This window comes from Dicentrarchus labrax, unplaced genomic scaffold, assembly GCF_905237075.1.
Source record: "Dicentrarchus labrax unplaced genomic scaffold, dlabrax2021, whole genome shotgun sequence".
NCBI lineage: Eukaryota > Metazoa > Chordata > Actinopteri > Moronidae > Dicentrarchus > Dicentrarchus labrax.
The window spans coordinates 12,662,875-12,951,232 of record NW_026136719.1 but is presented as its reverse complement, the minus strand read 5'-3'; the positions used below and the strand labels follow the sequence as shown (position 1 = coordinate 12,951,232).

The 288,358-nt window shown below is 38.6% G+C and overlaps 3 protein-coding genes across 7 annotated transcripts; 1 reads left to right on the top strand and 2 right to left on the bottom strand.

The window, feature by feature from the left end:
- Positions 1–77,231: 77,231 nt before the first annotated feature.
- On the bottom strand, positions 77,232–231,456 carry LOC127351086 (protein diaphanous homolog 3-like). Of its 4 annotated transcripts, XM_051378256.1 has the most exons (29): positions 230,824–231,456; positions 225,950–225,982; positions 225,358–225,540; positions 225,030–225,134; positions 215,549–215,679; positions 204,148–204,219; positions 203,235–203,304; positions 200,032–200,168; positions 199,546–199,651; positions 197,488–197,598; positions 196,842–196,960; positions 196,518–196,634; positions 192,552–192,670; positions 192,379–192,443; positions 191,424–191,528; positions 188,942–189,250; positions 187,130–187,244; positions 167,468–167,563; positions 165,281–165,375; positions 163,089–163,190; positions 159,989–160,228; positions 153,666–153,795; positions 146,769–146,893; positions 142,927–143,091; positions 135,589–135,724; positions 125,768–125,863; positions 125,144–125,206; positions 82,661–82,741; positions 77,232–78,766 (listed from the first exon to the last, which is right to left on the bottom strand). In XM_051378256.1, the coding sequence occupies exons 1-29, from the start codon at positions 230,944–230,946 to the stop codon at positions 78,396–78,398; spliced, it is 3,720 nt and encodes a 1,239-aa protein (XP_051234216.1). In that variant the 5' UTR covers positions 230,947–231,456; the 3' UTR covers positions 77,232–78,395. The 4 variants fall into 4 exon arrangements, with proteins under 4 accessions (XP_051234216.1, XP_051234217.1, XP_051234218.1 ...); XM_051378257.1 differs by lacking the exon at positions 225,950–225,982; XM_051378258.1 differs by lacking the exon at positions 82,661–82,741 and having other exon boundaries at positions 230,824–231,455.
- A 4,206-nt stretch (positions 231,457–235,662) lies between these two features.
- Positions 235,663–247,387, top strand: tdrd3 (tudor domain containing 3). 2 transcript variants are annotated; one of them, XR_007880793.1, is made up of 14 exons: positions 235,663–235,876; positions 236,814–236,898; positions 238,431–238,496; positions 239,171–239,331; positions 240,453–240,594; positions 240,751–240,822; positions 242,159–242,308; positions 242,632–242,784; positions 243,468–243,645; positions 244,449–244,574; positions 245,039–246,000; positions 246,518–246,643; positions 246,801–246,968; positions 247,139–247,387. XR_007880793.1 is itself a non-coding variant. In XM_051378264.1 (14 exons), exons 1-13 carry the CDS (start codon positions 235,839–235,841, stop codon positions 246,949–246,951), a joined length of 2,376 nt encoding a protein of 791 aa, XP_051234224.1. In that variant the 5' UTR covers positions 235,663–235,838; the 3' UTR covers positions 246,952–246,968; positions 247,139–247,387. The 2 variants fall into 2 exon arrangements, 1 of the variants encoding a protein (XP_051234224.1); XM_051378264.1 differs by having other exon boundaries at positions 246,835–246,968.
- Positions 247,388–262,875: 15,488 nt separating this feature from the next.
- On the bottom strand, positions 262,876–267,304 carry LOC127351088 (protocadherin-20). The gene is made up of 2 exons (XM_051378263.1): positions 267,152–267,304; positions 262,876–266,734 (listed from the first exon to the last, which is right to left on the bottom strand). Exons 1-2 carry the CDS (start codon positions 267,197–267,199, stop codon positions 264,113–264,115), a joined length of 2,670 nt encoding a protein of 889 aa, XP_051234223.1. The 5' UTR covers positions 267,200–267,304; the 3' UTR covers positions 262,876–264,112.
- Positions 267,305–288,358: the final 21,054 nt, after the last annotated feature.

Sequence of the window (288,358 nt, the reverse complement as noted above, 5' to 3'; positions counted from 1 at the left end):
TCATATCGTGATTGTCTGATTGTCTGAATGCGCATGTTTTTTTTGCCCCATTAATCTCTATTCTAGTTTATACAGTCAATAATGTTTGCTTGTGAGTTTTTTAATCTTGTACAATAATGTTTGATCACTAAGAAACTAAGAAAGGTCACAGTGTAATGTCTCCACAGTTCCCTCATTCTCTCTCTCCTGTCCAATCATTTATCCATCTCTTCTGAAGCCTTGAGAAAGCTCCATTTCTGTCTGCACCAGAAAATCTTTCTGCTAGGTTTCCCTAACACATCCTGAAAATGTACACATAAATGCCATCAGTGCCCACACGCAGCCAGATTGCCCCTGTCAAGCAAACACACTCAGCCCAGACGTTCTCGCTTACTAGATGCGAAGCAGACTTGAAAAGTGAAACGATTCTGAGACATTGCAACCCATATGAGACACCGCCTCATGAAATCTTAAAAGGAGATGTGTTATAGTCTTGGTGAAGACAGCTTCTCTGTGAACTTAGCAGCTCACTGAAAACTTGTATTTTTCAATATGTATACTATATTATACACATAGGAGTGTATCTGGATGAAGTCTTTTTAAAGGTTTAAAGTGAAACAATTACCAATGTAAGAGTAATGGACATAAACGTTGTGTGGTATTTCACTTGGAAATGACGTAATTTGATTAATTTTCAATGTCGTAAAAGGTTTATATTGCAGCCCTTGTATAGTATGCTTCTGTCTGGAGTCTCTGTTGTGGATCACATTCATATGGAAGCATCTGTAGTTATAATAGCTTCCTGTGCCCTCCCTCTATAGGTCAGTGGTCACATCCTTATGTACTTGCAAACTTACACATTAATTTACTATAATAAAATTCCATGCTTATTCAATGTACAATATAAATGCATAAACACATCATTAGTTTTCCTCAGTCTCACATTCAGCCACAGTGTTCTCCCCTCATGTCTTCTTTCCAGGTCAGTGAAAGAGGGCCAGTCCTCATATCTCGTTCATTAATTAGGTGTGATGGCACCTTCCTCCACAGGATCAATCAGTGTGTCTAATACAGTCATTGACCTAAGACCTTCTCCAACTGCACCCCCCCTTTATGCTCCCACCAACTATTTCCAACAGGGGGGATGTCAGCCTTTCAGAAACACTGCGCATACCTTTCCACTGGGAGATGAGCTCATATTGGCATGAACCAATACGCAGCAATAAGGAAAATGAATTGCAGATGGCTGGCCATCTTGTCTCCAGTGATACAAATAGACATCTACCTCATTATTCCAGCTACTCTTCATGTATCTGTTCTCTTCTTGTCACTGTAACTTATTTTCGGATCTTTAGTAAAAGCCCATTTCTCCTACTTTCTCCCTACGTTAGCTCTCATCTGTTTATGTTGCCTAATCTAGGGGAACCCAACCAGAGAACACACTGACCAATACACTTTCTAGTAATCCCACTGTTTTAAAGAATCACTTTTGATTCTGTCTTCCCTCAAAGCAGAATCCAATACCTTATAATCTTTTCACCTTACCTGCATCCTGGTTCAGGAAACAATTTCACACATTGCTTTATACTGCCATACTTTCTATCCATTCATTCACCCATCTTGTTATTTTTGACTCCAGTGCAACACTGATTAATTTAGATTTGTTTTTATGGTAAAGCTTTACAAGGAACCAGCTTCCCTTTTTGTATCCCCTGTAATAAAATGATGGACATACAACTAATTACATTAATATATGGTGCATTTTAGTGATTCACAGTGAAACATGGTTTCTTTATAGCAATAACCTTTTTTTCTTCTCCTCCTTCCTAATCTTCTCTTTCCTTCTTTGTATCGCTCACATTCTCTCCATGCAGAGCTGACATAGCCAAGTGGACATGTTGAGTTATTGTGCTGGAGGCGATGGTACTCTGCTGTGCTTCACAGATGATCATTTCCCAATTCCACAGCCGTGGAGCGCAGGCCTGCAGTAATTGCTGCAATGCATCCAGAAGCTGGTCCTTATCTGATGCTGTGACAAGAATAGGCCCCATTTTATTGGTCTCACACCCTATGTAATTCAGTGGAGCTTGCATCATTTCCTGCAGAAGAGATGACCATGATGGTGTCACCCTAGGGTGCTTGATGCTGATTGGACGCACAGTGTGGCCCTGAGCAAATAAATCACTTCTCCTCTGTTCAGAGTAGAAACATAAGCCCTATGGGTGACCAACCACTCTCATCACTGAGACACACACACACAAACACACACTTCGCTTAGCACAAACAATTACAGCCTTGATTCCCTAAGCACTAATCAGAGCCAACACAAGGCACATGCAGCATGCTGGTGAGATCATAATTAAAACCTGTCTCTTGGCATATTATGTGGCACATCCCAGAAGAACTACTCTGTGACTGTAAATATATATCACACTAAACCACCACAACTCCAAGGAATTATGATGCTAATTCAGACCAACTCACTGTATTTGCGGCAATTGGACCATTAGAGACCATTAAACAGTTCCTGCCTTACAACATACACTGCATCCACATATGTGCAGTCTTTGAAGAATGTGTGTGTTTGCACTGTTTGCTAAGTGTGCTATTCTTTTCTATTTGAGCATGCATTTAGAGTAAAGCTTGAACTAAGACATCCCCACATAATGATAGGTCGATCAGTGACATCTACTTTGTTTCTATCAGATTTCTAATTACATTAAAAAAGCAATAATGATTAAAGGCCAAACTTACATTTCATCAGTATTCATTTTTGGCTTCAACACTTTTGATTCCAATTTACACATGCACATATGCTAATATTTTTGTTATTATTTGTCATTTCACCATGTCCACAATTTATAACCCTTTAAACCATATTTTAGATACCATACTTTTATGACATGCAACTCCATCCAACCACATAACTGTATGGTCTACTTTGGTGCTTAAGGGCATTTTAACATGGCTGTAAATTGTTTGGAAGTAAAGTTCTAACAGTATTTTACAGCTTTTACAGCTTCAACCTTACAATTATAATATGGATTAAAGTTTTTGAAAGCATTACAGATTCAGTTTTCTGGCAGCAAAATCTGGAACACATTAATTAAAGAGGAAAAACTGCATTTAGGATTCAGTAGAAGCATATGCCTATTAGAAGTTGACAGAAACTATTGAAATTGTGAATGCAGAGCTGAATGTGGGTAAAATCCCATTATAATCAAAATAAAAAAGACAAACATTATGGAAGAATCAAACTGAAATTATCATCTTTCACACATTCAAAAATCTACTCTTAAACAAATTCAGTCAATTCAAGTACACAAATATGTAGTCATTTGAAAGACAGTTTAAGTGACCCCATATTTAATCCAAATTAAAATATCTATTAAACATAGTTAAGTAGTAAGTTTGTGATCATTAAATCTGTTTTCCAGAAAAAGCCATGATTAGACAGAGATAAATTATTCTGTTGCCAATTAAAAAAGAAAAGGGAAGACAAAGCTAGGTGGAGAATGAAACATTACCATCAACCCAAGTTGTGTGATCAGTGTTCACAATGTGCAGTGGGTAGTTTGGTGTGTTTTCAAATATCAAAGCTAACACACCCAGTGTTGTCATTGTTAAATAGCTTAGGGCAGGGGCATTGGGCATTACCGTTGTCCATAATTGTGAGGTGAACCTGGCTGTCCTCTCATCAGAACTTCATAGTATCTAATTATTCTCTTTTTGAGAGCTGACATAGCTGAGAGATCACTCAGCTGTCAGTCAGCTGGTTTCCTTCCTTGTGCACTGGAACTGGGCTACCATGTTGTACCAAAACAATTTCCACCAACACTGTTTCATGGCAGTTTCAAATCCTGTCCTCATCTTTAAATATTGAGTCTGACTCTTCCGGTACAGTCTAAGCAAGAAAGTTAGTTTTTCTTCTGACATGTTCCTGTGTGACTCTTGTGATGACCTTTTTAAATGCTGTACCATATTTAATTAGTGCAGGGACAGAGCTTTGGGGATAATCACATGATAAATAGGGACATGAATGGTAAATACTGGAGGAAGTCACAACCCGCTGCATCTCAATTAGTATCTGCCATCTATAGTCCTTGATGAACAGTGCTCTTGTAGCCTACTGTAGTCAACATGATAAGAGAGGACAGCTATCTATATGTACTATGAATTCATATAAATGTAATTTTACGCACACATAGGACTACACACCCACAGCGTAGATGTGTGTGGCAGAGAGCAAGAGAGAGAGCGAGGAAAGAGCAATAGAAAGAGAACATAGTTGAACAGCTGCCCAAAACGCCTAAAGGATTAGATTGCTCTCTTTTGATCCCTCTCTCACAACATGTACCAATGTTAAAATATCATTCTATTGGATTGGTTTTGGTTTTGGTTTTATCTATGAGTTCTTCTTGTTAGCACTAGCTTTTTTCATCTGATCGAAAAAGATTATCCCTGTATCTGAAAGGCTTAGCGTGGCTTGAAAGTGGCTAAAAACAAAAAAGGCCAATTCAAAATAAACAACATAACAAGATATTAACATGCAATTACTATTTGCGCTAATAACTAAAATAGAAAGTGAGATTATGTCGTTTTTTGGAAGCCACCAGAGGCTTGGGCTGTGCAAGTTCTTCTGCCCTGGGACTCAACCTTGGCAGTGGTTTTGATGATGCCCAGTGTGTTCTTGTTGTCCCCCTCATCAGCAGTAATTCAGCTTGTCCTCCATATAGCAGACTGATGAATTTATTCCTGTTGTATTGTCACCCCCATAGGCCATATGACTTTGTGGTCGATGGTTAGTCAGTTGGTTAGTCATTAGCCAAAACCATATTCTGGCTTTATTCCCTGTTTCCTACAACCACTTATTCTTCCCATTGGTGAGCTATAATGTATTGTTACGACCCCTCACTTTCTGCCTGCCGAGACTAACCTGTCCTCTCCCCATTAAACTAATGTGGTGGCACCTGCTTAGGCCGCCGCCAATTTTAACCAGTAGCCAAGCCAGTCCTCCTTTCATTGTCTGGCTTTCCTAGGCTCAACACCTCCAGGTTTTGATTTGGTTTGATGTTTTGCTGCCTATACTAACAGACACATTTTGCAGAAGACCCAGTACTCACTATTAATTCAAAAGAGCAAAAATTCCTCTGTGTTGCTCTGTACAGTTGCTGGACATACAATAGGAGGCTTTCAGACTTATTACCTTCAAGCTTCTCCGCTGCACAGGGGGAGACGAGGAACATAGAATCAGACTGGGTCATTGTGAAAACAACTGCCACAGAAGCATTTCCAGAAAGCCGCAGCAGCTGGTACTATAGTACTGTTCATGATGGTAACTGATTTAGTAATCCACTGAGATTGTTGGGATGGATCTTTCCCTTAAAGATATTCTAGAAAATAATTTGGTCACTAAGGAGTGTGAGTCAGAACTCAATCAGGTAGTTAAATCGAGGCAATATAATGCAAAACCTCGACCGATGACATTGTTGGAAGCTGCAATGAGCACTTTCCTTCCTTAGATATGATGTCTTTTCAGGTGGAAGTGCTGGGAGAATAAGAGGGACTTGAACTTGGCAGATGTCACAAGGGTAGTTAGAACAGAAGCAAGGCACCAGCTGTATATCAGGTTTGCCCTGGAAAACTGCAGGGTGTTCAATCAAAAAGACTATTTACATTCTCTCTCCCTTTCTCTCCCTCTCTTTTCCTGCTTATACTCAACCAGCCAACCTTGGGTGTTTCACTCTCAGTTAAACCTATCATATTTTGCCACGATGCCTGTAGGCCAATCATCTCGTTGCTGTCAAAGTTTAAAACTGTTCCTTTCTGCTTCTGTCAGTTGTTATTCAAGTCAAATCGATGAAACCCTCCTCCACCCCATTCACCTCCAGTCCTCATCACATTCAGCGCCCAGGGGTCCTTCCAATGTGCTCACCAGATGTCCTGCTCCACATCACATCCATCCAGATCTTCAGCATCACTCTTCACTTCTTCACCACCATCAGTGTCTAGGCTCTATCAGTACAACACATGGCATCACTACCCACTTAAGAATGGATCTAATTGCGAAAGACTCTTTATATTCTTGAATATACTTTCATTATGAGCACATCTTTAATTAATTTGATCATTTTTCTCTGTTTCAATTAAGTCTCTCCTAATTGAACTATTGTTGACATGGCACACACATTTTTGGAACAGTGCCTTTGAATAGCAGATGGGGTGGAGAATACAATCCTTTTAGGCACTTTTTCGCCATTTCCAGTTAACACAATTGGAGGTGTTCTCTAGCCCTCAAGGACTCACACTTCTCAACCTACTTAAAAAAACATTTACAGGAAACAAGAATATATTTTTGTTAGACTTAACCTGGTTCCTAGACTAGCTTATTTCCATTACACAGATAATGAAGAGGTCATGTGTATATGCCAGTCATATCTAATGTTTTTAGCTAAGGCTTACCCTTATTCCAAGGATATTTCACTATCTAAGTAAAGCTGAAAGAATATAGGGTGAGGGCTGTTGCCATGAGTCATTTGATGTTCTTGTTTTTGGCTTTATGTTAAGAGTACAAACAATTGTAGCCCTGGCTAAAATACTTTTAGACTTCAAGATGAATATAATTCATGTAGTCATCAGACATAGTTAAGAAATAGTTTAAGAAAGAAAGGTTTAACATGTATAAATATGGTTAAAAACATGGATAGAAATATTGTTTAAAATGTAACTGGAAGGTTAAAATGTGCTTAAATATAAGATATATGACCAGTTATCCTAAGGGTTTGAACTTTTGTGATCAACAAGAGGTAAAAAATGAGTTTGTGAACTTTTTCCTGTACTGTGACTTAATGTTATAGTGTAAAAAACAAGGTGTGGCATGAGTGTCATTAGCTCTGCTTACATATTGTTAGCTTTGCCATGAAACAGCATATGGACTTGTTGCTTAGTGTATTTATCTGATTCAGGAGACGGACAGTTGTGACTGTAAGCAAGGAGTGGGAAAGCTCTTTTGGACCACTGTGGAGACTGTTTCCCTCCTGCTTGTGTGCTGATGCTGTGGACTGTCGCTGCTGTTTCTTCTTTGCTCTGTCGGGTTTCCAGCAGCGCGCCTTTGCTCATCTATCCCTCTGACCATTCCCGGGTTTCGTGAGTACTGATACAATTGCACGTGCCTTTTAATTTGATGCTTGTTTGACCAAGTGAAGCGGCCATTACAATTTCCAGGTCTCCACGCTCTCAAGCCACGACTCAGGCCTGCAATGGTTGGGTTTAGCCTTTGGTTTATGTTGCAACGTGAGTGTGTGTGTGTGTGTGTGTGTGTGTGTGTGTGTGTGTGTGTGTGTGTGTATGTATGTGTATGTATGTATGTGTGTGTGTGTGTGTGTGTGTGTGTGTGTGTGTGTGTGTGTGTGTGTGTGTGTGTGTGTTTGTGAGAGTGTGGGCCCACAATATAAAGTAAATGTTCACATGTTAAAGATGCTATGCACTGAAGATATTAGAGCCTGATTGAAGATAAAAGGGTAAAAAGAAAAGAGTCTTTAAAGGTGTTAGGAGAATACTGTTTTGAGTTTATTAATATTGGGTATTATCTGTGTTGACATATTTTACTGATCTATCTGAAGTATTATTTTGTTTAATAATAAATGACTAAGCGTTGTTATATTGTATTTAAAGCACATGTGTTGTGTCGTGTAATATCCTGAGTAGTACATATTTTGGGTTAATGCTTTTGAGTGAATACAGGTTATTTGGTATTTTAGTTGAAGAGTAAAAAGGGAAATAAGGTCATAAGAGTTATATTATTTTGTAGGTACAGGTAATAGATTACTTAAACTTAAACCGTACCCAGGACCCCGCCCAGACTACTATTACACGCAGCAGATAAATATAATCTACATAGCTACATGGGATGGGTGTTACACAATTTTCTCAGAAAAAAGATCAGTTCCCAACAAGGATGCACATTTTCCCTTTTCCTGTTTATGATATTCATGGACAGGATATGAAGTTGCTGCTGAGTTTTGGAGAGTTATTTTTGGTCATATTACAGAGGCATCTCTGCTGATAATGTTGGCGGTCTGGTATCATCAGACAATGATTTCTGGTGTAAATATGATATCTCCTTTTGTGAGTATTGTAAATAGACAAACAGTAATTATTTAGGTGAATTTACAAATGCAGTGAAGGAGTTAGACAGAAGGAAAGACTGGAAGGAAAAAGTGCCTAAAAGGATGCATGAAAAAAGATAAGATTAAACATCAGGTCTTACGCTGTTCAGAGTCATCAGTGGGAAGAAAGAATTACTCTGACATCACTGAGCTAATGTGCTTCAGTCTCTTCCATCAGTAGCACCCGAGATGTGCCTCTCCTGTCTACTCTATAAACCTTTCATGAAGAGAGAGCGAGAGAATGTGGCCAGAAGAAAATGGAGAGAGGGGAACTGCCAAAAAAAAGCCAGATAAATCAAATGTGGAGTAGAACTGAGGGGGAGGCAAAAGACTTTGAAAATAAAGATAAAGGAAAGGTGGAGGAGGGTGAAATAAAGAAAGAGCCCAAATGGACAAAAGTTTAAAATAAATGTATATGTACATATATGTATGTAGGTATGTATGTATAACATGTAATTCAATAGCATATATGTTCCTCACGATGAAAGCTTGAAAATCTGTTGGAGGTAAAGTGCAAAAACAGAACCAGGGCGAGTGAGTTTTTCAAACAAGCGACACATTGCTTAACCTGACGCACAGAGCAGGTTAACAACTTCTTGTGAAAAATTGCAACAATCTGATGTTTGCCTGTTCACATTTCTTCCAATTAGGAAGCTATTCCCTCTCCACACCTCCCTCTCTGCCCATCACCCACACCTAAGAGGACAGAGGAACGACACTGCACATACCAGGGGACTGTCGCACCCCCTTTATGTCAACAACCCAGTCATCAAGACAAGCCAGGTGAGACGGCAGCTCACCAGGACCTGGATCAACAAGGCCAGAGGACCCCGAAGACATTAACCCAAGGGTGCTTAAGGTTTGTGCAGAGCAGCTGGCAGGAGTGTTCCGTCATCTTTTTTACCTAGTCCCTGATCCCAAAAAGGGACGTTCCAGCAGTCTCAACGACTTCAGGCCTGTGGCATTGAAGTTGCATGTCATTAAGACCTTTGAGAGACTGGTTCTGCAGCATCTCAGGCCCTGGTATGCGACTGCCTGGCCTATCTTCTTTGCTGTGGTGTGCTGGGGAGGTGGCCTCGGAACTTGCGGTGCCAACAAATAGGGCAAGCTGTTGAAGAAGGCCTGCTCAGTGGTGGGGATGGATTTGGACAGTGTGGAGGCAGTAACTAAGAAGAGAATGAGAGGGAGGCTGAAACCCATCATGGACAACCATTCTCATCCTCTCTACACTGAGCTGAGGCAGCTCAGGAGCACTTTCAGCCACAGACTAATCCAGCCCCATGCCTCAAGCGCTTGGGAGGCTAATTTGTGCCATAAGCCATGTAACTCCACAACCCCACCTTGGTGCTGTGGGGTTGTGGAGTACCTCCTACCTCCATTTATTGATACCGTTAAGTATTAACCTGCTTTTTTGCACAAATACCTTGAAACATTGCAAAAGTACAATTTTACACAGTTTTATATATTTTTGCTTACCATTTTCCACTTTATTGCACAAAGTGTATATTTATTTTCATATTTCATATTTTTATTGTACTTTATTCTTTCTCTACTTTTTGCACTACATTTCCTGTGCTTTGAATTTCCCCTACTTGGGAACCATTAGGGACCTTTTATCTTACATCTTATCTTATCTTAAGGGTTGCAGATTGCTGCACAGTCCACGCTGATGGTAGCCACGACAATTATCCTTAAATGTATTAGAAAGTGCTGACTCACAGCTTTATTCAATTCAAATAAAGTGTGATCTCACCAGGCAGTTACGTAGTTATAGAGGCAAGTCTGCCCTCTTTACCACTCTATTTCCCCCATTTTCACCACCCTTTTCAGGCTGTGTGGAGAGAGACCACAGTTAGTAGGCTTGCAACGGTCACTATATTGGCAGTACTGTACAGAAAATAATAGTTTTGATAGAGGGAGTTATGTAAACGTATTTTGCAGCTTTAGATGGGTGTTTTTAGGTCACTATTGTAATTGCTCGATTTCCCTATTATTATTTTTAGCGCCTTCGATTGCGTTTTTGCCCCCCTGAACATATACGAAAAGTCAACTTTATTTGGCAAAGTTGTCAGGCCTGGCAAAAAATGTTATATTCTATGCGTCGCTTTCGGTTTGGCCACTAGGTGGCACTACTATCATAAAAAAGGCGTTTAGGTTAATAACTTCTGCATAGTTTGTCGCACATTCAAAAACCTTATATCCACGCATTCGGTATATGGAGCTGAATCTCCCCACAAAAGCCCTGCCCACTTTCGCCTGAAATAATTTTTTGCTAGAGCGCGAAATGTCCAAAAACTACTTTTTGGTGTTCTTCCTACACGCTTTGTCCAATTTGCACAAAATGTTTCACATAGCACCTGGGGACCGTCCTAATTAAAAAGTTGTTTAAAGAATTTTGATATTTCAAAAATTAAAATTAAAAAAGACTTATTGTAAATTTTTGGTCAAAGAAGCAAGTGGACCATTTCTCCACATTGGCATCTCCAATTGACACCAAACTTGGGTCCATAGTTCCCCATGTCTTCCTTAGGCATCGTGCACAATTTCAGGCCATCAACACTAGGTGGCGCTCTTTAAAATAAAGAAGTTTATATCTATGCAACGGCATGTGTGATTAAAACGAAACTTTGTATGATGGTTGCCCATGTCTCCCTGAGGCTCACTAATAAATGTGTCAACAATCCGCCACTAGGTGGCACTCTGGTGGCATGGTAAATCACTTTGCGGAGACAGTAAAGTTATGAGTATGAAATTCACAGGGCACGTGTAGACTGGTGCCTGAAGCTCACATACCAAAAATTGTGTTTGTCGTGTTTGTAGCGCCCCCTACAGGATAAGAAAAAAGCAGCCCCGGCGCCACGTTTCACCGATATGTATGAAACTCAGTAGGCACGTGTAACATGTCAAGACGTACAAAAAAGCCTCTTGGACCCATACCCCAAACCCCACAGGAAGTCGGCGATTTTGATTTTGATTTTCACTTTCGGCGAATTCCGTCAAACGGCGTGTCCGTGGCGTGGCATCAAAGTCAGCCATTTTGAATTCCGTGCTCATTTTCTGTGATTTTTCTCCTTGTATTTGAACAAACTCCTCCTAGGGAATTTATCAGATCAACTGCAAATTTAATCAGCGCAATCTAAAGACATTCATGATTAAAAGTTGTGCTATTTACGACATTCCGTCAAACGGCGTGCCCGTAGCGTTGCATTGAATTCCGACCATTCGGCCATTTTGATTTTCATGTTCATTTTCTGTGATTTTTCGTGTTGTATTTGAACGAACTCCTCCTAGGTAAATCATCTGATCTGCTTCCAAATTGGTCATTGATTGATGGAATGGCGCCGGCGACAACGGCAGCCTGTCATGGCAGCTCCTTTCATTGTTGTAGTTTTAGTGTGTTTTCAGTGTGTTTCTGCTATTTTGAACTCTTTTCTTACTTTCTTACTTTCTTACTTTCTTACTACTTTGTTCATGTTTTTATTTTTTGTTTACGCTGGTCTCCTGGCGGGAGTGCATTTTTTCACCGCGACCAGATGATGCCCTGGGCCCCCTAGCATCCTGACCGAGAGAGACCCTCCATACCGGAGGAGCTGAGGAGGAGACGGTGAGGCTGCGAGCGGGGGTTAAACGGAGGATGAAGAGAGGAGCTTTAAACTCTACATCCCTGCAATCATCGAGCAGATACCGGACTCCATCGTCACCATTCCCGGCTTCCAGACGGTTCGGCCACAGGGACACCACCGCGACCGGCATGAAGAAAGGAGGGGGACTGTCCGTGCTCAAACAACATGTGGTGTAACGCCGGGCACGACTGTGTGGAAGAGCGTCTGCGCCCGGACATCGAGCTCATCGGTCGGACTCGTCCGTGTTGTCTGCCCGGGAACTTTCCGTGTTGTCGCCATCACTGTCTATATTCCTCACGTGGTCTTCTCTCACCATCACTGTTTCATTTATGATGTCTATTTTTCTCCTTGCTTTGGTCAACTTTGTTTTTTTAAGTGCTTAACAAATAAAGTTTTGATTATTGATTACAGTCAAAGTATGTTGCTGATTAAAAGTTGTGCTATTTGTGCACGTACATTAAAGGGCGTGTCTGTAGCGCGCTGTCAAATTTGGCCAGTGATTTTCAACGTTTTTTTGCGTTGTAGTTCAACAAACTCCTACTAGGGAATTTATCGGTTTAACGTCAAAATTGGTCAGTACAGTTAAAAAACATTGCTGATCAAAAGTTGTGCTATTTGTGACTGTACATTTAACCCTGTGCCCGTGACAACGTGTCAAATTCCACCGATTGGCCGTCAAAAAACTAGTACTTATATCTTCAGTGTACAGTCCCACCCTGAGCACATCCTTATAACTTAAGCGTACGTGGTCCAATCTCAATGAAACTTCACGTGTTTAATAACAGTCCCGCCCTTAACACGTCTAAATGACAATATTCAGACATAGTGATCGCGCCACCTACTGGCAACAGGAAGTAAGCGATGTGTGGCTATTTTCAGCTGATTTACAAGAAATTTTCATTTTGTGGTCCGCACGTGTTATGGCGGCTTGCGACGCGGCCGCAGCACGCCCCGAGTTGCGTGGAGTGCAAGGTCCTGCCCAACGCTGCTTGCAGCTTTAATTATGGGGTTGGCTTCCTCTAAGAGCTGTGGGACCAGTTATTTTCAAGGAAAATGTGACAGTTGGGCACTTTCACAGAGGGTTCAAACTGGTGTGCTTTTATGTCAGTTGGTCCCATGCTGGTTTACAAATGACTTACTGTATGCTCACATTTTCAAGCTCTTGAACACAACTGCATTTGAATCTACATCAAATAAGCCTGGGTTTTAAAAATGTGATGTTTATTTTAATAGGATGAAAAAAATCTAATAATTTTAAAGGAATTTTGAAGAGTAAAATAAAACCAGTTACATAAAACCATAATATATATTTTTGAAGTCTATAACCCTGGAGGTGTTTTCATTCTTTTGCACAAAAAAAGAAAAGCATTTTATAAATGCATTCTACTTACTTAACTAAGAATTTAAATGGCAGTCATGAACTGTATAAATGTAACTGACTCAGATCTATTTAGTTTAAAATCAAGTTTTAAGGTTCATTTATTTGTCATTTTAAAACACAAAGTTGCACAACAAAATGCAAGTTGTAGTCTCTTCATGCTACACAACTATATTTGATTTTGGAAGGTAATTCAACCAGGTAAAAACACAGATATTAACTGTGATCACATTATTTTTAAAACCTACAAAAAATGTATACTAATATTTTACAAATTGCTTTTGGTAAATTTATTAGATTAGATACCTGGGTTGTGGATGAGAAAGACCACTGTTTCTGTAATATAGTGAAGAAATAGAAAGGTCTATGCTGCACAGACTATAAATATGAGCCATATCTCATCTGTTTCAATATTGTACAAAGCTCCCAGGCTCATACTTACCCAGTACCTTTCAGAGAGGCAGCAAATAGATAAAAATGACACACCTTTTAAGTTCCCTATGGATAAATGCTTGGTTAAGTGTCCTCTCAACCAGTATATTGTTGCTGGTAAAGAAGATTTGTTTGATATAGAAAACAATTTATACTGTAAGTTCTCCTGTTGCAAGTGAGACAGGGTAGCCTACTCACTATTATCAATTTATTTTGATCAAGTTACGGCTCCTGCCTGTTTTGAAGACACAGGGAAAAAAAGAACACACAACACACTCTTGTGTTGCCCTCTATTGAGCTCTGCCTGCAGCATTTCTGTCACATCTGATAACATGATTTAGGTTATACAGTCGCCAAAAATGTGAATGTGTTCCTTTTCTTAGTGTTTCTGGCCATATACCTATTCCTATGTGTTTTATCCACAGGCTATTTCCCATTTCACTGACCTGATGTTATATTGTAGAGACAGCCCTGGTTATGGTAATATATTAAGTATATAAACAATAACCTTTCAAGACACTGTAAATTTCACAGTCAGAACCTTTTGCTCACTTAATACAACTTTAAATTTGTAAAAAAGACAAAAAACAAATGGATTCATATCAATTACATATTATTAATGGTCTATGATACATCAGAAAGCATTCCAATAGACCAAATAAGGCTCTAATACATAATAATATTTGTAATGGTTTGATATTGAGAGAAGTTAAATTAAAACTGTAACTAAATTAGTTGATCTGAATGAATTCAATAATTACAAGTGCAATAGCCACAGTATTGGACCCCGAGAGACTGAATAAAAGGTAACCTAATATCTGAGTACGAATACAGTAACTCTGTATTTTTTATTGAGTAGAACCTACTATATCAAGGCCAAGTTCATTGCAGTGCATTGTTCTGAAACTGCCATGTTAAAAAGGATTGATTTTTGAAAGTGCAATAACCTTACATTTAACCACTCAGGCAAAATTTAATTTCAAGAGCAAATCCATTAACCCTTTGATCATATATGTGTATAAATTGAGAAGAGTTTAAATTCCTATGACATGGGACAAACAACAAAGGACTCCTTTGGTTATTTTTTCACTTCCAATGAATAAAGCACTGTAAATAAGGATTTACTTTACTGACAAATGTATTGCTTACAATAAAACTGTGTCACTATATGCGGTGGAACAAATTTGCTTTCATCTTGCAGTGGACAGGCCACAGTCATGCACTCCATCTGATTGTCTAAGATCAAGGCGCATGAGTTAATAAATCAAATTACAAGTGCATAGATGCAGAAATGTTATGTTCCTCATAGCCATTTTCCAAAGCTGATAGAGGACGGTTGGATTCACCCCACATTTGGATGACTGATCTGAAGCTACTGAATAACTTCACTACATAATAGAGCAACAAGATCCTGGAAACCACAAGTACACAAATGGTGTCCTGTGTGACTGTATATGTACATGAAATGCCACCAGATTACTTGTAAAAGCTCTGGTATTTTTTGGACAGTTTTGCCCTCTAAAACCAAGAGAAGGATAGCACTCTAATACAACCACATCTGGTTACACGCACCCACACACACATACACACACTTAACATTCTCTGTGGGCTGATACTTGATGAAATATTGATGATTACTAATGGTTCTATCTTACATTTTCTTGTGTGCCTGATAGGTGTAGCAACATGGATGACACGTACTAGACAGTATATGTGGTGAATCATTAATATTCACAATGAATACTGGATGAATTCTTCATCCAGTGAAGTGCTACTAATACCCCAGACAGAGACTCTTGACACTTTGATTAGGATGTCTTTCTATCCTCAAATGCTGTAAAACCACACAGATACGCTGTAGTAGACTGTCACTTTCTTCACAACAGCAACATATTACAAATCTTTCAATAATATAATTGTGCCTTTAAATTCTGCATTGGGTAGTCAGCTCTGATCCTTATATTCCTTAAAATCGAAACAGGGACATTATTTTCATTGACAAGCTTTTCTCTGTCACTTTTAGCATTTACCACTTGGTAAAGTTTATCATTAATATTCTGTCTTTAACCTCTCTTTAATCCCCATGACTTGGCTCAACAGCTATGTTAGCAATAGCCAGGATGTTAATTTGAAAAATCAACAAATTAATCAGCTCAGGAGGGATGCACGGCTAGAGGGTTAGAGCTGTTGTCTATCGGCAAGGCCTTTGCTGTACATTTGGCTGGACAAGAAAATCCCCATGGCAGCACACTGGAGAAGGGCATGATGGACCAGATGGCTACCCCCTTGCTCTCTTCACTCGTGCTTGCCAGACAGACGATGCTACAGGTGTGACAAGATGTCCAAGCTGGATCAAGGCCCATTCCCAGGTGTTCCCTCTTTCACTTGCTCCTCAGTCTCTCTCTGCAGTTCTCTCCCAATGCAACCTCTTTCTCTTTCCCATCCTCCATTCTTTTGCTTTCTCTTCTGTCCTTTCAATCCATTCTCCCCTTGCTTACCTGAAGCCAAAGATCAGTTGGCTACATTCACAGGCCAGGTGAGGGGAAGTCAACTGCAGCCAAGGAGAAAGCTGACATATCTGTTAGCCTAAGGGGCCTGTCCAGGTGGCTGCTCCAGTAGGTAACAGCCAGTTGCTGACAGGAAGCTTGGCAAATAAAGAAGAGATGATGTGGCTGTGATGCTTTTCCAAGCCAACATGGAGAGCTGTTCAAAAGCAATAGTGCTGTCAGAGTAAAACACTGGAAGTAAAAATTGTGGGATAAATACGGAAGCCAATATTATATTTGCAAAATAAACAACTGATAACAAGACTCCATTTAGCACAGTGATGTTTGAGCTAAACGATATCATCAGCATGACAACATGCTAACAATCATGATATTAACATGCTGATGTATAGCATATACTGTTCACCACATGTGTTTTAAGGACAGTACTAAGTAAAAACTCAACGGATAACCAAGGTTTTTTTATTTTCATCCTTTGGGGAACATAACGTCTGTACCAAGTCCATAGAAATCCATACAATAGCTGTCAAAACATTTCAATGTTAACCAAAAATATCAAACCTGAATGTCCATACAAAATCTTATGGCAGTCCAATAATTATATTATATTTCAGTCTGGATCAAAGTTGTGAACCAAACAACTAACCAACATTGCCATCAGTACAGCTAAAAAAAGGGATGGGTATGAGGGATATGATACATCTACACCTCTAAATATTTTGAAACACAAGAACAACCATGAACAAACCTCACCTCACTAACCAAACTTTCTGCAAGCATTTAGATTCAAGATGAAAGGAAATGTAATTCAATTGCAGTGACATCTTGAAGCCTTTCAGGCTATATTGTGTGCAGAACACTGTCCCATAAAACATCTTGGGGCCCATTTTAATGCTGGTGCAAATCAACTGCAGTGACCTTGCAGTGGTGAAGTATCAATTTCATTTGTTGAAAGCAGATTTTTCTTGAGTCTGCACCCACATGGTGATTTTATGATACTGATACACCAACACAAGCAAAGGATAGTAGTTGAGCAATGCTTTTTAGGGGAATTAATGCAGCTGATTTGATGTGCATGATTGATGCCAGCCCACGCCTACTCATAGTTCATTTTACCCAAATCAAACATGTGGTGTTCACACTTAAATAAGCCTGCACTATGACCCTTTGTCAATGCCAGCGCTAGTGATTTCACTGTCAGAACAAGGGCCCTTTTGGTTTAGAGGTTTTACAGTTTTTACTGTTATATCAAATATTGGATGGCATTCACACAAGGAACGCACTACACTTATTAACAATTTTAGTCCATCAGCATATCTCAAAGAAAGTCAGGCATAACCCACTACACCGTCTTCAGAATACTGAATTTATCTGTGTGTCAGTGAGAGAAGGAAGTGACTGAGCAGATCAGAAAGAAAGGGGTCAAGAGAAGCCTGCAGGAAGGATTCAAAATGAAACCTAAAACCACTTTATTTGAGACCATTGGGGTAAATTGGTGAACATTTTACTTGTTTTTAGTACAAACATTATAGAGGTAATGGTTGTTGGCATCAAACAATTTTGCATATTCCTTCATTCAGTGAAACATATGGAATATACACTTTTCACGCTACAAGTTATCTCAACAGTATAACATTAGACTTATTACCATTAATAAATACCAAATTAAAATTAAAATGCATACAGAAAGATCTTTTCTGTCTTGTTCTGCCTTTCTCCTTATCCCACAAGTAACAAACACAAATGGATCTGGATTTTAGGCAAATGGCTTGAAATTACTTTCTTGTCTCCAGCCAGCTAAGCCTGAAATATCACCATGGCCACACTTAGACACAGCAGGTGTTGAAACCCGGCTAGCCCTTCAGAAGAAACTGACTAGTTAAGGCACATAGAACCCCAGGGCACTGAGTGGCACTTCAAATGGCGCTATAGCTAACAAGGCTGAACCACATAACAGTAGTTGCTCCTTAATGGAGCCCAGAGCCTAAGTAGTGATTTATGTTGAAACCTAAGTAGTTATGTTTGTGTGCTTAAAAGGTTTCTTTGGTCTCCTTCAATATCTTTGCAGCAAAAGAAAACATTTCAAAAACTGACATTGTTTATTTGTTCAAATATACCGGTTGGTACATTAATGTAAGAGTACAGATCTGAGGATGGATCTCATCTGCTTATTAAACAAATTATTTCAACACTTAAAACACTATATTCATATTTGTTCACTGTTCCAGCAGTTAACAGTATAGTCGCTGAAATGTATTAGCAATATTTACAGAGGAACATTTTTTATGATTTCTTGCCTTTATTCTTGCTGGGAGGGACACCTTTCAAGTCAGCCTACGGCTTATGATTTGTAACCATAATTATATCCACAATCCAGTCTACAGTCTGTTCTAATACAAAGCTCTTTTGTTTTTTGGTGTCCTCGCAGTGCACAGTGGCTCTGTCGGTTCATCATTTGACAATTCAACTGACGTTGAATGCTGCCAACTTGATGGCATCTCAAGAATTTAAGATGTTTTGAAGTTTGTCTTTTTGCAAAAAACAATATTGGAGTAGTCTTTTGCTGTCTCACATTGGTATTTGTTTTGATGAAGTTCAGGCTGTTTAGGCTGTTTTGGTACTTGTAAATTAAAGACACTTTAATTTGCAAAGTCTTGTTTACTCCCACCAGGATTTATGGAGTGGGCCAAGTGAAAACAAATGAAAATCTAACCAAGATGGGCTTTGGTTTTTGCCATAACCATCTCTTGTTTTCAAAAGGAAATACAACAATATGGTTATATTGTTGTATTGCCTATATAAATAAAGTAAGGGATTTGTAATTTACAGTCATAACTGTTATTAATCTTAGTTGTCATTATGGGAAAATGAAAGACAGTGAAATACAAACTAAACTTTAATACAATGGTGCATTTATATCATAGCATGGCAAAAAAATTCAATAAAAGCAATATTTATTTCTCAAATAAAAGAGAGACAACTGAGGTCAATTCAACTGTTTGAATTCACATTTCACAATTTATTCGGAAGAAGACTAAGATGTGACATGCACCTATATTGGTAATCTCACATGTTCAAGTGAACAGAAATAATAATAAATGTGTAATGATGTATACATCAATCAATCATAAATACATGAATGATCCTGAGTTTTTCTTAGCTGCTCCAGTCAGACACATAATGTGGACATTAATAGTTTGGACTTAAGACTGCGGAGCATATAGACAGGATGTGAGGTCATAATCTAGTTCTTTGAGGGCAAAACTGTTGACAACTTACTCAGAGGCTGAAAATTATTGGTCATTTAAACAAGTTCATTAAAAAAGTTAACTCTAAACTTAATCTGAGTGGTAGCCAAATGATTAATTCCAAAGTTGGGAATGTAGTGCTCTCTTGGTGTGACACCAATTAGCATCTAAGACTTGACTCTGACTGAAGGATAAACAGAGACATAGTGTGAAATATATCAAATAAAACCAAGGATAATCTTTAGTCTATAGAAAAAACATATTCTGACAATGTGTGTTTACCTGTTTTTTAAGGTTATATTCAAGATTTAGAACCTTAATATAGAAGCAAAACACTATTTGCTACATAAAGTGGAGTAATGGCGTCCTGAGCAGAAAATGATGTCACTCCCTCTGTGCGTGTTGTTCCCCAAGCCGCACACACTTGTTTAAGAGTAGTAGACATTTTGAGTGGATGGCGAACACGAGACGCCGAAATGGATGGCAATAATTTTCTGAATGGAAAGTTTACTTTTAAAAAGTTGCCAAATGGTTCCATTGACAAGACCAAAGTGATCTGTGTGTTTTGTCGTTGTGAACTGAGCTATCATCGCAGCACATCCAAACTGAAATACCACTTGATGGCCAAGCACACAGCTGATACGAATTCTCCACCCCCTCGTCAAAGCCAGGTGACAATGGATGATTTTTCAATAAAAACGACATTTGCACAAAGCAAGCCGATCCACTTTTCCATGTTGATAAGAGCATTAAAATGAGAAAAAATAATGGGACAAAAAGAAATCAAGGGACATTTAGAATAGATAAAAATGTGCGATTAATTGTGAGTTAACTATGACATTAATGCGATTAATCGCGATTAAATACTTTAATCATTTGACAGCACTAATTTCAACCAAACCAGAGTGGTGTTTCATCGTAACAAATGAGAATGTAGCATAGCTGCAACACGGGTAGGAGGTAATTGGATGACCTCCCAATTAAACACCTTGATGCCAACTGTAAGCAGATAGCAGAGATGGTGTACAGATCTGAGGGTCCTGGCTTTCAATCAAAGGTTATAATATTTAACAAGGAGCACAAGGCTGCGTTAGAGAGAACTGCAACACCTTGGATCCAGAATTAAGAGTGACACAGCATGGTTAAAACGTTGCGGCTAGCATGGTTAAGAGAAGTGATTCAATACTGTAACCACAACTGAAACCTTTATCTCATCAGCTTCCTCTATATTCCCCCTGTTGAGTATCAAATGCATTACTTAACTACTCTATATATCTGTGTAGTCCCTAATGAAAAATCACACTGCAATGTGAAGTCAACTATACATTTTAATCAATAGCGGAATTATGGATGATTGGTTTTCTTCAAACATGGTATATAAAGTGTGTTCCTTCTAGAGTCTCCAGTCATTTCTTCACAAGTGTGAACCCTCAATCAAATGCATTCCAGAAAACCTCAAACAAGAGAAACCCTTGGGTGTTTTGCAGTCTGTTAAGTAAATCCTTCAGTACATGCACACAGTGGGAGAAGATCTGAAAATTATAAATCACTACATTTTATACCACAGTGTGCTCACAAATGTGTTTTGCTAAAGATTATATTCTTCATAATGACGATATCACCGTTTTATTAATGTCATTTTATTACACATTGCAACTTAATGACAAACTAAGAAACACTGAGATAGAAAGACATGTTGTTCCACTTCTTTAAGGTTTAGATCATTCAGTAAATCAACAATGCAGTGATTAATTTGCATGTATTTTTACATGGAATTTTGACAAGCTTAGTAAAGCATGGGACCTGTATCAAAGGTTAATTTCACTTCTTCATTTTTGTTTCAGAAAGGTAATTACAGGCATTAGTGCATAAATTGCACTGAATGGAAAAAGTACAGTACAAAAGAAACAAAGAGCAAGCTTTAATGAAATTATATTATTCATACTAAATGAGTTATCATTTGTCTGGGCTTGGAAAAAATGAAAAATGTAATTCTAAAGGTCACCATCGCTGGTTCCTTTTGCAGAAATGTATGCATATGTAAAACTATTTGATGCATTTTATCTGTGAATAGTTATGTTGTTTTATAAAAATGACAAAAAATATGTAAACCTTAAACCTGTCCTGCATTGATATCACTATTCATGATAAAAGCAGACATAGATATTACCTTACATTCATTATGAGCTTCTAGAATGAAAGTGAAATTGAAGCTTGCCCTGATGGAGTATTTATAGACGTGACGTCAGTGTGTGTGTCTTTAGGTAAGCATATGCTTGTCATATGGACACATATGTGATAACACAGTTCTCGTTTATTTATTTTTCTCCTACACACACATAAACTCAGATAACAAAGGCAGAACAACAACATAAGATAACAAATCAGCATTTTTAAAACAAATATATTATGATGCAGTGTATGCACTCCATTAATTATGGTACCTGATGAAATGAAGAAATATTCTAATGTTTTGTTTTGCCTACACTTTAGAAACTTCACACATTGTGATTTAAGGATTTATTTCTCACAGCTCTTCACTTCCATTTGGGCAGATTGGATGCAATGGTTCCACTGAGCAAACAGCAGATAGTATTTGACATTTATTCAGGGGCATTGCAGTGTGAAGGTTATCGGTGGAATTTTTTAGGCTTGTGCCATATCTGATGTCTTTCTCTCTCGTAAGCCGTACATTTGAGTTGAAAGGCATGTTCCTTCTTGTAGTTTGATATCAGCTTCTTTCTGTTTCACTGGACTGGCAAATGGCTTTAAGGCTGCAGATAATGTATGTCACAAAGTGACATTAAAGTTATGTGATGATTTCCGTTTACAAGCTTCAGCTCGGTTATCTGTGTGGGTTAACGTTACCTTTATTTCTGTACATGAGTAAATACATACCAATGACTGCTGTTGTACTAATTCTGAGTCATCAAAGCTCATGCAAAATGTGTTTCTTTCCTGATACAGGCTACAGGAAAGCACATCCAGCAGTTATGGAACAACATTATCATTTATTTAGAGTCAAGTTTGCATCAAAGTCCAATGTTTACTCTCTTTTAGCCCTGTTTTTCCAACTTCTGATAAATATCTGTCTCTTTTGCTGCTTAATGCTCCACTGTATTTAACAGCTAGTCACTAACTCAGCTCTAACTCAGTCACACTGAGTTAGAGCTGCCTGCTGTGCCTGGAAATAATACTATGAGAGCGGTGAGGGTGAATCAAAACAGTAGAGTTGCAGCTAAACAATGAGCTGACAAGCACTGTAAAGCAGGTGCTAATTTTCTGTAGGTTCATCACTACGTGATCCCTTTTCACATTGTCACATTGATTTCAAATTGTCATTTGATACATTGTGATATCAAGAATTGATTGATTATAGCCTTATTAAGTCAAATAGCATAGCCTTTTAATATACAATTATAATCTTGTCAAATATGAAAGTGTAAAACTGCCATTTTCACAACTATCTAAGATAATCATTCTTTCAAAATGATATGTATAATTATGAGCTCTCTTTTTTTTTAATCTGCAGATAAGAGTGCCAATCAAGAAAAAAAAATCAAAACCATCATCATTTGCAGCCCTCATTTAACTGTCTCTGCTGCTTTGTCCAAACATTGTAGTTTGGGCAGTACAACAGGATTATCGCTTGTAGAAAAGGATATCTTCACAACGAACATCTGTCACTGGTGGCAGAATAATTAGGCTTTGGTTATTTTGGGACGGCTGTGATGAATACATATGCAGCAGTAATAAAAGAGCTTAATTCATGAAAACAGTAACAGGACATTTGGATGGTTCAAGTGTGTCTTTAAATCAACATCAAGGAGTATTAATTCTCCAGACCTTATGCTAAGCATGATTAAGTGTAGTGTGGGTAGTACTGGATCACAAAATAACATGATAGCGAATAACAATCAAAGATAACATGATCTACACAGTATATTAATCTGCTTTGACTGGAAGCAAGTGTCAAGTGCAAACGGCTAACGGTTTTGTTGGATCATCATAAACCAAACATTAAATCATTTCAATACATAAAAAAGGGAATGCAGCACCCATATTAATATGTCAGTTACAAAATAAAGGCATGGAGCTGTAATAACAAAAACAAGAAAATCACTCAACATGCAGCTATATGTCTCGCTGTTGTGCCTCTTTCTTTTTTGCTCTTTGTACTCTCCTGACCCTGAAATTTGAAATCTGTTACAGACAAACCTTGCATCAAGTTTTCTTGAAGGTGTTTGTTAAGCACAGCTGCACACCAGCCATGCACAAAGGCCTTCATCAGTAATGAATGTAACACAGCAGTAGATCCGGATCTCTTGCCACTCTTTAGACTGTATTTTGTCCCTCCTCCCCACACCACTGATTTCTTCTCCCTAACTTCCAACTGAAGAAGAAAATTATGAGGATTACTAGGCTGTTCTTTTTTTTTTTTTTTTTTTGGTCTTCTGCTCAGGCATCTTTATGTTCATGCTTGCTGACCTCCACCCATTATCAGACTTGTGAATGCCATTGAATAGTCAGGCTTTTCAGACCGTGCTTCAAATTCTTTTAACTATTTCTGATCAAGAGATGAAAAATGAATGGTTGGTGAATAGCCCACAGAATAGCACATTTACTTGTACATTAATGCAGTAAACGCACGTATATTGCTACAGAATTCACCTATAACATCTCTTTGCCCTCTGTATAGCCTGAAATTGCTTGTGATTAAGGCCCAAAGTCAGACTACATGTATGAGCTTCACGGTCAACTGCAATCTGATTGGACATGCTTTGACAGGTCAGCAGCAAATTAGGTTAGAGTTCAAGTAATTTTGAACTCTGAGCACTCTTGGATAACATCTGTAACTAAAACATGGAAGGTTAAGGGAAAATCACATCACAATATGATTAAAGATTGCTGTGCAGTTAGAAAGTTGTAAAGAATGTATGTATAAGGCTCATACAGCAGGTATAACTATATATCAGGTCAGTCTGACACACATTAGTTGAACTTTTTAATTGAAGGTTGAACTCTAATTGACACCACAGAGTAGCGCAACACTATTAGCAAGGGAGCAAAACATCCATCCAGTGTAATGCCATGTTCATTAACCCATGATAATACTATAAAACCACCACTCCCAACATGGGAGCACTCATTAGATATAACTCATTAGTAGTGGTTAAACTAAAAACACTGTGAACTATGATGTCAATGGTTTAGCATCTTTGCAGGAAGAAATTACAAACTGTCAAATTTATTTATCACCTGTCAGCTTTTGATTGTTTGTAAAAAAGAACACCAGACATCTATTATTCCATATGAAAAAATTGTTTGAGAACTGTCATGTATTGTGGAGGAGTGAGAAAGTAAGAAAAAGGCTCATTACAGGCTCATTACAATGTGGTCTGTGTCTGTAATGGTAATGTACGTTACGTTAGCTGTAGCACAAAACATTTCTTCTGGCAGAGAAGCATCAGTGTCACAGTATCTGATGCTCCTTGTTTTGAAAGGATGAAAATATGTTTCCCTGATATGTTCATTATTTACAAAGACAGAACCATCCAAATACATTGTAAAAAAAATCTAAATTTACTGTGATGTTCAATTCAAAATTGATGCAAGTTTGACAAAGTTGTCTTTTTTTCTCGTATTACAGGACAGGTATGGTAGTTGCCTCAGGGAAGAGGTCAGTTTTCATTTGATAGAGTAATGTTTGGATTTTTCTTAGAACCATGTTTCTCTTGGGGTTAATTCAAAGGACAGTGAATGTAAAACTGACTGACACATGAAATATCTCCTTTGCTTTACAAGTACAATCCTACAATCTATCTTTAGACCATAAAATATTTTTGTCTGTTACCAGTCAAACAGTCTGATGAAACACTGATGAAATGTATTCTTCCCATTTCAAGACAGAAAGAATGATAACTGTTTTGTTTCTTTTGCTAGCACTATATGGCTGGTCGGACAATGTCAAGGCAATTTTTTTCAGATTTACTATCTGACTAGTTTCTAATGCTGTGAATTTATTGCTATGGATTTGTGGTTTTCAAGTGTTAAGCCTAGGTTGAGGAACAACATGGGTTTTGTTAATCATTAACTTCAGACTGTAGGCTGACTTCAAGTAAAATTACCACATTTTGTTTTATATTTTTATTTAGTTAATTAATTAATATTTAAGTTTTAAATATGAAATATATCAGTGAATGATACGTATCATTTGGCAGCATGTTGCAAGACACTTTCGACAGAGTCAGGCAGAGTAACAGAACATTTCTGACTGAAAGTTACTTACTTAAATTACTAAATTACAGTTATTGTCCTTCTCAGTTCACACTAAAGTGCACCATGTAGCATCATTTAATAATGCACAAGGTATTGAATTAACTGTATAATAACTAACTGTAAGACTGACTTTATAAAAGTTCTTAAGACAAAAGCCTGTAGGTGACCAATCTAAAGCACAGATGCCAAATTATTTTCTCCATAAGATCAGTGAGAAAAGAGAGGGAATAGACAATGGAACGTTGGACAGAGATGCAAGAGAGCTTAGTGCTCACTTCAATACTTAGCCAACACAAATGTAACCCAAAGCTGCCAGAGAAGTCATTACAATATGTAGTTATGCACCCCAGTACACATCTCTATATATTCTAGACTCTAATATCTTGTTCACAAATCTTATTCATTTATGATCCTATGTGCATTGTTATTAATCACATAGAGTTAGGGCGCCCGGTTAGCTCAGTCGGTAGAGCTGCAGCAGCCCAGGGTTCGAATCCCACCTGTGGCCCTTTGCTGCGTGTCATCCCCTCTCTCTGCCCCCCTTTCCTGTCTTATCTTCAGCTGTCCCTATCTAATAAAGGCAATAAAAAGGCCAAAAAAATAACTTTAAAAGAAAAATGTATCACATGGAGTTATATGAATTTGGGTGACAGTAAGTAAATCTTTGTGTCTGTGCTGGAATAAAATCATGCTTTTGAGAAATTTTTCTTATAGCCTATATCTTTATATTTTATTTATGAATCTTTCTCATGGTTTCGTCACACAGAAGACTGTAGCACTTTAATGCTAAGTAGGCCTGATATGTTTGAACATCCCTAAGCAAAGTGTAAGCTGACAAAACCACAGTATACACAGTATTTTCAGTTCTGTAGCACACACTTTTTTTCTTGTGTTAAGGGTTTACAGTTCAAATTAGAATGAGTACATCAACACACAGTTCCCACTGAACCACAACGTTCAAAAATATTTTATTGATCAACATAACAGTAAATGTTAAATACATCTTTTGGTTGTATTTCTAATACTAATTGGATAGCCAGAGGCCAGTTATCACAATAACAAGCACTCACAAGGGGCTGAGGTAGCACATGTGTATTGCTGATGATAATGTTTTTTAAAAATGAACATGGATGTTGTTACATGTAGCTTAATACTTTAACATATATGTACGCATTTAATGGCACTCACCTATTGATATTTCAGTTACTTTGATTTTAAAACTGTAGTACAGAGTGATAATGAAATGAAATACATTCTCATCCTCAGAAAAGAAAATGAAAAGTGGCAAAAAGGGACATTGAGATGAGTCAAACATTCCTATCATCTGTTGCCATGGTGAGCTGAGAACACAGCTTTCTGTGCCTCAAAAGCAGCCCATTAGTGTGGCAGAAGAGAGTGCCCTATTGCTTTTGCCTACACTCGGTTTTCAACCCTTTACAATGACATGACATTCCAATGTCTGTTTGCCTGTAGGTCAGATTAAGGTACAGAGTTTTTCAGATTCTGAACAAGGTAAATTTGTACAGGATTGAACTACTGTGGATTTATCATCTACCCTGTAGCCCCATTGTATTTTTACAATTAAAAACACCCATACCATCTAAATTCTAATGGGGTGACCTTCCAGTTTAGTGCAGCAACGAAGACAATTTTACCGTGTTTTAATGTGTTTATTTGCGGGTATGCAGATGTGCACTTTTGATGATACCATTGTGGCAAGTAGTCACTTACACACTTGATCATTATGGTTTACAAAAGGCAGAATCCATGTGTCAAGAAATTTTATGTATATAAAAATACAGCAATGGAGGTCTTGAAGAGTCTTGCATTACATCTGAAAAGTAAAGCTTCTATTCAAAGACGTGCAGGCACCCTGAGTAATATTACTGATAATGGCTACATTTCCTGGCCATCCAATTGTTCCATGCTATTGAAAAGCGCAGAGACTTAATCAGCATCTATTTTCACTGTATGGTAGAGAGATGGTAGACATTTGGACTGTCATATTTTGTTGTAATGATGGTATTATTTACCATTCAAATCTTTTCCACAAACAAATCCAAAATGAATATGTGCTAAAGTGTTGACGAAAGACTTACAGATAAACACACCACACTATGTGTGTATCGCTCTCTGACGATCCAGCACCTACAGAAGGTATGCTTTCCCTTCACTTCTTCAGTTAGCGTCACACAGATCAAATTTTACAAGCCAGTTTCTAGTGAAAATAATGTTGGAATTTCTAGAGAGGTTACATTTTTAGAGTTACTTCAATATAGAGTTCAGAGACTAAATGTAGGGGCCATAGAGAATATGCATATTAAAACACTTCTTCACTAGAGGTTGCATTACCAAAGTCTCTAATGAGGAGCCCTTAATTCTCTTTGGGGTTCCACTAAGATTAAAAATTTAAATATGTTCAGATGTGGAGTTCTTCACAGCTTGATAGCTTCAACTGCAGATAAACTTTATTACTGTTTCTGTTGGTAAAATAGATGTTTTATTTCTGTGTTAATGCTGCTTTCTGATTCTGTTTTAAACCTGTACTGCTACTGACAGGATCCACGGATATGAATTGGATAAGTATATACATAGCTCTAAGCATTGAAATGGACCACTCTGTTAATGTGAGTGTATCTTGCATTCAAGAAACTCCTGCCTGAACTTAGCCTATGAGCATGTGTTAAAAGAGGGAAAGTGGTACGGTATTCCGACCGGCCTAAAGTGGGGAGTTTTGCAACAATACATGGGTAAACCTTGTTGTGGACCTATTTTAAATAAACATTTCCAGTTTCTGCAACAATAATTAGCCCATATATTTCCTATTTGGATGTTTCAAATATTTAAAATACCTTAATAAAAACAAACCAAAAACCCTCAGACAGAATTCTGTCTGTTCAACTTCTTGCAGCATGGTTTGCTGTCAAGAAGTGCTGAAAATGACCATTGTCTTGTTTTATTACTCCATAACAAAAGTCAATAGTGTTTCGCAAGTTAAATGCTTTTAATATGAAGCAGTAGGAAATACTGCATGAGCAGTAGCTTAAAATTTCTTATGGGAATGTCACCACCGACACCCAGACACTATTTTACTGAATAACAGTTGGTGCCGGTAATTCTTCTTATAACACAAAATAAATAAATAATTGAATAAACGCATGGATCGTAAACAGGGAGGCAAACGATGCAGGTTTCAGACTTTTTCTCTTTCTCAATTCTAACGAGAAAGGAAATGCATTCAACACATTTGTTAAATCTAAAGAATATGTATGAATCAGAAAAACAAATTAACAATATGAAATGCAATACAATGATTTTTGTATTGTTTTTGTTGTTTTTGTATGCACTACTTTATGTATGTATTTACTGTGTCATAGTGAAAATAAAAAGAAAGGTTCATCCCTTAGAGCTGCAGATAGTCATCACAAGCTATATACACAATCAAAAATAGTGTCCCAGCGAACGATGTGAAAGGTTGTTTGGCATGGCTTGTACCAGCAGCTCTAAGCTCCGCCCATATGGTCCTGCCCCTAAGTTGTGATTTGACAGTTGATTCTTTTTCATTTTGGCATGGACAGTGTATCTCCTTTTTATGTCATAGTAACACATGCACATATGCACATGCCAGGCAAATTTGTGTATGTATGACCATGCCGTCACAAAAAAAAAGCTCCCTTGCACCTCCACATGAAAGCTAGTGGTAGAATATTCTGCCATCAATTGGACAACACTGAAATGCAAAGCACACCTTAACCTTTACCTACCAGTCTGAAATATTGCAGGGAGTAGTGGAAGGAGAAGAATTCACTTCAATTCAGAAAAAAGTCACAGTGAGCTTTTAGATGAAGAACTGCTGGCAACAGGCTGCACACCTACAACTTCTCAGCAGAGAAGTAACCAACTCCTTTCACTGTGCCCTGCTGTTCTCAGACTCATGTCTTGTGCAGCATAAAATAAGGTCATGGATGCTTGTTTGGTTGCATTGAAAATATACAACAACAAACAAATACAACAACAGATACACAAAGTAGCTGTTTGAGGAGTGTTTTGCTGCCTGTACTTGCTCTCACCACCATTTACCAGAGGTGTTGTCAAATCAATTAGGACCAAAATATTAAGGATTGTAACTAAATAAGTGCAGCTTTGTGAAAAGACAAAACTGCTAAATATTAATATATAATTATATTATAATGTATTAATAAAAATCAAACTGCTTTAATGGGGGACAAAGAAACAAAGCTTCAACAAGCCCCCTGCTGATAGAGTAATTCTCTATTTCACCTTCTGTAACAGTCAAAGCTAACCTAGTTTTTATCCTACTCCTCATAATGTCCTTGTCTGACTTTAAAATGTTACATTTCTTCTGCTCCACTGTTTGTGTCAAGTACCATTGTGGCATTTCAAAAAGGGGCAGCATTTTGCACCATCATGATGGTGCACTTAAGGATTCTCATCTCCAGCTGGCAAAACTTGCACCTATGCTTTTGTCATATCCAAGAATGGATTCAATTCTCTTCTTTACACTTTTCTCACTCTCCCAATTCTAATGTTATTTTCTGCCACGTCTACCCGATTTTCTGCTTCTTATTTTGCATCAAGATATAGAGGAAGCTATTGTCTGTCCTCTCATCTTTCAAATCTATGTAAAGTTTGTGCTTCCTTGCCTCTTGATCCTTTCTGTTTCAGTGACACTTTTAAGCCTTTCCTTTTTTTACTCGCCTCTCTTCATTTTCATGTTTATTCTGCTTCTGTCTAATCTTAAATAACCTCTGAGCTGAATAGTTGTGCTTTTGCTCTCCCTCACAAAGTTCTGTACATGAGTATTTTGCCCCAGATTTGCCCCTAGCCTGTCCTTGTGTGTATGACTTACACTGCCGTCCTGCCAGTCGCGCTTACTGAGACTTAAAAAACGTATTATTTCCCAGTTCCCGACCAATGCTTTCCACAGCAACGGTTTGTTTTGAAAGTTGTCCATAAAATGCAACTTCCATTATTATTTTTAACCTATTATTCAATTTCTCTGTTTTAAAAGCTGCATTAAGACATTTTTTTCTTGCTAGAAGGCAAGTGAAAGGAGACTTCAAAACAAACTTACTTGCGCTAACTTCATTTGCTGTCAGTTTTCTGACTTAAGAGTACAAACAATACAATACTTTAACTGATCCAGTACAAAACATTAGGTCCAAACAGTATTGGACAGGAAGCATACAACCAGCTTGAGTGAGTGTGTGAGTGTAACCCCTACCTGCACCTGTCACTTTAAGACAGTGGTAAATATCAAATAAGAAAATGAGGGTTGACTTCGATTCTAGATTCGATGAGGAGACTGCTGAGATTTACCTGCCTAATTGTTGAATTAGACCTGCAATATCTACCCCAAATAACACACACGACAGACAATTTTAAAGTACGTATATTGAACCCAGTAAAGATCCTTCACAACACAGTATATCTCAAAAAGGTACTATGTGTCTGCAATACTGCATTATAATACTACAGTACATATATCATCAACTCAAAGTTGGATTCACAATACACAGTTCTTTTAAGTACCTTTGTTTGACTTTAATATTTTGAACAAAAATAAAATAATAAAAAACCTTGAAGAAAAGGAAATTGTCCCAAAAAATAATTTAAAAAATGAATTAAAAAAATAAAAAGTAAGGGGAAATAAAAATATGAGTGCACTCAAAGTCCTACCGCGCTCTTCTACAGTGAATGTCCAAGTGGAAGTATTGCGATGTGAAAGATATGGAGATGTGGATGTGGATGACCCCTTTTCCGAAGGTGAGTAGCAACCAGGATGGAGATGCAGATGGATGACAGCAGAAGATGGTAGAGGAACCGAGGACTGAGGGCCCAATCGAAGGACTCTAAAAAAAAAAAAAAACAGCCTACACAGCCAGGCAAGATAATCACTCATCTAGTCCATATAAAAAGGTCCATTTGGATATACTTAAATAAAGTACAGTACACACACAGTACACATAACATGAATTCACATAAACGTTTCAAAATAAAGTGTCTCCTTACCTATTTACATAAATTTTACTATTCACGACAGTGAAAAAACACCACTCCCAAGAACTCAACACACTCATAAGCTTCGCTGCATGAAATTTCTGCAGGCCTAACACCAGCGCAACACCGAATTAGCCTGCACCAAGCAGTTATCAAGCGTTTCAAACACAGTAATAAATTGAATAACACAAGATTCATAAAGCACATAAACACAGGCTTCAGACATTAATGAATTACTCCAACCCGCTTCAAGTTTATCCCGACTGGTTTTAGTGAGAGTACAAGGCTCATCTTTAAGTTTTTAGCAGCTTGTAACACTTTGCTAGCGAGTTAGCATGCTAGTGTAGCATAGTGATCATCACTCACCGGGAAATCAATTTCTAAACAGTTCTACTTGGCCTCTTCTACATCCGTGTTCAACTTATCTGTCAGTTTTCTGACTTCTGACTTAGTTTCATCATCTTCACACACACACCACGCATCGGTCCACAGATTTGGAATGGGAGAATCTCCAAAATCAAACAGTGATATGTCAATCTTTGGGGAAGTCTCTGACTGTGGACTTGAAACCTCCGTCACCATATTAGCTACATGCAGGTGCACAATCAGTGTGCCTGTGGGAATGGAGGCGGCCTTTTATGACTCACTCCGCAAGAGCCCTAGGAACTTGTTCTTGTCCATCATTTTTGAGAACAGGACAGTTGGCTGCACAAACACACTTGGGGGGACAGTAGGTAAAGAAGCACGTTCTGTGATGGGAATACGATCATCCAATGTGTGTTTGACTTTACAGACAGCTACAGTGGGTACGGAAAGTATTCAGACCCCTTTAAATTTTTCACTCTTTGTTTCATTGCAGCCATTTGCTAAAATCAAAACAAGTTCATTTTATTTCTCATTAATGTACACTCAGCACCCCATCTTGACAGAGAAAAAAACAGAAATGTAGACATTTTTGCAAATTTATTAAAAAAGAAAAACTGAAATATCACATGGTCATAAGTATTCAGACCCTTTGCTCAGTATTGAGTAGAAGCACCCTTTTGAGCTACTACAGCCATGAGTCTTCTTGGGAATGATGCAACAAGTTTTTCACACCTGGATTTGGGGATCTCTGCCATTCTTCCTTGCAGATCCTCTCCAGTTCTGTCAGGTTGGATGGTGAACGTTGGTGGACAGCCATTTTCAGATCTCTCCAGAGATGCTCAATTGGGTTTAGGTCAGGGCTCTGGCTGGGCCAGTCAAGAATGGTAACAGAGTTGTTCCGAAGCCAGTCCTTTGTTATTTTAGCTGTGTGCTTAGGGTTATTGTCTTGTTGGAAGGTGAACCTTCGGCCCAGTCTGAGGTCCTGAGCACTCTGGAAGAGGTTTTCTTCCAGGATATCTCTGTACTTGGCCGCATTCATCTTTCCTTCAATTGCAACCAGTCGTCCTGTCCCTGCAGCTGAAAAACATCCCCATAGCCTGATGCTGCCACCACCATGTTTCACTGTTGGGATTGTATTGGGCAGGTGATGAGCAGTGCCTGGTTCTCTCCACACATACCGCTTAGAATTAACGCCAAAAAGTTCAATCTTGGTCTCATCAGACCAGAGAATCTTATTTCTCATAGTCTTGGAGTCCTTCATGTGTTTTTTGGCAAACTTTATGCAGGCTTTCATATGTCTTGCACTGAGGAGAGGCTTCCGTCGGGCCACTCTGCCATAAAGCCCCGACTGGTGCAGGGCTGCAGTGATAGTTGACTTTGTGGAACTTTCTCCCATCTCCCTACTGCATCTCTGGAGCTCAGCCACAAGGATCTTTGGGTTCTTCTTTACCTCTCTCACCAAGGCTCTTCTCCCACGATTGCTCAGTTTGGCTGGACGGCCAGGTCTAGGAAGAGTTCTGGTCGTCCCAAACTTCTTCCATTTAAGGATTATGGAGGCCAGCATGTGAGTTAAATATGAGTGTCACAGCAAAGGGTCTGAATACTTATGACCATGTGATATTTCAGTTTTTCTTTTTTAATAAATTTGCAAAAATTTCTACATTTCTGTTTTTTTTCTGTCAAGATGGGGTGCTGAGTGTACATTAATGAGAAATAAAATGAACTTTTTTGATTTTAGCAAATGGCTGCAATGAAACAAAGAGTGAAAATTTTAAAGGGGTCTGAATACTTTCCGTACCCACTGTATATGCTGTACTCACTGCCAGCAGGAATGACCAGGGGACCAGGGTGGGACCACTTCGCTTCAGCTACAGGGCAGTCATCAGGTTTGACCTTGAGAGGCTTTTTAGCAAGTAAGGGTTAGGCTTTCTGTTCTGGATCACATACTCTCACTGGCCAGATGTTCTCTGGCTCTGTGTCTGCCTCATTAGAACATCGGCGCCAACCAGGATAGGATAAAGCATCAAGGAGAGCCACGCAGGGTTGGCCCTATGGCTGGTCTGTACACTTACAGCATTCCTATACCGACCTTTTGGATATTTTTCTCTCTGACTTGCTCTCTGACAGATTAGTTTCTGTATCACTTTTTGGTAGTTTTCTGAAGCACTACAATTACGGGCAAAAAAAGTTCTATCCAGCTGTTTTTCTCCACGGGGTGTAAGGATGACACCAGAGAAAGTTCTCAGCCTCTTGTATGAGTTACTGTCACTGGTGTGCTTAAAAATTCTCTGAATCATGTTCCCACTGCTTTCATAATAACTTCACGTGTGGACACTTGAAGTGGGAAAGGTGGACCAGGTAATTGTCTCTGCCCCTCTGCAGCATCCCTTATTTGTTCACCAGCGGTTGCATCATCCTCTTTTGAAAAGCCCAAAACTCCTCCATGGCAAATCACTGCCTTCTGGTAACACATCCAGAGGGATAGGTTTTGTATTAACTTGCATTTCTCTGCAATGCATAGTAAGACATAGTACAACTAGGATGGTTATCTACATTAAACTAGTAACTGAAATAAAGTTGCAAAATCTATGAACCTATAAACTAAAGATGTAGCAGAAAAATCATGAAGGACAAAGTTAGGTTTAGGGTTATGGGAAAAAGGATTCTTGTGAACAAGAGCAGGCTATCATGACAACATGACAGTAAAGTAATATGTTCTCACCCATTCTTCAGTGAATTCACTAAATTAGGTGAAACTAGTTAACTTAATCTGGTTTAATTTTCTTTAAACAGGTCTCCAGGCTCCAAACTGATGTTTAATATCTAGTCAACAATCTGATATACTGCAAATAGACAGAGGTCAGTCAGTCTGCCCATAGGCCCACAACAATGAAGGTAGTTAATGAGGCTAATAGGTTCAACTGGAAACAGCTGTGTTAACCATGCTCTGGCTTTTTCTCTTGCTGCTTTTAAAAGATTTAAAAAGCCAGCCAGAGCAGTCCTTGACAGGAAAGAAGAGACATAGCCTTAAGATCTGCTTTAAAAATTGGGCGGTTTAAAATAAATCTCAAAGCAATGTGACGCATAAAGTAGCTGTGAAGCATGGCATTTAACCATAGGAAATAATGCCTTTGTTCAGCTTCTCACATATTCCAGCCAACTGATCTATAACTATCTTTCACAAGTCTGTGTGCAGGTTTTGCTTTTTGCTTTTTTTGGCCAAACACTGATGTGAGCTCCGCAAGAACCATATTTCAGGCCTATGATGAGACAGCAGCTATTCTGAGAAGCATGTAAGCAGTGCAAAATAAAGACACTAAAATAAAACAATTAATTTCACTTATACAGGTTCCTTCTACAGCAGGTAACAACTTCACTCCTGTATTTACCTTTCAAATTTTATTTTAGCAAATTATTGACATTAGATTAGATTAGCTTTGGTTGTTCTGAGTGTACTATAAAGAAAAGACAGAAAGAAAATTACATAAATATTTGATCCTTCTTTTATTTGTTTGATGTGCAAATATAGTCAATAAAGTAATCATCACATTTTAAAAAGTTTACGTTGACTGTTACAAATAACATTCACATGAAACTAATCTTTGCTATATTGTACAGACAGATGGTCTTCAGAAGATTAATCTATTTGAGTTTTTAGTCACTCTCTTACATTGAAATTTTTTCATAACCAGGATGACATTTTAGATTTTAGCTATCAACAACTGTTGAATGGATTGCAAATTGAATATGGAACAGACAATTTCAACAGAGAATTAATCCTAATGTCTTTGGCAACTTTGTATATATCCACCAGTAGGTCAAAGTTTTCAGTTATCTCAAAATCTACTGGATGGGTTGGCAGTAAATTTATAATTCCTAAATGATGTATTCAAAGGATTTGGTTCAAATTAAATGTTTCAACAACAATTTCCATTAAAAAGTACAAACATTTGTTTGAATTCAAGATCTGATCCCCTGACTCTTCATCCAGCCACATTATCAGGGTACACATTGAATTTGTCCAACACTATAGTTAATGTCAATCCCATCTGTACCAGCTGTGCTTTGTATTTAAAGCTAATTCGCAAATGTTAGCGTGCTAACAGTCAAAAATGGATATGCTGTGTACCAGGCTGTAAACATGTTTATTTCTGACATAACGTTGGACATTTTAATATGGGCCCTTATGGATATTTGACTTACTTCTGTAGCCAGCCTCAAGTGGCCGTTCAAGGAACTAAAGATTTTGTTACTTCTGTACTGGCTTAATTTGCCAACCACAGAAGTTGGTGCTTGTAAGGTATACACAGTACTGTACATATTAGCTGTTAAAGATCAGCATGTTAACATTTTAATTGTTAGCATGTTACCATGTTGACATTACCATTTTGGCTCAAAGCACCACTAAATACAGTCTGCTAGTCTGTTTGCTGTAGGCTTTTAAACTAAATTTTTTCTCTAACCTCAACCAAGTAGTTTTACTTGCCAAAACCCAACAAACCCTTATCCACAGAGGCAGTAAATCAGTCATATGATTCATTTTTGTGATCGTGATAAGTATTTTGGAAGGCAGTGAGAAATGATGAATGGATGGTCAATGGAGCACAGAAGGCTCATAAGGCTTTTTCCCCCTGATATTGTCATATAACCCTGGGGGTTTGTTGTATAAATTATCAAGTAATACTTTAATCATTGGGTTATTCAGATGCAGTGTTCGTTTTATTAGCCCATTTATTTTTGCTGAACAGAAATAAGGGAATTGGTACAGTGTTTTGTCTTAAGGCTACATCAATTCATACCAGAATGAATGGTCTGTATAGACAGAAAAATCATTCAACAATATAATACAACTAATATCTCACATACAAACACAATGGAAGCCTGTCCAAGGTATGTGTCACTCATTGTGTGCTCCTTTGTCAATTATATAATTTTAGATGAAATTAGAGTGGGGAACTAAGCCTCTTCTCTACAATAATTGTGTAACCCCCTTACCATCTCTATAGCAAAACAACATACAGCATAATGCTTTGATGCACGACACTTCAAGATAAATGTGTCCATTCACTTACTGCTTATTCACACAAATGACAACATGTCATATAATAACCATGTGAGAGGGACACATAGAGCAAAAGAGATGCAGTGCAATTGTGACGAGGGGAAAAAAGAAAGATATATGGAGAAAGAGTTTGATGGGAGGAAGGACTGAGACCAAGAATAAGAATAAGACTCATAATGACAGTCGACAACAAAATGCCTCACATCATGCCAGTAAAAAAAATCAAGAAAGGGATGTGTGAGACACAAAAGAGGACAATTAACTCTTAGTAGCACACTACTGAAAACTTTATCTCATTATTACATATGATTGCATTCAAGCCGTGGACACGCAATTATGAAAATAAAAGGCATATTACAAATCATACTTGTTTCACATAACATCTTAAGCAATAAGAAATTATAGAAATTCCTTCCATTGATACAGTCCTTAGGAAACAATTTAAATTCATTTATCCAGAAAAGCTAATTAGACTCTACCAGCATATTGGTGGTGTGGATATAAATGCACTGATTTGGACTAAACAGAAAAATTATTAGTTCAAAAACAGCTCTACCTGACTAAGTGTAAAATGATGTACAATTTTCTAAATCGCTGCTTATTTGTCAAAATACTTTTATACAAGAAAAGAGTGGCAATAAACTGAAACAAATGTGAAAGGTAGGCAGGAAGGTAGAGGTAGGCACTGCTAGAGGATCTAAAGGTTTGCATATTTCACATCTTTCTCATTTTTTATTTTCCAGGTACGAATGCCAAATTAGTGCATATGTGCATGTGAGTGTGGGCAACTTGTTTTTGTAAGTGCTTCGGGCAGAACAACCGGTGCACCTGGGAGCATGTGCAACTGGGTGATCAAATTTGATTAGATGAGTAAACTCTCACCCTCATTTCAAAGGGGTGGATAAACAGAGTTTACTTAGGTTCAACTCCCATCACACCCCTGCACCTCACAGTCCAACAGCTACCTAGCTAGCTAGCCTATTTATCGACAAAGTAAACTACACTGCACACACTAGAGAGAATCACCATCATCAACTCCATGCATGCATCCAATCAGTATTTGAATAAAAAAAATAATAATTCTATAGTTAAATAATAATAATAAAAAGGTTGTCATAGCTTAGTCTCATTTAGGCCCATTTACATGCTAGCATATCACTATATCATTCACTTTAACAATAATTATAATTATCAACCAAACCTCTTCATTGAGCTTTCATTTTACTCTGTTATAACCCAATACTTAATAATAGTAATTCTACTAGAGCTGGTCATTATATTGATTTTACTTATATTACTTACTGTTACTTCTTGCCTATTTACCCATTGTGCTGCCCAGTCTGCCTCAACACCACCTCTGCACCGTCACCACAACAAAATAATTTGTAACAAAATACATTGGTATATTGCAAAATAACATAACATTGTGCCTGTTTGCAGCTGAGTGTCAACTCTGAAATATCACCTGCATTGCTGTTTTATTTTCTTTCTTTTTTCGTTTTTTGGTATTGTGATTGGATCAAAAAGTTTTTGTGAAACCAATTAGTACCTCTAGTCGACATTTATCAGTGTGATCTTATGACCTATATCATGGCCTGTGTGGAAGCAGAGCTTTAGAGCAGTGTCTATGTGAGCTCTGTTTGCATCTGCACAGCTTTCACCCTAATGCGGACAGACACTTTTGACAGTGGGGGTTTCATTGTTTTAACGACTATGGCCAGTAATTGAAACATTTCCTTGATTTTTCCAACAATTGGACATTTTTAAAGGCAGTGGATGAGTAAGGACGTAAAGATAAATGGAGTTGATGGTGGGCATAGAAATGGACAGCGAGATCGAAGAAAATGTCATTTTTCCTGAAGAACTCAACAAATGCGCTATTTGCTCCTTGAAAGCAGTGAAGCACCAGAGAAATCAACCCAGTCTGTGGCCATTTTCATCTCCCGCTGGATGACCTTAAAACATCAATTTTTAGAGTTGTGTAGTGAAATAATGAGACACGCACTTGAGTATAGGGTGAAGGCGCAACAAACAAGTCAGTGAAGCAGTTACAAAAAAGAATAGCACGGAATGAGGGGGTGAAGACAAGAGAAGGAAAAATCTAAATGACCACTGGCACTTGACTAGGCATAACCAAACAACAAAAAGCATCATTTGCTCTTAACGTGGAACATAAAAAACACATTTCCATAAGGGATAATGTTATTCACTTGGATAGATGTGGAATGTTGAACTGCCCCAAAGGCTGTTTAATGTGACGGCTTGTATCGAGGCTAGAGCGTACAAAAGCCAGTCAGAGATAAATAAAGTATAAAGAGAGAGAAGCTGTCACAAATGATTTTACATGACAGTAATTGGAAAAATAATCAGAGACAGAGAGGGTGGATGAATGGGTAAAATAAAGGTCGACACCATTTTCATTTTAGTACAGTGAAATCAACCAACCAACATCAATTATATTTCCTGTCAAACTAACAGCAATTATGTTTGGCATTAAGAATTTATTTTATTCATTTTTTTTATTTATTTATTATATTCATATTTAACTTAAAGTGAGCAAGAAGAGTGAATAAGTAACAAGATGGAGAGGAAAGCCTAATTTCTCCAATAAATGTTTTTCATAATCTCTCATTGCAACAGTCTCTTTTCTCTGATTGGAAAGAAGGCTCTACAACCCACCTATTCCTCTCTTACGGCGGCCATCTTTTTGCCTCTTGCCCAGAAAATGCCATGTTTACAGATGGAGGGCACTCCACAGTCAGGGCACGTTCAATGAGTCATTACTGAGAGAAGGAAGGAGAAGGAAGAGGTAGACAGATGTGAAGAAAGAGACAGATTAAGGAATGAAGTGATTGAAAGGTAAGAGATAGAAATAAAAGAATGGAATGGGGATAAGGTGGGTCACAGAAAGAGGTTTTGAAAACAGTTATAACAAAGGAAGACAAAAATGTGATCCTATCTCTGACAGATGTTTGAAAACAAGGAAAGAAAAGTCAGACCATTTCTTAAATTCTAAGGAATATTTAGTTGTCCTCCTCTAAGAGCAGCCTGTAGTTAGATTTCATCAGTCCAAATTAATGAGCAACTTGAAAAAATTTGCCATCAGTCTCTATCTTCCTTTCTGTTTCTCCCTCTTTCATTTATCTTTCCATTAATCTTGTAAGACTTAGGCTATCATTTATGCACTTCTTACACTGGAGGTACATGTCATTAGGGAAAAATTTAATCTTAACTTTCAAAATGTATGAATGTTACATTCAGCAAGTCCAGAAAACAAGTATGCAGCCACAGTCAAAGACAGAAAATCGTTTTATACTGTATGCATAATGTCAGGTTTGCTGCTTAATAAACTCTAAATTGGACTTCCCTAGTATCTATTTGGACAAGTGGTTTAGTTTGTGCTTTTCAGTGTCTAAACCATCACCACCCTAAAGGGAAATATCTTCTAATGAAAATCTAAGTCCAGGGTGTGTAATGCTTGCTTTAAAAAATATTTTTAATTCATAGGGAAATACCTTTCTTGGTTCATTGAGCCTTGAAGTTGTCATCCATCCTCATAATAATTTTCTGGCTCAAATTGGAATGGCTAAAGTGTAAATACTGTGTATGGCTGTGTGTATATTACTCTATTTCCTGACTGAATAAAGAGCTTCTTTTGTATGTTGATTCTTCAGGTATGCATGTATGGTATATGTTGTATACAGCTCTGTTCGAGCTAACAGAGAAACAGATTTTGAACAGAGAAGGATCAGACAAAGCCATTTTGAGACTGTCCTCCCAAGAATATTGAGAGCATCTGTCATCTCCGCTAATGCCCAAAAAGGTAATTTGTTTACATTCAAATTACAAAGCCCTCTAGCGACCATGAGGAATTATGACTCTTGCCTATAGGAAGCAAACCAGGGAGTTGGGTAAGACGACCGTGGCAGAGAGGAGGATGCTGTACATTTTAAACCTTTTATATTCTTAATTCTTAATATATTCTTAATATTCTTAATATTCTTAATATACTGTATGTCCTATTCGTTTTTTTTTTTTCTATTACATATGGAGTATATGTAACAAAAGTAATTTCCCTCTGGGATTATTAACGTATTTCTGATTCTGATTCTGATTCTGCCATAAAGTCTGCATAGCAAGAAGGTGGTGGTGGATGGTTGGGTCAACAAAATGATTTTGCAGCAGGAGACTGCAGCTCAACACTGATGTTCTTTTAACCATGAACTCTGTGACCTTGTCACCATGATGGCACAGGTTCCCTAACAAAGTGATCCTTTTAAACCAAAATGTTTTCTAACATTAACCAAGTATATTATTTTAATTTAATCCATGGTCTTTTCCAACCATTACCGAATCATTTTGTACCTAGACCTTAACTTTATTCTGATGAGATTATACATTTATTATTTTAAATCTTATTTATGTAACAGTCAGTTGTGAAACATTTTGGAATTTATTTTGGAAGACTTGCATTTTGTCTAAGCATCTGGCTACTAGCACCATCTTCTTATCATGACAGCACAGTGGAGGTGCAAAGTGTTTGTTTTAAAACAAAAAATATACCAGCATTATATTCTTATTTTTCACTAGTCACCTAGTCACCTTTCTGTCACCCTCCCCTCCTCCCTCATCAGCCTTCTTATAATTTGACAAATCATCCACTGAATATATGGGAGTGTCATTTACTGCAGTTGATGGAAACATCTGTACCAGATATGGCTGAAATCCCCTATGGAAATCTAACAGCGTCGTGTTTTCCTAATCAACTTGCCAAAAGAAAAAAAAAAAAGGAAAAACATTATTCCCTATGCAGATTTATGCACCACTTACCCACATGTTTTTTTTTCCAGATCCTGTAGGAAAAACAGGCTTTCCCAACAGAAACTAAACTCCTGTTGCCTTTTAATGCTTATGAAGTTTATTATTGGAGATGCAGAGAGGTCTTACAATGATAGTTTATTATCTGCTGCTGGTATGCAACCCCCAGATAGACAGAATCAGTCAAAGATTTACAAACCAATTATCAATGCTCTTCAGAGATCTGAGGAAATGATAGATCAGCTTTTGTTAAAACAAAAGTGCAAATGTATGCTGTTCTCAACAATACCAACAAGCATTAAACACACTGATTATCCCTGGTTATGCCTTCCATCCTAAGCTTCTCTTCCTGGTCTACACTGATGCTGTACAGGTGCAGCAGGAATTGTAGAAGAAGTCCTCACATCTCCATCGGAGTTGAAATGATGCAAAAAGAAACTACTCTGCCCAGAACTACAATATTTTGCTGCGTCCTGGGAAACTGGCTTTCCTGCAGTTCACTTTATAGTGGCACTGGATTACTCTACCTTCAACTGGGTGTTTAAACCATTAAAAATGCAGCACTATAACAATAAGGTAGTCTGTGAGGCTGCAGGATTTCAGTTTCAACATAAGATTTCAAACAAAAGACCCTTAAATCGCCATTCAGTCTGAATAGAAGGCCTAATAGCAGGGCTCTGAGAGCCCGGCTACCTACCAAGCTCTTACAGGAAAAGGAAAGTTGTAAAGAGAAAGAAATACCACTATAAAATTCATCATTGTGAAAGACAAGTTTGATTGTGTAATTACTTTAAAACCTCAACTCCTCCAGTTCTTCCATCAGGTCTCGCTGATAGAAGATACAGTTTTAGATCAACAAATAGAGACAAAGCCTTATTGGTCCAACCTAACTGTGATGTAAAAAAGAATGTCAATAATTGTGTGTCAATGCAAAAACCATAAGCTTACAATGAAGCTGCAGCCAGCTAGTGCATGACAGTGTTGGGAAAATTGACGTGTTCTTCTCGAGAGAACACCTTGAGTGTGTAGATTACTTGTCACAGTAGGTGGGACGCTTTTCCTGACAGAAAGCATTGGCTGAGGAGGAGTCACAGACTCTTACACAGGAAATTCTGTCTTGGTGGGGTGTACCAGATACCAGGAGGTTTCCAATCTCTCAAAGTCTTTCTGTAAAAAGTGATGTGTGTCACTTCAATTTACTGAACTAACAAAAGAAAAGAGGGTGAAAAATGTAAATCCGTTTCCATGGCAGTGCATAGTCCTGATTGGTTAAATGTGTTCTTCTAAATGTATTGTTTTTGCTTTATTTAAGATGTTTATCCATCTCAACTGGATATTGTAACTTTAATTGTACTTCATTCTTTACAAACACTTAACTGAATACAAAACATTAAAACACATTTAGCCTCCCGGATTAGCTATTATAGCTAACTCCATGAGCTAACCAATCTAACAGTTTTGTTAGTGAGATGACAAACTACGTATTTGTCCACAGGAATAAACACTAGTTGCTTATAATTTCATATACCTTGGCTGAAATATACTGGGATTTTTGTAAATAATTTACATTAATTTAATTATATATCTGAATGTCAGATATATCATTAAATTCAGTTAGAATGAAATAAATCTGCTGTTCAGGTTACTTAAGAAAACAGTGTTTAGGCTTGTACAACAGATTGGCAACATGCTTGTTTGTGAGATTATCAGCTGCCTGACTGCCTGGAAGATTCCTTACTTGCTTATATTAGCATGTTAGTTTATTACTGTACATATGTTTTAGGGAGAGGGGGAGGAGTTAGGGGTGGGAATCAGGTTTCTAGGGCAATGGTGTTTTGGATTTATGACTGCAATCAGTGAAATGAGTCACTGAACATGTGAATATTCTTACAAGGAGGGGGTGGTAAGAAGATGTAGGACATGAATGAAAGGAACGGAACAGATTAAACTGAAATCATGAAAAAAAAAAAACGAATTGTCTCAACTGAGAAAGCTGTAACTAGAATTATTCCAAGTGTAAAGTCACAATGAACGTCTGTGAAAATGTTTTATTCACTTCAGTGCAATGCCAGCACTTTAAAGTAAACAGTACAGCTAATATTAACTTGAATTTTATGAAGGGTGAGGATGCAATTAATTTAGATTTTTTGTTTTCATGTTTGGAAATGCAGTTAATCAATTGTCTTATTTATATTAACTCAAGGCACAACAGTAGCTTTTAATAAAATGTTTTAAATAAAATTTAATAAATAGCCAGTAAGGTTACCACTTCAAAAGAAGCACTATTTCATTTTACATTTCAACCTTTTCTCTAGCACCTTACTGTTAATCAGTGCTTCTGCTTCCTACAGCCATCTGTTTCATCTGCTGAAAATTTCAGGGGGTGTGAATAAGTGAATCATCAATATAGTGGCATATAGGGTTGCCAAACTGAGAGCAGTGTTAAACTGGTATGTGTCAGAATGACCGCCCTCATCCCATGCTGTGTGTTTGTGTGTGTGTGTGTGTGTGTGTGTGTGTGTGTGTGTGTGTGTGTGTGTGTGTGTGTGTGTGTGTGTGTGTGTGTGTGTGTGTGTGTGTGTGAGTGTGTGAATGTGTGTGTGATGGGTGCACTGAAGCCGTGGTAAAGATTGTTCCAGTCAGTTAATTGATGCTGTGACAGGGAACATGTCAGAATACAGTGTCGTCTGTCGGAGACAGCTAATTAGATCACATTGTAGGGCTTCCTCTTTTTCTTTTTCCCCTCTTTTCGCCCTTCCGTCCTCTCTCCTTCTCTCTCATCTCCTTCTCAATTCTCAGGGTAATTTTCCCCCTGCCTGCTTTAAAGTAACACCAGCCATGAAACAGATAAGACAGCAACCCAATTATGAATATATTTGCATTCTGCTTTTAATTAGAACTTTTGTAATTGCAGCAGCTAACCTATTTTGTAGTGACAATTTCAAAAGTTAAATCAATTTGAACAAGCATGAAAGTGGAAGGGAAGAAACAGCCGTGCCTGAATAAATAAATGAAATAGAGCCACTTGAGTTTTAATTATAAAAGGCATCACCATGTGTCGTTTGAAATGAAGGCTGTTGAGAGATTGTTGCGATAACAAGCCAGTGCTACATTCATCCAGTTTTGCTCTCCCTTGACAGTTTAAGACCAGACAGTCTTGAAAGACCAGTGTGTAATATATGAATGAGTGTATAGATGTTTCTGGGCAGTTGTCTGCTGCTCTGAGTTTCTTTAACATTCCTTCTTTGAAGGATGTCACATGTCATGAGGTGTGGAACACCTAAAGCTCCAGAGAGCCAAAGATCATAACAACAGCATTAAAAATCATACTGAAATACACACTCATGCGCTCATATATGAAACGTCAAATCAAGAAAGGCGTCAGAGGCACAAGGGATTTTGCGCAGTTGTACTGTACCAGGATACCATGCATAATTCACTAACCTATTGATTGGAGGCATTTGGTTCAGCAAGCTGTTCAGCGTTGCATGACTCTTGGCTATTTTCGCCATGGAGAATGTTCCCAAAATAACTGTATTGATTTTTGTTTGGGGTAACAGGCTGATTCCAATACACCTTCCAGGAAATAAATCTGTGTGCATTTTAGGCTAGAAAACACAGAGGAATCTAGTTATGAAAGTATCTAGTTATGAGAACTTTGATAAAGCATAAAGGGCGTACAGTATTCTTATACTGAACAAACTTACCATCCTTTTAAGATAGGAAAGAAAAAAAACATTCAAGGTAACATATCATTTCTGACTAAAGTGTTTTGTTAGTATGTTATGTCATGTTAGTAAATTGCTTTGGAAAAGCTGTTAATAATTTAGAAACCTGTAGCAATCACTGCATGTTGAATGTGTAGACCAGAAAACCTCACAAAATGTGCTCACTATCTACCTCTTTAAAGCCTGTGATGCTGATAAGCCGTGTTTGTGACTTTCATCAGAGTATCTGGGTTTAATTACTTTCTTTGCACAGTGGATTACCTGTGTGTGAAGACAAGCAAAAGCATGTTTTACCTGCTTTGGTGTTTATAGTATGACCATGTGTTTTAGCAAATCTTTTTGGAAGGAGGCTTGTTTAGTCAATAAAGAGCGATTGTAATGTTGAGTTTGTTAGATCAAGAGGTCTAGTTTTTTTGTGTTTGCAATTTATGCAGTTTGTTCAGGGATCATAAACTGAAATGTTACTGAAACAATTTAACTGAATCGTCTGTACTCAAGCTTAATGGCCTCTCATTTGTTTTCAACATTTTTCTGTAATTTTATGTATATGTAGTAGTAATATGTTTGTGCTTTTTCGAGATTACTTCAATTAATTCTATGTAGTTGTTGTGTATATGGAACGACTGTTGATGTTGTCAGAAGACGTCTTCAATTTAGCTTTTATTAGAATAAATTGAAATGTGTATATATACATATATATATATATATATATATAAATCTGTTCGAATGTCAAAGCTTAACACAGGCTTATTATATGGAGATGTGGGATGCATCAACAATACGCCTTACATGTGTATACGTAAAGCACATGGCGCTTTCTTTGGTTTATGTATAAGTCTGTTTCCCACAGACCGCACACAGATATTCCTGTCAAGAAAGTTGTAAGTACTACTACTCATTTACAACACATGAAGCAGTTAATCTCACCTACAAAGATGTGTTAACTCCATGCCAAACCACCTGGATTAAAATTATTCAGTCAGTTTTGCCATCGATCCCGTTTAAACTGTGTATAATGTGATTTTCCACTCAAATTGTTTCTCTTTAATCTTTTATGGATTGCTTCAGCAGTCCGTGCTTTAGTGTGAGGTCACTGGGGAGGGAATCGGCCTGAGCAATGGGATGAGTTGTTTAGGTTACCCTTGAGAGTGGCACCTGTGGGAAGGCACATGTAGACATCAATATGTGGGGGAAGGGGAATGAAAGGAAATGTCATGTTTAGTGTCTAATGGATCTTGAATGGATTGTAATCAAAGGTTGATCCCTATTCTTCAAACTAACTGCAAATGAGAGACTGAATTGCTCTGGATTGTTCATATATGGATGAAGCACATGTTAAGAACTGGCTGGGCTTGCTTAACGGTTTGGACACACTGCCCACATGAACAGTGTGTGATGGCTACCTCGTAAATAAATAAGTCGTGTGTGGGTGTGTTAAAATGATTCATTTTTTTGTGTTGGATTCATAAATGAATACCAAAAAATAACAAATAGTTTATTCATTGTCAAATTTTTCAGTATACACCGATCAGCCATAACATTATGACCACCTGCCTAATATTGTGTAGGTCCCCTTTGCTGCCAAAACAGGCCCGACCCGTCGAGGCATGGACTCCACTGGACCTCTGAAGGTGTACTGTGGTATCTGGCACCAACATGTTAGCAGCAGACTTATCCTTTAAGTCCTCTAAGTTGTGAGGTGGGGCCTTGATGGATCGGACTTGCTTGTCCAGCATATTCCACAGATGCTCAATTGGCTTGAGAGCTGGGGAATTTGGAGGCCAAGTCAACACCTTGAACTCGTAGTTGTATTCCTTAAACCTTCCCTGAACCATTTTTGCTTTGTGGCACGGCGCATTATCCTGCTGAAAGAGGGCACTGCCATCAGGGAATACTGTTTCCATGAAAGAGTGTACATGGTCTGCAACAATGCTGAGGTAGGTGGTACGTGTCAATGTAACATCCAGGTGAATGGCAGGACCAAAGGTTTCCCAGCAGAACTTTGTCCAAAGCGTCACACTGCCTCTGCCGGCTTGCCTTCTTCCCATTGTGCATCCTGGTGATGTGTGTTCCTCAGGTAAGCGATGCACACTCACCCGGTCATCTACAAGATGTAAAAGAAAACGTGATTCATCCGACCAGGCCACCTTCTTCCATTGCTCTGTTGTCCAGTTCTGATGCTCATGTGCCTATTGTAGCCACCTGTGGCAGTGGACAGGGTCAGCATGGGCACCCTCACTTGTCTGTGGCTACGCAGCCCCATCCACAACAAACTGCAATGCACTGCAATGTGAAATCCTCACGCTTGCCCATTTTTCTGTTTCTAACACATCAACTTTGAGGACAAAATGTTCACTTGCTGCCTAATATATCCCACCCACTGACAGGAGCCATGCTAACAAGATAATCAGTGTCATTCACTTCACCTGTCAGTGGTCATAATATGATGACTGATCAGTGCATATTGAATATGAAAATATGATTCTTGCATTACTGTTACCAACTTGTCTCCTTAAAATTATGTTTATACAGTATGTTACTAAATTGTTTTCCCAGTTGCGTAGTTGTGACAAACGTACCGTAAAACTTCCAATTAAAGCAGGGTCCCAGATAGACACAGGTCTCCTTTACTAGCCTTGTGTGGCTACATGTTTTGACAAATAAACGCAGGTCTCCAATAAAGACCTGGTCAATGTATAAAACCTCTTAAAATCCTGCTGAAATCGCCTATATAAATATAAATGTTTAAACTTTTGTCAATATGGAAATGCTGCACATCGTTAGATCAGTTAGATTCTCCACAATTCAATCCTTCAGTTCATTTTACGGAAACTATGAGCACCAAAGTATAACATTAATTCATTCAGCATTACCAGCATGGTTAACAAGAGAGACAGTAAAAAAACTCTGAAGTGATCATAAAGTCTGTACAGTCTGTGTCCATTCCTCCATTATTTATAATGGAGGAATAATAATTCATATTCCTTTAGTCCATAAGGGTCCACAGATCAAAAAAATCATAAGGTTTTAATAAAATGAATCTAAGTTGGTGCCAGCTTTCCATCAATGCACTTGTCAAGTATGCATGTTTATTGGAGTTTGAGCAATGGCTTTTTTTTTTTTTTTTGGTAGAGCTCAATAACAGAATGCAGTGTTAATAGGGTTTACAAAACAAAGTCAAATAAAATAAAAAACAATTCATTTCTCATATAAAATGGTGTGTGGGTGTGTTAAAATTTCTTATTTGAACCAGAGAGTATTTTGAGGTCTCTCTAGCAGTATCTTTCTCCCTATAGGGATAAAACTAAAGGGATGGGCTGTCCTCCCTGACAAAGAGCCAAGATGCACTTTGAATTGAGAGATTAAAAAAGAAGTCTTCTGGTGAAAAAAGAAACACTTGAACATTGTGAAACTTAGTTTTATGGTTCAATATTTTTTCCTACACTTAATGCATATTTAATAAGTTTAATTAGTAAAACAAATAAAACATGACACTCCATCTGAGTTGTTGGTCTAAACTGCTGGCTGGGTTGCCTGTTATATCAGATAATTTACTCTATCCGATCATTAATATATTACATAAATATGTCTATCTAATAAAGACTTCCACTAAAGATGATCCTTCTTCTCTACTTAAGTCTCTGCTCTCCTCACTCCACAGAGCAGAATTAAGGGAATTGAGATGTCATCTATGATGATGGACCCAATCAGTTTCCAAGGGTCATTGGAGGACAGGGGAGCGAAGGGACATGAAATGAAATGAGATGCACCTTCAGTAAGTAGTAACAGCGTCCGATGTGTTCATGAGTCGCAGAAGCACGCACACACAGGGGAACAGTTTACGTACACCAGTAATTTTATTAAATATAAACAACACAACCAAGGCTCTTGCCACTCTACTAGAAAACAACTCAGGACTCGAGGCACGTGGAGCATGCTGCTGGTGTACATAATCACCAGGAGAGAGACTCCAGTCTCACTGCAGGGGAGATAAATAGACAGGATAACTAATTACCAATTTACCTGCAGCTGTGACTGCAGCACTGCGCCTTCACCGATGTCTACCCAGAAAGATACAAAAACCACACCCCGCTGCCATAGTATTATCTGTCAATGAGTCAAAACCATTAGTGGCAGACAGTCTATTTTGTGTTAGTCTGTTAGGGTGGAGAGGAGAAACAGAGGTGTCCAGACATAAAGAGTGGACATTTGATGAGTACTATGAACAAATATGAGTACAGAATGAGACTCAAAATATAAACTTTTGGGTTACTTGAAGAAATTAGTACAGATGGTCACACTGACATTGAGGATGCACTCAAGTGCTGAGTGAAGTGCCCACCATGTTGTTGGGATAAATGATGGGAATCAATACTGAGATAAATTCTCAGAGTAACCTCTTTCACGATTTTACCATCTGTGATAAGTTAAACCAAGTGTTTTCACTGCAAAACAGCGCCACAAATCAAAATGTCCAATCTAGCTGGAATTGGGTATGCAGATACTGAACCTTATTTTGTTTTTTAAAGGAAATAGGATAACATCTTCAAGCCATTCAGTGACTGTGGGAGTAGATGGTATATTCTATTACCCTCAAACTGCATCCTTGAACTGCCCATTTGCTTGTCTTCTGATAGTGTAACATTAGATCACAGATTATCATACAAACCTGATAACTTTGTTTTATTTTGATTTATTTTGATTTTGCCGGTTACTGAAGAATCCTCTAATAATGCCTTAGAACGTCAGCACATACAATGAACAACAGCGAAGATGTAATATACTGTACGTACACGCACATGCGCACACAGCAGGGGGCCGCAGGTGGAGAAGTGAGGACGGACATCTTCCTTAAGCTGGAGGGCCCAGGTTTAAGCCTTATTGATGACATGCGTTCATCCTGCTGAAGTGTCCTTGAGCAAAACACTGAATCTCTACCAGCCTCAGGAGTGCACTTCTTTAGCTGACCCAGCAGTCTATCTTGCCTGCAGACAAGGGTAAGCAAAAAGAAGATTTCCATGCAGGGATCAATAGAGTACAGCGTAATTATTACACAAACAGACCTTTGCCCTGCTTCTTGTTACCATAGGGACAAGCAAACGATCTAGTCAGACAGCATTTTGTATTCAAACCATGGTTCTGCAGCAAATAGAAATGCCTCAGTGCATTGTATACTGTACATCGGGGTGTTTGACCACACTCAAGCTAATAAATTGGATTAGGCAGGAAGATGAATATTTTGAAAAAGAAAACAATCAAAAGGAGTGAAAAGACAAATACATGCACTAAAAGATGGAAAAGGAAAATTGGTCACATTGTAAAGGTCATCTCTTTAGCTTAGCTGGGAGCAGCTTTCTGAGCTGAAAAAGGTGGTCATGAGATTTTTATTTGGGTCTAAAGGCTACAATTTTCTAAAGCAACAATATTTCTTCTTTTTTTTTTGTTGTTGTTAATTATGGTATTTTGGTATGTTCTGGTTCAAAATATAATGTAGTTATCGTTGCTTTTATTTAGGATGAACATGACTATTGCTGGCCTCCATGGGCCCACCTAGCTGTTGGACCCATGAAAGCTTTCCCCTTTTCCCCCTTATGGGCAGCTGCATGCAGTGGACAGGACAAAGGACTAGAACAGCAACACTTTAGCTCTTCAACTGGAAGATTGTTTGATTGATAGTTTGTCCATTTTTAGGTACCTTGCGACATTGACATTGGGTGTCTTTGATTTTTTATTATAAATAAATAATAGTAAGTTATTCTCTGTTATAATTAGTCAATAGTGAGGTTACGCCAGTCTTCAACATTGCTAGTAAAATATTAGCAATGATTAGCAATGACCTGGAGTTATATTTCTAGTCATCTGGTGAATGTAAGTCCAATGTCTTTTTAGCCCTGTTTTTGGTCTCCACCAACCTATGTATAAAGTATAATATATGTTAAACAGCTAGTTGCTACGTGTGTCTGTTCATTTGGTGCTTGTGCAAATATACAGTGTTTTTTTTTTTTTTTGGTCAAAACAGTAAAGTTGTTGGCAGCAAAATAAACAAAAACAATTAGACAAAGCTTGACGACTAAAACTTTTTCACTTCTGAGGTGAACAGCAGAGTCAGGTTATAATTCTCTCTCAGTTTGTCATTACAAGCAAGACCTTTCACATTACACATATTCATTTGATCCTTTGAGAGAAAATTGATTGGACAGCTGTAAATTGCATGCTAACCAATTTTGTAGTAACACCGAGGTCAGTGCTTTTTAGAACTATTAAACCACAAGCTTTTGTCTCCCTGTTTTTTCAGATGTGTTTTGTCTCTTTTCCCCAGACATGTCAGACCATTCTTAACAGAATTATTTTTCAGAATTATAATTCGTATAATTGGTGAATACAGTGCCAACCAATCAAAATTCCCTGCAGTATATGTATTTGACTCTTGAAGAAGCAGATCTGCCCCAGGCGTTATGAGTTACTGATGCAAGTTAAGCTGTTACTTCGCTAAAGTGAGTTTCTAATGGGTCAGTCTAACTGCACCACCTGAGGCCATGTTGAAAATACCAAGGGAATGGCATGGGGTGAAGACGAGAGAGAGAGAGAGAGAGAGAGAGAGAGAGAGTGACACTTATTGTTATACCGTAACTGTCTATGTGCCCTAAGGCTACAAGTCACAGTTCCTCATGAGAGGACGATGAAAAACAACAGAAACTGATGAGGGCAGTGCATGCATGCCGGTACATTTGTCTAATTGTCTTTCTACAGTAAAGGATACATCCCCGTAGGGTTGTCTTGATTTTCAGACCTCCAGAGTTATCTCTGTCACTCAGAGCATCACTGAAGGTAAGACTACCACTAAACTCTTGCTGGTAGAAGTATAAAAAAATGCAGCAGTGGAGGCAATGGTTCACATGTGGATATTTGTTTCATTTTTACTAACCCCTGACACCAACTTCTTTTTTTTCTCCTTACCATGTACCTCTCTATATCCTTATCCTGCAAAACATCTTTCTTTACTTATTTATTTATTCCTTCTTTCGAAATGCAAGATGACCCAAAACGTTTCTAATTATGATCCTCTCCCATAGGAGTAACCGGCTGCCAGGGGCTGGTAGAGTTCACTGAACCTGCAAAGTGTACAGCTGTTATCTTTGAGTAGTGGCCAAAACCAAAATTGGAGCTTCGGTAGTTGGCGGGCGTAAATTCTATTCGCTTAAAATACAGTGGGTATTTTTATTTTAATTTTTTTGTCTTTAAGTCACTTAATCTGATGACAGAGGCAATATCCAACAAGACTTTTTTCATTAGGTGTTCAGTGAGAAGTATTTTTAAGGTTAATGCACAGAAACAGCAGGTGAGCTCAAGGGCTTGTGTAAACACTAACACACATATACACACTCTCCAGAAACAGTTAATGCCAATGATAAAGTCTTTCTTGCGGTGGTTAGACCAGGTTCAACATCACCTTTCATCCTGATGTTTAAGAAAAACAACACAAATGCAAACTACTATGAGTTCAGTGGCTTAAGTAAAGATGCACTGCAAAAGCACAGTGAGTGGTGTGTCAAAGAGCTTGGGCTAGCAAATTATGCTAATATCCACTCTCATTTAACAACCCGTTTTGAGTTTTAGAAGCAGAAGTTGTTGAAGTTATATAAAGACTGTGAATCATGCAGCATCACACATTATTAGATTCCAGTAGAATTCCTTTGGAGATTTTCTTTTATCTTAACTCTGCTTCTGTTGGAAAATCACAGAATAGGAAGACAGGGATGTGCTTTACACTCAGGGGGGAAATTAACTATCCATTTACATATAATGTACAGTACTGTATACAGTAAGAAAACTGGACTTGTTTGCACTGACGGTAAGGACCTATGGATGGCTGACCACGGTGGAGGCTGTAGTGCCTCTATCCCAGATATTCTTTCAGCAGAACAGGATAGTGAGAGATGTTGAGGAGCAGATTGGGGCTCTGTTTATCTTCTCTGTTTCAGGTTTTCAGATGCATTGTGAGTTTTAACAGTTGTTTCATTATAAAACAACTGTTTCTATCAACAGCACCTTTTAAGAGAGATAGACATAGTACTTTATCCAGGTCAAACTAGGCAAAAAAACTGTGCTTAACATTTAGCCATTTTTTAACCAGAGGTCCCATCACCAGCAACAAACTGCAGCATCATGTCCAGGTGTGATGCCAAGCATACCTGCAAAATATCCTCACCTGCTGTATTCCTGCTATGGCTGGCCTGATCTTGGCATCTGTACTCCTGGCCAAACTAATCAAGTTTAGAAAAAGGCAGACTACTGTTGAGCTGCGTGGGATACGACAGCATGACTGAGGTGATTTCTGATGTTTATTCCAACTATAACAACACTTTAACAGAAACTGAGATGATTATCTGGGTGCTATGTCAATGAAATGTTTTCCAAGCATTAATTGAATCAGTTGTTTTACATAAATATGCTCTGAGTCAGAAGTGAGTGTTGCAGCTCTGTGGTGGTCTTGTCACATCAGGTTGTGCTTACAGAGCTTATAGCACAGAGCAGAAACAATCACACTTTAGTTTTAGTTTTTCTTAACTGTATTTTTCTATTTATGTCACATATGACTGAGCCAGTTACCGTTTTTTTTTTTTTTTTTTGACCATTTTTCATTTTATTTAGTGGCTTCAATCAGGAAACCCACCCTGCTGGCACTGTATTATTTGATAGACACACAGCATTAATTCCAGATGAACTAAACTGCAAAGCAACCCAAGCCAGAGGATCAAAATTATGAAAGGTAATATGGCTTTTGTCCAGTTCCCACACTACATGTGTGATCTTTGGATATATAAAACTGAACAACAATGTTTATTTTGTTTTTGTTTTGTGCTATTACGTTCACACTTCAAATTTAGATTGAAAACATGTCCTGTGGGTCTTTGCCTTAAGGCAAACATGTTTGCGCCCCTAATATTGTATTGTATCAGTGTATGTCAATACCTTAGCCATTAATATTTAAGAATTCTTGTGTTTCAACTACAGCCGAAGCAACACTGACCCTACTGTTGAGACAAGAAACAAGACCACTCTATACACCAAACCCCAACATAGTCCTATTATTGGCTTGCTATAAAAGACGATACATTACAATTAGAAAGAAAACATGCTAGGGCATCATTATTTCCACAGGCGGGTGACATGTTAATAATTTATTAAATGCTATCTATTGCTGAGACACTTACCTTCAATTTATTTGAGGAGAAAATGGTATGAAAACCTTCTGTTTTTCATTTTCTAAGCTGCACATCTGACAGCCTTGACCTCTTCACGAAGCTCACATTGCTCATGTTGCAATCTGACCTTTATGAGAAGCCACTTTTCCTTGTATTATCACCATGACTGATGCTGACTGCCCACCCTGACACACTGTCATTCATTTAATGCAACATTCAGGATGCTTTTTCCATGTGTTTTTGCAGACTGGGTAGTTCTGCACTTCTGTGTCCTCAGCCACCTCCCTTTGAAAGTGTTCTAGGCATGCCTGAATGGGCGGAGGCTGCTGGGTAGAGCAAGGACACACCAAAGGGATTACATTTCCCAGCTGGCATGGAAGCACCTAGGGATCCCCTAAGTGTAGCTACAGAGAAGTTGCTGTAAAGTTTACCTTGCTGCCACCACCTGACCTGAATATGTGGCTGCTACATGACGAATGGCTGGAATGATGTGTCGCCTAGCTTGCATAATTATTACTTTTACTACTACTACTTTTTACGGTAGTTTCAATATCTAATTGCAATAACAGATGGAATGTTAAAGGTACAATCTCTAATGCTAATGTAAGCAAATGTCTGTTGCTGCCAAATTGACAGTGTTGATTGTGTTTTAATTCAGAGACTAACACAAGAGAACAACTTCAAGTTTATGTTCTCTGATGTTGTTAAATGTTTGTTTGCACCAATAATGTTCGTAAGCATTAAGTCTATGCAAGTCACATAGTTGCTTGACGGTATACCAAAAAACAGAAATATCATAATTGTCACACAATGACACATGATGTCGCCAAACTTGTAATGCCTGCGGGATTGTGCTAAAATATGCATGCCACTGAACCATCAGTTTAAGAATAGATACATTATATAGCAGATGAAGCTGTTTGGGTGAACTGTGAAAGAGAGTGAACTTTGTATATTCTTCAAAGTGTTCAGTGAGTGATCATTTAGGGGTTCATGTGACATGTGCATACTAATGTAATTGTGTAATACTTAATGTAAGTGAGTATTTATAGTAGGAAACAATAGGATGTGATGTTGCTGGATGAGCCATAGACATTAACTATTGTCTCTAAAAAATATGTCCCTTAATGATTCTGTTAATGAGTGCTGCTCAGACATACTTGAAGGGTGACAGAACCTGCAGTAATATTACCTGTCTGCACTCTTTTTCTTAAAAAAAAGAAATCAGTTGGAAGACCAACATAAGAGAGGGAGAAGAGTGGAAAAGAGGGAAGAGGAGATGTTTATCACTACCAACAAAAAATCCCTCTATATAGAAAATTCTAATCAAACCTAGGCCACAGGAGGGTCTTTAAAGGACTTTTTCTCTCAGTTCCTGTGGTTAGCAGGTATTCAAGAGTGGAAGAACAGCACACATCTTGACCCTTTACAGTGAAAATTATGGCAGATTTACAACATTTGTAGTAAACAAGAACAATATTTTCATTTCTACTAACAACTGTGAATTTTATCATCTATAACTTGCTAACAAAATGAACATTGATTCTATAAATTCTCTGATACCACCAGCCTACTTTTTAAAACACGAAAAGGCTATTGGTTACATTCGTGATTTAATACTAAAATATTGAAGCTAACTGTAGTCAGAATCCCAACCAGTTAATGATCCACAAGAAAATGTTTTTGTATTGCAGTAGAGTGTTAGTGGTAGTTAACTGTGACACAATAAAGGAAACATAAAAATTATGTGCATTGTATTTCCCCTTTGCCCTTCAAATGGAGAAAATGTGATACAGGGAAATTAAGCAGCCCTGAATGATATAAAATTTGTTTGCCTCTACGTGCCTCTAAATAGTTCGATAGTTAATAGTTCACTTTGTGTTTCTATTATAAATAGAAACACAAAGTAGTAGTTACACTTTTCTAATCTTAACCAAGGTTTGGAACATATATGCATCACAACAATCTGTTTGCTGGTGCCCCACCAAATGCAGCTGGTGCCCTTCTTACTTTGTTTTAGTGCATTTTATTTTAAGTCAGCCGCTGATGGTGTTGCAGTATCTCTGTGATGGATGGATTGAATGCATGGTTTAGAGAACTAAATAATTCTGCAAGTGTCGGCTTTGGGGTTAAGGTGAGAAATACTGTACTGTATATCGTCACATATGTGTCGCACTAACTATAAACACAAATACTCAAGGTCCTTTCTTCTGTCTGAAGGACTCTTCAGCTCTTCATGATTACCTACATTCATATAACTGACTGAACGTACAGCAAACAGCCTTTTGAGAAAAGGGCCAATGAGTTTTAACATAAAGATGTAGACATCATTTTACCTTGTTCAAGGGCAGCAACTCATTTCACAAGGTTCCATTAAAAAGCATATTGTATGCTGAGCACACACACACACACACACACACACAACCTGAGCGTTTGTTTTTTTGCCTCTACCATTGTGGGGTTTTTTCTGGGCATGGGTATGAGAGGGTCTGGGCTGACCCTGACAGCAAAAGAACAACCTTTAATAACAGACATCTAACTCTGTAGGGAGTTTCTGTTTGATTTCATTGCTTGAGGCAAAGCTGTCTGAATATTACCCAAACTCCCCCTGTGCCATGGTGGGAAGCTCCATCTCACTGTCTTCATTCTTCATATTTTTATTGGCAGCAGGAGGAGGTAGTGAGTGAGTATGGGTGTGTGCCTGTGTGCTTGAGTTGCGTGACTTGAAAGAGGTTGGGCTGAGAAGGGTGATGCACTAGTGGTAAGGGTTATATGTGTGTGTGCATCCGCATGTGTGTGCAAGTGGTAGGAAGTCTTTCCCCCTAACCAAGCTGGCTGAGTGGTCAGAATAAAAACATTTCTAGGCTGTCCTTTGACCACAGAGGTCAGACATCGCTATGAAAACTCTGTCCCTGGGCAGAGAAGTAGAGACATCGTAGAGATCCAAGCGTATCAGGCTAGCAAGCCAGCCTTCATAACAACACTGCTGATTTGTAGCAAAATCCCCAGCCTCAATCGCCTCATCAATCAAGGCTGCAGCCCTGCTGATAGAAACACAAGCACTCAGAGATCCTATGCCCTCTCATGCAATACACATTGCATTATTGCACTTGTATTTTATTTACGCCGACAAACAGTTTTACGTCCCAGACCTTGGGGATGATAATGTTCATGTAGCCATAATTCTAACATGATTTTCAAGGAGAAATCAAATATGGTGCATTGCCAGAGATCCATTCAGAAACTCTTGAACAATTAGACATGTATGTGAATAGGAGCGTGTGTTTGTCTGTAGGAGTGGTTAATGGGCTCTTTATGACAGATCAATAGCACTATAATGTACAGAAATGCAGCTTTTGTGTGTGTGTGTGTGTGTGTGTGTGTGTGTGTGTGTGTGTGTGTGTGTGTGTGAGCAGTGGTGCACGACTGGGTTGAGTGTAAGTCTTTTCCTCTGTACTAGTGATTAATCACAGTATTTTTCAAGACAAAATAATTACCAGTAATTACTTCTTACCACAAAGCAGTTACACAGCATACTGTAAAAAAATGTCTTTGTCTTGACTGAATGCTAGTCTAACTCATATGCCAGGATGAACATGCTGTTGTAGGATGTAGTTTAGCGGCTGCAAACTTTCTCAGGAAAGCCAATCGGCTGCAACGGTTCCCTGAAGACCTCTATGTTTGCCTGATGTAAGCTGTTCAATAATCTAAGAGCATTATACAACAGAGGAACATTGAGGAGATAAAGCACCTGTGTTGTTATCGATACAAGACAGAAAATCACTTAGCCAGGGGACTACCAAGGAAGCCGAAGCACTGAGAGCTGCATTCATCTTTGCGTTGTGGTGACACTCAAACTTCCACGTTCCTTCTCTTTTCACAAGGCTCTGTCCCCCAACACTGTCAGGTTTCTTTAGGAGTTGAATCATTAATTTCACTCCATTTAAATATGTATTACAGTCTTTTGAGATTGTTCTTATTGCAAAAGCAGGATGGTTTGCGCACATTCCACTTCAAGAAGATTGTTGTTTTTGCCAAGAGAAATGATATGTCTGCTGGACTGGACATTTCACTTATTTCCTACAGTGGAAATAAGTGAAATGTCCAATCCAGCAGACATAGTACAGGACAAATCAGGAAATTAGAATATAGGATTTTATTCATAACCAACATGGACCAAAAAATGTGATTCTGGGCACTCCCACAATATATGTAACAAACAGCCCCTGCTCCCACTACCATGCCAAAATTGGTCAGACTTAACAACGAATAGTGCCTTCATTCACTTTCTTTCCCTCTTTTTCTGAACTGCCTGTGCTCAGACTGTGTCTTGATTGTTTGTCTGAGGTGGCTGGCTGTAATGAGCACCCAGCATCAAGCTGCACACATACAAGATATCACAAGCCATTTTGTAAAGCAAAATGGTTAACCCGGAGTCAGAAATCAGTTTCTAACCAGCAAAGCAAAGACAGTTTCAGTCAGCTGACAAAAGAGGCTCATAGAGCAAAAGTGTATGGGTTTAAAAAAAAATACACTTTACAAACCTGATGGGTAATAAATACATGCAACATAGTATTAAAGATAAATCCCTTTGTTCCCCTAATCCTATCGTTTCGCTTGACTTCATCTATCAGGAAACACCAAACCAATTGGGATATAATTTGTCATTTATGCAACATATGCATGCAAGACTTTAGACCAACATATTCCAAGACCTTAAAGGGAATGTTTAACAACACACCAACATACATTAAGTATGCATTGCGCATAATTCTTCATGTAGTTGATTCAGCCTGGAGTAGGAAGTGTCTCTCCCTGTCTATCTCATACTGACAAACACAGTATAGTCCATTTCACTTCAATTTAAAAAAAATAGGAATAGCCTCTTTTATCAAATGTGGATTACAAAAGACACGAAAGCAGCAGCCATGTCAACTTTGTAATTAATTGAATAAGATGAAATAATTGTGTATAATTAAAGAGACAAGGCTTTCATGACTCCTTTTTAACTTTGAAGTTTTATGGCTGTAATAAACACTTTATTATAAGAAACAAAACAAAAAAACTGAAGAAAGGTGTTGGCATATGTGTTTTCTTCCTTTTTTTTAATGTCAAAAAAAGAGAAAGAAATATACATCTTCCTTTAGCTGTTTTCTCCCTCCCGTGCATCATTCAACACATACATTCCCTCCTATTTAAGCACTGGATCTACCTTTAATTGAAAAATAAATCAGCGAATGCACAATTGCAACAAGAATAACTGACATACTTGTGAAGAGCAGGCATAAGCCTTTAATTCAATAACATGGCAGATTATAGGGGGTTTAGATTCCACCATGGCTTGGAGTGCTCCCGGTGGGGAAAGGATCCACTTGACCTGGAAACATGTTGATGGAAGAAAAGAGCAGTGTCTAATAACGACATAATAACCTCCATGACAAGTTAAAAGGCACATCAGTAACTATCAGACTGCACTTGTAGTTATTTTCTGTGCAAGAATAAAATGATCTGCAGACAGCATTCATATTTCACAAGATGTTTGTTTATGGAAGAATTTCATCAATGTAACGCAGATTGACATGGATACAAGTTGTTGGTGGTGGTGTTTTTTATTCCATTTTCCACATAGAGTTGGTTATCAACAATTAATACACTTTACAGTATAATTTTGGTAGGACCAATTTTGCTGTTAAGTTTGTATTTGACTCAAAGAAGCTAGCAAGTTAGGCTAACTAGCTTCTAGTTGGAAAGTGTGCCTGCCCACACAGATCCAAATCTGTCAGTCTGTACCAAATTTCATGCCCATCCTTAACACTAATGGGTGTCACTCTAGATAAATAAAACATAATTACAAGTACATAGATGTACTAAGATATTTTATATTATATCTTATTGCATATTATTTAAAACAACTAAGTGCCTGAAATTGCTTTTGCATTCCCCAGTCCTGGTTTTACACCACTGTACTCAAAAGTTCAGTGCAAATTTTGTGTATTTTCGACATCGTCGTGCTGTTTATTTGTCTCGTCTCCAGTGTATGTAAAGGCCTTTAGATGTAGGGATCAATTAATAGGATGTCATGGCTCACAGTATACTGTAAATTGGTGCATAATGTCTGTGCCTAGCAACAAAGTCCTGCTTTCTGGCCTGTGCTAATGATGGGTATTTATATCCAAGTTAAACAAATGTGTTGACATCCATTCAGGGCTAATGAAGTGGCATTAGGATCGTGTACATGCATAATTATTGGGATTAACAACAATGTGTGAACACCATGAAATTAGAGTTTAATAAATGTGATGAATGTGAATATGCATGTTTTTAGCTTTGTGTATGCAACCATTTTTAGTCTTCACTCAACTTTTATGCTTCTGGGATTGATGTCTGCCACCTCTCGCTGTAATTGACAAGCTCACTTGGCATCACTATTACAAGGGCAATATAGCCAGCAGCAACATCACACTTTACTATAAAATGGAGCCTTCTGAAGAGATTCCTGACAAAGAGTTGATTAATGTTTTGAGCGCATAAAAGCCTATGTAAAAGCAAGGGAGATTTTCTATACTGTGTGAATCATCCCTGTTGTATTACTATTCCCCTAGTGAATCATTTTCATACCCAGGTGACTGACTGAAATTACTGATGAACATGGGGCAGAATCAAATAAATTACCTTTCCCAGTAACACTAATAACATCTCGAGAGGACTTAACACAAAAACACTGACATGTCAATAAATGCCTCACTTTTCACGTGGCATCTCCACAGCCCTCCAACACCATTCCAGTGTCACACACACTGAACATATGAGAATAGATCTTTTTCACAGCAGCCATTTTGACATGATATAGTAGGGTAAACACAGGTGTTACCAATTATACTAATTAAGGTTCTGTTCCATTCAAGGCAAACAGAGTCAGGGTGCTGCTTTTGTCCGCTCACTGGAAAGGCTCTGCTACACTACATGTAACGAGACCTCAATTAGTATCTTTGGTAACACCTGTGTTTACCCTACTATTTCATGTCAAAATGGCTGCTGTGAAAAAAGGTTCAGATTACCTCTGTGTGTCATCTGAATGTGTAATGACTGAATGCTGCGCCATTAGTTTCATTGTGCACTCTTTTCTCCACAAACATACAGGAAGGGTTTTGAAGTCATTATACCTAAAGACGTTTAACAGCTGTGCATGCTGCCAAAGCAGGCTGTATGTGCCAAGGACTTTATAATTTTATTTAAGCCATTTAATGCCAAAATTCCTGAGATTCTTCTTATGGCTTCTCATCCCTTGTCTGCAAGTCACACAAAGACTCTCTGTCACAATAAGATAAGTGAGTGTGTGTGACAGAGAGAAAGGCATTTGGCCATGAGTCTATAGGCCTGAGCAAACACAGATAAAGTCACTTGTTAAGTGTTCTCAGACACACATGCTACTCTCCGCCACACTGCAACGTGGTAGGATGACCAGACAGAAAAGAGGTGGGCAAGTGGAGTGGCATGTCCAGACCCAAATGATTCATACTTCTTTTAGTTGGATGTTTTGTAACGCAAAAAATAAATAAAATAAGACTAGACACAAAATAAAAGGTCTGTATTAAAAGATCACTTCCGCATTTGTGACCCACAGAAGGCCGCACCTGGCCAACCGCCCACACACACAAATGACACAAAACACATGGATTTGACCTGTTGGCTTTAAAATTGGACCTAAATGCTTGATCATTTGTCAGATTTTAAATATGTGCATTGATCAGGAAATGGTCTGAGTTCTACCTCACTTTCTTTTGTAATAAGCATAACGGTTATGTGTTTTTGGTCAGACTACTTCACGCAACCTGCAGCTCGGACTCTCTCCAGCATGCCAAAATCGCCACAAAGCCTAGAACCTTTCCTCGGGGCTTAGCTAGAGCCCAGGGCAGAATATCATGAAACACAACGTGTGCAATGTTTTTTAGGAGGGTGAGGGCAATGGGGCAGCGATTTTTCTTTTTTCCCAGGATGGTGCGGACCATGGGGTGCTTGTTTTTCTCAGCAGTGTGTGAGGAGAAAGTTGTGGAAAATCAGCAAAATGGTAGACCACCAGTGACAGACGAACATCGGGAAACATATGATCAACACTGGCGCATAGAAGCCAAACATATTTAAAATAATAATAACAAAACAGTTTATTATCAATTAAACCTTCTGATTATTTATTTAATTGATTAAACATTTGGTCTGTAAATTGTCAGAACTGTAAAAAAAAAAAATGCCCACAATTTCCTGAAGAAAAGCAGCAAATCTTCACAACTGAGAAGCTGGAATCATTTCTTTTTGAAAGAAAGTCCATGGGACCATTTAACCAGACCCCTCTCAAAGATGCTTAGCCCCTCTGAACATGTACAGTAAGTCTACTGACTTTAGACTAAACTTGTGAGATTCTGAACAGAGCCTGGGCACTCACAGACAGGGTGAATCCACCAGTGGGAGAGGTTGACTCACTGTGGAAGAGGACACAGTCTGTGCTATTAAAGATTCAAAAGCTCCTGTGTGGAAGTCAGTGCATTTGTGTGTGAGTGGGTGGGTCAGACAGATGCACAAAGATGTAAAAAGAGACAAGGAAAGTTGTTTGTTTTACCAGTAACTCTACAGTGTGTCTCCATATGTGCATCTAATATTAGTGTCTGTGTGGTGGTGGAGACTCTCGTTATCTCGTGCAGGAAGGTAGAAAAATAAGCAAGGCATCACTCATTGCAAGGTGTCATACCATTTCTGCAGGAGAACTTGATGACAATGCTCACCACTGACAGGCAGAAGGCTGTACAGAATGCTTTTGAAGGTGACCTATGAAGAAAGATAAAACACTGTTTGATAGGGCACCTACATATCTCTCTTTAATGGCAAGTTACTGGCTAGATTTTGGTACACAGCCTTTAAATATGGTTCTAGATCTAGAAAATGCATTGTTTCCATCGGCACATAATTCTCTCCTGTCCTGATGCAAAAGTCCTCCTGTAGCATTCTCTCTCCTGTCCATCCTTGTAGAACAACAGTGTCCATATCAGCGTTGAGGTTAGGGATGCTTGATTCAGCATAGATTCCAGTTAGGATAAGCCCCCCTGTCCATATCTAAAGCCCCTCTTGTCATTTCCTCTTGACACTTGTTATCTGACACTGCCTTGCAGTCCAACAACTCTAACTCCCAGAGCTCGCACCTTGTGGGGCAGTTGAGACAGAATTCATCACAGGTTTAATGGCAGGGTGGTCATTCATGCAGAGAAATTGTTACACATTTAAACAAAACTGTGAAATACCTCCTGATGTTTCTTCTCTCAGCTGCTCCATTTTCAAACGGAATATTGCATATGCATATTTGATGACAAGGCATACAAAGAGGCTCTGGAGTTTCCTCAATGTGGCTGTTAATAAATATAGGTTTTGCATTTATTTTTATATATAGTTTATATATATATATATATATATTATATATAGTCAGAACAATATAGGAAATAAATGCAAGATGATTTGATGTTAGAAGTGGGACATTTTGCCTTGGCATCTCTGCACTAGTGAGGTGAAATATTTTTATATGATTCACTTATATTTTATTTTTTAAAATGTATATATAAAATAATTTTATACTGTATAAAAACTCGCAGTAAATGGGCAATAACAATAAATGACACCAGAAATTGAACACAGACAGACAGACAATCAACGTGGGGGAAGAAAAGGGACTGAAGCCTTCAAGAAGACATGTGACCTACTTGGCTTAACCTGCCTTTGTTCAAGTTTGGTCTCAGAGCCAGCTGTGACACGTCTGCTGCTGTCAACTGGAATCATGGGACGTAGGGCAGACGGACGTAGAGGAGACAGTTTGCATATATGTGTGTGCTTCTCCAGCTTGTCTGCGTAGGCGAAGATGGCAGCTTTAAGTGCTGCATGTCTGTGCGCAGCCCAGCCGCCTGGGAACACACTGACCATATGCACGGCAATGTTGGCAGACAAGCAGTGTCAACGGCAGGAGAAAGGCCATTCAACTCTGCTCACTTGGTCAGGCTCGGCTCCTCTGGTCTGACAGCACCTGGAAGACAGTACACTACACACCTCAAACATGTAGTGTACACTAATGAGAATACATGGTGTTATAAGAACTCCCATTTCCTCCACTGGAATGTGTTTCTCCACATTGGACTTGATTTAAGTTGAACTCCTGTACATTTTCTTGTTCACTTTTAGTGTCAATTAAAACCACGCACAGACAGCTCCGTCTTGAGTGATTTTAATAACACACATACAGTGGCATTTGCCCACATGAAAGCTTGAAGGGTGAAAAGAGTCCTCCAAAGCATCTAAAATCCACAAATTCTTTCCTTCATCAATGTGAACACAGCACATATAAATCCCCATATGACTAAGAAAATAGAGTCTTTAGAGACTTAGCACAGAAATGCACTGTAAGCTTAGAGCATTATGTTATTTTAGTCCTGTGTAAATTGCTTTTGTGTAAAGAAAATATTCATCAGTCCTATGCCAGGGATTGTTTTTGTGGCCCCCAAGCCTCTCCAGTCCCTGGTTTGGTGTTTTACAGTAATGCTATGTTCCTTATCTGTCATGACTTTTCAAGAAACTGGAAGTGGCACTGTAAATGAGCCTGGTTTCTCCTCTGCACAAAGCTTCTTGCTCTAATTGGAGTTCCACTTATGAGGAATAAAGCAACTGGCAGTCACAATGCCCTTATTCATTGTAGGCAACATATGTGGATTTTATTTCACAAAGAGCTTAATTTTCCCTCCTCTGACCGTCAGATCTAAATAATATTTAAATGAGGAGTTGACAACACTGCAGTAAAACTAGATGACAGAATGGCTGGTTCAAAAAGTAATTTGAAACAAGAACAGGAAACAGAACCAAAGGGGAAGTTTAATGAAGGGTGAAACCAATGCGTGGTTAAACTCTGACCAAGTCTAAATTATGACAGATTTTTATTTATTATGAAAGCACATTGGTGTTGCTACACATAAAAAAACACGTGTAGACAACATTTAAGCAATAATTAGATCAGAGAATATGATAAAAAAAAGCTATCCCTAAGCAAACCATAGCTGTTACTTGAGCGTGTTCATGTAGACAAATTGCAATTGTGCTCATCTTCACATAAAGGTGCCAATTTCTTTGTCAAATTATCATCCATTTTAATGGCTGCTGTAATAAATAGTTTATATTAACAATGGATGAAAATGACTATGTATAATGTGAAAGGGGGTCATTATAACCCAACTGCAGTTTCCCTCAGCTGTAACATCTTTCAGGTGTCATGGTATTTCAGCCTCACCACTCTCATCAACCTTGTTTTCAGCCAACAAGTCGTCCAAGATAAATGGCAAAATGCATACTTTTTTCCATGTTTACTAGAACGACACAGAACCATACCCTATTGGTAGGACAATATAGGTAATCGGTACCTTTCAGATCATGTGTTGCATCCTGTTGTGTTGTCATCATCATTGTTAGAATAATATATATGTGGTTCAGGTTAGAGAGTGATCGTGGTCATGTTTTATAAAAAGAAAATGCTGACTGTTGGTAGGAAATGGGAAATGAACTGCTGTCTCTTGGGTTAAAGTCCAATGTTTCGTTGACCCATCCATCCACCCCAACCTCCTCTCTCCACAAACTTTGTCACTCTAGAATACAGTTACTTCCTTCCTCTACAGCTGCTAGAGGGCTTTGTCACTTGAACGTAAACATATGTTGTTTTGGGGCACTCACTGAAACAACGGATGCTGTCGTTCTTAAGGGGGGGGCAGTCTCTTTTCAGCAGCTGGCAGCTGTTTTCAGTGAAACAGTTCTGATAAGCCAAGCCAAGCCAACTGTGCGCTACCCGCTCAGCACCAAACAGCAGACTAAGTCAGGGAATAGCAGGTGAACAGGTGAACACAGTGGAGCATTTAGCACTTAAAGAACCAAATATTTGTAGTTAAGTTAGTGGATACCAAAGCTAAAGTTAAAAAAATTTGCTCACCTGAACTATGGCTTCATATGAATGCTAATGTGGCTCTGGTGCATGTCTAAATAAGAAACTGCTGGCTAATACATTCACCACATCAGCTTTATGAGGTGATAACATGTCAGTTTTGTGTTCACAGTTTTTCACTCTGTAGTAGAGCTCTGCAGTCATTTATTTTAAACTTGTGGACAAAGGGAGTTGAACCACAGGACCATTTCAGTGTTGAAAATATAGTTATTTTTACAGTTTAATGGTCATTGGTACAAAATAAACCCTGACAGGGTGATGCAGGTCTTGAATCACCCTGAAGGGGTTTATTTTGCAACAACGACCCACTCGCTGTGCATTATCCTCTTTATTACACAGCTGCTTACTAAAAAATTGATAATTTAACACAAAATATCAATTATTTTAGCCATCCATAGCAACTGCCTGCTCTTTAGAAATAACAGACCATAGAATGCGTAGATTGACAAATCAGAATCAAGTATTCAACAAAGACATGTCATCCATACTCAATAAATATGGTACATAAGTACAAACTCTGTATTCTTGAGGCAGTTTGCATATATTTCATGACACCACTTGGGAAATCCAATATTGGATACCAATGTGTCTGCATTGCGGGTGTTACATTACATGGAATTACCCATTTACTGTAAAAAATAGAACGGTGAATCCAATGGCTAATCACTGGAACTGAATAAAACATCTCCTGGTCCACAGAGGACAGTGTCTTTCCTGTTTGAACTTCTATCTGTAGGCTCTTCTTCGCCATCTTCTTCTATCTCAGGTTCAAACTCATCTCTGTCATCAATTCACAGGTCCAAATCTAAATTTTCCTCAATTATCTAGTAAAGAATCCTTTCTGCTTCAGTTCTGTCTCCTACAACAATGTGGAGTCAGTAAGTAGTCAGTAAGTAAGTCCTGGTGTCCACTACAGTTGACCTTCATAAAAGGGCTATTGTTTAAAACAAAAATAATTTAGCTAAAAAAATAAAATTATCGGTTCGGGACGCGGTATCTTCAAGTACTTCATATTAAATGACTCAGATCGGATTTGATACATCCCCAGAGCAAAATATGTTCAGTATAACAAAATATGTGCATAACAACACAATGAGGCATAATTCATGACATGAACAAACATATAAATTAAGATTTTTGGACAGCCGGGTATGTTTTATATATATATATATATTGTATAAATATAACTTTTGACTTTTTAAAATTGCTACAAAGTAAAAATGTATCACATTGATGGGGCCTTAGATGAAATGAAATGCACCAGCCAACTTCTGTAGCTCAGTGCTGCAGATCAGTCATCACTGTGCTAGAAGATGCCTGTGGTAGTTTGATTCTTGAGATGGACTGTACGTTGCTCTGATTTCAAACGAGTGGGAGACTGGCTGTTCCCAGAGCAAAGCTAGAGCTGACTCAGACACTCTAACCCCAGCGCCCCAAATCACACAGCAGTGTTATCTGCCAGAGGATACAATCAAGGAAACACATTAAAGTTCAGTCTCTGGAGCTGGTCTGCTCACATGCATGCCTACAATATGGGCCTTGTACGCGCACAATCACATTCATTGAATCATTCACTAATTGCATATGAATACTCTATAGAATGACTCATAATGAAAGAGCAATTAGGCCTCTCAGTCACTGGCTTTGAACCACACAGCAATGCTGCTTTCAGCATCTGCAGGCTAACCACGTGTTGGTTTGTCTGACCTGACTGTCGGACCTCAGGGACGATCAGTGGGCTTCCTTCCCACTTGAATGTCAGTACCTTTCCCTCTCTATTCATTGTCATCTATTTCAGCTCCTCATTTACACCACAACCTTCCTGCTCCTATTAGTGGTGTAGCCATGTGTGACGTCGGGTGGGACATATTCCCATTCCTGGGCCTGAATCCAGAACCAGCGTGCATTTCACTCCTGAATGGAAACTTCAGTGTTTGTGTACGTGTACGTGTGTGTGTGTGTGTGTGTGTTTCTTTTACTTGCTCAGCTTGCTGATATTCTCATGTTGCATGTAATCCCCTGGTAATAATGTTATTAGAATTTAAACATGAGTTGCTGTAACAACACCCCCATTACAGCTTTACATCAGCCTGTCTATCCAGACTGAGAGTCCAGTTTGTCCCAAATCTTGTTGACATCGGACTGCAGGCAAGATTGATGTGTGCATACATATTAATGAAGACATGAAGTCATTTATTCACCAGCTGATTTACATTGCAGAGCAGAGAGGTCCTAAATCAAAGGGATTTCAAAACACTTTACAAGATTTGCAAATTAGATGAGACAAGCTGTTTATTTCTCTAGCATGTTGTAGCTTTTGGCCCTAAATTTCATTTTAATCTCAATTCCTTCATTAGGCAAATACGTCAGTGGCTCCTTCTACACTAATGCAATTTGCTGAGCACGTCACACAGCAAAATTAAACATTGTATGTTTGCATGTGAGCGGATGCATTAGATATAGCCTCAAAACACACCAGCACATTTATAAGCATGTCAACACGCAGAGACACAAACAATATGCAGCTCCCCATATTAATCTTTTTCTTGGCTGGGACTCACTAAAATGTTATCTACTTGTCTGGTTGTCTCTAGTCTCGAGGGAGAAATGTGCATGTGGCAGAGCCTGGTGGAGCAGAGTAGCTAGGACAGACTAAGGATTTGTATGCAACGGGAGGCACCTTTACGAGGAGTATGTCTGGTCTGTCTGACGCTCTGTGATTCTCGGCGGGCAGGCAGCAGAAGCTTGCTCTGTTGGAGGAAAAGACTTATGAGCTTTATTGATCCAGGCTCGTATAGAGATCAGGGTCTCCCTCTGTATGAAACAGAGCTTTTATTGACATCAAGGCTGCAACAGGTGAGGTAACTGAAGAATTCATCAGTATAAGAGAGTAAATTAACAAGATAAGCTCAATGGGGAAGGGGTGGGAAGGGGTGAGGGGGGTATTGTTAATATTTAAAATAACTCAGTTTTTAAAAGTCTATGGGCAGTTATCACAAAACTCTGGCTACTCCAAATCCGCCAAAGGCAGATTAGGACGTCAATACCACTGGATGTCAAGGCAACTCAATGATTATTTCACTTCTACATCATTGCTCTGCTGCACACAACACAAAGATCATATGTTCTGCCTCGGATTCACTAGGCTGCGAGATGATGTACATGCTTTTATTGTTAGGGTCAATCTAGTGGCAGACATTCTATTTCAAGATAATGACGTCTAGCAAATATAGTTGTTATGTATGGAAAAGTCTAACAGAAAGGTCCTTTTAAAGCACACTTTTCAAATAGTTTCCAAGTGGGTTTGAAAATTGTTTACAGTGGTTCAAACTGTGTCACAGGGGCATTATATCTGATCATTGTGTTGCGAGGCAACATTAAGTGAATTGTGTGGAACTGAACATGAACAGAAACTTGCCTTGTATTGAACTGTGCAAGGAGGTTTTATAAACTGAACTGTGAATTGGGAGCTTGAAAAATGCCATTGGGAAAAAGGACTGAACTCAGGGGCCAGTAGGTGAGAACTGTGATTCCCCCTTTTTTTTTTTTTTTTTTAGATGTCTGCAAATGCTGTGACCCAGAAAACAGCTGTATGTGACTGGCTAGACAAGCTCTGAAGTCATGGAAGTGACTGTAGCGGTTGTTCAGCCTGAGAAGCTGCTCCATAAAAAGCACAGGTTTTTTTCCATTTCTTTGCCTACATCCTGTGCGAGTTTGCTCCAGATGATTTGTACAGCATGTGGCTTGCCTACCTGCATGCTCATCAACTCTGTGACAAAGTTCAATAAGCCAAACTCCCCACACCATTTAACTGTCAACCGGAGCTTCACCAGACAGTTACTGCTCCTGCTGTCCAATCCTGTTGGAGACTAATCTTGCTCTTCCTGTTAAAAAGAGACTCAACACACAGCAGGTGCATGAGTGAGCACAGAAGTTAATGCCAGCGCTCTAATATGAAGATACTCAGTTGTCTTATCTTATTTGCGAGCCTGCTACTGTGGGTTTTGGGGAAGTAAACTGGGGTTGAATGGTTGTTCAAGTACCAGGCCACAGTTGTTGGCAGTTTACCACAGCACTCGTTCTGGCAGCAGTCAGCACATGGTGTCTGGCCCCCTGTTGTACCCACACATGGAGAACTGCTTGTTTTTGTTAAGCTGGGGAGTTATGTCAACACAAATGTGTGTGAGCAAAGAATTAATCCTCAGCAATAAGTCCATTTTTCACTAAATGTCTCAGATGAAGCTCATAGAAATAGCAAATATTGTGCATGATCGATGGGCTCGGACATGACTGAGATGTTGAGGTGCAGTTTCAAGGCTGTGGCAAAAAAGTTCTGTGCATGAAAGATGAGGAAGTCAAGTAACAAGGACATCTTTCAGTCCAAAAGAAAATCTATTTTACCGAGCAGCACCAATAACCACTCTGGGGATAGATTGGGCTCTGAGAAGAGGGGTATCTTTTTTTTTTTTAAGACAAATATTTATCAAGTTTAAGTCATTTTCCTGAACCCACACTTCCAGTGTGTTTACATTTTTACAATCTTTTAAAACTATACTGATTAGAGCTACTAGAAAATACCAAAACTCTTCATTATAATTTGTTTAGATCACATATTGTCTTATATAAATTATAATTTCATAACATTTATACTGTACTTATTATTTTAAGTTCTTATATGGCTACCTGTTCCAACCACATATTAAATTAATGATAATGAGAGACCAGCTTTAAATGTGATGGTCAGGTCGTCCTGACGTCTCACGTTGCCAGGTAGCCAGCTTGTACACTTGTGAAAAATGTGTTTGACAGCAAAGTTGACTTCCCTCCCTGAAGCCATCACTGTTCTTTGGCACACTTGTAACAAGAAACTGTGACGTTTGAGGATGAAGCTTCGCTGTTGTGGCATACCAGGACCAATGCCAAGCTGACACAGGAACTGGAGGCAAAACATAGGAACAAGTCACCACCTCTTCCAGCCTGCATGCCCCTTTCCAAAATATACTCATGGGTGGCTACACTCTGAATGTTATGTCTTACATCTTCCAGTTTGTCTGCCCAGGGCTGCTTTGTTTCAATTGCTAAGCATACAAACACACTCCTTCTCAGTGATCACGTGGGATTGCATGACCATTGATTGAACCTAAGCAAACCTAACTAACTAATGGTGCAGACTCACAGAATCCACCAAGGATGCGTCATCGTTTTGGATTCTGCTGCTTTCAACATGGTGGCCGGCCCAGAAACTTTTACATATTACAGCCAAACAGTTCACTAAAATGTGTTTTTGAAAACATATGGAGCGAGAAATAGACAATGCAGTAACCCAATCTTGTGTTTTACAGTTTAATCTGAGTTTTGTGAGCCTGCTGTGTTGTGCTGGATGGACTTAATTAGCATGAAGTTAAAGTCAAGTTGTGTTTATGCAAATTCTGATGCGGCGAACGGTCAGTCAACTTGTTGTGGCGTATCTGTCATGCATTACACAGCCGCATCTCCTGCTCACCGTAGAAAATAATCCGTCATCTTCACATCAGTCAATGGATCCAGTCTGTCTGTACCATAAGGGTTGAGGGAGTTGTAGTAGTATCGTTCTGCTACATGTCTTTGACATAGGTTTATATCTGCCAATGATCTGAACCCGTCCACCTCTCATTATTGAGCAAATAGACAGAAATGTACAGGGTCCTTTTCTGTATTGTTAATTAGGACCAATGTATGGACAGATGGTTGAAAAATTGCAACTTGTCCTTTTTAAAAATGTCCTGAGTGTTGGTTAGTAAGTAACACAATTGTAATTTTTCTTTTTCTTTTGAATAAATCCAGTGTTTGACTCAGGTGGGTTGCATTGCTTCTAATCAACACCATTCTGTTAGTTGTCTTCACCAGTTCCCCCACAGCTTTGTCTATTCTCTTTGTAGACCAATTTAAAGAAATTATTCGACTATGTGATTGTTGTGATTTTTAAATGAAAGAAATGAGAACATTTTAACACCCCCACTTAGCCGTGTTTTCAGTGTTAACAGTGCCTTTATTATTGGATGGCTGCAAAAACACAGTAATTATGTGTCTACGTTGGTAAGGATTGTAGAATGGGGGGTATACTTGCATCTTGGAGACACATTATTCCTGTTTTTACTTACATCTTGCATATGCTTGTGCCTGTTTTAAACAAGGACAGCAGTTAACTGAGGTGCAACACCCTTTCTCTCATTAGACTTACTAAACAGGATAATGATCCCCCTGAGAATCTGCCTCCATCGCTCTGCTTGCCCTGTCACTCTCCGCACCACCATTACCATGGTGATCAAAGCCAGATGTGCTCACTTCTGTTGCCGCCAAAGCACAACTGTACTTGGTGTTTTTACAGTTGTCACTCTGCTCAGTGCCATAGCCCTTAGGGAATCTATTATGTATTGCAGCAACATTAGACAAACCTAAAAACAAACCACAGTTCATCTCCGAACTGTCACACACACTCTTCAATGGAAATAGGGAATTACAACCTTAAATTGACATGCAAGTCAGCTATAATTATGTTGTTTTTGTATGGCTATAGTTGCATATTTTTTAAAGAACTTTTGACACTTAAAATAAAGGAAAGGAAAAGCAGCTTCAGCTTGTTTCAGTTTAACAGAATTTTCTAAATATTTTATTTCTCACCTTTATCTGTCATTTTAAAAGTGTAACCCTCCCGTGTTATTTCAACATGCAACTATTATAAAATGTTTGTCAGAAAAGTTTTTCATTTTTCATATATTTTTACAGTATTAGTGATTCTGGTTGTTTCCTATTTATAATAATTTTTTTAAGCACTCCTGCAAGCCAAACTTATTAAAATATCAGAAGAACAAACCAAAAAAGATCAGCTGCCACTGACAAAAACAGCAGCGAACAAAAGCTTATTAATTTGTTGTGACTACAGTGAATGAACATGCAGAAAGTTCAGACCACAGGATACCACTCAGCTGTTTGAAGGCGGAATAAATCAGTGCATTGCGACAGATAGCAAGATATTTAATATCTGTTGTGATATTTGCATGATTGCCAAATATGTGCTATTTGTTTGAAAAGCGGCGAGGGATGAGTTTTCTCTTTCACGGTTTTTACAACAAAAAAACATCAACAAACATCTCTGTGAGACAAAGACAAAGAACTGAAAGAGGGTAAAAAATTACACTGGTGTAATGCAACGGTGATCAAAGTAATACAGACAAGACACACAAAAACACACCTGCAGTGACAGATGGAGGTTGCCCCAGTAAAGAAAAGAGAGGGCAACACACAGACTGGTAGACAGCAATGAAGGAGGAATAATAAAGAAGGTGGGAGGAATCCATTGTTGATTTAAGTAAGTGTTGAACCACAAACACTGCATAAGCACTTTGCACAGACACGAACATTTCGTCTAAGACCAGTTTGGCTTGATCTATAAACAGGAAAGAACAATGAGAGCCCGACTTGTCCCTGGGTGACACTATTAGGGTATTGGTTTACCACCATAACGGTCTCCTCCTGGCTCTGAGCCCAACAACAAGGTGACTCGGCTCTGGCTGCACAATGATTAGTCAAGTTCTGCCGCACAGTGATGCTCTGTGGTGCAGCTTCATAGTTCAGAGTAGAAAAAAAAGAAACGATCAGTTGTTTGTTTGTCAGAAAAAAAGGAATTTGCAATTTATTAGAAGTTGAGTGCAAAAGTTTTGGGAGGAGCTCAAGGATTACTGATAAACGGAGAAATTACAAGATTTTTCTTTTTGAAGCTAAATGTACAGACAATGAGGAGACGTGGAAAAATAGGGTAGGCTAGACTATTTCTCTGAAAGGTGCAGGCAAACAACAAATAGAGCGGCACATAACCTCTGTAAAACAGCACATTGTAGTTTTTCAGTCGTCCATCTGATGCACGTCAGATGGAACAATGCCCTTTAATTTTAATCAATAAAGCAGCCTACACAGACCATGTGACAGCTCATACTTCACTCTCTTAACCATGACCCAAAGCATCTTTTTAGGCTCCAAGTCTATTTGTTTCAGTCTTACACACCTCACTACAGTGAATGTGTGCTACGAGCGCTGCCAAAACGTGTGTGATCACACAGTACGGTGGCTGAACACTTCCAGCGTAGACACTGACAGGGAGCTGCTGACTCGCTGCTTTCATTACGTAGCCTGTGTCAACACAGTGTAAGAACATCATACTTTTCTGGATTGTCAGTCGGCGTAATCCAGGCAGCAATTACATTTCCACCAAAACGTATTTGGCAAGGCAAATTAATAGCGTTTCAACATATTTTGCAGGAGACAGGGATGGATGGCCGCATCCTTCCTAACCACTGTCTACAACCGTGACTGACAACATCAGCAGTAGATTACAAAATGATTCTGCCAAACAAGCTGAAAATAGAAATTTTTGCACCATAACATTCCACAGTATGATGTGCACAGGCAGTTATAAATACAGCAGAGTGCTCACTCTTTGACTCTTGGGGAAAGGAAATAGTGACAAATCTGTTGATCTGCTTTGTACTTTCCCCCTCCTCTACAAATCCTCAGACACATTTTTAACTTCATCTCCAATCAAAGAAGCCCAGATTGCAATCTGCTACACAATATGTTTTGCTCCACTTTATTAGGCCCACAGATAAACCTCATGGCTGGAACACAGGCCTGTGAGTAATGAAGGCTCCCTCAGCATAACAAGATCCTACCCTCCTTATGCTCTCCTTCTCCTCTCAATTTGTTGTGTCTATGAGTTTAGCTGGTCATTTTCCTGCTTTCCTTTCAAAAGGAGCCGGCCCTGCACAGATGCTGTAACAAAAAACATAATCAATTTTTAGATCTTGAAATCATGCAGGCAATTAAAAAGAATGTTTTGTCAATATGCATGCAGCTCCAGGTTCTTACTCCTGATGTGGACAAAATGTATTCTAGCTAATCATCTTATATTAACAATTAGACAGAGTGTTCTTACCTCGTGCGCAAACTCGCACACACCCTTGTGGAGAACGATGCACATTTCTGTAAAATAATCTGTAACTCAGATTAAAGGCTGAATTCCTAAAACATTTGGGGACATGTTTTTAGTGACATTGTTAAGAACCTAAAATCAGGAGCATGTTTACAGCACATTAATTATGTTGTATTAACATCATGGCACATCCTCAGAAATGCTGTATTAGGGAAAGGAGAACATCCGCACTCCCATAATCTCCTAGATCAAAATAACATTTAGGAAACTGAAAAAAAAGAACTTCAGTGACACAGAAATGGAACTATTTATCTGTGGCATTGGGAAGAAAAAGAAAAAAAAAAAATTAGAATTTTTACGAAAAGCTGATGTACTGAAGGTGACTGCTCTTACATCCTTGTAGAGAACCATAAAGGAGTAAAAAAAAAAAAAGCCCACTGCAGCCAGCTAAAGCTGAATGACTGGAGGAGCAGAATCAACTACTCAGCTCTACCAAACTGCTGAGTGCATCGCCAGAGAGGTATAGTCTGGCTCGGCTCCAGATGGGGACAGTTATGTCACTCCCAGTGTGGAGGATATTCACCAGCTGACAGGCTACAGCAAGCAGACCTTGTCAGATAGTGGGTTAACTGGTTGGCAGATATCTCTTTTTCTCCCACTAACTCTCAATTCTTTCTATGTCCAGATTACATGGGACTTTTTGGACTTTATCTACTGTGCAATACACACGTGATTTATGCTTTAAAAGAGGCATATGTTCAGTACAGTGACTTTTAATGTCTTGTTTAATTAATAAGTCAGTGATAAACGTTTGCACATGCTCTTCACAAGCTTTAAGTCAAGTATGACTTTTATTTAGACAATTTAACGGTGCAGATGCACAGAAAGTATGATAGATCTGGATTTTTATTATATGTACACATGATTATGTAGGGTTTTATGAGGAAATCAATTCATGAATTATAAGAAAACTGAGCTCATTATGTAGCAAAGTATTCACTGAGTAACAACAGTCACTTCTAGGACACTGCACACTATAGCTTCTTTAAATTGTATGTTGTTCATCCAAGGCACTGCATTCTAGAAGAGCCCAGTTATGGAAGTTTGTAGTAAATTAAAGTAAAAGGTAGCACAGAGGAAGATGCCGTAACTTTGAAAAGGTTCCAGCAAGTAAATATTGAAAAAGAACCAAACCATCACTTGATCAGTCATTTGGATCTGTGTTGTCTCATGTTGTCTCTACCATCAATGTGTCCTGTAACAACTAAGTGCAGTGCTGCCAACTAGTATTCCGATTTCGTCTCCTCTGTACTTGATCAATGGCAATTACTTTCTGATAGCGATGGCGAGGAAGTGATCAGTGTCTCTGCTCACGGTAGTCATTTCAGACAAGTTTGAAACTTCAGTGATTTATAAAATAAAAAAAAAGACAACAAAACCTTTTTTGGATTTATTTTATTGTAAATGGGTCTATAAAAGTGAGGGTATAATAAAGAATACAAGAAATATGCTTTAAGATATGAGTGATTTCAGTAGGAATGTAGAAGATAATCAGTGCCAATTCTGGTTAACTTGTAGCTGGGTGAACTTGTTTGTCTTGTGCCACATTGTGGATATTTAGAATACTCTTAGACACTGCAGCAGACTTATTCTCGATGTGTATAAATGTTCTCACTAAGACAAACAGACAAAACAGTCTAGGTCAACCAAAATCAACTTGTCAAATGACATCTAATCACTGGTCTAACCTGTGAAAGCACAATCATATGTCATAACTCATATGTATTGGACATTTTTTATATATATATTTATAGTTTAATAGAGTGCAGACATCTTTATAGAAAATACAAATATTAGATTGATGCTTTGAATATAAAAAGACACTCCGTCATCTCACAAGGAATGAAAAAGACTCAAAGAAAAGAAGAAGAAAAAAGAAAATAATTAAATACCAAATGTCTCTTACTTGTACATGACCATTAACATGCATATGAAAATAACTAATGTGTAATTAAAAACTAAAATAAAGGTAATAATATGATAAAGGTGTAAAATAAATGCTACAGTAGAAGAAATTATAAGTGATGCCAATGTAAAGGAAATAGATATTGTTTTCTGCATTACAAAGAAAGTGCTATGCGACACTGTATCTTTTACTTTCAGAGAAAGAGCTATGATATATTCCCCTTTTTAGGGATAGCCGAACGCTTTTAGTAGTACAGGATCAGGCTGTATGTTCTCTCTCTATGTAGACTATAATGTATGTTTTCACTGAATCACTACTGTTGTAAATCCGTCTCTATTTTATGAAGTAAGTTCTGAAGACATTCTGTGAGCCAAAGTGCTCTACCTGTAAGACGTTTCTTTTAGAAAAGTGTTAAAAGCATACACATTTTTTAATATATATATATTTTTTACAAGGCTTCATTAATGTTTTTGTCTCCTTATTAAACTTTTATACTTGACAAATCTTTTGCAACTTTATCTCAACTTCATTTTCTGCTTGTTTACAAGATTGAATCTTTTAAGGTTACATTCAGAACACATTCACATGTGTGGGTACAAACATACGTCAGGATGTATATGTATATAAAAATTAACCTCACAAGGCCCTGAGTTTGGCCAGCAGAGCCTCTACATCTGACTCCCCGTTGGTGCTACAGCTGCTGACCGCAGCAACCGTGGAGGTCGGCTGGAAGGCTGGCGGCTCTGCTTCAACCTCCATCTCTTTCTCAGTCGGTTTAACCATCTCTCTCTCCACCACCCTCTCTCTGTCCAGCCAGTAGCTGTGACCCGGGGGGTTCCTGTGTCTGCGGCCTGACTCCGTACACGCAGCAGCCTTGGACCGGGCTGCAGATGGATGGCCCTCAGACTCATTATGGGCCTCCTTGGCAGGGGGAGCTTTCACCACCGCTGAACCCGCATTTATATTCTGCCGAGAGCGAGACCTTTGTAAAGGTGCCTTGTTGTTTTCTGTTAGTGGAAAACAGAGAAACAAAACAGTGAGCACAACTGTGAGGATGAGGGAGGACAGAGAAAAGAAATAGATGCCCATCTGACTTGTTAAACGAATGGAAGCAAGGGGTTATTCAGATTGAAGATTAAATTACATTAGCAACAAAGAGAAAAGGAGAAAGGTTCAACAAAGGCCAGCAAGTGAACACAAAATGTAGCGTTAGTCACTCTGCAGCAAATACAAAATGAGTGAATAACATCAATCGCCAGGCAGTAACGAGATGCACTTTAGTAAGCATATGCACATGCAAAACAAAAGAAAGGTACAGATATACATGAGCTTAGTGTTCACACTGTTAGTGTTAATGATACACACAAACACACACCATAGAAGCGTACACTGTGTATACAAACACTGATGAGGACCCATTTTCTGCAGCAGACTGTGGCATGCAGCAAGCTCAATATGATGAAATGGATACGGCTGATCAACCACAACAGAAACTCAATAACGCTGTACGTCGCCCTTTTCCAATCTCCCAGTCTCTTTCCCTTTTCTCTTACATGACACCCTCCCACCCAGCTCCACCTCCCCTGATTCCACCATTATCATCCATTCTCCGTCCTCCGCTCTTCATCTCAGCTCTCTGCTCCTGCAACCAGTCCGCTTCATCTTTCTTATTTCCGCCGCTCTCCTCTCTCCTCAGCCTCCCGCCCTCCCCTCTGGTTTTCAACTTTAAGCACACACCCAGACAGACAGTGGAACAGAGCGACGGCCCAGATCAGACCTACGTTCTGAATTATAATCCCTCTGAGTAGATCTTAGACTTCATCATCAGTATGTGTGCGCTGGAAGGAGAGGGTAAATCCATATTCATGTGACCTTGAGCGAGAGGCTGAGAGGAGTGGTGCGAGGAAAGACACCACCGCATTTAAAGTTTCCTGAGCATTAAATGTCTGGCAAACAGGAGTCAAACACAGCAGAGCAGAACAGAGCGACCCGCTCTGTCAGCCAATCGGTAATGAGTTTGGAGCGTGGCCAGTCAGTCATGACAGTGTGTTTTATGGGCCACGCTGACGAATGACAAGGAACGTCCCTGAACACAACCTCTGACAAATAAATAAGGATAAAAGCAGGAAAGAGAGCAGACAAGAAGGAACAGACTGCAAAATTAAGCAAAGAAAGCCAACGATCACTCTCACACTCTCTCTCACACACGCACACACACACACACGTTCACACAAAAACTTGTTAGGCAAACAAGAGGCAGTGGGGGATTTTAAAAGGATGAAATGAGTAGTGTGTTGCCTTGCTGCTGTGACTGAAAATTTACCACAGCTGAAAATCCAAGTCTCCTCTCATTATCTCACCCTTTTTGCTCTCTTCCTGTTGCTGCGGTCTCAGTTGTAAAGATGACAATTATTCACCCGCCGTCGATCCTCTTACATTAAACTCCCCCATCCTGTCCTGTCCCTCTCTCCTCCCCCTAAAAACCTGTCATCTACCCCCCATGGCTGTTTCTTTCTGCTCTATCCCGATAAACACACATTTCCTTTACAAATAACACACTCACAGATTTCTGCGGCGATGTTGAGAAAAAAGTATCAATTGTGGTATCAGCAATTTGCATTTTAATATCTTGTTTACATTTGTGTTGAAATTTTAAACCAGATGCCATTTCTGTCTTCTTGGAAAGAAACAAAGAAAGAAAATGCAGGCGGATATTATCAAACTTCATACATGTACATCTTTGAAGTGACATTTATTTTAAAATTCATCATTTAAGTATTGAATGCTCTGCATGAACCCTTAATTAAATATGAAAAACACATACTGGTCAGTAAGTACTGTATAAATACTTAGACATTTACACTTACATAAAAGAAGAAACCCACACTTGAATAAGACCTCTTATCTAAAAGGGCATTTCTTTTCTTTCTAACAGGGTCCTGGTCTTTAGTGGTGAACATGATCAAAGTGCTGGCAAGTTCAGTTTCTTCTCACTCTGCCCGCCTGTGACACCTAGCTGCCCCTTCCTTTGAAGCCTTGCTAGCTTCTCAATGTATGCCTTCATCTAAGCTGTAACATATGTCTGAGAGATGTAAAACATGTCTCATCTCACAGGTTGTACTCCTTTAACCAAGAACTGACACTGGCTTTAGAGGAGAACGAATGGAATTTGAAGACAAAACTGTTGTCTTTTATTGAACACATGCTGTGATGGTAGAATGTAGTATGCATTTATCCCTCTAAGCCAATTTGATATAGATTTAGATACACAATGAGCAATCTGATATTGAAATTGTAGATACACTTAAAATCAGTATATTTGAAAAGTGTTTGACTGGCAATAAGTTAAAGGTCCAGTGTTTTACAATTAGGAGGATCTGATGGCAGAAATGGAATACAATATTCATAACTATGTTTTCATTAGTTCCTTCCATGGAGTCCATGTTAAACCGCCATGTTTCTACAGTAGCCCTACAGTAATGGACAATCACTGAATCTAGATAGGGGCGTTTGTGTTGTTTGCGCGTTTTGCGGCCACCTTAGTTTCTCCTTCGTGCTTGGAAGGGGTGAACAACACTAAATGGGTGCATGTCCTTGTAATATATTGCTTCAGGAGTAAAAAAAAAAACATTTAAGAACTTTACTCCCTTTTTATTTCAGCAACTGTCACACCATCGATAAAATAGTGTCCCACCAATTTACCCTTGCACTCAATACATTGTCAGACTTAATGATGGACAGGATCAAAATCTATACAACAGAACGAGAGATATTGTATTTTTTATTCTAAGCATTCCTCTTCGTTGTCAAAGCCTGGCACCCACAATGCAACTTGGCCACTGACAGTTAGGTTACAGAGGTCTGGTAAGCTCACTTTTTGTTCTGATTTTTCTTTCACTTTGAGGCGCCTCCAGCCCAACTGACAGTGACTGAAAAGATATTACTTGGGCTAATTTATCAGATTTCGCACCCTGTGGGGCCACAAAAGGCTTAACACCTTCATATAGCAGTAATACTGCCCAAGAACTGTAAACACATGTGGATGTATAAACTTGGTGGAGTTGCCCTTTAACAATAAGCAGTGATGTTTGGACAGTCCCCATGAAGAATACATTCCTTCAATTTTGAAAACTGGGTATTGTTTGCCTCCATTTGAAGGTCACTGTCCTCCATCTAAACCCAGCGCTTTGAACAAAACTAAATGGGAGCATGTCCTTGTAAATATATTGCTTCAGTTATTGCCTTTGACCAGGACAATTTAAGAACAACTAGCATTTGTTGGTATTGCTAGCTTTGTTGTTAGCTTGCCTCGGGATGAGTGGTCCTGTTTCTGAAAGCACTATCATTCTTGCAGCATGCTGTGTTCTTAAAAGAATAAATTGGTCAGGTTGGTGCTAAACATTTTAGGGTGTTGCATGTTTTGCATGAAGCATTCCTTTTTGTCAAGTTTTCGGGCAGAGTAGCACAAATTTTTCCACCACTGATAGGAGCTAATCCACTTTTGACAAGTTTTTGTATAGAATTTGGGTTTGGATCTGTGTATAGTGTAACATCTCACACTCTTGTATTGATTTTCTGATACGTAGCAGTTAATCTTTCCACCTTAATGTGATAGCAGTTCATTGGAAAACTGTCCCTGTCCAATATTAGAAAATAGTGTGAGAGGTATTCCTTTATTCCATCTACAAATAGCAGCAGAAAGGAGTTCACATTTCCTCATGTAAGATCATTTGCTCCATTTATATTTGCTGCTTCGACTGATGGAGATGAGCTTTTACTCATCTCTCTCCCCCCTCCCTTCTTCTGCTCTCTTGAAGTTTTTGAGAAGTTAGTAGGCAGGCAGGCAGGAAAGCAGGCTAAGGCAGGGAGCCTCAGTAAGTCTTGACTGCAGCAGTACTTGCCTGTCTTTTTCTTTCCTGGACTGTTAAAGCTATACTGCCTGCCACCATTGCAGTTGACATTGAACTCATCTACATGAAGAGCTGTTAGGAGGAAGGAGAACATTCAACACTTGAGAAAGGCTGGAGATTGGTATTTTCCAATGTCTATAAAACATGAACACAATACGATTCTGCTAAACTACCAGTCTATCACAGTCCTCAGTCTGCCGCTGTCCTTTACTTTGCTGGAAGGGAGATTGGAAAAGAAAATCAGTTGAAAAACAATGATAAAAGAGCTGGCAGACTGAGCTTGTTGTCTCTTCTTGCTCTCAGTTTTGCTGAAGAATGTGTCTTTAAACTGTAAGTCTCACAGTCTTTTAACCAGCTACTGACACTGGTTCTTTTGCAAGAGACGACAAGTAAAATCTCAAACAAAACAGACAAATTGCTGCTCTGAATGGTTTAAGAATATCATCAAGAATTCCAAGATGGAACCATGGTGGTTTATTAAATGTCTGATCAGTGTGTGGCATTTTGCAGTAATGTAAAAGGGCCTGTCCAATATAAAAAAAGTGTTTCTTTTTTGCTATCTGCAAATAGCTGCAGAGAGGAATTCACATTTTCCTCTTGTCAGATCATTTGGTCCATTTGCATTTGCCACTTCAAATACAGATGCAGATGAGCCTTTCCTCTCATCTCTCGCTCCCTCCCCTTCCCTCCACTCTGATGAAGTTTGCAGTATTTGATCACTTTAAGAAGAGAGTAGTCATGCAGACTCACAAAAATACAGGCAGTGAAGTGACTTTCTCTGTCTGGAGTGACTGACACAACAAGTTGAAGTTAGGAAGATCAAACACACGCCATAAATCACAACACAGCTAGCTGGTTTGGCAGTGTGCTGCATGTTCTGTCTAATGATGACTATTTGCCCTGTTTTTTGTATCTACAGGAGGAACATCTGGATCCAGGTTACTGTGCAATATCATGTCAAATATATGGAACAAAAAATGTTATTTTATGCAAAGCTTGTCAACTAAGAATGCAACTAATGATTAAATTAATTATTCATTAAACTACCAAATATTGTTCAGAGGAATCCTTTAATTAAATAAAATGTCAGAGAATAGTGAGAAATGCCTAGTACCACGTTCCAGGGGCATAGCTGTGCTTTTCAAATTGTGTGTATGGCTGCAACTTATATTTCCATTTTCAATTAATCGGACCATTGTTTTCTTGACTCTTCAGAATATAATGAAAAATGCCCATTATAACATCCCGAAACCAAAGGTGGAATATTCAGATATCCTGTTTTACAAAACCAACCAGCCCCCAAAACAATCACTTTACTGTTATTTAGGACAAAGAAAAGCAGCTGAAAACAAAAAAGTTTTTGACATTTTTGATTAAAAATTACTAACTACTTAAAAATGATCATTGTAATACAATAAAAAATGTATAAGCACATGCACTATGATCCACTGTACTGTATCCCTTGACTTCAAGTATATGTTGCTGCTATTGGGATTTTCCAATGTAAGTTAAGCATTGTTCTGTTAAAGTACCCTTTCATCCATCACCCTTTATAGTCTGTCCACTGCATTCCAATAAGAGGGAAAATTATACCGTAGCTCCATTAATATAACAGATGAAAAGGCTGGATGACTACATTTATTTATGATTGACCAAACACTGACAAACTACATTTGCCATTTATTTGCCTCAGAATAGAACTAATTGAAAAGGAAGAAAACCGATGAAACAAGAAAAATATTCTTTATGATTTTGTGTGTGTGTGTGTGTGTGGGAGATTGTGCTGTGGAAAACTACGATTTCACACATTGTGTTTGAAATGTATGGTGTCATTCATGTGTGGGATGCCCCAATGTCTCCTAATAAGTCTTGTAAAAGGTAAAAGCCAGCGGACAGCTTGTTAGCTTGCCTGTGTGCATCAGGCTGGCTGTAATTAAAGATCATTACCTGGCAACACACCAGTCATTGAAGGTTTGTCCCTTGCCTATTCGTCGTAGTTAACTGTGTGTGTGTGTGTGTGTGTGTGTGTGTGTGGGTACAGCCCTGTCTGCCCATCACATAGAAAAACAACACTCAGAATTTAAACGAGGAGAGGCAACAAGCATCGAAAGGAGAGTGGAAGAAGGACAGCAGTTGAAGAAATGTGATGATGATGAAGGAGATGACAAGAAGGGCCAAATAAACAGCCTCAAGACAGTGGCATGATTTGGAGGCAATGATTGTGATTTGGACTAGACCAGAAAAGAGTAGAGTACAAAAGAGAGAGACAGAGCAATAAGGAGACAGAAGACGAGATAATAGGGGAAGTATGGGGATGGATTGTTGAAAGAGCACTATAACAATCCCTGTGGATAATGTGAAAACCAGCACTTTTAAAGGTAACTGAAGCCTGTCCTGCTCTAATGCATATCAAAGTGTTTTCCTTTGTTGAGCTGTGATTTGACTCACCACTCTTTGTCTCTCCTCTCTCACATTTAACAACTCCAAATATCTTTGTTGAAATACAGATGAATGGATCTCAGCGTTAGTGGAAAAGCAACATCATCTGGACGGCTTTTAGAAGGATGTGGTCCAGTGTGTATTAAAGACTGACATGATTTTTTCCCCCTGTATTGTATGTATTTTTAATTAATTTTTTTTTTTTTTTTTTTTTTTACCAATACAACAATAATACAATATCTGGCTGCAAATGACATTCATTACTGAAGGCTTCGGTTACTCTAACAGCTAGCTGTGTGGGCTGGAGACAAATGGTGCTGAAACAATTAAATTGATCTGTGGATCAAAACAAATAATTTGAGAAATATTTTGATAATTAATTAATCTTCAAGTCATTTATCCAGCAAAACAGTCAAGCATTCAAGCTTGTGAAGACTGTGAGGAGTTGCTATTTTTTCTGTTTTATGTTGCTGTAAATTAAATATCTGTGGGTTTTGCTCATACTTTGATTCAGTGACAGTGATGATCAGTCCAACAGTGATAGCCCTTCACAATCCCCACTTTGGCATCGTACTTTTGTAAAGGCTCAAACGTCAGAAAAATAGGTTTATTAAGTAGTGCACAAGTGGAGAGACTTGTTTGTTTTATAATGTTTGGGAGGTAAAAGCAGCCCGTTATTTCAAGTGTAAAAAATATGTATGAAACCAATATAATGGTGATAAGTACATCCTTAGAGGTAATCTATGAATGGTAGGTGAGGCCGGAAGAAGCAGACTGGTACAAAAGAGAGAATGGGGGCAGTTCCTTGACATTTATAGGTCACCCTCTATGACTCACCTACAAACTCCATGGTAAACATCAACATAAATAGTACTAGACATGGCAATGGTATTTGCACAAGCACAAAAGTGTGCACAAGGGACACACTCATAAAGACATGTCAACGTGTTTCACCTGCAGTACTTAGCAGACATGACTGAGTCATATTAAAATCAAATGTACTATACATGACAGAGTGAGCAGGAAGTGGGTAGGGGTGTCAGGGGTGGTTTGCTGCTTAAAATCAAAAAGGCGACGTGGAGGATATGAAAGGGCTGAGCTGGATGTCCCTCAAGTCTTCTGCCCCTCAGTGTGAACCCCAGCCACTGGGAGCTGCAGCCAAGCATGACATTGCGTTAGTACGCCTTGGTGCATCTAACAATGCCTCAAAAGTGAGCCTGGTTCCCCGCCACTAGTACTGCTAGCCTACACACACTGCTGGCTGACACTGCACAGGATGCTCTACTGAGAATATAATTAAACAATAAAGCCTCCGTTTTCATGGAGCGCATAATCCACGTCTCACACTGTCAAATGCTAGCGATATGACGTTTTTCGAAGACATCAAAAACATTGTTCAAATTCAAATTCATTCTAGTGGCCCTTCTCAAGAGGTAACTGTTTGACAGACGGCACATCTTCAATACACTCAATATACACACATAATTGTGTATAATTGAAGGTTAGCTGGTAGAGCAAATACAGACATTCCAATGTATCAGCAAACTATTATTATCATTATAGTGTGATGGCTTCTATGTTTACCATATATAAACCGTATATAATCACACTGCTGGACTGTGCTTTGGAGGGGAAATAAATAAAAGTTAAATTAATATTTGTTACCAGCTTAGAAATAGCATTTTACAGATATAATGACTTTCCTCGCTTTCAACTGCTCTGCCACATAACATAACTCTGAAGAAAAAAAAGGCAACATGATTTTTAGTGTTGTAAATTAGCCATCTCAAGCGAGTTTTACATCTATGTGAGAAGTTAAAATACATTCATACATCTAAAAAAAAACCTGCTGTAATTTAGGCCATGGTCAGCGAGAATACAAATATGCAGTCTGTAATAAATGTGAGTTAAACATGCAAAAAAAGTGGTATGATCCTTTACAATATAAACAAATCTGTCCGCTTGTATTACAAAAAGGAAATACACCTGGCAGATGGTTGTAGCAGCCCAGGCTCTTACTCCTGCTTTACTCTAATTATATCTACATGCAGGGTAATGGACTGAGAATGTTTCCTCATACAGGGACAACATCACTTCCTGGGGTCTCTGTCTCTCTTCTCTTTCTCTCAGTCTCCCACACACACTCAGACACACAAAAACAATAACAACAATAAAAGCAGACATCAGACACAAACACAGTGAGACATCCCGACAGACACACATCACTGCGTAAAAGCAAACACGCAAACACACACACACACACACACACACACACACACACACACACACACACACACACACACACACACACACACACACACACACACACACACACACACACACACACACACAGTCTAATAAGCACCGGCTATTTCACTGATACAGGTGTACAGCCAGTGTAGTCTGCTTCCTCTGGCATGAATTAAACATGTCTTGGTTTCAGGCTCTGCTACCTGTTGTTGTTTGTGTGGTTACTGCTGGTAAATATCCCCAGCAGTCATAGTCTAATGCATATGTATTTCCCCTCAGTGGCTTCACACTAACTAAGGGTTTCTTTCAGCCGCTTTCTCCAGCAGTGTACACCTGTCACACTGTGAGAGTAAAATATTGATCCTTCACACGCCTCCCGACACGAAGCCGTGCTTGCAAATGCATCCGCAGACAGACAAACAGACAGAAGCACACATTTCTCTGTTAGCCTCCAATCAGTTGGTAACATGGATTAATGAACTGGTTGACTGAGGAGAAGTTTATATGATAGATGTGGAGCACAGCGGAGAGTCTCCTCTGTGTTGTACACACATGGCTGCAGTGGATTATGGGGAGCATAGTTGATGCCTGCATAAGCCATCTGTATCCGTCTAGCCTAAATTTGAATGATAAAGGTTTTTTCAATTAAAAAGAGACTGTCCTTGATTGCAAGTAATTTGCAACTCAAGTTATGGTTCCATATTAATAAGTGCCCGATCACATGTTTTTAGTCCCTGATCCGATCTGAGTCATTTAATATTGAGTATCTGCTGATACAAAGTCCTGATCCAATAGTTGCGTTTCTTTTATTTTCTTCTCTACTACTCTACAGCGGGTGGGGCTGCCTGTGCTCTGACACAGAGCTCAGACTGGAGGAAAAAGACAAAGAGAGTTGATGATGGCTGCACTGTGCATAAAAGCGTTGTGAGTAAAAAAAGCTGTGTGACAGCTGACGTAAAAAGAAAGATCGATTGGATCAATAAAGCTCAATATAGCTTATTGGTATAATATTGGTATTATATCAATAATTTTGTAATATGGCCTAAGCACCAAAAAGCTGTCACTGAATGTGGTCGGATTCTTAATCTACAAATTCTTTGATTGGTTCCTGATTTGTATTAAAAAATGTGTCAATTTTAGCCGTTTTATTTAGGCAAAGTACTGGTACTGCTGCTTTTGCTTGTGTAACATTTAAGGAGCTTTCTTCTTAAATGTTACATGGCTTCTGTTAAATGAAAAAAAAGGTAGATGTAGGTTCATAGTAAGTTAATGTAAGATATAAAAAAAACAACATAACTTTGGGATGAAATCATCAGGATGAAAAACTTGGTTAAGGTATTGGACATTTTTGATCGATACCCAGGCATATATACAAGTGATATAACATTACTTCCATACAATGGTGTTTAGGTTGTTTATCACTCCACACCAATAATGCAACACAAGATAGAATCACCCACTATCATGACATCAAAAAGGTGATTAAATATTTAAAATACCAAAGGAAGATCTCCACTCTTTGTCTCTTTTGTAGTCTCTCTGAGGGTTTTTTCTGGCTATTGTTTCTACTGCCAGCTGAGGGCTTGTGTTTAACACTCAGGCCGACTCTGACAGCTCTCAATATGCAGGGCCAGTCCTGCCAAACAGACTTATGAATTCCAAACAGCCCGGAGTCATGCTCCATATTTCATTGAAGTTGAATATTTAAAAAGATCAACCCACTCAAAACCCTATAAAACCTATCGTTCTGGGGCCTTGTGTCCTAAAAATAAAATCGCATCTGCCATATCGCATTACAGACAGCCACATCAGCCTCCATCTCTTAACCATTTCCCGCTCACTGTTCCCCTCTCTCTCTGACAAAACCCATCTGGTAACCAGCCTGTCTCCATCAACACAGGTTTTGCTCTCTCACTTTCAAACAACTGCACACTTCTTCCAGCTTCCTTTATCTCATTTGCCTCCCCTCACTGTCTGGAGCTCACAATTCTTTTTCCTTTATTGGTACTGTAACTATCACCACTGAGCTGTCCTTCAAACTCATCTCTTCTTAGGAAATCACACAGACCACCAGATAGAAGAGATGGTCCTCTTTTTACGTTCGTTCAGCAAAATGGACCTGGTTTCTTATTTCTAAAAGTGAGCAAAAGAGCACAACATTTGATAAAATGCAGAAAAATAAGTTTAGACAGACTGAAATGCAGCCTGCTCCTGACAGTACAGTCTCAATCAGATCAAAACGATCCAGATCAAATTTAGAAAAAACCTCCCCCCCAAACAATCAACACTGACTAATGTGAGAAATGGACAGTGTAGCAAAAGTGTGTGTGAGTTATTACAGTACGAGTTCAATAACAAAATTAAGCACTGAGCATTAATTTATCTAGATGTTTATGTCATAAGAATGTCGGTATATCCATAACATTAATTTGGCTCACAGTGCATTTAATTTTTTTTAGCAAAGAGAAAAGTGTTTTTATACCAGAGAGCAAAGCTCAAATTTCACCAATTGCTGGTTAATCTAATCCAAATTTAATTGACATCAAGTTCATCATGTTGTTCATTTAGATTTGTAAGACTTCATTTCTTCTTTATAAAAGATAACTTTTTTTTGATGTTTTACAAAAGTGGCCAGACAGGTGGGACATGTAAGTCAGTACTTGGAAAACCTCTGTCAGATATGCGAATTGACCAAAATACAATAAATATGCTAAAGCATTTTAAAGCAGTTAAAAACTGTAAAACACATAGGAAATTGCTTGAGATTGGGTGGATTTTTATTTATTTATGCTCGACTCAGAACAAGTAACACTAATATTGTAAGTATTATAACTTAGTATCAGGGCAAATTTATTGTTCAGATACTGACTATTAAACAAAAGGAAGTTCAAGGAAAAAAGGAATATGCTCTGGAAAATGATATGACAGCCTACAGTAACATTAGTAGTAGTACCACTCATTACAAGTAATTGAGCACAACACTAAAAAACAGAGAAAGCTGAATCACTGATTTTAGAATGAAATCAAAAAAGTACTACCTGAAAATGTCTATATAGTATTGTTAATTAATTACTTTCCACCCATGATAAATAGAGACTAAGAAATAGTAAAATAATAAAAACAGTTAACAACTGTTATAACTTTTATACAAATACCAAGGTAAATACCTTCATATTGAAAACATTACAAAACATTGATAAACAGAAAGAAAGAAAAGTAAATAATATCACTTCAGAAGAACTGGACCTTTTTACACACCAACTGCTCATTCCTGTGAAATAATGCCAATTTTTCACCCCATTAACATGTTCAGTGTATGTACTGCATGGTGTGAGAATTCAATATCCAATGAATCAAAAAGTTAGGTTAACATCAACATTTATGGCAACTCTCACCAGACATACTGATACAGAACACAAAAGGGTCTTTTCATATTTTATCTACCCACTGAAATTTACTATATGCTAATTTAGGCTTCCACTTGATTTCAGATATAATCTTTGATGAATAAACATGACACACACAGAGAAAGCCTGTGGGCAGGAGCGTGTGTGCATATACCCACCCACCAGTTGGCAGAAAAAAATTAGATCAAATCAACCCATACCAGAATTAAAATAAAGAGACAGGCAAAACATCAAGCCAAGATGGTTTAATAAAGATTGATATTAAATAAATAAATATCATCCACATAAAATTGGTAGATCTTTACATTGGGTGCCATCCAATGACCTAAGATGACATTAAACTAAGGTTGGGACACCTAGGAAGTTTTTTTGGGAGACAAATGACATGACTAAAATAATTAAAAACTACCATATGATACCATAGATAGTATACATAGATACCATACGTATCTATGTATAGTTACATTTTGAAGTCAATTCTATGTTTAAAGCCAATGAAGGGAGGCAAGAATTGGGATGATATGGTAGTGACCAACAGCCTTGCCAATGCATTTTGCACCAATTGAAGATGGGCTAGATAGAACTGAGTAATGCAAGGAAAGAGTAAGTTAACATAATTTAAACAAGAGGAGAATAAAGTATGTACTAGAAGTTCCATGTTTTTGGCTGTTTTCTCAATTTAAGAGACATACTGAATGGGCTTAGTATTAGGGGTTTCAAAGCTCAAATTTTGGTCAAAAAGTAGGGGTGCATGATAATTATCATATTATTCAAGAATACCCCCTCATGTCGGAAAATAACTTGTTAACTCGGTCATAATTTTGGTAGTTGCTGACTTGAATTGATATCCACAGTATTTTTCCACGTTACACATAAACAATAGAAACATGAACTTTAAAAGGCCGAAAGAACGACTAGCAAACGTGGGAACAGGGAATTTCCGTCACACCGTGAATGCAGCACAGAGTGCTTACGTTTGAAAACAGACAACACGACGTCGATTGTGTGGGACTTGAAGAAGACAGGTTGCTTGTTATTTGTAACAAATGTTCCAAGCAAGTTCCACGAGGAGGTAAAAGTAGCACGAGCTTCAATACGTCAAACCTGAAAGTCACCTGAAACATAGCCATCGCTTCGACGGAGTTTTGAAAGCATATGAGGACGCCCGGGCTGCTAAAGACGCTAGCAACTTCTGGAATGCACTTTTTCAGTTTGTAATACCGATGCATGTATTTGCATCAGTTCAAGGGGCCTTTATTTTTTTGTTGAGAAGGCTTGCCAATAGTTTTTCATTGGAAAAAATAAATATCTCCATTTAAAGAGTCAAAAGTGTTTTGGGGTTTGTTCATAGTATTAATGTCCTGATCTTAGGTCATGATCATATATATATGTATATGTGTGTGTGTTGTGTCTGAAAGTTATCGGTTATCGGTATCGTTTTAAAGAAAAAGTTATTGTGCATCCCTATCAAAAAGAATACCAAAATTATTTTATAGTGACCAATATAGTGACTGACCTTTATAATAAAACAATTGGGACTGATCACAAGGTCCTTTTGGTCAGAATTGAAATGAAGGAATTTTTTGTCCAATTTGTGACAGAAGCTAGGCAGTCATGAAGGTTGATAAGGTTATTGAGATTAGATTAGATTTAACCAAAAGGTAAAGCTGCATGTCATCAGCATAGTAATGGTAAGAGATACTACTGGAGGAATAATGCAGATGGCCTAGAGGTAGTTTAAATAATGAAAACAGAATAGGTGCAAGGATTGACCCTTGTGCAACCCCAGAGAGGAGGACAAGCAATTGTTAAGTGAACATTGAAGTGCTTGTCAGAAAAGTAGCAAAGTAGTTTGGTAATCTATCAATTAAAATGGCATTATCAATGATGTCAGGAAGCAGATAAGTCAAATAGAACTAAAATTGGAATGTTCAGTGTGTGTGTGTGTGTGTAAATGTTGGTCTGTCTCATCAGTGTGAGTCATCAGTGAGAAGAAAGCAAAATTCACATGGCACCACCACTGTGCTTTGGGGTAAAATTGCTATGCTCTCCTGCAACCACTGGAGCTCACTGACATATCAATGCAATTAGAATCATGACTGTGTCCCAGTGAAGGTCAGATAGCACCACTCAGAGTAACGCAGAGAGAGAGAAACACAAAGACAGGGAGAGAGAAAGGGAAGCAGTAAGAGAGGAAACAAATTAAGTGACAGGGCAGCATGGCTGAGTTTTGCTCAGCCACTGTCCAGGGGCCTCTTCCTCTAACTCTCATACAGGCCTGGCAATTAAAAATACATGCATCAATGGTCTATGCAACCTTCTGAAGAACATATAATAATATATTTACACAAGCCAAACACGTGTAAATGGACACAGGCATTCAGTGCAGTGCGTGCAGCCAAATGCATGTGTATTTCATATTCCTTATGCACTTAGAATAGTGGGCGGTCATCCTTGTTTCATTCAATGACCCTCCAATCAATGCAGCAGACAAATGATATGGCAAAATAAGAGGTTGTACACATCATGGCTTCGAGGAACACATTAACCCAATCACCTCTAAAGGTATGGATCAGCCCAAAGAAAGCTATAGTTCATCACACACCTCAAGTCCTCTGCAAGACAGACATCAGTAGGCCAAGGACAGTGGTGTTGATGAGATTGGACCATATTGATTTAAAATTATAAGGGGCCAAACATAGGTAGATGAGGAAACACATTTAAATAAAGTAGTGGAGTGCCGTTTTGAAACCAGCTGTCAGCAAACATCTAGGGGATAACTTTCGAGCTGAGTGGGACCTGTAACAGTGACCTCAGTGTCTGTCTGTGTGCGCAAGGTAGGTGTGTATGTGTTGGCAATAAATTATCATTTTAGTCAACTTCAAGGTGTGTACAAAAATTCCGTCACTGATAGAATACATGTGTGTAATATCAGTGCATGTATTGATGGTTTAGCACAAAAGCATTCTTAACAGATCTGGCCTGAGGGATAGTGCAGTGCTTTACTCTAAGTGTGTCATCCATCTCATTCCTTCTGAGAGCTCCCATGGGACCCATAGCAATCCATGCTGTCCTCAGACGTGTTCTATGTCTCATCCACAAAGTCAGTGGCTGATTGGACAATAGAATGGGTTAATATTGCAAATGGCTGACAAAGGAACACTCCCAAAAGGGTTGGAATATGTTGAAAGCTTTGAGAATGAAAAAGAGAGGCTTGAAATAAAAATGTGCACATATCCATACATGACTGCATCAACAATCAGAGAACCAGAAAAAAGTCCTGCTGACAAAGTACTTGCCTAACACACAAATAAATTGTTTTGCTAGTTCAGTGCTCATTGTAGCCTTGACCTACAGAAACATGTGGAACAGGAGGTGCTGGGGTGATTTGATTCTTTGTACATGGTCATGCTTAAAATCCACATTCACCGCTTTCTCGTAGATAAAAACCTTGAGAGAAATCAAAGCAAAGACACACGTCCTCACACACATACACACACAGGGTGTCACGATTCACCAACTGGAATCGATGTGCTGGGCTTAATGTCTAAGATACAGCTGCATCGATTCAAACTGCTTGAATCAGGGCAAAGCTGGGAGGGAATCACAGCTGAATCAATGCAGGCATTTCTGTATCAGAAAAGCCTGATATGACAGGCATACTTTTTTTTTTTTTTTTTAAAGCAGCTAATAATGTCTTTTACTGTGTGTTTCCCTCTCTTGTACCTGCCAGTCTTGTCAGCTCAGTGAAAGTTCAGAACATGTGTTGACCACCCCTTGCTCGAAAGAGGAGGAGGAAAACAACTTTGTGCCCTGCTACCCCACAGGCCATGTATTTTGTCAGGGATTTTGGCCAATCAGTATCCCAAGAAAGACACTTCCACACACCAAATCACAACCTTTGGATGTTTAAGTTGAAAAAAATGATTTAACTGTGACAAAATGCACAACATCTCATTGGCAGGTAATATGCTATAACACTTCTGTAGGAGAGAGAATTACTGCTTTCCCTTACCTGCAACTAAAAATGATATCTAAATGTTCCTCCATGCTCCAATTGTGAAACAGCTGTAGGGTTGAAACTGCTTACTGAAGTCAATGTGCATAAACATGGCAGCTAAGCCTTATTAATAAGCAGTTACATGTGGGATTTCAAAAATGATGCTAGAATTGCCATTAACATCTCAAATCTAGCATTTTACTGCACATCCAAGTCTCACATATGCCCGGATTCAGTGAAAAGATATTTTTTTTTGCCTTCTCAAAGTATATATAACATTTTTAAGAATAATAACTTGACGTGTATTGATCGAATCCTCTGTATTATAATATAGTTGTGCCATTTATTTAGCACAATCAGATAACACCTAGATGTGTGTTTGTTTCCTTTAATCAGCCAATGAGGAGAACAATGGCTTAGTGTGAGACATCTGAGCATACAGGAGCGCCTGCGGCACAATCCTACTTGTAATTATCACAACACCAATCAGCAAACACACACAAGACAAACACAGGAACAAAGAAGAAATCGAGGGGGAAACAAACAAGTAAATAACTTTAGAAAAAAGACAATGCACCATGACAGCATGTAACACCCTCTGTCTGCGAACAATCAGGGAAGCTCTAGTGCTGTTGTCTGTTCCTCGCATTGATCAGACAGGAGATATAAAACAGAGGGTGAGAGCAGGGCTTTGCAGCCACGTGTGTGTTTGTCTCCTAACTGCTTTGGAAAGCTAGTTAAATGACAGTTACTTTTAGTAATAGCAGCCCCATTATGATTTAGCAGAAAGAAATAGTCTAGCCAGGGAGTACACTTCACCAAAAATTACATATTATATTCTAACAACACCAACAACAAATTCAGAAAAACATAACCCTCTATACACCTACTGAACAAAAAAACAAACTACTTGTCAAAAATGCATGTTTTTTAGTATGGCGAGAAATGTGTTTTGTATAAGTAAAGGCACAAACAAATAATGACTAGTGCAACTTGTATATGTGGGTACTGGGCAGGGGCATCAAGCAAGGTATTTATTACTGAAACACCAGCCCAGCCTGTGAGTTTTGCCTTGGCAAAAACAACGTGTCACATTAATAAATGGAACAACAGGCCCCAGCAGAAGCAATTATGCAAAAATGCAGAAGAATTCAACTGGTTATACTTTCAGACGGAGAGAGAGCAAGTGTTCTATAAGTTCTAACAAACAACAGGTGATTATAGTGTGAAAATGTGAGTGATCCTAAATGTTTTTCAAAATAAATGACCCTGGTTGGAATAAATATATATTGGTACATAAATGTAGATTATCAAAAGTAAAATGTCAATACTTTGCCTTGCTGCAACAGAAATGATTACGCAGTAGAACTTGCATAACTGTGGGGTAGTTAACACGTTCATTCAGTTGAGACAATTACTTCGTCAAGACTTTTCTTATCTCTGCCTACCAAACTAGATGAGTCAGTAAAACTACACCATTGATTGCAAACCTGGGAAGAGCCTTTCTTCTGAGAATTTTTTTGCTGGTTGGAAGGTTAATTGAAATGTGTTAATCTAGCAGACACCACTCATCGCAGTGTTACAGAAAACTGATCTTCTGATGGCAAGATCCTTGCAATCAACGCTCCCTAGCACACATGCAAATGCAGTAAACAGAAGATGTTGCATAGAGTATACAAGTAATGAAGAGACAGCATGTGGGAAAAGAGGGTACACTAGGCAAAACCTTAACTGAAATAAAACAGCCATGACTACAATTACAGTTGTCAATTCAGTGATGTTGGGCTATAGCTCTGGGCATGCACAAATCAGATTGTGTTTGCACTGATTTCATATCTGCCAAACCACTTGGCGAGGAGGCCAAGCTTACATTGTTATTGGAATTGCTTGAGTCTGGACAAAATCAGACATCTCTAAACCCAGAAGGAAGATAACAGGAGGAGAACCAGCTTACATATCCGGTAAGATCCTAGGGTATTATCCCGGTGTACAGCATGCACACATTTAACACTGGTCTGCAACAATAATCTTGTTCAGATACTGTAGATGGATGATGACAAAATTGATGATGATAAAAATACATTGTAAACAGTTTTTACAATTTATTTGCTAATAATTATTCCAATAATAATGCCAAATTCTACTTATGCATTGTGACACAGAATGTTTCTAATTAAGGGAAGCACAGCTAGTTAGTTTGAGTCTAGCTAAAGCTCTATGGCACAGCTAGTTTGCCAAATAGCTAATGGTTTACTGTGAAATGAAACAAATGGCTTTCTACAAAAATAATTAACACATTCATCCCAAGACAGTTCATCACTATTGTCATGTATTTATCTCTTATTTTACACGGATGAGATGTGCATGTACTTGGCAATATTGCAATTTCTATAACATTTCGATTAATTGTGCAGCCCTATTAGTCAACCACTGGATTATCTTGTATGCATCAGATCCAGCAGTATGGTGCTTACATACAGTATACTATTTCGTGTGCTGTTTTTGCCTACAGCCCATGTCTTCAGTGAATATGATGCTGCAGTCTCTTTCCCCCCTTTCTTTCAAATAAAGGATTAGCTACACATATGTATTTCTGAATGGAACTGGGTTGTGATCACCCAAGATCTAACCAGAATACTCAGCTGAGGTATACAAACAGGCACACACAGCCTGACAGAGGTATACCTTGAACAGAACCAGTGCAATCAACACAGACACCTACTGGAACAGACTGCTGTGTGGTGCTGGATGGTGACTACTAATGGTTTATTGTCATAGGTGGATGGAGGAGAAGAAAGAGGAGAGATGGTCTTTGTAGAGCGCATTTTTTCTACTCAGCATGAACACAGACACTGCTGTGAAAAACACAGAAGACAAAGAGAAGAGAAGAAAATGAAGGCAAAGAAAAGGTATAGCTCTGGTAAAGAATCATCTTTGTTTCGCTTTCTTCACCAACACAGACCTCCTGCAGCAAGAGGGGTGCTGCCAGTCTAATGCCACTTTATAGCACATGCACACATGAATGTAATGAATGTAATAATTTTTGCATGCGTTCACATACATACTTCCCACTGTATATACATTTTTCCGCTTACCATAGCAACAGGAACAAGACACCTAGCACCAAGTAAACAGCTCTATCTTATAAATTCTTTATACCAAACTACCTGGATCTCATTATAACCTGATTAGATGGCCTGTTTCAGAACAGCTGTACACATGCACTATTAGTAAAATGGCCCCCAAGACACAGACATACACAGTTATACATCATGCTAATATCTCCTCCTCTGTGGCTCCTTTTTAAAAATACCGGTGGCATTTCATACATGAGGTCTGTGACAAATCCTGACAACATCTCCCTTGTTACTACCACTCCTCCATGCCCCCTTTCTCTCATGCAGGAGACATTTCAGTAGCAAACGGACAAAGCACCTTTGTGGCAGGGGGTTTGGGATTTTTATATACTGGGATCGAGGAGCAGAACATTAAGTCTTCATCTGTCAATGAACTGCAGATGTTTAGATGGGAAGTAAGGAACAGGTTGTAGGACTGTGAAATTGATTGTTTGTCATTTAAATTGTGATTTAAGTTTGAATTCACAAGAGCTGTGATTTTACTCAAGGCCTACATAATGAACAATATGCTACCAGGTGAATATTTTAGCCAGGGGCTGCTGATTCTTCTGGCTCAAGTGACAACTGTAACTGGTACCTCTTACTGGTGACAGTGGTATCAGGGTATCAAGGGGGAAAGGAAGACATACAGCATATACTAAAGGAATACGTGGCATTGTAGGGTATCGAAAGAGAGTACAAGAAGACAAGATGGGGATAAAATGAACAAGCAAAAAGGCAAAGCAGGGTTGTATGAAAGATGGAAACAGATGAGTGGGAGAGGATAGGAGAAAGGAAAATGCACGGACAGAAAAGGCAAAAGAAAGTAGAAAAGGAGAGTGGGATTTATTTTCACCTGTCAACAGCACTTAACGCCATAAACACATACAAAGCTTCTCCCTTCAGGGCATTGGGACAATATTGGTTGGTGTGTGTTTGTATGTGATGGATGATTTTCCACATTTATGTAGTTTGTCATCAGGGTGTTGACCATGTCAGGACCTGGGATGAATCTAATCCTCCTTGAGAAATCACAAACCTATGGCTGCTAGTGCACTGCTTGTCACTGTAACATTGGTGTGAAGGTAACTGTTTCTGGTGGCGGTGTGGACAGCCTTCCACAAACAGTCGAAGGCAGAGTTCAGTATCATAGTTTGCTATGCTCTTTGAAAAATCTATCCAAATCATACTATTTTTCAGGAAATATCCAGACAATCATAGCACCACTTTTACACTAACTTTATGTGTTGGTTCTTGATATTCTTGTGAAGACATCATGAAAGAGTTTCCTAATAATAAACATTTCTTATCACACTATTGCAACATTCTGAATGAGAATAAAATATAGAAGATGATGCAAACCGAGTAAAGAGCTAATGATAAAGACAACTGACTGAAAGGCTGTGGATCAAAGGAAGCAGAGGAAAATAACATGGCAAAATGACTTAATTCATCACCTTTAGGAAAGCCTTTTCATGAAGGCTTAGTGTCCTAACTGAGCTTAGGCTTTTAAATACCAACAGGCAAATATACTCTGAATAGTGTCTGTGTGGACAATGGCCCAGACATAAAAAGAAGATGATGACTTTACGTGATACTTGAGCCTCCTGGCCCTCCTATTATTCTCTTGTACTTTCTCCTGGACTCAAAAAATGGCCACTAACATTTGAAAACTGCAACGTTGTCTTCCCTTCACAATGTGGCCAATTAAGGGTAGCAGGGAAACATGAGAGTCTCTGTCGAGAGAGCTGTAACTGTGTGTGGTTTGTGTGTGTGCGCGTCTGTGTAAGTACGAGAGAGAGACAGCAAGGGAGAGAATCTGACGATTACAAACATGCTTGAGAAGATGAAACTGAAACTTCAGGTGTTTTATATCATTTGTCATCTGCAGTTCCAAGTAAAACAGCCATTTATGCTGTGTATAATGAACAATATGCAAATCCTGAGTCAGTTTGGAGTTACTCTCTGATTGGAATGAAAGCTGCTGTTAAGCAGTAATAAATTAAGACTCTAAATCTACCTTAGAAAGGAACTCCTTTTGCCCACGCGACTAACGTAATAGTCCCAGACTAAAGACGTCTGAAAATGTGAAAAAGGATTTGTATTGCACCCAAAACATGGGAATGGTATTGTATAATAGGGTTGGAACCAATGATTATTTTCATTATTAATTAGTAATCAGATTAGTTTATTGATCAATTTATTAATTTGAATCTGAAAAATGCTCAAGGTGACGTATATAAATTGCTCGTTTTGTCTGATCAACAGCCCAGCAGCTTTTACTTTTATTAACTTTTATTCGATTTATAATGATCTCAAACAAAGAAAAGCAGCAAATCCTCAAGCTGGAACGAGAGCAATTTCATTTGACAGCCTGAAAAGGTAATGTTCCCATAAAAAGTGTTTTTAGGTTAGTCACCTTGCTGATGAAATGTGGGTTAAACAATATAATGCATATAATGTACTGTATGTCCACTGGTATTTCTGGTGTTCCAGTGAGCTCTTGTGTGGGCAGCTGGCTGTATGTCTGACTGATTAACTCAGTGACCCAAACAGGAGGAGAAAATAAAGCAAAAAGGAGAGAGAGAGAGAGAGAGAGAGAGAGAGACAAGGAGAGAGAGAAAGATAAAGAGAAAGAAAACGAGAAAGAAAAAAAAGGAAAGAAAGAGAGAGAGAGAGACAGAGAAAGAAAGAAAGACAAATGCCTCAGATGCATGCATATAGCCTGCCAGTTTGGCTCTGGCGGACAGTGACCTTGTTTGCATGATTAGTAGAACCACTGGGGCGTGATTGGCCCTGTTACATTATTCTCCATCTCTCCTCTTCCTTCCTGTCATCTCTTATTTATCAATCTAACTCTCCTTCACTCCCCTTTTCTTCCCTTTTCCTGTATGTTTGAAAGTGGTTCGCCCAACATTTCAATTTATTTAGCTACATATGAAAACATGTTTCTCTTTTTTTAGCAAATGTGTTTCCATCACCTCGTAATCCAATCCAGCAAAGCGGCATCATGACATGAAAAGTATTCCTCAAGGTAAACCCTCCAGTTGCAAACACTGTCTTTGAAAAACATGGAGACGAATCTAGGTGAAGGCAAGGTGGTAAAATGATAACAAAGCTAAACTACTCTTTCTGTGTACCAGACATAAAGCCAAATTCTGTAAATAAAAATAAAAATGTAAGCAATATTTTGAGAAAAAATTCTTGTTTTGATATTATATATAAAAAATTAGGGACGTAGATCTGCTGGAGTTGTACTCTAGAATCAGTTGCACCAATAAGTAAATACTTAAAGCACTCCTTTTAATCATAAGATGTTGTATACTTAATTTACTGGGCTTGATTTCCTACATTAAATTACATCAGATGATGTTGAGTATCTTGGTATCTGAAGTGGTTATGAGAACATATGTCTTAATACCAGTTAGAATTGAAAAAAAAAACAACAACCACCACAAGATGTCTGAATGTTTTAGAGCACCGTCTGGAGGCTGAGAGTGGACTGAGTTTCCATCAGTTTATGGTGTCAAAATCAGTGAACTTACTACTCACTGATTGATAGCAGAAGGCGGGAGAGATCTTTGAACTGACTATCTCTGCAATCCACCAATTCATTCTTAATGCAGATCATTTATTTATTGATTGCTTTTTGGGGAGAAATTATGACTGACTTTGGACTTTTTCTCATAACTTTGCAATCTCATAATAGTACCACTTAATTCTCAATATTTTTTCACAACATTACTTTCATATCCTAATTTTTTATGAAATTACAACTCTGTTTTTATAATTATGCAACTTTTGAAAATATTATGACTTTTATATAATACTTATTTGTACAAATAAAACATTTCATGTCACTCTTTTTCCTCAATTTTTTATGTTCTAAAATGTGCAAACGTCTTGGAATTGAAATAGAACAGCTCTAACCCTGAGATACTGATTCAAGATGGGTTGATATAGAGACAGAATCAGGTGAAGACATTTGAATGACAGGGGCAAAATGGTGCTTGAAGGCCAACCAGTTAGGGAGTGGTTTCAACTGTCATCTCTGTCAACATGGGAATAAGAGTCGGACGGAGGGAAAACTGCATGTGTGTGTATGTGTGTGTGAGAGAGTGTGTATATGGAAGAAAAGGAGAGGATGAGTGAGAAAAAAATAATAATTTAACATATCAATGCTATAGTGAACCGCAGTGTGGAGGCCTTGGTGGTGGCAGAAAAGGCTGTGAAATGTAGAATCCTGAGATAACAAAATGTTGAGAGGTTTAAAATATGTGCTTGTGAGCACATTGTTGATGTTGTAGGAAGAGCCCAGTGTGTTGTACTGTCCTACTGGCCTTGGCTTAACTCCTTTTTCCCCTGAAGTTTGTACTTGGTCTGTACTGTACTAGGTCGAAAAACTAAACACAAATACATTGACACATCTTATGTGAATTTTAATTCATGATAACATACTTCAGTGAACACTTGCATTTCTCTGTACTGTTATAATAAAAAAGATAAAAATTGGATGTGATACTTCTCTAAACAAAATCATAGACATCAATCTCATTCAATGATGCAGTAAGAGATGTTAGTCACAAAGTGGGCTGAGTGGGATAGGGTGAAAAAGACACAACGTGTCAGACTTTGAAGTAAAATGTGGACAGGGCTAATGAACACAGCTGAATGCGTCTTATTCATTTGATGATACTTGAGGTAGGACTGAGTGCACAGTGTGATGCATTAACATTATATTAAAATGTTAAAAAATATGTAAAATAGTATGCAAAACTGTCAGGCACCTAAAGGTAGCAGTGAATGCTAGGCCAGATTCTTAGTCTTGTTTACTTAATCTCTGATCAGATTTTGTTGATTTTGGACTGTAGTTTATTTAGGCAAAGATCTTGCACGGATGCAGTGGGTTAAGACCAAATGACACACTTGAAGAAGTTTGGCAACTTTAATAAAAAAAAAAATTATCATTGGAATAATTAAATGACGATTGGGTTGTTCGTAGTGATGAACCTACAGAGAATTATCACCTGAATCTACAGCTTGTCTTGGCTTTACTGAGCAGTAGAGCAACATTCAGCCCATTGCTGCCCATCTGCAAAAAAGCTCCTAAAAAGATCCACACTATCAGCTCAGCATCAGCCAGCAGACAGTCTCAGTTAGCGACTAGATGGTGAACACAGTGGAGCATTTAGCAACAAATGAGGCAGGAGTTGGCAGAGACCACAAACAAAGCTAAAAGAGTGAATATTGGTCTTACATATGCCAGGTGGCCAGAAACACGGCTCCAAGTGAATGATCATTTTACTTCATTCCTGCAGAATGTGTAAATAAGCTGTTTGCTAACAAATTTGCCATATCAGCTTGAAAGGTGGTATAATGTCAGTGTTCATAACCTGTTTCTGCTGCCACCAGCTGGCTAAGAAATCTGTTTTTGCACATTCAAGATGCAAGTAGAGCATGTGCCCCATGTACTAAGGCTGAGTCCTTACCGCTATCCAATAAAGGCTAAAAAGACCCTGAAAATGATAATAAAGGATAAATGATCATGTGACTTTGATAACTGCAGTTTCCCTGGAATGCAAATACAGATTTCTCACTCTCTCACACACATGCTAAGACCTTTGGATGCTTTCCATATGGGAGGAAGGTGGTGCATAGACACATGATCAGATAATTTAATGACTTTGCTGTTTATCTTATCTCTCTATTTTCTCTTTCTGTCACTGTCTGTCTAATAAGGTTAATGGGTCAATGACTTCTTCTACAGGATTCTTGACAACCAAGCTGTCTCAAACACTCTTGCTCTTTGGTGTCTAATAATTGTTTTTAGCTCACAACGGCCTAAATCTGAGCCCATATTACATATCCCATTTGGCACTGGTAATCACTGTTCATAGCAGGGTGTAATACTTAAAGAAATGGAATATAATAGTCATAGGTATGTCTTCGTTAGTGTATAATCACCTGAAAATGGGTTAGGGTTAAGGGTTGGAAGGGGAGGGTGAAGAGAGGGAGTTACAATCTGTAGCTACACTGCTGGATGCCACTAACTCCTACACACTGGTTCTTTAAAATATATATATCTATAAACACACACACACACACAAACAGGCAAGTAGCCCTGTGTCCAGACAACCAGGCGTGTGCCAAATGTTTAATGAACATCGGCTGGCAGACTATCATAAGCAAACTCTGGCCCACACTACTGTTTGATGATTAGCTACAACCCATGGGGATACACACACGCGCAAATACACACTTTGAATCAATGACTGTATAGAAACAAGACTGCGCATTCAGTATATGCAGAGCTAATAATGGGTTTGTTCCCAAAACACACTTGTGACTAAAATACATCTATCCATTCCTCTGCCTTTCCCTATAGCTAACATTGTAACACGTCTTTCTACACCTCTTAACAGGTTTATTTCTTCTTTACTATTGTTGTCTCCCATTTCTTAAATTTTCTCTCTCTCCTGACCATCACATTTTAAAATTTCTTCTTATGATATTTCCTTTCTTTCTACCACTGAAGACTATGTTTGCCTTCCCCCTCCATTGTCATTATTTTTTATGACAGACAGCTACTAGTCAACTGTGACAGCCAAACAAAGAAGCTTTATTTTTCAGCAAAGAAAAAGTAATCTCTTTTGCAGTAAGATATAATAACAGGAAAAGGGGACTCTCACATACAAATAGGGCTGAGTGACACTGGGGTTCATTCAAGTGCTTTAAATGCCTTGATTTGTAATTCATATAAGCACTAAGTCAACTTCATAGGCCCTGACAATCATGTTCTAATATTCATTTAGGTTAACTATAGTTCAAACAAGGCTAAGAGTATTTAGCCATGCTAGCAGATTCCATCCATCACTGCTGAGATGTTTTACTTAGAGCCACAAGTGGCAGCCTCATGATTACCAAAGTCATTAGGATTCATCTCTAGGCACCATGAATATGTGCGCCAAATTTCATGGCAATCGATCCAATAGTAGATATGTCAGTCCGGACCAAAGTGATAGCCTAAACAACTGAGCAACACAACCGACAAAGAGAACTACAAACAGACCAACCAACTGACATGGCATTTCTATTAGGTAACAAACACAAATCTTACATAAATGTTAATACAAGCATTTGAGTGGTGTAGCTTGATGCAGATGCACTATAGCGTGGAAGAAGTCTCTCTACGCAACCCAGAGGCTGCAACAAAGAACTGCAGATTAATACAAATATGTGTATTTTAGCAGAAAGTAGGTAAGAGTAGCTCTATTTTAATGCAATTGCTGCACAAATGCATGTTCACAAAAACAAACAAACATACAATTACAGTTTTTAAATACGTGTAAATGAACATACCAGGGAGTTCCCTGATAGTATATAGTATAGTAGTACCTGAAGCAGGTATTCATTACAGCATGTAGCAGAAGAAATGTACTTTATGTTGCATCAGTTTGCAAAGGTAAAAAATTCAAGTAAGATGTCTGTGTGAAAAATTCAGACGTGCAGTGTGAAAGTAATTCCAATTGCTATTTTATTTTTTTTGTTTATGTTTTTAAATTGTAATTCATTTTCCATTATACATCAGTATCAAACACTTTGATATAATCATTCTGAGAATTTATCAGTGTAGCCTAGTATTTTTCTAACAGTATGCTGAAGGATTTCACCCTTGTTTCACAATGAAATGAAATAAAAAGGTGCACCAAACAGCTCTGTGGTTGTGTTACATATAAAGATAGGTAAATGATGAAATATGCTGCAAAATATCTCTATCTACCCCCTTGCTGGGTTTGCCTTGATTAATACTTGTGCTTGTCTGTGACTTATTTATTTAAAACCAAGGCCTCCTTGGTATTTTAGCACGGGAATCTAGGGGAGAAACAATGTTAACAAATGGAGAAACAAAGACCGGAGGAGGTTGCCGGCTGGGCAGAACAGATATTGTATTCGATAGATATGGTGTGAATGAGGAGAGATTAGGTGGTTAGAGACTTTGCCTGTGTTAGGTAAGTAAACCGAAGCAGCAGGACACCCCGAGTTATTCAGCTTAAGCAGAGCTCAGTGGAAATCCTTGTGTTTGATTAGAACTGTAACAGATTTATACTTAACAGTGTTTTCATTAGTGACAAAAAACAGGACCACAATAAACTTATCACACTACGTTCACACAGCAGTAAAGCTTTAACTTCATTTAGACTTTCTAATGCCTCCATTACTGACCATCATTTTCTTCCTTTTTTACATCTTCTAAATTTGTTTCCTTTTTCCTAAGCTTTAATATACCTTAAACCTCACTTTTGTTTCCACTCCACCATCTTATAATGTGCATGTATGTGGTAATGGTAAATGAAAACACAATAAATACACACACACACTTGTGCAAAAACCCTATTATCTAAAAGAACCAGCTAAGCTTCTGTGAAATAAAATCTCCATACTAGCAATAGAAAATATCTGGGCTTAGCATTAGGGATCAAGCAGTCCTGAGAGAAAACACCAATGGCCACTGAATGCCATAGACATAATCCTGAACTTCTGATATTTAATTTGAAATCTATTTGTCTGTTGGTTGTATTGCATTTGTTTCGATTGTTTTGAGGTGTATTTTTCCACCTGAGTTTTATATTAAAACAATGTTAGGAGGCACAGCATGCAAATGTGAGAGAACAAACTTGAATGACTGAATCAATTGTTGCAGACTTTCCAATGTTAGTTTTATTTTCTTCTTTTCATTTTTAAAAACAAACTAAAACCAGCTTAAAACAAAATATAATGCAATTCAAGAGACGAATGTAAAAGAAGTTGATGAAAATCTGAAACCAATGGCAATGCACTTTTCAGTGAAAAAAGAATGTATGGAACTGCATGTTTATCCTAAAATAATTATTTTCTCAATAAACATGATTAAAATAAATCACTTGTCTTTACTCTGAACTTTGCTGGAATTGAAGCTAGCACCTGACAAGCATAGCATCCTGATTATTGGAGCCACAATCTTCTTTTTTTTGTGGCATTATAAAAGAGATGTTCTTCTTTCATGGATGATGGATGCTATAGTATGTAAGATATATCTCTGTGACACTCTCACTCTTTTCTCCTTTAATGAGCTCTCATGAGAGCTTGTTGTCACCAGGCTCACACATTGTTACTCAAACTATGCACATGCATGTGTGAACTGCATACCAGTAATCATACTTAGAAATGATTAAAAATAGTCTTCGATGCATGCATTACAGTACATATACAGCACAAACGATCATACTGTACAGTATATTCAGTATAAATTATCCATCACCACCAGATGCTGTTGCTGGATGCTGAGGACGACAACACCTGAAAGTCCACTTAGGTGTCATGACGCTTTTCTTAAATCAATGAATATGAAAATCAATCAGTAAATGATTGTTTAAAATGTAAAAATCAAATACAAATTAATTAAGCAGAGGCAACGCCAGACAGCAGATAAAGTGCACTTGCGGATGTCAAAATGCAGAGGCAAGAGAACCATAAATACTACAGCACAATTAGAAGGTGTTGCTTTAGCTAAATTGAGGCTACTAAGGCACGGTATTCTCTTAATGAGGTACGGCGGAATGGACAATCGGCCTTGACAGAACCAGTAATTGTTAACGACAAGTAAGAGAAGTAACAGAAAAAAGGAGAAAACCATTATCCAATTAATCTGCTTTTAGAGGACATTCTCTAATGCTAGCTGGGAAAGGGAGGGGGCAGAGTGAATTTGCATTGTTGTAGCATACTGTAAAAAGGTATGTCGTGTCATTAAGTAAGTGCATCTGTTTTGCATTTCATGTCCTGGCTGTTCATTCAGCAATTGAGAACATGTAATGTAGCAAAGTGAAACAGTGCTTAGGCAACCCAATAATAATTTTTCACGTCTATACATTTGTGGATTTTCATAAAAAGTAGTGTCTCTAGAGCTGCAGCTTAAACAGTTTGAGAGCTGCACTTCCAAGCCAACCTGTGCCACCTATTGGTGGAGATAGGTCAGATTGCAATCGCGACATTGCCTTCCTGTTGCACATTACAAAAATTCCCACATAGAAGATTGTTTTATGTGGAATGGTATGCCCAGTAGCTACTGACCTCCTTTTTGGGTTTTTTTGTGTACCTCCCCAATAACTTTACTGACTGCTGTGTTGTCTTGTTCATGTGCATTTAAACTCGTTGCTATGCCTTCAGTTGTAAAGTATGTTTGAAATTTTTGTCAAATTCTTAAATCCTTTTACCATTATTTGCGACCTTGATGAAAACAAGTGGGGCAAACTAACAATTGTTTGGTATAACTCGAGTGGGGGATTAGCTAGCAAGCAATTCAACATCCACTGTTGATAATAGGTCATGCTCTGTAATTCTCTAAATGCAGGACCAACCTTCATGCTTCTTCAGAATGTGTGCTTGAAATGCCACCATGATTTCAGACGTCAGTAGAAAGACACGATCAGACTTATATTTCCCGGAGGCAGAGAGAACAGAGGCGGAGGTGTGTCCACACAAGTTCACAATGTCTCAGCTTGAGTGAAAAATTTGCACTTCTCCTTGAGCTTTACGGATCTACTTCATAAATTTCAAAAAATTTAAAGAGACAGCAGGGAAGAGGAAAGACACTTGAGGGGAAACAACTGAAAGAACTGGATATGAAACAAGGTACCTCCAAGCTCAGGAGTATTTTGTATGTAACAAAAATGTAACAATGGCTGCATTTAACATAAATCCTATAATTTCACTAATAATGTAATCAGATCCAGCGGAGTCCTGCATCTGTCCTTTTAGGGTGCATCATAAAACAATATGATTGTTTTTTGTTTGTTTTTTTATACTAGCACAAGGACATTGTTTGTTTGTTTTTACATTTATTACATTTATAATACTAACTTCACATACTGTCTTCTATTTGACAAAACAGCCTAACAAATTGGCGCTTCCCAGGCAAAGACCTTTCAAATACATCTGCAATTAAGCAGCAAGGCCTCATCATAAACTAACAATGGGGTGTGAATTAGGAAGAAAGAAAAAGTGATTTGTTATGTGTAAATGTAATTTCAAGGGATTATAAATTACACATAATTAAGAGAATCCGTAAAATAATCATCACAGATCAGTTACTTTGCATCAGGAGCTGTATGTTCAAGGGAGTAGAAAGGCAAGATTTCCAGTATGTAATAGTATGAGTGGAAACATAGTTCACCTTTGAAATCTGCTTATTGGTAAATGAGAAATTTAGAGGTACTCATTCACATCTACACCACTGTAGAAGTGGTTTGAGAATAGAAGGCACAATGTTGTAAATGTAGGGTGATTGGGTTCAGTAACAGCTGAGAGAGGCGCCAAGACACAGTTCTCACCTAATAAGCTGCATATGAAACAGAGGGCTGCTATCAACAAAGTGATACCTAGAAGATTTTGTGTCACTTCCTGTTTGTTTCAGCTTCTGTGCTACCGTACAGTGCTATCTCCATGACAACCATGTTGGCCCTGGTGTTTGGAGAGCTGGTGATCCAGTAAGCTTTGTACTGACAGTGGTGGTGGAAGAGAAGAGAAAGGCTTTGATTGATAAGCAAAGCTCCCTACCTCAGGCTCTACTTGGCTCTGACAGGGACAAAACAGCAGTCTGCTGCGCCTGCCACTGACATTTGTTATAAATCATTGGCAATTTCATCAGTCGAGAGTGAGAGACAGAGAAAGCCTCAGAGAGAGAGGGGGGGAAGAGAGTGGAAGAAAGAGAAATAGACAACCTGTCTCAACATTGTTTATTCCATGTGTTTTCACTTTGAGCTTAGCCTCTCTGTCCCTTCCCTTGCAGTTTTTACTGTATGTCGTCGTTCTCTATGCCTACTCAGAAAACACCTACTGGCTATGCAGAACAGAACCATATCACAGAGCATAAGGTCAGGACAGCTTTACTCAAAAGAATTGTGCTGTAACTCCCCTTGAAGGGTCAGCTCACACAAATTACAAAAAGACATATTTTTCCACTTACCCCTAGTGATATCTAGCCATGCAGACAGCTTCAGTTTTATCTGCCTGGACTAGAGATTTCTGCCACTACACTAGTACAATGAAATTTGAATGAAAAGGTGAATTTTGTGTGACCCTTTGAAGAGGAAGTATGTTTCTGTCAGATGACCCAATAAGGCATACTAGTTGGTGTCTGTGTTAAATTAGTTGAGGCTCTTAAACAACCTTTTATTCACGCCTTCCTGGCAAGGCCCCATCAGTACATCACACAAATATATACATTACTGATGACAAGTAAAGTGGAAAATAGACTATAGCTTCCCCAGTGTACCTTTCTTTTGATTGCCTACCTCTATAGCTGCTTTTCCATCACTCACTACGGCTTGGCTCTTTATGACATTTTTAAATAGTCAAGCTACCATCAATAGCAACCACAATTATTCACTTAAAATGGCAGCCCATATAGCCATGCCATGGTCATCTAACAAAGTGCAGATGTATCAAGAAAACCATCCCATTCATATCCTCCATTATAGGAGTACTAGTTCCTTTTTGTGTGTGTAGTTAGTGTGTGGATGAGTGACAGAGAAAGAATGAAGACTGAACAATGGCGAGCGGTGCAGAGGAAAAGAGAGCAGTAAAGTCAATCTGGCATTAAATGGAAAGTGTTGGTTACAGTATTTAATTGAATAAAGACTGCAGCTTCTCAAGACCAAAGTAAAGCTCCTTGTAGTCTCCTTTGTTGTTTCCCCGTCGCCATGACGATCAGCTCCACCTTCACTGATATGGTACTATTCAAAGTACTATCTACAAGGGAAAATTAAGTAGAGGTACCAAAAGTGAGCAGAGTAGAGTCAAGTCAAGCCATACCACGTAGCAGTCTTAAGGCTGGGTTCACACTACATTAAGAAGGCAAGGATTTATCAGTCCTTGACTAATCGGTGAGCTCACTTTCCCACCCCACATGTTCCGGCCATTTACAGGAAATGTGAGCAGGTCAGATACAAGTGATCGAGTCCTTGATCTTGATAAATATGTTTGAGTATGAAGGCACAAGATCCGCAGCCATTTTGTAGCATGAGCTACATGATGACAAGTTCCAAAAATTTTGGCCAAAGAGAGCTCCTGAAAAACACAGCTGGAAAAGGTGGGGAATATATCTAGAAATGTCTATAGTGTTATGTAAAATCTAAAAAGCAAAACGTAACAATAAACAAACAATGGAGAAGCTCCTTGGACTAGGTCTTTTTGCCCCTTTTTGCTCTGTGCTAATAACATTTGAGCAAGCCTCGGTCAGAACATCGATCAACTCTCTCCTTTCCTGTACTTAGACAGGCTGTGTGCTAGGCTTGTCTATGTTGAAAAACCACATTTTTAAACATAGCATAACAAAAAAGCAACATATCCAGAATCCATAATGCTCCGGGCTATGTTTTTCTTCCAAAGTTTTCATATTTTGCGCAAATTAGCTCAGAGGCAAAACACAAGTCTAGACTTCTTACAACTAAAATCCATCTTGAGATCCTTACAATTTGACTAGCATTATATAGTGTGAACACCTTATGTTGGTAAGAGCAATGCAGCTTTTGAGGAAAAGACAATTGCATAATATGCTCCAGGCTTAAAGCTATGCCTGGCGCTGTAGGGGTAAAAGGTAAAATGTATAATACTGCTCCCCCTCCATTTGTTTAACTACAAAAAAAAGCTATGTGTTGCAAGGGTTGCGTAAATAAATGCACTACATACACAAGCAGTTTGAAGGAAGATACACCACCATGTTTTTCTCACTCTGTCTCTGTGACATCTATCAACTGCCTCGGAAATCTTGATAAAGCTGTAACAGAGGTGAGTTGGTCTGTAGTCATTGTTTGTTTTTATTTATTTATCTGTTTGATTCTCCAAAGTGGATCATTTAAGCGTACTAAAGTGGATGTCAACTCCTTTACCCCCTTTCATCGAAGTATGAATCCTTCAGTCTTGGGAACTGGGACTAAACAAAAGATAATGACTTACATCTAATAAAAAAAAAAGGAAAAGATGACATAAGTAAGATCCAAGCCAATCATCTACAGAGTCAGTGTGAACTGTCAATGTGTGAAGTTGAATTTGCACATGAAAAGCGCAGTGGTTTAACGTTAAGTGTTTCATTATTTGATTCCACTACACTGCCAGGAGAAGATCAGAGACTTTTCTCTTTGCCTGATCTATTTTGGTGCTCATCATTCTCCCCTCTCTAACACCTGAGACAGATAATTATCCACTAAAGAAGGAAAAAGTGCTACATTTAGTCATTTCTTTTTGAGCAAGATGTTTTTAAATGTGACACAGCAGAGTGACAAGCTGGAAGGCCAATAATTATAGTAATTGCATAGAAAATGACATCAAGCTATCAAGAATAGTTTTAGCTTTTGCAGGTTATTATATATTTATTTTAGGACAAAAAGTCCCTTTTGAGGTTGAACCCTTTGCAATGTTCTCCATTCAAACTTAAACACAGCCACAGTTCATTTATCCACAGTGTCTTCATGTGGCTATTTTTCACAGGCACCCATTGACTATTCTTTGCATGTTTCATGAAACGATATAGGATCATCTTTTAGTTCTGCCCGTCTCTCTCACGTACAGAGGCTTCGCATAATCACTCACCTCCCTGATAAATCATGTCCCCTCTGCTGTAGCCCAAACACCTTACATTGTCAGAGCTCAGGCTCAGCTCGCTGGAGAGGCTGATAGATGATTTACAGGCAGCTATGCCTCTTCTCTCTAAAACCTTCCTAGGTGGATAAGCCTTGTTCATTAACCCTCTCGCACTTCTGAGCCAGTGCAGCCTGGCCAGTCTTTCACTTTGTCCGTGTAGTAAGAAGAGAACAATAAGGACAGATGTTATCCAAGGGACACTTCAAGTGTGTGTATGCTAGCAGGGCAAATCAGGGTTTTGGTAGTATCTTCTTAAAGCTTTCCCCTACAGTCTAAGTCTGAGAGCTGAAAAGCAGAGGCTTACTCCAAGGACCTCATGTAAGAGCTCTTTGCACTCTACTTCTCCCATTTTAAACAAACAAGAAGCTACACGTTTAGCTACTACGACCGTAATCCTATCCTGAATGATTTAAAGAACATGTTAAGGTTAGTATGAAACAGTACAGCCCGATCTCTACTTAGGAGGTATGTCCTAGTACAAAAAAAAATCAGTTTTGATAGTGCTATCAACAAGTACAATGTACAATCCAACGCTGAACTAAAAAATCAATTCCTATACCAGAGTCATCCACGGCAAGACCACTGTGCACAGTGACACGCGTGTAAATCTGGTTTAAGTGGTGTCAAGTGTTAAATTGCTCAAATTAGCTACTCATGGAATTTATTGCAGGTGTTTCAACAATCATGTCATGTCCCTTTAAATGGAGGCGTTACTTCTCTTCCTTTGATCAGAAAGCACTTGAACATGCTAAATGTGCCAGTGCATGTACTCTCACCTCTCTGCAAGAGCAATGTCTGCACCTATTTTCTGTGCTCAGCTGTTCGTGCTTCCATGGGAAGACGCTTTGATAACACAGAAATAAATTTGATTTCAGGAAAAAAATAAAAATTATTTAGATTCTGTACCATGCACAATTTCAGTTGAATATTAAAAACAGAACACGTAAAGTTAGAAGTGAGATTTAAATATTACGCAGGCATTGGAAGTAAATTCTTCCTATTGGATTTCCCTTTGCTTTGGCGTCTTGGACTATTTCCACACTAAGCTGGGTAAATGCAGTTTTACATGTAAGACAGTATTTCCCATCAATTACCTAGACTATGGCGGCCCATTATAATTTCTCTCCACCAACATAACAAACAAAAAAACTATTTTACTGTTCTCTCTAACATTGTGTTTTGCGCTGTTGCTTCAAAAAATACTGGTGATTAATTAATTAGTGGACAATCTCTCCTCACTTCCCTCCTGTATAGTACACTCACAGTTACACTGCTCTGCAATAAGGAGGGGGAAAATATGCAAGCTGTTCTTGAATTTAATGCTCACAAACACACATAACCAACAGAACGCTGTCAGAGTCCACAGACCTCACTGCTTCCCATTTTTCAGAAACCCACTGCGCCTGTGCACATGCAAGTGTCAATGTCATCAAAAGAGGGTCGGCCATCTAAGCACCTTTACTTGTGCTTTTGAAAAACTTTGTTCTGGAAGCATTTAGAAGCTCCTATTTAGAAGTATTATAATTGCAACACTATGAGCCTGTTTACACCTGGTATTAGAATTCGTCTTCACACGAGTCTCCAATGACCACTTGTGATGTGCTCTATAGGGCTGTACCCTACACAAAATTTGGTCAGTCATTGTCCATTATTACAGTCTTCTTATTTTTCAGTTCAGCAACACACTAGCCCATCGCTTTTACCTGCGCTGTCAGCCGCCGTGGAGAAAAGACGTTACTGCGCTGTGGGATTTTATAATCTGATGTTTTCACATCAAAGATGATGAAGACAGGCATTAATGCCAGAGAAAGTAAAAGTGTGCATTGTACTCACACCGCAAAGTGTCTCTCCTGTTGAGGGACTGCTGACAGGCTGTCAGTCCAAGAGTCACTCACAGTGGACAGCAGTAGAGGACGTTGGACCGTCGTCTAGCCAACACGCTGGGAAATAACTAAATGTGTAACCAGAATGTACAAGAAGGCCCAAATAATAACAAACAATAATAATAATATATTAATTAATTAAAATAAATAAGTAAATAACAATATGTTGAGATATTGTTTTACAAAGTCTGTAAAGTTTCTCCGCACTCCCAATAACTCCCAAAATTGTGCGATTTTTTTTAAGGAAGTCTGGTGATATTGCACTTACAACTTGAGTGGTCAAATCAGTTGATACAGACAGTGTGTTCACAAACATCTGCTGCTTATCTCGGCAAGTAAAAGAGCCCAAGCACATAATTTGCATTACAACTAAACTAAAGAGACAGCACATTTTATGTATACTTACAGGATGTCAGTTAAGTAGGTGGTTGTTCTATGTGGCCCAGGACACATTACTGTTTACACTAGAAAAGATATGTGGTCGAATGCGTCCCGCACCACCTCCGGAAGTGGTTTGAGCGATTGGATCACAATGCGTCTGGGCGGTTATGTATTTAGAACTGTCCACTTGTGCTCGGATCACCCAAGATGCATTCTAATACCAGGTGTAAACAGGTTCAAAGTGAGAGTAATGAGGTACACAAAACAGTAAAGCCAATACAGCTGGCTACATGCCAAGATCCCTGCTGAACCTTTTTTTTTTTTTTTTGTCAGTATCAGAAAATGTTATACAGAGGAAGCAATTTTCTATTATTTTAGCTTGCAAATGTGAGGTATGCTATATCAAAACAAACTGTATAAATAACAGCGTGGATGTTCACTCATGCTGAATAGAAACTATGTGTGTAAGAGTATGAGAATCTGTGTGTGTGGTTGCCTGTGTGGGCAAACGCAGAACTATCTGTGAAATACATTTAGACAGCCTCTTTCCTCTTCGTCTGACATGGTAATTACCATTCAAACTAGCCAGGCTAATTACCTCCCCGTTAAGAAAAATAATCAGGTTTGTACACAAATCAAGACTAGCCACAGACGCCATGGTCTGAAAACCAAAAACAATAATCAAGTCTACTGGGCATGGTTATTATGTTTTCCATTTAATGTGAACTTGCATTAGGATTTAAAGTGATCAATTATTTTATAATTTAGTTTTCCAAAGATTATTGTATAAATCCCTAAATTATTCATTGTATTCTGTCAATCATGTTTGCTGTTCCCACTGGGCTTAAAGTGATTCATTAATTAAGAGTAATTAATATGGCTTGTTTACAAAATATGTTTTACTGCATCCCATAATTTTTCAGTTTTAAGTTTGGAGACAGACAGAAGCTTTTGAATCAAAATAATTTAAAGAGGAATCTGAAGCAGGGTCAAGTAACTGGTAACAGGATAATGTTACAGTCTGGTGTATATAATATGAGTATATAGGTATGATGACTTATACATACATCACATCTATAAGAATATATGAGTGAGACATACATGGACCATACACTAGTGATAAGCACAGTTGACAGACAATTTCGCCAATGTTAGCAAAAGTGGTTATTACTTTAGCTACTACTGAGAAAAATAAGGAAGTTTTACATAAAAAGAAAATAATGAAATAATGCATCTAAAACATTTTTTTTTTTTTCAAAGCAGATTATGAAAGTAGCTAACAGGGGAGCCATCTATTTTCCTTCTGATCTCTGTTGACAGTTGACAGCAGGATCTGTGTGCCAAATTTCATTTGTTCAGGTCACCAAAAATACCATTCATTGCGTGATATAATAATAATCAGAGCTATTCCAATAGAGTCCTAGCAGAGGTCACTGCTCGGGCCTTAATTGTTCAACCTATGAAAACAGTGGAGCTTGCAAAGCCACTGTTCTTTATGTCGAGGGTTCTTATAGAAAAATGAAATTCTACGTCCCTTTTCAGAAATTGAATGCTCTGTGGCAGGGCAAAAACAAGGAATCGGTTTTCTAGCAAGCATGACATAAGATGTCATATTTGGTTTACTATCTAACTCTAACAGTAATACTGTTAAAACAAAACAACACAACTTTGCAACCTCAGTGTCAGTCATCCAACCGGCAAGTCAGTAGTATGGCAAAGGAGCAGAGAGAGAAAACAACCCCAGAAAAACAAAACAGATCCACTTAAAAATAAAATAAAAGCTGGCTGTTTTATAAGATCGTATGTTTGCCTGTATTCTGTTTCTAAATAGTTATTTTGGTTGTTGAAGAAAAGTTATCATTTGAATTAAAGAGAAACACATACGGAGCCAAAGTATGTGACTCCTTTCCTACACTCAAGTCTACTGGCAGCGATCAGCACCTCACTACTGGCCGCTGTGACTTGTGCAAGACTTTTCTATATTATATATTGTTGAAGAAAAAGTAAAAGCTGGCCAGATTTAGAGTACAGTCTCTTGATGACTCAGAAATGGAAATGCAGAAGAAAATAAAAAATAAATAAACAAACATACTCTGGCTATACAGCACTGAGTGAGCAATGGCAAGGTTTTTTTTTAAAATAATCTTTTTGTCCATGGCCTTTGCCAGCAAGCAGCCATTTCCTTTCCCTTACTCCTCTGCCCTGTATCAGCTTTATTGTGATGCTAAACAGTGAGTTTTGACATTCAGAAGGGCCCTGCCAAAGGACAGACCAGTGGATGCAGTAGAGATGAGAAGGCCTTAATGGGTTCAACTGGAATGGAAAGCATCTGCTAGACTCCACAGGCTGGAGGACAGGGAAATGTCAAGTATGGTTATTATAGAGCAGGCAACAGCTCTAGGAATTTTCACCTGAATGAAAAACAGTCTCAGACAATGCACATGCACAAGCTACATCTCACACACATTACCGCCCCTACTGAGGCAGTGAATGAACCTGTTCACACCCAGGTGCATAAGCTAGAGTAATGTGACACACATATTCAGAAGAACATACAAAAAAACAAACATACAGTAAATCCATGAACTTAGATGTGTGTGTTAGGGTTATTGAGAAAAAAAAATATGTGCCATTTTTTCATTAAAATGAATAAAAACAACTAGACATATGTTATATATTTTGTTTGTTTCCAACAGTGTTAAAAAACCCAGAGAAACACGTGATTTTGTAATGATACGTTTCATTTGGTTGCCTGTCAATGGCGTCACGTTCCCTTTTACCCCCTCTAGCTGCTATAACTTCCAGGGAAACATGGGATACGTCAGACAGTGAGTAAGGAAGTCAGCGAATGTGACTAAATGTAACGTGAATATAAATTTAATACATTACCTCGTCCATGAACACAATTTCTGCTTGAGTCACGTCAGATAAACCATCGGCAATGGTGGTTGTTTAACAATGAAGACCACAACTCCCACTGACCCCATGCTACTTCATGTTATCAAACCAGGTGTTTTGGTACTGTTTTGATGTGACGCCCCTGTGCATTTAAGGTAAAACTGCCATCTCCTGTACGGCATGAAAAATCACATCTGCAGAATGTCCCATAGTGACTATTTCTTCACAGGACCACTTGAACTTGTTCGCCAATTTGTACCCTAGAGGATGCTAATCAAAGCTAGAGCCAGACTAATGAAGCTCTTTAGCCCAGAGGCCAGACACAGACACATGGCCCTGTGACTCAAGGCTGAGTGTCTTCAAGGGGATATGTGCGTGTGTGTGTGGGTTTGTAGGTGCTAAGTAAATGCATGTGGCTGTATACAGTCTAATGTGTGAATGAGTGAGTATATGGGCATAAAAAAGGGTGGTATAATAGCAGATCAGCAAAGCCCAAATCTCACTCTCTGAGGGGAATCCAGCATCAAACAGATCCTGCTGCCTGAGGGCTGGCCTTCCCGCTCTGTCGGTGTGGAAACTCCTGTCGCTGCACTTAGAGCTTCTGGATCAGCGAGGAGACACATAGCAGGCAGAGTGGCAGCAGAAATGACAGTCAGAGAGAAAGAGAGAGAGGTGAAGCACTTTGGAAGAATATGATTGTTTTATCACTACAGACTAAAGTAGTCTTGGGAATCATCAAGAACAAGAGCTTTGGTGTTTGTTTCTATTTCTGAGTACAGTGCACTAGAGAATGATACCTGGATACGGGGCTGTATACAGATTGGTTATTGCAGAAAGGTGAGTAGAATTTTAAATCACAAATTATCCCCTTTCATCTCTCCCACCTAAATTCTCTCCTCTACCTCTGAGTCAAGACAGCTTAGTGGCAACCATAGCAACAAATGCAAACAGAGCTGTGGCTCTTTCTTTCAAGGCCCACAGTATGAACAGTCGTTAGCCTGAAGCACAAAACCAGATGGACAGCCTGCTGAAAAGATAAACAAATAAAGGAATAACACAAATGTGTAATGAGATGGAATTGTGACATGATGATGAAAAATGTTGCTATAGCACTTCTAACGTTCCTTTACCAAAGGTACCACAGAGACAAAATATAAGCACCAGTTTGTAGAGGGCATAGATAGAAATAGGAGATAGTACTCATTTCCCTCCCATAACAACAGAAGTTCACATAATCATCTCCCTAGCTCTTTCCCTCCTGACGGCAATGTGATATGGCTGCTGGCGTTGGTAAATGTGGGAGGACCAGGAATGTGTGTGGCTGGGCGATAAGGCTGCTGTAAAATTTAATTAGCACAAAGCCATGGTGAAAATGACTTCACTTCACTGCATTATTAACTAGAGTACTATGTAAGAGCCTAGTCTCAATCAATGTACATAACAGGTTCATAAGAGAAAGGGATGGAGAAAGAAGAGCCATAGAAAGAGAGAGGGGAGAGAGACAGAGTGAAAACAAAAGCACATTAGAGTCCTATAAAAGCTAAGATGTGTATCTAAACTAAATCCCTGATAAATCTTCAAACGTTTTGCCCATTGGCTTTTCTGCCTCTGTCCCCTGCACATAAGGTGTGTATCAAGGCAGGCAGAAGATGAGACAGCGTTCATGTGAAAAGAAGAGGTGGGGAGGATCTGAAAAGCCGGCTGAATAGCAATCCTACATTAGCAGCTTCACCTACTGTTTGGGGCCTGAGCTGGTGAGAATGGGCTGATTAGGGTCCTTGGCTCAACATGCTGAACACCACTTTCTATTTCACGATCCACAGCCTTTATTACAACCCAGCTTCCTCATAATCCAGCTAAAAGTGGATATCTGAGGAGCCTGATCGGCTTAGGACTTGGCTAAAAACGTGGGATGTACGGAAGAGCAACATGGAGTAGAGTGCAGAGGTGTTTGTTATCATCTGTTTTCGATTTAAGACGGAGTGGGCACAGCTGAGCTTGGTGTCTGTGTGTGTGTGTGTGTGTGTGTGTGCGTGCGTGTGTTCCCTCTACTCTCACCCACCACAATGACCTCTCCAATCAGTCAAACATATTTTCGGCACACCATTTCATTGTCTAATCTTCCTGCATTTTGGACTTGGCATGGATTGCAGAGACTGCAATTTTATGAATAAAGGTATATTTTGATGAATGAATATCTTTTTAAACTTGACAGTCATTATTCAATGGTCATTATTTGTTTTAACACAACTTGATAGGTGTGTGTACATCAAAATTCAACACGTTTTATTGAAAAAGGCCTCTGAATCTTCAGTAGGCAGGACTTAAATAACAATACAAGTGGGAGTCATAAACAAGGCAACACAACAAGTAAACAGCATCATGATCACATGCCACACAGAAAACCATAATCTATAACCAAAAATGTTCACACAGAAATATATTTCATGGTAATTGCTGTCTACATTACACAAAGGGGCACATGGTGTCTTTGCAAATAAATACCATTCAGTTATCCCAGGAGAGACACTAGCTGCAGCCTCTGGTCTAAAGGTTACAGAAGATGGCTTGTGCCTGGAAGTCGCTCGTTCAATCACCAGACCAGTAGAACAGATCTTGGACAATTAATCACCAACTACTCGAGAAGAACTGCTAAGTGGCCTTGGCAGTAAAATACTGTATTGTACTTTTATGTGTGACTAAGTGTAACTGAGCAAGTGCGTGTCATGGCATTCCAGGAAAAGAGGGCATTGTTCTCAGCAAGACTTGAATAAAGGTTAAAAAAAAAAAAAAGAAAAAAGAATTTGTTCATTGCTCTCTACATCCCTCAATTACTATTCCACTAGTCTCACTGCACAGGCTGGACCTAATTACACTACCCACTTTGTAAAGGTGCCCTCTTGCTCCATCTGTTCAATCCATGTGCGCACAGGCTCAAACATGCACACGCGCACACACCAGCAGCACTTCAGACAGACAGACAAAGGCAGGTCAAGGTACACTTTCCCATCTGGATATGCCTTTGTCTACAAGAACAGTTAAACATCTAAACCACCAATCAAATGTGGCGATAAGAGAGACACTGTAACTCACTGTGGCCAGATGACTGTGGACATGAATACAGAGAGCTGTACACCTGTCCAAGTCTTAGACACAGCTAATGCCCCGACCCAGGAGTGGCCTTTGACCTTCTGCCTGCACATCATTAAAACACAGGGTTTAAGCTGGCAATTTCTATGCATGTATGCATGAGCATGTACGCGTGAAAGTGGGAGACTGAACACTCTGTGTTGAGGAACAGAAGCTCTTTGGCAATAATCTGTCACTGTAATGAAAAACGCACAGGCCGTTTGTGACGTGTGGATGATGTATTATGACCAAATGCAGATAAATCAGCAACTTCTAAAGTTACACTTTTCAAACAATGACGTGCAGCATCAATTCAAATAGATCTTGGGAGGAGAGCGTCTCTGCTCTCTTTTTTTTTCGTCTTGGGCTCACTGAAATGATTTAATAACCCCTTCTTTTTCTGCTTATGTCATGTCTGGGGGAAAGCAGCAACGCAAGGGAGGAGATAAAGCAGAGACAAAACAAAGTCAAAAAGTAAAGAGTAGACTGAGGAACTTTGGAAGGATCGGAAGCATTCCCCCATAATTGACAATGATATGAACAGACAGAAATGTGAAAGAGGGATGATAAAGCACACACGCAATCTGCAGGATATAGTAGCCTGCAGTGGAATCCTTATATCAGAGTCTATAAGAGGCCCAATCAAAAAGGCAAGCATCTAACAGCCGATTCCACTAGAGTATCCCTGCCTCAGGAAGCTACGGTGACTGACTCTCACTTCTACTGTTTTACAAATGGCTCACATGTGAGCACATAAAACAGAGATAGGAGGAAACAAACTTCCTTTTTCTTTTATATCCTACTTTTTTGACTTTCATTTTAACCTCACACCCTCCCTAGTTTTGTCTTAATGATTTTCTGCAGCACAGCCTCTGAAAGACATCGTGGGTTGAGTCTCAAATTAAGCCTATTAGTCATCTCCTTCTACCATTCACACCTATACCCAAGCCACTTAAAGTCTGCACTGAATAGATGCATCCAACATTATATACAGAAACATAAATTCAGCAAAAAGGGTCATAAAGTTGACTCAGCAAATAAATAGCAGACAACATCTCCAATAAGTATAGGCGTGCTTTTAGGTTGTAAACGCTAATGCTTTTAAGAGGAAGTATGGAAGAATAACCATTTTGTAAAGGGCTTCACTGACTTTGTGAACTGACCTTGACATTTCTTCTTGTTCAGAGTTATATCGCACATGATCATTTTTAGGTTGGGTTTCACTAAAGACAGAAGCAACTGCTCCTAAAGACGGACATATTTACTTCTTCATGGATCCCGTTTCTCCCCGCACTCTTTATAATGGATCATTCCAGGAATGGCATTAAAGCACGCACATAAAGCACCTCTGGCTTGTGCCGTCTTACACACTTTTTGCTCTCTGTCAAACACAACGATAAAATAAAATAAATGTAGCCATGTGATTCCCCTTAACATGTACATGCACATGCCAGCTGGGGAGTCAGTGAGGCTGTGGTGAGGGCTCGCAAAAAAGGCTGAAATGACCAGACAGTGCCTGGGAGAGATGTTTTCAGAAGGACACAGTTAAAAAGTTATGGATGCTTTATAGATTCAATTTGCAGATTCAAGTCTCTTACACCTGTGTGGCTAACCACCATCGATCCATCATTCTGTGGAGCCCAATCCAATTTAGAGTGTTGAGGAGCCCCAGAGCCCCGCAGCCTTATCCTAACCCAGGCCACAGCCACCACAAAGCCTGCTTACCTTTATCCCCTGAAGTCTGTGGGTGTGTCTGCGTACTTTTATGTGTACGTGTGTGTGTGCTGAGGGAGACTGCAGACCAAGCTAAACACCTTAGCTGCTGGCTCATGTGAAAGTGTGCTGAGCCAATTTAGGGGTAGGGGAGGAGAGGAAGCTGAGAAAAATGCAAGGAACTCAGGCCAGGGCCCTAACTCAAACCAAAGAGTACAACAGGAGGAGAGCAGGAAAGAAGAGGAGGGAGACAGAAAAGAAGGGAGGGAACAATGTGCACCCCTTGATGTGCAGCAAACAGTAGGTTAGACTGCAAGGCATTAAATCCTATTTTATTTTGTGTGGCAATCCACACTCATCCACTATAGGCATAATAGAACTACTCCACAGTCTCATCAAAGTCTTGCGATGGGACGCGCAATCTATTGGCCATTAGATTTGTCTCTGCAGACGACAGACTGATTCACTTGAGTCTCCCTTGCTGCGAAGGCTTAATGACACCATGCATGTTCAGATTGACCATTCAAATCTCTCCTCTTCACCACTGATTACGGTATCTTCTGGTGCAGATGTTTCTGTTTTAATTCTCTTTGCTGCTCCACTGGACTGCAGCAACACCCTTGAGATAAATTATTAAAGGGTATTTAAAACTGTGGGAAAATTAGGTGGTAGGTTGGTGTGAAAGTGAAAGCATCTGTTTAAGTGCTTGTGCCGCAGACTAAACTTCATCACCTCCCAACTAAACTGAGAGCATCATGTGGGTTTCACTCATTCCAGAGACTAAACCCAGGGCAATTAAAGCCTGGATCTCCGTAGGAGAGAAGGACGGAAGGGAAATGGGAGAGAAAGAGGCTAGAGAAGTGGAGACTCCATACCAATAACAGGCAATTATGTTTGGGGAGGGCCATTGTCAGGCCATGAGAGTATAGAAGAAGACAGCGGGGATATGGGATGGTAGGGAAATGAGGAGGAGTGTTATTTAGGAGGCAGATGGCAGAGAGGGGGAAATTAAGATGAATGGGCACTGAGAGGGCTGAGCTGGTGCTGGGGCTGGGCAGAGAAAAGTAATTAGCTGTGTTTGCTCTGGGAGGCTGGCAGTGAGTATGATGCCTGCAGTGACAGGCTAAAGCCTTGAGCTTTATTAGTCAACAAGGCCGTGTCTGAAGCTGCCAGCAGGTGGCAGCCAGGCCAGCAACCTTCCGGGACCTTCTTACCTGTACAACTCACCATGAGGTCTTTTCACAACATGGACACTGAGCAGCAGCTCCTTCACGCACTGCAATTTCTTTTTACTCTAATCCCTTGTTATTACAACACAGCTCTAGCTTGTTCTCTCTTATACTTACTGACTCTCTCACACTCACACACTCTCCCTCTCAAACACACACACACACACACACACACACACACACACACACACACACACACAAACAGCATCAGAGTCCACATTTTTTTCCTACCACAATATTCCTTAGTTTCACCCTTACCAACTGGCTCTATATTTCTTCCTCACACCATTTCTCTCCATTTCTTATGTTACAGCCACCTCTATCTGTCTCTTTCCTCCCACCCTGTATATCTCCCTCCTCCTCGTCCCTTTCCAATCTAATTTCAGATAAGTCGTAGCAGAACAACAGAGCAAGGCCCTTTATCATTGCCATCAATGATGTGGGTGGATTGAGCGTGAATAATTTCATTCATGTGTGCCTGTACCCAGCCCACTGGGATTCCAATTACAAGTAATAAGAGGTAATAGGGTACAGTTTGATTTTTTTAAGTGGCTCAGTAATGATTGTAGAAAACCTTTGACAAGAGAAGAAAGCTGTTGTTTATCTTAGCAAAAGCTAAAAGTACAATATCTGTTCACAACCATGAATAATATAGGACAATTTAATTTGGTACAATTAGTATCCCATTCAATCTTCAGTCCCAGGGAGTTATATAGCTATACACACATACTCATGTCCTTTTAACATTAAATACACTTCTAAATGATAACAGTGAACACTTGAAGTGCTATAAGCTACAAGTGGCTTTCATCCAATTAGCAGAACAGTGTTTAGTCTATATAACTGATCTTGCTGCACATACCTCATCACGCTTAAAAAACCTCAAGGATATAGGTGAGAAATTGCAAAACAAAAATGTCTTGCATGCTTGATGTAAAAAGACATGACACTTCCTTTATGCAAGATTTTAAAAAATCCCAAAAGCATTCAACAGCATAGGGTTGCTGCAGTTGCTGAACTATTTAGAAACCTTATCAAACTCAGCTGCCAGAACAGCCCACACACTGCTTTCAAAGAATCTCAACCTTGCTTCTTGCAGTCTGCAAATCGCACTGCCTCAAACTGTTTTAACAATGGCCTTTCACACTTTCAGAAGGCACACACAAGGTCACAAAAAAGGCAAAGGGACAACTTAAAAGGCCATTGGACATACAAAAAAGCAGGGCATGTGAACTGTCAGGGGCAATTTGCATTACATGCGAGAGATGAAGACTGATTTCCAAAAACAGGTAGAAGATAGAGCTGAGCATGCTTGAGGCTTTAACTGTGTAGTTTTTTGGGGTTTTGTTTTACCATGGTTAACAGGCCTGAGAACCTGGCGAAAGGAGCTGGGGCTGATCGTCTGCTGCTGGTTATCTGGAAGGAGGGTAGTGGACAAATAATGGCAACACATACAGTACAAAGAGGAACCAAAAGGATCATGAGGAGACATTCAGACGCTGAAGAACGGTCGTGAAGTGAAGTTCATTAAAAAGAAATACAGTGGTTAAGGGCATAGCTGTCACTTGCCCTTGAAGTTAAATGGCCAATCAATTTCAAACAGGTTCAGAGCCCGTCTTGGATTCACAACATTTGTTTGCTCTTTCAATTTCTCAATTCCTGGTGCTAGCAAGCATGTGTGCAAACAACAAACGAGTGTATTTTGACTGAAAATGACTGTTTTTGGAGCCATGGCATGAGAACGCAAGGATGAATTCGATTCACTTAGCTTTTAAAAACAAAACAAGAAAAATATTCATCCAGTTGGCAGTTTAGGAGCAGGATTCATTGTGCTTTTTGAACATCTGAATGGAATCAAAACAAACACAGAGCTTTGTACCCATATTGTCTGGAAAAAATTCCAGACAATATGAGTACTAGGTTTTCTGTGTGTGTCTTTGTTTGTGTACAAATGTAGGTAAAGGATATGAGACTCACCTCTGGGTCTTGGCGCTCTCTTCCTGCGGTCTCTGAATGCAGCTCCTGACTGTAGGGCTTCCAACAAACTATCCATCACACCTGTCTCATCATTCTCTGAAAAACACAGGAAGAAAAAGAATGAGTGGGTGTTGGAAGACAGAGGAGAGGTAAAGAAACAAAATCAGATAAAGTGCAGTTTCTTTTAGTGGTGAAGTTTGCCATACAGATTTCAACCATTTGGAACTTATAATGGCAGGCCACTATATCATGTGTATACTTTGAGCTACAGCGATATAGTAAAGTCAAGTGCCCTAATATATGATGGGACGAGTTCCAAGCAAATCCAGGACTGAACAAGTCAGCAGGTTCTTGTAGATGTGCAAATGTGAACCCTGGTGTGTGCAGATTTAGTCATACATTGAATTGTAGTAATTTGCTGTATGATATCATGATATATATGTAAGATATTAACTAGTAATGGAATCATTCAGAGATCTTCCTTACACTGTCGAGCTAGAATAGAACACTCTAACTAATGGTGTTTCACAGAATTTATTGTAAAAAACTCTCGACTCAAAATATCAGGTCCTTGCTATGTAGAAGTAAGGGAAGCACCAGAATGCAGATATACTGTAGAAAGGGAAGAGCTTTGCAGATATGACATGTAAATCATGCCCTGTGTTGGTACAGCTGAAAACCTGGCCCTGACACCTGAGGCAGAATGATGGACCTGGATAGTGATTTGCAGTGAAAACAGCCTCCAGTGGATGGGAAGGAAAATAGATAGTAGGTATAAAGGAATGTTCAAGGAGAAGACAAACTGTCAATAAAAAGTTTATACTGTGGTTGTCATGCAAATGTGAATGTGTGTGTGGGTGTTTTCTTTTGAAACACTGCTTCTGTGTTGCCAATAACATTTGAGGTCTTTGCTAACCACCATGCCAATGGGAAGGGCTGTTTGCCACTGAACTCTAGGGGTTTTATTACATTCGACTACTGGATGCCATTCACAAGTTATCAGTCTCAGTTTGTTGTTTAGTTTAGATTCCTTACTAATAATTTGAAAAAAAACAAAAAAATGCTGTAGTATAAAATGTTGAAAAAGAAACAAAATTAAATGCAAAAAAAGGGGGGGAAAACTGTGATGTGGTGTTAACCTAAACCTTGTGTTTAATAATAATATATTTTTTTAAATGATGTGTAAAGAAAACACCAATTTTAGGTGATCACTTTTCTATCTCTGAGTTAATAGGTACTCTTGATGAGTGTAGCCATGTACAAACAATGCCAGCAAATATGCTGACACTTATTGAAACTATTGATAAGGATGAATGTGAACCGTGTTAAGATCTGGTACTTCCATATTTTGTAAAACTGAACTATTAATAAAGCTATTTTATATGTACCCATTTAGTTAAACACAGTGTGCTTAAGCGTGTAGCGTTTGATGTGCTATAAAATTTGTTATAACTTTATTGGCCTTATAGAGGCCCAGTTGTACCACGGTAGCATGGTGTGACTGCTGGGTCCCGCCACTGATTTAGTGAAGGGTAAGAGGACATTGCTCTGATTAAGGTTATGTGTGTTTTTCTCAGTCCTTCCATTTTGTCTGAATTCCCTGTGGAATAAATAACACACATAGAAAAAAAAATCTAATTGTATGGCTAAGACTGGACTTTGTGGTGCTATCAGGCCCTCTACTGGGCCAAAGGTCATCACATTCTATTTTAACACATGGGACACAGTTTTTGTGAAACTGGGCACAAGCACAAATTAAAGCAAACATGGCTATAGCAATCACATTTTTACAATTTTGGTGAACAGAGGAATATGTGCAATCCAGAACATCACCAACCAAACTGGAAATAGGGCCAGAAAGAGTGTGATATTAGCAGGAAGCATATATTGCCAGAAGGTTGAGCTGGGGCAGACTTCAATAATGGCCAATCGTGTAGACAAGGACCTGGACAGGCTGGCTACCTTTTAGAGAAGAGAGTCCCAGGGTGCAAATGTGCAGCCTCTCAAATATGATTATACTGCACTTAAATACACTGACTTTTAAGTTTATTAGCTAATGCAATCTGGTACACCAAGTCTGAAATAAAGCCTTTCTAAATCAAGCTTACAGATAACTCTATGCACGTAAATAGGGTGGAGGGATCTGAAATAAACTTTCAATATAATGATGACTATTAATGACAACTATGATGGCCAATTAGGTTTGTCCAAGGGCCCTTTAGTTATATATTTTTACTTTCCATTGTTCACTGGAGGCGCCAGGTGCTGTCCATAGTATGACCTATTAAAAAGCCTGTACAGTGGGGAGGAGAAGGCACAGCTTTGGTTTGATGTTTGGTGAGTTCACATGAGTTTAATTGGAATTGTATTTACAAGGTACGCACTTGTGTTGTATAAAAATACACTGAACATAGTGAATTCAAGTTTCTCTATTTTACCTAACCTTAATTGCCTTGTTAAGACAGGCACAATAACAGCAACTCTGTCGTCTAAACCAAAATAAACCCTTTTTTTTGTTCTACGAGTAGCATTAAGTTACCACAATCTCAATTTCGTTATACAACCTTGTCTTGTAAATGACAATAAGTAAACTTGAATCCTTGAACTGTAATTCACACGTTAGATGTAGAAATATTGTGTCTAAGGCCATTTTTTTCCTCTCACTCGTTCGGCTCAGTGTGAGTAATGCGCTGCCGAGCAGTTCTTTGGAAGCAGACTATCAAATTAACAAAATTACAAAAATTTCCCCCAAAAAACCCCAACTACCTGTGATCGCCTAGGCCAACTGCCGATATATTAATTCAATCGCCCAAACCTACTGTGAAATATGTTTTAAATATGTACAGACACACATAATGCTATCTATTTCAAAAGAGGACTGGGATTCCACTCAGTGATCAGCCTCTGAAGCTTGTCACCTCTGTCAGATGCCCACATGAAATTTAATCTTCAACTTATTTCATGCATACAGTACCGTGCAGCACCATGGTGGGTTTTCTGCAAACCTGCAAAAGCTGTCAATCAGCTCAACAGTACATGGTCCCTTTGCAGCAAACCCTCCTCTACACTGAGGCTCCTGTATTGAGGGCAGAGGGTCCCTAGGGTGGTGGGCTGTGGTTGTACCCAACCCCCATGCCAAGATGCGACTACAAACACACACAGACACGCACACACAGTGAATATATCATGGCCCACTTCCTTGCCAGCCTCTCTGTGCATTTGTTGTGCTTTTCATTTGCAACAGTTGCACTCCTCCTCAGGCTGATATGTGCCCAGTTCTTCATCATTACACAGAGCGGAGAGGCAGCATGAATTTCTGAGCAAAACCAACGTTCCTCGACGTCCAAATTTGTCTCCACTGCTGTGGCAATTCATCACAGGCAGCAGGCTTTACACTTCCCACAACACACATAGACATATACACAAAAATACAGATAGCAACGAAAACAAGCAAAAAGAAGCAGATCAATCTATGGCAACCTGCAGTGTGTGCCTTCATGTGTAGTACTCCGTTTGACTCCAACTCACAAGAACATGAAACAGTTTGTGTGCCTCAGGAGGCAAGGAAAAAGAAACTCACTCAGATCTCCCGCCTCAGGAATATATGGGAGCAAAAACAGTCCAATTTTACACATCAATCAGAAGCAACTCAGACAGGCCGAGACAGAAAACTGCTTTATAGAATGTAGACAAGAGGTGCTTTCAGACAGTCTAACAGTGAAAATCATAACACGTATTTATATACTCACACCCACATGCTCACAAACTTAGAGAGAGAGATAGAGAGAGATAGAGACAGAGACGAGAGAGAGAGAGAGAGAGAGAGATCACAGACATGTCACATGGATAGTAATGGAGGAGGAACACATGGCAGAGGAATATTAGTCAAGCTAGAAGCTGTGAAATGGGTTTGAAAGTGTCATTCAGCTTGTAAAAGGTGGTGTTGAGGAGAATGTGGCGAGAGAACAAAGACTAGTGAGAGGAACGGGACAGTGAAGAGTGGTATCCCAGCTTTGGCAGTAGAGCTACTGATTGGTGCTTTGATGTGCACAATTCGCCTGCCTATTTCTATTCTACTGCATCTGGGATCAGAGCTCTCACGACAGGTGTGCAATGTGCACAGAGACGTTTTGCTTTCATTTTCACAAAAAATGAAGACACTCTCGCAATCCAGTCTGAGCCTCACTGATGTCTATTTAAAGAATAGTAATCGTGTCTTCCTAGTTTGCACATCTTCATGTACGTAAGCTCCAAGTCCCATGTTTTAGTAGTGAAAGAAAGCAGGAACTGAGCCAAATGAGCCCGACTATCGTGTGTGGCCCAACTGTTCTCTTAGTTGGGAAGAAAATGTGTGAAAATATGTGGTTGGATGTACAAAAGTAGATGTACAAGTGTACAAGTCAGATCAACAAAAAGATAAAAGCAGAAAGGTGTTTACTCTACCACAAAACAAAAGAACAAGTCTGGGAGTGGAATCAAGACAAAGCTGAACCTCCACCTCTGGGAAAAGGCTATAGTTATCCTCCTGTCTGTAGTGAAACTTCAATCACCATCTATTTAATCAGAGCCTGTTCAGACTGGCATTTTCCATTGTCTGGACACGTAGCCTATCTGTGCGTCGATGTCTACCCTCTATTCAAACCCGGACTAATGCCTCTAGGCACTTCACTCAACAGGATGTGGCACTTATCATCAGGACAATGACCCGGTTGTAGCAGTGTGCGGCAGAGGTGGGCCAGAACAAGGCAAGAAATAGGGTCAATTGGGCTGGGATGAAAAAGCTAAGGAGAGAAAATCACATGCCTGGACTACAATGAATGCAGGCCAACCACTGTGTTCCCTTGGACACTCAGAAGGCAAATGGTGCAATAAGGCCAGTCAGCACCCTCTCTCTGTCTATTGAATATCCTCAGTTGCACTTTGCTGACACTTTGAGCAGCCACGCCATTCACTAGATGATGAATAGGGATGTACAAATGACAGCCAGCATGATAACTAGCCACCTGGTCACTCTTGAGCAACCTTGCTACAGTTTAATAAAATATAATAACAATAATAAAATAAATCTGCCTTTCTACTATATGGTACCAGTGGCGCCTAGCCTAGGAGCATACAATAAAATTTGTGATAAATCCATATATTCATAAAGAAACCCAATGAAATGATCATTCACCCATTAGAGCAGTTCTACAACTCGATAAAATTCTATTAAACACGGTAGTTTTCTTTTGGAATTTTCTCTAATGTTTGTGATATAATGTATAGTTTTACCCCTCCAGACCTCTAAAACTATTTAAAGTCAGCCAGTCTGAGAAAATCAAAACTTCTGGGTATGCAATCTTTGATGAGGCTTTATATTAAGAAATCAAAGGCAGAAAAGATTGGGAACCAATTTACTAAAGGCAGTCATATTGATTTTCTTTTAGAATTTATAGTTTCTATGCCCTCTTGCAGGATTTTCTGGTTTTAGAAAGTCTGGGCAAAACGATTTAAAATGGGAACCAGAATAATGGGCAAATGACACTGTAAAGGAAAGGCAAAAAAACTGTAACCTGAGTAAGTCCAAGAAAATCTTATTGGTCCACCATGACAGACGAATAAGGCTTTTTGTACATCTCTATATACGATAGTAGCCAACAGCAAAAAAATGCCAGCCATTTAATATATAAGGGAAGCAATTTGGATTCATTTTCATTTAACTGCTTTTTTTTTTCTTAGATATTTTTCTGCTGGAGTTGTAAATAGGCTAATTATTAACATTAAGGCCTTGGGTTTGTTCGGTCTGCCAGGCAGAGCCAAATTACATTAAACTTTTTACTTAAAAGTAACTGCACCCACACAAATAATCTTGTCTGCTGGCTTGTACTACCAACTAGTGGTGACAACATGCTTTTCTCACACCCTGTGCAGCACTGTGGGAATATAGTTCACAGCTGGGCTCGACATAAACAGGCTGCTGAACAAAGTTCAACAGTCTTGCTTATACCTTTCATACCATAAAGGGCCAGTGTAGACATGTTTTTGATTCCTTCAAAATCTAGTGTGGACAAACTGACTTTGTGTTGGGTCCAACAAGTTCACACCTCATGGGACACAACAGATCAGCACACAGTGGACGTTAGGACGTTGCTATAACATTGTTATTGTCACACACAGTGGGTTGTCTGCAACAACCAAATCGTCAACTATCAGAATAGTATCAAATGTAAACTAACTATGTGACCACTACTATACTGCTATTATGATACAGGGCATAACCTAGACTATCTAAGAAATATCTCATTACAACAGACAGTATCTTATACAAGCTCCCGCTTTGTTTCTCACCTTCTTTCTCATGCCCCTTCTATGTTTTTAACATCTTTGCATGCAGGGTTGCATCTCTAGCTGTTCTTCTATTTGACGTCTTAATAGTTCATCGCTTGTAGCCATGTAGGGAATGTTAAATAAAGCTCTGATGTGTAATTTGTCGCTCCACAAACATTCCCGCTCCCGGCCTACCCTGGGAGTTAATGCAACAGATTTGTCATACACAAGCCAGGCACAGCTAGAGGAGGAGGAAAAAACACCTATTCAATCTGAATTTCAATCTCCATAGGGCTCTATGCAAATGCATGCAAGCTGATGCTCTCACTCTCTCAGACTGCCAGAACACACAGCGTGGAGGACGAAACCAGGTTGAATATTATAGAGTAGCTAGAAGCCCAGTCTATGGCAGGTAAAAGAGACAGAGGGAAATGAGAAGGAAACTAGGAGAACCTCACATTTCAGGAATACATAAATAGATAAAGCTAGAACCAAACTAAATGCAGATACCTGTGGCAGCCAGCAAAGAAGCTAAAATCCATTTTGATCGTTTCCTCCAGGAAACCCTCCCCCTTCCTTCCCCTGTCTCTCATTGCTGTGCCCTTCAGCATAATGTGGATATGCAGCCTCTCTGGGGCTTTTTAGGGAATTGATGGATAATCAGATGATTACACAGAAAATCTCCATTGAGGACAATCCTCCCTGACAAACAAAGAGAAAGCTCTTTAGTTAATAAATAGGCTGAGAGACAGACAGAGTGAGAGACAGAGTAAGGGACTGTGAGAGAGAGAGAGAGAGAGAGAGAGAGAGGGAGTGAGTGAATAAATCCTGTCCTGGGTTGGCAGCACAATGCCAAATCTGTATCACATACTCATTTCATCCTTACAATCTGTGTGTATGTATGTGTGCATGTGCGTGTCATGCATTGCCAGAAACATCACTTGGTGGGGATCTCACTGAATTTGCCTTTAGCTTTATCTTAATTTCAGCGTATCTAAATAAATTTCAATGCTCTAGGCATATTTGTATAAGCCTTTCTGTCAAAATTTGGCTGAAGTTTATTCTCATGATTTTCTTACTTCTGAGATAGAAAAGTTTGCAGTGAAACACAACTCAACATACAAGCACTGGGGAAAAAAGTCCAAGCTGTCAATCTGGGCGAGTTACAAACAAAACATGCAAGAGTCATTCAAATTCACATGAGGACACATATTCTGTGCCAATAAAAACAGTTTGAGCCCATTTTATTGGTTTACAACACTTTAATAAAGTGGGTATACTATAATTATCTTTTCTCTGACACCAATAAACACAAAAAATATTTTAATGCCAAATTGAAAACAAACTAATCTAAATTCTTAACTAAATAAATATTTACCCCTTTCAATCCAATATTTGTAAGTGGCAGCAATTACAGCATTGAGTCTATGTGGATAGCTTATTGTCATCTGGAAAGTGCATTTGCCCGCCCATATCGTCTTACAGAACTGATCAGGCTCTGTTTAGTTGCATGGCATCTGTGAGTGAACAGCAGAATAACTAATTTTCAAGTCTTACCACAAATTCTTGATTTGATTGTGGTTTGGATTTGGCTACCAAGAGTCTAAGTCACAGCTCTATTAAAGAATAAGGAAATGTTTTGCAGGTTCTTTTTTTTTATCATTTTTTTTATCCTTTACCTTCACAAGCCTTTCAGGGCCCCCTGCAGAGAAGCAGTCCCACAGCATGATGCTGCCACTAGCCTCCCTAAATAAAAACCCAACAACCCATACAACACTACCCTATTGGTGGTAGTTCATTTTTTGGCATTAACCCTGTTGCTTCTATTTTCAGATAAACACAGCATGACAGAGGGTGAGATACAGCACACAATACTGGACAAACACACAGCACATAACCTATCCACCAGAAGCCTGTTCATTAACTTAAAATGGACATGACCCTTCATTATAAAACTTCAGGAGCTCTGTGGCAAATTGTCACAACTGAAGAATCTCCAAAGCAGAATAAAGAGAAAAGGGAGAGGTTTGTATTATGCTTTAGCCAAGAGAGGTCTTGGTTTGGCTAGATAGTATGCACACAGCAGTACTTTGGCCTGGATGGAGTATGGTGGTTCTCTACTTGCACTCTAATGTCTACAGGATGCTATAGATGCTGGTGCAGGGCTGGGACTGCCAAGCTCAACTGCTCTGCCAGCCTTGGCTTTGGCACTGCAAATGGGTCTGGAGGCTGCACTGTTGAACAAGTTTCTGGCATCAGCTTTGCTCCAAAGGGGAAGGAAAAAACAAAAAAAACAACTGGCTGTTGGAACCAGATGCTCTGGCATAAGGTGGACATTGCCTTCTTCATAGCTATGTCTGAACCTGCTTGCTAAATAGAGATACACTATGGTCCTAGGGCGACAGCGGTGGACAGTGTTTGAAAATAACAAACAGTATGGAAATTGGGGTGGAGGGTTGGGGAGAGATATTTAGGGTACAGTTAAGCGTAACTATTTGCACAAGCTAGCTGATTTTTTATGATTCTTCACGCTTCATTTGGCAGTATTTTTATGACTACCAAGCAGCTTTTGCTTGTGGCTAAGTTCAAGACTTGTGCTTGTCAACATGCAATGTTCAAACTTACTGTAAAGGTATTAACATAAATTGTGATTGTGGACTTCATATCGAATTATTACCAGTTCATCCATCACCCTTTACACACTGTAGCATAATGCTCTGCTCACTCAACTCTTTCGGTGAATTGTGGTTACAGAGGCTGTCCTTCAACCAGTTCACCTTAAAAGTCAAAGGTCATTTTGGCAATCGTCTATCCTACTAAAGTGCATTGTAGCAATACATTGAAAGCCTACCAAGGGTCAAGCAAGAGGTGAATTTCTATACTTAGATCAATAACCAATCAATAAACATTATATTACTTTTAAATGCCATGGTTTATAGCTACAGTGACAATAAAGCTGACTTTGACTTTTACATAATGCTACATGTCAAGGTCCTTGCCTTGTTAAATTGCACACAAATATCAGTTTTCAGTTCAAAATAAAAGGAAGAAAATGTGAACGTTCATAGCATGACATGGAGTGTGTTATCATGCAGTTAACGCCTATGATAATGTTTATTGATCAGAAATAATAAATGTCAAGACTATAATTTCAATGGGGCTGACATGGACTGAGTGAAATATTATCTAAAAAGCTTTTTAATATCACACACCAGGTAATTTTGCATCTAAATTATTTGCAACATTACTTGATACTTAATCATGCAATATAAGCACAAATGCTTTCTGTGTAGATGTGAGTTTTAATTTTTCATGAGATAAATACAGAACTGTGAGGAAATAAGTGTCTCCTCTAATCCATTAAAATGGAACTTGTATTTACTTGATAAATGAGAGTCATTGTCTTTGAATGATCTCTTAAACCATTTGATCCTAGATTGATTTAGCACACCGCTCCCTGTAAAGGGATTAACGATGCAAGAGTTGACAGGCAAAGCAGATTGAACGGTCTCTACCTGTATTGACTTCCAGCAACCTCCTCTTCTTCTGCTGTCTCTCCTGCTTTTCACGCTCCGCCTTCTCCTTTGCTGCCCGTGCTCTCCTCTGTTTCTCCTCTGACTCCCTCCGCTTCAGGTTCTCCTTCAGTGCTTGCTGTGGGGAGAGAGAGAAAGTGAGAGGAAGACAAAAAAGCAGAACAAGATGGATTGATAAGTAGGGTTAATTACAGTAGTGCAGAGCCTGTCAAAGGCAGAGGCAGCTGTCAAACCCCACAGACATCTTTATCAGGCACCATTAAAGTCAGATGAAGCTTGTAAGGTGCATTTTCACCCTGTTTCTGCCAGACACAAACCAACTTGACACTAGAGACTTCAGATGATAGATATCCATAAGAGTGATTGAACAATGACCTGAAGACACAAATAGAAGTGGCAGGTCTTAAAACATTATTTTCTAAAAAGATATTTTTTTAATATTTATTCAAATTTTTAGACATTATTAAGGCTCTGTTTCAATATTTTACTTGTTGTCCTTTTTTCCTTTTTCTTTTATGACCCTGGTAGAATCACCTTACATGATAAAACAAAGAGTGGAAAAAAATGTCCATGTGTTTAAAAAAAGAAAAACCCACTAACATATTATAAAATGTATGAAGAATAAAAATGCACAAAAACGGAAGTACCAAGCCACTGTGTGCACATGGATGCAGGCATTTAAAGCAAAACATTTAATAAAAAAAAATATGTATATCTGGGCGCCCGGTTAGTTCAGTTGGTAGAGCTGGCGACCCATGTACGGAGTTGCTGCAGTGGCCGAGGTTCGAATCCAACCTGTGGCTCTTTGCTGCGTGTCATCCCCTCTCTCTCTATCCCCCTTTCCTGTCAATCTTCAGCTGTCTCTATCAAATCAAATAAATATATATATATATATATTTATCATTATTATCAAAAAATAATGATGCACTATATCAGTGTCACGTGGTAGCCTACACTTAAGTAGATGTATGCTTATACCAATCAGCACCTAGTAGTGCAATACCTAGGTGTTGCCCCCACTACATGCAGATCAACTGTAAAATATAATCCACATTTAAAACCACTTAAATTTGGCAGAATCGGACTATATGACACCAACTGCTGGATTTTATTAATTAAGCAACTTTTCTACTAACGCTAAGCACCGAATTAAATTAGAAGTTCAAAATGTGTTTATGGATACATAAGTACGGCTTTCAAAAGAAATATGATCATTGATTACACTTATGTCTTGCACTTGTACATTATGTACAGTGCAAATGAGAAATCATATGCCATTGGGCGTTCTCTTTATTGTTTCATTCTTCTAAATAGAATGACTAATATTTGCAAAAAAATATTCTAGTTCTGCAATAGAATAAACTATTGTATATAAAATTCCATTTCTCTTTTTATGGACTAGTGTAGCTTAACCCAAATCATGCTCCATGAAGGAATAGGAACTCCTACTATACTGTTCAGGAAATGCTGACAGTCATCTCCAATCAGAGTAGCAATCACTATTTTTTCTTTTTTGTCAGGCCTGTGTTCTGAAAGCACACGTCGGAAAATTGTATGAACGCGTGCAGACACTTATCATCAAATACAAGTGAACTGCAAAAACAAATGAACAAAGTGAGACCTGACTAACTGACACCAAGTTCCAATTTTAGTTTCTAGGCCATAGTCCTTTCTCCTAATTTATTACATTTTGATAGTCCAAAAATGTTTGACGTGAAGATTGTAGCATTGCCAGTCATTCACTGTTCAAATACAAGTCTTGAGACGTGGTTCCTGTTAGGTCCTGGGACAAGAATGTCTTTTAATGTTATTGGCATTTGCACAAGCCAATGTAGCCAACTTCTAAACTCGTCACAAAATGCCATTAATTCCAGTCTGCCTGTCTATGAAGAATTATTTTATAGGTATACTATCTACTGTTCATCAACCACCGAGGGTACAGGCTCTATAATCCCTGTGCCAAAGGGTTGTTAAACTCACACGATGGTGTCCATAGCTCAATAATGCCACAGCCAAGAGAAGGACTGCATATGATTTAACAGAGTGTTAGCATGATTGCCATCCTGATCAATAGCCAGTCACTTAAAGCAAGGGAGTCTGGGCTTTTATCAAACACCCAACTCCTCCTCCTCGTCTCGCCTCCACTTGGGTGAATCACATAGCCGAGCTTGACAGGCAGGTCAGTGGAATAATTTTAATGCCAAACCAACATGAATGGATGCACACAAAAACACACTACGACAACAGGGGCAGTCGCATATTGAGGCCCAATGACAGCCTCTTATTAAGTCTTCATACTGGTGACTATTGTTGGAAATTATATAGTCGACTTGAATTCAAAATAAATCAGTGTAGTCCATTCAGCATCAACAAGCCACTTGAAATGTTGAGAAGAATCAACTCAAATAAACACACTGTAAATGCCTAATAGTAGGGGTGTAATAGTATATAATATTCAGTTTAATATGGCTCTACTACTCTGAGTATGCTTTAATCCGGCATATGAGTGGTCAAAAACACTCCTATGCATCCTATCCTACCCAATAGATACTGACCATAATGGTTTGTTGGCAGCTTTGCAGATATATACTTTAAACATGAATTTAAATTCAAAACAATAGCAACTAACAGCCCTGATATGTACCACTCAGCATTTTACAGAAATTCAGGAGAAGAGGAGAGTGTTGGAGAAGAAGAGAAGAAAGGGAGGTTGAATGCCAAATGACACACTGAAAACTATTCAAAGCTCTATTTTAAAATTAAATCAAGTCCTTCACAAAATTAACTTCAATTTGATGGGTTGCTCGTGGCAACCACTGACTCACTAATAACTAAATTCTTAATAGGCATCCAATCTGGTAGATGACACGCAGAGAGAATGAGGAAAAAGAAAAGGGAAGAAGAAGAGTGCTGACACGTAATACATTTTTAACAATTAAATGATCCCAGGTTACAAGTAGACAGCTGTGATGGATGCCTAATGTGAACTTAGTCAAAGTTCGGACATTCTTTCCACTCTTCGCTATCAAGCAGCTCTCTTATTAAAAAGTCAAATTCAATCAAAGCTACAAGCAGCGATGATCGGGCCCTCGCAGTCCACGCACATCACATGTAGACCACACTGAAAGTTTCACATAAATCAGATGATGATTGCCATATAAGCCTTACTTCCTGTTTCCAGCAGGTGGCACTATGAGTATGACTGAATATTGGCATGGAGATGTGTTCAGGGCGGGACTCTTATTAAACGGGTGAAGTTTTTCGTTGAGATGGGACAAAGTACACTAAAGCTATCACAAAAGGAAATGAGCGAATCCAAAATGTCCGACTTCCTGTTTGGAAAGCCATGTACAGGACATATTTTAATCCGTAAATTTCTGTTTCCGTCGATTTTTTCGAGCATGTTGCAGCCTCCAAAAATGCAGTCCTTTTTTCAGAAAAATAATAATTAATTGCATTTCAATAGGGTCCTCGCAGCGGTTGCTGATCAGGCCCTGATTACTAAAACAGATTGTAAACATACTTGCACTATAACAAAAAAAAAAACCAGAGCTGTCGCTATCCTCAACCCAAACAATTTCATACAGGCAGCAATTTAGTTAGTGGTAACATCAGTGTTGTCTACAACAGCCTCATAGATTGGATTGTTGACTACATTTAACAACACATATCTATAAACTAAACAATGTAAGATTAGTTTGTATTTTGTTTAGAAGACAAGGTAAAACAACGAGATACCCTCCAAACCTACAATGCAAATGACAACTGTACTTTGATATTAACAAATGTAGGCCAATGATAATACAGTCGGAGTTTGATGATTGAAGGTTTTAGGTCATTTTAACAAACAGGAGTCTACAACCATGTTAGCAGCTTTGTGAAGCTATTCTTTGGTCAAACAACACTGCCATTCCTAAAGCGATGTCGCTAGCATGGCTTAAAAAGTGGCAGATGGTTTCAATAACACGGCTATGCAGAACCACTGAGGAATTCTTTAGAGGCAAAATTACATCTTATTTAAAACTGGACCCTTTATTGCTGTCAGCAGCTCAGGAAAACAATGATTAGTCAATAGCGGGTCAATACAACAAGGGGGCCAGTGTAATGGGGGATCACTCTTAAACTTCACAAAGAGAAGAAAAAGAGCAGCTAAAGAACATTACATCAAAACTTCCTCGTTGGATAATGATCACAGCCAGCACAAAAAAGTCCATGATGTCTTCTTAAATCATAGGACCAATTAGCAAAATGAGAATAGAAAATAAATACAATAGTCACTGTGGACATAAACTGAGTATGGTAACTTGTAAAGTCCCTTTTAAACACAGGTAAGACAAGTTTCATTTGTTTTGAAATCGGAATTCAACACTGAAGGCAAGAATTATCTAAATACTTAAAAATAATGAGAACTGTTGGAACATTGATTTGGAGAAATAGTGAAGAAGAGCTGCCTGATGAAGAGTCATGTGATTTTTGCCATCTGACAAAGCATTCATTTTTACTGTAACGCTGAGCTGAAGGAGAGAAAGAGAGAGAGCGGGGAGAGAGAGCGAGAGAGAACCAGCTCTCTGAGGAAATTGCCCTCCGCTCTCCTTCATCACTGCAGGTCTGCTTCCCCCTCCTCCTCTCCTGGATGTCCGCCATTAGACACGCTCAATTGGATTCCTGTCAGATGTGCGGCCTCGCCCTGGGTCTCCTTCCTACGGGTGACTGAGCATGCTGTATGTGTGTGTATGAGTGTGTGTCTTTGTGTGTGAAAAAGCTAAGCAGCTTTCCCAATAAAAAATTGCCAACACAAAATGACATACGCACACAAACAAACATGCACACACACAAACACACATTATGCGAGCCACAGACACACAGTGCAAGGCTCAGTTTGCTTCAGGCAGTGGTCTAGAGACAGCACGCGCCTATTAGCATGGGCCTTGGCGCAGCAGGGTAAATGCTGACACAGATTTGACCGAGAGGTTACGGTGCTGAGATTTACTATATGCCTACGTTCACTGACCTAGCCTTGGCTTCTCCCAAGATATGTCTGTGTGATGTGACCATTTGAACGAATTGCTGAGGGTGTAAGCTGCTTACACCTTGACCTATCACAGGGGAATAAATAGCTACCTTGGGAGTTTTGACCATATAATGCTAGTCTTTATAACACTTGGCTTGTTCACCTTACACTGGCAGAGTCATTAACTGTTATGTTTGGTCAGGACATAAATGCAACTGCAAAACTCTAGCCTGAACCATGGAGCTAAAACGAAAGAGATTAAGGCTGCAATGTGAAACATTATCAACAGCATATGTTGTGTATTCTTTGCATTATTATTAACTGGCATTAAATTAATGCATGAAACAAACTGAGGTTGCATTATTTGTTCTGGGTGTGATTCATATCTGAACTAGGTTGTGGCTATTAAAGTGAGACAAATAATCAAAGCGCAGAGGAGTCCTAGGATCAATAGCATAGGTGAAAGAAATAAGAAACAAAGGAACAGCCAGGCTAAAAGCAAAGCATCTGTGAAACTTTTTTTTCTGACTCTGTGTGTGTTTCTCTGAGCCTGTGAAGACTGTGTAGATACTGTAGTGACTTCAGTCTCAGGTTAGGTGTCACATACTGCAGCCTCACGTCAGGACTAAGTGTTAGGATGTGAATTTGATCATATAAGAAGGGAAGAGGGCAGGACTAACATTTTGTGCCTCAAGGTAAAAAAGTTTTATAGTATATGCAGCTTTAACTTAAGGTGCTTATATGAGAGCTGGGCACTGTCAAAGCGATTGTCAGTTAGATTAAACATGGGTCCCAAATCAAAAGGGGAAGTCTCTTTTCTTCAAGATATTAACATATATTCTATATACCGTACTTGTAATGCCTCACAGCCAGTCCTTTTATTGGATTTCTAACAATAACACATGTCTGAATAGCTTAAACAAAACTGATTCTCTAAGCAGTGACAATAGTTAGTTTAGTGGTTGGGCATCTAAATGGTTTACGTGTATCTCAACAACACAATGAAGATGTAACAGAATAGGTAACTGTAGACCTATTTAAAACCATTCAAAGGTCTCTTGTCAGACTTTGTGTAGATGATACGTCTGTGTACAGTACACAGGAAATGTCTGCATCAGGCACACATAAATGTTACTCAGGTCGAAAGGGGATTTTAGGAGAGAGGTACATATAGAGAGAATAGAGATACCAGTCTGAATCTATGTATTTAGTTTAATTTAACAAATTATACCATTTCTGACCTTCAAGAAATCACCATTCATCTTGTATTAATGGCATTCAAGTGGAAAATTCCATTGCAGGTGAGGTGTCATACAAAATGGTACTGTCACAATTCTAAGCCTTGCATATAAAACAGGACCAAAACACCACCGCCACTCTCCCTGAAAAACACACAAATGTGCAGACAAAGCTTTGGAGTACAAAAAAAAAAAAATTCTAAAGCATAACCAATGACTATGCATAAAAAAAGGCAAAGAGGCATTAAATCCGTTCTGTGTGTGAGGTAGATGTTAAGTTGGGGGTAGGGCAGGAACTTTAGTAGGCTAATTAGCTACTATTATCTGTTGCGCCCAGTGGCCTGTGCCACTAATCCTGCTGATTAAACACAGTGGGTCTCCACAGCTCCACAGCTCACAGTAGCACCAGACTGATAAGGCCACGGAGCTCAGTGATGACATAAATGTCTGGGTGGGACTGGACTACACAGGACTGGCACAGTTCTGCTTTGCATTTTACTACAGGACACTGATGTGAGAATCGCATTAAAAAAAATCTGAGGATCCGTGCTGACACGCCAATGAAGAAAAATAGTAGCGATTTAAAACCATTTCCAAACATCCACTCGACAATACTCTAGCTCCATTTCACTTGTCTTGTGCTTTTTGGTATTCAAGGCTGTTTACAACAAAATGCAGCCAACCCACCAAATTTCAAAATACCTGACTAAAAACAGCTATCACTCCAATGTGAAGTATTTTACTGCAAGGACCTACAATCCAAAGCTTATTAGTTGATAAAAGATAAAATGCAATTCAAAACTATTAATAATTAGGCCTTAAAAATGGCATTATGGAACATCAGTCCACATGAATTGGCACTGCAAGGTATTTGTTTAAAAGGTGTATTTGGTTTTATTTATTGATGTCCCACAATTTCAGTTAAACAACCAACAAATTAACTGTAACTTGTGATTAAAGCAGCATTAATGATGATTCATTTTATATTAAAATGTTTAAATCAAAATATAAATATGTCCTATCCTACAGAGAATAAACCCATCAGCAACACCATTTTGTGTTAGTACTCACAGTGAACATGGACCGGAAGTTGCTGAGATCAGTGAACAGCTCCTCCACAGAGGTCTTCTTAGGATCGACAGCAAAGTACTCCAGCATGTTCTGATACAGTGTCTCCATATTGCTGTGCATTATCACGAGCTTGCCATACTGCTCTCGTGCAACCTTGCTGAAGCTGTGAGGGCTGTGGTCAAGGTCAACAACAGATCCATCCAACATAAAGTGTTAATTGAATGAGGAAGTACACTACTTTCCCACTCTCCCACAGCAATGCAAGATATCAATGTCTGGCAGAAAAAAAACAGAAAGCATTAACACATGTTGCCATGAGAATCTGAGGCTGGAAAACAGACTGTCAGTGGTAAACTGTGGTGTTGGCATTCGGAGCTCTGATACTGTCAGTCAGGTTACTACCACAGTGTGTTCACTACTATGACCCCCTGCAGTCTACAGCATCTGTGACTCATGTCTGGCTGTTGGCATAGTGTGTTGGTTTATCTGACATGCACAATATTAACTGCCAATAGAGACAAATTAAACGGAATATATTCCACTCCGAAAATAATGAGACCAAAATCACCAGCATCACCGTCACCTCGGGGTTGTGGTGCACCACTGCAATGCTTTTAGTGCACTTAAGTTCAAATCATTTTAACTTCAACCCTCTCTAGCACTGTCATTTGGATGCCCATTCAATCAGATTATAATTTAGTGAAAAGTTTATATTTATTTCTAGCACAAATTTCCCAGTGTAAATAAAGCAGATAATGATGTTTTTACGTATAATTGTTCTCTGGTTCTGTACTAAATGCAGCAGCAAGCACAGTCTTAGTCTGATTATTTTTAGGCTGCCTAACCCTAAAAAAAGCAAATATTATGGTTTTTAAGATTAACTTTGCTTTGCCAAAACTGATTTGCATGGGAGATTAAAGAGCATTAAAAAGGTCCTCCTGGTTCAACCTGGCAAAGCAAAGAACAGTTCTGTTATGCTGGTATGTTTGTGTGTGTGTATGAGGCCAAATAGGTAATGGTTGTGTCAACATAAGCTGGAGAAGTGTCAGTGTCAGAGCAAAGTGGGGGAGAAAGTGAGAGCAATAACCTTCTACCAAGGCACACTGTTAAGCAAGGCTACTGTAGGTCCCCATACACAATAGTCACCCAGTGTAGAAATCTAGCCAGCATAAATTTGCTGTTCAAAAATCATTTCACATGTTTTTCACTTTTGTGTTTATTATTATTGATTTTTTCATTATTATTTCCAAAAGCATAATCTGAGCAGTCCTTTCCACACGATGACTCTGTTTAATAAGCGTTTGATGCACAAGAATATAAAATCTGGGTTAGAATCAGCTTCGTATAAAAACATCTGGGTAATTTTCTAGGCAAATCAATGAAAAGAAAAAAAAGAAAGAAAGAAAAGGATATGTCCCTAACTAGGAGTCCTGCGTATGACTTGTTTCAGATAAGAAGCAACAGTGTCTGTGTGGTATCACAATTATGTGGGCAGCCTCTCTGGCTACTATTGTGCCCCTTCATTACAGTTCAATTGGTGGACCTATTTGACGTCTGGCCTCTGTTGAATCTGGCGGGGGATGGGACTACCTATTCACAGCTGGGTAAATGCTGTTCAATAAGCGCTGTTCTCGAATTGACGTATAATAATATCTTTCTAAGCCAGGAGCTGGAGGAAAGATGCATGGAGAAAGCCTGAGGAGGTGATGGAAAGCAAGAGAGAGGAAGAGAAAAGAAGAAATAGCTGAGAGCCACGGTTGATAAGTATCACGGGGTGCAAAATATCTCTCCTGGCATCTTCCCTACTCGAGAGAAAGCAGATGTCCAGGGCAGCTCTCGCTTTCTTACTGATCCTCTACTCGTTTCCGCTCATATTTCCATCTCTCTGATTTTCTTCTGTTCTAATCTGCCACCTTCACATGCTTAGCTCACATTCAGAAGTGTAACACTAGACCAATAACTGTATACTCGAGTGGCACATGAGTGATAATGGAATTTTCAATGTCATTAGGTGACACTCCAGGCTTCTCATGTTTAGCTGGTGACTGTAGATATCTCGTGAAAATAATGATTTTATGATAATCATAAAAGAAAATAATAATAATATTGAAGAATCTGATTGTATCATCTATCAAGTGGCTTCTTCAGGATGAGCAGTGCAACTTCTTTGAGAATAAAAGAGCAAATCCCCTCTGCTTTTGATCAAGTCACTTTTAGATATCCTATGAGTAATGTTCAGTAATATTCTTCTCTAATGTGAGATGGTAGAAAAATGGTCCAGTCAAAATTAACTTTAAACAGCTTAATTATACAAACATGGATTGCACAAAAGTATAATACCTATTGAGTCAGATACATGTTTGATCAATACTACATCTTATGATGCTCAGAACAATATTCCATGTTGTATTAAGTAGGTTACTAATCAAAAATGAAGTGGTTCTGCTGTTTCTGGACTGAGCACAGAGTGTGAGATTTGCATATGGATGACTTGTCGTAAATGTGACATATGACGATATGATACAAACTTTTGATCAAATATTTGTGATAAACATAGTTAAGTCCTGATGAGTATGTGTCTAGCTGAATTTTGGTTTCTGGTTTTAGTGAGTTCAGATTTAATCTTTAGCTTCAAATCAGTGTTGCTAAAATTAGACATTTTTTGCAAGGCACCTGGAATTTGAAAGCAAAGCAGTAAATGGCAGAGTTGTCAGATCCATTCTCAGTGAACCTTTCTGTGTTGCACTCAAGTTCCTTGCTAACTACTACAGCACAAGTCACCAGTGCCCCAGCCCCAAGGCGATTGATCAAAACTACATGAAGGAGGCTAGGTACAGGGTGTATTATTGAGCACACACTTGCACACCTGGTCTGAGACGTGTCCGTCAACCTGATCCACCAGAACTACTCCAGAGGACAGTGAATAATTAACACTGCTGCCAAACAGATACGGACAGCTGTCAGAAGTGGACCTGGATATCCAAAGAGGGCAGCAAAAAAGAAAAGAGAAATTGTCGATTACGCTTTTGTGAATTAGCACTTTTGTTTCATTATCGTAAACTTGAATAAAACACATTAAATTGCTCTTGTTCTGTTTCTGTGAACATACAACAATGACTGACATGAGAGAGAAAGTGAGTGACAGAAAGACGAAGGAGGCTTTGTCTCACTGCTCCCTCTCTAACCCTTCCCTTCATTTTGAAGTTGCCCTCAGTGTGAAGTACTCATCAAAAAGAGAGCTGAGAGGGGTACTGGCACAAAAACCTGACGATGAAACGGGATGCCACTCATGACTTGTACACATCCTCGACAGTAGAAAAATAAAAGCAGAACAGAAATGAAAGCATGTCTATACTGTATAGAAACAAGGGTGGGAGGGCTACCCTTGTCTAACTTTCTTTTGTGTTACTTATTATTTTCTTCAGTGATTGGCAATGTGTTATGGACAGTCCTTTTATAAATAAAGTGGTGAAATTACTGCATGTGGAGGGAGAAGGGCAAAGTTTTCCAAGTTTTCCAGTACAGGTCGAAGGTGATGGGAACTAATGGAACACAGCGTAAGTATTTAATTATGTAAAAGAGAAAGGAAATGTGTTTAATTGGGTGTTTGATCAACCAAAGACTTGAGAGTTCCTTCCCTTTATACTACAAATTCAGCTATGTGTTAAGTTATGAAAACCTGCTCTTTTGCCAGCCTGTGCAGCAATGTTAAAACTAAACATATAGCTCCAGCTCTTGTAACATTCCTGTAATTCTTGTTTAGTTTGATTCGTCACAGTAAACTCATTGAATAATTCCCCTTGACTGGTAAGCGAACGCATGCGTGCGTGTGTAAAGGATATAGCCATTTTTGTGAAGAACATGTCGTTGGGGTCATCGGGGGAGGAGAAAGTCTCCAGGTCTCTCTCCAGCTGCAGCAGCTGCCTCTCCATCTGCCTGAGGCTCTTTTCCAGATTCTCTGCAGACACTGACACACACCCACACACGTGCCAAGGAAATGTGAACAAAGAAGCAGAAAGAGGACAACTCAATTACAGGTACAATCAAGTGCATTATTATTTTGATGCTCTGAAAGAATCAGAGAAAAACAACATACAAAAAATAAATAACAGTGAAAATGAGAGAGAAGCCTGCTCAATTGCAAAGCATGCTTATTATGGGCTCACACTGTGCCACACACACGAACATGTGCCAGAAACACCAAGGGAATAAACAGTGACTGAGGAAAAAATAAACATCAAGTGAAGGTATGTTCAATACATAGTTTTTTTATTGTTCTTTGCTTTTCTTTTGCTCATGTGTATGTCATAAACAATTAAATTAATATAAGAGTACAATGCCTTGTTGGCTTTTCAGTAACACAAACAGTAAAACAGGTTAAAAACTGCAGCCTTAAAGTATGAAGAAGGCGGTTGAAATGAAAATCTTTCTACATCCTTCATCCTTTGTCTTTAGTCTTACCAACAGGTGCATGGATCATGCAGGTGGGACAGCAGCAGGGGAACACTGAGCCTAACTTTCTGTTAAGTTGGTCATGGCTGACACTTTAAGCTAGTCACTTGAATATAGCGTATGGCTTAAATTACCCTGATTAGACCCCACTTGACAAAAAGGCATAAGCTTCTTATTTTTAAGTCGTTTCAAATGTCCCTTGATCCTAATACATGCCGTACGAAAAGGGAAAAAAAGAGAGAGAGAGAGAGAACTTCAATGTAGCTAAGCTTCTCACTGAATTTATAGCATAAACCCCATTTACTGATGGGAACATAGTGTCCTGGACACACACACACACACACACACACATGTTCAATCAGACATCTTCACTAAAAATATTCTAAAAAGTCTACTGAAGTTGAACAATTTCTCTTTAAATGTGAAGTTTTATCGAGCGTGAATATGGTCTTTTCCCTGCAAGTAAATGTCACCATGTAAATGTAGGTGCAAAGAAATACATAAACATAATACATAAATAAATACATAAAACTCTCAAATGGCACTTTTCCTTCTGCTGGCACCCATGATTTAGAAAGAAGGCCAAACACACTGCAGTGCCAAATCACAATGTAACTCTCTCTACAGTACATCTGCATCTGTACCTGAAAAATGATTATCAGCTACATTTATTGCATGCCCTCAAAGTCCTATTTTTACTCTCTTATCTGTTCATCTTCCTTCTTTTTTTTACCTTGTGTCATGTCCCTGTCTCACAGTAAGCACTGATAATAAATAATAAAAATGCACAGAAATGCCACAGCATACCTTTCCTTTAAAAATCTTGTCACATTACATTGTGACCAATGATTTCTCAATCAGAGCAGCATTCACAGAGCTCTCCACTGACTGGCTGTTTCATTCAGTGATTAGTATTTGGTAAGAAATCACCCGGTCAATTTGGACAGCAAAACTGTGTCAGGATTTGTGTAAAAATCACGATCCTGTCAAATGTGGAAAACCACATTCTTATCTTAAAGCCATTAGAGACATAAAATCACACACATTTGCTCACTTGATGTCAAACCATCTATGTTGAAGTAAAGTCTGGCTTTAAGTATATTACTAGAAAAACACAACTAAAAGGCAGGTTTTACCATTTAATGCCTCATATATCTTACCTGTGACAGTGTGTTAACTGGCACCAAAAGTGTGCCACTATTGTGCTAACCAGTTAATATGTACGTTCAAAAGTTTAATATTATGTAAAGATTTGACAAAAATAATTTAATTCCTTATATTTCATAAAAAAGTTAACGGATTAACAACAAATTAAACTACAAAGATAACTTTAATGATGTTCAGTCAGTTGGAATACAAATATATTGAATATAACATATGTATACCCAATTTAAAAAAGCAAAAAAGCTTTAGGTTATTGTCTAGCTTCAGATACTCAAATTGTATGTGATGAGGACAAAGGCGCAGAGGGACGGTAATCTTCTTAAAGAGTCAAGCCACTCTCTCTCCTGCCTCTCAGGCCTTGTTCTATTATGTAATAGTTTAATCTTGTAAATTAATTGTGTGTGTTCTGTGTGTTAACTACTCCATGCTGCCCCAATGAGCAGGTCTTTCTTGAAAAGAGATAATGTATCTCAAAATATTTCTTGGTTAAACAGACAAAAAGTGAAGGGTGTGCTGTACAATATAATAATTGATCAAATACACTGCAGTTAGTCAAGGAGGATTTTTTTTATATGATGCAGAACTAGCTTTGTGACAGGCAAGCAATAGGAATTTCTACAGAAATTATATTTGCGAGTTAGTTCAGTAGCAGAAAATAAAACAAGAAATATACTGTCTCTGTGCTCTTTGAGCTTAAAGGCTAATGGCCTCTTTACAGCAATTCTTTGGATTCTGTCAACACTCATAATAAAACTATAAATCTTTAATAAAATAATCGATTTATTGATTTCCCAAACATCTGACCAAACGCCCAATATGATTAGTATGATAAATATGATAATGATGATAAAATTGTCCTAAAAATATTTTAGTAAACAGTCAGAAACTGTCACATCATCTGCTCGATCATTTCCTTTTAATCTCTCTCTTTTTCTGACAAGCCTTCTGCATAAACAAGCAACCAAATCTGCTGAATGGGGTGTGAGCAGAGTACAGAGGTGGAAGAAGACCAAACAAGCAGTCTGTTAATAGAAATTATTAAAGCTCACTGATGATGCACTGACTGAGAAAAGAGCGAGGGAGGGCAAGTCCGAGAGCAAAACAGAGCGGATCTCCTCTTAGCTTCACACTCCAAGCTGCAAGCTTTTGCTGATGAGGCTCCCCCAGGTGGAAGGTCATATGACCAAGAGGTGACAGAAGTTAAGACATATGCTTCAGGAGAAAATGTGCCTGGGACTGAGTATTGCAGGTGGAATAATTTGTTAAACACACAGAGATGTGTCCCAAAGCCGATGATGCTGATGCTAGATATAAACACACATCTGTCATATGCAACTTAAGAACTGTGAAATAATTGCTCTATGGTACGGTGACAAGCAGAGTGGGAGATAAAACATAAAAGGCTGTTGTCCTCTTTGTTCTCTCTGGCCACCTTACACTTGCTTTCTCTTTCTCCGTGTTAAAGCCTGAGTGATTTTTATGAGCTATGGGGCATGAATGCGTCTGTGGTCCAGAGGGGTTGCAGACAGACATAGGATGTTTTAGAAGAATAATAACTGGAATATTTGTAGAGGTCAAATCCCCCATTGACATCTTTTTATTACCCTGCCAACCTGCTGTGCTATAAATGAGACTGAGTGGAGCACACAACTGTGCATACTCACAAACAACCCCCCTACACACAGAGCTCCTCTATAGATCATCTTTTGATGTATGGAAATTAAGAGACTGAAAAAATACTGATTTTCCCTTTGAGGCCAAAGCCTGACAGACAAGTGTGAGTAGACCGATGGTGCCAGAGACTGGGATATGTGTAATGCAAGAAATCCTGTTACACACACTCAACATCCTGAGCACCTATATATACAAAATATATGAATTGCACAGTGTGGACTATTAATTCTATATCATTTCAACCTGAAACTCGTTACTCAGAATGCATGTGGCAAAACTACAAAAAAGAAGCTTGAATATTAGAGAACCATCTCAGTATAGTTCCTTAATGACAAGTCTTGAACAGAAACTGAACCAAAACAGCATTTCCATATTTCCTGCAAAATAAAATGTAAGCACACCTGTCTATTTAGTATTACGCATAGCTTTCCAAGTAAGTGATGTCTCTGCTGCTGACAGGCGGTATTTGAAGAGTTACAAGATTAAGTAGCCTGGTTCAGCACATTAATATGTCTCCATGTTTGTCTGATTACAACATCTAACTCAGCACCAAGTACCACGTAACAAACCGCCCTGATTGCTCAAACATGACTGCTGTATGTGTGTGAATGTTTGTGATGAGGGACAACGAAATAGGACTAGGAGAGAAAAAGGGACAGAGAGCAAGACTGATTGACCAGAAACCAAACAGAGAGACAGACAAGAAAGATAGACAGACAGAGACAGAGAGATATTGACAGACAGATAAGTAGATACATAGATAGAAAATGACAGAGAGAAGCAGCACACCAGGACTGCTTCACCATGTCACGAGAAATAATGATTGTAGTGCTGAAAAGAAGAGGGGCAGAAATAAGAAGGCAGACACAAAGGAACCCTGAACTAAGCTGCAGTTTTGCTTCCATGAGAGACGGGATTGGCAATGGGGGAAACGAAGGCTGTGTTACACGCAGTCAAAAGACAGTGGCTTTTGCAACAGAAGCACCAATCATTACTGCTACCTCTATCCAACCCTGTTTTCATGCTCAAGTAAGCTCTTTGGTTAGTGTCTATGAATGTAGTGCAGCCTTTTAGTGTGTCTTCAGGCCTCCCGAATGGCTGTCAGACCCGATGAAAAGGAAGCCACTCAAGAACATGGTTTACAAAGAGAAAATAGGATTTATGTGTCTGAATACTAGATATGGGGGGATGAGACACTTAGTGTATGCATCTCATAATGGTACAGAAACACAGAGACAGACAGTGATGGAGAAAGAGCAGTACATCTATATAAATGCAAATATATTCTCAGCTCGAGGTTCACAAAGTAAGGAGGTGGAAAAAGCCTCAAGAGAGATCAAGGCATTGTGCTTGGCCATTGATCACACCGTGGTACTTGTGAGTCTTGGCCAAGGGCTTGTTGCACAGTTTGGAGAAATGAAACACCCAACAGGAGCATCGTTATCCACAGATTATTAAAGCACCAACAAAACCTGGAGGGGTCCTTACAAAGAAGAGTCCGAACAATAAAGTCACACATGTCATCCTCACTCTGATTTCTCCTCCTCACCCTTTCCTTCACTCACTCCTGCTGGGAACAGTGGGTAAAAATCTTCTTTAGTGAGTGGTAAGAAACATGCTGTGACGATATGACCGCACACGCATATATAGCTGCAATATACACACACATACTGTACACAGACTGCTGCTCGCTACTTCCTCCTGAGAGTTGCCTATGACAATACGAACACAGACCATGACAGAGTCTCCTCTGACCGCACAGTCTGTCCCTGCTTGCTTGTGACCTTTACCATATTCCATTTGAGGGAACATGACAGAAGATGAGGGAAATGCAACAAAATTATTTAGAAAAATAAAACTGAATTATTACCCTATTATAATGTGTATTATTATAAAATATAATTTAGAAGAACATATAACTGAAAATCTTATTGTACAATATATAGTATTGTCAATGGGTTTTTAAAAACATGTGTAAGGGGGCCCCAACCATAAGCTAATACTATGTGGGGGGCCTTGGCATGGAAAAGTTTGGTCTAGATACACTGGCCAAACTCACAGCAGTCTGTGAGTGTTTGTGTATACACTTCTCTGTCTACATTTTTGTTAAACAAACACGAACACTTCAATTACAACAGTCTTTTGCTCTTTATCTGAGCAGTAGACATGACCTGAAGTATTCTCTTGAAAAATAAGTCTATAACTCTTGCTGCTACAGTAGAAGATTAATCTTAGTTTCAAACAGCAGTGCATATGAGCAGAGTGTAGCACAGATCAAACACCAACTAAAAAAATACAATGCATGTTTACAGAATCAACAAGCATCTAATCCCAGAATAATCCCCAGAGAGTTACAAAAGTAGAAAGGTAAGAGTAAAGCTCAAAGTAAAACTGAGGAATACAGAAGGAGAATGCTCCATTTCTGTCTAGGTAAGAACATTGTCTAGGTAGGCCATTCTGTTTATGGATTAAGCTCTCCAAACCACAGCCATCAATGTCTGGATTTCACACTACTGTTCAAAAATGCTGGACGTTACCACCACCACTTTTGGGTGCTTAAACCTTGTCTCTCCCTTAAGATTACTTTGCAGGAGCTCAGGTTAGGTTATTTTGTCTGGACGCTGATGGACCTTAAACTTAGTGCTTTGAAATGACGCAATGTTAAAATTGGGTACATGATATCAGTAGTTTATATGGCTGAACAACACACACAGCTCATTATGTTTTCATTAGGCTCACGTTCCCATCATGTACTACTGCCATTGTCTATACCACTGTACTATTATCCATGCTCACTATTGTTTATGTCAGGCAATAACGCTTAATGGACACCGTAACAAAAATGTTCTGAATTTCTAAAATATTATTCCATTTTAATGGCATGCCCTCAGTTGCCTAAACATCGAGTTGAACCGAAGATAACAAGGCTTTTCTTATCTAACTCAAAGCTGAAGAGGCTGGCTTTTTTGGGTTCCAGACAGACATAGTTTACCGCAGACAACAGTCAGGAAAAAATAAACAGTGTCTTGTGTGCATGTCTTTTGTTTGCTCAACAAATAGTTTACCTATTTTATTACTAATTTAGAATTTGTAAGACCAGGTGGAAAATTCTTGCAGGTAAACAGGAAAAAAGAGAACCTAACAACACTTAAAACCAAAATAACTACAATAATCACACTGTGATTTTGGGTTGAAGAAAGTGGATAGACACAGTGTTAAAATGATCAAGTAGCAACATAGTTGTTGCTTTATAATTAGAGTAGTGATCCTTGCAGGAGTCACAATAAATGAGGTGCAGTATGTTTTTCGTTGTCCTTTCAGATACTATTGAATATGTCTATTTTTAAGACCTTGGAAATATACCAAAACTCTCAGGATAGCATAAAAGTGTGTGTACTTGGATGGAGGTTTGTGCACATAGGTAACATTATATACATTATATACATTACCTCTGCTGGCTCGGTCCACATGCTCAAGGTCTTCAACAAACTTGATCACATTTGGAAATTCCTCCTCGCATACTTGCGCCAGGAAGTGGAGTAATGTGGTCTTTTGGTCTGCTGACTTTGTGTCCTTTAGCTGTAGTAGAACACATACACAAACACATACAGTTACACACAAAGACCTATGACTTACTCCAACTTACTTTAAAGTCCAACCGAAATCAAATTTAACTTTTTTGTAGTCAAACATTTTTTTTTTTTTTATAGTTTTCTATTATTAGCAGGAAGACTGAAATTCTCCAGCCACCTGGAGGGGTGGGGCTGTACCTGTGTTTGATTGACAGCTGTTGGCAGGTTGACAGAGTGCCAGTGTTACACTGTAGACAGAGTAACAAATTTGTGGTATATATGTTATGGGGGGGAAAAAAAAGGTTTTTTTTAAAAAAACCCCCCCCCACCCCCCAAAAAAAAAAAAAAAAAAATGGGTATATATGCTACTTAATGTCTGCAGCTGGGCAGCTAATTGGTAGCAGCAAACATGCCTAAGCAGTTAAAGTTTTTGTTTTTTCTTTAAATGGATATTGATCGCGGAGAGGACAAGAAATGGGGGGGGGAGGGTGGATCAAAGGGGTCACATTTGATCTAGGTGGATGGATACCTAGTGTATTCCCTAAAATGAATGCAAAACTAGGGGCACCAAGAACATTGGTTGTTTTGAAGTCATGATTTACAGATAAAACGTGTATGCAGGGGGGAAAAATAGGATCAGACATGATGAATAAGTTTTTTACGCTTAGATTGAACATTGACTTAATATTCAGATATATACATATAGATATCAGATAACGGTATCATACGCTGATATTAATGCGAGGGTACTTACATGTTGACTGGTAAACACCACACGTGCAGTTGGTGACTTTGTTTGGTGGACAAGGCAAAGGACATTTTTCATTCTCCTGGGGAAAAAAAAAGGGGTTTTAAAAAAAAAAAAAAAAAAAAAATGAGAAAGAAGAAAAAAAAAAAAAAAAAAAAAAAATTCCTCGGGGTGTTGGGGGGTTTTTTTTAAAAAAAAATGGGAGAATATTTTATTTAAAAATGTTAATATTCTTCTTTGTTTCCCTTTTTCTCAGCCACGTAAGTGCAAGTGCTTAATGTTTAAGTCTCAATTTGTTACTATAACCCTAATAGTAGTCTCAGGTTTAGGGAAGACCAGCCCAGAGTCCAGGATGGTAAGGGGGTTATCTATGTTTATTTATTTGTTTTTGTCTTTTGGGTTCATTTGTGGTTAATGGTTTGACTCAAACATACACTGAATTACTCAGATATAGCCAACATGTAGGACCGGTTCATTACAAACTATTGCACTATGACTCTGGATGATGTAAATAATTAACGAGGAGCAATTTCATTCGTTAGCTGGAACGTCAAAGGGCTGAATACTTTGGTCAATATTTAGTCATCTGAAATCATTAAAACCTGAAGTAATATTGCTACAGGAGACACATTTAAATATCAACTACCAAAAAAGACTAAGTTGTAAGTGGATTGGACAAATATATCATTCACGTTTTAACTATGAAGCAAGGGGAACAGCAATTCTAATTAGGAAAGGGATTCCATTTGAACACTCTGAAGTAATATCAGATGCTAACGGCAGATATATTGTTGTAGTGGGCAAGCTATTTAATACACCAATAATACTGGCTAACATTTATGGACCAAATTAGGACAATGCACAATTCTTAATTTTTTTTCAACTTTCCCGGACTTTAATTCCTATAAACTAATAGCAGTGGCTATTAAGTCCTTCCTTCGCTCTTATGGTTTATCAGACCCTTGGCGGATAAAAAATCCAACTACGAAGCAATTCTCCTTCTTCTCCCCCGTGCATCACAGTTACTCCAGGATTGATTATTTTATTGTCAATAACCAACTACTACCTTTAATTTCCAACAGCAAATATCACAGTATAGTATTGTCAGATCACAGCCCAGTGCAGATGGATCTAATTTTTCCAGCCAATGTAGCGGCCCAACGAACTTGGCAGCTAGACCTCCAATTACTTTTTATGTAAGCATTTTAGAAAATATCTCAACAATCAGATTTACTTTTTTTTGGAAGTCAATGACACACAGGATGTATCAAGGGGAGTTTTGTGGGAGTCTATGAAAGCTTACATTAGGGGCCAACTTTCACCTACGCCAGATCTTTTTAAGGAGAAATTACTATTGCAAACTGAATTTAATTATGACATGGAAAGCCGAAAAAAATATTTTAAAATCCAAACAGGTATACTATGAGCATGGAGATAAAGCGGGGAGGCTCCTTGCACTTCAACTTAAACAACAGTCAGCTGAACAAATGATCCCAGGAATTGACACAGGTGCTGACTCGATATCTCGCAGCCCCCCCGAGTCATTAATGACCAGTTTAAACAATATTATTCTACTCTATATCAATCTGAGGTAGATGGTAGCTCATCGGAGATTCACTCATTTCTTGATTCGCTCGATATCCCAAAGCTTTCTCCAGATGCTCAGTCACTTTTAGAGCAGCCATTGTCGCTTGAGGAAATAGCGAATGCCATCAGGTCATGTCAGACAGGAGGGGCGCCAGGTCCGGACGGGTTCCCCATAGAGTTTTACAAGGAATTCTCTTCAAAACTCGCACCCATCCTTAAATCTGTTTATGATGAATCTTTGACCAATGGAAAATTACCGCAAACGCTTACCAAGGCCACAATTTCAGTCTTACTAAAAAAAGATAAGGATCCTGTACAGTGCAGCTCATACAGGCCAATAAGTCTTCTGTGCTGCGATTATAAAATCTTAACTAAAACCCTTGCACAACGATTAGACCCTGTAATTCCCACAATTATTAATGAGGACCAAACAGGCTTCATTCCCGGACGGTAATCATTCTTTAACATAAGAAGATTATTTAATGTGTTATTTTCCCCCCATTCAACTGCACAGCCTGAAGTTATTTTAAGCCTTGACGCTGAAAAGGCATTCCATAGAATCGAATGGACCTATCTTTTCGCAGCCTTAGAAAGATTTGGAATGGGGCCCACTTTCTGTAGGTGGATCAAAGTCCTATATTCAACACCTTTGGCTGCAGTCAGGACAAATAGCCTGATTTCAGAATACTTTCCACTCCACAGAGGTACAAGACAGAGTTGCTGTCTGTCGACATCGCAATCGAACCCCTTGCAATTGCTATTAGATCAGATTGCAGGATTAAGGGTATATCCAGGGGTGAAACAGACCATAAAACCTTGCTTTATGCTGATGATCTGCTTTTGCAAATATCAGACCCAATTGAGAGCATTCCCCACCTTCTCCACTGGCTGCAAAAATTCAGTAGCATATCAGGGTATAAAGTTAATTTATCGAAATCTTTATTATTTCCATTGAATAATCTGGCAAAACAAATCACTTATGAAAATTCCCTTTTAAAACTGAAAATGACAAATTCACCTACCTGGGAATAGAAATAGCGGGTTCAATTAAGGCTATTTTTCAGCATAACTACAGGTCTATTTTAGATTGCACCAAAACTGATTGGATAGGTGGTCGAAACTCCTATTCTCACTGGCAGGACGGATACATGCAGTGAAGATGACTGTAATGCCCAGGTTTCTTTATTTATTCCAAATGATCCCCATTTTTCTCCCCAAATCCTATTTTGCTCAGCTGGACCGCTTTATCTCCTCGTTCATACGGAATAAAAAACCTGCACGTATAAAGAAGGTAAGCCTGGATATAGTTAAATCTGATGGTGGTTTGGGTTTACCAAATTTTTTATTTTACTATTGGGCAGCTAATATTGCCAAGCTGACATATTGGATCACCACATTTGCAGACAATGAGGGTCCGGTCTGGGCTGATATGGAACTGAGAGCTACACTCCCAGTTTCCCTGATTTCAATCTTGACTGCCCCTCTCCCACTAATCATCAAAACACCTGAACTGAACTCTAATTTGGTGGTCCAAAACTCGATTAAGATCTGGGGTCAGTTCAGAAAACATTTTAATTTGACAAGTATATGTAGCTTTTCCCCAATTATGTTTAATCATCTTTTTGCGCCATCTCAATTAGACCAGGCATTTGCTGTTTGGCACAGAAGTGGCTTGGTCTACTTTCAAGATCTTTTCAGTGATGATGGCTTTGCATCATTTAAATTTCTATGTGAAGATCATAATTTACCAAAGTCTCATTACTTCAGGTATCTTCAGGTTCGGAGTTTTGCCTCTAAATTTTTCCCAGGGTATCCATCTCCACCCTCCAAAGACCTACTGTATTTAGTCCTTAATGTAAATCCATTCAATAAAAGAGCAATATCAAAAATATATGCATTAATTCTGGATAGCTGCCCTCATACGTGAGACAAAATCAAGGCAGCATGGGAAGGAGAAGTTGGAAAAATAATACCAGAAGACACCTGGAAAAATACCATACAGCGTATACACTCATCTTCTCTCTGCATTAGACATGGCTTGATCCAGTTTAAGGTTGTCCACAGGTTGCATTACTCTAATGACAGACAAAATTCTACTCTTATTTTTTCACTCTCTCTATGACTGCCATCCTAGTCTTTACAATGCCCATACTCTGACTGTTGGGACTCCTTTTTTTTTTAATGCCAGAGGTCCAGAATGTTGGTGTCATGTCCCTTAGGATCAACACAGATTGGTTTGAGGCCTTTTTTTTTTAATCGATGTACATTTGTTTTCTTTTGATGTTCTGTTTGCCTGTCTGATAAGTTGGTGTTTAAGTGGATGTGTCTGTGTGGATGCCACCTGGAGGGGGTGGGGGGTGGGGGGGAGGTTCACAACTTTTGTAAGAAATGCTCTTAACCAATGATGTCAATGTTTTCAATATGGAATAATGATAAAGTTGTAAAAAAAGAAAACGTGTATGCAAGAAAATGCTGTTTAATTTCAGTTGTACTTTTTGCTGCAACAGTAAGAGTATTAACATATTTTGTGCTCCATAACCATATCTAATGGATGTATTGTGACAAAGGAAATTGACCTTCATTCTGCTACATTAAGCCTTTTCGGTAACTTTATAAATGCTCAGTGTCGACAGTGCTATAGATGATTTGACATCTCGTACTCATGCAGCAGACACGTATTCACAATGTGATGACCTCTCCTGTGCTTTGTGCCTCTCTCTCCCCCACACGTAACAATTTTTCAATTTCTCTGATAAATTTCCATCATCGCTCTTTTACAGTCTAATTCCAAGATGTCTCTCAGTATCCCCGCCAAACATCCCTCCTGTGGAGTGCGTTGCTGTGTATCTCCCTAGGTGATCTATTGGTAGACAGCAGTGTACTCAGCCCTGCTGGGTTTAATCATGTTTGTATTATCTCCTCTAATCAAACATTCTCATCTATCTTTTCATTTCTGTTTTCCCATTTTTTCAAAAGCTTCAAGTGCTCGCTCACAAAAGGTCCCTCTCTGAATTTAGATAGATGGTAATCATAGTTGACAATGTAAACATTTTGCTTTTTCCAGTTGGGCTGGGTGCAATTTTCATGTGCTGTGGAGTGTGCCATGGAATTAAGCTGTCAAACTCAGGGCAGACACAAAGGTGATGTCTTCCTCTGTATATCCTGCCTCTGACATCAACTCACACCTTGGTTCCACAACATACAAACACAAAGATAAGGGAACAGACACACTGGGAGAGTCGCGTTACAAAATGTGCTGAACACAAAACACTTTTATAAATTGGTTATATTATTGTCACGCTAATTAAACTAATCCATCATGTATGTATGAATCCTTGTTGTGTGGTGTTTATGTGAACATAAGCATCCGAGTCTAACAGGGCAGAGAGGTGGCAGTGATGAATGATTGCAGTGGTTGTTACTGTGGAAACTGCAGTGATTGTGCCAACAGCTGTAACGTACCCACTGTAGGACTCTCCTACTCCAGGATTTCACTCTGTTCACACCGTCATTATCATAGATGAAAACTTGTTTGGCCTTCATGTCATGTAAAATCCAGAGGTATAGGTATTTATTTTGTCTCTGCCCCAAGAAGCACGGGTAGTCCCTGCAGGGTGTGTGAACTTTCAAAGGTATGTTAGCCGTAGCCCCAAAATTCAGCATATTTGATGAAGTTTGATGTACTTTTCGGATTCTTGCAATTTTTGGGTTGTGTCCATGTGGTTAAATGCACATACTGTTTACTCTAAATATAGCTCTGTAAAATATGTTGAAAAAGTTTTTCAATAGCTTTTTTTAAAATTTTATATAGAACACGTATTGCTCATCTTGAACCACTGCCACTCAAGGGACAGAGGACCCTCACCTTGCAGAGGGAACTGAGGTCAAAGCCATACGTCTGGGCATTTCGAGAGCCTGCATTCATGTAATTCCCCAGTAGCAACACCAGCTCCAGCAAGCGGCCAAAAGAGCGGCTCTTCCTGACCTCATCACATGCGGCGTTTACAGCCAAGATATCTGGACGCAGGTTGTTTATCTGCTCCTCAAACTGGAGCCGGAAGAGGATGTGGCTGAGGCGAGGACGCAGACGCTTCACGCTGCTCATCTGGGAGAGGAGAATAGAAATGGACGAAACAAGGAAGCATGAAGGAGATAATAAAATGAAAAGAGAGAATTACAGAAAATAAAATAAAGAAGGAGAGTAGAAAACAAAAAATAAGGACTATGTCAAAGAGAGGGAACAAATTCAGATAACATGGTCAAACTTAAAATAACTACAATCGCACTTTTGGCACACATTCAGCCGGTCTAATCTAAAAGAAATTTACGCAACCGGCATGCTGGAAAGTGTTGCTAGGCAGTAGTAATAGATGCTGGCAGTGATTTGATTTGGGACCCAGGTCTGGTAAGTTAATTGTGGAGTTAGTGTCCATATAGGGCAGGCAGCAGAGGGGGTGGAATATACAATAGGCTGCCTTGGATTACCACTCTCACACAATTAGAGAAAATTGGAAAATATTGCATTGGGCCCAGGGCTTGGCCACAGCAGTGATTGTGTATGTGTGTGGGGTGGTGGGGAGGGGCGCAGGTTCCAATTGTCTGTTTCACACAACAGCTGGCTGTGCGGTTTGATGTCTTCCATCAAGGGTTTAATTATAGCTACTGTAATGTTATCAAATGACTATTTCAGTCGGTGAGTGAGTGAGTGAGTGTGTATGTTTGTGCGTACATGTTGGTGTGTGAGTTTGTATGAGAGTGTATGTTTGTCTAAGAGAGAAAGGAGAGAGGGCAGGAGGAGAATATTAAGAAATTAAGAAATAGCAAGGTGCACAAAAACCTAAAATAATACTGAAATGGAGCCCAGAGATGGGCTAAATTATGTGATAAGGAGTAAGGAGAACATAATCAGAGGAAAAAGAAATAACACAAACACACCTGGGCATCTTCAGAGTGAATGTGAATGTGAATGTGTGTTGTGCTTTCCATAAAAGCTACAGAGGACACTGAAGCAGTTGGAGCTGCTGCTCTCAACAACATGGGATGGGAGTGTGAACAGTGGATTAAAAAAATGATGCACTATATAGTGTAAAAAAACAATACATGTGAGTAAATATTTTGGCTTTAATTCAAAGAAGTGCCAGTCAAAAGGACAGTGTCTACAGTTGCACCAGCAGAGTGTACATGCTGGTAAACAGAATGATTCCTAAGATGTCAGGGATCAAAATTAAGTCTGTAATCATCAACCACAACTGATGTACAGTGATAACAGCTCCTGTACTGCATGAAGTTGATTAGTGAAAAAACCACGGACTGTATAAAAAATAGACGTCAAGGTTCAAAAGAACAGTGGTGAAGCTCAGGGTGGTCAGCTCTGGCTGTCGCCTTCTTGGCAGTCCTGACTCCGCCAGCTCCTGACTAATCCAATAATGGTGTGGAGCTGAGGCAGGATGAATGAAGCCTGGTTACTGAAAACAGCAGTCTGTGACAGCACCCACCTGTCACTGAAATCAGTAATGCCCTTAATTATACATAACTTTAAGCCTTCATATAATTTAGATGGGTTAGTTACATAAAAATTCAATCCCCATACAGTTGTCGCGAACAGGGAATTTAGCTATGGAGACCAAAACCTTTTTTTGTTGTAATTATGTTTATTTCTGCTGTAACATTGGGGATTTTAATATGGGGGGGCTTCTGGAGATTGACTCACTTCTGTAGCATGCTACAGCCTGCTGTGGCTGTTAAAGGAACTGCAGTTTTTGTCACTTCTGTGTTTGCTTCATTTGCCAGCCAGTTGCCGCTTGGTAAAAAAAAAAAACATTATGGAAATGAATACTCTGTAGGAAGATCAAGAGCTTTTTTGCCTTTTGACTGCTTGTCACAAAGAAGTGACTTACTAACTCATTCATGTAGCTGCAGAAAGAAACATTAAATGACTACATTACCCTTGTGTCCTGCAAGGTACTGTAAGGATTTTTAACAATGCAATCAGATCTTTTTTTCCTTTGAATAGACACTACTATTATGCACTACTACACACAGGGTAGAGTTCAAATCAAGTGTGAGGGTGGCAGACATGGAAAAAAGAAAATATAAAATGCATGTGTTTGCACAATGGTAAATTAAAAATTCCCTTTGAACCTGAGCTTTTCTGATAGGTGAAAGCACACAGGCCTCCTTGGGCCCACGCAGGCACAGCAGTTAAACAGCATTATATAAGCAGGCTCTTCTTTGTTCTATGTCTCCCTGATGAACTATACACAACAGCTGAGCATGCTCTATTTTCACTCCCCTCCCCCCAATTAAGGCACTGCATTTTCATTCAGTGATAAGATTCGCTTTCATGGGTGTTTACAAAACAGGTGGGTACACAGGGCAGAAGAGGACTATTGTATGTTCTGTCAGTCAGATGGTTGCTAGGGAGAAACACAAAATACACAGAAAGTGCTACAACCCTCATGCATAACTTTGAATAAACCTCCTTTGAAAAGTCTTTAAGAAAATGATGCAGACATAATTAGGCAGCATAAATTAGTTCAGCAGTCCAGTCCACAGGTGTCTTGTTTTTCCTCTTAAGGCTTAAAAAGATAGAATTTTAAAAAGCTTAGGATTAGATTATTCATATGAAAGTGCTCCATTTGTATGTGTGTGTGTTTATAGGAAAGAGGGGGGAAAAAGCGATATGATGCATATACAAAACAAGTTTACATGACTATAACATTAAAACAGTAGTAAACCAGTTTTCTGAAACTACGTATGTTCATTGTGTTCTTTTAAACCACCATAGTCAAACTACACTGAATTTCAACTGAGTTGACACATAATCTTAGCCTTTGATCAACAAAAATAGGAAAAGTATTTTTTGCGATACATGTTCATGTTGATGAGAGCTATAACCAGCTGGTGTGGAGATGACAGATTTGTGTGTGTTTGTGTGTAAAGTGTGTGTGAAAGTGTGTACTCACCACAACCCCAAACTGTTCAGGCTCTGACAAATTTGCGTACTCATTTTTATACTTGGCCAAGGCGTTCAGCTGCTCCTGCTCTGGAAGGTGCTTCACAAGGTTCTACAAAGAAGAGAGAGGGAGAGAAGGAGTGAGACACAGCACAGAGGAAAGCAGAGCAGATAGAAGCAACCGGTATAAATTTATATAAAAATAGCATTGTGATGATGTTGTGATACTTGACACACTTTGTTTTGATAAATGTACTTGATGGGATATTATAGCCTCTTCATTTTCATGTTTAAATTTCTTTACCATGTATAAAATGTAATGCTTCAAAGTCCCCCCCTTGGGGGATTAGCTATATCTGGGTTTCAACAGCGCTGTGGTTGCCCGCAGTCCACGCCTGCAATGTGGTGTTTCCCTAAAATTGAATTTACAATTGGCCCTAGGACTACTGCTATTTGAACTGTGCTTGTATAGAAATTTAACTTACTTAGGTTTTATTTGCTGTGTGTTTTGTTGAGTTTCAGGCCCGTTGGTCAGCTTCAATAAAAATGTTTTGTAATTGCAATAAATTGTCTTTTATTATCAAACAGACTATACTCTGAAGGCTATATGCACTTATTGCGTTTTTTAGACAGCCAAAAGGAAACAAATCTTAAATATTATAAAGCCATGTTGATTATTATGCCTTCTCCTCTGAATTTAACAGCCATCTCAACAAACACTGCTACTATGTGGTAAATATGTTGGTCTGAAGCATTTAAATTGGGTTGACAATCTGTCCCTGATGCCTGGAGTCAGGACGACTATTGCTACATCCATTACTTGAGTTTATATTGATGCAGAATAATGGACTGCTTTAATCACCATTAATTATTTGCATGTTGTAATTAACAATTATTGATCAAATTAAATATTTATTTAAAATGTACATCCATAGCTTAGGTTTGGTTTGTTTTTTTCTTTCAACTCACCTAACCCACATCTGCACTAAGTAATCAGTTAAATAATCTTAAACCCTTAACTGCATCAACAACAAATTGCATCAACAAATTCTGAGCCATACATTTTTGACATCTACAAACTGATTTAAATTTGGCTTGACAAATGTACGCTGTATGCTTATAGTATACTTATTTAATTCCAGCCATTTAGACTACTGTAATTCCTTATTTGTCGGACTGCCCAGGAAATCAATTGACGGCCTCCAGCTTGTATAAATATGACTGCCATGGTATTGACAAGAAAATTGGAGCACATTTCTCCATTCTAGCCTCCCTGCAATGGTTACCTGTGTCTTTCATAACTGACTGTAAGGTTTCATCACTTATTTGCCTCTTCCTACAATGTTGACCTTCTCTGTCCTTACATTCCTGTTAGTAGCCCAAGGTTTGCCGGCCAGTTCTTGCTGACTGTACCCAGGACCAAACTAGAGACAGAGGGTAGTAGGTCATATGCTGTAAGGGATGAGAACCTCTATAACAGCCTCCCAAGGCCAGCAGTGTCAGTTGCCTCTTAAAACATAGAAAGTTATTTTTAAACTTGTATTTATTATACTATTAAACTTTTAAATTCACTTAATTTTGCTTTTTTTTTTTTTATATTTTGTATTTTCATATTTTCTCTTCTCAACTATATTATGTATATTGGTTTTTCTCTTTTGGGTATGTATGTTCAGCTTAATTTGTCATAAGAATCCCTTTTGGCATTGCAAAATAGTATAATAAACACATTTAATAAAATGAAAATAAAAAAATTAAATTCTTGTAAAAAATACCAAAACTGACAGTAAGTGTGCACTAACACCAATGATGCAAAAGTATCAATACCAGAAACTAGAGCTTGACCAACAGAGAGCCGAAATTGTCAGCCCATATTATCACAGATATCAGTAATACCATATATGGCAGGTGAAAGTAACGAGAAACCCGCTATAAAATAAAGACAGGCTTGCAGTAATTTAGAAACAGTGTCACCAGTACACAGTTTGTAAAACGTCCCTTACAAAATATACTTACAGACTGTATAGCCTCAAGATAAAACGTTGCATATTGTAAGCTGAGCTAGATAGCTACAATATTCTTCCCACCTCAGAACTAGTTGCATATATCTAAGAGTTACGTGGCCAATCCAAAAAAGTAAACTACTAATGTCAGATAAGTAACTGTAGTTCTTAACCTTCAGATGTCTCTCAAAACCTGCCCTACCTGAATCATAGGTTCAGTGAGTTGCTCCTCGTCCACCTCCACTATCATCCGACGAATTTCCTGATAAGGCATACGGAAGGAACCCAGGAAGATGGCTACATGGAAATAAAAGATGCAACAATGCTGTGGTAAATCTAAAACAATGATTTAAAAATGACCAGCAATGACGCAATTTCAGAGAACTTAGTCATACAAATCAATAAGGAAAAAATAAAACCAAAACGTAATGTGAAATAAAAAAGTTCAAGGACAGATGAAGGACATGAAGTAGGAATCAAAGAGAACTAAAATTAAATAAAAAAAATATCAGAATATAGTCAGCCAGACATAAAAATGTTACAGTGGTTTAGCAAGCATGGCTTCCTCAAGCAAGTGGTACCACTAGGGACTGAATGGCAAATGCCCTGTCAGGATAAGTCATTAGTCTAGCCAGAGAAACCATCAGCGAAACCCTGACAGTTAAAAGATGTGTGACTAGGCTATGAGCCAGATGCTGCAAACTTTACCAAAGATTATTGGGAATATTTATATAACATTTTATATCCTAGTTTATTTTGTTTATTAAGTGTTTTGTATTTGAGTGAGTCTGTTGTAAAGAAAGTTACAGATATCAAATTGATATGATATATGAGAGAATCAGGAATAACTCTCCAAAACAAACGGTCTTTTCCAATCTCACTGTCAACACTAGTATATCTAGTTTATCAGTGTCTGAAACCACTTCTTATGCAAAGGGACACAAGGAAGTTACTTTAAACTGATTTAAAAATCTTGGTGAAATATTGCAGAAGCAGGTTTGCAAGGTGTCAAAAGATACTTGGGACACTTTACATTCCTTGAATGTGAAAATATACAATAAACCTGATAAGATATTACTGAGGTGACTTAAAACAAAAAGTGTGGCTATTCAAATTGTTTTAGATAAAAAACACTAAATATAGTCAATGGAGGTCTGACATTGTGAAGTAGCGTGGCATCATAGGAGTTGTTCTCGTCATTGTTAAAGAACAATCATCGCAGATGAAAATCTGCCTTGACTTGGGCAGAAATTATGTTCAAGGACAAGGTCATGTATTAAAGTTTAATTCGCATTACGTTTAGTCACATTTGAAAACTTCTTTCCTCGCTCTCTGACAAAGCCCGTGTTTTCCCGACCAAATGAAATGCACCATTACCTTGTGATGTAAATGATGTATTTCCCTGGGTTTGAACATTGTTGTGATCATTTGAACTCTCACTCAAAAAAATGCATTACATAGACACACCCACATTTTAATGTGGAAATGTTACATATTATACCCTTAAAACACATGCAACATAAAATGTTCTATGAGTGAGCTTTGTACCTTTATTACTAACATTTAATTCAAACTCATTAGAACCCATTACATGGAATAAATTTGCCTGGTATCTTAATAGTGACAGCATCAATCAAGCAACAGAACTAAAATTATGCATATTCATTGTTAACCTCAATTAAAGCTTTTAGACTCTGTACCTCCTATGGTGGAACACATAAATCGCCCACTCTTCTTTTTTTTCTCTCCTTATTCCTACTCTATAATTTCCGCTGCATGATTTATCATTGTTACTGGGCTGATTAGTCTCATTTTCTTTTAATACATGAAACAAAGGTCACAGCTCCCCTTGATATAAGCCAATGAGGTGCTAAGATCTGGGAGTGCTTAAGAGATCAGCTGGATCCTCATTAATGCCGGGTGCTTTTATAACGGTCATTTTAAGACCATGCGTGTGTGTGTGTGTGTGTGTGTGTGTGTGTGTGTGTGTGTGTGTGTGTGTGTGTGTGTGTGTGCGTGCGTTTGCGTTTGTGTTTGTGTGTGCATGTGTGTGTAGACAGTGTCACAGCTAGCAGTGGCCAGGTCCACAATAAGTGTAGTCTTGCTTTACTTGCTATAGCAACAAGCAAAGGTGTAAGTCATTCCCAGCCAAAATGTATTTAAATTTGTACTTTAAATTTATACTTTATAACATGCAAATAACATATAATGAAGGGATACAGGAGGTGACTTAAGTGAGAAGACAGGAAAAAGTGAGAGCAAAGTGTATTGTGAGGAACTGTGAAGACTAAAATGACAGACATGCTCAGTACACTGTAACATCAAGACACAAGGTTGTGTATAAATCCCGTCTTAGGGAGGAGTGGGCTGAAAGGAAACAAATACTTACATAGATTCTGTGCGATCTTAGGATCGAGCACTTTGAGCTCTTTAATTCTCTTCTTTATGGATTTCTTATCCTCTAGATCCTCCTCTTCTTTTTTGGCTGATGAAGACAGAAACACTGAATTATTTTCAACACACAAAGGAAACATTTACACAAATGCATGCACTTACTGTTTTGCTGATATATGTATGATACGCATAAATTCAGATACGGTGAGATTATGAGATTTACATACACCGACCAGCCCTGACTGGTGAAGTAAATAACATTAACTATCTGGTTATCATTGCATCTGTCAGTAGGTGGGATATATTAGACAGCAAGTGAACATTTTGTCCTAAAAATTGATGCATTAGAAGCAGGAAAAATGGGCAGCGTGAGGATTTGAGCGACTTTGACAAGGGCCAAATTGTGATGGCTAGACGAACATGGGTGGCTTAAGCGTAAGCAGGGAGCAAAGACTGGCCCATGTGGTTCCGATCACACAGATGAGCTACTGTAGCTTAAATTGCTGAAAAAGTTCATGCTGGTTCTGATTAGAAAGGTGTCAGAACACACAGTACATCACAGTTTGTCGCATATGGGACTGCATAACATTATGACCACCTGGGCACCCAGGTGGTCATAATGTTATGGCTGATCTGTGTATCCAGGCACAACATTATGGAAGTCAGTGCAATGTAGAGACTGTCCAGTTGTTTATTTTTCTTATCTTTTTTTATTGAGTTCTAAAAGTAATTTTAGTACTAAAAGTACTAATTTTAAAAATGTATTAATTTTAAATTCAACCACAATTTATGTTTCTTTCCTCTTACGGGTGTGTGTTTATATATGTTTCCAAATATTTCCAAAGGAACGACACAGTCCTCCATGACTGCTGCCAGAGAAGCATGGAGAATAGGATTATGGGAAAGTCTTGTGATCTCACCACTGACAGAGTAAGGTATGGGGGAACTATGGCTGTTCCATAAACACAATGTTGCACATACAGTTTAATGAAGGTAAATCGTTTCTATGTAACATGGAGCCAGGAATGGGAATGTGGGATTGTGACATATGTGCTATTGGTCGATAGGAGAGGTATAATGATATCTCAATTACAAACTATACACCAATAAGGCACATATGCAGACATATATATATATAAATGCATAAACATGAACATACACATCCCTCTTGAGCCACGTTCACAAAGAGGAGATGGTTTTAATTATTTAAGACAGATTAAGAGAACAAAATGTGCATCCCAGGAGTATGCTGGGTAATTGTCTTGTGCTGTAATTATGGTGTCTGAGAGGAGAGAAGAGGATAGGATAGGAGAGGAGAGGAGAGGAGAGGAGAGGAGTTAATCCACAGGAAAGGTATTTCTACTGTTCCACATGGCCTTGGTCTTCTTTTCGGGGATCCTGTATCTAATTAAAAAGTGAAGAGGTATGCTGGGAGCTCCCGCAGAAAAGACTGTTAGCATGTCCACAAACGTGCACTCCTACAGCACAGCTCACCACAAAGAGAAATACACAAACACGGCCACACACTGAGCTATCCTTGGACTTACGTGGCTCCTCTGTTGGTACACTATCCTCACAGTCTTTCAATGTGTGAGAGAGGTGAAACAATGCATAGGGCAGACAGGAAGACAAGGGAAAATGTGCATCATGGTAAAGGGAGAGGAATGAGAATAATGAGATAAAAATACATGTTCACAAGATTACACCCTGTCTACTGCATGTTACTGCAGACACAAGTAAGGAGAGAACAAATACAGTGTAAAAACTTAAGTGGAAAATAGCTGTATAAATAAACAAGTAAATAACTTCATCAAATAGAAAACTGGAGAAAAGGATGAGTTGCATATTATTTGGCATACACTATCTATTTTCTAACTGTAATGCGTGTTAACAGAAAAATTGAGATTCAAGAGGTTAAATAACAAATAAAAACCATACACACTGCCAACAGACACAACAAATTGGTCTTAACAGGCATGAAGGGCAGCAGTCACTTTGCATCATCTGCCAGTACAATTGTACCCTGTTTTCTACAAACGTCCAACTACTAGTGTAAATATGTTCAAAAAGTAACTTCACTTGAGATTGTCTCTATGAATATATTCAGTGCAGAACAGCAATTTCAGCAAGTACAAATAAATAAAGGAAACTATGTTAAATTATAAGGCACAAATGAAATCAATAAAAACGTAAAGATGTCAATATTTACATTAAAAATCAGTGTAAGGGACTTAGAATTTTTAATCTTAGGGAAATGGAATCTTGAATTTGATATTAGTTGGTATATTGATGCAATATTAAGCGCTATCCCTAGAAAGCCTCCAGCTTACTGCATTAAGATGTTGTATCGATCGACTCATCATAACGTATAGCCTCATAGAATCTCATTTATTACACCAACACATTTACTCTCTCTCAAACACACCCACACACACAAGAAACACACAGTACCAGAGAATAAACCACCTTGTTTCAGTGCATATAAACATACTTGGCTTGGTTTGTATAATTCATGAATCATCCTCATCATCCACATAATACTGCAAGGGCTGCATCCATCTCTATAGCACAAAAGATAGTGATAAGATAGAAATCATATAGCACACACTCACACACACTCACACACACACTCACCCTGAGGTGCCTCAGGTGTTATCAGTTAAATCAGCTAATTAGATTGCTCCCGTCCAGCATCACCCCATCATCCTCTCTGGCCTTAAAACAGTTCTTCTTCAGGGAAGCCCGCTCATTATACCTCACCCAATTAAAATGTCCCGCAGGGGGTCAGAGGTCAGTGGTTAATCAATCAGAGGGAGCGGTGACTGTTGTAGTTATCAGATTGCGCTATCACCCAGGAAGTAGGGAAGATAAGGATACTCTTGTGAGTGCAGAGCAGTGGGGAGTCTGCATCACATCACAGGTCTAGCAAAAGCAGTAACGAAGCATGGGACACAGCGTAGGTATGGTGCAACTACAGTAAATATTTCAGGCTCTACAGATTTGCCAATATTAATTTCTCTGAAAAGATGACACACCAGTGGAGAAAATGTCTGTACCAGTTTAAAGAGACAGAGTGAGAGATAATCAGAGAGTAAGTCCGACAGACAGATGTATGTTACAAAGGAAGCCATTGACTAAAACCACAGTTAACAGAGATCAGATACCGCACAAAAGGAAAAGCAGGGCTCCATCACAAGACCTGAGAGAGCAGTGCATTGGAGACAGACGCCAACATTGACTTGTCTAAGTTAAAAGGCCTACTCTGCTCTGCCACGGTGCACAAAGGGGCTAACCCTTTACCATCTGAGCACTTTTAAGTTAAGGCCTCTTAATGGAGGCTTGTGATAAATGTCAACTTGATGGCGTGACTGCAGGCAAAGTAGGAGGAGAGATAAGTATGAAAAATAGAGCAAAGAAGAAGGACTGTCTCAATTTTCCTTTACCCCCAGTGTAGTATGTTCTTGGGAAAATGCATTCTGCATTATTCACACAGTAACAAACAAATAACAAAATAAATATGTCAATATTTATATTTTATATAAATATGTGTTCCTGTCTTTTCTTGAATGAAAAAGAAAAACATGGGGTCTGGGGTATACAAGCAAAGAAAAGTAATATATTTTTCTTGAGAAAAGAAAAATAATGTTTCGTTGTAGGATCAGCTCAGGATGCAACAGCAGGACTTTAAAAGAGTTATCTACTTTCCTCACCTGTAATCATTTTCCTGACGGGTTTTGATCCCATCTCTGCCACAGTTTAAAGGCACTTGACAAAAATATGACAATGTGTAACATTTCGCACACACATGCTTCCCAAACAGTAGCACCTCCCACAAGGCAGTATCAGTGAATTGTGCCGTCAAAGCACTAAAGGGAATGGTGGATGAAATAAAACTGCTGTGAAAGAGCATGACTGATGCTGTACATGACAGGCAGGCCTCAGAGACAAGCAAGCCTCACCTCAAGTGTCCCCCCACACCCCCCCCCCACACGCACACACACACACACACACACACACACACACACACATCCACAAAAGTCTCCTCGTCCTTCTCCCCAACCCTCTACACTCACACCAGTACGTCATCTCATCAGGATGGATTTCTAATCAGAGAAAATGCCTTACTGGAACTGCACTTTTTTTTGCACACACACACACACAAAATCGTAACACTAACGTCAAATAAAAAACAAAACAAACATACTAATATAACTTAGACTTACATCTAAGAAGTTATCATGTGAACTTAGGAACTGACAGCAGTGTGAGTGATGAGACAGGCAGGAGACAGTGAATGTATAAGCTTATATGGCTTGTCATTTTATCCGATATTTGTCCAACTATCTCACTTCCTAAGGAGATATCACACCCTCAACTGACTACTCTCTTGATGAGACTTCATTATTTATGGCATGTTGCAGTGTTTCGATCGTCTCCCCCTGAGAAAGCAGATACACAAGCACAAAGTGAGGGGAAAGTTGAGAGGGCAGCTGTCTCCATAGGGTAATTAAATCACTGTGTTGTTTTCAATAGCCAATCAAGGCAGTCATGCAGGTAAAGTTTAAATCACTACTATTAGGGGAGTTTCTGTAGCAGGGATAATATGGGGGTCTCAATTTAATGTGCAAACACACACGCGCACACACACACACACACACACACACACACACACACACACACACACACACACACACACATATATATATAAAAATAAAATACACACACACCATTGCCTCAAGCAAAATCCACTGTGAGACATCTGATGCACAGGAGGGGGGATGTCTGCAGCAAGTGAACAAATCCACCATTCCGACACATCTGTCAACTCTACAGTCAACAGAGGGGGGACGTAGAGTCAAACCAGCCACGCAGTTTGACTGTTGACTCACTGCATGGTTCTGATCCAGCTAAGTCCTGAACTTCAGTCAGTCTGACAGAAACCACAAGGGACATCCAGAACGTCCAGTAGCTTCTCGGACTGTACACACCTGCCCTCACCTTTCCCTTTATTTTATCAATGTGCACTTTCCACGATCCTGACTAAAACTGACACGATAGCTTGACTGGTCTGTTCGCTCACAGACTACCCCTGCCCGCCCACCTCCCATCCGGCGTTGCGGGTGTGGGCGTGCCAGTGAGCGCGAGATAGCGAGAGAGAGAGATCAGAGTAATGAAATGAGGAGCTGTGTTGTGAGTGAGCTAATCAAAGTGAACCATGCAGGGCCACCTCTCCCTGTGATCCGGACTAGATGACCCAGGGCCATAATTAGTCTGAGACTTTCATTCCGATAGCAGCAAATTAACAGACTTCATTAGGCTTTTCTCTCCCCTCCTTCCCTATTCCTGCTGTACCAAAATCGTTTCTAAACTACACCACTGAAATTGCTACTGCATGAGCTTCAGCATCTACAACATACCAGTCAATTGCTCTTCACAAACTAACTAACGTACCATAGATAGAGAAAATGTGTATACGTGAAAGATATTTAAAAATATAGTCACAAATATGAACTGAAATTATTGACGCTATATGAAAAGATTCACAATTGATTAGGAGCTTCTATTAATCAGCATGTACTGGCCTCTGGGGATGAATTTTACCAGTAGCTCTATTCTCAGTGGAGTAGTGCCCTCTAAAGGCCTCTTGAAGACTTACCAATGGCCTCTAAGTGTATGTGTGTGTGTGTGTGTGTGTGTGTGTGTGTGTGTGTGTGTGTGAGAGAGAGAGTGTGTGTGTGCCAAAATTAGTATTTTCTGACTACTCAGTCATATCAGGTATGAAGCATTATTATCTAAATTTCATTTCAGTATGCGACAGCACCAGTCCGATCTGAACAGTTGTTAAGCCCACCCTAACATTTCCCAAGTCGTTCAATGGATTGATGGCAGCCTAAATCATTCATTCTCTGAAGTCATTTGCCATTTTTCTGTATTTCTGCCTGTGCTGTTGCTAACATGTCTGCGCCCACCCCTGCACCACTTCCCCCCCGCCATACATACACAAACCTACATGGGTGGATGAAAAATCACAGCCGAAAAATAAAGTCGCAAAAGCAAATATGTTTTTAACGAGGCAGCCCATTACTCTGGTGATATGAGAACATAAAAACACAAATTGGGAATAAATTGAGATGCTGATGCTTGAGAAACTGTGGCAGAAGAAAGACAGATGAAAACAATGGAGGAGAAAGGGAAAGAAGAAAAGTAGAAGGTTAACCACAGAAAAAAAAGGAAAAGGGAGGCAAAGAGCCAGTGAGGACGATATTCATGTGTGTGTCTGTGGCAAAAGTGGTATATTTTCAGCATTTCCATACACCATCACATGTAAAAAGTGTATTAGTGATCGTTTAAAGTACTGTACACAGGAGCCAGTATAACTGGAACTAGCAGTATATGAAAAATGCAGGCTGAACAAAAAATAGCCATCTGTTCTCTGTGCGGACCATGTGACCAGTCCTTTCCTTTCAACAACAATGAAAAGATCCTTTAATGATTGTGCATTTGATGAAATCTTTCATAATGGCACAAATTTTCTGCAGCCACATGAAAAGTCATTATAGAACTAATGGTGTTCTTCAAAATGTCACAGCAAAAGCATAAAGAGACTGCGAGAAAAAGAAAGGAGGATAACAAGCGAGACAGAGTGTGAGAGCCACGCAGGAGAGAAAGTCCATTTGATGTAAGCAGATATATAATGGTGGAAAGGAATACTAACTACTAAACAGCATGAGATGAACATCCTGCTGCTATCCTCATATGCTGAGAGTGGTTCAAAACAAACTATATTTAAAGCTTTTGAAACGACTTTAGCTGCTAATTCTATCTCCTATCCTCAGTGGGCACAACTGGACTCCACGCACCTTTGAGCGGAAAACCTTTAAATTGCATTTTATTTTTATGCAGCTGGGAAGTTGCAGTAATTAGGTAATTTAAGTCATGAGCTCATGACAATTCAAAGCAAAACTATAAGTTCTATAAAGAAGAGCTTCTTTACTTTTTTTTAGCCTGTGGTTTTAAAAAAAAGACCACCCACTAACCTTTCATCACCACCTCCTCTAGTCCTCAATCTCCTTAGAATTCCTCTATGATGGTGTCCACCAACCTCCACGGCTCTTTCTTCTCATTGTAATTCAAGAGCGTTCTAAGTTCTCCGCACAGCAGACCGCATTGCTGTTGAAGAAATTCACCCACTTTGCATTCGAGAGGCCTAGTAACCATCACTGTATGGATATGTATAATGGCTGCAATTTAGAGGGTTGCAGTAGTGACGACTGACAGACTAGAAGCATGATGATGATCATGATTGTTTGATATGTCACATCAGTCTGAGTTTGACAAGTCACAACAAAGCTGTCAGCTCTGACCATGGTCTTTACCTCCATATGGGAATCCTCCCTTGATCCTGTGCATCCCATGACCACTCAACCATCCATACGAGCTTCACCCCTCCAACAACACAACCACTCATTCCACCAAGTAGTCCTCCCACTGTGCTTGTGCAAACTGACTAAACCTACACAAATGTGCTTGCTTCTGAGGCCTTTATAATCATATGGAAATGGGGCATCTAATTATCTCTTACAACATGCCAACAGTGGAACTCTCAACTTTCTCTTTGACAGGTTACACTAATCTAGAAAGCCTGACATCTGAGAACATAGCCTCAAAGCTATGGCAAAAAAACAAAAAAAGGGGACACTTGTGAAGCAATTTGTTGAGGTTTTGAATTACTATGCCCTCACTTCTTCAACAATTTCTTCCTAAAAATGTATTTATTTTTACCTCACACTACACTTCTATAAACTTAATCCCGGTTATGTGTAATTCCTAACACTGATTCGAAACAAATGTACAATGATACAAAAAACTATGAATTCACATAATTTGAATATGTTAAAATACAAAAAGCTCATAAGGGCAATGAGGAGCACAATAAAACTGAAACTGTAATCGCCTTAAGGGAAAATTGGGATTACAAGGTTTGCATTGATCAAACCAATGAAATTTCTGTACATATCTAGGAGATGAGTACATATAATAACTACAGACTACAACCACCACTACATTTTCACGCAGGCAGTACAGAGCGGTAGCAGGGAGATTCAATTACTGCTGTATGTTTCTAGTGTGTAGGAGTGTAGTGCACCAGAATTTTTTTTCCTTAACTTAAATACTTGTTCATAATGTTTCCCACCAGCACAGTGTTAGACCTTAACACACAAACTGAATTGGCAAAAGGTATTTCACCAAGTGTAGCGTGTTTTACTTACCACTGTACACTGTTTATTACTGGACTGGACTGACTGTCTACTTATAAGCTATATAATGGATACAGGTTATTAACAGTGAGTAAAATTACATTTTGAGTACACTCTTGATAGCACTCTATTTGCTATTAAGAGGCATGAAGTCCAACATAGAAATATTTCTAACAACTAAGATTAAAACTATAATTAACTAAGATAAAACCATAACTGTAGTCTTTGTTTCGATTATTCAATGTCCACTGTATCTAATATAGTTGATAATACTAGGTGTGTTGGCATTTACATGTATGCACACACATACTGGCCAAGAAGGGGTTTGATGTTTGATAAATGAACTCACAACCAAATCTTAAGGGTCGTTGTATGTTTCCATCACTAAATCACAAATTAGAGAAAAGCCTATTAAAACTGCCCATTTTTAACACTTTCATTCTCCCACGCCCTTTCAGTTTCACGGTTTTTCTGTCTCTCATATTTCAGTGTTGTGACTTTGGAGTAGAGGTAGGTTATTAGCAGATGCCTGTATCCTAGAGAGAAATGGCAAACTGATTTTGTGATCTTTGAGGGTTTTCGTCTAATTGGATGTTATTTATTAGCCAAAAAGAAGCTGCAGGAAAGGGCAGCTCTCTTCATGTTGTTGCTCATTTTCCCAGCACTATGGCAATGAATCTATGTATCTCTCTGCCCCCTCCTGATAAACAAAGACAGAGAGAAATAAATAGCTGGTTTATTCCGGATGTCAATTAAGATACATCTAGTTAGACAATGAATGCAAGTATGATAAAATATGTCCATATGGTAACATTAGATGTTTCTCCACAGATGAAAAATATATGTTAGTGGTAGGAGATATAATTGTATCCTTACTCCAGCAAAGACTGGAATATTTTTAATACTTTATCTAGATTTAAAGGATCAATATGCCTTTTCATGCATGACAGAAAGGCAGGCAAACATAAATAGTTCAAAGACTCTGTAAGTACCCTTTTTTAAGGGCTACGGTTGGTTATTTTATGTTTTTACCATGAATGGAACAATACCACCAATGAATTTATCCTATCATGAATTGTGTGTGAAGCTAAAGCCTGATATAGCTTATCGTGTAACTTTAGTAGCCCCATTAATCGACTACATCCCATTTTGCGTCATAGCAGGATGCATTTTTATTTTTTACAATCGAGAAAAAAAAAAACTGAACAAAGAGAGGTAGAATGAGAGAGAAGCGGCACTCTACTGCTTTCTTTCCACTGGTGGCCCTTAATGTTTAACTTAAACTTAAAGTAACCTCACTGCTGGTAAAAGTGAATAAATATGAATGGAGGAGATATGACATGAACAGTAGAGTAAAACGAGAAAGAGGTTCCAAATATCCTTCAATTCCCACCTGCCAGTGTCTCTAAAACAGTCTGTGATTTTCTCCCACCCACAGGAATGCCCTGCTATACATGTTTTATCTCCGTCTATTGACACTGATGATCCAAAAGAGCTTCTCCAGAGGCTAACTGTGAAATCACAGAAACTGTTGAAAGTTCTGAGGGCTGTCAGCATTCTCTCTGGGCGTCCACTCACTACATTTGCTTGTTTTTTTCAGCTTTTTTCCTTTTCCTGTTCCAATAAGAGGAAAGGCTGAGTAAAAAGAAGTGGTGTCTCTTCTTCTCCCTTGCGTTTTCAAATGTTAGTGATTAAAACTGCATGGATCTCAAAGAAATAATTAGTCCTATGATATTACAAAAAGTGAATCACTATTAAGCCTTACAGCCTTTCTAAAAGGTTTAACACTTGGGGCCGGGAAGCTTTGGGTGTATCACAATTCAAGTGTAATTCAAAGTTGTATGGTTTGATCACAAAATGAAAAAACAATTCTCAATATACATGTTTGATTTCAATACTGTTCTTTTTCTTAACCACAGGTGGGTTGAAGTTAAAATATCATATATAAAATATAACAGAACAGTATCAGTGAAGAATCACCAATCACTCATCAATCTATCAATCCATCAATCCATTATATGAAGTTACACAAAATATCAACTAACTACAGTTTCTTTCTCACAAATCCACACACTCGAATAATAAGGACATTCTATTCCAATAAAATCACAACGGCCACATAAATAATACAAAAAACCTCAAGAGGTCACACAATAACTCTGTGGCTTGCTAAGCCAATATATGAGCTATGGCCTAGAGTGGTGAACAGGAGGAGAATGTAACAGGAGTCCTACAGTCAAAAAAAGTTTGAGCAGATCAGCTTAAAAAACTTCTCAAAGTTAAACACAACATGTGACATGATGTTCATCAATTAACTTGCCCCGTTGCCTTTGCTTGAAAGTCATGGCATTAACTTTTTCAAAAATACTACTGTAAGAGCTTACAGTAAGAGCCAACATCACAATCATCAATTAAGGCAAACATTCACAAAGTTCCCAGTCATTTTAAAAGTACAAAATCTGAGCAAAGACCATGCACTCTTGCTAAAGTAAAGAAGCTAATGTCAAATCAAATGTAAAAGAAATAAAGCCTTGAACTACTGTGTGAAATGCAGTCAATCCATGTGCTGCACATTCTCATATGCACTTTAAATACCCTTGCTCAAGTTTAGAGCTGACAGGATGAAAGGTCCTGCTAGTTTGAAACAGTGCAAGCAGTAGAAGTTATCACATTTCACCACACAAAAAAAATAAAGTAAGAGGTGAATTGAATCAATGTACTTAGTGGTGAGGAACTGTAATCCAGTCTGATAGTTCAGTCAGGTCAGGCTGAGGGTATAGTTACCTCTGCGCTCTGCCAGAGGGGTTTTAAACATACAGATATTGCAACCGTTGTCTGTTGATGTTGAGTATTTTCTAAATGTCACTTCAGTGGCTGTTTTGATTTACTTTCCTTACTTATTTTCTGTCCCAGTATTTACCAAAGCTGGACCGCGGTTCTTTCAGACTGTGTCCATTAGTGTTGGCATTTGCTTTCTACGATACGCCATTCAAATCTGTTAACATATTAACCATATTTGCATTTGATATATAAAGGCATCCCGACTAAAACTGTGTTTGTTATTTACATTCAGAGATGTTTTTTTGGGAGACTGAAAACCAGAAAATTTTGTTATTTAACAGACTTCATAAGAAGTAAAACAAAATAGTGCACATAAATCTTATCAGGTCACAGTCATGTACTTGGATATTATGGATATTATCTCAATACAAATACCAAAAGAGGTTATGCTTTCTTAATAGCTGGAAACAAAGCAAAAAAAGACAAAAAAAAATACATACCTTTGGTTTCTGTTTCAGCGCAAACATGAAGGCAGATCATGCAGCCAAGAAAAAGTTGCAAGAACAGAAAAGGCGAGACGAGAAAGGGAGAGAAACAGAGACAGAGCAAACAAAAAGAAATAAGAAAAGCTGGTTAGTAATGGTTTCAAGCAAGCAATATTTCAGACAGCAGCATTGTCAGCAGAGAGACAACAGAATGCATTGCACCAAATATAAAGTGACGTTACAGTCCATAGAAAGAGATTTTGTATGCATTAATAGTATCATTGTTATGAATTTAACAATATCAGACTTGTCAAAAGTAGAGGAGAGTTACAGTTTCTCAAATTGCACAAAGAAATACAGAATATCAACATGTCAGTTAATGGAAATAGTCTTAATGTTCTAGCAGTGATTCGTGATTTGGGTCACCAATGACATTCATAGTCAATGATCATAATCACATTACAGGTCAGATCATCGGTTCTTTCTCATTGCATGCATTAACATACCGACTTGCCTATGTACACATCTTGTCCATCACATTTGTGTCTTGGCACACATTCACCTCAGTGGTTGTATAAAAACCTGTAAATTCCACTTTGTGATGTGTAAAAAAGGATTTGAAAGGTTGCTATGAAGACTCTGAGGCTGTACATTCGAAACAAGTTGTTTGTAAGAGGAAAAACAAGTAAAAGTATTTTCTCAGTGACTTAGAAATGTTTGATGCATGTTTGATATTTTCTACCAAAATGAATTCCTAGTCCTACGGTGTTTTTCAACAAAAATACTTCAATAAAAGACCCATTTGGTGTGTGTGCATTCATGAAAGTTGAGACATTAGCATAGAAATGCAGAGTTTTGCACACTTCACTGCTGCTCACTACACGGGTCAGCAGACGATTTCTCACAATGAATTACAATAGCTCTACAGCTAATGCCACTTTTATTTCTGTCTTTTGAAGTTTCTTGATGAAGCACTGAGAAGAAGGACTACTCCCTATCGTTACGGGCTCCATCCTAAGCATATGAGACAGTAACCACAAAGACTGCAATTAAAGCCTTCAGATGTCAAGGGAACATATTAAAGCTCAGAGTTCAGGGGCAGACACCGTAACATCCTTAGCTATGCTTAATTTATAATCTGTGGTTATTAATCACAATGAAATATCCCTCATTCATGGAACTAATGAATGACTTTGGCTATTCATAGCTTCATACTGGGAGGAAATCAACAATCCTGCACAGTGGTGCACAGAGAACAGCCTACAGCTCAACGTCAGCAATTCCAAGGAGCTGACTGCTGATTTTGGAAAAAGGAGGAACTGTTCTTCAGTGGAACAGGTAAATAGATTTAGGTTCCTGGGAGTCTACATCCCAGATAACCTGTTATGGTCGTCTTACATCCCCCCATGGTAAATAAAGGTACTAAAGAAGAAAAGGATACTAAGCGGCAGCACCCACCGCAGCCACAGCCTGTTCATTCTGCTGCTGCCTGGCAAGTGATTCAGAAGTATCCACTGGCATTCCAACACACTACAGAGCAGCTTCTTCCCACAGGCTGTGAGCCCCCTTAATTCATCCTCAGCACTCAACCATGTAAAACTGTTTTATTTCCTACGACTATTTATTCACCCATCTACTGCATATAATATCTGTTTGGGGTTTTTTTTGAGTAGCATAAAGGGAACTACGACTCAATCGTGTTTACAACCTACCTCACAATCTACCTTAAAACCTATATTCAACCTGAAATCTATGTGAATGACTTCTGTCAAACAACACCTTCTCCTTTACCAAACTGTACAATCGATGCTCAAAAAACAAGGCACAACTTTAACAAAGGTCATGTCCAAAGATAAGTACTGTATGTCTATTTCATCAAAGGCTTCTCAGCCATTAAGTCTGATTATATTCTATCTTCTATTGAAGAGTTTAGCAAGTAGAATGGAGACGTTTGAAATTTAGAACTAGAATTAAAATGAGAACCCTAATGACCTGTGCAAGCACCCTGATTCAGGTGGTCGTCTCAAAAGCAGATGAGAATACAACATTTGCAAGTGAATGCGTGACAGAAGGGAATTGTTTCATTTAATACATTTCTGCACTTGTCTTGTTTCGGGTGTTGTTGGCATTTTGCCTGTGTTGGTGAGGAAATGCAATAAACAATAACACAAAAATATTGCACTTAACAGCCACATATGTAAAAGTTTACAAGTCACATTATCTATGTGTACTAGAAAATTGCTCCACAGCAGATATGAGATTTAATCTGTTTGAAATAAACTAATATAAGCTTTCAGCTACATCTCACTAACATCGCAGTAAGCCCGCAGGAAGAAATAAGACTGCGTGCCTGGAGTTGCAATGGCATGAACTGACCAGGCCCCTCACAGGGAGAGCTCAGAGAAAAAAGCAAGTAAAGATAAAAGACTTTGGAGTGAGGTAAAAGGGACTAAGGAATATGTCCATGTGTTGGAGGGTGGGTTTATTTAGGGATAATTATTTAATGGCAAGTCTTCAAATCTCCTGCCTCGGTAAGTGGCATTAAAAGGTTGCCTGAACGGTTAGAGGACCACTATTCAAGCAGCACAAGCAGTTGCAGCAGCATCAACAGTACTTGCTAGTGGTTCTATTAAACCTACTACTTTCCCTTGAGAACTTTAAATGTCTGACACTCTAGGGAGAAAAAAGAAATTCTTCAAACTGTTCCTTCCAATTTGCCTGAAATGGCTCATCTCAAAAGGTTAGCATGAGAAATACTGAGGGGCTGGCAGAGTTTCTGACATTCCCTCCACAATACGCAGACTTACTCCACATGTCCTATATCTAATGCTTTGATGGAAAATTTTTGTTTTTTGTGAACCTAAGAGACAGACACTATAGTCTATAGCTGCTTCATCTTACACAAAGCAACCTGTCCACTTGCATGCATTGACGCGTGCAGAACGGCAACTGTGTTATAAGCGAGCAGACAGGGAAGGAGAAGTAGAAAGTGATACAAAAGAACAGCAGGGCTGGCATTGGCGTCCCTGTCTTAGCTTCCACTTCAGAAGCAACTAAAGGACACGCTAGCTCTTGTATGGAAGAAAATAATAATTGCATTGACATCAATGGGCTGAAAGGTATAAGTCTTTGAACCTCTCAACACATCAGAGATCACAGCTAGGTCTGGTGTGGTGTGGTTTGTTGACCACAGCCAGCCGTGATAGAGGATTGCATTGTATTACAACTCTACAGCACTGTGTGTGCAATGTACATCTCCTTCAGATTAGGTATAACTTTTATTCAATAGAGTCTACAGCAATGCTAGCAGCTTAGGGTTTTAGCATTATAACAAAGTACAGCTGAGGGTGAAGGGAATGAAAGATCACGTCTGATACTAAGTTAAGTATATTTGTGATCATGGTGTTAATGAAAAGAGCATGTGAGTGAACACCCACACAACCTGTTTCTACACAGTCAGGGTGTCATAATTAACAACACAGGAAGAGTGCCCTTCTTTTTAATGAGTGAGGAAACAGGAAATACAACATTTTCCTGCGGCAACGTCCTTCTGAACACCACCATTGATTTTCTGTAGCAGGTCACAATTACACTTGATATATATTCCCAGTTTCCCCTGCAGTGTTTCTCCTTGCAGAATGTATACTTAGACATTTGTGTGAATGTGGTACTGTGTAAATGAAGGAATATTGGTGACGTGCCCATACGTGTATGCTTTTTGCTGAAATCTTGTCAACTTTACTTATTTTGCAAATCACTGTGTAGCACTTTAATTCTGGTCTATATTCCTCTCAAATTCAAACAAATATTTCTGTCTACTAGACACTGCATAATTATATATTCTATATATTTCCAAGTACACTGTATTGTCTGATCAACGTAATTTCAAATTTGTTCTAACTTGATTTTTGGAAAAGTGACCGTAATATTCTTATATAAGTATGTTTGCAGGGCGCGGTAGTGTTTAAAACACATTTGCACCTAGCAATCTTTCAAAGCTACACATTTTTCCTATCTTGCACCATATCTGTTAAGCAACACATTATTTTAAGTTTTTATTTGTTTGAAAACTATCAACACATGACATTTCACCCATTTGCCTGCAATGTGGCAAGTGATAAAAACATGCCCATGGCTAATGCACACAGAAATGGGAGGCAGAGAGCTTTTAACATAGGGGACATTCACTTCTAGACAAATAAGGCTGTAGCCTTGAATAGATGTAGAGGTGTTTGATACTCATCAGGTTGAGGTGTAAGCAGTTACACAAATCTCTAATGAGTCCAAACACACAGGATACAGTGACTAGAATATTTTGAGGTGTAGTCAAGCTTGAAGGTGCATTCATATAGAGCCAAGATATGAATCTGCAAAGAAAAATAAGTGATCATTAAAGATCTTCTAAATGACTTTTGTTAATGTACAGCTTTGTTAGAGAACTTTTAGTTGACCGTAGCTTAACAGAAATCATTCCACAGTTCCATAGCCAGAAGAAAAATTGCAAAGACTCATTAATTTCTAAGTGCTGAATAGGAAACCATCTAATAGTAGTTAAAAGAGGACATTTTTATTAACACTGCTAGGTATTTATCAAAATTATATGTTGTGAGGTCTTTACTGGAACCCAGTTACTATTAAACCAAAGTCAAACAAACAAACAAACAAACAGGAAACTCAAAGACAAACATAAAGAAAGTCTATGACTCCAGATTAGAATGTCTCTCTCTCTCTTGTAAGTTAGAGATATTATAAAATATATTAGCATAAAGAACTTGTCAACAAAAATGATCCCAACTGTTTCTGAAGGACTTGAAAAGCAATTTACGGAAGAAATCGATTGATCTTTGCTGCTTATTGCTGGGCCAGTAATTAAGGGTTATTTTGCTCGTGTCAATAAAATCAACTCATCTTGGTCATGAGTTGTTATAACAAGACAAGTAAAGAACAACCTTGCAAAATACTTTGTTAAAGAAAATATTCCCATATGGAAGTCAAACAAATGAGAAAAAACAGAACGCAACCTTTCAAATGTTTACATGATAAATCAACAACCACAAGCAAACAATTTTTGAAGGCCATTGTACAGTAGGTTGCTTAATTTTACTCTCTAACATGGGAGGTCACTTCCCCTGTGCTTAATGTTACTCTGCAATCGCTCTATTTGTCTTAAGACAGAACCTTCCATTACATAATGATCTCCTCTCACAGTTTTGTCCCTAATTGAAAGGATCCATTATTTTTTATTGTTCAGGACAGGACATTTGTATCAAAGGGTTGCAGCTAATGAGCAGAGACTTGAAAGAAGAGCACAGAAATTAACTTATATTACTGAGTTTGGTCTTATTTAATTTTGTTCACTCCGACCTACTCGCTCAAAAGTAAAAACACCCATTTATCGCAATTTGCTCACTGAGGACATGTGTTAAAGTGGCATTGACCCTTTGCCAAAAAACCACATCCAACTCTGAATAGATAAACAGAGCAAGCATAAAGGATATTACCGCTGTGAATATAATGTCTACTTAGTCAAATAAAAATGTGCTTAGCTCCTCCAAATGCAGTAATATAAATTCTGGCTGATTGTGTAATTCCAGCCTTCTCTTAACACTTCTGATAATATAAGAAACAATCACTGTTTTTGTTTACACTTAAGTTAAGGTCTGCCAAAAATACAACAGTGATGGTCTCAAAACAAACTGCTCCAAGTCCTCATCTAAACTCAGCAGTTTGTGTACAGAATGGCAGGAATTCTCTAAAAAAAACAACAGCAAGAGGCAAAAACACCACGAAAGAATAACGAAGTTTCAAGGGATATAAATGAATATTTAATAAGAAAAACTGAGTGAATGCTGTTTCATACTGTGTCCTTTTCAATGTTTAATGCAGATCCAGATGCTGTTGCTCTTAAGTGAGATGAAACATGATGTTGCATGGCTGTGTTAATAAGAAGACAAGCACACACTAACGTATGCATACAGTACATGTACGCTCACTGAGACACAGCAGCAGCAGCAACTGGGCCCGACAGCTAAACCCATCACTGATGCTGCTCCTACAACCTCCACTGGGACAAGAGGAAACAGGGAGAAACACAACTAAGAGAAGGGAATCTAGCTATGAGAAAGGTTTGATTTAGTCAAATGTTTCATGCCTTTCTCACCAAATATAAAATGCATTACCCATGAGCAGTAACAAACCAGGAGGTCGGCATACTTCAGAGAAGCAGCACTTTTGAGTGCCTCTTCATATGAGGAGAAGTGTGTTTCACGATTACTGCAAAATAAAATGCTTTGAATGTGTGAAGGCTCTGGGTCATTACCCTAACCAAAAAGTACAGAACTGTGTGCTGTTGGACATCCTTCCGTTGCCCTCTCCAGAGAACACCTGCTTGACTGTCTGTCTACCTGTTTGCCATTTAGATCTGCCTCCATTATTCAAAACCTTGACGATGGGGAACAAGGGGAACTTGTGTGTGTGTGTGTTGTGTGTGTGTGTGTGTGTGTGTGTGTGTGTGTGTGTGTGTTGGGGGAAGGGGTCTTGTGTTCCTTGTGAGGAGCATGGAGTTGTGACAGGTAGATAACACCTGGATGAATAATTCAAATTGGCGTAAGCTAGCTGAGTCAGTGACAAGACAAGAAAGAAAACATACGACATGTGAATAAATCATCAGAGGAGGGACTAATAGGCCAAGCACAGGAGAGGACAAGACTGATAACATCTCTTGCTATCTCCTGCTCTAGCTTTAATCATTCCAACAACCTTGTACATGAATATTCCGGATCTTGCCAGCCATACTAATGTGTGAGGATGTAACTGTATGGTGTCTTATCATGCAGCATTACCACCAGGACTAGTCAGACTAGCCCACCAACATTTAAAAACAGCATGACAACCTTGGGGACTGCTGACTGATGTTAGAGACTGAAAAAAAAGACACAAGATGTGATACACTAGTCTATTCAGATAGAGTAAGGCATTATAATATTATTGTTTATACCATGGTCTGAGTGAATACTCGATTCTGATTGGCTGCGGGTGTCCATTAATTTCACACACATTGGGGATGGTATTGGCCAAGAAACTTTTAAATTATTGAGGAATTGAAAAGAAATCAGCATTCTAGTTAATTTAGCATTTATAAGGTCATCAAATAAGCTTCAAACAGAAAAGGAAACTGGACCAAATTCAACTCTAAAAAATAAGACATGATTTCTGTCTCATGTCTTCTGTAGATCTCACTGTCCATTCACTGAAAGTGATGAAAAGCAAATTGTTTGCTAACAGGTAAGGCTGCTCAATTAATCGAAATCATGATTACAATTTTGGAGCCAAACAATCTCAAAACTAATAAAATCGGAGGGAAACGATTTTTTTTTTCATTTTCTGTTGTGCAACGTTGTATAGAAAAAGCTGAGCCCCTGAATTGGGACACAGCCACAGTCTGCGTATTTCGCGCGTGGTTATTTCCGTCCCTCCCCCGCAGCATGCACTGCACATCATGCACTCGGTATACTCGCTGTTCCCGACCTGTCGCGCGACAATGTGAAGTCACAGGACCGCCGTAACTATTTATACTTGCGCCGGTGGTCGCGACACTAGTTGCTAGTTGAGTCTTCTCCTGTCAAGTTGTTTTCGTTTGAACAGGTAAGTTTAAAAAAAATAATCGTTTGAATAATCGTGATTTCAATTTTGACCCAAATAATCGTGATTTATGATTTTTTACATAATCGAGCAGCCCTACTAACAGGAGGCTAGAGGGTTGGTACAAGCACTCACGCACTTGCCCAAGTCTTTGTCATGCAATTCATCCTCAATGAAGACGCATTGTCTATTACTCACAAGCACAGATGCATGAATGCACACATGCACAACACAAAAACTGAAACGCATTCACATTTTTCTTCCTTGTTTTACCACTCCAGCTCAAGTGAGAAACTGCCATTTTCCACCCAAACACCAGACTGAAATTTTAATCCACAGCAGTGAGCCAGAAAGCTGAGACAGGGAGATGTAAAGTAAAGCTCATTGAAACAAACTGTTAATGACAACAAAGCTGTTTCAGAATAGTGCAGCAGCCACTCAGATGGACATTTCACAAATACGTATATTAAAAAAATGTAGTGAAAGTCTGACCTGTTCTTTGAGAACAAAAAGTGAGAGCTACTCTGCTGAGTAATTCTGGTTTTGCGTATTGGTCCTCATCAGCCCGCACCCAGAAACAGCTCTCTGACATTTCCTGGGGACGAATCTGAAAACACATATCCACAGTACAGCACACTTAGTTAACACAGGGTTCTGTATTTTACAGATTATAGTGACTACAGAGGGAAATGTCACTGTAAAGAAACTCATTCAGCAGATATTAGTCACATGTAAAAAGCTACAAAAGACTATTCCAAATGAACTTGAGAGTTCTTGTACAACAGTTATCCTGCCAATTAAAGTGAATATTTGGAATTACATTCTTGTTAACAGGTTGCATGATACCCATGTTCAATTTACTGTGGAGGAGTTGGCACACTCTTTGTCCTTTTATCCTTCCTCTGAATACTACAGCTAGGCATAAAAGCATTTCATACCAAAGCACAAACAACTTTGGCTAGTTTTTGCCATTTACCACGCTCCAGAGAATCCTGAATTGCAGCTGACAGTAAAATAAAATCCAATGCAAACTTTATGTTTTTCATTTGATGTATCAACTTACAGGCATATATTGCATCCATCAGCATAGAAACACACACACACACACACACACACACACACACACACACACACACACACACACACACACACACACACACACACACACACACACACACACACACACACACACACAGCTACAATGGACATCACTAATGATATGTCCATGTGCCCCTGTATCTGATAGTTGTGTACATTGACAACTCCTTGCTAACTCAGTAGTTATTAGAAAGTAACTAGCCAACAGTGTGCCAAGGCTATGCAGATGCCAGGTTGTTCTTCATGTCTGTCAAAAATAGTGACATCACTGAGGTCTAATCATTAAAATGTTTAGTCGTTACTCTCTAAAACTGGCTGAGCCACTCAGCAGTAGTTGGAAGTTTTAAATCGTAACAGCTTTGTCCCAAACATAACCATATGTGGGGGTCTCACACAGCTATGCCATAAGTCCTCCTCATGTCCTACTAACAGGTTCACTTGAAATTCCAAGCATATGTTTTAGTTTGCTGAACACCTGTACCAATGTTCATCTGAGATTTAATTATTAATCAAACCACAAACTAATATCACTTGTGGTGTGAACCAATATTGCTCTGCAGAGAGCAACATCTGCAGGCAAAGACTGCTCTGACAAGCATCTGATCATCTGTTATTTTCAGTTATTGCTGGCTTGGCACAGAGGTAGAAAGTTGTTGTTTAATTCTTAGAGAAACATCTGTAGTGTTCAGATGCTGCCAATGAACATCAGGAACAAACAAATAAAGGGCACTATAAATACCCGGCCTAAATTCTTAGTTAGTTATCCCAAACTTTTTTGTTAACCCTAATAAAAAAACACATCTCCCTGTTATCAGTTAGAAGATTCACCTCTAAAATGTACTGCAGCCCACTATACTGAGAGATCTGGATCCTATACTGAGAGATCCTTGGAATAACTTCTTTTGTGAAACTTAAACGAGGCGTTGATTTGACTTCACAGTAACTTTTTGAGGCTTTAGTTATTAGACTACATTGTGCTGAGATGTTTTTCCTATATTATGTCCCTGTCATTTTTTTAAAGATATCTTTATTTTATAAGACAGTTAAAGATATACTGGAAAGGGGGAGAGAAAGGTGGGATGACATGCAGCAAAGGACTCAGCCTTCATGGGGCATGCTCTTTACCAAATGAGCTACGGTGCATTCCACGTCACCCTCATGTATGAAAATGGAGTGGTTAAATATTAGAAACACTCAGTGTCTTACCTTGGACCAGTTGAGGCGCTTCATGGAGGTCTCTGGCTTGAAGTCCTTCTTAGGCCTGAGGCCATAAGGCAGTGAATGGTGAGTGGGGGAGCCTAGAGCACCACCAAACCCTAGAGGAGGTGGAGGGGGGGCACCAAATGGAGGAGGCACTCCAGGTGGAGGAGGTGGGGCAGGACAGCCAGGTAAAGGAGGTGGAGGGGGCGGGGGAGGGGGTGCTGGCACCCCAGGTGCTGGAGCAGGGGGTAGAGGCCCAGATGGCAATGACTGTCCTACATGGGCAGAGGACAGACCCACAGGTACAGCCCCAAACTGGAAAGGCGGAGGAAAAAAAAACATTATGTTGGGACTTACACATAAAATACAAAAAAAATGTTTAGGCAAAATGTGACAGCTGAGGTTTTTTCTCAAAAGTTAAAGAAATGGTCTTGTAAGAACAACTTTGCCAATTACTGTCAATGCCCAGAACGAAGAAGCACTGTTGAGTTGCCCTGAAGGGAGGCACTCAAATACAAGGCCGACTTTTAATCACCAAATCTCCATCACCAAATCCCACTTTATTATACTGATCAATACTATGCATACAGCACATTATTACTAAGTCATTCTGGTGCACTGGTGACAATACCTTTTACTTAATTAAATTACTTCTGAGTTTTCAGGCGTTTTAATTATAATAAAAAGATAATGGAAAGCCAGCATTATTTTTTTTAACGCTTTACTGACACTTCCTGGCCAACAAATAAAACTATGGTTGTACTGAAAGGTGTTAATGTGTCTAACTGTGTGAATGTAATTTCATTGTATTTTTATATCAAAATCTAATCATTTTGTCTTCCTAAAAAAACCAAATGTAACACATGCTTACGTAAGCATGAACTGTCCATGCCATTCACCTGTCAATCAATCTTCAACTTTTAGCGACACAGAGGCAAAGATTCTTTTGTTGACTAGCTACCAGAGTGGAGTGTTTCTGGTGTTAGGACCTCACTGATTGTTGTATAAAAACACGGCATTATCACTTGTAGAAAAGCACAAATTTATCAGTAATTCAGGTGACACATTAAATATTGTCGGGTTTTCTTTCTGGTGTCCTCTGGCTGCTATGCTCTTTGCTCGTGCAGCTAACGTTGGCCAACGGGGTGGCAGAAGCCAAAATCGGCAATTAAAACTCCTCAGTACTTTATTCCCTGACATTAAACTGCCCTATGTCGGCATTGGATGCTGTATTAAGTCCCAGTCTGGACATGCTTTTTACTGAGAGCTGCCAGGTGGCGCAGAGTCAGCTAATAGGGCCGCTATAGTTGCTGGACTGGGGGGATGTAACACACAGGAAATACGTAAATGCGTAGGAACAAACAGCTCTCTGATTCCCATTTCACCTGGACTTAAAAATAAAAAATTATAAAATAAACGTAGAATTTATGATGAAAAAACAAAAACAAGTGAAACTGGAAAGGAAAAAAAATGGAAGCAGACAAACTATAGCATCTACCAAGTGTGTAGCACAGTATGCTTTCCTCTCTAACACCACTGAGTTACGAATAATGGAGGCGTGTTCTCTCAACCATCCAGCAGAGGCCAAATGCTCATAAACAGTCTAGATTCTTTCCAGAACATGGCCACAATAATTTGTTTTTTCCAAAGCTAAAAATCAAATGTTATAACCGGGGCTACAAAGCTTCGTAAATTGTATCATACAGAGAAAATGGCTTATTGATCCATGCACCAGTTTTAGATTAAAGACGCACACTAAAGGTCAGCCCTGGGCCCTTATTCTGCCACTGCCTCTAGAGGGAAGGACACCTTTGCTGAATTAACAATACTGTGTGTTGGTGAGAGTTAGGCTGACACAGACAGACAAAGACAGTGAGACTAAGTGTGTGTGTATGTACCCGCCTTGGTTAAATGTTCCACCGTCATTTGAACCATGGTACTATTTGAGTATTCATTCTGTGTTTGCTCTCTTAAATTGAAAAATTATCGGGAAAATAAATAGGAAGTTCTCTTTCCCCCTCAGAGTGTGTAGTTATCTTGCAGTGCCAGGGCATGGGAGCAACTCTCTGGAGTGTTGGGGGGGGTTGAGGAGTGGCCCAGCAGTGAAGTTGAAGGGGGTTGTCAGAATAAATTGCTTTTAGAACAATTTCCTCTTTTGGGATAAAGATCAGAGAATCAGAAATGGCCAACATGGAGGACTGGTCAGTGTTCTCATTAGACTTAGTGTCAGCTAGCCAGTGGAGCAGCCTCCATGTCAAACCAAACTGCAGGCTCCAGTGAATAAAATCCCCACCCTATACACACCATGCAGCCCAGAATAAATAGAACGTCTCATAATGGAAAGTAAAAAGAGAAAGCTGAATCATTCCATGCTAGATTTAGGAGGGGTTGGTTGAATAATCAAATATAGTGTTTACCCACATCCCCCCCAAAAAGAATTAACACAATTTACAAAATTTGACACTGACAACAAAAATCAGTTATGTACCTGGGACCTGAAGGCCTGCAGCTCTGCTTGGAGTTCAGCTATTTTTTCTTCACACTTAACCAGCTGAGTTTGTGCCTCCTGTCTGCTTAGAAACTCCTCATCAAACTAAAAAGAAAAACACCAAATGAATCACACAAGCACACACTGATATTGAATTAATGTAACTGTGAATTAACATAAGCAGGGCTCATTAAAATTGTTTAAGCCTAATGGTATAATTATCTTATATAATCAACACTCATTTTACCTTGATTACCTTCATTTACTGATTTAATTTTAACCTTTTGTAAAACACCCATTCATTAATAAAACCCTTACCATATACAAAAGTCAATCAATCCCTTCTAATCAGGATCTCTAACCTGCTGATACCCCAACTTCAATTAATCACAGCAGCCAATCCGTTTCACTTCACACATTTCACATGTTATAATTCATCTACAGTGATACAGAAACAAGACATTCTTCTACATCACGGTTGTCATGCTGAAAAAATCTCTGGCCTATGTACAATTGTTACTGACAACAAGTACTCTTTACCTGGCATTACAAAAATGTTTGGTTCCCCTGGTTTCCAATGTTTGTAATATGGAATTTTAGCATTGTAAAGCAAGATGTCACATTCAGTCTCACTTTCAAAAGAGATCTGTTTTTTGCGTTTGGAAAAGAATCAGAGAGAATTTTAAATCCATGTCACTTACTGCTAAGTGATGACTGCACTTTTTACAGTTTGTTTGGCTCTGAAGTTACTGCTATGGTCTTGCTTTGGGATTTTTACAATACAAGCCACAAGGAATTGTCAGTGTTATGTTTACTTCATATTATTAATGTTTTATCTAACCAGATTTTATGGAACAAATTAGAATTAATGCCAGAATGCCTCAGTAGGTTTTGCTTTGTCCAGGTGGATAAGCAGTGGTATGAAAATTGTTCTTGTTTTTTTGTCAATACTTGCCTTCTGTGCCAGTTCTGAAGCTCTTTGTTCATACTCATCAGTTCGAGCTTTATCTACACACACCTCTGAAAACAAAAGGCAGCCAAAATAAATAAATCAAACAGAATAAAAATCATTTACGTTTTATTGAAATATCTAGAATGTAAATAAACTGCTAAAGGGATGTGACTTGCCTAAGAGGTGGCTGAAGTCCACATCCAGGCGCTTGCGGTAACTGAAGTCTGGGTCAGTGCCACTTCGGTGTAGCACAATTTGAGACACACACTCCTCAATGATCTTAAAGTACTGGGGCCTGAAAGTCAGGACAAATGAGAAAAAGAAAGCCAAGAGAAAAAGACAGAGTTGGAAAAAAAACATACATAATTTAATTTGATTCAATATCATACTTTTAATCTGTTGGGTGTATGCAAGAGCTGTTATCTTGACACATTCAGTTGTGAGTGAACTGTCTGCAGCAGAAAAAGCAATGCTAGTGAGAAGATATAACATGTGGCATATCCAAACAACTTCTACAGTTCTACCTGTGCAACCAGTCATTGCATCATATACCAGATATCTTAAACATAGCAGGAGGCTCCAACTCAGAGCTTCCTACCATCGTGATGTATTATTGAGTCAAATCAAAGCCTGATGTTCATACAATGGGTGAAATTTGGAGATCACCACATCAATTTTACATGCTTGAACAACATCATTAACATTGCTGACATGAGAATCAGATCTATCCAGAACCCTACTTTTCTCCAACACCTAACCTACATCCCCAAATAGGTGGACACAATAATAATATGTGAAGGAAATAGACCGCAGAAAAAAATCTTGAATCTTGGTTGATTCTTGATTCTTGACTTCATTAAGACCAACCTATTAGCAGTTGCAAAATAATTGCAGTTAAATTGTTTCAAATGGTTCTCTGAAATGTGTTGATCACAGAATAACCAAGGGCATGCCACAATAAGAAAAGGGGCTTATTATAATTCAACAACAGATGACATGCAGGTCTGGGAGCCGCAGAGCTACTGCAAGTTAAATGGAAAGTATCTGTTTGATCTGCTCATTATCTTCCAACAATGCCACTGAGAGTCCAAATCCCTTCTATACCAAATCATTAACTAATACTTTAAGACTTATAAACAGTGATAAGTAAGGGATACTGTCTGCCACCTCTTTCTAGAACAATGCTGAGACTGGATCTGACATGATGAATACCATTTGTGTGATTCTGAAGATGGGCTACACGATGGAATCATTGTTTGGATGACAAAAATATTAATAATCAAATGGAATAAGGCATGTTGTCAGTGAAGCTGCTGGTGTTCCTTTCATTACTCTGTGACTTTTGGACCCCTGTGTACCAGGGGACTATATATACTTGACATCAAGGGTATCAAGAATTAAATAACTAAAGATCACAACACCAGTCTGTCGCGAGAGATGCAGTGCATTAAAAGGATCACACACAGATATGATGCCTTATGTGCCAGTGAAAAAATAATGATATCAAGAGTACGGAACTGCCTTAGGAAAAGTTGTGAAGGTTTTCTAAAAAAAACCCAAATACTTGACGCCAACTAAAAACAGTCTGAAGAGCTACACCATATGGTGTGAAAATGAGGGTAAAAACATGCAATCATCCATGCCATTTAACTACAAATTTTTACAATTAACACATTTTTAAATTTTAGACATTTTACACATTTTTACAGTTAATATATATATAGAGTGTGTGTTCAAGAGTGTGTCCTGATTTGCTTTAACAATAATGAATGAATGTCAGCTCTGAGTCAAAATGTACACCTAGGTTTCTTGCAGTGGGTTTTAAGAATGCCATGCCTCACAAGTGTATGTAGAAAAAATTCAAACTGAAACTTAACAACAAAACAAAAGTTATTAAAAGACACTGTTGTGAATGCACACACGTTTTCTAAGTGTATCTATTTATCCACCTCTGCACTCAAGCACTTCTTTTCATACATTTAATAGCTGCTTAGGCCGTGAGTGGTCATCACAATTTCCAAAGCCCATGTTGACAGTTTTAAATCACTTGTCCAAAGTACAAAGATTTCCAGGTTACAGTAATAAAAAACAGAAAAGGGATGAATTCCTCACATTGTTTCTTTACAACAAAGAGCCATAAAAATGTTAATATTTTTGCTTAATAAATGACGTAACCCATAAAACCATTATCCAAATGGTTAAAACCTGTTAAAACCTATATATACTGTCAATGGTTACAACGTCAATTGAGTAATGACCATTCTCATCTATGTATTAGTATTTCAGTGGAGAAGTACTTAACCCCTAGTGTTATAAGTGTGATAAGGACAAATTCTAAAATAACCCTGTTTAGCCGACAACTGTACATACTTGAACAAGCAAGACAAAGGTCAGATTTAAGCTCAACTGTTCACACAATTTGCTTTCAAGAGAAAAAGCTTTTAGGATGAGAACCAACAAATGTATTCCTCTGTAACGCTATCTTGGTTAAAGAGTTTGGAGGGTTTGCTGAAGTGGACACCTGCCTAGACCCAGTATAAAAGAGCAGCTGACATTATAACGTTACTCTAAACTCTAATAGCATCCAGGCCCAATTTCCACACAGTGGGAAACAGTTACAAGCTGTGGTTGTGCTATTGTAAACAGAGAAAAAGAAAAAAGTATGAAATGCCTCTTGGCCCTGGAAGTGTCTATGTGTCCATATGTGCAGTAAATATTTGTATGCTGTTTTCAATGGTTACAAAATAGATGGCACCAATGTTGGTTGTCTTAAAGACACCAGTGTTAACGTCATAGTAATTTCAGATGGAGAAAATTAATCAGACAGAGCCAGGGGAGAGTGGCAGACACTTTGAGTGTTGTTTTTGGGTGGGAGAAAAACTGCAGGTGATGCATTTCATATTCTTCAGATTAGAGCTCTATCTTTTGATCAATCTAAGGTTTAACTCACACCCAGCTGTGAGTGAACCAACATAAAATAAGCCTTTGAAAAGTACCATTAATAGGAGATGAGTAATACTCTGGAGCCATGGTTGCTGTAGATGGCTTGGAGATGAAAGAGACAGCATTCTCTTTGTTAGCCAATGTCACTGAGATGTTTTAAGGCAGAAGGAGTGAGACCTCTAAAAAAAACAAAAGCTCTTCACCAATGTACATCATTACCAGTGTTCAAAAGGTGCTTAGACTTTTGCTTATGTGTGCATTCTGCTAAAATGTGAGATTAAATATATGTCAATCATCTTTATTATCACACAGACTCTAAGTTATATTACTGTTCTCATGATTAGAGCTAAAAGGCTCTGGTCTATAAAGAAAATAAAAGAGCTAATGAATAGAGCTGAAAAAACAAGAATCACAGAAAGTCCAAGTCACAGACACGTACACACTGAGGGTAAATGAGAGAAGAGCATAACACCGGGGACACACAGGAAGCAAAGTAGCCTGGCTGTTCACACCAGAAGTGCACTTCTCTGCACTGGTCAACAATCGATTCTGTTCCTCTGCTCTTTTCTAATCACATATAAAGATGATCTTCATAATAACCTCATGAATTATGTGTTCATGGAGAAGCAGGGCATCACTTCTTCTGCAACAATTAAGGAGCATCGCCTTGTGAAATATGAGAAATAGGCATGTAATTTAAGAAACATAATCACAAAAAGCAGTGATATTATTTCTAAAAAAATAAAAAGGAATGGGCTGATTTTGATATTTCATCACATGGGGGTAAAACGAATTGGGAGGAATTTAAACTCCAGCAGAAGCCAGTTCATCATTTATTAGAATCAGTTCATTCATATCATATACCGGGTATATCAATAATATTGTTTATAAAAGATTATCAGTGTGCTTTTTTGCCAGATTCCCTCACAGCGCACAGAAAACATAAAACAGATGCCAAAACTATTGATGCAAATCGCAAGCTGGCCACGAAGCTCAGCACTGCGGCGCGTTCTTGTCTGAACGGAATTGGTTAACATGGACGCTGAAGGCAGTGCTTCACAAGACTTCCACCTATTGTGTGTCCCCAGCGTAATGACGGAATTAAAAGAGGAAGACAAGGAGTAAAAAAAACTGCTTGCTTCATTACACGACACAGATAATTAAGGTTCTTTGTGTCTATGTGTGTTGTTGAGTTTTACCTGATCAAGTAGTCATTGCGTATAAGCATCAGGTGCTGCAGTATAGAGAGGAAATAGGGCTCTGCATTGCTGTCCTTCACCATGCTCTGCACAATACTGAATACATCCCCCGCATCAGTGCAGAGAGTCAAGGACTTGTAGGTAAACTGAAACACTGCATTTACACACAAAAAAATGGAAGCTACTGAAATAAAAAAGAAATTACAGACGTATGTGTTTAGGAATAACTAACCTTAGCTGGATTCCATGAACATTTCGAATGTATATTAGCTACATTTACAGGAAACCTCAGAGTGCTCCTGTTAGTAATAATGAAAAGGATATTCCAGCTCGCTCTTGATGTCTTCCAGCCTGTGAGAGAACTCTATCATGTCCTCTTCTTTGTGCTCCTCAAATACCTTCAGCTGAATGTCAAGGGCATCATTCCTGATGGTTGTCAGTTGCTACAGATGGATTAAGGTAACAAAAAAGGAACAAAAGGTAAAACAGATTCAAAGAGATAGAAGAATTAAACAAAATAAATCATAGAAAACGGCTCAACAGCCTCTCCAACATCAGCACTGAAAAGAAAGAATTAAGCTCAACTGAAGAGAAGGAGCTCATTCTAAACACTATTACTCATCATGTTAAACAGGTGAGGGGACCCACACCTCACTTTAATTTATGTTTTCTTGGCAGCTACAGCAACATTGTTTACAACAGATAAACATGTTAGGTAGATGGTATAAAAGCCAGAAGGAAGATTATTAGTCCAGGCACTAGAAACTTTATTGGTGTCTGGGTGCTGGCACAGACAGAGGACGTTGAAAATCTCTTCTGGGTTTCATTAATTATTTGCTGGAGCAAATCTACAATATTTCACTTAAGTGGACAACTCATTTAAATATTAATACAAGGTGAGTGTAAGTTTATATATATTGTGTGTGTGTGTGTGTGTGTGTGTGTGTGTGTGTGGTTATGTTGTGCTTACCGGCAATATCTCTTTCAGGCCACAGCGCATAAATTCATTTCTGATGTGCAGCCTGAAGTCCAGCTCATCAGGAGATGTTACTAGTGCATTGATGAGCTGCATGCATGCCACCTGCAACATGAAGGGTACACAGCACAAAGACACATTGAGAGAGAGGAGAGAGAAGATTGAGAGAGAGAACCAGAGAAAGAGATGATGGACTTCTTCTTCCAGAACTTGATGAAAAGCATGCCGGCATGCATTCTAAATGAGTTATGTCCCTTGGAAGCAGAGGACCATAACTAATGCATGTCTATTTTCTCCAGTCACCAACTAGGGGGGCTGATTTTAATATTAATGCAACAACTGCAGACCCATACGCACAAAACTAACAGTCAATTTAAGGGCAAACTCGCTCTTTTGGAAGCTGTTTTTCACTCCCCTCTGAGTTTGGTTTACTGCACAGGGAGCACTGCATCCTGTGACTCTTCAACTAGCCGGGCAAACAGACAGAAAAATCAATTATTGATCAGTAAAGCAATCCACTCATGTGTGAAAAGAGTGTATGGCAATGCTGGAGCTCAGGGAGGATATTCAGATCTTTTAAGGTTCATTGTCAATTTGATAACACATGCTTATTTTTGCTATGGCACTTAGTAATTACCTGACTTCAAAGAAACATTTTGATATTGCAATACAGGTAGTTAACATAACATATAATAATTATTTGAATGAGTTCCAATATTCCACATATGATTTGGTACATAATAAATAGGGGGAGCAAGAGAGATCACTGCAATGTTTTACTTTATTTTTCATGAGCAAAACAGCATAGACGCAATGTAAGTATTTGATGTCTGTAATTTGATTCCAGCTCATCAGACATTCTAATAATTTATAAATGGATGTTACAGGTATCTATTACTAGCTTTGTATTCAGAACAATGCATACATTAGGTACCACACAAATACGTAAAAACACTCTGAAGACTTTAAGAGAAAAGTTGAGCATCTTTGATTTTGGTGGGTCTGCATGTGTCAATTTACACTCATTGTCTAAATGCACACATTCCCTAAGCCAAAGGCTGCCAGTGAAGAGTGTAAGTATGTTGTCAAGTAGGACAGAAAGCCTTTGGACACACATCGCTTTGCTTAGGATAACAGTATATGTGCTTTAACAATGCATGGGGTTAAAAGGAACTGTGCTATGTATTATGAAGTGGGAAATAAAACCAAGTATCAATAAAAGACAACTAAGTCCTTACAAAATTCCCAGTACAAAGGGTTAAGTTTGTAATGCCAAAGATGAGTTTTGTGTATTAAATGCCTCTGTATGAAGGAAATTATAGCTTCCAGTGCGCCCCCTCCCTCCCTTCATTCCCTCACCATTTTTCCCTGCTATTGAGTGTCCCTACAGCTTTGCAACTGTCAAAGGTAGTAACAGTAAACTCAATGCAAATAATACAGATAATACCACAGGGGGCAAAAAAGATACAATCTTTTAATTAAGTTTAGCATTGGACATTGCATACGCAAAGTTAAATGACCAAAGGAGGAAATGGTTGTACATGGCAGATTTTTATGATCACCGTGTGTGTAAGCGTGTGGTAGGTATTGGATGAATGATCACTCTCTTCACATCCCTCAGCTACCAATTAAAAATGCAGACAACATACTTTAATCATGAATTACATTAGTGTGACACAAAAAAGCCCATGTGCTATATCTCAAAAAGGGCATGTATCAGCAGGGAGAAGATATATCTGAAAGATTATGTAAAGGAAGTGCATAAGATGATGCAGTATGAGACTGGTAAAAACTTCTCAAACTACAAAGTGGATGTTTTATAATATATTACCGTTGGTTTAAAATGACCCATGTGTAGGATTCAGTGGCATCTAGCTATGTAATTGCAACACCCTTGCCCCACCCTCCCGTTTCAAGTGTGTAGTAGAAACTTTGGTGGCCACAAAAAGCAAAAGGACCCATCTATTCATTATACTTTATATTGAATATTTCATTTCAGAGTAATTTGAGGGAAACAATATGTCAATAGCTGTACATGTACTTTGCACTTACTTGTAATTGAACTGAGCGATCTTGTAGTCCCTGCACAATGGGACTGAACCTCTCAATGGCTCGCCATTCCCCTGCTGTGGTGATGGCTTCAAGGACCTTTTCCAAACTAAATGAGAACATGAAATACATGAGCGAAGAATTGGGGAAAAAATGAAAAGATATTTTCATTTACAGGGATGGTGACCATGAGCTTATTCCACCATATTAAAGGTTCCTTTCTTGTCAATTTGTCAAATTGAGAAGCATTAAACGGATAAGATGTGTAATGAACTGCGCAATTTCAAAATGTAGATTACCTAGTGTTGTAATACTGGAAAATGCATATTGTATTTTTGAAAATTACTTAAATGTTAATAAAATAAAAATAAAAATATCTCTTATGATTAAATTTTTTTTATCGTTTTTGTGAAATCAAAAATGTCTTCCAACCCTAGCAAAGCAGTAAGGCATTGATATGTTGACAGAATGAATGAGGTCAGAACATACGTGTTCTCTTCGCCCACAATGCAGATGGCTGACAGCAGCTTTACCACGTCAGTCATCATGGCAGACTGGGTGGGATCAATGGCTCTTGCCAGTAGCGCAAGACTTTTCTCCTCCCCCAGAATTCGATCCAAGCCATACTGCAGTAAACACAAACCCAAATACACTGTAATGTTGACCATTTGCAACAACAAGAATACAATGTCTTGTGAAACAGTAATCTTACTAAGGACACAGGGTGAAAATCAGATTGACTAGCAAGGTAATTCATTATTAAACAGATTTAAAATACTTCTGTTATGTGAGTTTTACTGTATGTTGTATAATTAAGCCAACGAAGAGAAAAAACGATCTTGTTACAACACAATCATTTAAAAATAAAATATTATATACAATACTAGCATGTGAGAACAGCATTGTACAATAAATAACACTTTCAGCAACAATCACAACTGTAATTATTGCTGAACAATGACAATTCAGGTTTATCTACTGTTTGTGGTTAATTTGTACAGAGAAAATAGTTCCATCAATGTCTGATTTTGTTAGGAAATAAAATGTTCACAAATAATATATTGAAATAGATTTGTCTTTGTATAGCAATGAAAGGGACTTTCATTTTACCAGGGTTAGGATTGGGCGTCAAAAAGTTGTTGCTTTTTCTTGCTTTTCTTGTCTGATTTGAAAAACAATCAGAAAAATACTTTTGGTAGAAACACCAAGCATTTATTTAGCTTTGTACTTTTGAAGAGGCAGTTGTTTAACCAAGTTATGTGGTATTCAGAATTTGTCCTTGAATCTGAATATTTAATGTGCAAATTGATACGTTGTATTTTTACTTTCATAATAAATATTACTGTTCATACTTCATGAGAAGAGTAATAAAACATAGTACTTGTGCACTTTTGTCCTGAAAAAAATAAAATACTGTTTGTTGAACTTCCAGAAATAAAAGAAACATGAACTGTGAACTGTGTCAGTCTTCTGTTAATGCTCTAAGAATAGCTGACAATGCTATTGTCTATCATCACATTTTAAAACACACATTTCCGATGTATATGCTACTTTTACAATTTTTTAGTTGTCTATAAACTTTGAAAACCCAAGCAGATCTACTAAGTCCTCATATCTATATATATATATATATATATATATATATATATATATATATATATATGCAGTTTAGCAAACATGTCAAATCTAAATTGAGAAAACAGGTTTTCTTGACACACTTAAGTTGTTCAAAGGGAGGTTTCACAGTGTAGTAACTTTAAGTATGACATTATCATGCCATTGGTGACAGACAATAGAAAATATGCAACTGTGTGACTTGACACAGGAAGGCAGAAGAGAAAAAGGCTGCACTGGCAGCTGGCAGGGAACACCTGTCTTCTTGGCATTGTGGGTACATCCCATCCCAAGATGCCTCTCTAGCCAGGGAAAGGTCTGGGCTGACAGAGAGGCCTACGGGTAAATGCTGGCGTCTGGCGCCTGTTGAGACGCAGGATTACATGAGACCTTACAGCATGCTTTGCGCCAAAGTGGCTGTATATCTGTCTCCGCTGGGTTTTAGCTCCATGTGGCAAGATTTTTTTTCTCTATAGCTACTGTGAACTAACGGCACAAAAGGAAAAGCTGAAGCATTGTGACAAACAGCTATTTCAACAGAACATATTTTATCACAAGTGCTTAGGTCTGGGTGATTCATTATTGTCTACTGACCTTAAGAGGAATCATTTCATCACAATATTATCATATTGTTTCATTGTTTTGCTAAATTATGTTGCTTAAATAATTTGCACAATCTGTAATTAAATAACAGCAAAATTAGTTATGAAAGTTTTTGGAAAACATTCATTGTATTTTCAGGTGCATTAAGGGGTAGGTTGCAAATGACAGCTTGTTTGAAGAGAACCCATTAACCAAACATAATGACATGACTTAAATTAGATTCGGTACATGTTTGGTTTATTGCCCTGCCCTACTTTCTATGTTCTTTCGAAATGCTATTCTGTTTCTTTTGCTTCTATAGGTAATTTGTAACACTTATCGTAATTTGTGTTGAATGGCTGCCTGTGTCCCTTTATGTCTACTGCTAAGACTGTTTGGACCAAATAGTCCAAAGAATCTGTGACTCTATTTTTCAACAATCCTGTTGCATTTCCAATGCATCTGTAGAACCATAAAGATTAGGCAAATAGACCAACAGCAGATTTGTTGGAGATGCAGTTTTCACACACAACAAAAACAAGACAGAGACACACTGTTCTGTGATTTATGGTTATTAATTTGTGCTGTAGCACATTACCACGTTGAAACAATCAGCAAATAAAGATGTGTTTCTTCTCGCTTACTCTCTCGATGGCTTCTTTCCCTCAGTTACTCTCTCTATTATTCACACACTCTCTCTCATAGCTCCTGAGCCATCAGAAAGTACTAATTCCAGAGTGGGGACCAGGCACTGTAGATCTGTGCAAATGTGTCACACAGTGTTATCCAGATTTCATCACGACATTAGTAAAACTGCCCCCAGTTGTCTCCATATTGCTATGATGCTGCTCTTCTCCTCCACTGGTCATAAGTCCTTTGTAATTGAAATCCCAGCTTCCTAATTTGGTAATTGCGTGAAAACACTAGATGTCAGTGTGGATGGGATTGAAATTACCCTGGGAGATCAGACTCAGCTCAAACTGCAGGAAGTTATTTCAAATAGATATTTTTCCCTAAAGGTAAAAGGACAGAACTGACATATTAATTATAGGGTGTAATCCTAATAACATGAATGTAGCAATAGTAAAATGATGTCTTTGAAGACACCTTGTGGAAGTACACCCACCACCACACCTGTCACTTTATAGAAAGTTCGCAAACACAAATAACATAGATGAAAAAAATTCCCAGAACTATAAACACACATCAAATCACTACATTACTTTACTGATTTCAAGATCAGAGAATACAAGTTTTTTTACTGAATATATAAACGATTACAACAGTAAAACAAATTATAACTAAAAAACATTGATCCTTGTACTTGTTTTATTTAATTCAAATACCTGTTAAGAATGACACCCATAATTTTAGGTGAATAAAAGTACTATATTAATGTTAAACAAAGTGATATATCAAAAGGAAATTTACTTACATCCAAAATTTGGAAACATTATCAAATGGGGTTACTTACAAAAAACATCTCTTGTCATTACCTTATTGTTCATGAAGGCTTTGAGACACTGGACAACTTTATGTTGGTTCCTTTTGTCAATCTTCTCTTGCCTGGGGAAACAAGACAAGGATGAGCAATTAATCTCTGATGTACAGCATGAAGACTAAAAATGATATACAGGGTGAAAATGAATGTACATTTTTATATTCAGATGAAGTGTGTAAAAGCCACTCAGAAAGGTAAGAAAGTGCTGATGACAGAGAAGAGTTTTAAGAAGCGTTCTGATAACTGTCCAACTGCCATATATAAACATATATATTTTTTATGAGTAAATGTGGGGTTTAAATATAATATTTTGTAGAAATGGCTAAACAACTTGGTCTTGCCGCTGTCTGGAAGGAGTCTGGAAGGAGTCTCTCCATTGTTTGTTGCTTCAGTGCAGCCTTTACCCGAGTTACCTGAATGAACTGTCTGTATTCTGCTGATTTATTTCCGTTTTGCGCGGATTACATTCATTAATTACTCTTATTGTTTATTTTGTTGGCCGGGCTTTTGTTGCACTGGCAGTGGCGTGTTGAGTGTGGCTGTGTCGGATCTCTACTGCCCTCTCCTCTGTCTGTGGTGAAACGCTGCAGTCGGGGCGGGGCTGCCTGTGCTCCCATGCTGACGCAGAGCAGTGTGGAAAGGCAGACAGAGGAAGTTGACGATGGCTACACTGTGCATGAACGCTTTGTGAGTAAAAACAGCTGTACAACAGCTGACATAAGACATTGGTTTAGGTCATTAAAGCTCAATATAGCCAATACGGATCAGTTAATAAATGCCTTGATCAGTGCCAAGACCCATCGTTGAGATTGGTCGGGATCATCCCTAGTTATTATGAATACACAAATAATAAGTGAGATAAGCAAGGGTCTGCACAGGAATAAACCTAAGAGAATGCATAGACTTACTTCTTGAACAGCAACCTTTCCAAAATATCCAGCAGCAGTCCAAGACCCTCATGCCCGAAGCTCTGCACCCAACTGAAACAACAAACATTAAATCAATATCCAACAGTGTAAGACTGACAACTGACAACAACACTTTCATACTCATCAACCACTCTGGAAAGCTTTGAGACAGAAAAACACATGTAGAATTCAGTACTTTCTGCTGAGGAGAAAGGCAGCAGTAGTAAACGTAGGATTGCAGGCCTGGTAAAAAAAACTACACTGAAATATTACACATAGAGGGAAAACAGCTAAAGGTGTAATGATACACTCAATTCACAATTAAATACAATTCACTATACTGGGTTCAAGATACAATTTTATCATTTTTTTTTAAACAAAATGAGACTGAAGACAAATTATGACAAAATATACTTTCTTTATTAAATTATAGAAACCTTTTTTATTTCTGAGGTAGGGTATAAACTAAAAAAAATAATGCAAATCTTTCATTTTGTGAAGTGAAACTGACATCTTTGCGCCTTGATACTTTGATTGATATCACTATTTATTTTTCATCTCACCAAGTTGAACCTCCACAGATTTGTGTCACAATTTAACTGTCTCGTGATATATCTTTACATTCCTACAAACAACAAAGCACATCCAGGCACAGTTAAAGCTATTAAAGTTATTTGTATATATTGTATAACCTGACTGATACTGATTTGAGGACGACACCCATATCAATATTTGAGAGTTTACAAATCTAATAACAATATGAATATTATTAACATAAATACATGATAACAAACAAAAAGTCTTTGATAGGGTTCCCTTATTTTTTTTAACTGTGACCAAGATGTACCCAGCAGGACATTTTATAGTTGAAAAATAATCTTGCCAGTTCTATCTGGTGGATATATCATATCATGATGGTTTCAGTAATCTTAAACTTCCTGAAACATATGTTTAGTCTTTCATTACTGCAAATACATGTTACTTACACTGTTAAGTCAACATATAGGCATGTATGTAAAACTCTGCAACCTAACATACTAGTCTGCATCATCTGTGATGTAAAAGTATTATCCTAAAATGCTGAGAGAAAGAGTCCTTCCTGATTATTTTAACCAACAAAATATACATTATATTCATTAGGCAAGAATTGTTCAGAGGTGGTAATGAATTCTTGCTTGGGCTGCTAAACCCACTCGGGATCTAAATATTGTGTGAGAACTGTTAAAACAATGCAGAAAATAGGACATTGATTTACATAACCCAAAGACGTCCTTTAGCTTTTCCACTTCCAGATTACAATGATTGTTAAAACTGTACTTAAAACATATGGAAGAACAAGGGTGTGTATGCGTGTGTCTGCGTGTGTGTGTCTGCGTGTGTGTGTGTGTGTGTGTGTGTGTGTGTGTGTGTACACAATAATGCAGCATAGCATAACAAAAAAGGTTTTATGATAACACTTCTTGGGTACGATCAAAACAGAATGGCAATCAAGATAAAAAACTGTTACTTTTCTTGTTACTGACAAATCATATGCTGGAGATCCAAGGTTTTCATCCAAGAGTGACAGTGGGAATTGGGACAAAGAACAGCAACTGCTTTAAAAGAACAAATACGTTTTAACTCTGATTTACATAAGGAGCACAAATAGAAACAAATACTACATTGTGAGATTAGGCAAAAACCTTTAGGTATGCAGAAGACAGGCAAAGACAGCATGAGTGAGATTGTGAGCGACTGCACCTCCCTCCTGATTGAAACTGAATAACATTTCTGAACATTAGCATTCAGTGTTTGTACTGTTCTAATCAACAAGCTGCATGCCTCCCAGCATCAAATCTACAGAAATTCTCAAGGTGACAACATAAAATGGGAAGCTGTTATCTGAATTTAATTTCTTGAAAAGGAGTATGGGGGTGGTATGTAGATGTATGTCCATGAGTTTATTTGTTTGTAGTTTGTAGTTGTATAAAAAACTATAGAAACCTCTAACAGATAGTAGATTTGTTTTTGTTAAATTTAACTTACATTCACATTTGTCACACAGGTGACAGGAGATTTCCATTTAACATTAACGCACAAAAAGGCAGCTCTAGTGATGATTTAGGTGTGTTTGATTTTAGTACGACTCAATATATATATATGAGGGTAGTTGTTTCAAATAAAGCCAAGAAGGGACTGTTTTCTTAATCCCATCACTGCAAACATTCTGACCATTCAGGCCCCCACAACAGAGACATGGTCGCGTGGGGTCCCGCGGGTCAGTCTTCGAGTTTCAAAGACACATCAAAGTTTAATGTTCATGGCATAAAGTTAGAATTGATTTACTTTAACTTAAAAAATACCAATGGACCACTGCAACCAGCTGACACTGTGGCAGGTAACTAACTTTGCAAGTTAACTTTGGTGCTTTAAATTCTATAACTTCATAAGGATAGAAAACTGGTAGGGTGATATAAACAGAGACTCACATACTATTTCAAACACTGCAATTATTGTTACAAAATGTTTGAGTATAAAATGTGTACAGTTGCACTGTAAATATCATGAGACAGTGAAATCGGTTGACCAATATGTGAGGACTCAAATTGGTAAGTGGAACTGTAATACTCTTTTTAAACAGCAATAGACACAATATCTACTTTTGACTTTGATCATTTGAGGTCCTACGTCACTCGCATCAGTTGATGAATTTTAAGAATTAAGAGTTGGACAATCATCTGTATTTTCTGATCGTTAAAGCATCATTGAATGTCAGCTAATAATTTGAGATGTCACAAATCAGTAACCACAGTACTTGCAATTTCAGTTTGAATGATACTTATATATACACATTATATACATTTTTATAGTACAAAGAATAATATAGTGGGAATGCCAGATCTGGACTTTGTGTCCAAACTACACCCTGTAAGCTGGATGTAGCTTTTGATGAATTTGAACTTCTAAGTTTTGAATAATTATGTAGAAAAACTAAGGTGTGTAATGTCTTATGTAGACATAGCATGTAAACATAAGGCATTCCTTGTACAAACAAATAAAAAAAAACATTGATTTTGAAATGCCCGTAAACTCAGTGAGAGTAGAGTGGTTAATTTAACACCACAAAAGCTTAAATTCTATGTATTTATAAAAACCTTATACTTAACTGCCCTTGATTTATAAAAAGGAGGACAAGAGGGAGAGGAACAGTTTAGTCCTCCACATCATCAAGGTGTCAATTTACCCTACACTTCTCACTGAGCCATGGCCCAGGCCATTCTGGTTATAGAACAGGCAAGGCAGGGGCTTGACATGAGCTTCATTGAAATGCATAGCTCAGTGGCAACTGGATGCTGGTTTTTCATCATCAGTAGGTGAGGCAGAGAGAAAAGGAAAATAATCAGTTGATCTATAGCAGGAATTATTGCACAGAAAACCAACAGGCCTGCACTGTCTCCTGCAACAAATTTGAAAAACATCTGCCTTGAAACACAAGTGAGAAGTGGACGGGATAGTGGTCCATCTAACCTAACTGGCAGAACGTCATCCTGGTTCTAAGGGGCAACAAATTCTGGGAAAATATCTGTACAGTGTCTTCCCAGCTTAAAAAACACCAATGGAGGTACCCACAGGGTTGTGTGTTTAATAATGCCAGCTATATGTGAACAGTTTGGATCTCATTACTGGATTTATTATTGCATTGAAAGCATCAGGTCTCCAACACTAATCGAGGGGTGAACTTGAAAGGGCTACATGTATATGGTTGCAATTCTTTATGGTATATTAGTTGATAAACCTAGGGAATTTCTGAAGAGATTTTAGTTTGAATGCTCTATGTTGAAAGGCTGACACTAAGGAATGTATGAAAGATGTGGAATAATTTAAATTATATATTTCTATAGTACCATAGTAAGTAAATAATAGCAAAACAGTTGCATTGTAGTTGATAATATTAATACCCATAACAATTTTCAAAGAGGAATCAGTATTCATATTTATATAGTGACCCGTTTCTTTATCCTTGTGCCTTTTCGTCGTTTGTATTTGACATACCATCTGTCTAGACTGTAAAGTAATTAGTATTTTAAGTTCTGTGTGCTAATCTAGCTGGCAGGCCTTGGTTTTCATTAGATCTTAACATCCTAGCACACTCATTAGTTTTGTGGCATCCTACAGATAGGACACAGAGCAGACGCGTGTAGTATCATAGTGCAGCATGGCCTGGGTCCTTTCCATGTTTACACAGGTCACAGAAGAGATCTACACACACAGCGAAAGTTTTGGTGTGTGGTCTATTTCTTCCACCAGCATTGGCACATTCCACAAATATATGAGCGTGTGCAAATTAGCTACTGAGTTACATTGCACACTTGTTTTAACATATTTGAAGTGTCCGTGTTGATTTAGCAGCACTATCCCCAATACGTTTTTTCTCTTTTACTTTTATTTCAACGTGACCTGTTGAAAAATAATTAAATTTTATTAGTCAGTCTCGTTGGATGTGTATCAGATGGTGTAAACTTTTATTTGATATACAATGCAATAAACAGTAATTAACGCCCACTCAAAGGCATACTGTAATCACTCCTCCCCATCAACAGATGCAAAAAAGCACAGCAATATTCAACTGAGGGCTATCATCTCAGAAAGACTCCAGGAAACAGAGCGAGGGAAAGAGCATTAAAAAATAAGGAAAACAAATTCATCATCCCATTCCCTGGGAAACAAAAACAGTCATAAATCAAAGAGAAAAATGAGGCACCTTATCTGGCTAACTTCACAGCTAAGGTAGCTTGACTTCTAACGGAGTCTCATGAGAATGCCTCCAAGGTTCCCAGGCAGTGCAGCACAGTGTTGCACTCCGCTAAAGCGGTTATGAACCAGAAATAAAAAATTTACTTTAAAATGTTGTCCCGAGCACAGCAAGTTAACTGACTACAGGAAGATTCTCCAGAGACAGAGAGAAGGATGAGGCTAAAGTCACAGCAATGTGGGACATCTGATATAAAAATAGAGGAGGTGATTTCATTCAGTGAGGACTGACTGACGTCACTCTAGAAGATTGCCACAAACAACGATCGTAAAAACTAAGCAACAAGTAAAGATGCTGTTTATGTATATAAAAAAAGAGTTAAAAATGGTGTGACAGTGCATACGATTTTTTTTTTTTTAATGTTTAAATAATAATCTTTGTTTACAATAAAAACTTTTAAAACTCCACACTGCACCTTTGAATATTATACCATGAACATATTTTGCATTTTTGTATGTCTTCAAAAGCATTTCACACCAAATCAAAATCATTTTGGTAGGTCAATCTTCAATAACCCTGTTCACACCTAGAATCTTGTCAAAATTAGAGCATTTCATTGTTATGCATTATATTGAAATGTTTCTGAATGTTACAGGTGTTCCTAATAAAGTTGCAACTAAGTTAAATATTTCCCTAATAGGACAGAAGAAAGGCGTTTGTGTTTATATTTTTTACTTGTGATAATACTATCAGTAGGAATGGTTTAAGGAATCGTGATGAATCTTTGTGTGCAGCACATGGGTGGCAGGTATATGAGAGACAGGAAGAGCATTCAGGGTTTATGAAAAATGATGGTGTAAGGAAGATGGATGCTAAACTTTACCCTACTTTATAGGTAAACTGAAAAAAATAAATTTGGGGCCTTAAACCTGAAGGTCAGTTTTAATATAATATCAAAAACCAATTTCCACTTGTTTGTCAGATCCATTTATCAAATCTATTTAATACAATTACATCCTGTGGCCTTGCTGGTCCTGTGGGCTACTCCTGTGGCCTCGCTTCTCAAAAAGGGAGAGAGCTAGAATAGCTGAGGTGGGTAAGGTATACAAGGGTCAGAGGCAAGCGTTACAGGGTGACACTGGAGTTGCAGGAAGTACCAAATTACCTCCAAGTCTGTCTGCTCCGCCAGAAGGAATCTGATGAGGGAGCATATAAGTCTGGCAGACTATACTAGCAGAATGCATCTATCTGATATTGGATTGAGGCGATGAATGAGAGATGTTTGCTACAGCAGTGCCAAGAAAGTGACAGTGATCAGCATCCAAAAACAGTGGCAGACAAAATACCTTTACTGCCAAATCAATCCTACAACTCAAGATTGTAGTGCTACTATTAGATAGCAAGTGGTTACCGCTGCTGGCCCACTGTTTCTAGCCAAGGCAGATTTATGGTAAAGCCAAACTATGTCATTATACATAAGCCTGACCAACGTGTCCATTTTATTATTGGTGATGTCGGTGTCAGTGTAGTTAGTCAGTGTCTACAGGCCACATTTTCCTCAAGGATCACACAAGTGAGGGTCCCATAATCCCAGTTGGTACACAGACTTCTGCAGTCACAGTTTATGGGACTGATGTGACTTAAGACAGTTAATGTAGCAAGCTATCATCTACATTCATTGATATATTATATATAATTAGTGGACAGAGATTCTGGGTTGGTGAGGTGTAGCCAACGCGCAAGTATAAACCTGCACTCTTTCTCATGGCCAGAGGGGGACAGCTCAATTGGCTGCAAAAAAAGTCAGATAGTATTGAGTCTTGAGGGGATTTACCCTACTTCTCACTTGATTTACTATCTCAGTAAACAGTTTCCTAATGACTTTATGGTCTCAATCACTAGTTTCTACTCTTGTTCATGTAGTGCATTATGGTGTAATTTAGAGTAAATTATACAAGAAAGCAGGGTATGTCTTAGCGCATGGCTATCTTGTGATTGATAAGTCATTCTGAGTGAGTCCGTTCAGCGCAATGCACAAAACTCAGATCAATCTGTCAAACTAGGCAGTGCTGATCAAGTATGAATCAAACTTCTATTACTGTGTTGCCTATTTCTCACCTCAAATCCTTTCAGAAACATATTTTAGTGTATGTTTATCTGCAGTAGGAGAAAGTTTGTGACCAGCAAAGGAACAGAATCACTTGTTGACTGATGTGGAGAAATGCACTTCTTTTATACACATCCAGGCTCGTGCTGACGTGCAAATTAACAATGAATGGAAAGCATGGGAATTATCCTGGTGACATACACAGCGGTACCCGGGATAGGCTAACACATTCCGGAGCGAAACTCAAGCGAAAATGGAGAGGGATGGAGCGTGAGATAAGGAGTCGTTCCAACTTTATAGTATAGTGATAACAATGTCTCACCTTGATCACCAGAAAAGGTAACTGACGAATATATATCTCATCATATTTTCTATGAACAAAATTAATATTTACGTATGCTTGTGTAATTTCTGGAGATCCGTCCTGTGTTGTTAGTGTCATTGATTCTAATCAAAAACAATGTGACAGTCACAAAAAGTGGATTAATCATGATTAAAAGCTCTTAAAACCAATTTTCTCTTTGCTGTCTAGATAGAAGTATAGTGCTCAAGAGGTCCTAGAAAACAATGAAGTCTCTGTTCTTGTACTCCTACATCCATGTGCCAATACTCATGAACTATTCTGTAATTAGGTGTGGGAGAGCATCAGTGGGCGTGAGTGCTATTCACATGTCAACTCAAAAAGGTGAGCCAGGAAGTAGAAACGTTTTTTTTTTTTTTTTTAGAGAGGCTTAGAGCTGGCTAAGTCAATGAGGTGATTCTTTTCTGCTGTGTTAATAACATATATTTAATATAAACAAACTAATTTACATTCAATGACGCTGAACTGATTAGAGGTAAAGAAAAAGGAACACAAGACTAGAATTACCACCCCACAGTTATATGACTTATTTTTTTCCTTCTGAACAACTGAGTTTATTTTATACTTTATATTGCTGTTAACTATAGTCTGATCAAACGTATAACATGGGCGATGATCTAAATTCTGACAAGTCAGACCTAATTGACCTGACTGACAAGTGTCTATTGGTTTCTTGCCATGAACAGTATAAACAGACATCTAGAAAGAGAAAGTGTGAGTCTGAGTCTACCTATGTAAAGGGTAGCAGGCAATCCTTGCTTACGAAAAGTGCTAGATAATATCATGCAGCATGGGATGCAATGCTATTCTCTATTGTTGTACTTTGAGTATTGTGAGTGGATAAAATCTGAAATTTCTCTGCATCCATGTGATTTAACCCAATTTTTATATTAAACCTAATTGACTGGAGTAGACATTTCTAATTATGACCTTGTATGAAAAAAGTTACCATTGGTGTAGACCATAGCCTCTGGTTCAAATGCACAAACAGAAATACATCAGGGATAGTATACAAGGCAAGAGTCTATAAGATGATGCAAGACCACAGTCATCCTCTACCAGTAGTCAACAGCATGACAGATCTATTTTACATGAGAAAGGCATTGTGTAGAGGATACAAAGGTATTGCAAACTTATTGTCAGGGTTCATATGCTTTTTAACCAACAAACATCCATGACTTTTTGGCAAATTTCCATTGCCACACATTGAAATTAGCCAAAACAAGTATACTGTATACCTTTAAAACAAGTGAAATGGTTATTCAAAAAATAAAGATTTGTTAAATTAACACTGAGACATCAGCAAGACAGAACACAAATGTGTCAAACTGATAACTCTATTGTGTACCCTTAAAGGTCCAGTGTGTAACATTTAGGAGGCTATTAGCAGAAATTTAATATAAACTTTATTTGTGTAGCACATTTCATACAGTTGAGTGCAATACAAAGTGCTTCACATGGTAAATAATCAGATGGAGTCCACCAAGTTGAACCAGCATGTTTTTACAGTATCCCAGAACGGACAAACCAAACACTGGCTGTAAATAGGGCCTTTCAAGTTTCGTATCCACTGCAGTTTTCTCCTACACACTACACAGTCTGTTCCCATTCCCAGGTCATCAAATACAGAGGTGAGGGATGTGTAGTTAGATACAATCTGCAACTTTACCATTAGATGCCACTAAATCCTACACGCTGGTCCTTTAAAATATAAAGTGGGAGGTAATATGTTTGGAAAATAAGTAATAAATAAATAAGTAAATAAATCTTGTATCCAGTAACACTGACATATATCAACTAAAACTAACTGTTTTTAAATACAGACTTTGACTGCCTCTCTGAAATGGTTTTGGAAGACCTGAGTTGGTTCAGGGTGGCTTCTGCAGTGGCAGTGATTTCTCTTGCAATGCTGTTAAATATCCCCACTTTCACAGTGAAGAGAGGATCAGCACAGCAGATCTTCATTTACTCAAGTTATTTTACCTTTTCCTACTGTCTCAAAATAGCGTTTGACATTTGGCCAGAGCAGCAATCCTCTTTTTGACACACTGACATTCTCAATCCACTGATGATTGCAGAACTGAGGCATATGTGAGCTGAATCCAGTTGCTGTAACAAACTCCTCATGATGGGCAGGGCAATCACAGAACAGCCAGTACATACCGTACAGTCCGTGTTCAACTACGACTTCAGCTTAGGTTTTTGACTGCCTTTAAAGTGGTTCCAGCAGAGTATATAATACTGTGAAACAAACTTGCTAATCCCCAGCCTCAGACAGAGAGAGCCTAAAGCAACCATCTAAAATCTGAGAGAGGGAGACAACCAAGACAAGACCACCGGGGATCTGGCTGTCAATGTGGCTTAGATACAGGGTTGGAAATTAGCACCCAACACCTCCCAAATGTGGGTTTGTAATGGCGGGTGAATTTGCTTAACCTACCAGCCAGATTGGTGGGTAAATAAAAGTAGCATAACAGAGCCACTTGTGACATTCCACAACACAGATTGAATCGTGAACCTGCTTGTAGCACTCGGACACTTTAATAAGGAGATCAAGAAAAACAATGTGCCATTACATCGCAGGAGGTTAAGTGTCACACTTTTTGTAATCATGAGGCCTAATATTATTCTGTAATTCTGTGGAAGTGTACGAACTAATGTTACACTGCAGGCTGGCACCTCTGTTAATATTGACAGACAGATAGACCCATGTTATATGCGCTCGTCTCCTCTATGACACGTCTGTATCGTAACTGCACTGAATTATTATAACTATGATGAACTGGTTGTGGGTCACATCTCCCTCCTCATCTCCTTGCAGTTCTCATGTTTTAGGTATGTGTTGTTGAGTTATTGTTGAATTGACTTGTTGCTATATAGTTGGTTTGCTGCCTGCTGTATTTGTAAAACGTTCTCAAATTGTTGTTAACAACTATTAGACATATGTTATCTTGTCCATTCTAATTAATGTCTTTAAGCACATTTAGTATGATGTCATTACATGGACAAGCTTTATTCAGAACCCTTAACTGTTACTTTGATTAAGCATTTGTTACACAAAACTAGCCATCCTACCACAAACAATATTATGCTCAGGATGTGCACCAGTGCATATCCTCTATCCTCCTCAATCTATGATTGTGCCCTGACAGCATGGCCTAACATCAACGTATGCATACAAGCTCAAAGCAAGTCACAATGTGGACAGTGATTACTAAAAGATTATTAACAAAGAGGCAGTGTGTATTTTTGGGATTAAATGTGAAAATCATTTAATTGTCATTTATAATTAAGTATTTCTCATATAAAAAAATAATGACAGGGATCAATACTGCATGCAAAACCCAAACATATGACACATACAGTATTTTTAATAGAAAAGGCTAGACTACTGGATTTAATTTGATTGCATAGAAGTTGATGATAATGTGCCCACCTTTATTTTGCACTATTTTTACTATTTATATCTACTATCCTGTACAGAATGGTGGAGAAATTTTATGGGCATCCAATGTTTTGGAAGGTCTATTCATTCTTGTCACAGACAAATAAAGTATTCGAACAGCTGGAGCACTTAACATTACACTCCTAGTACAATGATCAGCGCAAACAGTGAGAAACTGTGTTGACAACAAATCTGTTTTATTATAAAAAGTTATCCGCACAAGACTGAGGCAGTCTAAAACTCCAAATGGGCATTGCAGCAAGAAACAGCCCATCAACAATGTTAAAAGTTGCTGCCTATAGTGGGCTGAAGCAAGAGATTATGCATTTTAGAACTCTACACATTACACAGTTTAAAGTTAGAGTTCACTCTGATTCAGCATAAAAGCGACGGAATTTTGTTTCTGATACAGCATTTTCAATTTGCTACAACTCTGATTTACACCTCTGCCCGGAATAATCTTCATAGCTGCAACCACTGAGGTTTACAGGATGTGAGTGAGCTGCAGCTCTGTTCACTTTGCTACTCTTAAATGACCTGTTTGAATCCTTTCCATTACATTAAAGCTATATGAAAATGTATTTTCATGAAGTAATACAACTTTTAAAGGGGAAAAGTAAAATATAAACAAAGATTGAAATTGATGATTGCATCAAAATGTCTTTATATTAACAAAATAAAAACAAAATAGACTAGTGAGGGCACTTAAACTAAAGAGAACAAGTGCATCTCTATTGTCATAATCGTGTACTGTACCTGACAGGGTTGCTGGTAAGGGACACTCGCAATGAGTCTAGACAGGCAAACAGACGTTCGTCCATCACCCCCGACTTCAGCTCTCCCAGGAATTCCTGGGGGGATATCTGATGGCTGCTTCTCAAGCTACCCTGGAAGAAAGAGAGAAAGAAGAAATATTTTTAGTGTAGCCATGGCAAAAGTGATTAAAACAACATGAGGCAAACAAGTCTGAAAATTCAGTACATGGACAAAAAGTGTCCCCATGTCAACAATTTAACAGTCAATCACAAAAGTGCCCAGGGATTCCTTCCCAGTACCGTGCACTTATATCTTTAGAAACCAGAAAATCTGTTCAAGTTATTTCATGATAATTTCTGTCAGATCATTATAAGTGCAGTGTATATATTCAGTTTTTCTCCATATTTATATATATATATATATATATATATATATATATATATATATATATATATATATATATTTCTCTTCATTGAAAATGCAGTTCTAATGTTGTAAATAAAAGGCACTCAAAAGAGCAAATACCTTTGCCAGAACTATGCAGTGGTTATATTACATTGCTTTGTCTTGAACATCCCTGTTTTCTCTTAATATCCATAAAGAAATGTCCACAGCATGGTAATGCTTCTATAAATAAAACCAGCACAGGTGCTATTTTGTCAAATTTGAGACATTTCTTTGGGCTGTGATAATTTGTGTTGGGGATTTGTCATTGACAGATTAATTAATAAATAAATACTATATATTAAATAACATTAACAATAAGTTGTTATATGAAACCCAACAATAACATACTGCTAATCAGTCAATACTAGGTCAAGTATACTGCAATAGTGAAAGCATATCAATAAACCATGACAGAATCACTGGGTGTCAACTATAGATTAGTTGGGTGTAAATCTGCCTCTGGGTGGATTTGTAAGAGTGATGTAAGTGCCAATTCTACAGTAAATATAATCTGTCCGTTAGTGTGAGGGCAGTACATTGGTGGTAACGACTGAAAAGCATCTGATCAATACCCAGACTGTGAGCCATCATTATTTCCCTGACAGTGTGCAAATTACACAATAGGTAAAAACTTTAACTACATGTACATGTATCTCACTGCATAGTTTAAAAATTGTAGTGTCATCCATTCTTTTATTTTCACCATTTTGTCCATACCTGTATCTGTTAAATATTTTCTTAATTAACATGGAAAAGTTAAAAACTGTTTTTAAGTTAAAATTCCCAGTACGATAACACCCTCAGCAATGATACTTTAAATTAGGCTAACATTTGAAGTAAGAATGACAACATGTTTTTTTGACCATCATTTTTCCAGGCTTTTGGATCAAAGCCAGCAGCCTAATATCCTTCAGCAAGCCCAGGGTTATGGATAAACAAACCCACATGCTTATTCCTCAGTTCTCTTTAATATCACAGTGAGTCAAGTCTCTTAATTAGTTTTCAAACCTCACACCAAAGTGACACATTTCCCAAATAGCACATTTCCAAAGGGGCACCAAATCTAAACTCTTTTCATGTTGGTTCAAAATGTAGTCATCAACACAGAAATCACAGTAATTAACTGAGACAGCCATCATCTCTCACACTGCTAATGTTCTATAATCACATGCAAAAACAAACCATGCAATATGTCACATACAGTGTTATTTTATATGTTTATTTCTACTTACATGACTAAAAAGGTCACCCTGTCCCCAAACCCCATGTACCCCAAAGAGAGGGCCTTAATAAACTTTCTAATTAAAATGTAGCTGAACATAGACTTGAAAATAACAGCCACTGTATCAGCCCTGTCTAATATCAATCTATGTGCATCTCGCCAAACTAGTAAATGTTACTGGATATACCTTTTTTGTAGTCTGGGAAGACAGTAGCAATTTAGCTAAAGCTAAAGCTGCTCCGTGTTTTTCAGTGGGAGAGTGGTGGAGAGAGAAAGCCACACTTATTTGGTTTACCAAGACAGCTGCACTAAAGCCAAAACGTCACACATCATTGGGTATGTTTTTGATTCATCAAAGGCCTCAGAAATCAGTCTGCATCGCTACCAGCAGGAATAAATAATCCCTAACCCCTGCAGGCTGCCAAAACAATGGAACTATGCCCAGTCTTTCCCTCCCCTGAAACCTCAAGCCCCAATCTATAATATTGTCCTCAATATATAATAAATATGAAATTAGTTGTCAAAATCTCCCATTTAAAAAAACACTTCTATCCTTCAGTCATCAAAGAATGTGTGTTATTATGATCATAAGCACTGTAGCCTTAGAAAGGGAAACTGATCACCTGTGTAGCCAGAGTCAAATCTATGCATGTTGAATGAGCAAAGAATTTCATTATGGGTTCAGGTCCAAGTCTCCTGTGATAGTTACTATTGAATAGCTTGAACCACTGGAAAAAGTTATTCTATTTGGTACTGTATGTGCTCCACCTCTAATGGACTTCACCATAGGTTTACCCCCATTAGACTCTGTCTCAGCACCACAAGACATACAGTATCAATGCAGTCACCTCCTAATCAGGTTGTAGTGCAATGAATCTAGCACTCTTCAGTGAGAACAACAACAGCCTCCAGTGTTGTTATCAACATGGCTAAAATGATTGCAACCCTTTCTCAGCCTGGGTCGACTCCTGCCTAATGTCTCTTGCTCTGTCGAGAGTAACTGGAACAACAGTGGCAATTTTGCCAATTCGACCCACTCCCTGGCAGCACACGAGCCCATCAAGGGTACAGTAAGTGTCTGTCTCTCTTCCTTTTCCTTTTCTGGCCTAGTGGTCAAACGCCTCTCCCATCCTGTAGAGACATGATGATGACCACCAGCCTGTTGTTTCTCAGGATCTCTAAGGCCTTCAGCAGTCGTGGGGCCCATGAGTGCTGTTCATGGCAGCAATAGGCACGTCTGGCTGGGCCTTTCTCGCTAAAGGCATTGGTGACAGCCTGTTTGCCCACTGCTGGCATCAGAGTAGTTGTGGCCCCACCTACAACCCCAGCCCCATCCACATCATTTATACAGAATCAGCCCAGAGACTGTTTCTGTGACCCTTCTGCCTCTCTTTATTTCCAATTGAGGACATTTTTCAACTTGATATGAATTCCATGCTATTTATAACGACATTTGTATAATAGATAATATTGATCGAAATATACACACAATGTATATAAGTCAGAAATCAGAATTATATACTGTGCAATAATCAAACTGATATGCAATTCAGTGGATTGTGCTCCACTGTTATGCACTGCATAAAATGACAGCAACAGCGGTGTGTTTGACAACAGTGAGATATGGTCAAATTTAACTCCAAACGAGAATGAATCTTCGCACATCGCTGTGCTCTCGTCCACCCACAACCGTGTGGGAGAAATCCCATCTATTTATTTGCCCACAGTGATTTCAACTTTCTCAAGTAAGTGTGCCTACAACAATTATGGTATTGGAGCAGCTCCCCCCCATCACTTCTACATCTCAGCCACCCTTTCCTTAGGAGCCCTCCTGTCTTCACAACGGGACAGGGAAGTGGCGCATTGCTGCAATGCCTCAATCCCTGTGTCTCACTGCGCACTCACTCTCCGAGCACTTTTTCTGCACAGCCAAAATTCTGATCCCACCTCCCCTCCCTTCCCTTCCCTTCCCTTCCCCTCCCCTCAGCTAGATCGGACACAGGGGAGAGGATACAGAGATAGAGACCAACTGAGAATACACTCAATCTGCAACAGGCGACACAGGTTTTGTCTCCCTGCCATGGCAAAGCTGGCGTTACTTGTTACTAAGATAATATTATTAATATTATTATATTATAAATATTACTAATGCATGAAAATTGAGTACCATGAAAAATGTAATTGTGAAAACACATTAAACCTCATTCAAAATGGCAAAGTATGCTGAAAGATGACAAGTTTGAAGATATGTAATAGGTTCTTATAATCTATATTGGAACAGTACGTCTCACGTTTTCTAATACTAGCTGATTAAGGGTCTTTGAAGCCTGCTAGCTGTTCATCCTGAGAAACTGAGGTGAACTAAGCTTCAGTGTAGCTGGTTTACATTAACTTTTGTGCAAAAAAGGAACTTTGGAAGATCGACTTAATTTGACTTGATTAAAACTGCTGAAGCCTAAGAACACTGAATATTGTTTTTAATGACCTATAAATTTGCCTCTCCCTTAGTCTTAGTTATTTTTTGAAAATTCTTTATGGGTGTTTTAAAAAGCAACACTAAGTAAAACACCAGTTCCACAGCAGGAGCACTGCAGACAAATCAGCACTGGGTTCTCCAAGAAGTAGAATGGTAATTTCAAGACAACCACTGCTACACAACACAAAAAGGTAAAGGTTAAACGTTAGCAATTATTTTGTGTAACAAAATACATGACCATTGTTTATCTACAAGGCTCTCTACCAAAATACCGAAATTGACAATGTCAGCGAGGGACAGACATCAAAATAATTGAGAAATATGGTGATGTACACTACAAAGACATATCATATCATAATTATGAGAATAGTTCCATCTAATATGAAGTTATAGTGTAATAAAAGTAATGTGCTAATTTAATTCAATTAAATTTGAGTATCATTCTCCCATCACATCACTACTCATATGAAATGTTACAAAAATATCAACCATGACGTTAAAATGCATGAGCCCACAGTGGACACTGGGCCTAACCTACACAAAAACATTCATATTTTGCCACAAAAGTATTGCATATTTAACAAACAGTGTGCAGGCTTCTTGGGCTTTTCCCTCTTCAGTCTTGAAGGGCTTCTATTAAGTTCTACAAGCCACCAGATGTCACTGTGCTTCCTGCGATTGAAGCCCTAAAGCCTTCAATCTTTTTTTCAGCACAAATAAAAAGAAAGCCCCAAAAGTCTATAAGGCTTCATCCGCCCATCACTACAGCAAGGCATAATCCTGTCTGTATTGCTTAAGGACATGGTATTGGTCTGAGAAGGCAAATTATTACATGAAAGCCTAACCAGCCTCATAAAATAATTGTCATAATTTGACCATGCCATGGTCTTGAGTCAGGGATTTAGGAAATGAAAGCAGAATTGAGTATCTTATATCAACTGTCATAACATATTAACTTAGTAATTACTAACAGAGAGAGACACTGTATATCAGCATTTCCTCAAGCTCCCTCTCTAAACATGCAATTTACCACGTCTTATGTAAATGTAGCAACTGATAAAACTAGCGTTTTGAAGAATTTTAATTTGTTTGACCAGTGGCCACATTATTTTACCATGCAGGTACACAAATGCAGGCATATAAACTAACTGGTCCCCATGGTAACTGAGATGAACAGCCTTAGGCAAGATTGGAGGGATGTTATAGCAAATATAATAAATGCAGCACTTCTTTGCAAGTCTCTGTGCCAACTTGTTAACCAGGAAACCTTTAAAAAGCAAACAAGTAAAAATCGGAGCTGTCTGCTATGCAATGTGAGGTAACTCAAGAATTGGGTCATATTTGTTACAACAGTTAATTCAAGTTCTGTGCCCTCAGAAAGAGGTTCTTAAACTTCTGCTAAAAGGAAATCAACAAAAACACCTCAGGTAGGCTGTGTTTTCATTATTATTCAAACTAAGTGTCACAGACTGAACCCATATTAACTATGAACACACTCTAGGGTATATTTAATGGAGTGTCACCTGCAAATTGTGGTCTTTCAATAGGATTATATTCTTAAGGGTAAGAGAAATCAATGTAAAGCATGGTCTTTTTTGGTCTGGGAGAGAGAGAATGATCTATAGTGTCCATTTCTTTGGAGATTTAATCGTTTTCCCCTGTACACTGACAGTTTTATCACCCTCTATCAAGATCTGTCTGTCTGCTTTAAGAGGGAGTAAAGGATAAGCTTAGGGCTTATTGCTGAAAGGAGGACCAATCAACCATGATAGCAAACTCACATGCATAACATCTAATCAATTATCTTCTAGCACTCAAAAATGTTATTCAGAATGAATATCAAACCTCATCCATTTATGATGTGATGCCCGATTACTCAAAAGCTCAACAACTTGTGTTTTATAGCACTACCTCTCAAAAGCAACAGAAGCTGAAAATCTTTTTTGATCACCTTTAGGAACCAAACCAGAGCGAGCTAGGACGAGAGAGAGAGAGAGAGAGAGAGAGAGAGAGAGAGAGAGAGAGAGAGAGAGAGAGAGAGAGAGAGAGAGAGAGAGAGAGAGAGAGAGAGAGAAGCTCAGCAGGCATGCTATTGTGTATGCATTTTTACAAAACTGTCCCTGTGTGGGTGTAACTACATCTCCTAGAGATAGAGATAGCAAGACAAATGAGATTCCACTGGCTATAATCCAATATCTCCTGTTTTTGATATTGAATAATCAATTTAATAATCAAATTCAATCCCTTTCCCAGGCCAAGTCCCATGTAAGACTGAGAAAATATACGGAATTAGGGGTGCAACTAACAAGTATTTTCATTGTTGATTAATCTGTCGATAATTTTCTGAATTAGTTGTTTGGTCTTTAAAATGTCAGAGAATGGTAAAAAATGTTGATCACTCTTTCACAAAATAGTTTACTCAGCAGCCAATAGAGCCCCATTGTGAATCTGGAAATGTCCCCCAAAGTACCCCAAAGTTTTATGTTAGAAATTTAAAGTATAAGTCCCTAGCATATAGAAACTGCCAGATGCTAACTTGTATATGTTGGGCAATTAATATAGTTAGCATTATTAGCAACAAATAGCAAAATTGCTTATATGGACAATATTTTAGCAACTGCTTGGTCGAAATCCTAAGAGAGGGCTCTTGAACATCTTGGCCAAAGCATGTCTAGTGCACCAAAGAGAGCTTTTATTAAATCTTCTGGATGTTCAGAGAACCCAATGATACTAGTTGGCTGAGATGGTATGCGAAAGGATTCCACTGGGAGTAGTAGTAAAAGTGGAAATCCAGAGGACCACAGAATGTAGGCAGAGTAATCACTCGACAGAATTCACAGGGACAAAAAAATTCTACATGCACACAGTAAAAGACCTCAACTTTGGTGTAATAGAAATATGGGACTCCAGCGTAGGTGGCCCAAGCAGGGGTGGAGTTGAGAACAGGGAGGAAGTGAAGAGAGGACGAATCAGAGCTGCATGCACAGTCTTGGATACACCACAGAGTCCTGGTTGGAGCAGTGACAAGGGAAAGAGCCGGTCTGGGAACCTTTCCAACTGCCCAGTACAAGGCCAAGGGGAAGGAGAGCCACAGGCTTGTCCAGGAGGAAGTAAGGACATCAGTGGAGTAGAAGAGGTCCAGCAGAGCGGTCAGCATGAGGCAGCAGGGGGCCAAGACAAAGTAGGAGCAGACTGACGTGTCACATGGATTGATCTCTGGCAAGCTGTGCCTCAGCACATCAAGTTCTTGATTCATGCAGTGTACAAAGTCTTGCCTAGTCCATTTTGCCTAGCTCTTTCACTGGGGAAAAGCAGAATCCCCGGATTGCTTGCAATGCTCAGGCAAAGGGACATTAGAGCACATCCTCAGCTGCTGCCGAAAGACTCTTAGGCAGGACCAGTACACCTGGCTTCAAAAGCAGGTTCTGAAACCCACTGCAGAAACCATCAGCATGGGAATCAGCAACGGCAGACAAGCACGCCCCACCACCCAGTCAAATATTGTAAAGGCTGGAGAGTCCATCAGGAATCCTGGCGATAGCACAGGACTGGGAGCTTTGAGTTTCCAACACATCCCCCCAACCACCTTGAGGTCATCATCCTGGTCTCAGAGGCAACAAAGAACATCGTTATCATGGAGCTGACCATGCCGTAGACTGTCTGAAACAGGGCTGGAAGGCAAGGTATATGCCCATGGGGGTTGGCTGCAGAGGTTTTGCAAGGCAATCACTCTACAAAGCCTGTATAGAACAGGGCATCAGAGGAAAGGAGAGGACAAGAGCCATCAAGAACATCACAGTGGCAGCAGAGAAAGCCTTGAGATGTCTCTGGATTAGGAAATGAGGTTCATGGGAAGGAGCAAATGCCACCTAGTTGTGGTCTGATCCACCATGGCTGGGTCACCTGGGCGAGTGTGTCTGATGTTGAAAGACCCAGGTTACATCACTTATGATGTGTTCAGAAGCATGTATTTTATCAGTCAAATTAGTGCAAGAGGGAAATGGCATAAGAGAAATGATAACAGCAAACTGCACATGAAAAGGTTCTGAATGTTCCTAAGTGGGAGATCCACGTTGAACACAGTTGGTAAGTGTTCAAGTTACTTTCCAAGGCTCCAGAATGAGGAGAAAAAAGTGTTCCAAAAAAGTGCATGCTTAGTGTCACTTGGGCATCTTCTGTACTTATTGTGTCTATTGTCCTCCAAGGAGGCTGCTGCCGACAGGATGGCAGCTGGCTCTATGTGGTGGTTGCAGCTCTGTAAGTGTATGCTAGTTTTAGCTTGTGCATGGAGGCTACAGCCAGCCAGTTGATAGCTTCCTTTGTGCTGCAACCATCGGCCCAATAATGAAAGTCTGCTGCCACGTGGGCCTCTCATCTCCCGCCCGCGTCTTAATCCTTAACTGAGGCTGCACCCAGTGTATTGGTTGTTGTCCTTGTGCAATAGGCTCAATCTGTGCCCTGACAAGTTGGAGTCAGTAGAAGAAGGGCTTGGGCTGTTCCCACTTTGCAAATCGCATCGCATCTACGGGTGACAAGAGAAGCTTGGAACGGCGCTCCCGTCAACAGATGACAATAAGCTTCCACAAATTAGACAATCTGGCGAGTTGCCTAGTAATGCTCTGCCTGCCATTTTGTTGTCTGCAACACAGATCACTCTTGAACCGACAAAGAACTTATCAAAATTGGCCCACCCGGAGTTGAAATATGGCCACTTCCAGGTTAAATGGAAATTTAAATAAAAATGTTGTATTTTGAAAATGTCAGAAATGGATTCAGCATCCCTAATAACACCCAAAACCACTCCAATATTGTCCAAATCGGCCAAGCGGCTGATGCTAATTATGCTAATTGCACTTATTGCCCAACATATACAAGTTAGCGTACGGCAGTTTCTATATGCTCGGGATCCATACTTTACATTTTCAACATATAACTTTGGTGTCCTCAACATTTACAGGTTCATGTTTCTGGTAAACCCAAGGTCAGGTCCTCAAATGGCCTGTTTTGTCATCAACCCAAAGCTATTCAGTTCACTGCCATGAACCAGAAAATATTCACATTTGAAAAGCTGAAATCAGAATCATTTCTTCTAAAAAATTACTCAAATATAATGAATTAATTAATTATCAGAATAGTTGGCAATTAATCTAATAGTTGAAAACGAATTCATTAATCAACTAATTTTTCCATGTCTGCATCAAATAATAAAATATGTCCCCTGAGTACAAGAAAAATTATACGGTCTTAAAAATATATGACAATTAATCATATTAAATTCAATCAAATCATGTAACTATAAAATGTTAAGCATACACATGTTCACTAATTCAACTTACAGTTTTAGAGGCAGTAAAAATATACTGGATGACCATTTCTCTCTTTGTGTTGAGGTCCTTGTCTCTCAAAGGAGTCTTTTTTTCCTCACTCAAGTTCATGTCCTCCTGAAAAAAAAAAAAGAGATTTAGTTATTAATTTGTCATTGTGGCCAAAACAAGACAGTTTTAGTTAGCCACAAAAGATTGTGTTCTAAAATCTTCATTCACATCTTTACCTCTTAGTCACTGTGGCTGCCTTTGCATCAGATGTAAGTTTCATATGTCAAGCTACAATATTGTTTTTCTAAGGAAACTTTGATGATATTGTAAAATGACAAAAATAACATACCATCATCTTTTCAAACAGAGCCAAGATCTCTTTTTCTGAGGTGATCTTTGATGAAAGCTCCTCAAACTGATGTGAGGTGGATGATGAAGAAATGGACCAATCATTAGTATTGTGTTTAGAATGTGATAAGGGTGGCCGCTCCTTTTTACTACCCGGAATCCGAATACTGGCGAATCTGTCCAGCTGTGCAGGCAACAGAGAAATCACAATTAAAATAGGTTAAAGTATAGAATTTGCAGTGCCAAGTTGAGATACATAAAAGATAGGTTAGATTATAAACACATTCAAATGGTTATTACACAAAACAATAAGCCTATAAATGAGTTAGAAAAAAGATGTTATTAGTGTAAATAGTGTGGACAAAGCACACATTTGCTCTAAATATCACATAGTCATACTCAACAAAGACATTAGTTAGTGAGAAAAGCAGTATGTGCCCTGTGATGAGAATTAATCCAACGTCTTGCAATGAAGACCAATTTCATTCCAACTCAAAACAAGCAGAGCAGATGACTTTTAGTAAAGAAAGGTTAGATGCTGCAGATATTGAAAACCAAGAGAAGAGAAAGCACACCAATTTCTCAAGTCTTACCACATCATCTGTGATGTTTCTAAAGGGTAAGTGCTATAGGTGGGGAACAAAAAACAAATCAGGATACAAAAAGCAACTGCACCAAATATTATTAAAAGAGATCTGCCCTACAGCAACCTAAAGCAAATTATTGTGATACTATTCATGAACAGATATCTTTGATTGCTAAGCCTGCATTAGAGAAATTTAAAAAATTTAAAAGATTTGTGGTCATTTCTTGCAGCACTAGGAGAGAAAGATACAGAGTAGTCTGAAAGGACAAGGACAGTGAAATGTTGCTGTTGTTTTGTCTCTATTAAACACAACTTTAAATGTGTAAACCCAAGTGTCATGTTACTCGACATCAACGACACTAGTCATTTAAACAAAATGTGTTGCCTAAAAAGTGCTTCTCTAACAAGCCCTCTCTGCAAATTATAAAGAATCCACTCGTGCAGTGGAAAAGGAGATCAGTTGTTGGCCTGTTGTTATCTGTGCTTACCAGCTACCTCAGTGCCTGCCGAGCAAGTTTTGTCTGCTGAAGATTTCTTGGGAAGTTGCCATGTACTTGTGTGACAGAGTCAAAAATGCCCTAGGAATTATCATTGTGAGGAATAAAATGTCAACACATGAACAGACTACCTGAAATTTCAAAAATAACATAATGCTTAATGAAAAACTAACATAAGTTTCCCTCAAGCAACATAAAACCATACAGACCCTCAGAGAAATAAATCAATACCCACCAGTTAATTAATATAAAATTGAATAAATATGTCAGTCTGTCAATGAGCCATCCCTCTAACGAGTGCTCCAAGATTAACATAATTTTTTTGTTCAAAAAGTGCTAGAAAAGAAGCAGAGTTGACCTGAGAGAATCATAATAAAATGACCCACCATATCCCTACAGCAGGAATTCTTTTCACTGATGAGCTTGACAATTGGTCAAACTAATTGGACAGAGTTGTCCACCTTTTACCTCACATGCCCACATCTGAGGTGATATATTTGGAACACAACTAAGATAAACCCCAACAATAGTGATCTTAAATTTCAAATAGTTTTATGGATTTAGATACATGTTTCTTTTAAGAATACACTAACTTTCTGAACAGTATAAGAGCAAAATTGCAGAGATAAAAAACCTCTCAACAGTATGCCTCAACAGTTTGACTCCTACTTGTTATCCAGGTCCCTGCTATTCAGTCCTGCTAATGCAAAGTCTGGCGCAGGGACACCGTGAACAGTGTAATAAAATGCAACAGTGACTTAGTCATCCTGTTTAGGCCCTGCAGGATTAATGGTATGAAACACAAAATTGGCAATACATGAATAGACATTTAGCCAGCTCCTGTTCCTTTTCTTCAATTTCATAATTTATTGAATATGAAAGTGCACATTTTGCTGCCTGTGCCTAAGCAGCCATTTGCCCCAGCTGTTGCAGTCTTTCTCTCAAGTCTCTGCAATTATGTATGTCACTGCAGCGTGTTTGCAGACCCAGTATATGCTTTTTTCAATACGTAGGACATATTATGTAAGCTAAAACAAATACTCATTTAGTTTTGTTGTTGCATCTAAACAGCACCAAACAAGCACTGTACAAAGAAATCCACAGGTGGCTTTCCCAAGGTGAGTTAACCAGCAACAGTTTGTTTTTAGGATCTCACTATTGCAAATCCTTTGTTTTAATGAGCAAAACCGGACGGCCTGACAGCAGTAATTTGTAAATGTCAGTAAATTCATTTTAGTTTCTGCAATCACCCTGTTTATTTAATTAAACTCGGATAACATCTTTTTCAATTAACTGAGTAGTAACCCACCACTTGTACAGAAAACACTGATTTGTAAAACACTGCACAATCCTGTTGGAAATGCTTCACAGAAGTCAGGAAAAAGCAAAAATTAAAGAATCCAAAACCCAACTCAAACCAAGACAGCATACACAGATATCAGATTTTGAAAGAGTAATTCTTTAAACCTTTCATTAACAACAGTGCAAACACTTTTTATTCTATTTCATTTTAACTTCTTTAGGACCTATCACAAGGCAAACAGAATTCTACACAGGTCTCTCATCAACGAATTGTGCTGCGCCATCTTAATTACAGGTATTAAAAAAGCAAACTTTTAACAATATGCCAAGGCCTTTCAATTCATTCACTATTAGTTCGTTTTTAATGCATAAAAATGATTTTTCGTCTTATCTGTGGATTGATAATTAGTATTATTCAACAACAAAAAGAATGAATTGGCTTTGGTGAAAAAATAACTTGTCAGCCAATGTAAATCCTAATAAGATACATTTCATTAACTATTGACACTGCTCCCTTTCCCCCAACTAGGATTTCGTGTATAACCTCAGCCTCAATTTCAAATTTCAGCTCTAAATGACAGATATCCAGCTAAGAATACTAGTGTATTTTCTTTCTTCTCTTTTCTGTCTTTCAGGCTTATTTAGGTGTCCTTTTTGTTTTTTGGAACTTTTGATATGGTTTAAAATTAATAGAAGTTTCTCAATTATGATAAACTCGTTCAGTTACTCATTTGAGCACCAAAGTTCAATATTGTCCATTAACACTGAAATATGTCATATAGAAAAAAGTACCAACTTATTTTGAAGTCCTTCCTATCTGTTTTTTAACCCTATACTTAAAAAGGAAAAATAAATAAATAAATAAATCACAGAAAGTATCTCAGAAGAACATTAACATATTGCATTACAATGTCTTCTGTTCCATTTCTTTCTTAAAAAAAAAGCCACCACAGATACAGTGGCCTTTAACGGCAAATCTACTTTCTACCAATTACAGTAAATACTGTGGTATTGCACTGCCACCTATTGAAAAGACAGTTGCTGTTCACCATGATAAATATTTACAATGTTTTTCAGTCATTTGTTATAATAATAGATATATGTTGAATAGACTGACCATCTGATGAGAGAGAGGGACTAAAGGTGTCAAGACTAAGCTGTACATCACAGGTACATGTATGCATCCTTTAGAAGGAATAAGAGTAACAAGATGTTCTTTGGTTGTGTATTTCTGAAGTTCACAGAACAAAATCGTGAGGAGAGCATTTTTTAGAAATTCAAGGCTCTCTGGGAGGCATAATGTCCTCAGTGCAATTTGCTGCTTTTTGGTTAGTATATTAAAAGGAGAACCAGAACAAAAACACCTTTGTTGGCTGGGTGAAAATGTGTAGTTCAGCTTAAGCAGGGATACTTTGCTTTTTGCTCCTGAAAACAACTTTGAGAAAGTTCAGCCAAGTGTAAGTAAACAGCATGAAAAGTAATCTCAGTATTTTTTCTTAGTGAAAAAAACACTTCCTATGCTTTTCACAGTAAAATCGTGTATTGTTTTCATTTTGAAGTAGCCACAATCAAGGCCATGAGTGTGTGGAACTTGCAGTATTTCAGCGACAATTAATTAGGTTTTAAATAGGTTAGAATTTTGACGAAATAATCTCAAACAAGGTCCACTTACTAGATTTTCCCAGGGCTCATATTAGGTCATACATGGGATGTAATATATGGATTAGGATGGTCTTTGGCAAACTGTGAATCGCCTCACCTCACCTCTACTAAAATACTATTTATAAATTCCTATTATGGGGTTTTATGCATTTCTGCTGAATCTGTCAAGAGATATTAAATTAGCGGATGTTTTGTGGAAATCCATATTCCAGTCAGTCAGTCAATAAGGCACAGTCAGACACGGTCATAGGATGCACCAACTCTGTTGTCAGGGACAAAAAAAACGACAAATGGCCATCACAAGTTACCACAGATCCCAAAGTGATTCTTTCATATTGCTTAATATGGTAGTCAATCTGAATGGTTTAACGAAGGTTAACCAACCTGACTTTGCAACCCTGCTTTCAAACAGCACTGAACACTCATCTTAGTAGGTGTACAGGAGTTTCCATAAGGAATAGTAAATGTTAGAGATTTTGCCAACAGCTCATCAGTGGGAGTGGATAATCATTCCTGAGCAGACCTTTTCTACAGTTGCAGACTGGAATCTGAACGCTGGCAACAAGGAATTAACTTGGGGTCAAATGCGGTTAAGCATGCATTAAGTAGATCTGTGTCATACACAAATGTCTTGTGTGAAAGGGGTATATGTGTGTGTTGTTAATAGAAGCCTGACTTTTAGTCAGGCTTCTATAAGGTCCCCCTGAGACCCCTAAATAAGAACCCTTTGAATAATAATGTTTTGTCCAAATAGTGACTTTTTACTATATCTCCCAGAAGAACGCAGCAGATAAATACCTGGCAGACACAATGCTGGTTGGTTGTAGTAGTAAGAAGCACATGGATTAGTGTAATGGCTAAACCCTGCGCTAATTTTAGCCTTTTGATTTCCCACATGCAAAGCAAAGTCAAGGTCACTGTTCACAAATAAAATGCAAACATGTAAAGATTGCATTGTGGATGGGCTTTCTTAACTATAAGAGATTCTGTAAAGGTTGTTTTTTTTTAGCAACAGACATAACATAATGTGCAAAGTTATTACATAACACAGGCCTAACACATCTCCACCACTGTACTGCTCGAGCTGTGTTACCTAAGCAATGATCAAATAGACGGCTGGTAAAATAAGTGTTTGTAAATAGAGTAAATTCATCCAAGGTCACTTATGAATAAGTTCTTGCAGCCACTTTTTTCTTCTGGGTGTTGCACTTTCCTCTGTGTGTGTATGTGTGTGTGTGTGTGTGTGTGTGTGTGTGTGTGTGTGTGTGTGTGTGTGTGTAGTTCCAGGGTATCAGAGATAGGAGATATATCGACTGAGAGGACCACATTTGGCAACATTAAATGACCAGTAAATTCAAATATTTTATCTGTCATGCTGCAACAATAAAACAAGTGTCTCCATTTAGTCTGCCATACTTACAAACTTTGGTTTGCGTTCTCCTTCATCGTAACATGAAGTGCTGTGGTGTGAAGAGCCCTTCTTCTTTTGAGATTTGCTGTCTCGTCCGGTTGTAGATTCAAGCCGCTGACTATAGCTATCCATGTTGTTAACCTAGTGACTTCTACGCGAGGTGGTAGCTACTAGGTTAAATACGTTAACCTTGTAATGTATATAATGTGAGCACACACCCTAAAATGGTGAAGGACGAACACACGCGAAACTGTCTACATTACCATTCGTGTCTTGAATTGTCCCGACGGCTAATGCTAGTTAACTAGGTACGTGCAAATTACAGCCGACCAGTTTCCATGTCCATACCTATATTTTGCTGTCTTCACTCCCAACCGTCAAGTTAGCTAGCTAGCCAGTGTGCTAAACTATCATTCACCGATGGCTTTACTTAGCGCTAATCCAATTTATGGAGTCACGTAACCTAACTCTTTAGTTTCCGCTAACACAAGGAATACTGCATTCAACGTAAAGGTTTTCCCCATTGACAAATGTTACGCGGATATTAATTTAAAGCTATATAACCATTACAGGCAGTAGCCGGAGCGTTTCCTGGATAAATTTATGTGGCAGATTTTTTTTTGACAGACCCGCGCAATGAGGATGTCAGCTCCGCGTGTTTAATCTAACCAATAACATCCACTCAGCCACAGACATGGACTCCTCATTGGTTATATATACTGTCAATGGTAACAGCCCTCTCTGTTTACAGTTGAAAGTGCATTTGATTGGCCCTGGTGAGCTGTCAATCAGCCTTACTTCATGGCTCTCCCCCATGAGCCAGTTGTTTTATCCCTTATGACCCGCCCTACTCTGCTTCTGATTGGCTAGTATTCTTTGCCTTCATATGTATGAGAAGTGGGATTGGTTAGCAGTTTGTCTGCAGACATTCATGTCATGCTTTATACAGTCATACACGTTATATAAGTTATACAATTGCACCTTTAACAATTTAACCATATAGATTAACCCACAAGGCACATTTTATTGAATACAAAATGCCAACCATGCAAGCTGCCACAAACAAACGTTTACTTCAAAGTACAGTAATAGTAATAAAGTTATTGAGAAGTCTTCTGTAGAAGGTTTACAACAAGGCACCAAGGTATCCAACAACACTACAATATGCACCACTGTAAAGGTCAACCCACACCTAAAAAGGATTCAAATATTTTTGGGTTGTGGAAACTTTGTTTTAGTGTAGCATGTGTTTTGCAACAAAACATACATTTCCCTGAGAGGTTCAATCAATTTTCTTTGACTCATAATAGACCTACTATTATGCACAGTTTTAGTCTTTTGAAATTGCACAACACAGATGAGAAGAACATCTGTGTGTGGGTCAAGTTACCACAGCAATATCACTGACTAGTTGGCATTTTCTGTATATTTTAGAAAAATAAAATGCTTTGGCCTTCTCACCATCCTATCCTGTCACATTTCAAGGACCCAACAAGCCCTTTACTTTATTGGCTTTCATGGGAAAGCTTGGGGTGGAACATAAGTTGACGCTGCCTTTTTTAAAATCAGGTTGTTATACGGAAAATGCTTTACACTGTTGGTTTTCTGCTTTGTTTGGCAATTTAAAAGTAAGCCTAAAGCTACAGTAAAATCCCAAATACCTCGTCTGATGCAAACAGCAATGAGCTGATGTGATGCAACAAACAGAAACTCTTTTGAGATCCTTCTCACATGCTCAAAACATGATTTGCTCCCTCAAGACATACAGTATCAGAGAGTTCTCCAATTCGATGTAAAGCCAACCACTATGAAAAATTGGTGCCCTGGAAACCCATGAATATTGGCAGTGAACAATATTATATTCGTGATTGCTTTTGGTAGACGCCAGGTAAGCCATTCTATGGTTGATGTTGTTCAGCAGTTATTCGTGATTATGCGAAACTTTCCTCTTGAGGACAATACATTTATGTAACCTAATGATGGCAATAGGATAAAAAGTAGTATTAACCTTTGCACTCCCTTTGTACTTCCAGACAGCAGGGATCATACTAATCCCTTCTAAAACCTCAGCATTGGACGCAAATGCTAATTAGACATGTAACTTATTGACAGTTACAAATTTAACAAGTGGCTTGAATGATTGTTTTCTGAAAGAACATACTAGCCAAAAAAAGATGTCAGCAGCCCGTTAGCTCATGTAATTTGTTTAACTATTATGTGTCAACCATCAATCTTACAGCTTAGTTTATATGTGAATTGCTGAAAGCCAGTTCAGCATGCACATTTTGTATTGAAAAAGTATATATGTTTTTTTTTGTCAAGGAAAAACTTAAATCAAATATGAGTATTGTATGAAACCTTCAGCTATGAAAGGAAATTTAACTTTTTTTGAATTTAACCTCTTGAAATCAGGTTATATTAAAGACCTTCATTCCCTGAGTCCCTGAAAGGCTATCTGCATGACTGCCAGCACTCTGTTCACACTCTTCATTTAGACCATACACAAGCCTTATACCTTGTGCCTTGCTAATCCTCTCAGTCAGTGAGAGACCTTGCAAATCGGTCAAAGAATTGCCACAGGGATATACAATCAAAACCCAAAAAAGACCAGAGAATACAAATCAATTTCTTCTTGTATTGATATAATGACATTGATCTCTGCCACTGAAAAAAACAACCCTCATACAGAAAATTCATGTAAGGGAGTTTGAATGTTTTGGTTTTTATTTCTAATATGGTGTATAGTTGATGTTAAAAATATATCAAACTTGTAATAAATGTAATGATACAATGTTAATACTGTCTATTTCATATCTGAACAATCCTTTGAGGGAAAAAAATCTTGACTTCAGAATATTTCCATTTAGCTATAGGCTATGAGACAAGAGGGAGAGAAATAAATGTAGGCTCTGACTCAGTGAAGGACATGTTATCCATATAATGAAGCTCAGTTTCTATTGGTGGGGCTTCTGAGTAAAAACTACTTTAAAGCTTGAGAAGAACATTTCTGTGTGCATATACTGCCATCTTGAGGTTGCAATTAAAATGGTATCACTGCGACAAAATGTTTGGTTTCGTTTCTCTGATAACTAAACCATATACTATTATACAAAGTCATCTGTCCTTCACAAATTCTATACAGTGTTTTAAAAATACATTACTATTGAAATGGATGTATGATAATGCTTTCCAAAATTAAAAATAATGCAAATCACTGTTATGAACATGCAATTGTTTCCATTACCAGAACCATTATAATACATTAATAAAATATTTAAATCACATTGATTCAGTGTATACATCAATAAAATCACAATTTGGGATAGACTAGTTGTGTGCCATCAACTTCATACATATTTTGCTAAACCATTTCACCTAACTAATGAAATAATAATGTCATATTGGACCCTATGAGCTCATAAATCTCACGTCGAGGTCCATCATTTGTCCTTAAGAACAGGACATTGTTTCTGAAAAAAACTAAATACAAGCACTGTTAAGTGGCAGAAAACCTCTCAGAGACAGATATCTAAAATCTGGACACATAAATCCTTAACTATCTGTAAGGCCAAGCACCACAAGAGGTGACCCTCTAACACTCAACTCAACAGTACACATTGTTTCCTAGCCTCTGCTAGGTATTTGCTTGGACACATTTACTGTATGGTTGACTCTGAACCTCGCTCATTAAAGTATCCAGCTGTCTCCGGCATAAAATAAATACTCACTGTGCTACTTGCCAAGCACCTAACTGCCATCATGAAGACATCGAGAGAAGAGAGGAAGACAATATTTTGCTCTTAAATACTCGATTGTTCATTTACTCTGTACAGTCTAACCAGCACATTTTCCATTACAAAACAGAGGTAAAGTGACCTGCCTAAACTATTTTTTCTCACCACAATGAAATTTCTGTAACAGCTTCCCAGACCAACATGTCCACTTAGGAATGGCCTGGCTTGCTGTGACCAGTCATCATTAGGTCCCACTTGGGCTCACTATTCCAAAATGTGTGGCCTAAAATTTTGCTCCAAGAATGGATCACATTGAACTTGGTTGAAATTTATAAATTTAAGTGGTAATTAAATTCCATCTACATTTTCTTGTTCCACAACCCAAAAAAAAAAAAAAAAAAGAAAACCAGAAGAATTTGACTGAACAGCTTTGCAGACACACACAGGCTTACATATTAAGGCATGGTGAAACTCTCGGTAGACACAGAAGAATGAAGAATCATTTAAATATTATAACTGCTTACAGATTCTGCACAAATGTAATCATGTTTCCTTCTACAGTCTCCCCCAATGTATTAGTTAAGCTTCATTATTGAATCAAGACAATATGTACTGTTCATAAACACTCAGCTAAGTCCCACATTAACGTTCTGATATCGTTTTTTCAATTCATACAATTTACCCATAATTATATAGAACATGGCATATACACTACTGTTTTACTCTTGTTATTTTGATACAGGGGATTGTAGTTCAGGAATCCAAAGGGCATCAGCTTATTTCTGAAACCTGGGTAAACATTTTTGTGCACCCCAAAAACAGATGGACTTTAATCTCGTTTTGGAGCCAAATAACTTTGTGGCCAGATTTGGACTGTGGTTGGTTTATCCCTACTGAGCCCAACAACTGGGGGTGAACACCAAGACGAATTAATCGACTAGTCCTCACAATATGATGACTATTGACTATTGATGAGTTCAGAAATTCATCTAATAAGAAAAGATAATCCTCTTTCACTGGATGTCTAACAGCAATTCCCACTGAAACATCTTAACGAGAGAATAACAAAGCGGAATTTGAAATCCATTTGACCCTCGCGGCGCTCCGTACTTGTAGAGCGCGTCTCGGTCGGTGACGTAGGTTACGTAGAGTCGTTCACTACTCACATTAGCGAGCCTTATCATCGTTAGGAGGATAATATGTGTTACAGGAACAGATAGTCGTCCTTCTACTGTGCTACCTTTAAACATATTGGTGCCGTTATTTACACATCAACCGTTCGGACGAAAAATGACCGATTTGTCCGATTTCCTGACCAAAGAGGGCTGGTAGGTAGCATAGCAGCTAACGTCAGTGGGGTAACTTAGCTAACTCACTGAGGTGCCAGATTGGTGTTAGCTCCCAACACTAAGCATTAGCTACAGCGTTACATTGGAGTTTTAGGAGAGCCCGAAGTGTTACATTAGTATTACACATTAGCCCCTTTGGGTTGTGCGGATTATAGCAAAGTTATTAGTTTGTCTGAGGCGACACTCAAGGCTGGATGAATGACGCTAGCTGCGCTAGCTAATGCTCACTTAGCGTCTGTTCAGATAACGCAAACTGTTGACGCTACAGTTTGCGTTATCTGATAAGCGGTCGTAACGTTGCATTGTCCAAAGAGCGCCGACCTCAGCTAAATTCAAAAACTTCTGAAAGTGCGTCCGAGCAGCACGTAACCTTACAATATCTAGCTATCTGTAGAGCCGACTGTAACCATCCTTCGTCCACGAAACATCCTAATATGGTTTATCCCGTTCCAGTCTTGTTGTTTGGTTAATGGGATGGCCCCTACTGCAGTGTTTCAGTACTTCTCCCAGGCTAATTTCATTCAGCCCAGGTTGGAAAGAGAAATAGATGCGCCTTCTTGGTTCAGAGATATTTAACAATGCTTCTGATATTCTGGTTTTGGCACATGGTGTAATCTGAATGCTGAGGGTTTATCTCCCCATCACCGTTCCTTCGGCCTAAAACAAACCCCTTAATAATACCCAAATAATCACATCACATGGTGATACAGATTGATGTTATATTATATTAACGTTTTATTATTGTTAAAATGTGTGTGTTAAAATTGTGTTAGAGCTTTAAGACTTGTCTACCAATATATTAATGTAATGTTTTAAATGTTTTAACATTATTGTGGCCAGGCATGCACCTACTACTTGAAACCTCTGCTAACTTCATCTTCCCTCTCCACCTTCCACCTTGACTGTCATCTCATAGGTACCTCAGTGAAGAAGGCATAGCAGAGCTGAAAGGGTCTGCTGAGAAAATAACACCCAGTGACATTATTCGTATTGCACTTGATGTGAGTTAGCAAGTTTTATATCTATATTTTCCAGCGTAACACAGCAGAGCATGCAGATGCTGTATTCAACAGTGGGTTTGCTCTGTAAACTGTTGTGGGAAATGTTTATAATGTAGTGTAGTTCTTCATTGCTTTTCAGGTGTATACTGATGTACACAGCTGCCATGCACACACGAATGGAACCGACAAAACGATGGGCACACACTTTTAAACTGGGTGTTATTGTACTAACTAGTGTAATTCAACAATATTAAGAAGCATATTGCTAATTAGTTTCATTGAATGACCCACTATTGGCAGACCCTGCCCCGGTCCTAAAGATCATCTGGCACCTTCACATCTAACTATTTACTTTTTTCTCTTTGGTCAACCAGTTAAATCCAGTCCGTCGCCTAAAAGCTAACATGATATCAGAAATGAACACGAGGCCAATAATCACTTACTTTTCATGACATAGAGAGACAACATATAATGGAGACATTATAACTAGCTAATAATAATATGGTAATAACAATAAGAATGATACGTATGTACATTTAGATAGATAATTGATAAATATAGATAATTGATAACTATAGCTTATACAATACATAAACACAAGAAAGGTCATAAGTAAAGAAGAACCACAAACAGTCGTAGAGCTAGAAATGCTTTTCTGTAAGACTTTGAACAGGGTTGAAAATAAGACAAGGATAGTGCTTACCTGACCCGTAGTCGCAGACAAGTCCAGAACATACAGCAGCTGCATTTACTGCAGGAGGCTTGACCTTTAAGTTTTGGCCTGGAGTGTTACCGAAAGATCTCAGACTTCACGTTGTCTTATTACTGCATCTCTGGTTGAACCAAGATGTAGTAACTTTGGGTTTGAGCTTGTATGGCTTTCAAAACAATCAGTGAAGCCTTTTAGCTATTTCTAAAATGATATGTGAGTAGTCACTGCTTTGCTAACAAAACAGTGGTAGTCCCATTTCCTCCACCCTGTTAGAAGTCTTGATGCAGCATTTTAGAATAATAGTAATTGTTTTTTGAGACATTTATTGAGACATCAATATAAAGAAGCAATTCCTTCTTTAGGTTTGCTGGTGAAATAAAAGACCTGCCTTTAGAGATATTGTCAACTGCAGTAAAACAGGATTGTAAAAAGGATGAGTAACAGACCCGGTGTCCTAGTGCAGCCAACAGAAATATGACACATGTTTGTAGTATAGAGAAAGCTGGTCATTATGTTGGTTAGTAAAATATAAAATCCAGTAAGGTTGTCTGAAAATATACAACTGTGTTAAATGTTAGAAATAAATGAAAGCTTAATTTAATTTAGTTAGATTCTACACAATAATCATCATAAATCAAAATGACATAATATATAATGTATGGTACTGCAAAGTTTGCTTAATATTAGATTGGGCAATTATTTTTATTTTAAGGTACAGTCATTAACAATATATTAAATGCAAACTCTATTGCATTATTTTATTTCATTATGAGTTGCACATTTGTGATTTCTTTTTGATTAAGCAGTATCTCTTTTGCAGAGTGATCTTAGGCCTATTGGGAGAAAATTTCTACCGTCTGATATCAATAGTGGAAGAACTGAGAAGGTGAGTGGTGCTGAAATTTGTATACTTCCATTTCAATGCTGCATTTATGAAACCTTGTGGGAAATGATGTTGCTATGGTCACTGTTTTTTCCAGCCAAAAGTTCCAATTTTCTGCTGGAATGTAGTTCTCATGGGTGCCACTAGATGGCCCCAACACACTGACAAACAAGGATCAGAGAACTGCCTCTTCACCTGTGAAACTGAAGTTGAGCAACTGGAAAGAATTTTTTTTTTCCAAATAGTGTCAGAGGATTAAAACCTGTAATTCTGTGTGAGCTTAAGCCGTGCTCACTTCATGCTCGGAACAAGATGCACACTCATATCACCCTGGTCATACACCCTGCCTTGTACACTGTATAAGAGACAGAATGCCATCTGAGCATCTATACATTACACAACATACAGATTGTAGTATTGCTTGTATATTGCAATCACACGTTACACATTTCTTTTCGCGGAAATAAAAATCATTGTTTGAGAGCATAGAAGGTAAGCAAAGAAGTAGTTTGGAGGAATAAGTAAACCCAGCCTGATACTGGTACACTGAATGGAAAGAGTTCTTGTTTAACCATCGGTAAATACTTGCTTGTATTTCACTGTTGCTGTCCTCCCCCACATGCTGCTGATTTACCCTTTAAGCCATAATTCTTTTGTTGTCTCTTGCACATGGCCAGTTGGACGGCCCATGTGTTCTCCAGCTGCAGAAGGTGAGGAACGTCTCAGCTCCTAAAGACCATGAGGAGTCCCAGGGCGCGCCACGAATGCTGCGGCTACAAATGACAGATGGACATACCACCTGTGTTGGATTGGAGTTTAAACACCTGTCTAAGATCAGGTACCTATAGTTGCTATGCTACAGTTTGGTTGTATTTTAGTAATAAAATTAGGTTTATTGCAAATGGGAAGTAAATGTCACTGTGTACTGCTGGTAAAAATACCATAAATTGTCTTGGTTTAAAAATAAATTATAGTAAAAAATGTGAAACAGGTTGTCATTACGACCTCATATATTCAAAGCAAATGAGTACGATTCTGTACGCACCGTTCTCCTTCACCTCTTTGTCAACACTCTCACCCCACCAAATGCCTTGATTTTCCCTTTATCTGTAATTTCCGCATGGTGGCAGCTATCTAACAATTCCCAGCCTTAATTACATTTCCATCCCAGCAACGGTGGCCTTGGTGACTGCTGCCATGGTGACTAGCCAGTCTGTACAGGTGGAGTGGCCAGAATGTGGGCCTTGACTTCCTGATGGGAAGAGAGGAGAGAACAGAACAAATCCCCTCTTTATGAGCGGCACACACACACTGGCTACCAACAGCGGTGGTTAGTGTTTCTTATGAAAGTGTCCGCTTTAGCGTGCGTGAGGCCATAAGTGAGTGGAAGAAGGATGAGATGGATTACAGGACTTTTCAGTGTGTGATACAGGGACATAGAAGGATGACAACGTTAGGCAGCAACATTGATCACAGGGTAAATAGTGTATTTGTAGGATTGTGTGTATGTGATTGAATCAAGGATAGAGAATGCCTCGATTCTGCATATCATGAGAACAGCATCTATCCCAGAGGTTTGGAGTAAAATCCCTAATTGTTGCCTTGGCATCCGGCATCAGTAGCTGGAAATCCCTCTAAGTCCCTGTGCTTTCTTAATGAGAGAGGCAGAGGCCTTATCAGGCTTGATGAGATAGAGGGACTTTTAATTTACCATGAGGATGGGTGAGCAGCTGGGATTATTAATAGTCTCTCCTAGCCTCGCCACCCATCCCCTGGCACTGCTCCATGTCATTTATAAAGTGGTATGGGTAAGGCAATAGGTTGTGGGGCTTGGGATGTGCAGTTCTAGTATCTTAAACCTTTGAATGTGTTAAACATTTAACAGTCGATTAAACAATGTATATAAAGCATCCTTCTTTACATACATTTTTCTTTTTTGTTGTTGTTTCTGTTTTTCAGTCTTAATACACCGCCTGGAACAAAGGTAAAGCTGCTTGGTACAGTCCAGGTTAAGAATGGTCTTTTGCTGCTTGATGACTCAAAAATCTCTGTCCTTGGAGGAGAGGTTGATCACATGGTGGAGAAATGGGAACTACAAAGGGTGAGGGCCAATTGTGCAATGATGGCTCAGCTACTTTTGCTGAAAAATATGTAACTCATATGTTGGTAATTATTTAAAATCTGCATTCTGCCATTACTCTTTGCATTTTTTTTTGTAGTTTTTAAGAATGATCTCCCTTTACCATTCAACCTGCAGAGTCTGGCCAAACACAGCAGGAGTAACATTGGTGCAGAAGGTGGACCTCCTCCCTTTGTGCCATTTGGTCAGGTGAGGATAATAATAATAATTATAGTAGTGTACTTCAAAATAAAGTTACACAGTGCTTTAAACACCAGGAAAAAAAAAAAAAACTTGAAACAGGAATATAAAATGGCAAACTAACAAAAATAACGAAATCAGGAAAATGCAGTGGTATAACAAACAAGATTTCAGTAGTGATTTAATACATACTTATAAGTCAGAGGTACTGTTGAATAACAATAACCTCACAAATGTAAGACCCAGGCCTGGCTCCACGAGTGGGCCTTGATGTCCCTTTTTTAGCAATATTCTCTCTGATCTTTTTGAACCACTTGTGAGGGTCTTCATGAATCTTTAAAACACTTGCCTGAATTTTAATTCTGCTTTGTTGTCCTACCACACATATTGTAAACAGTGCAATGACAGTTTTCTCCTTCCAAAAATATACGTGGTGTAAGTGTGCAGTGTAGTAATTGGTAGAAAAGGGGAGTTTAAATGTTTCAAACGCGATAAGCAAGCGTCTTCAAGTAAAACCCAAACTATCTGCACAACTAGGTACCACCATGAGTAATTAGGATAATGAGCCCTATCACAAGCATGATGTTAGAGCACAAAGTGCAAAAGGACTTGGTGAGGTGGAATATAGATCGGAGGGTGTGGTTATTAATAGATTTCACTCTCAGCCAGACCACACTGGTCTCATTACTCTTAAACGGTGTCAGTCACAGTGACCCATGACAACAAGAGCTCAACAAATAAAGAAAGGACTTCTCCTGAAAATCATACTATTGTCTAATTGGTGCAAAGCAGCACATTCTGAATACAGCGCCACAAATCTGCAACCAAAGGCAGCTGCTGTGGGTTTTCTGACAGATAACTTGTACAATCATGACTGAAACAAATAATTCAAAAATTGTTTGGTGTAGACAAGCAGGATTAATGATCTGCAGTAATCCGATGTCTCTCACAGACAGAATACCGAGTCATAATGGGCCTATCATTCTACCCACTTTCCTTCTCTTCAGATAATTAAGCTCTGGCTTTATAATCGGCCCTACCAATGCAACACAAAGTTGCTTAACCTACTCATAAGTAAAGGCCAAGTCAGTGATTTCTCTGACTGAATCATCACTTCTTACAGTCATGAAACAGCTGCATTCCTCCCAAAGCACCAATCTGGGATGCTTTTGGTTGCTACCACAAAAACTTCGAGAGTAACTTAAACACTGCATGTGACTTCATTATAGTTCTAATGTTAATTCCACAAAATGCATTCATTATTTTCCGTAAGGACCTGTACGTTACCAAGGAGGATCTTTGAGAACATGTTCATACTCACTTACACACTATTTGTCCTTTGTAGAAGTGTGCAAGGAAAGATGAAGTAGACAGCAGAGACCTAGACCAGAGGAAGACCCTCCAGACTCACAACGTGGTCAAAAGTCCGGATGAGAATGATGAGTTTGAAAAGCAGCGCATAGCAGCTATTGCTGAGGTGGCCAAGACCAAAGAGGTATGTATTTATTAACTTTGTCTCACAATATATTGTGTATGATAGACTCAATCTGTTATACTACATAATTATTATAATATCCTGGATAGACTTATAATTTTCCACCTGCCACCTTATTTTGCTGTCATCGAGTATTTCTTTTGGGCTCCATTTAAAAATACACGCCCCTTATTGACATTCATCTTAGCCTTGATTGCAAGTAGAATCTTCAAATTAAAAATCATAACTATATTGTCAACTACAAAGTTCTGTTTCATGTATTGGCCTTATTATTTTGTCCAACCCTGCAGCTCTATTGATCTTCATGTTCTATTACTTGTTAGGGTCCGCGAACGTTCGGTGGTGGAGGGAATGCAGGCAGTAATTTATCCAGTGCTGCTTCCTCTTCCCGGGGCCGAGACTCATACCAACAAAGGAGACGAGAAGACCGGGTCGAAAGAACTGACAGCAGACAAGATGGAAACTATCGAGAGCTGGTGAGAAGACAAACTTGGTCCAAACCGGGTCTGTTTTAATATAAGTTGGTTATGAAATCCACCTGTGTAGCAATGATTTGGCCTCGCATTACTGAAGCATCCATTCACTGTAAGAAAAGCAATTTAAAGGTTGGAACTTGTTCTGCTTTCTTCTTTGGTTTCTTTGGTCTTGTCTTATTTCATGGCTCAAAGACCGGATGAGGCACTGATTATAATATTGTGGAAATCTAAATGAATTGGATACTATGTCACATTTTCCAATCAAGTGGTCCATTTGTCTAGCTTTGTGTTGTGAGTCCCCAGTTTTTTAAGCAGAATTCAGTCAGCTTTGGCCTGAACATTTAAATGGGATGGAAAAGGATATTATAGTGTTTGGATTAAGAATGTGTTTGATTGTTTGGAAATTGAATTCCACTAATCCAACCTAAAACAAAGCTCAAAGTGATACCCATATCTGGTCCACTTAAAAGGAGGGGATGGTCTTTGTGTTCTTCTTCTTTTTTTTCTTTCTCTTATGTTCATCCAATTAGTCTTTCTCAGTTAAATCGAACGTTACCTCTGTGTCTAATATTACGAAACACCTATTATCCATCCACATGTCTTTACCACCTCTCCCTGTACATTTTATACATTCTTTGTATAATCTTCCCTTTGTTCCTTCTTTCATTATGTCCTGTGTGTAGGTGGATGAGCGTGCTCTACGAGACATCATGGAGATGGGCTTTAACAGAGAGGCTGCTCGGCAGGCTCTAATGGATAATAACAACAACCTTGAAGTGGCTTTAAACTGCCTACTGACTGGATCTTCTGGTAGCAGACCTGGGCCGGTGGTAGCTGAATGTAACAAGCCCCCACCCAGAGGTTCATACACACACACACACACACACACACACACACACACACACACACACACACACACACACACATACATAAACATATGCCTGCTGCCAACTTTGGCTTGAAAAAATGCCACATAGCCTGAAACACTTCTTGTTTCAACAGAGCAAGAGTGAGATTGGGAGAGTGATGTGGAGGGCCTATGAATGCATTGAAAAGCACCTACAGCCTAGTTAAAGGTCCACAGTGGCAGTTTTGCTTGTTTTAGTCCATTTAACACAAATTGCATACACACTTTACTTCCAACTATTTTCCCAAACACACCTTAAGGTGTCAGATGGATGTTCTATTTTACCTGCAGTCATTGTTTTGTATTTGTTTCAGTGCTGAAAATCAACTTGCAGCAACTTGGAACTTGTTCCATCACATTGAACTGCCTGCTGCTTTTTTGTTGTTTTTTTCCCCTTTCCATAAGCTTGTACAACCAATGTGAGAAGTGACTGTTTTTAAAGGGGTTTATTGCTGTTTTATACATGGATCCTTTGTGACATTAACCTTTTCAGATTCTTGTAATCTTTAAGCAGTCTGTATATGTCCCTATATTACTCCTCATACTGAGCAAAAGTAAAATACCTGATTGAGTTGTGTTCAGCATGACACACACACACACACACACACACTCCCAGACACTCCCAGACACAGAGAGATTTGTTACACCTACTTTAGACACCCAGGGCTAGAAGGTGTACACATACAAACATCCAGTTTTATTGATCAGACTGTTTAAAATTGGATCTACATACTCTCATTTTTGGGGTTTTTCTCAGCCAGGGGAAGAGGAAGAGGCAGGTCCAGAAATGAAGATGAGGAGGAGGGAGCAGGGGGAAGGCCATCTGGACCAAGCACTCTGTTTGACTTTCTGGAATCCAAGATGGGAGTTTTTTCCATTGATGGTGGGTACATCTCTTAAGATCCATAATCATAATGCTTTTAAACTTTTACTTGATTTAGTTTATGATGAAACACATTTTATGGTTTTAAATATGGGTTTGTATACCAGTTATTTGGTAAGAATGTACTAATTAATTATAGTACCATGTAACATTGACAGAGTAATGATTGGATTCAGACAGATGGCTTTTGTAAGCTGAGGGTAATCAGACATGTCCTCTAAATGCCTGAAATCAGTGCTGGTGTACAGAAATTCAGCACTGGGCTATACTTAAAAGTGGGCATGATCAAACTTTTTATATGCTATATATTTTGATATTTGATTGTGTTTGACCAATGATGATATGGTTTTTGTGCTTCTATAATTATCATTTATTTACTATTGTTCCCTTTGTGCTTTTGATGAGGGTTTTTAGCAGTCATTAATTTTCTGATTTCATCGCTCTTTTTTGTTTTCTTTTCTCAGAGTCTAAGAACCAGGCACCACAGAGACATCATGAGAGTAAAGGGAATTTCTCCAACTCCGACTATTACTCCAAAGACACATCTCAGACAAAGTTCTCCTCGCATAATGAGCATAGGCAACAAAGGAATGACAGACCACCTCGGTTTCACAGGGACACTGATTTTCCCAAACCCGGCCAGGAGCCTCTCTCTAACTGTACCACCCCCCAAACATCAGCTCAAGCCCAGCAGTGGAAGGGACAGGAGAGATGGTCACGAGGCACATCAGACAGACTGCAAAATGACAGGAGAGAGATGCGGGATGAGCAGATTTTTCCTTCATCCTTCACGACTACTTTTACACGTTCGAAAGAACCTCAGCAGCAGATGGAGTTTGGTGGATCCTACCACCAACGATCCAGAAATGGCGATGGTGGTGGGAACATGACTGGACCATCTCACAGGAGAGGGGGGAAAGACACTGCGCCCACATCCAAACAGACCAATTTCGCAGGCAGTGAGGTAGATGGAAGAGGAAGTAATAAACGCACAGACAGAACTGAAGAGCCTAACAACAGCAGGAGGATGGGAAAGGCTGACCGGCCACACTCCGACCACCTTGACCGACAAAGGGATAGCGGGCCACCAAACTTTAACTTGAGGGGAGGAAGCTCGGGGCCGTCCCAAGAAGCAGGGTTATCACGGGATTGCCAAATCATGACAGGCGATCCTTCTCATTTCCAAAATGGGGATATGGAACACAAAAGAACTGGGCCAATCAAGCCACCAACTTCCTCATTTCCTCCCAAGGAGTTGCCCCCCAAGAAAAATGCTCCTAATAACCCAGGATCTAAAAGAAGGTCAGGACAAGGCAAAGGTCAAGGTCAAGGTCAAGGTCCTCGTGGGTCAGAGAAAAGTCACATTGTGGAGCGCCCTTGGAAACCTGGAGACCAGTGCCTGGCACTGTACTGGGAGGACAGCAAGGTATGTCATTCCTGGATTGGTAACACAGTAATAGCTGATAATTGCTGAAATATGTTTACATTAAATTTAAAGTACACTGAGATAAAACCCAATTACATACATACAAATGTTCTCATAATGTGTAAACTGTCCACAATAACTACTACAAATTTGACAACTGAGACCCAAATTTGGTAAAACATTCGAATTATCTGAATTTGTTACAATGACAATTCACTGACAGGCTTTGTGGGATTCTAGAAATGTCAAATCTGTTTAGTTTTTTTTGTCTGAGATCTTGTTTGACAGTTATGTTAAATGACATCAAAGAATAATTAGTGCAATTGTGACACATTTTCTCTCAGTCACAGTGTTGACAGTGTGTTAGATTTGTTTGTCATGTTGTATTTAATTGATATAAATTTGTCTTTGCCTTGACATGTGCAAATGTTTGTATTAAAATAATTAGATTTCTATTTCGGGTGTGTGTGTGTGTGTGTGTGTGTGTGCGTGTGCGTGTGCGTGTGCGTGCGTGAAGTTCTACCATGCCAGAATAGATGCTGTGCATCCATCAGGCTCCACGGCTGTGGTTGTATTTAGTGATTATGGAAACTGCGAAGAGGTCCTGCTGCATAACATCAAACCTGTTCCTGCTGATGTGTTGGTAAGGAGAAAGACAATATATTAATAATATATCAAAATCAAAATGAAGATCAGACTTGTGTTGGTTAATACTAAGCAGAAGCAACTAATTAAAGTGTATTCAAGTGGGTGGAGAAAGTTGATGAAATGTGAATGACGTCTAATCTGATTACCCACAGTAACATCACAACCATGTCAAATGTACAATGGCAGGAGGAAGATGATGGTTACTACGACAGTTCACTAGAGTTTCGCCGTGGGGGAGATGGACAGCCTAGACGCACAAGACCAACACAGCAGTATTACCAGCCACCCAGGGCGCGAGATTGATGTGTCTGTGTTTACAGGTAAATAACTAGGACATTTTTTTTAAATGGAACATTCAATTATAACATTGCTCTTTTCATCGTGGTAAGAGTCTTGATCATTCTTATAAAGTGCCTAGATGCCATAAAAATGTAAACATGGTTCATTTTGTAACTATTTAATAATTGCCTTTTTTTTCTCCATCCATCAGCGTGCTTGTCCCTCATCCTTCCATGACAAAGATTATGTGACTTTCTGCAACAATCCACAGTGCTTCCTGAACTTTTAAGTGTCCACATCATCAGGACATACAGAACTTTTCAAAGGGCTTGGACACCATGCAAAAATAAAAATAAAAAAACTGACATGAGCACCTGTTGATTTTGTTAAGGACATATCTACTGTATATGTTGTGAAGATTTGTTTAATGGATGCATTAAAATAAACAGTTATTATAGTATGTAGTGGATTTGTTGTTTTAATGTGTTTTATTTTTATTGATAAAATGAAAAACAAAATTCTAAATCCTCAGGGCAGAAATAGAAACCTCTCAGGGGTCCTTGCTTTTATTGTCTCATGACAGTATTTATAATTAGCAGTTATTTTTACTTCAAGTCTTATAGCATACATCTCATTTCTCCTCTTAGGCATACACACTACAAGTCTATAGCAAGTAGCTCAAGCTCATTTGTTGTGTTCTGTGAAGCAAATCCAAAGGGTAAGACAATCTCTTCCCCCTGTAATAGAGACGGTTACATTGCAGAGATATCATTTTGCACAATACAAAAGGGACTGTACCTAGCTCGTCGAGCATTGCACACACACCACTGAGCTGGCTGTTTATGGACCCGGGCTGTGCAAGAGACAAGTTTTACACATCAAGAAATAATGTCCACCTTGGCTCCAATTTCACTCCTACCAACAGTGGGAAACAAATGGACAATGCACCACGGTTCAGCAGAGAGGTCACCGCACTATTCTGTATCATTGGTCCAAAGGATTTGCTTTATTTTCCAACTGAGACGCCGAGCGAGCATAGATGAATAATTAATGGCTGGTAATATGGAAACCTATCCGTTTGGGAGGAACTGAAAGTGAATCTCTTGAAAATGTTCTCGGGACTAACCGTGACACACTGGCCAGATAATCATAAATGATGGATTTTCAATCAGAAACTCATATTTTGGTAAAGGAATTAAGCCCATTTGATATTGAAAATTGTTCTCTTAGTCCTGTGAAATCTCAGGCAAGACAAATATTAGCCAGAAGCCCTGTTGACCTTTAGTCATTAGACTCAATAAATGTGTGAAGGTTGATGCTGTGGATTATAGGGTCAGTTTATTTTGTATTACTTGATAAGTGTAAACTGATTCTTATCCTCTTTTATATCAAGGAGAAAAACTCTCACAATAGTAAGACTTGATTATATTTTTCTGAATAAATATAATAGGCACTTACTGTAAAACTATTTTGGAGGGTATCAGGAAAATGTCATGATATTTATGAAGCCACAATTAACACTGATCCAGTGTAAGTGTAATTTGACATCCTGTTTTGTCCCTTTAAAGGAAAGTGAAAGACTATGAAAGCTGGCAGGACAGATTAGATTAAATCTTGTTTTTCTTGTTTATGTAACTGCACAGTTGATTCAATCTTGTTGATGCTGTGATCAGAGTAAATCTAAATCTTCAAATACTGTGCATGTTTTCTGTGACAGACCCACTGTGGTTAAATATGATCTCAATTATCCAGTATTTTACAAACAATCTGAGATTATGTTTGGATTTTACATGAAAGGATTTACACTGGGAGTGAAATCTATTGCGGAAGCAACTCTCTTTTTAATTACTGGGCTTGACTGGTTTTAGTACGGGCAGCATCAGTTTGATAGCATTTCCATGTATTGTTGGATTACGAGATCATGGCAAAATTGGTCAGTTGTTAACACTCACCGTAACAAAAAGGTTGTGGGGTCAAATTTGACAAGAATGTTCCTCCTACAGTCCAAAGAGATCTGGTGACGCTAAAATTGCCTGCAGGTGTGAATGCGAAACTTGTTCAGAGTGTATCCCACAAATACACAACCAACAAAACCGAAAGGTCATGAGTACCAAAATAATGATCAGCCTACTGAACAGCATTTCAGCATTCCAACACCTGAAAACTGTGGTTAATGGTCATATATAGACCTTTTATGCTGATAAATTAAACCAGGATGAAGTTCTGCACATTCTGCATAATTTATTTTGTACCACAAGCAGGCTTTTGGTACAATATTCAATTTGCTAAATGTACTACAAGGTATTTTTAATTTTTATGAAGCAGTCTTAATTTAATACTGATGCCTCTATATGACCCACATAAACAAACAAGACCATCAGTCAATAAGTTAAAGAACAAAGAATTGCACTGTGGAAATTTTGACCTGATAATGGGTTAGATGAAAAGTCGGGATGACCTGTGTCATCATAATTAATTTTCATGGGGCCATGAATGTCTGTACTAACTCAAAGCTACAAATGTGATCCTTATACTGGAGGAAAAGTCAGACCATCACTGATGTGAGTAGGATTAATGTTTAAAAATGATATGGCCATCCATCCAATAGTGGTTAAGATAGTTCAGTCTGAACCAAGTGGTGCACCAACGGAGAGATAAACCAACCAACTGACATCTCTAGAGCCACCCTGCTAGCCTGATTAGAAAGTTTTGTTTCTGCATTGCCTTTTCCAGGCCTCTCTGCATGCAATCTGATAACTTTCAGCAGCAGGAGGAATGCTTTTATCTCCTCGAGAGGGAACAACCTTCTTTCCCACATCAACATCCCCTCTGCTCTGCCCCTTCGTTTCCCACCTGTTTGGCTCTCCTCCTATCCCCATTCACAGCTGTTGGCCATTATCTTTCTGCTTACTTGACCCCTCACCCTCCATCTCTCCACCATGGCACCTTTGTGGCAGTGACATCTGAACCCTGTGATCCTGTTAAATGCGTCCTTTCTTGCATAATTTCTACACTGGCCTCAACAACCCAATCCTTTCTCTCGTTCTCGTAGATGGGGGAAAAGGGAGACCTGAAAGGAGGTTACATGAACGCAACTGGCCAGCGAGCGAATATCCTTGCTAGCATATTTAGTACCTGGTGAAACAGAGACGGGGTGCTGCAGGAATGAAATTTATAAGAAAGGGCTTTTGTACTGACTCTATCAGCTCCACCCATTGTACAGTCATTTAAGCCGGTTAAATTACAGGTTAATTCAAAAACTCTGCATGTGGAAAAATGTATAAACTTGTTTTCTGGCTTTTTTTCTAGTGTCCTTCAACATATGTTACACCTTGAATACATGGAAGAATAACAAGTATTAATTTTTCTACTTTAAAAGAAAAGACAATGTGATAGTTGAAATAGGCGTCTGCATTTGTGCATTTTTGCATGTCAGACCATTTCTCCTCAAAAAGTCAGATTTGAGCCCAAAACTCTGTTGATTCCAGTGCTTGGTTGCCTCATACAAAGAAGACACAAAAGGAGGAAACTGCAGCTTTAACTACTCTTAAAAAGATTAAAATTGTAGGAAATTGTCAACACAGGATATTGAATGGGTTCAAGTTTCTAGAATGGCCTGTTTGCATGGTGATTGTTATTCTCTTTGTCTTAGTTGTGGAAGGCTTAGGGTGGTTGCTTGCATGTGAATCAAACAATTTAAAGTCAAGCCACCATCTGGTAGGTGGCTACACAACTAACATACAAAACAAGTCCTTTCATGTGTATGCTTTGTTGGGATCTCTAGGCAAATACAATTTGTATTGCAAAGCATAGCATTTACTCACATGGGTGAAATTATAACAGCTGCAGCGCTGCGACACTTCCAGCCTTTGCATACAATCCACCACCCTGTTGCTGGACATAAGGAGTGTGGTGGAATAATAAAAATTTGGTTTTAGGCATGACAGACTTTGTATTTCATCATGGAAAACAGGATGTTTAGTTAAACGTTCCAATGGCACATGGTTGTTTTTTGCAGTGGTAAAAATATTAGTCGACTAGAGGTAACAATTTCTTTAAAGCTCTTGCAGTATACAGCTCATTTGATCAAGCTAACTGACACATTTCTGCAACAATACTCCACACATGCAAAAAAAAAAGAAAATTTGACCAAATCTCAAACTTCTGTGTTATTGCTTGAACTGCAGTTGAGAGGCTCAACACTTAATGAGCAAGATCGGTGCTGCTTGTCAGTGGTAATGGCTGTTTTCAGTGTGCAGCAGACCATGGCCTACCTGGGTCATTCTTCAAACATCCTGCCAACATTTGTTGCCAAGCACCCCTTGTGTTACTCATAACACATGACAAAATAATGGTCAAATGGGGCCAGTTAGCTTGACCAGAGACAGTATGGACTAAGGGTGAATGATGAATCAGCAGTTGGGTATTGATCTTTACCATTACCACATATGGGTCTACGCAGCGGAGCAAACTCGGAGTAAAGCACCTCTCAGTCACTTTTATAGACCCTGTCCAGTTGCACCTAATGGCTACACGCCACATGAAGAAGAAGAACAACCGAGTCTAGCTAGTGTGGCTGCCTTTGTTTCGTCTTGGGTTTTTTTTTTTTGGACAAGATTTGCAGTGTCATATTGAGAATTTCATTATGTAATCTGCATGTCAATGACCTTAACCTTTTTCAAAACCAAACCTACTCATATTGTGGCCAACAAGAATTTGTAGGTGTTTTCTCTTTTGCTAAAGTGGGCTGTTATAACAGAATAAAACTGTATCTGCAGGCACAAGTTGCAGCGATAGTACTTGTGTGCATCTATTCGCACAAAGGCTTCTTTAGTGCCTCTTGGGGGTCATACTTTGACCAGTGGCTCACATCCTCTGTGGCTAATGGAGCTGGTTAAGCATAGTCCTGACTGCAATGCCTCAAAAAGGACATAAAGAGCTGCCGGTCTGAGCATCTGATTGGTCTTGTTAAACAGAGTGCTAACATCAGACAAGACATGACTGACTGGTCTGTGACTGAATTTGCTGATCAAAGGCATCTGGGAGTCTGAAGCAACATTCTTTTCGTGGCAAAGAGAAATGTTTTGCAGTCTGGTGTCAGAGGTGTTTTCTTCATTAAATTTGGTTGGTGCTGCAGGGCAATGTGTTGGGAGTTAGAAATCTCGATGTGTTATTGGTCTGTCTTAAAAATTTGATATTTAATTGTTCATTTATATAAAGGAAGATTTTCTTCTATTTGTTGTATTTCTCTTTGTTGTTGCAGTATGACAATAATACATGCAAACCACACACAGAAAGTAATCATCTGTTGTTTCTACACAATGAAAGAAAAGAAAAACTAAAATATTAATTAATATTAATTTTATTTCCATAAGGTTTCCAAGGTCACCAGATCATCAAGAGTGACAATATTTATGAGCTAACAAAGTTAGGTGGGTGTATTCTACAGCCACATTCCAACTTCTGACATTGTGATCAATAAAGAGAAAGAACAAGAACAAACATGGGCACAAATCCTCAACACTAATGTACAATTGAGTCAGCAGCAATGCAAAAAAATAAATAAATAAAACATGAGGGAAGGTCTAACCACACACCAAAAAAAAAAAAAAAAGGTCTGGACCGACTCAAAACGTCAGGGTATGTATTTGAACATAAGCCCAATATGGATTAATGTTACCATAGTGTTACTCAGTTGCCCTTAACATTGGATTCTAATATGAAGAGATATGGAAAAATTCCCATATTTAACGTTAAAAGATAGAAGTACTATTCAGTCTGTCAGGCTGGTCATATGACAAAACAATCGGTTTTGTGTTATGTCTTTAGCTTCTGGTTCCATGACTCTCCTAATTAGGCAATTACTGTACTACTGTTGTGGAGGTAGTGAATTGTGAAGCACAGATTTCCCTTTGACCCAGAATGAAGAGGACGGTTCGGCTTGTTGGGTCCTTTCTAAGAAATAGTCCCTGACCTGCACTTCATCTGTGCAATTATTTTAATATTATATATATATATATATATATATATATATATATATATATATATGTATATATATTTTAATATAAAAAGCAAATCAACCAACTCTCAAAACAATAAGCCAGAACTATATGAATTTTCTGCCAGTGCAGTGATGTCCTGCCCCTTCTTATTTAATCTAAAATGTGTCTTGCCTTTAGAATTCTAAATTTAAGGAGAATAATCAATCAATCAATCAATCAAGCTGTATTTGTGCTGTGGTAAAGTTGTATTTATGTAGTACCTTTATGGAGTCCAGAGTGTTTCAAAAATCAATAAAGCAAAACAAATGACACAGACGTAGGCTACTTCAATCAATAAAGAAACACAGAGACATCAATAAAAGGCCTGTCTTTATAAATAGGATTTCAGACTTTAAAACAGTCCACATTGCTGACCAACCAACCTAGCAATGATATTCCAGACCCTGAAGACATGTTGTTATGCCTGGTCTTACATTTTGAGAAAGAACCAATGAGCTTTGGTCAGATTACCTTGTCCTGCCTTTACAGTATGGAGTTTGAAGGTCAAGAAACTAAGCTGGCGTTTGATTATAAATAACTTTTATTGTTGATCAACAGAATATTGAATTTGTTCCCATAAGAGGTGAGGACAGTGGTGATGTGATACTTTTCTGTAAGTGACCAGACAGATACCCTCATGCAACCTAATGTAATATCCTGTTACACATATTAAGTGTTGCTGATATTGTATCATAAAGGGGTTGATGCAACTCTGTTGTAATCTTTTATTTAATCTTATTTTATAGAATTGAGGTATTGAAGTGCATAATGTTTCTAATATGTTTTCTAATAGTTTTGCTACTGTAATGAGATGGACAAAACATTAGAAACACCTTCCAATATATTGCAATATATAATGCATCCAATATAATGCAAAAACATAGAACAATTAACAAAAAAACCCACGTGTCAGAAGATTGTACAACAGCCCTGCAAGAATTAGAGAACTACTGTACTGCATTGGCATTACACTTAATGGGACATTGTATAGTGTGATGTTATGGAGTCTATTTGTAAGAGACCTGACTTAGGAAATGAAAATCAGCAGGTGGATGGTGCGGGCAAGTTTGGCACCCACAAATTCTATTTGCCCCTGAATCCTCCTCCCAAGTGATTCACCTTACATTGTAGGGATGAAAAAAACCCTCTGTGCACCTCAGGAAAGTACCACCTCACCAGCATAAAGGCTCCACCATGCGCAATCACCAAATTAGGGTCCAATGTGTCATCTGTGCTCATCGCAGCTAAAACTGCCCAATGTAGTACCTAAAATCCCTTCAATCCCAGGATTAACCTGCGGACAATAGAGATTTGCATTGCAGCCACACAACCATGATCAACAGAGATGATGAGTGCCATAAGGCTTCTCTTCTCCTAAGAGGCTTACATATCATGGAAGGTTATTTATTCCTTCATGTGTCTGGGTATATGGATTTTACAGGACAATTTTTAAGCATGGGGTGAAGGGCAAATGTTTCTCTGGGGGGCAGAGGGTAAGGGAAAAAAGAAATATAGCAGACAATATTTCTAATGAAAAAATAAGTTAAGGTAAATAACCACACACTGCAAATTAAAACTGTCCTCAAATATTAAAAAGACATTTTCAGTGTGACAAAAATATACAGGTGAATGAAAGTAACTGAAGGATCTAATGTCTTCTTATCCAAAACACTGACAGTAAAGCAATATCCAACTATCTCATCCAATCTGGCAGAGCATTCAGTTGTGAAAGCAACAGCAAAGCTTAAAGCTGTTTGGTGTCCTTCAGGCCTCTTGCATGTGTTTATACTCATGTCTGCTCAAGTGTAACTTGGCACTCTTTGCTAATCAGAGATGTGTAAAATTGCCCATGCAGAGATACAAGGTGAAAATGAGTGCACTACCACTCACATACTCACGTATTGCCCTTAGTTACTAGTGTAAAATGAGGTGACATTTTGCACTAAAACTTGATAAGGATGCTTTGTTTATGGATGATCTGCAACAGGATGATATTGGAATGAATCACAGTTTTGTGTGTCTCCCTATGGGGTATAAAGTTTGTATTAATAGCAGCCAGTGTTTGCTTCTACCTTCTATAGTAAATGCCTTCAGTTAAATGAAGTATATTCGTGTGCAATATAATCAGCACCTGACAAACCAGTGCTTTTCAACATCACAGCCTATAATTAAACTGAAAATGAAACCATGCAGTTCACAAGGTATGTAAACTCAGTGAAACGTAATGACTCAATAAGCCAAGATGTCAGGCTGCATAAAATCAAGCTTGTTCATCAGAAGAAATATCCAAATGGGGGCATAACCTCTTCATTTAGCTTTGTAAAACACCAGTAATTAAATTGACATATAATAGCACGTACAGTATATGTATTTCAGTCATTGAAGAGGGAAAGAGGAACATGTATCCAATAATAATAATGTTGTGTGTAGAAAAAAAAATACTAAACTGTTTATATTATAAAATGAGACTCACTCTCACGTGAACACTTGATTCGTGCAGTATGCTGTACAAAGATACAAATATAAATACATAAATACTTTTCCTTGTTCACTTCATTTGATGCTAGCTGCAAAAGGTGACATAATGCCTTACAAACTGCTCCACAGCATTTGCATAGATTTTTACCTATGTTATCATACAGATAATAATAATCAAGAGATACAGTTTTCAGTTTTCGGCATCCAGATTTTAGTTGCCAACCATGGGATTCCAAACAGTAAGCAATTGCCCCATTTTTGAGCATTTCATGCACACAAACCACTGAATCAAAGAACTTGTAACTATGAGAAGAACAAAATAATTTGACTCTAAACACAGGGATTTGACAAGGAACCATTCCAAAAAAACAGTAAGAACATAAGCAAGATTTCTGTTTGACTTAAACAAACAAACTCTTATGTACGCTTTATATTCCATGAAGGAGCATAGACACGGCTGAACTAGTGCCATATGGCACATGAGCATTGGCCCTCACCAATAGGAAAACCTGAAACCAAACGAGCCACATCATGAGCACTTATCTCTCTGCCCACCTGTTCATATCTGTGTCTCTCTGTCCTTTAATCAACCTTCCCACTATATTTCCTTACCTCTCTACCTGTCTACCTTCTGTCTCTAGTGGTATTTTTGTGTGTTTTTTCCTCAGTTTCTTTGCCTACGGCTGTGAGGTTGGAAATCATAAGCAGAGTGCACAGGGTTTCATGTGTTCTCTCTTTTTTCTTTTTTCATTGCCCTATTATTGCCATTCAAACTGTAGTGTTTGTCAGCCCTCTTCTCTAGGGTGAACTGTCTCTTTCCAACAACTCTTACTGCCTTTGCTGAAATGCTAGAAAATTAGCATTAAGTATGTCAAATGAGCTCCATAGCAGGGTGTATAGCATAGAGTACGTGTTTGTGTCAATGCGTAATTCTGCCTCTGCTCTATTCACCTCCAAACACGGCATGCCTTTTCAATTACGATGTAGCAGATCAGTGATCAGCATCAATCAAAGGGGGCAAATGAGAGAAATGATGATACATGTTTTTTTTCTCCTGAAAAACTCTTGCACAATTTCTTCACCAAATTAGGTTAGCAGACTTAGTTCCCCTTGACAGAAGGAACGGCCTCCTGAAATGCATGAGTGGCTGATATTAACAAGGAGCGCTCATCTGGCACTTCATTAACTCAGTCTGATGCTACAGCTTGGCCAGACAGCCAGACAGTCAGACCATATAGGGCACCTCCCGTTAAACCCTTTCTTTTCCAGAAGTGGAAGAAGGAATACTTTATTTGTACATTCAATACTGGTTCACCCTTACTGGGAACGGGCAAGGAACTCATAGTCTCATTTAATACTTGTTTTCTCTAATTTTGTGTGTGAGTCTTGTTTACATTGATTTTCACAGAATGAGGAAAACTGAAGTACTTTCTAGCAGAGATGCTCAGAATTATGACACAGGAATTGCAAATATATTCTGACGTGTATTTCCAAATTCCTGCACTGACAGAAATCATGTATATGCTCTAGATTTTCATTATTGGAAGTCTCTTAAAGATGGTGACAGACCTTAAAAAGACTATACACCCCACATATAATAACTAATTTCATCAACATACACAGAGTTACACATCCTGACAGTCAAAGAGGAGAACATAAAGAATAACTAAGTAAAAAGAAAAACAAACTGGATGACAGGTAGACTAGGAGTCACGCTGATAAACCCATAATCTCATGGGAGTCCCTGTACACAATGGAGTTGCCACTTGCATTCTGCACACTGGTAGTTTTGAACATCAGAGATGTATATGAAAAAAAGGAATAGCTAAATTAACAATCCATATAATATGACCTTTCAAAATGACTTATCACCAACCTAATGATCATTAGCTTCCCCTTTACCAGTTCTGCTTTTGTTTCATTGAGGGTCCTTGTAGCTCAGTTAAGTTATGAGCCTGAGAGAGAGCCAACGGGGAAACAGAGTAGGTTGAATATAGAAGAAAAAGTGGAGGGGGAGTCCGTAGTCTGATGTTTCAGTTAGCCTTGTGGTCAACTAGCCAGAGAATATTATTCCATTAAAAATTCTCGTCTTGTTAGTTAGTTCCCTTTTAGGAACCTGCTATTTTCTGGTCCAATTACACACAAGCATCCACAAGCATGCATCAATTTGGAAGCAAACCACTTCAACAGTTGGTGTGAGTGAACATCATTTGCTCCAAGGAATGGCTGGTTGACTTACATTTCAATCAGCTTCATTTAGGCTAGGAACATGTTAACGTTTTAATGTAATTCACACAGAACTTTGCAAAATAAACTGAGTTTCTCTTTTTAGTCTGAGGCCTATGTTCAGATGACAAAGCTTAAGGCACAAAACAAAGCTATTGTTTTAATGTCAGGTCTGGACATTTATAACTGGCAAAGGCATTCTTTTCAGCCACATCAGTTTGTGTGTGTTTATCAACAACAAATGCAAGTACTAGATGTTTATGGAAAGAATAGCTGAACACATTAGGTAAAAAGAAAATAGAAGAAGAAGCACAAAACTGGAAAATAAAATAAATGATCAGTTTATGCAGATGATGCAATTGCGTTACTCACAATATTGAAAAATCCATATGACTGCTAATGGAAGAAATGCAAAAATATGGTTCAGTTTCAACAGACCTACAGTTTAAACAAAGGCTGAACATGGATTAATAAGATTCCAGAAAAAATATATGAGATAAATTCTTATCTCCAAAAGGATAGGTTTGGTTGGTGTCAATACACTGCTCACATATTTAAAATTACTGGACACTATAATACTTCCTCCTTTCCATACTTCCTGTGAAGTAATCCCTTCCTAACAAGACTGTAAGAAAAATGGGGAAAATCCAGTTTTGTCAAAAAATGCAAACTAAAGTGTAGCTAAAGGTAAGGCTTCAGCAGTAGGAATTATCCAAATCAAGTGGGTTATTACAGTAGAGGAACCATAGTGTACATCAGTTAAGGCAACTGAGGAATTACCACAGAGCAGCCTTGTCAACCCAGCCTTGCTTGAAAGAGACCCTGTGTCACTTGTGCCAAATTAATTCAACACGGCAACCCCATAAATGACAAGACACAGTCTTTATTTGATTGTGGTGCATGTTTGAGGCCTAAATAGAGAAGGGTGTGTTAATTCAAGTGATGCCAACAAGCTATTTATTGATACATCTGCCTAAGCTTCAGTAAAATGTGTAACATAGTATCACTGCGGATTTCAAATTAATTTGAGAAAACTCACCCGTTGCTAAGCTCCCCATAACAATGTAGGTGTAACATCACATCATGCAGTCAGTCCAAATGTGCTGCATAATCGTTTTCTTCCTCACTTGTTAAGCTTTTTTGGATAAACAGGCCTGATCTGGAATAGTTCTGTACAAAGGTCAACAAATCCCCCCCCCATCAACTCTGACTAGCTAACTAGGCCCATCAATTACACACCCAAAAGTGACACCAAGGGAAGTGTTCCATATTTGCACTGTACTGTGTAATGTACTGTGCTGCATCCATATGATCATCACAAAATCTTTCTTTCTTTCTTTAAGTGTGTACCATAGTCACAATTTAATTTTGTGATAGATAAATGTCTGAAATGTCCATAGTAGACATATGTAGTTCATTGAAACATTTAGATTGTAAAAGTGTACCTTAATAATGCCAGAAACACTAAACCTGATGCATATTGTTATAGGAACAGAAACGGTTGAAACAACATTGTCCAAATGAACTGCCTTGGGGTTGGATGGGTATATAAATACAGTGGTAGGATAGGATAGTAATAAATTGTTAGCAGTTGTGGGAAAAAAATAAGTTGGACAAAAATACATTGCTGCAGTTAATTCCCTGGAAGCCCCTCTGCTTTCTGCTGAGATGAAACTGGATGAAACAGAGAAAAATAGGAATTGAGGAATAAAGCAAATTAGTAACTTAATCCACCACAGGATCAAAAGAGTGCGATTGGATTATATTTTGTTGCATCACAGCAAATGAAAGATGTTTTAGATCAAAGGCAGTGATTTTCAGTGGGGGAATATGGAGATGCATTATTGAAGATGGTGAACAAAGTGTTTGCGAGGGGGGTCGTGTTTGATGTCATAACTTGGGAAATGTAGCCTCTCCTATTCAGCAGACCTGTGTAACCCAACCTGGGCCTCTCATTGTGTCTTTATTTGTTTGATTTCAAGGCAGGGACATTACAATAAAGCCAATCTGGAAATGGGATCGGGCTGTGACTGATGGTAATTACTTGCTGTCTACACCATTAAGAATTTAATGTAATTTCAGATAGACTTTCCTGGAGAGAGAGAGAGAGAGAGAGAGAGAGAGAGAGAGAGAGAGAGAGAGGATGAAGGGGCAATGGTTGAGCTGAGTATGTAGTCCACCTGTATCTTTAGCCCACATGTAGTATAAGAAAGAAAAACATATGCAAGGCAGAGAAATATCATATTTGGAAGCCAAGAATGTGTGCAGCTCCCTATGTATGATGTCTTACAGTCTTAACACCTCTTCAGCTTGAGAATGTCTTTTTAATAACCTGGATATAGTATAAAGTACAGAACACTAATCCCTGGGGTCACAAAGAGTTCAAGAACCTGATTTAAGTCAAGTCACTGTCCATTCTGCCATGGTCTGAAGATGCTGAACTGGGTGTCTGTGGGATTACTACAACAGGAGGTGATAAGTCATGTAGAAAAGCTGAGAGGTCTTGGTCTGGGTGATCCCCTATTCCAGCTGTTTCTAGCCATGTAAAACTCAGCAGGATCCATATAATGAGACAGAGATATCTAAATGCACCCCTTGAAGGTTAAAAACAATTAAGGTTGGGGTTAAAGGTCATTTGGAGGATCATGTTGGATAGAGGAATGTATTGATCAAATTGCTATTTAAGACTGTACAGTAGAATCTTGATTTACTGACTGCAAAACAAATGCTAGGGCTGCCGACAAATCTGAATTTTACAGCATATACTACCACAAGATTTGGATATAGTTGCATGTAGTTTGTGGTGTGGCCTACAAAACACTGCAGGAAAACAGAAAGTGTATAGGAACAGAAGGTATTTTGGTTGTTTTGTCCACCCTATGAGTATCAAATCATACTGTTTAAGCATGTAACTATAATTAAACAACAGAACACAGAAAGGTTAAAATAACAAAGAAAAAGCACAAATAGCACATTATTCCATCGTTGTATTCAGGATTATTGCTGCATTGTTATTGCAAAAGTATCTCACCGTGTGCAAAGGGAGTGTGACATCATGATCAAGCCTTACCCATTATTAACCAGGCCACTGTTTGTTATTACACACAGGAGCACACTCCGTCATCATAACAGCTGGATTTAGGCCATAATAAGCCTAAAGGGCTTGAATGGCTGTTGTATTTCCTGTCTCAACATGCTGAGGGAAAATTACTAATTGAAACAGTCAGAATGGGTGAAAGAGAAAGGTGATACAGTGAAATAAAACCCTCATTGTTATTATTGCAATTAATCATATGTTGTAATTGTTTGCTCAGTGTAAAAAAAAAAGAAAAAATTGTGCAGAGACCATCTTACATTTTGTGTCACTTGGCTGCAAACAACCATTGGCTGGAAAGTTGACTTTTTTATTATAGGCAGATATGGAATGCATCACCAAGATATTGATTCAGTATTGATTTTGCTTGATAAATGGGGAGGTAGATCATGACATAGCACCTGGCTCGCCAACAGTGCAGCATTTGAACCTGTTCCCACAGAAGAAAAAAATACCTAAATACTTGTGTGCCATATTTTATACAAAGTTTTCTGGATACTTTCTTACAAAGTGAAGGTGAAGCCAGAATATTCCTTGATTTTTGGATAAAACGTAACTCTCATCTATATGACTAAATTAAGCTCAAGGGCAAACCTTTAGAAAAATGTTGTTCCAAGTTCCTTCAGTCAAGGACCTCAATTACTTATCTGTAAATTAAAATAAAGGTGTCTTTCACACACAGATATAAAAATTTTGGAATGCAAGATAAGAGGCTGTATTAACACACTGAACTTGTTTGCAAGGCATCCAACTCTTTCTTTCCCTCCCTCTTTTGCACACAGAAACACATGTATTGTACATGTAGGTATGACTATAACTCACATGGTTCATTCTACTGATCTCAAACAGCTTGACAGAAAGTAAGTGTTTTTGAATCTGTTGTATAGTAACCATATTGCATAGCGGTTCTTCTTAAGGCAAATTAAATGCATTCAATTTTTTTTATTACAACCCCTATTTTGTTACCTATATGATTATCATATTTCATTCTATTTGTGTAATGCACAGTTCAGCCAGAGGTGATTACTGAGGATTACACTGAGCTGTTTCTAGCCCCTGCTCTGTGCTTACATGATGTGCTTTGGTACTGAAATACTGATTAAACCCATACATAGAGGCTGCATGTGTGAATACATTCTCAGTACAAGTTATTTGGTTTTTCCTGTTTTGTAAGAGCCAAACCTGAACAGGTTTAAAAGGACAGTTAATACTAGTGAGTTCCTCCTTTGGGAGTGTGCATAGCCAACAGGATACAAAGCCTCTCTGTATACACAACTTTCATAGCAAAGACATAGGGGAAAGGCATATCAGGTTTTTATAGCACAAGGCACTATTAGTTAATCTTGGTGAAGAGAAAGCCTCAAAACCACTTTCACAATTTCTTTGGTAATATTTCACAAAATTGTGCTTCTACTAGGAGTACAGTGAGAAATGTTGCTTGGACAAAATTGATTTGATCCTCAAATGTTCAAGACAGGAGCAGCTGTAGCTACAAGTGAGCACAGTGTTTTTCTTTCTAAGTGTGACTATGGGTGTTAACTCACCAGCTCTGACCTATGCAGGTGATGACAACAACAACACAGCCTCACAGGCTTTTGTTCTTTAACTGTTTCATCACGCTCTGAGGTGTAATGCAGTAATTCATTAGTACACCAGATTTAATCTTGTCTGATGAGGATGCAATCTAAACTTGACTTAATTTGACTAATAATACACTCAATTATTCATACACTACTGAAAGAGGTTCTCGCAATTATTTGTCATGATACGAAATCAGTATTAACCATATACTGTACATCTGAGGTATATTCACATACATTATTGTAGAGTGTGATTCACAGATGGAAAACCTGCATTTTGTGTGTTTGTCAGTTTATTACAATTCAAAATAAAGTCCTGTTGTTGTGCTTTCAAACATAATCAATATAAATAAAACTAAAACAGCTGTCTAGTGTTAGGCTGTGCATTAAACAACCTGCCAATCAATCTGTGAGTGATAGAATACCTTGCCTTTAGCCCTTATAAAATATCACAGCGTTCTCATGCACACATATTTGAAAATATGTAGGTAAATGTGGGCAATATCAATACAGAAGAAAATCCAATGTATTATAAAAATAAAAATATCTTTAATAGTTACTTTGATTTTCTTTTACAAACACTTAGCATGTTTTCACAGACACATTAAAAATTGCATGATTATTTAAAGGAGGGTGATGAATGTAACTTGGAACAGTTTTATGACAAAGAGGTTTGGACACAATTCATATTGTTCAATGAGATGAAAATATATTACTCTTTGCTATACCGAAATGGCATTTAAAGGTTTTAGGTACATACATGATCAGTAACTACTGTGAACCTTCACAGAAAGTAGGACCTGGTTACTAACCATGGCTCTCAGACATCATACAGAATTTGATAAGAAAAATGTTCTACTCAAGGTCCACTTCCTAGCTTTTTCCAGAGCTTTCAACTTCATCTAACAGTATATCACTCATATATCAATGTATATATCATGGAATGCATATCACTATATTAAAGCTGAGATAAAGATTGAAAGCTCTGGAAAAAGTAGTGGACATTTAGTTACGTTTGTTTGTGGGCAAACTTTAGTTTCAGAAATGGATTATCATGCTCACCATGCAGAATGCTTTGATAAGACATTCATGCATAGTGTGTGAGCATTTATACAACACAGCTATAGAATTTGTTGTGTATTGACACAGTGAGTTCTTCAAATATAACAGGATTAATATGCATCAAATAAATTAAGTAATTATTATTTAAATATGAATATAGCTAAACATGTATGTATCACTTCTCCATGATATTTGTAATTGTGCAGGGTAGTGTAAAGAGATCAAAATCTTCTGAAACAATAATGATGAAAGAAACATTTTTGTTGTGCCTTGAACTGTCTTTTGTCCTTACATGCAATGCAAAAGTTTTATATAAAGTTGTAAAACATTTTTACAGTATTTACATAGGACCATAGATTGAGTGAATCTTAAATGAGTTGCTCTAATGACTTTGTAATAAAGCTGGTATTACTTTGACACCAAGACTAATTTATCCCTTACTTTGGTTTTCTGACACTTCACATCATCTTCACAGTATCATAATTCATAGATATTATAAAAAAGTAGAATAGTGAGTGATACTGTCTGCTCTTTTTAGTGATAGGAACTCATGGAATATATGTCAGATCACAATATTTGGAGTAATAACAATCATATGACAAAAACAAAAAGAGCAACTTCATGTAAGAACTACACTTCTCACAGTGAGTTTTGTAAACATTCATGTAAACAGTAGTGGTTTTGGATGTGTGGACAACTGAATATCAGATGTTTGAGATCTGCCTGAGCTTTCTGTTCACAGCCTGCATTGAGTCATTCTTCATTTTTAAAGGTATCTCAACTTCTGACCTTTGCTTTCGATGCTTTTTAAATCTCTTACAGCATATGTAAGATGTCAGTGTAACAACCAAGAAAAACAGTCCCAGACTTGTCACTGAAAGAGCAATGATGACAGGCTGACAGGGGAACAACTCGTACCTCTCAGGCCCCTCTCTCATCTGGCCAATGTACCAGGGTCTTTCCTCTACCTCAACGTCAGCCTCTCTGGTCAGCAGACTTTGGATGTAACTCTCGTTGCTCACTGTTTCATTGACAAAGAAGTTAACCATAACTGTTGAGTAAAGCGGTTCAGGCTGACCGTGATCACTGACCTTCACCAGGAGGCTGTAGAGGCCTCGGTTGCTGAGCTCCCTCTTTAACGTGATATTTCCTGTTTCTGGGTCAATGGCAAATGACCCTGGCTCGCCACCTTTCCTCTTAATGATACTATAGGCGATCACAGCATTCATGCCTGTATCCTTATCCACAGCATAAACCTCTGTGATTGATGTTCCAGGTAGTGTACTGGGCAGTACTAGCATGTAGGACTGATTGGACTGAGGGAAGAGGACAATAGGTGGGTTGTCATTTACATCCAACAACAGGACGGTCACCATAGTAACACAGGAAAGTGCAGGTTCCCCACCATCAACAGCCTCAATCCAGAGTTGGTATGTCCCTTGTTGCTCACGGTCCAATGATGTCTTAGCCCTCAGTGCCCCTCTGCCTGTGTCAATCATGAAGATGTCACTGCCATTGAGGATGGAAAGGGCCACCCAACCATTTTCTCCAACATCAGCATCTGTCACAGAGAGGACCCCAATCTCACCGTAACCTGGGAAGTTTTCTGGCACGAAGAACGTGAAGTCCTTATTGATGAAGCGTGGACTGTTGTCATTGCGGTCTTGCACGGTCACCATCACAGTTGCAATCGACTCCCTCCTGGGTATTCCCTGGTCCACTGCTCTCACAATGAACCGATATGTCTCTTTCTCCTCACGGTCTAGCGATGTGGCCACAGTCAAGACACCTGTCATACGATCCACAACAAAGATCCCAGGGGCGTCACCGCCAAGGAGGTATATGACTTCCCCACGGCTTTCACTGTCCTGGTCTGTGGCTTGGAGCTGGGTCAGAAAGGTATTAGGTGGATTGTTCTCCTCCACAGATATTTTCACGAAAGACTGCTCAAACACTGGTGCGTTATCATTCTCATCCAATACCTGCACCTTGAGGAAGGTCTTGATGACAAGCTGTCGAGTATTTTTAGCAACCACAATTAGCTCATACTCCTGTGTCTTCTCATAGTCCAAGGGTTCTGTAGTCTCCAGTAGGTATTCATTCTTGAACAGCTGATAGGGGCTAAGCCTGAAGGGACCAGTCCCTTCCAAATGGCAGTGCACCTTTTGATTCATATCAATGTTTTTGATAGTAAAAAAAGCTATTGGAGAAAACGCTGGCTCAGACTCCTTTATTGTCACCACCCCATCCTTTTCTGGTGCAATGTACCGGGGTATGACAGCTGGGGGTCCGGTAACAACTTTGATGATATGGACAGTAACAGTGGCAACAGCAGGGATACAACCAGGTCCATTGGCCAGAATAGTAAGTTTGTAAAATGTGGCTGTGCCAGTGTCTATTTTCCCTGCTAGCTTGATGACTCCTGTGATTCTGTCCAAATGGAACAAGCTTCTGGTGTCCCTTGGCACACGTTCACTGTAAGCATAGCTGATCTGAGCATTAGCTCCAAGGTCAGGGTCAAAAGCATGCAGACGTGCCAAATGTACCCCTTTGGTGGTATTCCCATGAAGAGTGACATTAATTTGTGACTCTCTGAATTGGGGACAGTTATCATTCACATCTGTGATGACAATTTTTAAAGTAGCTGCGCCGAGTAGAGGAGGGGTTCCTCCATCCTCTGCAATTATATCTGTAATATATTCAGCCTGAGTCTCTCTGTCCAAAGTTTCTGTCACAATGAGAAAGGGTGTCAGCTCACCCCCCTCATTCTCTTCAACATCCAGTGTGAACATGCCAAAGTCATTAACAAGCCAGTAGGTCTGCACACCGTGAAGACCCAGGTCTGGGTCAACAGCAGACTGCTCCACTGCATAACGAGCATTAATGGGTGTGTTTTCTGGGACAAACATGCAGATCTCATCCACGGGGAACTTTGGCCTGTTGTCATTTACGTCCTCAATAAAAATCTTAACTTTGATGAGCTGAAAGTACCGCTGAGGCAAAACAAACACATCCAATGAGAGGACACATCGCTGTCCCTCCGAGTTATCAGGACAGAGGGTCTCCCTGTCAATCTCTGTAGCAGATGCGTAAAGCTCCCCAGTGGTATTATTTAGGGTCACATATTGCTCACTGACCTTCTTTTGCGGAAGATTGAATAAAAAGGGGGGGTCAACAGAGAAATCCAAATTTAAGTCTACTCCAATGGCCCCTATGAAGGTCCCCCTGGGTAATCCCTCCTTTATCTTATAGATGAGCTCCTTTGCTTGGCTGAAATTTGCAAAACAGGAAAGAGGGCTGGTGTAAAGCAAGAGGATGCACAATCCCTGTAATACAAGATAATTAAAGATAATAAAGTTTAATAAAAGTTACATAATATAATGAGATTTGCAAACTGAGGTTTTCCTGGTGTAAACTATTATATTCAGTTTATGCATTAGTAATTATATTAGCAGTTGCAGAACTCTTTAGACAACTACAAAAATTATTTGAACTCTAATCATTACACTTAACTCCCTTCATGACAATCATTTTAGCCACTCAATCAATGAAACTAGATTTATTAAGATTTTAAAGTTAATTTGAGTTAAAGTCATAAAAAGGACACAAAAATGAAAACAGTATAGTGTAGATGACAAGGGGTCATGTCACATCTTAGCCATAATAAAAGTATTAACAGTATCCCAAAAGGTAGTTTTGTTATAGTTAATTTTGTCTGTAAAGTGCATTATCATAAAACTTACCCAAATTCCTCCTCTTTTGCTAAGGCTGGGGTGTCTGCTGTTGAACATGTTTATGTCCTAGTCCAGCACTTTCCACTCATAGCAGGAAGAGTGACAGCTTAAGTAACCTGGGCATTTTGAGTGTTGAGCAGCGCAGACCTCTGCTGAGTGCTATGTCTTTTTGCTATCTGACTTGAACAAGTCATTCATCCCAGTGCTGGCTCAGGACACTCCCACAATATGCAAATCACCCCCCCATGCAAACCAATGAGAGTCGCTGGCCACAGGGAAATCTACTCCAGTTCACAGATTCCTTTTTAATGCATGCTATCAAAGGACACCGAAACAACACCTGCACTTTCTACACACACACACACACACACACACACACACACACACACACACACACACACACATACACACACACACACACACACACACATTGTCACTGGCAGCTGCATTCCTTGTATTCCTGTGAAAGCAAATGATTACTAACTAAGCTTATGATGACACAGGAGACTAACCAAAATGTAAAATATCCACAGCCTACTAATTACTTTAATCCAGCATTATTTAAAAAAAATAAATCACTACAAATAAAGAGAAAAACTGCACAGAATGAAGTTTAGCAAAGTGTAATTACTTAATGATGATGCATAATGTTTCTTACAACTCCGGAACTTTTATATATTTTATTATTTTATTAACTTTATCCATAGATAGATTCTTTAATTTAATGTTTAGCCTTTACGTATGTGCTGCATATGTATGAAATCAATGCAAAAAGCATGAAAATACCATACACAAAGCCAGCAGAGAGGTGATCTTGGCATTATAAGTGGTGCTATGGTCTGATTCTGGATTGAGCCTTTAACTAAATCAACCCCCTAATCCTCATGTGTTCTAAATGCCAGGCCAGCTGTTTGCTGGGATTGGAAGCATACTGCGCAGAGAAATTGAGTGATTGAAGTTCTCTGGAAAAGGTCAGATTGAGACAGTCACACACACTCATTTTATATCATACTGCATTAGGACTTTGCTGCCATTCCTCATCATAATTGTCTGGTAGATGGACAATATTGGGACCTAAACATCATGCATTTCCTTTGTTACTTGATAACATTATAGAAATAGACCAAATTCCTGGGAGTTTTATGAGGCACTGCACTGTATTCAGTATATTTCAGTGACATACAGTATATTATGAATCATCTACAAATCCATCTTTGTAGATCCAGAGTTTTTTGGCCTACGTGCTGAGCTAAGAAATATTCCTGTAAACACAGACTGTTGGCACTTTGGCCTGGGAGGCTTTGAAGCGTGGGAAAGCAGCATATCAAGGAAATGAGAGTCATTTGAGAGCTGCCTTGAGGTGCAGACAGTCTGAGGTGTTCAGCTATTGATCATTAGTCCAGAGCAGTTACCCTAGATTATGCAACAGAAAAAAATTTAGCTTCATAAGAACAATTTACTTGTCTGAAAAAAATAGCTGATGGAAAATACTCTCTTAATCCAATCCAATCAAAGTCAAATTTCAGATTTGGTGGGGATCAGTAGAGCTTGTTTAAATACAACATATTAAAAATACAGCATATTTTGACATTGTGTTTGAAAGTGATGCATCCCACAGCATTTAATTTTTTTACAGACTAAATATCCTCCCTTTCTCAATTGATCTCGGACCATAAGAATAAAATTATGCCACAATATGTTTAGTGTTTTATCATTATGAGCCGAGATTATGTCATCAGAATTAACACTGTTACTTCGCATTCAACTAAATAAAGAAATAATACTCCATCACAAATGGGGGCAGTACCATATCTTCCAATTACCGTGTCTTGTAAATTGCAGAAAATCTCAGAATCCTGCAGGACTTTCAAATGCTCCTGCATATGTATGTGAGTATGGTGTTTAATACGATTTGTTAAATGTCTCAAAATTGAAGAAGAGGAAATTATCTCATGCTGCAAATTTATTGAAACGAGCCACTGCATTACAAAAAGAGCATGTCTGAGACACCATTCAAACGTGTCATATGTTGACTTTACATTATTTACTTTGTAGCATATGCATTACAAGGAGCTGTAACACAAAGGCCAGTGATGTTATGTGTCTGTCAACCTGATACTGTGACCTCTGTGTCTTTTAGTTCCCCCTAGTCCCCAGTTGACTCGATATCAACTCATCAGCTCACAACTCGTCTTAATATGACAGGGGCAAGGGAGATTTTGTAATTTGTAAAAGTAATGTTCTCTGACTGCATCTCACTATTATATTGCAGATACATGAATCATCTTAGTGGGACAGCCGATATGTTCATTTTATATGACTGCAGTGTTCTGGTTTCAAATCTGGCCTATGACCTTTGTTTCATGTCATAACAATTTCTTTATGTTCACTTTTCTGTCACTCCCCATTTATCTTAGAAAGAACAAAAGACTTAAAATAGTCTGGAAAATCTAAGAGGTCTTTAAATACTTTTTGTACCTTTTACATCCTCTGCCACATGTGTGCTCTTTCTTGTAATGAATAGCTCTACAACAAATGTAACAGTGCGTGTAAATGTCTAAATTGTAGTACTACAAATGTTGAATGAGGACAAGAGGCAGTATTACTTTGGTCTTGATTACATCATTTGCTGCTCTGAATTTGTGTGAGATGAGGCTGGGTAATCTCTGCCCAGATTTCCTAACAGATGTCCTGTTAACCTTGGTCTTTTCTTTTAATCAAAGTGCTGCTAATCTATCTTGATAGCTACAAGACAGTTCCATGGCTGTTAAGTAAGATGGATATTTGACCACAGAAAACTATCGTTTGAGGATATACAGTGGCTTGCAAACTTTAGTTTGGAATCTGTAGAATCATCTGTGCAACAGCCAACCATTTGCCATTTTTAAAATTGGACAAAATATGTTTTACATTGCCGATCTGTACCAGAAGTAGCTCTCCAAAAATAACATCTTGTGTGCATTTGAACAAACATACTAATTGGAAACAACATAAAAATTAAAAACAGGACATTTATAATATTCATTAATGAATAAAGTTTCTGTTTGGGCCCTAATATATTGTATATCACATTGTTTTGACTTGTCCTAATCAGTCTGCTTTTGGGCCTATCAGTGTAATTGTAATACTTCAGAATAGTGTAAAGCTGCATTATTCCCTAAATGTAAAAAGTCTGATGTGTGATATATTGTATGTGACATCCACACAGTTACAAATGAACCAAACAGTCCAAAAACATTGCACTCTCCTTAGACTGTAATTTTGAAAATGCCAAAACCAGAAGCCAGTAAATTTAGTTAGTTATTGAGCCAGCTGGAATGCTGATTCTATAGTATTATACAGTTCCAGAAATATGCATCACAGCTGTGTCATAATGAAATGTCTGTAGAATTGCCTCTTGGCAAATCAATGCACTGCAGTCAGAAATACTTGTTTTATAACATATCAAACCTGCATTTCCTGTTTATCACAAAACAATAATTGCTGCAAATTGAACACAGATTTCAGTTTAATGGACTACCACACAACGCAGTCTTCAGTGAGTCTATTGAACATGGCAGGATTTTCATTCAATCCTCATATATTATGTCAGTCAGAGTTTAGAATGGTCCACGGGACTGCTTCACTTTTCAGTACCTGGATGCATAATAGGCAATATTTGCATATAGATATTCTCTGTTGACAAAATCCCAGTATTGAATTTTGGTACCAAGATGGGCTCTGAGGATATAAGACAATAAATAACCTATCCTCTTTCTTTATTTCTGTCTTGGAACAACATTTTCCAGCCCAGTGCACTCTAGTGTGCATCAGCCACACTGCAGCTGCATCCTTCAGTCTCAAGGGACGACGGAGTAGCCATCACCAAGCAGTGGCAGAAAGGACGAGTAGATTTTTTATTAGTTCTGCCTTTTGCAAAAATATATTTTTTTTATTAACTTTTCTTTGTGTAAAGTGTGTACTGGTTTACTTTAATCTGTCAGCCATGGGTGTTCTTGCTCTGTCACTGCCATCTACTGGTTAAATTGACATGAAAATTACACAAGTAATGTTTCAGTCACACATATACAGTATACAGTGCAGTACCAGTGTGTGAAATTAATGGTTCAGACTAGTAATAAAGCTTTATTTTCTTTCCTGTTTCTAGTTGCATCCAAAATGCTATTTGGGACTAAATCTACAGTTTTGTTTTCACTGGCCTTTGTTCTGCAGCAGGATTGGATTAGTACAAATGTGAGAGTTGAGTCCAGGGCTGAAAACTTGTAATAGTACTTATTCCAGATAAGTAGATGATTTGTCATTTTTCCTGTGGAGACCCAATTTTCTCAAAGTGGGAAAGGTATAAAGGAAAAATGCTTAAAAATGTCTCAGTGGCTTGCCATCATGGAACCAATTTCTGTGTAAAATGGAGCTGTCCTAACATAATATTATACTACACAATTTCTGAACCCCAAAGGTCTATTTCTATTAACTGAAAAAATACTCTCCCTTTTTTCCTCTCCTCACACATCGCCTGCTGCTGCTCCACTGTTTTCTCCCTTTCTGCTCTTGTCAGCTGCTAAAGATGCATCCCGGCACGAATGTGAGAAAGCTCATCTGGAAGGGCGAGACAGAAACCAGGAGAGAGTATAAAATAACAGGAAAACCTTGTGAGCTTGTATTTGATAGGCAGACAGAGAGAAAGAGATGGTAGGATAGTACAAGAGTGTTAAACCTCTGTCTGGTGTGAGTGTGGCTTTTATGCCTCTGCAGGTGCAGGCTGGATATATCATTGAGAGCAGGTGCTGTGGTAGAATGTATGCCCCTCACAGCTGCAGCCAAGGAGATTACTGGCCAGGCTTCCCAGTAATGAAGTTTCTATCGATTGGCCCACCACAGATTCTTGTTTCTGCTTGCTAACAGTTTGACTATTTCAGAGCTTCAATTTGAGGTTTTTGAGTACATCAATTAAGGTATAAAATGGAGTTTCCAGGAGGCTACGAAGTGCTGGAAAATGATCATATACCCACTTCTTATACTACCATCACTCAAAACTTGAAGTCAAACTTTGCTTCATCAATTTTTGCTCTGCAATTACTCACAAGCAACACTTCACATGTACAGTTGTTCTTCTTCCTGTGTTTCTGTCACCGTCGATGTGAAAACATATCTGTGTGTTACAAGTAGTTTGAGGTGTAAAATCCATCACATCAAATATACAAGGTTAATTATAACACTGTACACATTCATAAAACCCCTGCAACTTTTACCATAAGGGGCAGAAAGAATGGCCTCACAATGGCCCTAACAAAACAAAACAGGTGTATAATAATGAACAAACAATTTACATGTACACACGCTACATATTTGAGTGCATAAGCCTCAATAAGTATTTTCGTATTAAATGTGAATTTATGTGGCAGTAATTATATTAATTTACCCCATGATTGTGCAGCAGGATTACTAAGGAGTGCTGTAGAAAATAATAACTATAAGAAAAAAATTTCAGACAAGGGTGGAATTTTCATTTCAACTAGGAGGCATCTACGGAGAACTGATCAATTATAATCATTGTCACCAAAGGTAATGTGTTCTTAATGGAACTTTATTCAACTTCTCATGTGGGTAATATGTGCATACACAGTAGGCTACATGTAGCCTTCCGGCACTTAACATGTCATTTTAGCTAAAATTCTACTGTCCCCAGCAGTGATGGACATCTGTAAAAAAAACTGACATTTTGTAGTGTGCATGTATAAATATAGGTTATACTAAATGTACTGATGGATGAACATGTGGCCGTTTAATGTTAGAAACACTCAGTAACACATTTTAGTGTACTGTTTATCTGTAAGGAGAGAGAGTAACATGTGTGACCAGGCAAGCTGCTATTGTTTCCTGCTATGGACAAGTTGAAATTCCACAGCCAATGAGCGCAACTCAATGGCTGCAAAAAAACAACATGGCGACTATAATATCAATAGGGCACTACACAAGCCAATGGGTGATGTCACGGTAGGTTTACACACTGATGTCACGGTAGGTTTACACACTCTCACTCTCACACTCTGCACTAAAGAGGTGTACAACCTCTTTAGTGCAAATATATAATCCAGCCAATAACGTGGCAGCAACACAATGCATAAAAGCATGCAGACAAGGTCAAGAGGTTCAGTTGGTGTTCAGAGCAAACATCTGAATAGGTAAAATATGTGATCTTTGAATGTGGAATGATTGCTGGTGCCAGATCGGGTGGTTTGAATGTCTCAGAAACTGCTGATCTCCTGGGATTGTCATGCACAACAGTCTTTCAAGTTTACAGAGAATGGTGTGAAAAACAACATCCAGTGAGTGGCGGTTCTGTGGGTGATAATGCCTTGTTAATAAAAAGAGAGGTCAGAGGAAGATGGTCAGGTTGGTTCGAGCTGACAGAAAAGGAATAGTAACTTAAATAGTCACAAATGACTAGTGTTATGAAGAGGAGCATCTTTGAATGCACATGCTGAAACCTGAAATAGATGGGCTACAGCAGAGGAAGGCCACACCATGTTCCACTCCTGTCAGCTAAGAACAGGACACTGAGGCTACAGTGGGCACAGGCTCACCAAAATGAGTAGTAGAAGACTTGAAAAATGTCATGCAGATGGTACAGTTAGAATTTGCTGTTAACCACAAGAATACATGGATCAACCCTGCCTTGTTTCAAAGGAACATACTAATGGTGTGGTGATCAATATCTTGGCCCCTAAATACAATTGAACATTGTTAAAATGCACCCTACCTAAATATTGTCACTGATCATGTACCTATAGCCACACTCTACTCATCTACTAATGACAACTCCCAGCAGGATAACATGCTATGTCACAAAGCACATGTCATCTCTAGCTGGTTCCACCAACATGACAGGGAGTTCAGTGTACTCCAATGGCCTCCAGAGTCAACAGATATCAATCCAATACAGCACCTTTGGGATTTAGTGGAATGGGAGATTTGTAGTATGAATGTGCAGCCGACAAATCTGCAGTGACTGCTTGATGCTATCATGTCAGCATGGACCAGTTTCCCTAAGGAATCCATGCCAGGAAGAATTTAGGCTGTTCTTGGGGGTAATAAAGTGGCCACTTAATACATGTTTTGTACAAATAAATATTTTTCCTAACTTAGCTGTTACAACATTTGGGGCCACAGAAATGTATCAAACATTCTTGTGCACCGACATCCATCTGCATGTGGACAAAATAGGCAAGGAAACCCTAAAACACAAAACAACCCTAAAAAAAAAGACCTTTAAAATGCACAGTCTCCTTAATGAAGAGCTTGTTGTGCTTGTGGAAATGTAAGCAGCTGAGAAAGATAAAGAATTGGGGCTAAAGTGGTGCTAAATGAGGCTGAACTTAAGTAAAAGGCTTGATTTAGCACTGTTGGTCTGTCACAAAAAAGTCTGTCACAAGTCCTTCACCAGAATAGAGGCTGGATAACCATCAGACAGTCAGGGATCAACACATTTCAGTGTGCATGGTGAGGAGTAATTAAAAACATTCACATATTCTCTAGCACAATAAGAAGTCTAATTTTATGAGTGAAAATGAGTGTTTGCATGGTTTACACGCAAAACTGGACGACAAAGGCCTCTGATTTTTAAGCAGCTGAACTATGAAGGACTTTTCAGCTGCGTCAGCTTTCACACAAAAAATTATTAGACATGGAGTTTAGTTGAGAACATCAGCTTGAGCCAGAATCATGAAAATTAACATGAAATGTGACTCTACTATGACTCTGTTATTTCAGTTTCCATACTGACTTTTTTTCTACTTCATGTTGTCATTTTGCCAGTGCGAACATGTGTACGGATGTCAAATATGATAGTATGCATGGTTTGGACGCTGTAACTTTTATGAAAGTTATGTGTCTCTATAGAATAATTACAGTGAAGATTCATAGGAACACTGAGTGCTAACGTTGAAATAAGGTGAATGAATTCACAAAGGATTGACTAAAAATACCAATTTAAATGTAAAAAAAACCATACATGTAGCTGTAAAATACAGTGTGATTGGTATGGTCAAAACAACCAACCTGATTAAAAACAGAACAAATTTTTGAAAATATTCACAATAACAACATTCAGAGTACTACAAACATTGCTCTTGGCAAATTTCCATATGTAACCTTTTAAAAAAATGTCTACACATAATTACATATGCAATTCCTTGTATCAGTGAAATTAGAGTGTATTGATGCTTGTATACAAACAAAACACAAATTCGAATGTTGAAATTAAGATATTTTATGTCTATAAGATAAAGTCTGTCTGGTCTGCCACACAGAGTCTGCACAAGTCTACTTTTGCTGGCTTTAGTGCAGAGAGTGATTTGTTGGTACTAGTTTTCACCTAGCGTGAAAGGATTGTGGGTTAATGGCTGCTCAGTGCTTTTGTGAAAGTATCCAAAGAAGGACAAAATGAAAGCTCCCGAGAGATAAAATGTGAAAGAATGTACTAACCAATGTAAACTATGCATGAGCACCCTGGGGCATCTGCATGAATGCTGTTTCAGATTTTGAAAGGTGGGTAAACAGCATGTATTTGCATTTAACCTCTACTCCCTCCTGCATTGGTTTCTGAATCAATGTTTTAAAGCTTAGATCTGAGGTTACTGTTTGCCACCATCACCTGATGATTGGGGGCAACATGAAATACTATTATAAAATCTGTGTCCAGACATTTTCAAACTCACCAGATATTCAAACCAGGGGTTTAACATCTTACCCTGCCAGTCTCACATGATGGTACATCTGTTAATGTAACAACTCCCACATGATTTCAATAAGGTCTCTTCTTGTGACTGTAACAGAACAAGATCCCAGTAACGATGATTTGACGAAGTTGAAATTACAGCTCATGTTTGCCCTCATTTTGCCACAAGCATCCATTACATAGGACACAAATGTGAAACTATTATGAATTATCACAATTTGAACTGTTTCACACCCGTATCAAACCTCTCCTCACATGAAGGCGCAGTCAGTGACTCACTATATGAGTGAGTCACCAAAATACCAAAAGTGCACAGATGAGAACCGAGTGTGTGCCTCTTAGCTGGAGCACAGCCCCACCCCACCATGTGCTGTGACACTCATGGAGGTGAGATAATTCCTGAAGGCGTAGCACTAAATCTGACAACATACTGAACCCGGCACATCCACATACAAAAGGTCATCACACCAGCTCCTCACACATTTGTGTCCAAAATACTAGATGTGCATCTGCTAAATACAGAATAAGAATACATTTAAGCCCTGAATTTTGCTTAATATGTATTAAAATATGATTATCTGCAAATGTTTAGAAAGTCAGAGCTTGTGTGTCCTTTATATCTAAAAGACAGCCTGTAAGCTGTCATTTAGTAAAACATATAGCCATGTGTATTGTCTGCCTCGCTTAGGACTGTCTCAAAGATTTTGTATGTTAGATGTTTTATAGAGACAGTTGTTGTATAATGCCCTTTCCAGTAAAAGAACAATACAGGCTGAATCATAAATATTTCACTAGGAAGACATTTGAAGCCACTACACTGTACAGCTTTAATAATTGGAAATGACAAACCTGCCCCAGCTGTTTGCTAATGCAGCTGATGTGCAGCAATACATCATTGGGATGCTGTTGTTGTGTTGTTTTTATTGAGAACGCTGAAGTGGTCTGATGTGACAGTGTGAGTGAAGATCCTGGGAGACAATGGACTCGCTCAAGGTCATATCTGACTAGACATTATGGGCAGAGCCTCTCTGACTGTCTGAGGAGGGGTCGAAGAAGGCACAGAGGGGAATAAATACAGTATGTGCTTCTGTCCTCTCCCTGCATCTCTTCTTTCCTCTCCTCTGTGGTTAGCATACTGAGTAGGGCCCAACATACCATTTTTCTTTTTATTTTAGATGACTTAATGGTCTGCACTTACTGGCTAACATTTATGCCATGGTATGCAGGCAGCTGTGTATGCACAGTGTGCTGCCCATTCTTTCTCTGTGCACATGGGTGTTATGCATTTGGATCAGCATGGGAACAGCCTGCACTAAACAACATAATTCTATGCCAGCAGGCTCTCCAGGTGATGTATGTCCTTCTGCCCTCTGGAGAGTTTACGAGTGGGATGAAACGAAGGCAGAATGTGGATCCTCTGGTGTCCTTTTGATGGCATCTTTATTACCTATTTGTGACATTAGATCGAGAGCCCAAGGAAACTGCCAGGGAAGAGAAGTCTGTGTGTCTGCTTCCGTATCTTTGTGTGCGTATGTATATGTGTGTGAAAAGAGGAAAAGGGGAAAAATAACAAAGAGGGCAAAACAGTTGGTGATACTGGAGATGATATAGAGAAAAGCAAAGGTTACGATAAGATGAATTGGACATGACGAGAAGAAAGAAGGCAGAAAGGAAGTGGAAAGGAGGTTGGGAAGGAATGGGGCACTTGGGAGGAGGGGCATCTGATTAAAAGGGTATTTTCTCTCCCAGGGGTCAAGCTGTCACAGCGACTTGGTGGCATTTGTTGTCCCACCTTTTTACTGTGACCTTACATTAAGCCAAGGGGATACAACAGACAAGCACACTGGCCTGTCATCAATATCACATTTGACACATCTCTCTCTCTCTCTCTCTCTCTCCTTTCTCTCTCTCTCTCTCTCTCCCTAATGTGACTCTCTAAACTCCACAACCAACAACAACTACATGTTACCTTTTAAATGAACCATGATCCAGCATCTGCCTGGCCGTTGCAATTTCATAAGCTTATTTACGACAAAACTTTATTTTCAAATAAAGCCCAGTGAATGGTACATTTTGCCCATCAGGTGTACGATTTATCTTGAAGTCTGAGTGAAGAAGAGAACTGTCAATCATCTATTTGTACAGCCTACGTGAAATAATGTCTGTCTATTAGCAATTGTCTGCCTGAAGGCTGGAATTGTGAGGATAAATCTTCCTTACTATACCTTTCTCAAACCTGCTAAACCTCTGTTGTCATTGTAGCCTCAAATGAACGGAATGATCAACATGATTGCTGATTTCAATAAAGTAATCAATATTAATGAAGAAAATCTTTCCTGCATTACAATTTTAATTTAGAAAACACATTTTCAATTATTAGGTCAATGTAGAAAATGTATCAATCCTTGCCAAAAACTAATGAAATGGTTACCACCTCCAGCCGCTTTCAAACACCTCTTTCTCATACACACACACACACACACACACACATTCACATTTCAACTCCCACAGTGTCCATCCTTTATAACCCTTTGTTCGTGTGAAACAAAAAAAGACCTCCAAATGATGAATTCCCCGGTAACCCATCTCAACTGTCCTCCCTCTGTGTGATTGTCAGCATCGTTTACCCCTGCCATATTTTCTCACTTTGCTAATTTACCCGCAAGGTGAGATGATGCTGGGAAGCTCCTAAAAGTCCTCTGGCTCCAGATGTCTGGACCAGATGTCCCATTATTTCTGCAGTGGTCCTGTGATTTTATTTTTATCTGTTTCCAGCTCTTTGCACCTTTACTAACCCCAGCTCCCACACAAACACACACACACACACACACACACACACACACACACACACACACACACACACACACACACACACACACACACACACACAGACCACTATGGACTGCTGGACACATATGTATGCATGCAAATAGAGTCATTGAACAAAACATCTTCTGGGATTTGCCCCATGATTAGAATTTATCAAAACATCTCTTAATTAAAAGTTAACAAGTAAAAGCTGTGTACACAGTATTTACCCACTTAATTCCACCTTATGTTCTTTTATAAACTTCAACCTGACACTGTATCCATGGCAGGGTGTTGTTGTTGCTATGCAGTACACAGTAAATCAATGTGCAAGTCCATTCTTAGTACTGTCTACCCTCTATTTTATTTTAATAAACGGTATGGGTTTAACTTCAATGCTGGCATTTTAACAAACAAAATACTTCTAATACTTCTAAGAGAGCTTTGAAAGTATAGTCACACATTGTGTATTCTGCTGTGCGGTCAAAACTTTTTTTGTGTTGTGGTGGTTTAAAATGTTTTTGCTAGCACAGCCTGGGTGTGTAGGTGTTCATTTTTGCCTGACAAGCCACCAACTAGTGGGGAGATCTTCCGGCCACAGGACTCAATATCTGAGCCAAAGTCCCTGCAACAGTATCACGACTGGTGAGTAATTCACACAGCCTTCTGTCAACAGTCTGAATCTGAGCTGAACCTGTAGAAAATATCTTCATGTCCCAAAATTATTATGACCCCAGAAAAAAAGTATGTTTTTTGAGGGCTGGACAATATGCCCTAAAATGAATGTGTCACAAAAAAAATGTCACATTTAGCTCTATGACAAGAAATCTAACAATAACTCTTTATAAAATACATCAGTGCATTATAATTCCAGTGCTGACTCACTTGTGATATGCTTTTCTTTGGTTAATTACACTATGTATTGCTATAAAATATGAACACTACACTATGCATTCGCTACTTTCAGTTGAATTATATTGAAATTCATTGAAATACTAACTTTTGGTCAGTAGGAGATTCATAATACCAACAGTTAAATAAATTCAGATCACTGTGCAGCCTTATACTTTCATACACCATTTTGAAGAGCATGGAGGATGTATCTAATTGACTATACAGAATGGAGGTATCTTTCAATAAACCTGCTTTCTATATTACATGTAGTAGTTTATTTAAAATGTTCTATCAGTAATGCATCTACCTATCAATGCAACCACATGTGTTTGGATCCCAAAGTTTGAAAAACTGTGTGTCACGTTCATTTTGGTTTAGGTATCTGTATGGCATCAAGCTGCTTAAGAAACTGTAATTTGCTTCGTTTAACAGTCAGTTAGCCAGAACAGGAAGTTTTGCACAATTGATAAGTATGGTAAAAATCACAAACTCTCACAACACACACAAATGCACTACCTGCAGTGCACAGGCACACAACATATTTCAGGACCTTAAGTCTTTGATTGCACTCATCTGTGAAACACCTTCTCAGATGTGCTTTTTGATCACATTGCTGTAATGCAACTGCCTGTAACTAATGATCAACATCCTTTGATGGAGCCCCTGCTGAGCTGCCTGCCACTAGATGGCAGTGAAGCACTGTGTCAAACAGGTGCCTCGCCATTATGTGTTTGCTGTTGTCACTGTTGGTTGGTCCTATCTTATCTTTTCTCAGATCCCTCTTTCCTATTGTAGCACGGGAAGATAAAACCTGCCAGTGCAGACCGGTATCATTTAGGGATCTGTTGCTGCTGACAGCACATGGATAGTTAGAGCCGAGATAGAGAAAGTGAGAGAGAGGGAGAGAAGAGAAAAGTGAGAGGAGAGGACACAGAGAGAGGAAAGCAGAGGAGAGATAGAAGAGAGGGATAGCAGCAGAGTAATTGGCCTGAGACGTGCTGCTAATGCAGCCTCATCTTCATTGTATTCTTTCTTCAAGCACTTCTCTTCTACTGCCTCTTCTTTCCTCACAGTTAACCCCATATATCCTGATTCTAGCCACACTCTCCACTCTCCTCCCTCCTCACCCTTTCTTCTCCTTGACTCTCTCCTTTACCACACTTATTCAAAGCACTTTCTGTCCTCTTTCACCTTCTCAAGTTCTTTGTCCCTCCCTTCCCACACTTCCCTTTCTCGCCTTTGCATACAGCACTACTTGGTTTGTCTTCTCATCTGACACCTCTAGGGAATGAGCATCAGGGATGAGCACCTAAAGGTTGAAGTGCAAGAGAGCTCCCACAGGGACTTCTGCTCAGCTTTGACCTCTCTGTGCTGTGTGGCTGTCTGCTGGCTGGAAGATGGGGTGTGGAAGGGCTCAACATGGCCACAGCAATTTTCTTTATCAGACAATTTGTTGACTTTGTTATAATTTTGACTTATTAATGCTATTTCTTTATTTATTTGGTTATCAAATTTCATATCTTTTTTTCAAAATAATTGAATTTTCAATTTTTTTAATAATCTCTGAAACTCAAAACTACTGCTGCCCTGATTTTTTTGTCATGCTCTGAACACCCAAACAAACCAAAGGGGTTTGAACCAACTGAGAGACAGATTTTGCCGTCCGTAGAACTACAGGCTTTCATTGCAGAGACTAAAGTGGTTTACATCAAAACCCTGCAAACTTGCAGCAAGCACTAGCAAGAGAAAATAGATGCAGTGGTGTCCTCTGTGATGCAACAACACTAAAAGCTCTGCAGATAAAGGAGGTGACGTATTCAGTGATTGTGCTTTATGGCATTCATTTATGGCGCCCACCATCTCATTCTCTCTTCTTAATCCACCTCACATAAAGCTTGTGTTCACATGTAACATACTAATAATAATAATAATAATAATAATAATAAAAATAATAAGTTTATAACTAATAATGTGCTTTACATGGTTGCAGCAGGATTAAAACATTTCAGGACTGCAATGCGGCAAATAAAATCCGACCATGAAAATAATTAAAAAATAAAATTGAATAAAACACCCCAGAACATTAAACAAGATACATTTACAAGATAAAATAACTGTAATGTGGTATTGTAAGACTGTACTGTACATTAAGCTATTTTATGGCCACAATAACCCACAGCCTTGACCTGCACTAATACACTACACTACTTAACCTACACTCCCCTTCACTGCTCTATGTTGTTATAGCCATATAACCTTCTGTATGTTGCTGTGTGTTGTGTGATTTGTGATCCGTATGTCTAATAAACATTTGCGGTTTGCAATTTAAATTTAAATTAAAACATTTTTGTTCGTAAAGAATTTTATGCAATCAAATTTAACATTATTGCATTTGCAATAATACTGAAAATTAGGCCAAAGCAATAAGGAAAACACTGTAAAAAGTAGCACTCTAGACTGTGAAGATTCACATTGTTCTAACCCCAACCCACACTCACATGTGCATGCGCACACGCACACACACACACACACACACACACACACACACACACACACGCACGCACACACATAATTGGATCCTACACACTGCTCACAAGGGGGGACCCATCTGGAGGGGATGTTTATGTGTGTATGTTTGTGTGTGTTATAAGGTACATTTCTCTTGCAGTCCACCCTTAGGCCCTGGGCTACATTTGCTCCCATCCATCAGCCAGATGAGCTGTGTCCTTTTAACATTGCTGACAGCATGGAAAAAATAAACTCATACAATATATTTATTTGTAGATTAGCACCCGAATCAATAACCTCTTTGGAGATGAAGGCTAATGTTGCTGATGGAAACAAACCTCTCTGAAATTAGAATTTAGTAATAACACCTTTTGATTTCCTCAACAAGGAAAAATTTACCCTTTACTCAAACTCCACTGTCATCATCTTTGTCATTATATGTTAAGGTGTGTGCTTCAGTGACAGACAGAGATATATGCTGTGCTACACGTGACAATGTGAAAAACAGAGAATGCATGTGTGTGTGTGAGTGTGTCACCTGCTGCTGAAGATGTATACACCTCTCTGCTGGGTATCTGGCCATGTGTGTATTTAGAGTGCTTTTTCAGCTGTCACCTTCCACACTCTATTACCTACAATTGTTACCGTTTGTGCTCAGCCTTCACTGTAAAGGATTATTTCTTATTCACGTGATGTGTTTGTGTATGCAAATATGTCTGTAATATTGTTTGTATGGGAGCCAAGCAATGTTAATCAGGTGTTTACAAGCACCACATAGTAAATGTCTTTGCCAGTAAAGGTTGAGAACTACTGTACAAGCCTGGGAGAAAACATTATGTAATTTCTGAATGAGGCCACTCTTTAGATGTGCACTATTTCAGTGAATTGTGCGATGCAGTGGTTTTACAAAAACATGTGTGTATGAGTTTGGCTCAATGGCTAATTTCCATCAACTTCTTTAACATATCTGGTAAGTAATGTGTCCCTATGATGACTACCAAAAGATAGACTACCAAAAAATATTTGACATGCAAGATGCAAGCAAGGAAAATAAGTTTTGTTATGAATAGGATCCTGCTGCACTATCCACGAGCTTTAGATAAACATATAGTGTATGTAGGGTGAATTGAAGTCCCACTTTAAATATAGCTCATTCCTCTTTTTAAAAGCTAATTGTTGTATCATTTCATTTCTTGATCACCACAGCTTCTAATGGAAGGAAAAAAACACAGTGCTGTCAAGGAATTACAGCAAATCTCCATAGCCATAAAATGCCTCTAATTTTTTTCCTTTAAAAAAAGTTATTGCCCACCCACCATGCCAGGCCATCCACACATTTCCACCTCAGTGGTGCACACCAAACAACTTCTCTCTTCCCCGCAGGAAACAGTTGCTGATGTGCCTCTATTTCCATCCCAATTCCCATTTGCTTTCAAGTGCCACTACTTCCCATGTCTACGAGTCTGTCCATCTCCCTAGGGGGTAAGTACATCTCCTGAGCCTCCCTCTATTCCTCTCCCTGCTTCGTTTCGCCAGACACTTTCTTAAAGGTCAGATACCTACAGGGCCGTAAAAGATGGACAGAGGTGAAAAAGGGGGATGAAGTCGTACCTCCAACTCGTAAACAGCCCAATCACAACCTGAAGGACAAATGATACAATGGTCAAGTCAATTGGTCAAGTGGATTCAGCCATGGCTGTCATCAACTAAAGTAGATGCCTGGTGGCACTGATGAATGATTGGCTCAGCTGGTTATGCATATGTATGTGTGATATGATTTGATTGCATAATGAGTGCATTTGTTTATTATTATTTGTAAATGTTATTATTTGTAAATGTTCTGTGGAGATACCACTTGTCATTGAGCTTTTTACACGTAGAATTGTGCTCATGGTTCTTCTCCACAAGTTAACACTATGCATTCCTCTTGAGAGCAGGTGATCATTCTCCAGCATCTCTATTGTTATCTATTCCTTTAACGTCTCGTCTTTGGCCTTGTATCTTTTGTTTTATCCTTTCAGCTCTCCCTCTTTATACCATAGTTATCCTCTTTATCATTCCATCCACCCTTTTCCTCCCATTGCATTTCCACATCTACAGCTGTTCTATTTACCATCGCTGCCTAGTTTCTATCTTCTCTCTCTCATCCCTTCACGCCCTCCAGCCAATTTCCCCACAGTCCCCTTTCCAACATCTAGTTTTCTCTCTATATCACCGCTGATCTACCTTTCATGCTGGGCTCCTACACGGTCTGATGCCCTCCCTCTGTGTTTATGCTGTATGTGTGTTATTTGTATCCCCTACCTGCCACAGTGAAACTCATTGCTTTGTGTAAGGCCTCACTGGCCCCACCCAAACCACTCACTATGCTGGCTGTCACAGGGGCCAGGCCACTGAAGATTACACTTCACTGAGCAAGTAGCCTCTCTGCAGGCCTATTCCCAACAGATATGGCTAATGCAGCCTATTATCATTGTGCCCCCATGCTTTCTCTTTATGTCTCTTTTTCCACTCCATTTTATTCTTTTATTTAAAAAATACAATCTGTTATGTGAAGATAGGTCATCTCTAGTAAAGGCAACTTGCCTGTTTTTTTGTCATCCTTTCAAAGTGTTTCAGTATGGTGTAAAATCAGCCTGTTGTTTGTCCATTCTTTTGTCATTTTCCGAGGTTTGTGACATGTTATGTTATGGTAATGGTGTGTGTCATCTTCTGCAACCTAAACAGTTCAGTCATGGAGCTGAAAAGTGATAAATTGTATCAATTTACAGAGACACGGACATACACTGACAAACACCCTTTAATGATGACGTTTTGTTATTCTGGAAATTGCGTCAATTCAAAGGAACGAGTTAAAAGTATCAATTCACTAAATCGTGGTTATACTGTATATTGTGACCCTAATTCTATGGACAATTTCATGGTTATCTTTCTTCACATTTCAGAAAATTCGAATCAGAATCAGATTTATTGCCAGGTAGATTTTTATACATACGAGGAATTTGTCTTGGTGCAATGGTGCATAAAATATACAACCACACAAAAATATACAAATCACACAAAAAAATACAGTACTTTTAAAATATAAATAAATAAAGATAAGAAAGATAAGAAAACTGTACAGAAGACGGGAGTGCATTAATGTAATGCATATATACAGGGTGGGTTTAAGAGTCAGTGTCAGTGGGGGTTCCGGGCCTTGTTAATGAGGCCAGCTGCAGCTTTGACATATCCAAAGCAGCTTTAAGTAGCATCATCTAGTAATAGTATGGTGTAGTATGTCATAGTATAAAGAAGACCTATAAATTATTGAATAAGTGAACAATTGCAAACCAGAATGCAGTTTCCTATTATTTTCTTTAAATATTCAAGGGGATTGCGTATTGGGATGTTGACCTCCTTCTGTATTTCCCCCTTTTTCTGTATACACAACATAGTTTTCTTTACTGTCAGTGTGTTATTCTTTATGGTGTATTTGTAGTTATTTCAGATCCTTCTTGAAAGAGACATTAATTTAGGGGGCCACCTGGTTAAAGGTCACATGAGGAAGGTCTGTGGCCTCCACAAGCCAGCATTCAAGCTGTGTTGGCCAGTTGGGCAGAGCACCAAGGTTCTGCTCCATCACATCACCCTGTTTCCCCCCTCCCTTTGTCTTACAGCTGAGGCTTGGAACACTTTAGAGGACACCATGCTCCTCTACACCCTCACAGATGGCCAGTGCTTACCTTCACATATATAACTGAACCCATAGATCTGATGAACCTGATGTTGCAAATGCCACGCTTTACTAACAACAATACAGCTGAATCAACATGCTTTTGTGGGGAATTTATGCTTTGCCAAAACTTTTGAACTTGAATCAACTAAACTTCATTTTATGTTACTTAATGACTTTATAGAAACATTCAATGGACAAAATCTGCCAGAATTTGCTAATTTAATTAAATTGTTTCCCTTGTTTCAATAAAGAATACAGACTGCATGAAGGCATTTTTTTCAGTAGTTGTTATATAAAATATAGTCCTACCTTAAATTAGTGGCTAACACAGAGTTTATTGTAGTGTTCCAACCTTGCTGACATCCCCCATTGCACAACCACAACCCCAACTATGAGACCTGTTTTCACTTGCCCTACTCTAACCCTAACTAGTCCCCTGACACTTCTCTTCATCCAGCACTGGAAGCAATATGAGTTCAACACTGCTATTATCACTGTTTCTCTGGCTTTGCCTACTGATGATAGAATGTTTTACATAGATGTTTAATATCAGGAGACAGGAGACTTGTTGGTGTGGGCACCAGTGAAAGTGTGGCCCCTTTGGTCCATCTATCAGCCAAGAGTCTACATACCAATGCAGGGGGCTTGAACCAAGATGATCATGGTAAATGGACTGTCTTTCTGTCCGCATGGCTATCGTCCACAGCAATTCAAGTGTATTCACTACCAGTAAGACAGGTAGCAAGACACCTGATACCATAGATATACATAACTGCTGTGCACTGTATTTATAAGGTAAAAAAAGGACCATGGGCAACTATGGTGAATGTTAATATTCTGTTTGAATCTGTGTATAATGGTGTTTATGGAGCTATTACGTGCAGTAATTCATTTTAATTATTAGCTCTCTCATAAGACATTCATGCTATGCCATAATGCAAATCTTTCCATTTTGTCCTGCAGATTTTTTTATATCAGGAATGGATTTTCCAACTTGTTGATGAAATTAATGCCGTTAAATTGTTATGTACTAATTAAATGTGCATGTGCTGGGTAATGGTTAGGGACTGTGCCTGGTGAATGCTGAAATGTAACACTCCTCCATATGGCACCTATGGTACTGGTTGGCTGGTTAGAAATGACAAGCTGGCAGACAGCTGAGGGTTTAAAGTGTTCTCCCTCCTCCTTCTCCTTTTCAGTTTCCATTCTCTCTCTTTATATTTCTGTGTATCTGTCTCTCTGTCTGTCTGTTGCCTTCATCAAGTCCACTGTCACCCCCTTAAGGCTCAGTGCTCAAATCATTCCTCCAATGCATGTCCTCTCCTGGGTTCCTCTCATTTTGTTCCAGCTCATTCCAGCCATCCCACCTGTCAAACATTCACTAACTTCATAAATAAATCTTTACTGTGCCAGAGTCCATTTAAACTCTTTAACAGAGCGTTCATTTTCTTGTGCTGATCTCATATGATTAGGATTACAGTTTAAAACTCAATGGGACCAGGGGAACAGAGCAGATAACTACTAGAAAGAGGACCACTGATTACTGATCCCTCAGGGAGATTTGTTGTAAAATGTACCCATTACACTTATTACGCTTACAAATGTATAAGCTCAAAATTGGAATGAAGTGCAGAGTGAGAAATCATTCTTGTCAGGTATAACTATTGATAACATTGAAATGTCATGGCAATTTTCCTACAATTTTTTTTAAATGTATCTGATAATTTAGGAAAATTCTATGGTGTGATACAGCTGCACAATCTATGGTCTCCAATCATCAAACCTCATAGTTTACTAACTGTGTACAGTAAAATGTGTAGATGTTAAGTGGTCAGCAGATATTGTGATTTAATCAGAATATCAGATGAACCTAAGTGGCAAAGAACTGCCCAAACCATTCTTGGTTTAGCTCATCTGTCGATGATTGACAACATGGCACCACACAACATTCTCTACTCATCCACACACATCCGTCACATCATTATGTGCTGAGACAGTGCAGAGTGGGTGGTGAGTGCTGTCAGTCATCTCCAGCTGGAAAAATATTGTAGAAAGACATGTTCAGACAGGCAACAATTGTTGCCACCCAGGCACTAGTGCTTCCACAGTGTAGTCAAGTGGAGTTTTGAAAATTCAGGGGCAGGGACACAGAGTGGCTGTTTTCTCCCCTCTTTTCATCTTTTGACTGCCCTGTCTTGTATGATTGGCTGCCTGACAACAAACATTGCTGTAGATGCAGGCAGGAAAGAATCTACAGGTTGTGTCAAATGCCAGAAAGATGCAGAGTTGCTAGGGCAGGAGGAAAAATATTCTATCCTAAGAATGAATGAAGCTCAGGAAGCTAAAATTTATTTCTTATCACAGTTCATACCTCTTTCTCACATTATGCTGACCTCTTAGCAAGTTGAAAGGCCAACAATTTTTAAAATGCTGCTGTTAAATTCTTAAAATTTGATCTTGGCTTGTTAGGTCAAGATCTCTTTCAGTGGGTTACCACCTGAGGTTATGATGTTCACTTCTTGCACAGCACATTTTGCCATTGCTCTTCTTC

Coding starts and splice junctions, on each gene's coding strand:
- LOC127351088 (XM_051378263.1), bottom strand. CDS start 267,199: ATGTTCAACAGCAGACACCCCAGCCTTAGCAAAAGAGGAGGAATTTGG. Junction 266,735..267,151: donor GCAAAAGAGGAGGAATTTGG/GTAAGTTTTATG, acceptor CTTGTATTACAG/GGATTGTGCATCCTCTTGCT.
- tdrd3 (XM_051378264.1), top strand. CDS start 235,839: ATGACCGATTTGTCCGATTTCCTGACCAAAGAGGGCTG. Junction 236,899..238,430: donor TTATTCGTATTGCACTTGAT/GTGAGTTAGCAA, acceptor TCTCTTTTGCAG/AGTGATCTTAGGCCTATTGG. Junction 240,595..240,750: donor AGAAATGGGAACTACAAAGG/GTGAGGGCCAAT, acceptor TTCAACCTGCAG/AGTCTGGCCAAACACAGCAG.
- LOC127351086 (XM_051378256.1), bottom strand. CDS start 230,946: ATGGATAGCTATAGTCAGCGGCTTGAATCTACAACCGGACGAGACAGC. Junction 203,305..204,147: donor GAAAGGTTGCTGTTCAAGAA/GTAAGTCTATGC, acceptor TTGTTTCCCCAG/GCAAGAGAAGATTGACAAAA. Junction 153,796..159,988: donor ACCTCAGTTCCCTCTGCAAG/GTGAGGGTCCTC, acceptor GTTCTACTACAG/CTAAAGGACACAAAGTCAGC.